This window comes from Carassius auratus, chromosome 44 (assembly GCF_003368295.1).
Source record: "Carassius auratus strain Wakin chromosome 44, ASM336829v1, whole genome shotgun sequence".
In the NCBI taxonomy this organism is placed as follows: Eukaryota; Metazoa; Chordata; class Actinopteri; order Cypriniformes; family Cyprinidae; genus Carassius; species Carassius auratus.
Window position 1 is genome coordinate 5751110 of NC_039286.1, and position 288358 is coordinate 6039467.

A 288358-nucleotide genomic window follows, 5' to 3' on the forward strand; every position below is an offset into this window, starting at 1 on the left:
GATGTGGACAGACAGCCACAGAAAAAGGCCCTGAAACACCCCTAGCACACTGTCACTTCTCCCAGCCTCATGTGTTCAACTAGAGCAATATGACGCCTTCTGTCCCTCTGTCTGCTCTCCTTCGCTGCTTGTTGTTTTCTCTTTTTTCTTTTCCCTTCACTCAGGCTTCTGGGGTCAACTAGCTCTGCTTTTGCTTCGGGTTTTATTGTATTGATCGAGCCGCCAGTGAACAATGACTGAAGTAAGTGGAGTGTAACTATGATGGTCTAAAAGATGATGATTTAATGTTTAAAGCGTTCTTGTCAATGAAAAACATTTGGGTCATTCTACAAACAAATGCCTTTTGAGTGCCCCATTTGCATTTGTGAATTTGTGAAGGAATTATATTTGTAAAATTGATTAAAAATGCATGTATATAATTATGTATGTTATATATGACATTTAAAAAACATACATGAAAAATATTTTTCTGTTTCTTTATTGTTGTTATATTGTTGGTGTATTAGCAAATATGCACATTTTAATAAGATATTAAAAATATAAATAGAATACATATATACATTATATATAAAATCTTTATATAATTAAAATTATAAATGACCTTGCTCTTGTCAGGATTCCACCACCATCATCATCACTCCCTCCACCCACTCGCTCGTCATCCCCTGAATATTAATTGTCATCACCTGCATCTCTTCATCCTCATCACCGTCACCTGCTATCCTTCATCACTGCTCACCCTTATATACCCACTCTCAACCTTCAGTCTCCGTCTGATCTCGTCATTACATGGCTTACAGACTCTATCTCAACACTCGCCTGAGAATCCGCGAATCTTCTGAGAACCCTCAAAGATCGGCCAATCTTCTTCTGCCTTCAGTCCTCCTTCGGTGATTCCACTTCCACTTACTGTGATCAGAGATCGTTCCGTTGTATTGATATCGGTCCATACTCGCTCTCACTCTGATATTCCCGTCTGGTTCGGAGCATTCTGCTAATAAAACTCACATACGGTCCATCCTGTCTGCCTCCTGTCTCGTTTGTGACAGAAGATCAGACCAAAGATGCAGAATCCTACGGAGCCTGGGGGAAATCCATCTCAAGACCCGTTTGCCGAACTAGTGCGAGCAGTGCGCCAGTCAATCTTCTCTTCTTTACCGGACAACCCTTCCGCCATCCCTGAAGCAATCCTTCACTCTGCACGCCAACATCAACTTCCGCAAACACCCGCTACTTCGCCGGCTGCCTCTGCGAGTCCCATGGCCCGACCAGCGCCGTTCAGTGGTGAGGAGGAGGATTGCAGCGGTTTTTTGCTTCAGGTTTCACTATATTTCCAAATGCAAGCGCATCAGTTTACCGATGATTCCGCCCGGGTGGCCTTTATTATTTCTCTACTCTCTGGCAGAGCTCTCCAGTGGGCACAATCTCTTTGGAATTCAGACTCCCCAGTGTTAAAGTCCCTGTCAGGTTTCATGTCTCATTTTAAGGAAGTCTTTGGCCAGGCTGTTTCAGATCTCTCAGTTCACGATCAGCTTTACAATCTCCGTCAAGGAAACTCCTCTGTCAGTACGTATGCCCTCCAGTTTCGCACCCTGGCGGCATCCTGTGGCTGGAATGAGTCGGCCCTGATTACCGCTTTCCGCCACGGCCTGAATCCGAACATCCGTCAGCTATTGGTTGTTTATGATGACTCCATGGGAATAGAGAACCTCATTCAGAAGACCATTCGAGTTTCACAACGCTTATCTGCCTGTGACAATCCGTCTACCGCTGTCAGTCCTCCGTCCTCGATTCCCATTGCTTCTCCTCCAGCACCTGAGCCCATGCAAGTGGACTCCACCCATCTCACTCCTTCTGAGCGCCAGCGTCGTATCCAGCTTCACCTCTGTCTGTACTGCGGGAGCGACAATCACCTCATCTGCTCCTGTCCTGTTCGACCTCAACGTTCTGCGGTAAGCTCCATTCAGATCCCTCCTAAAGTGGAATCTTTAAATCGTACCATGGTTCATCTACTAACCCCGCATATCTGTGTCTCAGCGCAAGCCCTTCTCGACTCCGGTTCAGCGGGGAACTTCATTTCAACCCAGCTCCTCCAAAAACTGAACGTCCGCAAGCACCGCAGCCTTCAAGAGCTCAGAGTTCAAACCATCCAAGGAAAGCCGCTGGGTCGAGGTCGAATCAGTCATGTCTCTCCCACATTAACGCTCCGCATTGGCTGTTTACACACAGAAGAGATCTCCTTCCTGGTGCTGGAGGAGTCTACTGCTGAGCTCATCCTGGGACGCCCCTGGTTGATCCAACATCAGCCCACCATTGACTGGAAATCCGGGGAGGTTCTTCGTTGGGGAGAAAACTGTACACATACCTGTCTAGCTCCAGTCAAGAAGAAAGCCCTATCTTCTCCCTCTTCTTCGTCCTCCGTGCTCAAACCCAAACTCCCAGTCTGTTCGACTTCAGTTGAGAGTCCAGAAGTCCAGCATCAAGTGGAGATTCCTGCTGAGTACAGGGGGTTCCAGGATGTGTTCAGCAAGCAGTTGGCGACCAAGTTACCACCCCATCGGCCATGGGACTGCGCCATCGACCTGCTACCTGGAGCCACTCTACCTAAAGGCCGTATCTACCCTCTCTCCATCCCGGAACAGAAGGCCATGGAGGAGTATGTGAAAGAAGCCCTTCAGCAGCAGTTCATCCGACCATCGGTTTCACCTGCCGCTTCCAGCTTCTTTTTCGTGGCTAAGAAGGATGGAGGCTTGCGACCGTGTATTGATTACCGCCATCTCAACTCCCAAACGGTCAAATTTCGCTACCCCCTTCCTCTGGTCCCAGCAGCCCTGGAACAACTACGTGGGGCCCGTATATTCTCCAAGTTGGATCTGCGCAGTGCATACAACTTAATCCGTATCCGTCGGGGTGACGAGTGGAAGACTGCTTTCGTCACCCCTTCCGGCCACTATGAGTACAGGGTAATGCCGTTCGGCCTATCCAACGCCCCTGCAGTCTTTCAGAATTATATGAATGAAGTGTTCCGAGAGTACCTCAATAGATTTGTTGTAGTCTACTTGGATGATATCCTCATCTATTCATCATCACTTCCTGAACACAGACGCCATGTCACTCTGGTCCTGCAGAAATTGAGAGCCCATCACTTATTCCTGAAATTGGAGAAATGTGAATTTCACACCACGTCGGTACAGTTTTTGGGCTATATCATAAATCAGCATGGTGTGCAAATGGACCAGAGGAAGGTGGATACCATCCGGAACTGGCCGCAGCCCACTACAGTGAAAGAGCTTCAAAGATTCCTCGGATTTGCCAACTTTTACAGGAGATTCATCCATAACTACAGCATTATCAGTGCTCCTCTGACCTCCTCTTTGAAGGGCCAGACCAAGTCTCTATCCTTCTCCCCCGAAGCCATCCAAGCCTTCCAACAATTAAAAGACGCCTTTTCAACCGCTCCCGTCCTCGCCCATCCTGATCCAGATCTGCCATTTGTCGTCGAGGTTGATGCGTCTTCTACTGGAGTAGGAGCAGTCCTCTCCCAGCGGCAGGGTGAACCTTCCAGACTCCATCCATGTGCCTTCTTCTCCAAGAAGCTGTCCCCGGCGGAGCGAAACTATGACATCGGAAATCGGGAACTGCTTGCAATCAAGCTTGCCTTGGAAGAGTGGAGGCATTGGCTGGAGGGAGCCAATCACCAATTTCAAGTAATCACCGATCATCGTAATCTGGAATACCTCAAAGAAGCCAAGCGGCTCAATCCTCGTCAGGCCCGCTGGGCTCTCTTCTTCACCCGTTTTGATTTCGTTGTTACCTACCGACCCGGCTGTAAGAATGGAAAAGCTGACGCTCTCTCTCGCCTCCATCATTCCTCGTCTGAGGAGTACCGCCCTGAACCCATTCTCCCTCCAGCCGTGTTCGCCTGTCCAATCCTCTGGGACATAGACGATCAGATATCCTAGGAAAACCGTCTCCATCCCGCTCCGCCGGGAGGTCCAGAGGGGCTCACCTTTGTACCTCAACAATTCCGCACCGCCCTTCTGGACTCTGCTCATACAGCTCCGGGCTCTGGTCATCCAGGTAGCAGGCGTACCCTCTCGCTCCTCAGTCAACGGTACTGGTGGCCATCTATCTCCCAAGATGTCTCCCGGTTTGTCCAAGGGTGCTCAGTCTGCGCCATCTCTAATACTCCCAGAAAACTCCCGGAGGGTAAACTCGTACCTCTTCCTATACCCCGTCGTCCATGGTCTCATCTAGGTGTAGACTTCATGACTGACCTTCCTAAATCTAACAACTTCACCTGTATTCTAGTAGCAGTGGATCGGTTCTCGAAGGCTTGCAAGCTGATCCCCTTACCTGGACTCCCTACCGCCTTTGAGACCGCGGAGGCTTTGTTCCACCATGTTTTCAGAAATTTTGGAATTCCCGAAGATATAGTATCGGATAGAGGTCCGCAGTTCATATCTCGGGTATGGCAAGCCTTCTTCCGACTACTTGGGGTAACTGTTAGTCTATCCTCAGGATACCACCCTCAGACGAACGGCCAGACTGAGCGGAAGATCCAGGAGATAGGACGGTACCTCAGGTCATATTGCCACCAGTACCAGGACAGCTGGAGCCGCTACCTCCCCTGGGCTGAATACGCCCAAAATTCTCTCAGGCAATCCACCACCGGGCTCACTCCTTTTCAATGTATCCTGGGTTTTCAACCTCCTCTATTCCCTTGGTCTGGGGAGCCCTCGGAGGTCCCAGCCGTTGACTATTGGTTCCATCAGAGCGAGAGGGTATGGGACTCAGCTCACGTTCACCTCCAACAGGCAGTGCGAAGGCACAAGACCCAAGCCGATCGTCGACGGACAGACCCTCCCCAGTACCAACCGGGTCAGAAGGTGTGGCTTTCAACCCGAGACATCCGCCTTCGCCTGCCCTGCCGTAAGCTGAGTCCCCGATACATCGGACCATTTACCGTGCAGAGGCAGCTGAATGAAGTCACTTACAGGCTCAACCTCCCACCTCATTACAAGTTTTCACCCTCATTTCACGTCTCCTTGTTAAAACCCTTCATTGATCCTGTCACTTCTCCTCCCTCAGATCCAGGACCTAGGGACTTACCTCCTCCTCCCGTTCCAGTAGAAGAGGAGCCTATCTACCGTGTCCGCAACATCATGGATTCGCGGCGACGAGGCCCCCGGCTGGAATATCTAGTCGACTGGGAGGATTATGGCCCCGAGGAACGCTCATGGGTACCCCGCGAAGACATTCTGGACCCAACCCTCCTCACCCAGTTTCATGCAGACCATCCTGATCGTCCTGCCCCCAGAGGTCGTGGTAGGCCTCGCCGTCGCCAATGCCCCTCTTCTCAAGCGTCAAGAGCCGCCTCGGGAGGAGGGGGTACTGTCAGGATTCCACCACCATCATCATCACTCCCTCCACCCACTCGCTCGTCATCCCCTGAATATTAATTGTCATCACCTGCATCTCTTCATCCTCATCACCGTCACCTGCTATCCTTCATCACTGCTCACCCTTATATACCCACTCTCAACCTTCAGTCTCCGTCTGATCTCGTCATTACATGGCTTACAGACTCTATCTCAACACTCGCCTGAGAATCCGCGAATCTTCTGAGAACCCTCAAAGATCGGCCAATCTTCTTCTGCCTTCAGTCCTCCTTCGGTGATTCCACTTCCACTTACTGTGATCAGAGATCGTTCCGTTGTATTGATATCGGTCCATACTCGCTCTCACTCTGATATTCCCGTCTGGTTCGGAGCATTCTGCTAATAAAACTCACATACGGTCCATCCTGTCTGCCTCCTGTCTCGTTTGTGACAGCTCTATACAATTACAATATTCATTCTGAAATTAATTAATTGCATTTGTAAAATAACATACTACATATAATATATAAATTGTATTTATTCTTATATTTATATTAATATTTAAATATCAAAATCTTATTACCACATTTTTAAAAATAAACAACTTGCAATTTCAATTTAAACCATAAAAATATATCCCAAAAGATTTAAAAATGACTTAATTTAGCTTTATGTAGCACATTTGCACTTCAGCAAAAACACAAATGCAAGTTTTAAACCCCTACAGAGCAAGGTACAGGTGAATAAAAAAAAGTTTGAAGCAAATTGTCACATTAAATAAAGTGAGTGTAAAAATGTTGTGCAGCCTGCAACCAAAACAGATTCATCTCTGACGGCATGAAAAAATACTCTCTTCAGCACATTTTAGGGCACATAAAGTGTGTTAAAACAGAAAACTATGCTTGGAAATGCTAGAAAGCGATATTGGATCACTGGCTTCCATTATTAACGTAACCTGCAGAAGTGGCACAAGCAGCTGAAATAAGCTTCTTCAATTCTTTTACAAACTCTCTCTCTTTTTCTTTAGCTTCAGAGGTAATAACATTGTTGGAAGACAGATAGAGAAAACTAGGCTACAAAACTCTAAACGAAAGTGTAACAGCATTATCAAAGCACAATCCCACAGAGCAAAGAGAGAGAGAGAAAAAACTGTCACGCGTCACGCGTAATCATTTTCAAATGGAACACAAAATTGTTCTCATCTTTTTCCCGAAGCTCTGAATGAATGTCACCTAAAATGGCGCAAAAAAATCACGAAGTGCAAAAACTAAAGGCCAATTATGAACAATTACGTCTTTTCATTTGCAGGGTGATGAAATAAGTTGATTGGTTTTCAGACAGGTCTGGTCTCGCTCAAAAGAGACGGCATGTCTGCAGTCAGTTAGCAGGGTTCATGACAGCGCCGGATCCCTCGCAGTGACGGAAACAGAGCTGTCGGCCATAAATCACCTTATGGTCATATTGGAAGGAAATGACAATGTGGTGGGAAAAACAACCCACATTAGAGATAAAATAAATAAAAGCATGACTACCTGCATGTTGTATATTATCTGACATAAGACTGTTAAAAATGGTTTGCTCTAAGTCAAGTAAAAAGCTCTGTAAAAAGGCCTAATATGATTATTATTATTTTATTTTTTTTGCCAATAAATTTCAGAAATATCTTCTGAATTTGCAATACAAAGGAATAATATGATAAATCAAACCAACCTGGAGAAACATGGGCTCTAGAAAGACCTTCAGCGATCAAACGATCAAAAGACACTCTTCAGGCTGACATTCTCTACGATCTCAAACACCTGACAAAAGAAAGCACACATTTTTGTGCTGTCAGGTCGCTCATTATGGGGTATGATGACAGGGGCAACTGGACCAGATCGGGCCTCTTGGACCTCAGAGAATGTGTGTGGGTGTCTGGTTAAAGTCAAAGCCATCTGGGAATAATCTCAGGTTCAGGTGTGCAATGCAATGTGTTTGTGCCAAACAGTGAACCATTTTAATCACATAATGATAATGGATTTGATTAACAGAAGCCATTAGAACGTGTATAACATGTACATTTATTTGCATAATCAAGTGATTATCCTGCATCTTGTGTTATTAAATATGGGCATGAATTTCATAATACTGGCAGCGATGGGGATGTAAAAATGTTAAAAAGTGCATTTGCATTTAAGTGCAAATGCATTTCATGAAGGTATTCATCTCACATTGCCAGACTATTGACTATGGCAAAAGAGTGGTCCATATTACAGTTTATTCTGACCAACAATTGCCCACTTAGACGGATAAACAAATGTGCTCATTTTACCAAATCAGTATCTTGTGAACACAAACTTATTTTCAGGACAGAAAAAATATATATCAGGGGCTGGGGGCCGTTACAGGCTGATGGGGGTCAATGTCTAAAAAAATAAACAAATCGATTACTAAATGAATAAATAAAATAATAATACTTTACATATAATATAAAATATTGTTCACAGGTTTTTATTAAATAACTATCAATTATATATCAAATATTATTTTTTATTCTTTGATGAATAAAAAGTTCAAAAGAACATAATTTATTTAAAATGGACATCTTTTTTTAACATTATAAATATCACTTTTGATCTATCTGTCCTTGCTTTAGTACAATGACTTTGTAAATGCCAGCTATTAAAGTCATTAACAACCACTCTTCATAATCTTACACTTATGAGTTTGCTTTCAAAATATAAAAAAAGTCTTAAAATATATAGACTTTCAAGAAGAAGGTCGTTCGTAAGGGTATCATCATATTTGTCTGTTGCAAGTATCAAAACTTTTGAAAAATCCCCACATAAATCACAGTATTTTTAAAGTGCTGAGTTTTTTTTTTTAAGCCACTTTTTCATTTACTTTGACTTTACTATAGCGGCACTGCAGCTCCTAAATGTGGCCACAGTACGGCTGCTATAAAGTAAACACACCAGACAACCCAGATTTGAATCTGTGAGTTCAGATCATCACTACAATTAATCAGCAGCACCGCAGCGTCGCTCAGCTCTCTGTGTTCAGTCTGTAAACACACTCCCTTACGGTCTCACATGCGGCATGAAGTGTGATGACAGACACACACACACGGTAGCCGGCCTAGCACCATCATACAGGGAAAAGAGCCACAGGACACAGAGCAAAAAAAGAAAACAAGAAAAAAAAATAGAAATAGGTCAGGCACCCCTCTCACGCTGGCAATCATAACAAGAGGCCTTCCACGGTCTCTCAGCATCTGTCTGTCTCCGGCCACCTCCCTGCAAATGTAGACGTTACAACTAAACTACAGTTCCAATTCACCTGCCTGTTTGATGCTCCGCTCTCACACATGACAACACATTGATTTTACTTCTGCCGCCGCGCCGACGTCCGCCTGAAGAAATCCATTAGGCCGACGCTTCTCGTTTCCCGTGACTGACAGGGTGACAGGCCAATGCTTTTCACCCGTGTGCGTTTGATGGACAGCTCGACACTTAAACAAGCCCTCAAGTTGCTATAATAGTTTAAAACACTTTCAATTACCTGAGTCAAACAAATTCAGCCGGCCGAGCGCTTAGCTGCATCTCTGCAGGCTCGCCAGTCCCGGAGCCACTGAGTGCACAGATATAAAGGGAGTGCGGGGCTGTACCCGCCAGCAGAAGCTATATTTACCACATAAAATGCGTAACATATACTGTGAAATGCTGTTTTACATTTGTATACACTTCACGGTAGCGTACAGTCGTTCTGCGTTGAATATCGTGAGGACTTTATTGATTTAGGATTGTTGTTGTACCCGTATTTGGCTCTGTATTATTCTTTAAAACAATCAAACCATCATACTTAAATGCAAAAGAGATTGCTTCTGCAGTCTAGGCCAGAGTGAGCGAGAGATAGAGAGAGAATTGCTTACATTACCAAAGCAATGCAAAAATTAAGGTCAGAGACATAAACAGCTCATAATAGTAACGCCACCAAATAATGATGTGCTGCATAATTTAGCCAACAACAAACGATTGCTCTCAAGGAAGCACTTCATATTTTCTGTTTTCTGTCATTTTATTCCTAAACAAAACTGCGAATGTCCTTAATGACCAAGGTCATCTCCCTGTAGGGATACTGGAGACAGGTTTTTGAGCTGGGTTGCTGGGCTTTCCTGTGTATTTTTATCTTGGCAGAATCAGTGAAAACGCAGCCTTGTCATAACCATTTAGCCAACAGCTAGCATACTAATAAAACCCCGCGAGGAAATGAATTAAAATAAGTACTTGATTAAGGGGGAGTGCATAGCTGAGGGCTTTTATATCTGGCTGTGATGCCCATCCTCTATTTCTTTGACAAAAAGGGTCACCTTTGACAGTCAAAAAGCTTCATTTTTCAAATATTTAACATTATTTCTGTTTTTGCTATATTTTTGATCAAATAAATGCAGTCATTTCTTTCAAAGACATCATACCAACCCCAAACTGAATAATGGAAGTGTACATTAATACACTGTAAACACTGTACCACAATTAAAGCGGCAGAAGGTGGTGATATTTCTTTGTTCCTGGATAGATTTTGAATAGTGAACCGATCAAGTTTGCTTCTGAAATTCAGGAAAGAAATTCAAATAAGTACTTATTAAGAGGACGCACGTAGCTGAAGGTTTTTATATTTGAATATGCAAATATTTACGGTTGTGATGGCCGTTTCGTGAAAGAAAACGTGTCACTGTCAACCGTCTTAATGTTGTGTGTTTGTTTTATTTTAGACGATCTCTCCGAAATAGATTTAAACAGAAAAAAGGCAAAGGAAACAAACGGTGTAATGGAACGTGGAAAATTTCTTCAGAAACTTTCGGAGGAACTGCACTTGCAGTCTAATACAAAAAGTGTTTTTCTTGAACGAAACCATTAGTTGATGGCATCTACACAATTATACTGAAAATATATTTGCGCTGGACCTAAACAAACTGAATTCCGAAGCATTTTCCCAAAAAGATCAAACTAAACTGTTCCCTGTGAGACTTGCAAACTCTCTCTCTCTCTCTGTACATCTACATCCTTTCATTTAGAAAAAAGGGGAAAAAAAGAGCGATAGCTTGTGGGAAATGAAGCAGTGAATGTTATAGTGTGCTATGGGCCCTGATGGCCTCAGTAAATGACATGGGCTGCTCAGTGGTGTGTGTTCTCCTCTCCCATCCCTGATGTAATGACCCGTCCACACTAATGCCTCCACAGGGCACTATGAGTACCTCCATCCCCCACCTGCACCTCTATAACTACCCCCACCTACTGTGTGCAGGAGCGGCTCCCACCGTCTCTACCGCTGGATGATTTCATTACCAGTAACTTTGAAATTCACTGCCGAGCGTTTCTCCATTAATTCAAATTATCCCCATTGAAATTATTTGGGCAAAGTTACACATTTGAATGCAAATATTCGGCTTTATGTTCCCCTTGTCCTCAGGTAAGTGGCATACTGATTTATATACTGTTTCCCCAAAAAAACTAGTAACAAGAACGGACATTTTAGATTGGTGACAAAAAGCGTATTTCAGTAAGTGCTGTATTTGATTCCGTTATGTTCTGTTAATTTAATATAAGCGAACGTTTATGTACGAGAAGAACAACAATAACTTTTTTAAAACACAAAGGTTTTCTGGCCTCATATAAATATTAATTTACTTTTATACATACTTTATAGCCTCACTGTTTACAACCCAAGTGCACAAAATAGGTTTGGGGATCAAACCCCAAATCAGAATCAGACGCCAGTGTAACATTGCCACATATTTTTCCCCACTTTCAAGAGTTTCTCTACCAAGCCTGGTCCCCCAGAAATATTAGACGGCAATTATCAAAACCGTGATGTCACACTCTCTTTCATCCTTGACGTTTTCAAGCTGAGGAAAAATGAATAAATGAGTGCATGGGATATGAAGGAGGGCCAAGGGTTGTAAAAACCAGGGGAAAACATCTTCCAGAGTCCATTTTTCTCACACTCTTTCCCGACAGCTTGCGTGGTACCTCGGCGTAACATTGCACAGATATACAATTATCATTACATTTTATTATATGATTGCCAACATTTTGGAAGGAAGAGCATTGACAGGTGTAGAGAAATATAACAGATACTCTCTCAGGCATGAGCTTCTTCTCTCATGCACACAAACACACACTTAAACTCAGATATAGAAACGAGGACATTGTAGACTACTGATTTTATGAAAAGCCACTTCTTTTTCTAAATTTTGTTAAAATCATAACATTATTAATAATTAATCCTTAACTATATATGATGTATATGAATATATAATATCACTGAAAATGACTCTTTTTCAGTATCGAGTCAGTCAATAACCACCTGATTGCTTCAGTTCAGAAAAGTATTATTGAAACGTATTCAAATCATGAACTTTTTGAATCATTAATTAAAAGAACCGCCTCATAAGAGTGAAATGTATCAGAATTCACTGGTTGTGCTGTATGCTTCTGATTCACTTAAGAGTCCCAGCTCATAAGAGTCATTTGTTGTGAATTGTATAGACTGGACATGTCATATGGCATGTCGTTTTTGTATGCCGCCTGCGAAGACACTACTAAACCTGAACCCAACCCATTTTTTATGTGTATATACAGTATATATACATATGCACATTTATACATACACTACCATTAAAAAGTTAGCAGTTAAGTGACAGTTAGGATGTTAATAATAATCCTGAAATGTTTCTTAAGCACCAAATGACACTGAAAACTGAAAAATGGCTGCTGAAAACTCAGCTTTGCCACCTTTATCAAAGTCACATTTGGAAATATTTTAAAATAGGAAATGGTTTTTTTGAATTGTATTTTGATTAAATATATGCAGCCAATAAACACACACACACATGTATATATATTAATCTATAGAATGTATTATATATATACACACACACATATATATATATATATATATATATATATGAATTCATAAAGTTTGCTTCTGATATTGTGAGAAAAGAAACAGCCGAAATATGAGTAAGGCACAAAGCATTGATAATCTTGATAATTACAGCTCCAGTGATAAACACAGAAGCACTTTAACAAGATTGGCTGGTTTCTGTGTAACACCAATTGTCATCAGTATGCAGAGTGATAGTGTCATTCTCTTCTCGGCCTGGTCAATACTGTGGGCGCCACACACACACACACACACACACACACACACACACTCAGGGCAAGGTAGAGTAATGTGACTCTCTCACTCTAAGACCGTGTGGGTCACATCCTACAACAACATTGATTTTCCTGATGAGGATCTCGTCTCTGTTTAACCCGGCCATGTCCGCTCGCCCCTGAACATCTCCACACCACCGCTGCCATTGATTCCTGCTCCCTGACTCCTCAGCGTTTAGGAGTTACATTTTGTTTGGGTGGGCCTTTTACATTTGGACGTCTCTCGCGTGCTGGCTTCAAGCACGTCACCGCTGGCCAAATCACTCGTCTGGGACTATCGGATGAATTTCCAAATTCATCTCTCGAGAGATTTTTATACATTTCCCCGCTTGTCAAATTACACATATCATTTATGCTTTGAGCCAAGTGTGCGTTTGGAAAATGAAAATGAAATTAACTAATGTAAATTCTCATTTCAAACATCAATCAATGAGCATTCGCTCGCGAGGGGATTTATTAGTCAACTAAATTAAATGTTTTATGTGGTGTGATGACACTGACAGATGTGAAATGTATAAAACTGAAAAACTGCATTAAGGAAACTAACCCTGCAGAATCACAGCCGGCCGTCCCCTCGAGTCCAGATTTGTGACAGAATCCAGATAAAAACTGCACCCTCTGCTGTTGTGTATTCTGCAACTTCACTTCATCCTCCTACAATAGATATGAAGATTAAAGATTTAATTACATTGTTTCTGATCATCTGTAAATCACTGATTTTTTATTGTTTATATTTTAAAAAAAAATAGTTTTTTTCCTGCATTTCTCAAATTCAGTAATGGATTGTTTTATGAAAAACTGTAAGGTCAGTCGCTTCAATCTGACCTTGCTTTATAATACTGTGCTAACACAGGACACCAGATGAAAAAAAAGGAACAATTATAAATTCCGTCCTCTAAATCTGTCTCTGGATTAAGAGATGAATGAGGAAGAATAATTATGCTTTAATTATTCACGTTTCTCCAAGGCATTTTCCAGACATCCTAAAGCACAAGCTCTTCTGTACAAAAGCATATCGATGCTGATAACATTCTGCAAAATCTTAAAAATCACATCAGGCTGATCAAGTTTAGATTTTTTATTTTTTTTAAAGCAAGAAAATTAATTTCTTGTGTACTCACAATCTTTCTCCCTTCCCCTCTCTCCAGTTCTTGTTCACTATACCTCGACCATTTTTTACAGCCCCAGACATTCCCCTTAAATACTACCATATGCAAATCACGTGCATGCAATTTGCATATTTAAGTATTTAACTCCGCATATTTATTGGATTTGGAAGCCTGGCTGATCATTGATTTATCCGCCCCTGGCAATCATATTTCCATATTTGTACGATTTTAATGACGGTGATAATTCAAGGATGCACAGACTATATGTTTTGAACGATATGTTTAATTATGTCCTTAAAGCATCATCACTTCGGCTGGCTGATGAAGAAGAAGAAGGGAGAGCTGAAGCAAAGAGGGAGAAGTTATCAGAAATATGAATCCGTGAAAAACAGCCGTTCCCGTCGCCCGCCTCGACTCCACTGAGAGGAAAGGCAGCAGATAGAAAAGGGGAGATTGCTGTAATTGCTTTGCAACCACAAGCTCCTAACCACGAAAAATTAAGGTCAAAAACTGAAATAGTTTATAGCAATAAAGCTTGAAGATGAAAGCGCGTATGGACAGACGGAGAGAGAAACGGAGAAAGAGAGCCTGGTAACCTTTGTACATAAACATGTGATTAAGTGTGACACTCCTTCACGACAAATTCAATCACGGTTTGAGAGAGAAGCAGAACCTGGCCTTCTTCTCTCCAAAGGGGAAACTTTCTATGCCACATCCCTTTATACAGGGTGACACTATTTATAGGTTCCCCAACGAGAGGAGACACTGAAACACACACACACACACACACACACACACACACATACACACAATGGCATTGACTAGCATTCGGCCAGTTGGCTACATCAAGCAGCAGAGAAATGTGCCATATTGAAGAGACTTTTTGTCAGTAACCAAGAGCATTCATTTTAGTATTTTACTTGCACACATTTTATTATGAAATATAGGAATAAAATGGATCGGATTTTCATATTACATACACTCTTCATAAACGTTTTCAAAATATGTTGCACATTTCGCATGTAAACATCCCTTTCTTTTCCCTGGCTGTAATATTAAACAATATTTGGCAATTTAATGTATCTGATACATGAAATAAAATGCAATTAAACGTATGCTAATTTCTGAAACGTATGCATAATTAATGATATCTACATAAAATGTCACTCATTGGCTAGGTGTTCGCTCATTACACTAATTCATTTGAATAGATCCGCACAGTGGGTGGAGCAAAAATCAGTCATAGTGCTTATAATGTCACTGCAGCCACCGGTTTTACATTTCATTATCACTCAAACCCCAATCAAAACAGAATATTTTTGAATATTTGGTCTAATAAAAAGGCAAGAATCATACCGACCTAAAATGACTGGTGTTTCATTAAAACATATATTACAAAATATAAGCAATAATATACAATACTAATATCAACAATTAATATAATGCTAAATAATAAAATGTAAAAACATAAAAAATATATATTTTAAGTATATATTTTTTAAGCATATATATATATATATATATATATATATATATATATATATTAATTTACACACACACACACACATACATGCACAGTAAAATATATATATTTTTCAAAACATTATTGGAGTAAGTTTTATAAGTAAAGGCTATTTAGGTTCTTCTACGTTTAATTTAATGTGTTAAAATGTGTTACATTTGTACACGCAGTTAAATAATTATTACAATAGCCACATATTTGTTTTTGTGTTTTAAATGATAAAACACAATAGTCCAGTAGAATTATTATGTATTTTTAAATAATAATCGCATTTCAAGTCTGTTTTCCAGGGCAGTTTTTCTCCTGCCCCTGCCATCTGTAGAGTTATTAGACCTAATGTTTACTTGCTTCTATTCTTCCCCAAAACATAATGATTTGAATAGGCCCTTGTGTGTTCCTTATCAGATCTGGCTGGTGTGTGAGTGTGTGTGTGTGTGTGTGCTGTGGGATGCTATCAAATGCCTTCTCAGGGTAAAACAGAAGCAGGTCTTTGCAAATGAAGAACAGATATAGAATTAAATAAAAATAGAAATTGTTATTTGGCTTTAATCCTGATGATAAAAAAGAACAAATATTTCCTAAGCTCAAAAAATTGTATGAAGTATGGAAATAAAAAAAAAGTTATATTACTTCAAAGATTAAAATGAGATTTAAAAAAGCTTTTTCAATTACTGCATTTGTTTTTTGTAAAATGTAATAATGCAGAAATCATTTTCAGTTTCAGTTCACAATCTCATTTAAAAAACATCTGTAATAAACAGCAATGTGTGACCCGCATTTCACAGAGCTTTCTACAAATACATAAATACGAACACAAATGGAAGCACACATGTTCCAAAGCCAGATAGCGACCTAATGTCAGTCTATTTCAAGATCGCCTGCACTGTATTTGCAAAGCAAAAGGGCATCTGGCTAAAAGCGCCAAAGATTCAAACTTCACACATCACACACAGACACACCTCACAGATCTTGCACCCTCATTATCATCAGTGCTTGATAATTGCAGCGGTGCTGCTCTCACAGTTTAAGTCTTCTTTTAATTAAGGTACTCTATAAGGGGAGTTCCTATTACATGTGCTTTGTCCTTGCCGTAATTGCCCTCCTGACACCCCATTCTCCTCCGTCTTTCTTTTTTTCCCTCCTCCTCTCACTTCAACTTACAAGGTCCCTGGACACAATGCCACGGGGCACTCCTGGGACATCACCATTGCTTAGCCTCCGCCCGGCCCAAAGGATCCAATGCAAAAACACCCCAAAGTGTGTGTAAATGATTTCTCCCGAGCTGTGCATCATCAACACTTGAGTTAATAAGCTTAATGAGGGAAAAAATAAAATAAAATAAATGAAGAAGATCAAACATCCTTTTTTTTTACCGTCCGGGTGAAATTCTGGCACTGACATTCAAATCAAATTAGTGTACTTTGACGATGACGCCATACATGGTTAAATCCATTCAAAGATCTAGCGCTTTCTTTTGCATGGAAAAGAAAGCTAACGCCATCTACTGTCCGAAAGCACCCAAACAAGCCCACAGCACCAACATCTCTATCCAAGCCGGCCTTAATTAGGAAATAATTGCAAATTTTAAAAGGGACAATTTCATCTCCTTGCCTTATCATTTATTTCAGTTTCTTGTTCTGCCCTGACACAGAAAGAAGGGGGGAAAACTTCAATTAGCTGCATTCTTGAAAGATGTTCTTTGCTTTAATGTTTCTAGCAAAGAACTTAAATTCATGTAAATAACGAGTCTCAATTTAAAAAAAAAGGGAAGACAAGCCTTGGCCAATTATCCCGGCCCACGGAGTCTCTTGGGTTGAGAGAGCAGTGGAACTCTGCTGGCTCAGTACTACACATTAGCTCATTGGCTTTTGAACACACAATAAGCAGAAAGCCCTCAAGTCATTAGTACGGAGCTCTCCATTTCCCTTCTTCACTGTTACTCTAAATGTGGCGGGCAGCATTTGAAACCGAACACACAGAGGACTGTGGCAATTAAATGTTTTTTTTGTTTTTTTTTAAATGATGATGAATAAGAGCCTTTAGTATATCTTTTTAGTACTGGGTGGTGTATTAAGAATAGTCAGTATGTAGAATAATCAAATCAAGTCATGGTGTTATCAAGTTGATTGATAATTGAAAATTTATATTTAATATTATATTAAATTAATACAAATTAAACAAATTTATTATGGCATTGAATACATTATTACTATTATTAATATTGTTGTTAATGATACAATAATAATAATGTATGTAACAATTGAATCCTCATCATCATAATGTACTTAACAATTTACATGATGATGATAACAATAATAGTAATAATAACAATAATGTGTTTAATAATTTATCTAAGTAGTATTTCATTTAATAATCATAAAATAATGAAGAATATGCCTGGGAACAAAAATAGCAGAAAGGCAGAAAGGACATATTTCTGGATTCATATTCAATATTCATTTAATATTGATATAGTCCATCAAAATACATGCACAAATCTGAATGTAGTATGCATCTGCATTAAACACATACTGTCTAGCGATAATATATGTATTTTTTAAAGCTGTTTATTCAGTTTATTGTATTGTGGTGGTGTCTTCTGTTTTTATAAATACAATGAGAGATCATGTATGAGAAATCAATTGCATAAATGATATAAAAAACAGGGATATGTCATCTTCAGCAGCTAACATGCATGTTTTTACTGTGTGCAATCAAATCAAAGCCATGCATGCTTGTTTACTTCTATTACCAGATGAAGAACAGAGTTAATGTTGTGGCAGCGTTATAAAACCTGCATCTTTCCAAGTTCAAAATAGCAGCAACACACACTCTTCCCATTTTTCTTTTTCCATTCTCCTCTGCCATACCCATTTCCTCTGAGTTTTATCTTTTACGTTGTTTATCTTGTGAATTCCCTCACATATTTCCTCCTCACCTGCTTGCATCTTTCTATCTCTATTCCCCGGTAGCCTCTGAAGTGAATGCACAAATTACCTCCCTCCACCTTTTTACTCTGCACTAAATCTTTCCTTTTTTCCACTTTGCTGAGCTTGAATATTTCATTCCCCCCATCAAATATGCATCCCATTAATTAAGTGAAATTACTCCCGACTGCCAAATATTCACTGCCGATGACTGTCAACACAAGATGCACGGTTTTGAACTTCTAATGACACGGCCTCACTTTCAGCTGAGTTACAGCCTTCAGAAAAGCATCCACGGGCATGCGATCAACGCCCTTCCTCGATGCCAAAGCCTGGAATTAAGTACCGGTTTCTTTTTCCTCAGGCTTTTCAACAAGCCGCACAATGGATGACACGCACGCACTTGACAAGCAAGAACTTCCATTTTAATTACATACCTTTTCCTCATCTTTTAATTGCTGTTGTTAATCAGTCATTAACTTCTCCCGCCCCCCTCCCAAGCATGAATCCTAAATCTCCCGCGCAACGTCTCGCAGCTCAATAAATTCCCGCGCGCCCCTCCCCGCGCCGGCTCTAACGTGTAATTTCATTTATTTTTAAAACTGTCATTTTTCCAAACAGAGGTATTTGTTATTTGTTCCAAAGGGCTTGACAGTAAGGGGATTTTAATCATAACTTGCATTAAATTATCAGTCTCCAGATCTGTCAAGAGGATAAATTCAAGACGACGTTAAAGACGCCGCTATTGAGTAATTGTGTTCTGGGCAACACTAATATTACCACTGACTGATTCCAAACAATGGTGATTGAGCTATAGGGCTATTTGCCTTTCACCCTCCCTCCATAATTCCAACCTGTCCGAAAAGCCAAAGGACTCGATATGAGTACAGATACAGGGGTGACAATGGGCCTATTTGTCTCTCCTCCCTCTGAAAAGAAACAGATGTTTCTGGAGGAACTGACTTCTGGAGTAACATGAGCCAAAGCGGTACTTTAAACGGGATGGGAGTGGCGAGCTGATATGATATGACAGACAGGGCTGAGACGGCTTGACAACAACAGGAAGGGCTCCGAAAAAGATCTCAGTATACCACGCTGGGGAGATCAACGACCCCTGCGACAAAGCAACAAACGAACTTTCAACGACTTAACATACGAAACAGTCATAACAGAAAGCTGTGGCATATTTACACAGACCTGTAAAACTGATATCCTTTTTAACATCACCGCGCTTCTTAATATTGTTATTCAACCCATATGCATCACAGTATAGTGCTAACCAATAATTACAATCTATGAGCTGGCAGAGCGGCCATGACAACAGTACTTAAGTCTTGTTAATACAGGGTGTCTTCTCTGGACCTTGTGGCAGATTGCGCAAAGTAACTTCTGCCTATGTTGTGAAAGAATATGAATAATACGCTACAAATAATTAGCGGCTCCAGGAAACCAAGACAAAAATTTATATTTGGATTATCTGCATTCAGGTTGGGCAAGATCAAGTATTTCTTTATTAAAATCCACTACAAAGTTCTACAAATTGAAAGACTTGTGTTATGCAATTTTGATATTTTGTCATCGGCTGCTTGGCATATTGAAGAATCTGGTTGCTGGGTCCAGGGTGCAAGCGGGGAGGGCTGAGAAACCCCCGAGAAACAGATACGTGGTGTCTAGACAAATTATAACCTCATCTGTTTAGCCTGATGAATTATGCAAAAAAGGGGACCTGGCTTGGGCCTGGCTAAAAGTAAATATTTAATATTCATCCTCGCAGTCTGAAATTACAAAACACTTTGCATGGCTAAATGTTTCTCCACCCCGGTGAAATTGCCCATTTTGACCAATTTGGTTCATGCGTTTGAAGATGCTGATTTGGATATATCGGGCTTTTAAAGCCGGCCCGCTTGGTGAGACACTTTTTGTTGTACAGTAACCACAAATAAATGGCTTTCACAATTAGAGGTTTAAATAATGCAATGGCTCATGTTCAGTCCTAAGCAGGATTCCAATGAGCTTTCTAATGCATGTAATGATTAAGTGTAATTCAAATACCAACTGTGTTGTTCAAAATCTGACAGGCAATAATTTGCTCTATTATATTGTGCCATTTAATTGCCTGCTACCGACAACCTCTGACGTGCCATGAAGCAATGATTTACAATTACTCCAGCAGTAAAGATCAGGGGATGACAATATAATCATCTACGCAGAGATCCCTTCTCATCTGCCACAACTAGTGAGGCAAGTAAAAATAGTTTGGAGCTTGTAGTTTTTAACTCCACTGTATTTGAGGATTAGAAGATATTACGGCTGCAGAGGACATTTAACAATAGCAGTTGTGTTAAGAGCTGGCTGCGGCGGGTTGAGGCGAGTCAAGATGTCGGTTTGCTGTCAGGAACAGGTCTCACGCACCAGAGGAGGGACATAATTGTTGGGGGTAAAGCGTTACTGATGTCGGAGTTTAATCTAAATGAGCCAAGTGGAAGATCAAGCAACAGACTCTGTTTCCCCATCCATTCTCTTATGAAATCCGTAAGACTTTATTACCATATAAATGATAAAGGATAACGGAAGAAAATAGAATGCAAAAAAAAAAAAAAGCAATAATTGCGCTTCTCTACGTTGCTGTATGATGTAAATGTTTCCAAAAGACAAATAAGCAAATCGACGGCTTCCAACAAAGTTACGAATCCTGGCCGAATTATGGAAAACAAGTTTACTTCATATTAAACCGATGTTTCACAGCATTTAAGGAGCTTGTACATAATTTAGCACTTACAAAAACAAGCACAGTATGTCGGGGAGGGGGGGCAGGTGGGGGGGTCCTTGGAGGGAAGGCAAGGCTGCTGAGTGCACTGCCTGTTTAAAAATGATGGAGGAGAACAGGGGATTCTCATTAAGTGGCTTCACTCCACCCCGAGCAGCAGACACTAGAGAGAATGCAGACAAAATCACAGGCTCGTGTTTCCCCATTAAATATGAAGGATTGTGCAATATGTGCAGGCAGGCAGTTTGCCGGGGTCAGCCGTCGCACTCTTTCTGCTGTTTCTGCAGGTCATGTCATGATGACCGACTTTACCCCACGCTCAATCAGTTCCTTGTGTTTTAGGAGATGGGGCAGGAAAATAATAACACGAGGCAGGGGGACTTTTAATGAGGACAAATTAGACTTGGGCAGCAGAGAGCTGCGAGGGACGAGAAGTTTCATTACATGACCTACATGGAGAGAGCGTTTTTCAAACCCGGCAAACTCATTGACAGGACGATCGGCCTTGATTTCAACTTTGTTTCCGGTTGGAACTGAGCAAAACTACAAAGGAAAAGTGTCTCCGCCACTTGCCAACATTGTTGAGTGGGCACAAAACATATCTAGACACTTTTGGACACTTAAAATGTATTTATTCACTGTGTTTAATAAGAAATTACAATATTGTTTTCACAACTCTCCTTTTTAAAGGCGAGGTCTAATGCTATTTAATACATTCTGACTTATTTAAACTGCTAAAGAGTTGGATTCTCATGCTAAACATGACCAAAGTTTCAAAAAACGAGATGGACGTATGACAGAATATTTCTGTGCCAAAAACACACTTTCCGGGTTCTTCGAAGTTTCTGAAAGTTTTTTTCGAGTGTGTCTCTGTTTGACCTCATAAAGGGCGGAACTCCTTTTATGGGCACTTTTCCAGGAAGAGCACGCACACACATCAACCATCAGCATGCTTCATTCAGGCCACGGAAATTATCAACCTTGTTCAACTTCCCAAAGAAGTCAGCGTTAAGGGAATTATGTCAACAATGTCACAGCTTGCAGATGATCACAATGCAAAAGCTTTGCATGCTTGCTAGTGACTATTTAGCTCCGCCCATGGCACACCTCCAACTGTTTTTGTCCATACACTTAAGGTGCATTGGCATTGGACCCCATGACTTATATATATTATTTTGTTTTTTACAGAAGAAGAAAGTAAGCCACGCTTCCGGTCACAGCTAAGGTTAAACATACACATTCGTGCTTTGACAAATCACAGATTCCCAAATCAGTCGCCCATCTCTTAACCGCAGTGAAAGGAAAGCTGAAACCGATCCCGGAGCGATCCTAATTATTGTCATTAATAAATCAGACCAGTCATGCTGTCGGGATGAAAGAGAGGCCGTCCCTGCTTGCCATCCATCAGAGAGGCAGAGTGCAGGAGAGTCCAGTCATTAAGAAGCCTCTGAGACACACGACCACATCAGGGACTCAGACAATAACACACCTAACTTTTTCATCAACCTGTGGCTTCTGCAACCAACCAGGAGACGGACGATGGATCTGGAAAACCATTCATCTTGTACAAAGGAGCGGGTTAAAATAAGAGAAGGAATGTTGCGGAAAGCAGGACACTGTGGGATTTCGTGAAAGCAGCTGTCTGTGTACAAACGTAGAGTCCACGGCATCCAAAAGTCTGGTAAAATGTGGAAAATATTGGATTTTTTTCCACTTTAAATTGGAAATAAGTAAAGTGTAGTATTTTGAAACTGTTTAAACAAAGTTATAACATAACTAATTCAAACACTAAACAAAGAAGTAAATGGAACCACAGATCATCCTGGATAACATGGGGAAAATGTACAAAATTTTGTTTACATATTCATACAAAAAAAAAAAAAAGGATATTCACATGCAGAAGAATGATTTTCACTGATAGATTTATACATTTTGAACCTATTTAATTCATACTAAATGTTTCAAATAAACCTTGTTTTAAATCAGCCTTTTGGAATCTATTAACACTTTAACAGATTTATTATCATGAAAAATAACAACATTTATATGAAATAGCATTAAAATAATGTTAGGTTTGCTCTAAGCTGAGAAATCATTTGTAAAGATCAGAATGGATCCTAATGCATTTTAAATAATTTACATGTTAAATCATTTGACCATACATACCCATACACTACAGTTGGTTTTGGGGGTCACAATGTTTATATATATATATTTTTTACAATTTAATATTTTATTCAGCAAAGATGCATTAACGTGATATATTTCAAAAGCGAGTATATTTTTTTATATTTAGAAATTTCTATTCATTTAAACAATCTGAAAAAAAATTACCTATTCCCACAAAACATGAAATGTTGTTTTTAACATTGATGATAACTGATGATAGAACATGTTTCTTGAGAACCAAAACAGCATATTTGAATGATTTCTGAAGGATAGTGCATTTATCTATATATCAAATAAATGTAAAATTAGATTCTAGAAAGTTCTTTGCGAATGATAATGGTGTAGATATGGATTTTATTTACAGATGCTATTTAAATCCATCACATTCAACTACCTTAACATCTTTTCACTCAAAAGCAAGCAACCATCAAAACAAAAACATGTGCTTGGTTCGAAACAGATGCAGACACAAATGCTCAGCCAGTTCCCATTCATGTTGAGGACACCAGCTTAAGCTTGGTGTGTATCTGTGTGTGTGTGTGTGTGTGTGTGTGTGTGTGTGTGTGTGTGTGTGTGTGTGTGCTTGCCATGCCGCAGGGAGAGAGCGATGGAGAGAGACGTGGCATCACGCTGCCATCACATCTCATCAAATTAAGGAAGTCCATTCCACTTAAACGTGTTCTGTGAATCTAAAATCGACCATTAATGCAGTGTCATGTTAAATTAATACTGTCATCTAAATTACTGGTATGAATCTTTCACATTTGAAATGAGACCAAGAATGACTTATTCATTCTCTGCTATCTTCTCTGATGTCATCCCCATTAAATATAACCAGGCGAGCTGTCTTGGCCTAATTGTATTAGAGTGTTAGAGGAGTGTTAGACTGTTCAGAAATCATAATTTAGTATGCTGATCAACGGCTTTAGAGAACTGAATAATATCTGAAATGAGTCGTGCTACGACGCATGCTGTAACTGACAACACAAGAGAGAGAGACATCAAGGAGATATGAATGCTGGATGGTAAAACCATGTAAATTGGATACAGCGAAAAGATGGAGTTCAACAGTGAGGCGACTACCAAGTGCCTACCATGTGTGGTGCCAATCTGACATCAGCATGAAAGGAGCGTGCGACCCGCTGTAAACACGGATACATGCCCTGGCTTCTCTCCAGCAGCAAGACGGGTCTTTACAGGATGGGAATGTTTGACTTCACTGAAAGGAAAAGAGCAAACTGCTGAAAACTTTTTAAAATGATTTTTTTTTTTATTAATGTGTAAGAGAGACAAGCTAATGAAATCTGGTAATGAGCCAGACCTCATAAAACGAGTGGAGCTCAACTCCCTCCTTCAGTTTTATGGAGGCTGGCTGCAGGTGAAACTGACCCTGATTTACTGTCTGTTCTGTAGTGCACATCTCCTGTTTGATAGACAAAAACACAGTGGAGTGTCTACATGTTTGAGGTTTGACAACGGTAAATACAATGAAACTAGTTATCTTTTTGGTAAATTTACACATGCTACACAATTGCTACTATACCAGGGTTGTGCAAATTTTACAACTGAAAAAAGACTCCCTTTCAACTCTTGATAGGATGTTACTAAAACAAAATTCAAATTGTAATGTCCAGAAGTTCAGAATACTGTACTAATGCATTCTGGGAAATGAAGTGTTTAGCCTCCCTAATTCACACAGGTAAATTTATTATAATTTACGTATTAATTACGTAAAATTATCATTCATTTCTATTGTATGGCATTTCAAATATATCTATCTATCTATACTAAAAACCTCAGGGATTTTGAAACGTTTTTCCCTTGCTAATTTCACATTTTGACTCCTATAACGTTACAGTTCTATTAATTTCTTTGAATTCACATCATTTTAAAACGCCTTCTAAATTCAAATTCGAACTCGGCTTCTATTCAAAACTAAGAAACGATTCGTTTCTGAAGAGACAAAACACGTACATTAACAAAACAAAACTTGTCATGTTTAAATGATATTAAAGAGGAACGGTTTACCTCAAAGTATTTTAGCGGACCTGGACCATTTATTAAGTCAGCAGAAATCATCGCTCAAAGTTATGAATAACCTCAAAAACCAAAGGTTTCTCCTGCTAACCATAATTTAATCCTAAATATTGTAGTCACTGTCGTTATTGAAGGAAGAAATATCATTTATCAACGGTTGGTGTCTTGATATTCGCCACAGCTGTCATACACGAATTTGAGAATCACAATATCCTGAAAGCGTCTTACCCGTTTTGATATAATTTCGATATTAACTCATTGCAGGAGTAAAACGTGGTATTTTGGCACGAGCTGTTACTACAGTAAGTATTTTTTTTTTAAGAATATAGTTTAAGATGTGCTTCAACAATTAAATGCACGCACATCACGTATGGAAACCGGTTGCAATGAAATATGAAAATAACATGAGCATTTGTCGCCATCTAGTGGCAACAATTAGTAAGGAAAAAAACAACTGCACATTCACAAAGGAAATCCACAATACAATCTACTCCTTTGGCCCAGGCCAGGGGAATACATTTAAACAATGACTCTGTATATGTTAGATTACAACTGAAAGGTGGCGAAAAATTATTGATACAGAAGAGCAATAGTTCTACAAGCAAACAAATAAGGTCAAGGATTGCACTTATACAAGCTTGCTCATTTTCAGCATTAATAAGCTCAAGAATGCATTCCAAGCCTGTCTTGTTAAACAATAAACCAGCAGATCCATTCATGACCAAATTTAGATCACAGGAAAGGACATCCTGTGTTTACTGTGAGGTCTGACATTCTTGACCCTGATGAAACACGGCTCTGCTTCTTATGTTTCATATTCAAATTCTCCTGCTCTACAGCTCTTCCTACTGACAGCCATTGCTACAGGCCAGGATATCTCACAAATCCGATGTGCATTTCAACATGGTGTGTTAAAAAAAAAGAAAAATTTGTCAGATGGACTGAATCTGTCCGAACACAAGCAGAAGAGAGAGAGAGAGACGTACAAAAAAAAAAAAATTCTTAAGGGCAGAGATGGGCTGTCTGGTTACATTTAGAGACTGGGTGTCATGGGAAAATAGCACCACCAGACAAGTTTGTCCATTTGGATTCATCTGCCTCGCCTGGCTGTAGTTGCACCACTCCTGGGGCTATAAAAGAGGAGGTACGGAAGAAATGTGACCTACCACTCATAGAGGGCAGAACTACCAGTGTGCTGTCAGTCCACCTGTGAGCATTAGACATCAGCGCACACATAAATACACACTTTAACTGCATCACATCTTTTGAATGCTATTAAAAATACACCGTTGTGAAAAGAATGATGAGTAAAGGATGCCTATTTAAAAGTGTTTCGATAGGTTTCTTAGATGTGCATTAGTTATGCTCAAACTCAAGGGATTAGGCCAGCTGCATTAAAAAAAAAAAACATTTTAAAATGATTTTTAACTATATATTGTTCCAAATATATATCTTATATTTTGCTCATTTAAATTCATGCTTAAGGTCTATAATGTCATGTAGGATTTTTTTTTTAATTCTTAATGTTTGATCAAATATACAGTAAAACAATAATATTGTGAAAATATTCGAAATATTATAAATGTATCTGCTGTCACTTTTGACACTTTTTGAGATTTTCTCAATATTTAGATTTTTTTGCACCCTCAGATTTTCAAATACTTGTATCTCGGCCAAATATTGTCTCATCATAACAAACCATACATCAGTGCTTATTTATAAATCTTTCAGAAGATGTATAAATCTAAATTTAAAAAAATTTAAAAAAATGACCCATATGACTGGTTTTGTGGTCCAGGGTCACATTTGGTCTAAATTGTATGCATCACCAGTCCTTTCAAAACATGTGCTTGATGGATCATTATAGACAGAACTGGACTAAAGAAAGAGTTGAGTGCAAATACACCTCATGTCCTGAAAATGACTATATACTGAGAGATCTAGCAGCATGATGCCAGCAAAGGCACGTAATACAGCATGGCACAGTCAGATTGTCATCAGGTCATTTTGCTCAATCTACACACAATCACTATTTAACAATATTTCCTTAACATTTAAATGTATGCCATCCTTGGCAAAAAAAAAAATAAAAAGAGACCATACCCTTATCAAAGTATTTTATTGACAATTAAAAATACACCAGCCTAGACACTTAGAATCAGACGTTCCAGTTAGCTAAGCTGAGATACTTCATAGAAGTAAGCTCCCAACATCTTGGTGCCCTGAATATAGTTGGATCTGTCAAGGCAAAAAAGTGAAAAAATATTGAAAATAAATAAATAAACATTAACATTTTTAAGCATCCCAAGACCATTCCATCTATAAGATTTGAAGTTCTGCTCAAATTAAGTTGGCCCAGATGATAACCTACTATCATACAGTTGCAGTTTTCACAGTCACACCTAAACAAGGTGTTTGTCGTAGCTATTCGTCAAAATTACCTGTTGAGTTTCTCATTCTGTGAGTGAGCTCCGTCGTCAGAGGAACCGACAGGCAGCAGCATGACATTCTGGCCGGTTGCTTCCTGGAAGGTCAGAGTCACAGGGATACTACATCCCTCACGGGTGAGGTCAGGCTCCACACCAAACACTGACATCAGTGAAATGATTTTAGACCACAAATACGTTGCATTTAGAAGAAAGAAAATAACTACACTGTTGCTCTGACACAAGCTAGACTCTATGTGTCTACAGTTATACAATATATTGTGTCTTACCAGTCTTCATGGCCTTTCTGCCAGCCATGTAGTGAGGATGGTTAAAGTCAGACACCCAGGCCCTGGCTCCATGTCCCATGTACACTTTCAGTTTGTTGGGACTTTGCAGTTCGGCGAATTTCTTCTCTACATGGGTAATTACCTATAAGACAAGCCGCATATGTCAGCACAAGCACAACAACCATGTCTGTAAGGTATACAGACGACTCAATATGACTGGAACTTCAAACCTGTTTCTCCACCACTTTCGGATCCATGTCAGGGACCAGGCGGATAGAGAACTTGCCATTGACCTTGCGGGGAATGACCGTTTTGGCTCCTGTCTCAGAGAACGCTCCCTCTATGCCATGCAGAGACAGGGATGGGTATCTCCAACGATGCATCAGAATTTGCTCCTGCACAGACAAACTGATATATTATTTGGTTTAATATACATATATCGATGAAAATAGAACATGAAGGCAGGCAGCTTGACTAAATGGGGCAATTTATGAAAAAACAAAAAAACATTGACAATCTATTGTAATAAATGAATACTAATAAATACACAGCCCTATTTGAATTAGTGTTATTTTACTATCATTGACATACTATTATAGGTTTTCTTTGAATTAGATTTTATTGTTATATTTACTTCTCGTTTTAATTTTAGTAAATAGTTTAGTAAAATTTTTAGTAAATCTGTTGTGTGTTTTTGTCTTATATATATATATATATATATATATAGTTAAGTAAGTTTTATAAGTTTAATTTTTTTAGTTTATTTAGTTATTTTAGTGCTTCAATTTAACTAAATTTTAACAAAAAATTAGAAATGTTGCCTTGGCAAAGAGCTGAAATAAAATAAGTTTTTTTTTTATATTTTATTTTATTTTATTTCAAGTAAGAATTTTATTTTATTTTATAACGCTGATTTTATTTTATGTGTTAACGCTGCTTCGAATCGTAACAGAAACATAAAATGACTCCAGCTGACTGAAAACGCTGAAAGACTGGGGTGATTTACCTTTGTGTCATGAAGCAGTTTGCCAGCTCCAATATCTCTGGCATATTCTTCCATGTCAAACTCGATCTTTTCGTAGAGCTTCTTCTCTTCATCAGTCAATTTAGCCACCTGGTCATATAACCCTGGTATTAAAATTTTCCCTTTGTTATCCACCAAAGACCCTAAAAAAAAACACACACACACTTTCAAAGCATAGCATATATAATAATGGTACATCAACAAACAATATTTTTTTAAGGTTCGTCAATGCATAATCAAATATTTGACGACTGCTCTAAACTCACAGGTAACTTTAGCCAGTCAACAATAGACAGATATCCCAGTGTAATCAAACACAACCAAAGAAATCCCTGTCATACATTTGTATGACCAACCTGATGCTCTTTCTACCAAAAGAATATGCAGACACCAGTCTCACCCATCAGAGCTATGAGGTCAGTCATGGCCTCATGAACAGATCCTCCAAACACTCCAGAGTGAAGATCTTTATCACAGCATTCCACCTGAAAACATAAAAGACTTGCTCTTGTTCATCACACATGAGAAAAATCGCAAAACTTTGCCTTTGCGCAGATCTAATGTCTTCATTAACATTATGATATATATATATTATTTAGTTTTTATAATTGCTTTATTTGTGTAATTTATGTGTTCATGAAGTCAGAGTTTAACTTTAAATACCACTGCTACAAATCTTACGTTTCTTTTGACGTTAAAGTTACAAAATAACTCCTACCTCAACGTAGAAGTAGCAGACTCCTCTCAGGCCGTAGGTAATGCAGGGCTTGGTCTTCCCAAGCCAGTAGTTATCAGAAATGCAGATATAGTTCACATCCTTAAAGAAAGTATCTTTGCGAGAGAAAACCAGCTCGTCCAATCCTTCTGATCCAGACTCCTCCATTCCCTCAAAGCAGAACTTTATATTGATGGGCAGTTCCTGTGATTAAGTACATTTCATTTTTAGTAAAAAAAAAAAAAATCCAATAAATCAAAGACTAATTTGTAAAAATGTGTGATTCCTTTACAAACCAAACATTTTATGATGCTAAAACTTGTCATGGTCATCAAGAAAAAGTACTCTTACTTTTAGTGTTTGTCATGTATCACAGAGACGCTGCATAATATTACAATTAGGCTTACAGTTAATTAAATTACATCTGGCCTGATAAAGTTAGCTTGACTCAAGACTTTTAAAAATGATCAAAGATCACAAAACAACCTTTAGACTGTTCTGCTGTCAGTTAAAGTCTGTAAATGAGGAACTTTAAAAGCAGCGACATTTCTCTCAGGTGATAATGATTGAGAAACTGTGGTAATCGCTGGATAAGGAGAGGACTGGATGAAATGTGAATTGATTTTCAACACATTGACATACAGTGTTGGGCTTTAGGTGCACATGCACCTGCAATTTTTAATTAACATTATAAATTTTTACAATTAAAGTTACATTAACCAGATTAAGTAATGCAGGCAATGCTGTACTTCTAGCATCTTGATCCACTGATACAGTCATACTGTTTGCAATATATGAGGACTTTGCACTGGTGTTACAGGCTTAATAAGTAAGCAGACAGTACCACTGGAAAGAAAATACAGTGTTTGCACCTGTCCTATCTTCTGATAGGCCTCAATGATGTTGAACCAGGCTAATACAGGGCCTTTATCATCAGTAGATCCACGTCCGTACATTTTACCTAAAGACAATAAAAAAAAAAGGATTAGCCACAGTCAAATAAAATGTCAAAAACTGTAATCATTACAGAAAGCAGTTTACAAAATGTATAAGTGCACATAATGTGTGGCTTTGGTATTAATTTAACAAAAACTATAACTTCATGCCAGTTGTAATAGATTACCAGAGAATTACTATGCAAAAAAAAAAGATAATTTTAGAGATTCTTGAAATTTGATTCTAGTTGTGAAATTTCAGAATTGGTGAAAGTCTCCTTAAACCCAAGACAATGCTACTGTACACCTTTTTCAAAAGGCAATGACTTGTACATGCACACTCATACCGTCTTTCTCCACCAGGGTGAAGGGCGGTGAGTCCCAGCCATCCTCAGTGTTGGCTGGCTGCACATCCAAGTGCCCATAAATACACACTGTCTTCTTGCCTGGGTCTGAGCCAAGTCTGCCCAGAACTATTGGAGGAAGAGGGATCTCTTCACCACCTGGCAACTGAATAAAAACAAGAAAAAGGCCATGCATGAGAAATGTAAGATTATGTATTAGTATGTATTGCTAACTATTTATTAAAGATTTTATAAAACAATTTCACCATTTCTGAGAAAAACTATTGCATATGGATTTGAAACAACATCAGATAATGACAAAATACTGGGTGGAACCACTAGCAAATACTTTTTCATGTGATTCTTAGTTGAGTACATTCAAGCATAACTACATGACATGTGACACATGCAAGTCAGATGGTCAACCACAAAAACAAATAAGCAGGAAGCAGCTTGAAATGTTTGAGTTCACGGCTGTTATTGCTGCAAATTCCAAAGCCAGACATTAAAATAAAAATTCCAACTCCATGGCAGGAGATTTAGATTAATATCGTATTAACGTTATTCATTTCTAAGAAAAATAAAACACCTTCTGCATGCCAATGTCAACCATCTCCACAGTTCCTCCCAGTCTCTCAATGTCTTTGGCTGCTATCTCCATCATCTTCTTTATTTCTCCTCGTTTCTCTGGCCAGGCAGACACACTCTGTACAGCAACCCATTGTGACAGGCGCTTCAAACACAGTGATCACATTTCCATTAAAAAAACATACAGAATACCATCATGTCAAATCATTCTAAATTCATCAAACATTTTAAATAACAGTATATGAATAATAAAAATAAATAAATAAATAAATAAATAAAAGGTCATTAATTTTTTGTAAACTATATTAGCTTAAAGTATACACATTTTCCAAGTTTTGGCTAATACAGTATAGTAAAGAAAATCTCACTACCTCCACATAGTCGTCCTGGTGCTCCTCGACGTATTTAAAGAGAGTTGGAAGGTAAGACATTGCTGCACAGTGATCCGATCACTCAGTGACAAAAGAATTGACCTTAAAGAAAGGGAGATTGACGTGTAATAAAGATTTTTGTCTTCAGGAGTGGAAAATAAAACTCCTCCTCCCTCCCAACTCAGTAACTGCTGACAAAATCATTGCACAAGGGCCGAGAGACATGCGCTATTAACCGTTGTTTACAAATCTGTAACGTTAGTACACAAAAGTATTTTAATAATGTCAATCTCAATCATCGCATTAACTTTTTTTAATAATAACAATAATAATTTGCTTACTATTAAAACTCCTAAGTAATAAGTCGTTCACTGAAATGCATCAATATAGCTTGCAACGGCAAACAATTTAAAATACAACTGCATACATACTGAGTAAAAACAGTTAAACATCTTGAAGTTAACTGAAATTGAACTGCTCTGTATCTCACGATCGCTTCCGACAGTGATGCGAATTGCGAAGAACGCCATCATCAGCAACTCATGCGTTCAGACAAGGGTAATGGCTTTCAAAATAAAGGTCTGAGAGAGGCAGAGGCTTTCGCTGGACCGTTTCCTCAAAAACTTAAAGGGTACATAACATGTACGGTTTCACCTAATCTCATGTTAATCTTGAGTAACTATAGAGTAGTACTGCATCCTTCATATATACAAAAAGTCTTTAGCTTTATCATATTTATAAAAGAAATATACAAGCTTTCCGATTCTTTTCATGTTTAACATGAGAATCCATCTCTTTAACACTGTGAACAACTCTGAATACACGAAACACCATTGTATGAATGCCACTGCATTAGCCAATAATAAATGATAACAAGTGGTTAATTTAATAATCTTTCATTTTTATTATTTCTTACGAAGACGAAAAATTGACCTCAGCAACCTTGAACTTGGTTGACATCACCCCAACAATTAAATGTTTCCATATTAATACTGTAGAAACTTAATTTTCCGTAAAGTTGCTTTGCAATAATTTGTTTCGTAAAAAGTGCTATACAAAAAGTAAACTTGAAAACTTGAATAAAAACTATATTTAAAGCAGTTTATTTTAAAATTACATTTATATTTTTTTAGAAGGAGATTTATAGTTCGTATCCCTTTAAACCACATAAACATTGTGCATATATTGACCTCACCTGAAACGAGAAACCTCTAACCTCTAGAAAAGAGTCATGAAAGAGTTTAAGAGTTGAAGAGTTTTAATAACTTTTTGATGCATTTAATAACAAAATAAACCAACAGAAACACACATTGTTCTTACATTTAACACAGGCAATCATTCTACATTATATAAGCAAATTGATATGACTTTATCACATATTTACAATATTAGGCAATATTAGAGTACAAGACAAATGTTGCAGCATAAAAACTAGCTAGAGTCAAGGATGGACAATTAATTACTGTTGTGCAGCAGCAGATGTGTGTATTACTCTTATTGGAATCAAAGTTTCTAAAACTTAAAGTGTGTCTTTTTCCATTACAACATGTGATTTATTGAGGAAGTGGCTCAAATCAGCTTCCCTTCATTAGAAATGGCAGCTAAGGAAGTGGTGCATCGGTTCTAGCTGGTTCTTCTGGTTGGTAATGAACTGACAGGATAACATCCTCATCCAAAGCCAGCTGCATTACCAGTGTGAGTATCTACTGAGCAAATGGTCTCAGATACCTGACATGGGTGTTAGGAAAGTAATTTATGGACCAGCTGTGATTCTAGACACAGCTTCCACATGGGCATACGTCAAAGCTGTGTTTATTTTGAGGAATTGTGGTGGTACCACCTTAATTGACTGTACACTGTTAGTTGTTTCAGTTGTGGTTACAACTAGGTATGAAACTGATGGTACATCTGAAAAACAAGGGCAGACAGACATCAGACACAAGTACTCCCTCCAAATTCCTCTGGTGCTCTTGATGAACCAACAAACAGATTTTATCTACATTTAATCAAACATGAGACAGGCAAATTGCCTGTGGTACCAGATTCTTACTGAAATATTGCCAGGTTCCTGTGTTAGACCCCCTGAGAATTTCCTCAAATTCATCTTGTTGTTTGGACTCACCGTGCCCCCATTTACTATCCCAACTCTGCTCTGCCCCACATACATGGAGTTCGAAAGTGGATTAGGCCACTTCTGCTGGGTCACTTGGAAGCTTAGGTTTTAAGATTTTGTTTAAAACCAACTTCAAGTGCACTCGCGACTCTTAAGTACAGCATCAACCACCTGTGTGTGACTGTCACGCTTTGAGCAACTCAATGACTTTATTCTGTCTCATTTTGCACTTTCTGCGTTAAGATAAGCTAATGTAAATATCACAAATTCCCAATTTTTCATTAATGTTAGAATGAACACTTTCACTCTCATATTCCATACCGTTCAGGGCCGTGCATGACAACACCGAATCCAACACGACATATTTGTCAGAGTAAAGAGTCATAAATCTGTGTGTGATGATAAACTACAAGTGCGAGTAATATGGCTCAGTCATTATGGGAAGACAACAGTTCTATAAACGCAGGGTGGGCCCTAGCATTCTTGGAGCAGATTTTCACATTTCAGATTATTACTATCACTGAGGTATTACTATAGCTTTTGTTAAAATTTGGAAATATTTGTCATTTTCATTTTAGTTAAAGTTTTAGTAATTTTATTTCTTGTTTTTGTTATTTGTATCAGTTTTTGCTGTTTTTAAATATCTGTATAGTTATTTATTTTGATTGCTTTGTTTACTTTTTTAGAATATAAACATAAACTAAATGAACATGAGAAATGCTGCCTTGTCAACTAGCTAAAATAAAATAAGTAGATTTTATTTCAGTTAACATTATTTTAAATGAATGATTTTTTAAATATATATTTTTATAGTTTTAGTTTACTATACTAACCGTTGTATAAATTTACCAAATTATCTACTCGGTATATTTTAATGCATAAATATGAATATATATTTACTTATTAAACACATTTAACAACATTTCAACTATTTTTAGCTTTAAAAAGTTGAACCATTGCTTTCAGAAAAATATGAACATTTATTGAGATTAATGTTTTAATATAAGAAAACCTATCGTCAAAACTAGAGAATAATTTACTATTAGTAGTAGTAGTATTGTTATTATCATCATTATTATTACCAACAATAATGCGAAACATGTCATTGGCTGACATGTTTTAGTCCATATTAAATAGCAAGAATGTATAAGCGTAAAAATAAAAATTGTTTGAATAAAAATATGCTGTATTTAAGGTTTAGGTCACATTGTTCAGATCAGAGAAAAATCTGATGGAACTTTTATGTGGCAAACGTAAAAAATAAGCTAATGTGTACTCTAAACCATTCGGATATTAAGATATCTAGGATTATTCACATATATTTAAGTGCCCAAGATAACAGTACTGTTCATGTTCATCCCGAATTAAACCGATAAGACACTACATTTTAATATTAAGTAACTTACAACGGGCCCCGGTGAAGGAAGCTTTTTGGTGGTCAAATTCAAAATACTCGACACACTGAAATCAATCAAATCATATTAATCAGGATACAGCTGTGATTAAACTGTAAAATACGAAAAACAATTCACCCACACCACATTTAATCTACATATTCTACTTATGTTGGCATTACATATAAGTGTAATTACCTATTTAAATAGATTAAGTAGTGTAAATATTTATAAAACATTGTCTTAACTACATTTTGTAATGGCCTATATTTATAGTTTTGACTCCATATTAGGGTATGTCCTCCTTGAGCTTAATAACATTTTGATTGAGCTGCTGAACATACAATTTATTCTGACATGTTTAATAATTAGTGCTGCCATGACAGACTTTAAAAATACAAAGAGCAGAAACAAAATATTTATTCAGTCAAAATACAGTAACATTTTCAGACAGACAACATTATAAAAGACTGGTGACCATAACTGCAACTATATAACACATTTAGTTCTAAAGCCGAAAAACCAAAACAAGGCCATTAAAGATTCCATATGACCATACCGCTGAATGCTCAGATATTGTCCAATGATGAAAAGAAGAAAAAAATTCCAAAGACTAAATAAGAGCACAGAGATCAGTATCTGTATTTTGTTGAGTAATCTTTAGGGGACACTACGAGACCCCGTCCTTTTCTCGCCCCCCTGTAGACGGTCTCAACAATGTCTATCATCTCTTGCTTGTCTTCCATGGTCCAGTTGATCTTGTTGTTGTTACCAGTGCCAAGATCAATCATGATATGCTTGTTCCTGAGAGAGATAAGCAAAATCAGAAATAAGTGTTAGCATAAATATGCACTGGAAAACTAGTACAACCAGTAAAGAAATAACTAATGGTAAAACAGAGCTTGTTAATCCACAATACTAAAGAATTAATAAATATCACCACTAGGGGGAGACAACACTACATTCTGTGCTTATGGGCAAAAAACTAAAAGAAAGCAAGTCTAGAATGTTCCAGAGAGCTGTGGCATAGTGTCTGATACAACAGAAAATAATGATATAAAAGTGTTTGGAGGCACCATTTCATAAGACTTTCCACAAGACTAATATGATACGATCACTATCGAATTTTAAAACACTGTTACAAACCAAAAAAAAAAAACTTTACATTTATGCATGATAGTCACTAAGATGACAACTTCCTACCTAGTGACAAATTAAGTGCTAAATAGATTTTCTATGGTAATTTGCAACAAAGGAGTATATTATTTTTCTTAAAAATATATGTGATCCACAGTCAGTCATTATATCTGGGACAGCATCAGGGAGAGTACATGATGAGAGCATTTTCATTTTTGGGGTTGACTATACCTTTAAATAAACGATCATATTCTGAACGGCTGAATACAGTGGAGAAATTGATTAGCTGTATTCGTTTTACTTCCCGAGGACTTACCTGAAAAAGAACATGACTGTGCAAGGATCATACAACTCGTACATCTTGTTGAAATCTGGCACTTCTGTGATGTCCACAAGATAAATGACTGCAAAATTCTTCACCTGAGGAAACACGTGATATTAGACACATGCAACATCGATAGACTAACGCTAATAATATACAGAATTATTCCCAAATTATTGGTGTAATTAAAGATCAGCTAAACACATTCATACACCGCATTATAGCTGATCTGACGTGTTCACGTTCAGTTCGGTGGTTGAATATTAGGACACTGGATTACCTTTTCGGCGATGCTGTACAGCACTTCATCCATTTTCATGCACGTAGGGTCCCAATCGTGGCCGAATCGTATAACTATCACACGGTCTTCCTCTGATAAAATAGCCTGGTCCACTTGCCAGCCATTGTGAAGGTGAGGGAGCATGTACGACATTTTGAGGGATATACAAACACACTTCTAAAAAGACACACGAGGTTGTTGCTGTCAAATTCATTTGCTTGCGAAACGCACGCATTGGGTTACTAAACTGTTCAAACGTTATAAAATAGGATACGATACTATTTTTAAGAGTTCTTACGTTGGTTTCTCATTAGCAATTAGCTCAGAATTCTAGAAAACAGAAGTGAAGTATTAGAGCAATGAAAAAGGGGGAAAATCTTTTAGAGGGGAAATGTTAACCTTACCTCGCAATTTAAAATAACCCTTTCGTTTAGATTTAGTGTGTGTTCTCAGTTTATTAGATGTATGTCGTTTTTAGTCCTGCAACGACGGCGGCTAGTGGACAATGCGTATAAACAGATGTTATTATCGCCACCTGCTGGATTGGAAAAAGCTGCTTCGCTCTGAAGTCTTCAGCTTAGATGGTGACATTACCGCCACCAACTGGACAGGAGTGTGAAGCGTTCTGCTCAACAATCCTAGGTAACACCAGTCTACAGGTAACACATTAAAACGATATAAACCCTCGACTCTTTCTGTGCTTTACGAAATATACTTATTACTGACTGTATAATGACAATATCTTAATATTTCTATAAACCGAAGTCCTTTCTCCGTTATATTTTGAACAACTTTCTGGCAGGCCACACTGCAGTTTTCTGATTTTCTTTAACCTATGATGAACGCTCTAAGTCTACAATAGAGAACGTTTTTATTATTATTATAATGTATTCAAAGAGTCATTAAAGAATTAGACTTGAGATGCTTCAACTTCACTTCTTTGCACTTAATCACAAATGCACACATTAATGGTTTCTAAATGTTATGCCAAAATAAAATATTAAATACTTTTAAATACTAAATACTATTAAAAAAAATTTAAAGCCATTGTGAACTCATTTTATGTTGTAATGTTTATTAAAAAAATGAAAAATGAAAAAAATAATTTACCATTTAAATCTTAAATGAATTTAAGACCATTTAACATTAACCTTAGAAAGCAAAAGGGTACGTAAAAATGTAAAAACTTTTTGTCCATGAACTTTCATCTTCAACATTTTAGGTTCAATGTAGGTGTATTAACATATGAAGTGTGTATATACATATATATATACATATATATATATATATATATATATATATATATATATATATATATAAAATGTTTGCAAGTAAATGTGTTAAATCATTGAGAACATTTTTAGTTCTTCATATTATACTCACAATAATGGAATATTTCTTCCCCATTTGTGTACTATAAATAAATACTAAATACTAGTTTAAATACAGAACACCATTAGTTTTCTTATAATGGCCATTTAGTTTGATGTTTGCATGGCCATTACTACACATTAACATACAATTGAATTGCTCTAATTTATTTACACAGCTTTTATTTTGTAAGCGTTGATGTTGTTTACTTTATTGAACAGATTATCTTATATATTTTATTTATTGAACAGAAATAAAATAGGAACTCAAGAGTTTACAAGATATCCTGATGCTTACAATCATAATACAACTGAAATGAACTGCATCCAAATCAAACTCCTCTGCAAAGCTCCACACTCATCAACTACTGTCAATTTAGAGGATGTCACTTAGGTAAGCAGCATTACTTCATATTATAAGAGAAAACATTTTTAGCAAAAAAAATATATATATTTATAAAAGTATAAGGCAAGCGAAACAAAAATTCAACAACAAGTGGAACTGATTAACAGAAAAATACATGGTCTAAAACAAACTGGAAACAGGTAACCTCATAAAGTCTACATTCCAACAAATATATAAAGAATGTCACAAAAAAAATGTTTATGACATTTGGCAAATATAAAAAGTATAATCACACAAACATTTTCAACCCTAAACTATAAATGGGCTACAAACATCTATTTTTACATGGACCTAGCTTGAAGTTATGTCTTGAAGTGAAAAGTAATGGATATATACTTTAAAATAGTTAATATGAAAAAAAAGTATTCACACACACGTTTATGAACAGCAGCCAGAAATTAAACACATTTTTCACTTGTTTCAATATCTCAAGTCCTACTTGGTTAACAGTTTAACACTAGTTTCGGTGAGAATGGAACATATTTTGCATTGTTTCAAGGAACACGTAATGGTTTAGGCTCTCAGTATAACTGCTTTCAAGTCCTCCTTGGTCTTTATCACTAATATGAAGTTACTCCTGGAGGTCCTCCATCTCTGTGTCTGGCACGGTGATCAACTTCTCTGGCTCAATCTCTGGGATGTGGAGATTATGCTTTAATTTCATCAGCTCTGCCATATTGAAGCCTAAAAGTACCACAGCCTTAGTTTTCTGCATGTTCTTCATACATCTGGTACGCTTTGAGCTAATCTGGCAAGCAATGTCAGTTTTGTTAATCATCAAGCGGCTACTCAGGGCAAGAATCTCCTTCTTGAGCGGGTAAGGCTGTGTATTAAAGTACTTATTGACAAACTCACGACGTTCTTCAAAAGAGCTCAACTCCATTCCAGTAGGATCCAATGCTAATTGTACGGAAGGATCGACTACTGCTTCAGGTGAGGGGATAGTCAGACCAGCCAACCTGTCTCGCTCAAGTTTTCTCTTCCTTGCCAAACGTTCCTCCCGCTCTCTCTTATTTGCCTCCATAGCTTCTCTGAAGGCTATTTCAAGGCGCAGCTTGCTCTGCACTTCTGCTTCTGTTTCTGGTGGAAGAATGGCAGGAACAGAAGCTTGAACTGCAGTCGGGGTTGGACCAGTGATTTGTTTTGGATGAGCTGGGTATGATACAACTGATCGGTTTCCTCTAGGAGTAACAGCTAATCCTAAATTCAATTTATCACTATCCTTGAGACTCTTCGGTGCACTGCGACATTTAGCCAAGTGGACAATGATGGCCTTGGTAGTGGTTTTCCCAGTGTACACACCACCACAGTAGAGGCATCTGTACGATGGAGTTTTAAGTATAGCATGCAGAGTGGGCACAATGAAATGCTTCTCTTTGAGGTGCATTTGATAACATTCCTTGTTCAGAAGCTTCTCTGAGCAGAAGGGGCACTCTGTGCTGTCAGGCTGGGGTGTGGGCACATTGCATGGTGTGGACAGCTTGCTAACAGCCAGAGGATTGTTGGGCAACATCTTCACAAAGATCAGATCGAGGGAGCCTGTGACCAATGCAAGATTGATCTCCTTTTCACCCATGACTAGTTTAGGAGCCGTGGTCCTGATGTCGAAATAAGGGAAAAGCAGATTCCCCGAATCATCAGTATAGAGTCGGTATTCACGCCTCATGAAGTCACAGTTGCTCTTTTGGTTCACATTATGTTCCCTCTGGATATGGTCGACAAGCTGCTTGATTGAGTAAAAGAGCCCCGAACAGAACAAGCAGTTCATGCCATGAAGCAGGTGTTCAAAGACTCCCTTTTCTGAAATCAAGATTTTACAAGTCAGGCATTTCACCGTCTTGTCTGGCATCTTTTTCAAAAATGGAGCACGAGCAGCTAGACCGATCTTGGGCATTTTAGCTGCCTCTTTGTGAACCTGTGGATGGGACTCATAGATATCAGATGGGAAAAGCTCATTACAAATAGGACACGTGATCCACTTCTTGGTTTGCTTAGGGGCTTGCAAAGAGTTGTTTTGTTTGTTTTGATGAACAGGTAGGTTGTTCTGGGATGCAGGCAAGGGTGGCTTGCTGACTCCTTGGGAGTTATTTCCTTGGACTGACAGGACCTGCAAAGGTGCAAGAGTGTAGGTGGGCAAGCCGTCGACTTTGTTGCCAGTGGGGATCAAATGGCTCAGAAGGGATTGAGAGGTTAACATGGTGCCTCCAGAAGCAGGTTGATTTAGGGGCATTCTTGGATTTGCAGTGAGGGACTGAGGTGCCTGTGGCCTAACAGCAGGTACATTGAGGCGCACACCTGGTGGTAAGACAATTTGGCGGGAAACTGGTTGCAGAGGTGACTGACTAGGTAGGCCTACTCTGACGGACACCTGATTGGGAGGAATGCCGCTAGGAGCAGGAGGCATGGCAGGTCTGGCAATTTGGGTGTTCTGAAAGGACAGTGGGACTCCAGGCTTTAGTAAACCCTTCGCCTCAGCGCTTGCAAGCTGAAGCAGAGCAGAAGCTTGAGTTGAGAATAACGACTGGCTGGTTCCAGGGGTAGCAATGACTGCAGAACCACCATTTTCTGGTCCTGTAACTCCACCAGTGGCCAGTGTGGTGGGCATCCCTGGCTGATCTTTCATCATCAAGACAGCAGGAGTGCTTTGCGTTTTCGGTGCTAGAGCAGGGTACGGTTTCTTACTTTCTGTTTCAAAAATTAGAGCTCTGATATGAACATCAAGTTCCTTGTGCTTTTCTGAGGTTAGGAGATGATACAGCAAGTGTTCGGATGTCTCCGCTGATACATAACACTTTTTGCAGTAGAATTTCTGAGACCTGTCTCCTAGGGCCACAAGTTCCCGCTCTGATCTCTGCCCAGCGTATTTATTCAAAGTGGAAGTGTAGTGATAAAGAAGAACATGCTTTTTCACACTATACAAGAGAGTATCTTGTATATGGCATCTTCGGCACTGAAACGTGGTGCCGTTTACAGCCTTTGGAGGCAGCTGTGGGACAGTCGGAGTTTCGAAGGGAAACTTTGTTTCCTCAACATGGAACAATTTGAGGTGCCTGGAGACCACTCTGGGGGGGGCTATGAATGGGCAAGAAGTACAAGCTGCAAGCTTGCACAAACGCTCTTCTTCATCATGGCAGCGCTGAATATGGGTTTTGTAGGCATGCCAGGATCTTGCAGAGAACTCACATAAGGTGCAGCATAATCCTCGTGTCCGATATTCCCACTGAGGATGCAAAACAGAATTTCAATGCCATTCAATTTTCAGAAAAAAATTTTGCTCAGTAAAGTTAATCTAATTTACTAAAGTGACATTTTAAGTTCACCTTCTTTTTCCACCGGCCATCAAACCCATCAGATAAACTGCACCAGTCTGTGGCATCAAAAACATTGTCTCCGGGGTAATATTCCTGGAGTTCCTGATTAAAAAAAAAAAAAAAAAAAAAATTAATATGAAGACATTAAGTAAAAGGTTATTTTAATCCACTAATACACGGGATTTCAGTTTTTTTTAATTGTACATTGTATAAGCAAACATACCTGGCCCAAACTAAGACATTCTTCAAGCCCAAACTCTCCAAGAATGTTTTTCACTTTTCGCCTTGTTCTGCGGATCTTCTCCAACCCTCTGACTGGAAACTGGTACATGGTCCTTCACCTGAAAGAGAATCACTTTGGTTTCCATTTTGATGATTTCATTATTTTGTGAATTTTATTTTCATTTATTAAAGAGTCTTGAAATTATACAGCATAATTAAGACTACAATACTCAGTGACATTTTAGGTGTATGTCACACAGCACTTTTTAAACAAATCTTTTTTTTTTTTATTGTTTGCCGTCGCTGACTTGCATAACTGTTGTTTTTACAGACCGAACAGAAAACAAACACACACAAAAAAAAAAAAAAAATCCATCACGTACAAAACCATTCAGAACGCCACAAAATCAATTTTTGAAAAAGCATTTTACCTGGACTTATTATTGCTAAAAAACAATTATGTGGTCTCTGGATATTGGCAGGGACATGTTCCTAGTGCCCATATTATACCAAACCTTTGCAGTTTGCCACTCTCAGTTTTTGTAGTTACTCTTTGGGCACCATGTTGACACCCACATCATTACCATGGAAACCAACATAGATATACTGGATACTGACTAGTGTTTGAGTAATGAATCCAAATACTTTCCTTGCAAAATAACAATTCAGATATTAATAAACAAAAGAGTGAGCAAAGCCTAAAATGCTGGCTCTTAAACCTAGAGATGAACACTTGCATCAACCCTAGTAGTAGAAAGTAACCCAAAACAAAAGAAGAGGAATATTTATTTATATAAACTCAAGACAAACATATTAAAACTCAAGACATACATATTATTGCTTATTGTTTGGGACGGCATTAATTTATATACATTTACACATTCCTTTAAAAGGATTCCAGAATTTTAACAATGTCTATTTCTATGCAACTAAAATTATTTGTATATTAGTATTACAAAATTTTATTAGTGTAAAAGTATTATTAATGCATAATAATATTAGTGCATTTTATAGTATATCAGTATATGTTGTGGCAACATGAAAAAACACAAGGTTCAGAATTTATAATTCATTAGTGGTTTATGTCGGTCAAATTTCAGCCCCAAAATAACGATTATCATTTTTAGTGAAATAATAGTTACACACGTTCTCCCTCTCACATGTTTGATATATAATTAAATATTTAATCTGTATAGGATTTCTATGTGCCCTAAATGCATATCCAATTCTTCCACTCGGAACAAATATGAATGTTATCGGTTTCCTTCAAATTAAAATTATCAAGGGAAGCTTGTCACCATCCATCACTGGATGGTCATCACTTCTTCTTTACTCTATTAAAATAACGACTTTGGTATTAATAATTTGGGGGAGAACTTATCATGAAAAGATGTGAAAAATAATTTTAACAATCCTTCACTTTCTTTAGGTAAAATGAAATTATTTCGTTCTGAAAGAGGTTACAAATGTTCATGATGGGTCATATGTGCCAATCTTTGCCCATGGAGCGTGCAGTGATTATAAAACCAAAATCTGTTGAATTCAGTACAGTAGCAAACTATACAACACATCTCACTCGCATGGAGGACTAACGTTACCTCATATTATATCTATAACTCCGTATTTAAAAATATTGGAAATAAACATACTATATATGCATGCTAAATGTCACATCTTAGTCCTGCATCAGTCAAATACAAAAAAAAAACACCCTGCACAAGTTAACATTATCATACCCTGTGAGCGACTAAGTGCATATCTTATTCAAGCTGTAATTATTTATCTATTGCAATCATCAACTGCGACCGCTGACCGAACATACACAGACCCGCCAAAGCACAAGAAATGTTCTAAACAATAGTCTAACGGAATTCTTAAATGGTAAAATATAATGAATCAAGCGCCCCACATCAACATGAATAAATTCAAATCGCAAAACTGATTCCATCCAGAACGCGCGATTCTAAATAACGCGGTGATGCTTTGAAGTAACCTCCTCGCAGCTCTCGGACAATGTGCTTCGTTCTACTTCCTGATCACACCGAACCCGCAACAACTGAACGCCGAAGCTAATGTTCCCTCTGCTGTCGAATTGCGAGGACATCAATGTTACCTTTTTTTCAGCGCCACACACCGACTCAGGGAGGAGATTTAACGTTAGCTACTTTCTCCAATCCGCGTGTTGGACAAAACCGATGATAGAAGACGTGGAAGCGGTGTAGGATGTTGAAACAATAATTCTGCGCTCTCAACTATGTAAACAGCGATAAAGTGTATTTATTAATATTTGCAAGTAGGACTCATTTATTGTGCTTGCCGTTTAGAGTCGAGAAAATGGCGCATTGAACAAATGGGAAGTGACGTCAGGGCATAATTATCATACTGCGTGGCTGACCAATCGAAATTCAGCATGCTTAAAATGGAAAAACTTTCTTAGATATCACTCCTGCTGGTTTTCAGGGGTAATGACGTGGAGTGGTACGTCTAAGTTTAAAGTTGGACATAGTCTGGTTGTGGTTAGTTTCAGTCTTTCAAATTCTCATCATAATGAGTCATTTTCTTAGATGTGGTCTGGCCACGAGGGGGCGCACTTACTTGTAATTCATAGGCATCGCCACTAGATGGCACCTTAGACAGTCAGCTGGTTTCTGAGCAACAGCACAAGATGGGAGGGGTCTTCTCGCTGAAGTCATATCACACCACTAGGCTTCATCCAATGGGTAACAAGTAATTTAAACTATCAAAGGCCTATGAAAAACCGGCTTATAGCTACTTACATTGATAGTGCATGAAATTTTTAACGATTCACATGTTTTTAATGCATTACAAATAGTTACATTGGACAATACATGCGAAGCCATTTTGTTTGAATTAATGTTTTGATCACAACAATTTTGTTCGCAATTACAAAAATGTAAATAGTCACAATCCAATGTAAATAAAATTATAAATATTGCAAATTTCAGCAATCATGGATTTATTTATTTTTTTATTCAATGACACGATAATGTATAATGATTGCGATAATTGTAACATGCGTTGTACATTTCATAACGACGTTGCAACAAAATTGACTAATTAGTTTAACAGGTTGTTCTTTATATATGAGACTTTGTGTGCAGTTTTAAGGGTTGTCAGGCCATGGGTGATGAAAAGTGGCTGACTTTCTTTCGAGTATTTTGATTTTCTAGTGGCTAAAATAGTACTAACCTAGTAAGTCGGCAATTTTATGTTATACGTAAAATAATTTCCATTCTTAATGTTTTAGAAGATTACCTTATGTTGTTAAAAAAATAAGTACTTACACTATACTTATTAAATTATGGACACAAATTTTCATTCAACTGTTAAGAAAATTCAAGTGTCCTTCTTACACTATAAGATAAAGTTCATAACTAAAATGGCATAGCCACATTAAACTTGTGCGTCACTTGTGTGTTTACTTCTATTAAAATGAATGAGAGTGAGAATACAAGCATGTGAAGATGTTTCATATTTTGCTGCGTATCAAAATACAGTTTGGAGCTATTTATATTGCGAAACAATATTTGACCAACAATTTAACTTAATGCCGCAAACTGACCATTTAACTCAAAACGCCCTCTATGGGTGCTGTGCAGTAATACACACAGCAAACAGATGCAAAGACACTGCTTAGTGTATTTATCTTGTACCAATTTGTATTTGAAATTGTTGGTCTTGAACCTGTTGTATGGAAGATATTTCTACAGACATTGTATTTTGTTTCCTCCTGGGCTAGACAACACAGAAATGACAATAAACCACTTCATTGGACTATACTTTATTGACCAATCAGCACCCAGTACCAGAACTATTTGCTATACAAAAGTTGATATGAGCTTAAATGACCCTCTGAGGCAAATACGTTACAAACGGATTTGGAGCATCCAAACATTTTTCTTTCCCTGATGCCATTTTCTAATAGCATTCTTGGTCTTGATTGTTTCGCTGATGTAAAATCTATTTTTTATTATTTAGATGATCATAAATCAGGAACAAAGACATTTTACTAAAACAGTGATGCACAGGCATTCAAAGATGGATTGTACTAACTGGAGCTGTATCATCGAACTCAAGTTGTTTTCAAACAGTGCATGCCACAACATACAAATTATGATTATTATAATCAGTTGTTTCTAACATGTCTTTTTCTTATCTGGAGATGATCATGAGCCTTCAAGATCCTTGGCAAAATATGACGAAATCTGTTCGGAATGTGAAAGATGAAACCGTACTCCAGATACAAAGTTGCATGGACTGTAAATACTACATACTATGCTCCAAAGTTATGAAGAGCTAATCGGAACATGTCATTGGTGCAGACCCATTTGTTATCTACATTCTTCAGCAAGAAGACTTGCTGAAAGCCCATAACTTGGTCTTGATCAGCCTGTAAAATTATGCAAAAACAGTATTAATGTTTGTGTTTTTTTTAGTCATATTAAAAGGAATAGCTCACATAATCATTACAGTTTGCTGAAAATGTATTCACCCTTGGCTATTCAAGATGTAAATGAGTTTTTGTTTATTCATCAAAACGGATCTGGAGAATTTAGCATTACATGACTTGGATCAGCTGATAAAAACAGTACAATAATCCACAAGTTATCTTTTTGTCAATTAATTTATGTATTTGAGGTGTTTTAACTTTGTTCTGAGGATTATTGTTATATTTTTATCAGCTGTTTGGACTCTTTTTCTGACGGCACCCATTCACTGCAGAACATCCATTGTGGGGCTGCACGATTATGAAAAAAATCATAAATTTCTATTATTCTCTTGAAATTGCAATTATTAATTACGATAATCACAATTTACATTGAATGATGTTTATACCATTGTTTGATGCAACTGCATGCCGTATTTTTATATGAAAATGAGCTGAAAACACTAACTGGAAAAAACTTTAGTGCTTTTCTATAGTATTAAGCCTCAAATGTCAAATATACATCAGATTGATTTCATCTTTAAATTATAAAAAAATATATATATATATGCATGGTATTATAATGTTATACTAAAACAAGGAAAACACCTTAAAATAAAATGTAGAAAGAAAAAAAACATATCTTAAGCATGCATAATAACATAAGTGGACTTTGAACGATTAATTGCCGTTTAGAACGAATACCTAATTGTGGCATGCATAATTGTAATCGCGATTACAAATTCAATTAATTGTGCAAACCTAATCCATTGGTGAGCAAGTGATGTAATACTAAATTTCTCCAAATCTGTTCAGATGAAGAAACAAACTCGTGTACATTTTGGATGTCCTGAGGATGAGTACGTTACACTTAGAGCAGATTTTCATTTTTGGGTGAACTATTCCTTTAAGACATGTAACAGCACAGATATAATTTGTATCATTTTGTATCACACTGAACAAAAAGTGCATTAATCTACTAATTAAATCTTAATTTGAACAGCTGTCTGATGTCTCAGAACTGCTTAAATAAATGCAGTCTTACTTTGAGCTGGCCCATCACCATACTCATGACACAGCTGTCTGGAGTGGGGTGATGGTCCTGAGCGGTGATGCTGTGCTGAATGGACTGAAAGGGAAGGCTCTGCAAACGGGCACATGCTGTTAGATAGAATCAGGAAGACGGTATGACAGTGATGACAGCTGTAAAAGAAGTTAACTTACAGTTAGTTTGGTCATGATTGCGGTCTTCCCTTGAAACCCCTCTCCTTCCCATGTCAAACAGGAAGCATCGGTCTAGAGGAGAAAAAAATGTAATATCATAATTAATATAAAGGCTTAGAATGGAGTACTTAAACACACTAATCTTCAGCTAAAACACAATAAAGACCGAGTAAAACCTATAATAATACGGGGTTCGGAACCTAAAATCATCCCGCGTTCACCGTCAGTCATTTTCCTCGCTCTATTTCACTCACATACAGATCAGAGAGCTTCACGCGGTCTGTATCAAACTGCTGATAATAGTGTTGCACGAATCCACTGCCGATTTGCTCCCATATTGGTTTTTCTGCCATGGTCTTTCGCTGTATTAAAGTCCCTGTGCAACTTCGAACAGACAAATTCCCACGTGGAGCCGAATCTGCAAACAAACGCTGGAAATAAACAGTTTGATCGCAAAGTTAAACGAAAGTATATCATATATCTTATCATATCTGATCAAATAGTCATTCCAAATAACCTCGTGTTTAAAATATTATTGATGTAGATATTATTTTCAAAATTAAAAATGACTGATGGCAACGCTACCTGGGCTGTGTAACTTCGCGCCTCATTGGCCGGAACCAGGAGCAGCGATGAAAGAGTTAACGGCAGATCTGAGATCAGCTGTTAAGAGAGTAGGGGAATCAGTTCAGTGCAAATGTTGGGGAAATTGGATTTATTTTGTGGTCATACGAAACAAGTGCACAACCGTTGTTTGCTAAGATTTTTTTTATAACAATTATATGCATGTGACTTTAAACACTAGACAAAAGAATTTGAAACAACTGTTTATTCAGAATATACAGAACAACACTTTACAGTTTAAGGTATAAATTATGCAAACAACAAAAATATTAATAATAATAACCATTAAAAAATTGTAAAACAAAAAAAAAAAATCACCTTCGCTTTATAGTAATATTAACAATATAATAGACTTTAAAAAAAAGGAAGTGGATTTATACATAAAATGTGTAATTTTTTAGAACCTCAAATAATTTTGGAGCATTTTGTAAGAATGTAAAAGCAAAAACTGGGCGTGTGACATTGTTATTAAATGTTCTATTCATTATTGTTCATATCCATTCATGTCTATTCAGTAGTTCACCTATGTACACAAATTGTCACTTCAGTGTCTATCCATTCATTCTTTGGGTCACGGACATATAGCTTCTCATTATAGAGTATTTACACAAGCAGAGTTGCACAGCTATTATTATTATCTCTATATTTGGATATAAATATATCTCTAGACTTGTATTTTTATTTATTAGCTTTAGAAATATTTTATACATTTTTAAAACAAGTTATAATATTTATAACAATATTTTATACAATTATTAGAATTGTTGTATTATCTATTATATGTATATCCTTGAAATGTACGCCTTATGTTGTGTTTTGATGTCAAGCACAATGTAACAACAGACCTTTAAAAGACTTTTATTATGCCATAATTTCTGAAGTCGCTTGTTTAGGGCTTTGGGATCGCCTGTCCGTGTACGATTACATGCATACGGTTCTTTTGTACCAAAACGTGCACTTAAATATGTTTAAAGGTATTACATTTATTTTATAGTTATATGACAATTAAACAACAAAAGAACACAATCGACAGTATTTCTTTCTAGATTATATCTACCCGGCACAAAACGGACAGCCAGAAATTCGCAACTTTCTGAAGAAGACTTATTACGTGTTGTTTTTCGCTGATGTGTTTACTGTATTCGTAGAAGTTCAATGTAAAATCATGTCTGGGTCTCAAGGAGTCACTGCTTTGTGTGAAAATCCCACTGAAGTGTTTCTAGATGTTTCTAAATTGCTCATTACATACGCGGACAATATTCTTAGGTAAGTGTTCCGGGTGGAATGTTGTCATGCCTGATTATTGGAACCGGCGGTCTCTTCTGTCTGTAGGTATGCTGTCTATCAGACAGTCTGTACAACCATCTTGTTTTCTTATTCTACATTCATCATATTGTACGCGATCTGTAGGCTACATATGATTTCTATCGCATTCTTCAGCATTTTTTTTGTGTGTAACGTTATGTGTGCTTTGTAGAAACCCAAATGAGGATAAATACAGATCAATCCGTATCGGAAACCCAACATTTTCCACGAAGCTTCTGCCTGTCAAAGGAGCAGTTGAATGTCTCTTTGAGATGGGATTTGAGGAGGTTGGTGCCCTGCACATGACTAATATATATATACAGAAATAATGGTTTTCTATTTTAATATATTTTCAAATATAATGTATTCCTGTGATGTAAAGCGGAATTTTCAGCATCATTACTCTAGTCTTCAGTATTACACAAACCATAAGAAATAATTCGACTATTTATTATCAGTGTTGGAAAAAGTTGTGCTGCTTAATATTTTTCGAAACCTTTTATATTTTTTTTTCAGGATTATTTGTTGAATAAAGTAAAAAAAAAAACATCATTTATTTAAAATAAAAATATTTTCTAACAATATAAGTCTTTATTATCACTTTTTATCAATTTAAAACTTCCTTGCTGAGTAAAAGCATTCATTCATTTAAAAAAAAAATGACTGACCCCAAACTTTTGAATGGTAGTTTATATTGTTACAAAATATAATTAATAATAATTTTTAATAATTTGTACATTTAGCAGATGCTTTTATCCAAAGCAACTTACAGTGCATTCAGGTTATAATTTTTTACCTAATGTGTTCCCTGGGAGTCGAACCAACAACCTTTCGCTGCTAACGCAATGCTCTACCACTTGAGCCACAAGAACGAAAAGATCTCTAGAACACAAAAAAAAGGATCAAGTTCCAAAAAAAACATTAAGCAGTACAACTATTTCCAACATCAGCCTATTAGAATGATTTCTAAAGGGTCATGTGACACTGAAGACTAGAGTGAGGATGCTGAAAGTTTTGCAGCTTTGCACCACAGGAATTATTTATATTTTAAAGTATGTTAAAACCATTATTTGAAATTGCAGTAATATTTCACAGTATGACTGTTGTTTCTGTATGTCTGTTCAAATAAATCCAACTATACATATAAAAGCATCATAACATGTCAGGTTTGTTTTTTGTATGTGTATGTGTATGTGTTTTTTATATGTTAGGCTGAAACCCACCTGGTGTTTCCTAAGTCTGCATCTGTGGAGAGGCTGAAGCAGGTGCGGGAGACAATTGCATCTGAAAGGGACCAGAGACTTGGTGCGAGTAAAGCTGCATCCAGCCAACAAAGTGCCAGGGTTCCTCCAAGTCCTGCCCCACCACCACCACCACCCTCCGCTTCTTCTGCAGGCTCTGCTTCTGCTGCCGCCGTGCCTACACCTGCACCAGCTGCTCTGCCATTCACAGTCAGTATCTTTTATCCTCCCTAACTCTCAGTTTTCTTTGTATAGGGTTAGGGTCCTATTTGCAGGTTCTTTTTAAGGATGATATCATACATTAGATTTTCCATTTACATCATACTTTCTGCACAACCATTTAAAAGTAAATTAATAATGTTCTTTTTCATACTCTTTTCATCTTGTTTTTTTGGCGTATTAGTCAAGCAGCGTGACATTTCTTAGGACTCTACAGTCAAACTTACAGCATGTGTTGATATACGAGAGCCCTGAATTGCAGCAGAAGGCTCTGAACTGCATACCTCATGAACTGCTCAGGACCAGGGCTAAAGAACGCTTGAAACAAGCCAAGGATGCAGATCCAGGTTAGCAAGATACGCTGTCATTTTACGTCAGTTTGACAGTTTTCTATAAAAACATGTTGATATTCTTTAGAATATGATTTTTAAAAATGACTCATTTAAATGTTTTAGACAAAGGCATTTTGAACAATCTGTTGAAACCTGGATGAAATGAAGACACCAGACTAATGTTAATGTTAATGTCTTCCACTCTCAGCATGTACTCTAGGTGAGGAGGACATGTTAGTTCTCGATCTGTTGCAGTGGTTCAAAGGGGACTTCTTTTCCTGGGTGGACAATCTGCCATGCAGCCGATGTGGAGGTGCAACCCAGCCTTCTGGACCCCTCCCCCCCTCAAGTGATGACCTACGCTGGGACGCTGGTCGTGTAGAGAACCACTTCTGTCACACCTGCCAGCTCTCCACTAGATTCCCAAGGTGCATCTGCTTTTTCATTACTTTCAGCAGGCTGCACTGGCGATAAATGTAGTACAAATCTTTAAGGTTCAGTATCCTCTATGGATTATTTTGCAATTTTATTCTGTATTCTTCCTGTTTAATTAATGAATAGGCATAAAGGAATAATTCACCCAAAAATGTTGTCATCATTTACTCACCCCTGCGAATCTGTATAACTTTCTATCCTGTATTCTGTATCAAAATTACAACAATAGCACTAAAGTAGTCCGTGTTCCTCTCAAATAGCAATGTTATCTATGTCAATACAATTGCAAATTGACTTTTATTTCCCCTTTCCAAGGTACAATCACCCAGAGAAGCTTCTGGAGACCAGGAAAGGGCGTTGTGGGGAATGGGCCAACTGTTTCACGCTGCTCTGCCGAGCTTTAGGCCTCGAGGCCAGATATATCTGGGACAGCACGGGTACAAATCTTGCAGCATTACTGTACCACACTTCTAGAATTTGGAGATAGAAGAACTCCGTTTTGTCCTGCTTTCAGATCACGTGTGGACTGAGGTGTACTCTCAGTCACAGCAACGCTGGCTACACTGTGACCCTTGTGAGAACACGTGCGATAAACCACTCCTGTATGAAGTCGGCTGGGGGAAGAAACTCTCCTACATCCTGGCATTCTCTAAGGACCAGGTTGTGGATGTGACATGGAGGTACTCCTGTAAACACCCAGAGGTCCTTTCCAGACGCACACAGGTACAGGAGATATGGCTGCTTCATAAGCTTAACGGTCTCAACGCTACGGTACGTTTCTCATTTTCATGCCCTCATCCAAAGCTTCTTTCATGATTGCCTCAAATAAATGAATCTGACTGTCATTACCACTTCATACCTGTAGAGGCAGCGGTCTCTAGGAGCAGAGAGGAAGCAGCAGCTGTTGCAAAGACTCCTGGTCGAGCTGGTGGAGTTTATTTCTCCCAAAACGTCTAAATCTGGAGAGCTGGGAGGTCGCATCTCAGGATCTCTGGCTTGGAGGGTGGCTCGAGGGGAGTCTGGAGCAAGAAACACTGAAGTGGTGAAGATGCTTGTCTATAAAAGTCATTTTTACTGATTATGCCTTTGGAGTGATTTTCTGTGTGTGTGTATGTATATTAACTTACCTTTTATGCATGTTTTCTCACAGGATGCACAGGAATGTGTCTTCATTCCTACAGAATCTGAAAAGGAAAAGAAGTTGTTCCACATTTCCTACAATGTAATCAAAAACTGTTACTTCAGACAGAGCAATGGCCAAGAGACTATCCCAGGATGGCAGAGAGGTGCTTGGAGGACAGAAAATATGTTCAGGAAAGAAGAGCAAGACTGGCAGATGGTTGGTTTCTTTTAGCTGTTTATTTTTTGAAAATCACACACACACAAAAAAACTTTCTTTATATAATCACTATTAGGGATAAATTGTGTTTTATGTCTTTTTAATTTTTTTAATTAATGGTACATTTGATGTTACATTGAATTTCTTGATTGTATCATCACAGTTTATTTGTTATTTTCTATTTAATTTTATTTATCATGTTGTTCAATATTAATCTGTTAGTATTGCTTGTTTAGTTGTATACTCTTATTTTCTATAAGTTCATGATGTGTTCCCATTTTCTTATTTTGGTTGAGTAATTGATTTATAATACACTACTGCTTAAAAGTTTGGGGTCGGTAAAATCTTTCAGGGTTTTTGAAAGAAATGTTTTATGCTCACCAAGACTTCATTTATGTTTAACAATACAATAAAAACAGTATTATTGTGAAATATTACAGTTAAAAATGTTTTCTATTTTAATATATTTTTAAATGTCATTTATTCCTTAGGTTTTCAGCAGTCATACTCGTTTTTGTAGAAACCATGATACAGTTTTTCAGAATTTTTTAAATGAATAGAAAGTTAAAAGGTACATAATTTATTTGAAATTGTAACCTTTTGTTACATTATAAATGTCTAATAAAAGTATTCTTAGTCTGATCTTAGTGCCAATAGGCCATCAAATCAAAGTCAGTATCGACCTATCGTACCAGAATTACAGTATCGGTGCATTTCTACGTGTAGGTCTTTCTATCATATTACAGATTGTCCTCCTAAAAATCATATTGTGCTGGTTCTGTGATTGTACTGTAGGTGTATTTGGCACGAACAGAGGGCTCTTCCTCCGGGAGGATAAGCTGGAAGTTTAACTGCGCTCCAGTAGGGATGAAGATAAAGTCTGCTTCGGTCCGAGCCTTCAGCCAGACCTTCCATTCAGGCAGCATTCGCTGGAGTTTACGATCCGCCGAGACCACCATAGAGTTCCCTGGAGGTATGAGTCTCACCGTTTGATGCATCGGCTCTGTGCTTTGTGTATTAGGGGGAATCACTGCGCTCTGCTTTCAAGAGCTCACTTCTGAAATAGGTTTTTAAATGTAACATGATTGCTGCTAATTAAGCTTGATTATAATATTAGTAATCGGTTTGTTTTCACAGATGGTGAACTGCACTCCTCTTCAAGCCTGTCCGGAGGCAAAGAGCTGATCGTGGAGGCGGAGCTCACAGGAGGAGAGGGTGAAGTGTCATGGCAACACGCTCAGCTCTTCAGGCAGAGTTTAAAAGACACCGAGAAAGTTTTATTTGAAATTTTGGTTGAAATGGAAGAGTCTTAGCATTTACACATCTCTTGACAGTACTCATTTGAAATTCTAAGAAAATGTTTCATCATTATTCAGATGCAACGTTGCAATCAAGGTTTTTTTTTTTTTTTTTTACATCCAGCATCAACACTTACCTGCATGTGTTCTTTGCTTTGTTGTCCACTAGCCAGAAATATTTCACTGTGAATTACTCTGGAAAACTGGGAAGTTCTGAAAAGTGAACCGTTGTATTGTAACATGTCAAATAAATGTAATTTTGGATGGGAGCAGATTTGGAAATGAAAAATCTGGTATTGTTCTTACTATTTTATTTGTGAGTTTTAGGGATCACTGTTGCACATTTGAAAACTGACTGTACATCATACTTTCCTGTACATAAGTGAAATGATATGACCTTTTAGCCATAAATTAAATGATTTTGTACTCAAATCTCTAGCTTTGATACAGAAATGGGAAAATACAATTTGTTTTGAGTTAAGAAATCTACAAGCACAGTGTGATGTTGAGTAAGCCCACTGTAATAAAATCTTAGTTTGTCAAACAATTCTAAATAATACAAAAATAACAGTCTTCGGTAAATAGCAGGATCAGAGCACAGACTGACAAGCTGGTGTGGAACACTGCAAAAACAGACAAACAGAGGGACGTTATACTTAAAGGGGTCAGGAACTCTTTTTATTATTATAAATATTATTTAAAAAAAGCAAATAAGCTTTCTTTACTTGGCTTTACAGTATTGGAAACACCGTTGAGATCGCTGTGCTACATGGTGAAATGCTAGACTAGACCATGAAGTTTTGCACAAATCCAGGAGCTCCAGTCTGTTGACTCATTTTCAGTAAAGACATAAAAAGATGCATGCATTTTCTGCAACATGCTTAAATTGGTCAGTCGACAAAAAATGGCATCCGAATAAATGATATAATATACATAAACGTGTAACAACTCAAGAAATGGATGATTTCTGTATCTAAAAACAAGAGAGAAAAAAAAAACATTTGTGCAACATTAACCTCTACTAAAACAAGTCTTAACACAAAAGTAGACATTTCTTTCACATTAGTTGCTTTGAAGATTTAATGATTCTATAAAATATGCTTTGTCTTTAAAAGCAACGGTACAAAGACCTTAAAATAGCTTTATTCCCCGTTCCCCTCAAATGTAGTACAAAGCCCATCTCCTAAGTATTTAAAAATACAAATATTCTAGAAAACAACAATAGTGCGTGTCATTGCATGCTTCATCTTTACATACAAAGACTGTATGATTTCATTAGAAGCACAGCCATAACGATGAAGCATATTAAGACTATTTTCTTTCACTGGACCGGGAATGTTCCTCATTACACCACGTCACATACACGCTCTGGTTAAGACCACAGATGTGCAAGTTTCTGATCAGGAATCTTCCATCTTCTCAACACTAGTAGTTATCACCATTTCTTTAGGTTTAATAATAAATAAGAGCTCTTTGAAGGTACAATATTAGATAATTAGAGTCATTTTTTCATGGTTGAGTTGTAGGCCACATCCTTCTCTACTATATAAAATATACAGTTTTTCATAAAATGTATCTGTAAAAACAGATTTTCACTATTATATACACACTAGCAAGAACACATGCACTCCAAACGCATCCAACCGTACATACAGTAAAATTGTTCCGTAGTTTTGGCAGAAGAAATTTTTAAGACTTTTCACATATGACGGTCACGCGGATATTCACAGGTTCTGAAGACTTCTCTTTAAAGAAATGGTTCACCCGACAATGAAAATGTATTCACCCTCCGGCCATCCAGGATGTAGATGTGTATCATGTTCTTCGGAACAGATTTGAGGAAGTTTAGCATTCTGTCACTTGATCACTAATGGAAGTGAATGGGTGCCGTCAGAATGAGATTTCAAACAAGGTGTTAAAAACATCACAATTATTCACAAGTAACCCACACGACTCCAGTCCAGCGATAAGTACCTTGTGATGCCTTGATGGATTTATTTAATTAATAAGCTGGAACGGGTGTGGATTACTTGTGATGCTTTTAACAGATATGTAGACTCTCATTCTGATGGCACCCATTTACTGCTGAAGATCCACTGGTGGGCGAGTGATGTATTGTTAAATTTCACCAAACTTTCACCAAAATCTTGGCTGGTCTGAGGTTGAGTACATTTTTAGCAAATTTAAATTTTGGGGTCAACTATTCCTTCAAACGTCTTAATTTCAGATAACCCTCCTTTTGATGCGATGAGTTATATAGATGATAAATGTAGAGAAAAAGAGGTAGAGGGGGAAACAGGCTACTTGGCCCCCTAGCTGGATTACTTGAGGTTGAGGCCCATCTCTTTGATCTTGGTGTAGAAGAATTTCTCAAGTAGGTTGGCACATTTGTAGTACTCGCTTTCGGGAGGGTTGTACTCTCGGCAGTTAGTGAAGATCCTCTGCATGTCGGCCATGAACAGCTTCCGTGTGGTATAGTAACGACTCTTCAGACGCTCGCTCATCGTCTTCAAGTCTACAATGCACAATAACAGTCAAGCATTTCATGCTCAAAAGTATGAAGCATAACAAGCACTGTGTATAAGTGATCTTTGTGTACCCATAGGGAAGCGGATGACTTGGTAATAACCAGGTGCCTCGTTCTTCTTTACAGGCTCCATGAAGGGCCATGCATTCTGGTGGGACTGCGTAGTACATAATATGTTCCTCATTATTTGTTGTATGGTCTTTCATAAATATAGTTTTTGAAACATGTGGGCACTGCAGATATGCATTACCTTGACCTGCTGTAAGATGTTCTTTAAGGTGCTGTGCAACTGGTCTGGATCCTTCAGCTCTTTGCTGTGAAAAATGATGCAAAAATTAAACAAACTAAATGTTTCCATAAGATTTGTTTAGCTGTGACTCACACTTACCTCTTCACTAAAGGCTTCCAGCCCGTCTCACCTGTCCAAAGACAAGTAAACAGTAAAATTTCAATTCAATTTATTATTTATTTAATATATTTATTATTATGAAATTGAATCTTAAGTCAAATATTTATTCACTTCGGTGGCCCTTGGACGTGGTAGTTACGTTGCTGTCTATGCAGAGTCAGAAAGCTCTTGGATTTCATCAAAAATGATTGATTTCTTACAGGTTTGGAACGACATGAGGGTGAGTAATTAATTTTCATTTTTGGGTGAACTATCGCTTTAATAAATTTATTTTGCAAAGACTGAAAAGTGACAGGAAATGTTTGATTTCCATTTTAAAGAAATGCTGTTCTTTTGAAGTTTCTATTCATCTTAGCATTCTGACAAAAAATAAATAAATAAATAACAAACAGCAAAACTGTTGAAATTTCTTAACATTGAGAATGCTGAAGAAATGTTTCTTGTGCTGCAACTTAAAAATTCAGTTTTGCCATCATTGAAATAAATTACATCTTAAAATATATTCAAATAAAACACATTTAAAAAAATATTATCATTTCTGATATTAGAATTATTATGATTTGTATAATAAAACTAATAAAATATTGTATTATTATTATTATTATTATGCATTTATTATTATTTATTTTGTAGTGAGACATACGGATTCCTGGAATGCTCTCAATGGCAATCTGACGAACTCCCTCTTTAAAACAGGACAGGCCAGGGTAGACTTTCCGAATCTGTGCTTGCTTGCGCTCTATAAGCTTCTTAATGATCTGAGAGACAGGGTGAGATAAGAGGTAGAAAACCCTTTAGGCAATAACAGAATGATGAACTGAGTCACCTCTCTGACACACCTCAGATCTCATGCACACACATACACACACACACACACACACAGACCTCTTTCTGTTTCTTGATGATGACAGAGAACTCAGTGTAAGGGATGCAGGAGTTCAGTTCACAGCCCATGAGTGTGGCCCCCTCGTAGTCTTTAATGTAGCCCACATACTTAGACTTAGGCACTTTAATGTCCTTAGAGAATCCCTGACATGAAGCAAGAAAAACTAAATAAGATATATACTTAAAGTGAAACAAAATCCTCCTTGGCAGCATAATTCACCATCCTCTTTAGCACTGACCTGCTTCTTGAAGTAGCCAATGGCATATTCATCAGCATAGGTGAGAAAGTTGAGAATTTCGTGCTTGATGTGATACTCCTTCAAATGGTTCATGAGGTGAGTTCCATAACCCTTAAGCAGCAATCAAATTAATAAAGATCAAGTTAGCAATGAGTGAAAAGAATAAGAATAATAATAATGGGAATGCATCACAATATTTATAAGACAACACACCTTGACTTGCTCATTTGAGGTGACGGCACAGAACACAATCTCAGTGAAGCCCTGAGTTGGAAACATCCGGAAACAGATTCCCCCAATAACACGGCCATCTTTAATCAGAGACAGAGTCTTGTGTTTCCTGTGTAAAGAGGAAGTACATTGACTCATTACAAGGTTATGCCACAGTTCACAGATGACAGTAGGTTAACATTAACCAGATCAAACAATTAGAATACAGTTGATATCTAAACCAAGTTGACGGTACAAAAGGATAGTCTAACCAGAAGTTTTAATCATTTGCTCACTCAAGTTAAGCTTGTTTCTTCTGTTGAACATAAAATAAGATATTTTGAAAAATGATGGTAACTAAACAGTTGCTGGTAGCCACTGTCTTTCACAGTATTTTTTCTCCCACTATGATAATCAATAGTTACCAAAAACCTTTTTTGTGCTCAACAGAAGAAAGAAACTCATACAGGTTTGGAATAACTTCTGGGTGAGTAAATGATGACAACATTTGAATTTTTGTGTAAACTATCCATTTAACAGTCAACTTGTTAAGTTACAAGTTAAATCTAAAGTTCTGTCATGAAACTCTAGATGGCACAGTCCGATAGGTTCTAACTCATTTTGATATAATGACATCATTATTCAAATGGCTCAGCTGATTGGCTCTTTTCGTATAAGAGGCTAATGACGCTTAACATTGAAATACCCGGTTAGGGCTTGCTGTAGCAGTTGCAGCATGCTTCAGAATCCCTCCAACTTCCCCAGCTCCACCTGTATAGATCTGCTACAGGTGGAGTTCATGTATGTTATATATGTTTTTTTTTCCGTGTATGTTGTATGTCCAGCAGCAGCAGTATTTCTTACATGCTCACAACAGCACGTCTGTGGATGTATAGGCAGTATCAAGTCCTTGGTACTTGCTCTGCCGCAGCAGCAGCATAGCAGATCTCAATAACAGATATAAGCAAATAACAGATATAAGCATTTATTCGTCCGGAGAGCCATCCTGTTTATGAATTCAGCCCGGAGGAGTAGACAGACTATAACTATTAAATAGTGATGGGGGTTATTATTATTATTATTATTATTATATGTATAGTATTGCTTGTTTTTGATGATGTTGTTGCTGAAATGGGGTTGGTTATGAAATTGTTGATATATTAATTGTTGATATATTATGAAATTGTCAGATTTTACTTTAACAAGGGCCAGTAACATTAAATATTTCTTACGTGTTTTTGTCTTGTATTTATGTATCTGTGACTGTTCTGTGTTTATCTTGCTGCAAAACCAATTGCCCTATGGGGACAAATAAAGTCTAAAGTCTAAAAGATCTATTCCGCCAAGACCAAACACATTAACTCGGTCATGTACATTACAACGCTAAACTCTCTGAGAGTTGTCATGAAAGAACTACACCTTTAAAATGTCAGAAAACACCAGATTTCAAGCTTTAATCCTCTATGGCAGGTTTGTCACTAAAGGCATCAGAATTTTGATGTCTTAAGTACATTAAAATGGTTAATGGAAAGAAACATACGGGTCAAAGACGAGGCGTGTGATGTATTCTTTAGGCATACGAGGCAGCTGGTGTGAGAACACATTCTGCAGACCAACAAGCCACATGAGGATCTTCTTATTGGGCTTTTGGTTGAGGGAGTTTCCAATGACATGGAACTCGATGACGCCACGTCTCTCCTCTATTCGAGCAGCTTCATCACGCGCAGAATGAGCTGAGAGAAGACTGGTCTAAGAGAAAAACCGAGTAAAAGATTGTGTTTGCTCTAGTATCTGTGATATGAGCTTTAGCACTGCCATCCATCAGATACAAAATACATAACACACTATGTTTACCTCTGGTCCCAGCATGGCAGTAGGGTCTGTAATGGTAGACATGACTTCATTAATTAATTCCATAGGAATGTCACCGACCACACGTGGTCGTTTGCTGTCCTCATGAGACAACGGCTCAGAAGGCTTTCGCTTTTCTCCACCTACATATGTGCACATATTTTATATGTTTACTTACATGTCACCTTCATAAAAGAACTGCAAATTTACAGATGTCTTGTTAAATTATTATAATGTTAACTTAAAATCCCAGGAAGCCCCTTAAGTTTAAAAACTGTAATGTTGTAAAATGTCATTACAATTTAAAATAATGGTTTCAAATACTTATTGAAATTTCATTTTTAATTACTCCACATGATCCTTTGTAAATCATTCTAAAATGGCTATTATATTTTAGGAAACTGTGATACATCTTTTTAGGATTCTTTGATCAATTCAAATGTCAAATGAACAGCATTTATTTGAAATCTTTTGTAATGTTAAAAAACCTTTGATGTCACTTCTGATCAATTTTAAGCATCCCTGCTGAATGCAAGTATGATTTCTTAAAAACAAAACGTGTAGTTCTCATCATTAAGACTACATAAATGACAAAGTGATTTTCTAGCAATTCTAATCATTTATTAAATAAAATGTTAGAAAATAAGTTAACACCTGGATTGGGCTCCAAAGCGGATGCTGTTTTCCGGGCCGGGCTTACGCTGCCTCCTCCAGCCAGCTCCACTGGGGCGGGACTACTGCTGTAGTACAAGGGGCGGGTTGGGGGTGGAGCACTGATCACTGCACCAATCAGAAAAGAGAAAAGTCTCTTTACATAGCCACGCCACACAGACAACTGATTAAAATGAACTCTAACGCTGCTAATCACCTGTGGGTATCTGTCCACCTGATAAACAGACCATGAAGTCTTCACTCCAGATGGGTGAATTATGACTATAAACCTCTTCCTCCAGCATAGACAGAAACCTGCGCAGAACACACACACATTCACATACACATAATATCGACCTGTTATTCGTAGAGGTTTCTGTTTGTGTGCTTACTTGGGGAAATGTGTGAGAATGAGAGTGCGTTTCTCAGGTGGTAGTTTGTCTTTCTCCTGCCGGGCCTGTTCCAGCAGCTGCTTCCTCATAACAGTGAACACGGAGCGCAGAAAAGTGCGGCCGAAAATCTGCGTGGCCTCATACCGAGGGAGACTGTCACAGAACTGCGGCACGTTACAATAACACAGCCATCTGCAACACGAACACAATTTTTAATTGGACCTTTCCTTTAGCGTTTAATATAGCTTTCTGTGCATGTAAATTATCTGCAAAGTTACAAAGGGAGATAATCTCTCCAAAAGATAACCCTTCATGCAAATGTACTTGTATTCTAGCAGTCCCAAAAGTAAAATTATGACCTGTAGGTTAGCTTTATATGGGTATTTTTAAATATAAATAAGGCCAATTGTTATCTTTAAATGACAATAAGGTACAAAAAAGAAGAGAAAAACTATATCTAGTTTCTCTCTCTAGGGAAACTCAAAACCTAACAGTCACCTGGTGTAATTGACTTTATAACCAGCCACATCATCATCAGGTGCTCTTTGCCTCCTTTGTGAGGGAGTCTCTAGCTGCCAGTAGTTGATCTGGTTGAGGAACATCTTTGCGAGCTCCACAATTGTTTGCCTCTCCTTGGAAGGTAGGTGGCTAAACTTGTACTGCACAAAGTTGTTCACACCCTGCAATAAAAACAACACATGAAAAAAAATAACCAAGACACCAAGAACACCAAGAACAAAAGACGTCCGGAATGTATTTAATGATATCAGAGGTTCTTCAGAAAGTCCCGTTTCATAAGCCGGTTTCAGAATTAAGCTGCTATTGACCTCACAGGAGATTTAACTGTTTTCGCACCTTTACAATTCCTGACACTGACACTATGTTTGAATGTGATGGGATGGAAAAAGCTGACCAAATATTGTTACCGATACTGTTACCATATTCCATTGACAAAATCCATATTGATCATAAATTATTTGTTACCTATGGTGATTACAGCCTTGCAATGTAAGCAGCTACCTGTTCAATGCTTGGTTTTTCAAAAGGTGGGCTTTCCACAGCTTCTACCACCGGCCTTCCCATCTGCAGGATGCATTTCCGTAGCAACTAAGACATTTTCAACAAATACAAGTAGGTAAAACTGACAAATAGTAGCAAATAGAATAAACACTGCAGAATGTAAATATATATTAATATACACTACTGTTCAAAACTTTCAGGTCACTTTTTTTTAAAAATAAATGAACACTTTAATTTAGCAACTTAAGAACATATTTAATTGATCAAAAGTTACAGGAAAAACATTTATAATGTTACAAAAGATTTCCATTTCAAATAAATGCTGTTCAAACTTTCTATTCATCAAAGAATCATGAGAAAATATATCAGCGCTTCCAAAAAAACATTAAGAAACACTACTGTTTACAATAGAAATCTAATAAGAAATGTTCAGATGAAATCTGAAGCATCATGTTACACTGAAGACTTAATTATTGGCTGCTGAAAATTCAGCTTTGCGTTACAGGAATAAATTATATTTTTAAATATATTAAAATAGAAATCACTTCTTTAAAGTTGTACTAATAATTCAAAATATTAATCTGGTAAGCATACAAGATCTATTTCAAAAACATTACAAATCATACTGACCCCAAATTTTTGGTAATTACATTAATTGTAAAACATAAACCTTAAGTGATCTATATTTTTTATATTTCCATAACAGGGAGTCACACACTGAGGTGCACATAAGCACCACTTCACAATGTGCAACAACACACAAGAACTCACTTTGAACAGAGAAAAGTAAACTTGTTTAGTGTCTGGATCCTCTTCTTTATGGACACATGTGTACAAGTACTCCACATCCAGTACAATTCCAAGCAGTCTGTTCACCTCCTCCTCCGAAACATTCTCTAGGTGAGTCACATGGTCACCTGGCCAGGAACACAAAAGAATACAATTGTGACTTTGTAAGAAGCCTTGCCACTGAATCATAAACAGTACAATATAAAACTGTTGACTGTAAGCAATTGATTAAAAATAAAAACATATTTTTGGAGCTTATTCCAAAATATTCAAATATGTAGTTTCTTGAAAGGGTTATAGATTATACTAAACATCCATTTCTTTACGGATGACAGGAATGGGATTTTATCTTCCAGAATTCTATAATTACACAAACAGTCATTACCGAGGGCGTGGCTGCAGCTTCTACAGGGCTCCTTTAAATTGACAGCAATTGGCTGCTCAGCCCTGGGCGGGGTTGGAGGGGGCGGAGTTGGTGGTGGGTTTTGACTCTTCCAGCCATTACACTTACAAGCTCCTTCAGCCTGTGTGAGGACAAAACAGATCAGCCACAAAATAAGACCTCACTACATTAGGAATATGTTCATACTAATAAAATAAACATGTTGAAGCACTGCACAGAAACCAATAGAATCTTACATTATTACATCAAAAAAGTGTGCATAGAAAATTCCTATCTATGTTTAATGTGTTTGCAATACTGATGGAGGGCCAAATTACTTTAAATTAATTCATGAAATATATGTTGAAAACATTCATAAACACGCTGGAGTGTGAAAGGTACGGAGGCCCGCACATGAACAAAAAAAAAAATATATATATATATTCTGCATGATTTACCTCGATGTACTAAAATGTGCACATTACCATTTCATTCCCTCGTTATGCTAAATCATGAGCACAATTTATAAATCAAGGGAATGACTTCATAAATTGTCCACACAATTTAGCCTACAATTTTTTTTCCTGCATGCCATGAGCAGGGCTCCATAGAAAGTGACGCCCACTATTGTATGACACACAACAACTGTAATCCTGCAAAGTAAAGTTAAAAGACACAATCTGCCTGTGCTTAAATGAAAAATCAATCCAAAGATAATGAAAAATGAAGGCAAATCTAATGCTAAAATAAAATATAATGGACATTATTCAATTATTTTTGGTCCTTTAATAAGCAATTTAATTGTTTTTACTGTTTTATTAATTTAATTATGTATTTATCGATTTATTTAAATATTTTAGCATTTGAGTAATTTGGCCCTCCACACGTTTCGTGTGTGCCTGATCTGCCAACAATGAGCAGACAACGCCCCCCAGCAACAGACCCCGCCCTCAGTAACAGTCCACGCCCCTTCAGCAGCTGTCATTCTGTCAAAACAAAGACGCCGCTCTCTCCTCTTGAGTAATAAACTTCAGATTGGGTCTCTAGTTCTGGCAGAACTCCTGCACGAAAGCCCCATGAAACTCTAGTTTGACTTGACAAAATACATTAGAAAAATCTTCGTTCATTGTTAAAAGAAAAAAAATAATTTACAACCCTCCAAGAGTACCCAATATTCACGTCATGATGCACACTAAGGGAAAACACAGCGGTATTATCGCTGCAGATCACGGAAATGACGAGCTCACTGATATTTGTTTTGTTGTGCATTAATTTAAGTGGCTAAAGCACGAAAAAAAACATGGAAGACAAAGCAATGGCTTTTTGTGCTGTGCTTGCAAATTAAAGAGTGTGTAAAGTAAGGAAATAGCTAGTTTCAGCTATCAGATAAACGAATAAAAGTGAGCCTTTCCTTCGCACTGTGCACGTAAACAATGTTTTTATATCTCTAATGTACCTTGCACGAGGAATATACACCGAGTTTCTCCAGTTTCTTCGGACGCGGGGAGGAGCGGAGCTGCGCCTTCTTGACGGCGATACGTGCAGAACCGTCAGAAGCGCCCGAACACTCGGTTCCACCGACACCTGGAGCAGCCGGAGCCGAGCCCGCCGCGCCCACCGCCGGGGAGCCCTGAGGGATCCCCGCGCTCTCCGACATCGAGCCTGCTTCCGCGCTCCGACTCGAATCCTCGAAGTCCGCCCGCTGTAATCGCTCTCTCTACCCTTCAACAGCGGGATCAGACATGGCGTTCATCCCTGCTTTTTTTATTTGACATTGTAAATCTACCTCGTCTCCGCTAGGGGAGGCATACAATGAATATCCCGTTGTGATTCGGAGAGGGATACAAAAATGTCATGTTTCTAAAATATCCTTTCAAGGTCAAAAACATGAAAAGCATCAGACATGGTTTGTAGAGACATTCTTAAATGACTAGCTCGAAACTTCTCCCCAAAACCTCTCTAAAACCAACCTGACCGGGCCAACGAGCCTGGCTGGTTTAAATGATTTTTATTAGCAGAGATCTGGATGTGCAGCCACTTGCATGAATAACATGCTTGCGATCCAATCAGGGCCTAGTCCTAGTGTCATCTCTTTAATAAACATACTTCAGACCTGCATACCTCTCCAAAACTATTACAAATTGTTTTAGTAATTGAAATAAACCAGAAAATAAAATATAAGGTGAAAATAAAAATAAATAATAATAATAATAAAATAAAATTCCATTGCAACTAACTGAAATAATTTTAAGTGAAAGGACTAAACAATTATGAAAATTAAAAGTAAAATAAAAATGAACAATGCATAACCATAAAAAATAATAAAATGTCAAATGCATAAATTACTAAAAAGTAAAATTTTAAATAAACTGAAAATACAAGTACATAAATAATACGATTTAAATACTTATCACCTGTCAACAAAAATAAACAAGGGCATTCATAAAGCAGACAAGTCTCACTAGAAGGAAGTAGGAAAATACTTTGTCATATGAATCTTATCTGCACTCAGCCATAGAATAAAAATCAGTCCTTTATGAGCAAACAAATGTGTTGTGACTCAAGGTACAATTTACTTATTATGGGTCATTATCACAAACAAATGCTATTACACAAGAATCTGCACTGTGATGGCAATTCCACTCAGTGATCAGACTAGAAGTTAATTTGGCCCACAGAACACACAATATTAACAATACCATATATGAGAAATGTATTTGATACATTAACAGTAATATTTAGGTAATTGCATTTTTAATCTCAAAGGGGGAATGCTTTAAAAAAAAGAGAGACAAAAATTTGATGTAGCAGCGAATTTATGTGGTACCAGTATCCTGAAAGGTAGAAGATCAAGAGAATGTTAAAAGAGTATGTGTTGTCCGATACTGGGAAGAAAAGCAGAAGAACTATCATAATCTGTTGATGTGGACACGGTTTAGTGACAAAAACATTTGTGAACGTTTTTGTGAACATTACAAGACAGACCACTAAAGAAAAGCTTTTTTTTTTTTTCTTGTTAATAACACTACATACATTTTTATAAGACCACCATTGATTATAATTTATCCATTTGTGAAAAAGAAACAAAACTTCAAACCCCTATCAAAGCAATTCTTGGTTACTGTACAATTGTTTTTTTTTTTTTTTTGTTACATTTTTTATTATTATCTAACTCCTTATCAAGCATTAGTCCTGCAACAGTAAATGGAAAAGACGAATACATTGCAACACCCTATTTACAGTAAATTATTTATATATATATTTATATCACTCTGGCTGTACTTGCAAGAGATAATAATCCAGACCAAAAATTAGTGCAAGGCATGGAGTAAGAAACACCTGGGTGAGTTAGAACCAGAAGAATGTGATCAAGAGAGAGTGACTGGTGCATGTCTGTGAAAGGAAAGTTACTTATCGTGTGTAGATGTTTGTTTTTTGTTTAGGCCTTTTATGCCGAATGATAGCACAGCCACATATTCACTCAGTTATAGGACAGTGCCGATAATCCTGCTGAAAACACTGAAGGCTTGCTAACTGGTGAGAGAATAATAAGGGGGCGGGATCTTGGCTATGTGTGTGTGTTTGTGTGGTTAAGAAGGAGGTGGGCTTTTTGCTGGCGTCCCAGCCTCAGGAAGTGGGCAGTCTGCCACTGAACAGAGCTGCTGGGACATCCAGAATCAGAGAGGGAAAGAGCAGGGAAACGAGACGGGGTGGAGCAAAGGGTCGGGTAATTTGTCACGTCCTCTCTCACCATGTGTGCTGTTGTATAAGGTTAAAACTTTGATTTACCTTTTTCAGGCTTTGTAGTGATACATGCATCCACTATTCTGAAAAGTACATTTACATAAAACTAAATCATAAAAAAAAGATGAAAACAGATTTGAGAAAAAGAAGCAAATAGAGTTCTGAATTATGACAGGGCAGGTGAACCCTTGCAGAGGCCCCACCCCTTTATCTTGGTCAGGCAAATGGCATTCAGAGATTTTCTTTTCTTTTTTTTTTTTTTGATTGATGTCTGTGACGGCATATATTACAGTTTGGAGACAAGGCATAACCTTAAGCATGAATACAGTAAGAGGCCTGGGTCTTTACAGAAAAACAACAAAACAAAAATACTGTAGATACATGGGTGGGGCAGAGCTTTTGTTACAGCGTAAGAGAGTCGTGGAAAATGGGGAAAGCGGAGGCATTTCATTAGTTAGTCGAAAACCAAGTTGGAGGGCGGGACCTTGCGTTAGTTGTTGCGGTAACAGAGTTTGGTGAGGGGGGGATTTGTTTTGCTAGTTGCTGCAGCAGGGGGCCTTAGTGGGTTGGGCTGTCTCTGTGAGGTCCACGCCCCTACTCCGCCCACTGCTGACTCCGGCAGCTTGGGGCTCATTCTTAGGCAACCTTTTCGCTGAAGAGAAACAAAACAAGAAATTAACACTATAATACTTCTTAATTTTGCTGACTCTATCAGATAAAAAAACAGTTATATGTAAAAATGTTATTACAGTTTAAAATAACTTTTTTCTATTTTAAAATATTTTCAAATGAAATTTACTCCTGCGATGGCAAAGCAGAATTTTCACACGATGCTTCAGAAATCATTCTAATATGATGATTTGGTGCTCCAGAAACATCTCTTATTATTATCAACGTTCATTTATGCTTTATGACATAAATTTGAAAATCAAATGTAATAATCTATTAATTAATAAAACACCTCAGCACCAAAGCATCACAAAGAATACAATGTTGCATTTACAAGAACTAATAAATACTTTAAATCATCACTAAGCCAGGCTTTACTATAAAATAAAAACTAACCGATGGCCATGAAGATCTCATTGACATTCATGGAGGTCTTTGCTGATGTCTCCATGAACAGCAAACTGTTGTCATCTGCATAAGACTGAGCATCCTGTAGAAATAAAATGGCTCAGGTGAGGGAGAGGGCAATGGTCAGAAATAATAATAAAAATTAAGAAAAACCTCTCTCTGGTCTTGTTGTGAAGTCATGTATACCTGGAAGTCCACAGCTCTCTTGTTGGCAAGGTCAGCCTTGTTTCCAGACAGTGCGATGACAATGTTTGGACTGGCCTGCCTCTGAAGCTCCTTGACCCAGTTCTTTGCTCTTGCAAACGACTCCTTCAAGGGGAAGAAAACAAATGGCACAATAACAGAAGCAGAGATATGACAAACGTGAAAATAATTGGTCATAAATCAATACTGTTCATTCATATAGTGCTTGAGTCAGATCTACTCACTTCATTGGTGATGTCATAAACTACAATGGCCGCCTGGGCACCTCTATAGTACATGGGGGCCAAACTGTGGTAGCGCTCCTGTCCGGCTGTGTCCCAAATCTCAAACTTTACCGTTGTGTCATCTAAGCACACCGTCTGTGTAAGGAAGGCAGCTAGAGGCAAAAGAGAAAAGTCGTTGAGAACACGTTTAAACAGGTACACATACATTTAAAAACAAAAATCCCCTACCTCCTATTGTGCTTTCCTGAAACTCATGAAACTGCCCCTTGACGAAGCGCAGTACAAGGCTGGACTTTCCCACAGCCGATTCTCCTAACAAGACCAGTTTAAACTGGCAGATCTTATTGCCCGCGTTGGACCCGTTGGGGCGTGTTGCTCCTCCCCTATTGGCCATGACAGTCCTCAATCACCCCGTCTCCTTTAAGCGGTCACACACACACTGAGAGCTGTCCCAGTACTGGCTGCACAGGACAACATGTAACCAAAAAAGAGAAATGAAAAAGAGCACTTTCATGTTGACTATAGACAAAGATCTTTTCTTTCTTCTCTTTTTCTCTATTCAGAGCACTCAAACAGGGAATCGCTCATCTTGGCTATAGCGATAATGGCTAGTAACTCAAATGCTATTTTTGGTTTTTGAGATATGCACGTTTAGACTAAAAACACAGGATTATACAAAAATGTTAATTACAAATCTTGGTCTTTGACAACTACACTGCCAATTACACTGTTTTGCTTCACAATATAATAAATTCACTATAGAATTTCTATGATTTTGCCATTGGGTAAGGATTATTGCTTTTATAAGCCATGTCAGCAGTTAGGCTATCTTCATTAGAAAAACAATAAATAATAAAAATCATACAATTAACAAATACATCAGCTGTCATCCATTTAAATTAAAAACAGTCCAAAAAAAAAGTTTGGTAAGGATTATTAAAAATCATTCTGTTTCAGAATGATCGAATTATTCAATACTGAAACAGTTTTATAAATTCAATGACAAAAATTGATTCAAATAACTCAAAAAAATTAATCAGTAATATAGTTTTATGACTGCAATTTAAGGAAATAATTTAAAATAAAATAAAAGTTGTTTATTAAGACTACAAACTATTTTAAAGTAAACACAATGCATCACAATTTCTACAAAAGTATTACGCAGCACAATATTTTCAATCTGTATTATAAGAAGAAATGAGAATTAATTTCTAGAGCTCCAACTCAACACACTAAAATACTTTTCTGAAAGATGATGTGACACTCAAGTCTGAAGCACTCAGTTCTACATTGCCATCACAGGAATGAAAAACATTTTAAAATAGATTCAAATAAATGATTAAATATATTCCAAATATCACTACAGACTGTAAGCATGCACCAAAAACACCGAAAACTGCTGTTTGATTGAACATAACTTAACATTTCTGAAAATCCTTGCAGAAGTAAATGTCTGTACCCATGGTAACCAATTCTAGCACAGAATGTCCTGAGTAAGCAGTCAAAACAAGCATGCTCATTTAGCCCGATGCAACAATTCAACAGCTAGTGAAATATCATGTCACTTCCCAATGAACCTCAGCCTTCGGCGCAACTACACATACCTGAGATCCAATACCAGAGAGACAGGCATCAACTCAAATGACAGTAATAAAACTCCAGGAATCTGATATTTACTGTGGCAGTGACCTCAAAGCTTAAAACAGCATGGAAAACACTTTCCCTGTCAAAACTGCACAGTTACTGCTATTGTGAAATAGGAGAATATAAAAACAGACCCCTGATGCTTGTGTGGCGTTGCACCATCATAAGCTGATCTTTCTATAAGAGAAAACAAGATCTGCTTTGACACTCGCATCAAAATCAACAACAGGATCTCTATCTGCATAACAGGACATAAACCACCTCCTTAAGAAGCAAGCCTGGTATGTCTGGTTTAAGACGCCAAGCATGCCAAATCTGCTGTTTTCATCCATTTGGTATGTGCAGCAGCTGATACAACAACCACATTTGTCTTTTCACATTTTCTCAGAGTGCATTGGCAAGGCTAACATACAAAATTCCAAAAGCGAAACAAAAAGCACGGTTTATGAAACAAGTCATTGCATTGCTTAAGTCACATCACCTGTGAGAGGTTTTACTCAACTGCTGCTGGTCAGATTGTGGTCTCATTATGACAGGCCGAACAAAAACCAACCTGTGATTTCTGTTGAAAGTTGACACAAAGTCATACGGTCCATGAATCATCCACCCAAAATAAACCTGTATTATGAACACCACAGCACTAGTCTATAAACCTAAAGAAGAGCAAGTCGACATTGGTTAGACTTAAATTCACCCAGCTTAAACAATTCCTCTATTTTTTATCACACCCCTGAGCCTCAAGCCAAGGGACAAGCAGTCTTGTTCCTCGCAAAGACAGCCCACATCAGGTCAGATGCCAAGTCTGTTAAAACTCAATTATCGGCCATATAAGTTACCTCTAAGCATCAGATAATAACGACGATATAATAAGCTGATAAGAAACTTCAGTTTAACTCCAGCCTTCCCACCCTGTTTGCACCCAAACTGCATTCCCACATAAGCATCAGCTAAGCAGACCACTAGAAATATAGATACGCGCTTCTAAGGGAACAAAGCCCAGTATAATGTATATATGACGTTGAAGAGTTCAGGTTAGATGACTTATGTACGTCAGGCTGAATAAGGACAAGGGGCCTGTAACATTTTGACGAAATCTAGCAAGCTAAAGTGGCTAACTAGCTTGAGGGATACGCCAATCCAGAAAACGGCACATTCAACGGATCTATTCTGTGTATTTTTACCTGAATGTCAGCCGACAGGTTGCGTGAACTGATTCCCGACGACGGAGCGCTCAAATTCTTGAGATGTTTTCCTTTTTATTGGGGTCAGTTAGTGGGAATTTTACCAACCCCGATCAAGTCTCCTCCTTTCTTTTCTCTCTCGCAACTTCCCCTTTAGAACCAAAACACAAACAAGCGTTTCCGCCCCTCGTGCCACGTCAGATGACACTTCCGCCCTGCAATGACGTGCTTCCTCCGCGTGAAACATCCTCGGTGGATGTTTGAAGCAGTCTGGTTCCCTCTCGAGCTTAACGGAGAAATGTCTCCGTGATGTCTCGTTCCCGCTCTCAGGGAACCGAGGTTACGATAGTAACCGGTGATGTTTCTCATACACCTAGCTGTCAGCTTGTTTTAATCTATTTGCTATTATTGAGCTATGATGTTTATTGTATCTATCTATCAGCCATCAGAAACATTCATTCTCACGTGCAGTTACAATGTCTATCAACAGATGGCGCAAGGATGCTGTTTTAGGCAAAGATTTTGCTTCAAAAATGTCTGGACAACAACAGCTAAATTTTAACTGTCAGTCATTTCAGATGTTTTGGCAAAAAAGAAAAAAGAAACCTTGTTCATCGTCATGATAAACCACCACTGGTTACTTTTTAAATTAATCTTCTTACTTCTTAACCAAACATTGAATATTTACACAAAATAACCAAAAAATCTAGCAATTATTTATGTCATGCAAACCCCTGTGAAATGAGAAAAGTGATATAAGAAGATCTGTCTTTTTATGATAAATTATCAGCTGGGTCTAAAGATCGCTGATATTTTGCTTTAACTGCTGGAATGGATATTTCGGGGGAGACCGACAGCTAGTGTTCATTAAAGCAGTCACGATATGGCTTGCAGAGTAAACTTTAATTGTCTTTTAAAATGAGATGATACACACACACATAACCCCCTGACATAGCACTGTATCTGCCATAAATAATAGCCTGGAATGCTTTGGGACAAAAATGAAGATGAATCGGACTACAATGAAATTGGTTCCATGTGTCAAGCAGGGGACAGTTCCCAATGGATCATGGGCAGAAGTCTCATATAAGGTAGGTCTTGAATGATCTAAAGGGGTTCGTTGCCATAATTGAGGCAATTCATCAGATAATTAATCAATAAGCATGGAAAATGCTGAATTTTCTCATATCAATTTATCGGGATTTCATGCTACTGCTCAACTTGATTTAGCCCTGCTTGTTTCTATGTTAATTCTGTCATGTAATAGTCAACTTAATTTATTTTGTTGTAGCATTTGTAATATTCTGGTTATATACTAAGTTTATTTTTTAAGCCGTTTAATGCAAATGTGTAAATGGTGATGACTGCATGTCAAACTGCTCTACAGATCTGACAGTGCATAAATGGTTATGCTGATTTTTCAGTAGTTTGTTGAACACTAGCAATCAATTTTTTTTCTGTTACATTTTCTTTCCTGGAAGAAAAAGGTCAATGTTCAGATCTCACCAGCTGCCTTTGTGACCCACTGTGTAACAATTACAAGAGTCTACTATTGCAATTGCGGGCCCTATGGGGTCTGAAGTAAGCTGCAATAATTGGTCTCAAAAGAATATAGAACTCTTTTGAATATAATGTTATGCAATATCAAATATGAGATTTTTGCAATGCCTGGAGGTATTCCGTCAATGAGACTGATTTTTTTTTTCTTTTTTTTTTTTTTTTTTTTGCTGTAGGGCACAGACAATTCAGATAAAACTGCATATGGATCAGACTATTTAGTTATTATAAAAAATACATTATATATCCAGGCCTTAGTCATTTTTCAGTAAGTGTCAACAATAAATGAAAAACAAAAAGTTAGTTATTCTTTGAGGTGTATTAATAAAATAATTTGTAGAGTAAATAAAATAAAATAAAATGTTTTACATTTAATCAATGTAAAAGTTATTGAACAAGATTTTTGCTCATCAGGATTTAAGCAATCATTTACAATATTGAATATTCATGTGTACACAGTAAGGATATCAGATACAACACAGCTGCTTTTGTATCTCAGAAAAAGTATGACATGCACATTTTAGTAACCTTTACCTTTTAGAACATGTATGCTATGTATTGTACTGTTCTAGCCAATTCCATTTGAATATAAAAATAGGTGTGAAGATAGGTGCTGATGATGTTTTTCATCATGCTTCATGGTGTTATATATTCATGTATTCCTCTGACAGGTAGTTCATCAGACCTGTAAGTATGGCACTGTGTGAGACATGAAGTACATTATCCTATTAAAATTCAGCATGAAGGAATTACATGCAGACCACCGAAAAAATGAGACACATGGTCATGCAGGTCCTTTTGTTCTCTCTCTCTCTCTTCCTCTTCCTCTCTTTTTTGTTTTCATTCACACAAAGTGCTTCAGTTGAAGAGTATTTTCTCTTATATGGCTCTGCATACAGAAAATTTACTCACTCAAGTTTGTGTCTTCATTGGAAGAGATTTGGAGAAATGTAGCATTACATTTCTCACCAATGAATGCATTGCAGTAAATGGGTATCAGAATGAGAGTCCAAACAGCTGATAAGTTCTGTGAAAGGTTATTTGAAGAACCCAGAATGGTTCTTCTATGGCATCACTGCAATAAAAAAACAAAAACAAAAAAAAACTACCTTATGGCACTTTTATTTTTCAGAGTGCACAGTACAACATTGTACAAACAAAAAGCTTAGCCAGCTTTAAATCACTTTACAAATTTGCCACATGACAGTTTTGAAAGTGACTTGTGTTTCTATAATAAATCAAATCAGAGCCACGGTGACAATGACTTCAGCTTGCCCAGAATAATGGGCAGAAGACCAGAACCAGGTTTTCCATAGCCTCTCTCTCCCTCATCAGAAAGCATCACATCAGTACTGCCCTCTAAACAGCTCTGATGGCTGCACCAGAAAGCTCTTATTGATTCTTGACCGCTGGTTTTGTGTACACACACCAAAAGCATCGCTCTTCAAACAAATCCCTAAGAGAATTCCAATAATGTTGAACCCCAAATGTAATAATATCTGAATTATAAAGGACGTTCCAGAAAAAGCCAGTTCAGTTGGATATTTCTTGGATATATGAAATCTATTTAAATGTATTAAAAATATTTATTTTGTACTTAATTATTCAAGGTTTGTCAGAAAAAAATGACTTTTTAAGTGTCAAAATGAACTGAAGTGGCAAGCTTCAAATGGTCATTTTGGCCTTGAATTGGTTTGATGGTTTAACCTTGAGGATTTAAAGACTGACAAATCGCTCTCACCGAGGCGCCTTAAGCTATTTGAGACCAACTACACTAGTCACAAATCATTTTTACATACATCCAGAAGTGAATTCGCGCTGTAGTACTTCAGGCCCCAGCAACTCAAGACGTAGGTCTGTCTATACAGGTGTTTTGTTGATGAACTTGTTATGCAACACTTCTGTCTACTGACACAGGCCATTTTCTGACTGTCCCTCCTCCGTTTTAACCTTTCTGTACAGCTCCCAGAAACGTTTGTGATTCTCGATATCTCCACCAACCAGGAGAGAACGCGTCTTTGTACACAACTTCCCATTTTAATGTGCTCTTAAAAGGCTTTTCATATCATTCACGCAGCGAGTGGCTCCTTCTGCCCCCATAAACTTGAAAAGGAAAAGGATGACACAAGACAGCCTGGCTTTCTGAACCACGAGCAACAAAAAAAAACATGTCTCGTCCAAAAAAACTCTTCAGCGAAGAATGCGACAGCAGCGGTGATGATGCTAGAGCCAAATTAGCTCTCCCGCCGAGGCCCTTGAGCTGAAAGGAGGGGTATTGAAGTGATTGACGAGCAAAGCCCTGAGCGCGCGCCGTTTTAACAACCCCACGAGACGCTCACGAAGCAATTTCTGCACTGCCAGAGTCCATACGAGCTGAGTTTCTCAAAACGTGCCAGTGTGTTGTAGAAAGTCTGCATGGAGATGAAGTAGCTAGCAAAGTGTGAGCATCACAACATACTTCGGCTGTTGTCAAATGAAACTTTTCATCCTTTTCATATTAATACAAGTGTGGTATCATTGATCAAATAGTTTTATTAGCTTGTGGACTTTGTTCAGTATATGTATGTGTACATGCTATGCTATTAACTATTTCTCTCTCTCTCTCTCTCTCTCTATATATATATATATATATATATATATAGATAGAGAGAGAGAGAGAGAGAGAGAGAGAGAGATACATTGTGTCTGTGGCTAACTTTATATACAGTAAATATATGAAGTTTATGTAAATAAATAATCTATCTATCTGTCTGTCTGCCTATCCAGATAAATATACACTGTGAATATATCTACAGTATCAGTGTATATAGATACACACACACACACACATATATTAAACATTGTGCATATACCGTACCGAAACGTATGCATATGCATTTTGATATACCGAAAATGTTCCCTTGACGCTGTTGACTATATGAACCACTGCAATTCATCTCCTCTTATAGGACTGGATCAGGTCGAACAACGATGGTTTCACTCTGTGTCATCTCTGAACAATGAGACCTTTCGCTCCATCTGACAGCTCTGAGGAAACACGGGTGGTTCAAGCAGCCGGCCAGCCACGGGAGAATCACTTCAACTGCTGAAAGCCATTGATCTTCTCCAGCTCCTCTCCCTCCTGATGAGGAGCGAGGAGCTCTCCAGAGAAACACATTCTCACAGTCATTCATCACCACCTGCAACGTGTTACACGTGAACACGCACAAGCCAACGTTTGTACATTTGCGGATGCATAAATCCAGTCATTCCAAAAAATAAATCCAGGACAGCACATATTTAAAAGCTGAAGTAAGCATTTTAGAAACACTGTGCATAAAATTGCTCTTCAACCTGACATATGTCATTTAAACAGGAGTCCTTAGAAAAATGAAAAATTGGCTCTGTGACAGCCTTAGGCTCTATAACAGAAAGTGGACAAGTATATCCCAAATGAATACTTTAAAGTCCACATAAAATCAAAACTGACCCCATTTACTTAGTGAAGTTATTAGTCTTGTGGTGAACAGTTCATCCATGCAAGTTAATCCACAGAAAGAAAACTTTTCTTCATAATCTTTCATTAAAATCTGAACATTTGCATTCAGTATGGCAAAACAAGCCCCGCCCTCTAATCATTCTGTTTAACTTGGAAATACATCACTTTAAAGGGATAGTTCACCCAAAAATGAAAATTATGTCATTAATGACTCACCCTCATGTCATTCCAAACCCGTAAGACCTTCATCTTCGGAACACAGTTTAAGATATTTTAGATTTAGTCCGGGAGTTTTCTGTCCCTCCACTGAAAGTGTGTGTATGGTATACTGTCCATGTAGATTACTTACTGACCCTCTGATGTCACATGGACTACTTTGAATATGTTTTTCTTACTTTCCTGGACATGGACAGTATACCGTACATACACATTCAATTGAGGGACAGAAAGCTCTTGAACTAAATCTAAAATATCTTAAACTGTGTTCCGAAGATGAACGGAGGTCTTACAGGTTTGGAACGACAAGAGGGTGAGTCATTAATGACATAATTTTCATTTTTGGGTGAACTATCCCTTTAAGGCCCTCTCCCAAATGGCACCTTAAGCCCTCATGGTGTTCCCTTCAAGTCCATGCTTTCATAACATAATGTAAAGAGGGTTCATAGTAGCCACATAGCATCGGCAAGGGGGGCATTTGTGAGCACCCTTCTAACCCAAAGTATTGTTGTACACAAGGTTATACATTTTAGAGAAAGTGCTAACACTGGATAAAGATACAGAGGACAAACTTTCTGTTTGCACACTCAGTCAAATGAGAAAAAGGGTATGATTTTAGCTGAATGCATACTCTAAGTGCTTGTGTCAAAACTGAAGTATACTTTTGGCTTTAATGGGAATAAGCATGCAGTTGTAAGTTCAGCAAGTGCATTTGTAGAGCCATCTAGGACAAGGCCCGTAGCACACAACATGGAAGCATTTCTTAGTATGTGTGTGTGTGTGTGTGTGTGTGTGTGTGTGAGTGTGTGTGTGTAAAACATCAAATGTTAGGATTAAGTAAAAAAAAAAACTAACTATAAAACTAACATTTACAATTTGAGTTTATAAATCCCCTCTTAAAGGTCCCGTTATTCGTGACCCCCTGTTTTAAACTTCAGTTAGTGTGTAATGATGTTGTTAGAGTACAAATAATATCTGTAAAATTCTAAAGCTCAAAGTTTAATGCCAAGCGATATATTTTATTAACCAGAATTCGCCTACATCGAACGACCCATTTGGACTACATACCCTCTAGTTCCTGGAGTAATGACGTCACTAAACCAGTTTTTTGACTAACCTCCGCCCACATGAATACTCAAAAAAGGGGGCGTGGTCTTGTTGCGCTCCGACAGAGAAGAGGAAGAGCTGCGTTTGTGTTTGTCGCCATGTCGTCGAAATGCTGTTATTTTCATTTCAGAGGTCCAATCACATTTGTCTGGCCTTTCCAGGGACGCTGTACTTAGAGATCAATGGTTACAATTTATTTTTAACTCGGTTCCCGAAAATTATAATCCACATGTAAAACTATGTGCAGCACATTTGCTGAGGACAGCTTCTTCAATCTCAATCAGTTTAATGCCAGATTTGCACAAAGATTATTCTTGAAAGATGGAGCAGTTCTCTCTTTGTCTGGAGAAGGTGTGTATTTTATTATTTAAGTTGGTGCGTTTAACAGTTTCTGTAACTTATTACACAAAGGGCAATGCTGTTTAGCTTTGTTAAGGAGATGGTAGGGCTGTGCAAAAAATAGAATGCGATTTTTATGCGCATCTCGTCAGTAAATGCATTCTGTGATCATAAGTACATCTCCAGCATGTGCATTCAGATCAGAATGTGAAAACAGTGGTATAGGTGAATTGTGTGAAATTCATGTCATATGACATGTTGCACAATGTCCTGAAGCCATACAATAGCTTTGAGTGAGAAACATATTGAAATTTTCCTTTCAGTAAAACGCGCCCTATACATTTACTGTTATATCTCAATCACTTGAGCGCATATCCTACACAGCCCTAAAGGTGAAGAACAATAGAAAAATGTACGATCTCTCACATAAGTATAATAATAAAAAAAATTCAATAAAACGTATTGCATTCTGCCGAGAAACTTTGTGGTCGCACACAAAAGCACTGAAATAGTTTTAGTTTTTCATAATTATTTCCATTCCAAAAGCTTCTGCAAGTGAACGCAAAGTTTCTTGGGGAAACGCAAAAGCTTTAACATATTTTTTCCTCTATTCTCATTTTGCTTAGTTTTTGTTGTTGTTGTTGTTGTTGTTTTTACCATCACCGTGGTCACGTGATTTTAAAACTAGATATCAAAACTTGGCTTGAGTCAGATTTGGAACCACAACATATGGGTCAAATGATGAGAAATGAATGGACTATTTTCTTATTCTTATATATTGTAGATCTCATTGGTGAAATTACTTTTGCTGGATTATGAAAAATATTGATATGACCCTGCTTTGACAGTTTTGTTATCCTTACTGTCATGTTTCATGATATTAAGAGTTTTGACCTTGTCCCAAATGTGTTAATGAGCACATATCTAATGCGCCCGACTGAGATGGCTGCGTTAAACTACCTTGGTCCTTTTCTGTAAGAGCCTGTGTTCATTTGAATGGAAGAGCTGTATTGTACACATTAATGGATGGGCAAAGTGATGAATAGCCAGTGTATTTGGGTCAGGGCTATCAGAAAATAGTGAATAGCATTATTGTTCACATCAGAACGCACATAGACACACACACACACACACACACACACACATAGAGAGAATATCAGTTGCTTGCAGAGAAACACTATAAAGGTGATCAAAAGATCCACCTACACTCTCTGCATAGCCAGGATCATTTTCTCTTATAAGACTATAAATATCTTTCTGGCTCAGCTTTTTCCAAGATTTTTTTGGACTGCCATCTCTATCCCAACCCATAGCCACACATCTCTAATACTCATCCTGTGAACCTTTTTTTTTTTTTTTGTCTGCTGTTCAGGTACAGCCTGTGAGTAGGATAATGACTGCTCAGCGTGTGAAGTGTTGTATCTGCAGGGGAAAAAAAGAAGCTGTGTTTTACAGTATGATGAAATAAGGATGGAGTGCAGAAGTGAATGTTTTGATACAGAGAATGAAACACCTCATGCACTCTTTCACATTAACCTCAGGACATTGTTAAAGGGAATTTCCCCTCCAAAATTAAAATGTTGTCATTAATCACTTACCCCCATGTCGTTCTAAACCTGTAAAAGCTTTGTTCGTCTTCAGAACATAATTTAGGATATTTTGGATGAAAACCGGGAGTCTTGTGACTGTCCCATGGACTGCCAAGTAAATTACACTGTCAAGGACTCAAGGTCCAGAAATGTATGAAAAGCATCGTCAGAATATTCTGCCATCAGTGGTTCAACTTGAACGTTATGAAACGATGAGGATATTTTTTGTACTCGAATAAAACAAAGATAATGACTTTATTCAATAATTCATCTCCTCTATGTCTGTCTGCATAACCGTAGCACAATTTTGGAGAATATGAGTTGGATGCAGGCAGCGTATGCTCTTCTGTGTCAGCTGCGCCACATTTAAAATATGTTGTTAATTTTGTTCTGAAGATGAGCGAAGCTTTTAGGTGTCTGGAACGACATGGGGTAAGTGATTAATGACAAAATTTTCTTTTTTGGGTGGAGTATCCTTTTAAGGAGCATGAAACACTGTTCAGATTTCACTTAAATTATTGTATTTTCGAAGTGAAACAAGACAAAATGTATGGCAGAACTTTAAGCTATCATACATTGATTTGATTTTGAAAAGTTTGCCAAGACAGTTTCGGAACCACAAGCAGGCCAGAGGCGGCCACTTCGGTCCCTGTGCCCCATTACCTTACCGATTTCTGCTGTGGGGGACATAACTCACAGCAATACAGTAAAACCGTGATTTTGTGTAATGTCAAAATAACAGTTATATATTACATAATATATTTTAATAAATAATTTATTTCAGGCTGAATATTTACTAGACATTACCGAAATACATGATCTAGAAATCATATTCTGATTTGGTGCTCAAGAAACAATTTATTATTAATGGTTAAAACAGTTGCTGCCTAATAATTTTGTGGAAACCATAATTACTTGATGAATAAAGTTAAAAAGAACAGATTTCTTTTAAAATGAAATGTTTTGTTACATTATAAGTTAGTTTACTGTCACTTTTGATTAATTCAATGTTTCCTTATTAAAATAAAATTTAAAAAAAAAGGGAAAAAGGCTGTAGGGCCTAACCTATACATGTTAAAAATTCACAACACAAGGCCACATTCACCTCAAACTCCTGTCGTTTCCTTTAATCAGTCTCCTCTTTCTTGTCTCTTGCATCATACATTTATCACCCAGCTTCCTATTTTACCATTGTTTCTTTCCTCTGCCTCACTCCCTCCTCCTCTCTTTCCACCTTCCTTACCTCATCTCTTCTCCATTTGTTTCAGTTTACAGTTGTTCCAGTAACCATGGAGACCTGTCAGCACGCGGTATTCTCCTCAGCTGAACCGCGGCTGTGGCGACAAAAACAGCACACACTGGTGGCGTCTGGCGTGCGTGCGAGGCTACGTTCCCTGCTTACATTCAAGACATCTGTCACACGCCGGCAGAGTGAGAAATCACAACAAGGACATGTGACAAATGCACACACGCAAACATACAGCTCTAAACATGACCGTTCAGTAACTCAGAAAAGTACATACTGTACAGTAGAGGAGACCGAGAGCAATTGTACCACGTTTGATTTCTTTAACTATCTATTTTATCTGTAGGCCTATGTTGTTAAAATGTAAAGGGGTAATATGATGCTTTTTTAAAGATTATTATTTTGTGTATTTGGTGTAACAGAAAATGTTGACATGCTTTAATGTTCAAAAAACATTATTTTTCAAATACTGTACATTACTGTAGGTCCTCTATGCCCCGCCTCTCTCAAACACTTCAAGGTCCCTCCTTCCAACAAGCGCAGTCTGCTCTGATTGGCCAACTGACCCGGTGCATTGTGATTGGCCGAACACCACAAGCACTTGTTGGAAATTTAACGCCCCTTTCTATAATCTCGAGCTTCATCTTTCAAAATAAATGTAGACATTTAATAATGTCCTTAGTTTTACCATCAGTTCAAGCCCGAAACGGGAATGGAGTGGTGTAACAGACACAGTGATGAAGCTCATATGTGTTTGCAGTACACAATCTAGGGACGGTTAAGACAGCTGACTCCACTGTATGACCATCTCTCTCTCTCTCTCTCTCTCTCACACACACACACACACACACACACACACACACACACACACACATACATGCGACACGAAAAACTCCGCATTTGAACATTCAATAGCAAATACTTAAACAAAACATACTTACAGTAGCTGATTCAGAAGTGCCAGATTGTCGTAGCAAAGTCAAAATTACCTCCTCTCCTAGGTTGACGAAAAACAGTCATCCATAAAATGCGTTGCTGTTCTGTTGTAAGTAATATCAAAGATTCATAAATGCATCTACTTTCTGAAGGCCAAATAAAGTGCTTTTGCTTTCTCCGAGATACACACAGCATCTCCCTGATATGGCTGATTCAACACTAACTGTGGTTACTGAAACCACGCCTTCTTTCCTTGCGTGAACATCTGTGTGGCATTACGAAAATATTTCCACATAGTGATGTAGACATGTGGGCGTGTTTAAATGAGCTGTCTCAGGGGTCCGTGGCAGAGTCTTAACTTTGATAAAGAATATCTCTTTGGATTTGAGACTTTAGTCTTTGCAACTTTACAGATCTTCTTCATGCACCAAGAGCTTATAACACTCCAAAGAGAAAGGAAAAATTTAAATCACATCATATCTAAAACTTTGTGACTTTTTATCTTTGTGTTAGTTTTAAAGAAATCTTTGCTAATCTGCATATAAACATTGACAAAATGCACTCATTGAAAAAAAAAACACAATGCAGTTAAACGTTTATAATTACACTACTTCTTTTTTTTGGAAAAACAACAAAAATATATTCATGGCTTATTCTGCACTGCACTGATTTTTGTCCAATCAGATGCTCTTTAGAATGACAATGCCCCTCCCCCTGCAATAGAATAAAGGCCGCCACATTTACAGTTGTTCTGCAAGTTTCATCTTGCAAATTCATATTTTTTCTTCATACATTAGTACAATATTGACAATAAATAATGGACCTTTTTGTCTGCAAAATGTTGCTAATTTAACCAAATCATGATTTATGGCTTTCATGTAGCTGTTGACTATAGAAATCTCTTGTCATAAATCTAATTACGTAACTACAAATAAGTAAACTCAATTTCATATAGCAATCATCAGGCACTAAAATGTAAAAGTATGTAAATAGTATTCCATACTAAGATCTAGATCTTTATATTAATGTTACTTAATTTTTCTTTATACCAAATGATGGCAGATTTTAAGTAGTTTGTGAGTTATGAAAGAAAATATTACCATATATAGTAGCTTATTAACATTTTAAACATTACATTTGGGGAAAAGGTAATTGGCAGTGATTTTAACTTGGCGTCAGTCTCTCCAATGATAAACATCTGCGGCAGAACAACAGTAGGAAACATGGACAATACATCTTCATTAATCCAATAGCTGTAGTCATTTATTTGCATTACAGGTTTTTCTCTAATAATATCAAAACAAAAAGAATTTAAATAACGTGATTACATTCCTAGTAGTATTGGAGATAGGAGAGTTTCACAAAGCCATCAAGACAGTGAGAGAGCTGCATCGAGATTCATTGTCGCATTGGAATATGATTCCCACAATCCCTCCAGTTGCATTGCATTCATTCCCAGCAGTCTATTCACAATTCCAGAAGATTTCCTCTGTTTTTAAGAGGTACAAAAATACACCTTTAGTTGAGATACATTCATAGAAATATAAAAATGTAAACCCCTATGCTCTAGGTTGGCATATCGCTGGCAGAGGGAAGGAAAGGAGGAGTTCTGCAGGAAGGGGCAAGACGACAGTCTTTGCTGAACTGTGGGAGGAAATATCAAGCTGACTCAAGGCAGTGATGAAGACTTTTGGGGGCCGTTTAAATTATATATAATAAACATACTTTTTAAAAAAGTCCAAAAATGTCATGTTATTATACCTGAAACATCAAGTAGAATAAATATGGTATTGGCTATATTAGTCACCCTTAATAGTGACAAGAAAATACAAAGTCTGACATGCAGTTTTCCAATAAGGATAAAACCGACAGGATGATGAGATAGACATGCACCCAATAATGTATAAATGAGTGTCCTGTCATTATAAAACTCTCCTTTCACTCAGCGTTTGTGAAGTGGAGCAGAACAACGTCCTACCAGTCCTTGTTTTGGATTCTCATCCACAGTCGACTGGCTTTGGGCGTTTTTACTCCGTGATAAATATAAGGAGCACGGCACAGCGGTTTATATGCTCATTGTCTACAACTGTGACCAGCAATTGATACATATTCATTCTGCTGTTTAAAATAAAGAAAGAAACAGTGTAGTAGAATGGTTATTAAACTGGAACTACAAAAACAAAAAGTAATCCAAAACTAACAATGACAAGAGTTGAACTTCTGAGAAATTTAAATAATACAACTAGACTGGCAACAGACATAATACTAAAACTGATCCAAATTGGACAATGACAGAGTAACTAATGAAAACTAAGCTAAATTGATAAGTCAAGTAAAAAAAAAAAATGGAAATAACCCTGCATAAAATTTGGCTCAGTGTGTCTTGACAAAATAAGCAAAAACAAACGAGATTAGGCAGCTTCATTGGAAGAGAGGATTTTTACTACATTCAATATCTGTCTATTCCCTTCCTCACATGAAAGGACAACTTAAAACAAGTGTTTGGGTGTTTAAAAGTAAGTTTTTCGTTGAATGCAAAATAACAGCTTTAATGTTCTCCAAAAAAAAAAAAAAGGACACAAGATTGAGTGAATAATGACACAATACTCATATCTGGGTGAAGCATCCCTCTAAAATGAATGACTAAGGTCGATGGCAAAACAGGAGTAGGAGGTTTGCAATATGTTCCCAGATCCAGACAAAGTGACATGGGAGGAAAGTGAGCAGAGAAAAGAGAAAGACAGAAAGAGAGGCAGACAGGAAAATCAGACAGACCACATTTGCGCCAAGGAGTGACGATTGACAGCAGGAGCCACTTTGCCACCGGCAACCAATCCCCCAAGACCAGTCCTAAAGAGCAAGCAAACAGAAAGCCCCCTTCCCCATGTCAGTTCAAGTTATACTAATAATAAACTCTGCTGTTTGAGAACCCCACCCCCATCCCTCCTACCCCAGATCCCATTCCTTCAGAAACCTCTGCCACAAATACCCCTTTAGAATATGGCTACAGTATTATAAGCCTGTTTCCCCCCAAATGCACATGCACTGGCATACAGCACCCGCACATTGTGTAAGACTCGTCCCTGCTGTTCCTCCTTCCTGCCCTGAGGGCTAAGCAGAGGAGAAAAGAGAGACAGTGTGTGTCAAGATGACCTTCATGCTTCTATGGTGTCTACTGCACAACCCTACTGTCTCTACAACCTACTGCAAGGGGATACTCTCCACCCTCTTCAGAAGTCATGCAATTAAGAATAACAAATAGAAAGAAACTAAAGGGATATCATAAAAATTTTTAGAATGATGCTTTAAAGCAAGCATTTGTGCTTTATATTTAAATGTAAAGCAAACAATCAGTCTCGTCTTGATGAAACTGATAATGAAGTAGATTACGAGACTTTCACACTGCAAGTGATCTGAAGCCACCTGAACTCATTTCAATTACTAGTCACATGGACAGCAAATGACTAACCAGTACTTATTTATTAATAAACTGAATTGGCTTTTATTATATTTTCATGTTAGTTTATGTTTTTGTCTTTTTGTTATGGGTTTTTTGTCCATTGTATAATGTTATTTTTTACATTTAGAATATTGCTTTAATTAACTTTAGTAATGTTACATATTAAAACATAACATTTTAGTAATGTTGTTATGTGCTTGTCATTTTTGTTTAGCTTTAATTTACTTTTGTTTTCATTTTAATTTGAGTTAAAATTGGAATTTTAAAAGTATTTTTATTTTTTGTAATCTTCATTTTAAAGTTTTATTAATGTTGTTATATGGCTTTGTCAATGAAACATTTCTAATTTTGTTTACATTTCATATTTTACATTTCAATATTTATCTCATATTCATTCAATTTCAGCCTATCAAAATACATTTTTAATAGTTTCAAGTTTAAAGGGTTAGTTCACCCAAAAATTTAAATTATGTCATTAATGACTCACCCTCATGTCGTTCCAAACCAGTAAGACCTCCGTTTATCTTCAGAACACAGTTTAAGATATTTTAGATTTAGTCCGAGAGCTCTCTTCCCCTCCATTGAAACTGCGTGTACAGTCTACTGTGCATGTCCAGAAAGGTAAGAAAAACAATACACGAAAATACATTTTGGTCCAAAAAAAGCAAAAACTACGACTTTATTCAGAATTGTCTTATAAGCATTAACCAACAAATGACTTAAGCTGTTAACTATTTAATGTGGCTGACACTCCCTCTGAGTTCAAACAAACCAATATCCCAGAGTAATTCATTTACTCAAACAATACACTGACTGAACTGCTGTGAAGAGAGATCTGAAGATGAACACAGAGCCGAGCCAGATAACGAACAAAAGATTGACTCGTTCACAAGTCAAGAACCGTTTCTGTCAGACGCGTCTGATTCGAGAACCGAGGAGCTGATGATACTGCGCATGTGTGATTCAGCGTGAAGCAAACCGACATACAGAGCGTTTGAACTGAACTGATTCTTTTGGTGATTGATTCTGACCTGATTATGTGCTAATGTTATGAGCGCAGTTAAACTGAAGGCTGGAATCAAGGGCAATCATTGCCAATGACGCCATTACGTCGAGCGCAAAAGAACCGGTGAACCGTTTTCTTCAACCGGTTTATATGATCAAACTGTCCAAAGAACTACTGGTGATCCGAAAACCGATGCAACCGGATCTTGACTCGAGAACGAGTCAATCTTTTGTTCGTTATCTGGCTTGGCTCGGTGTTCATTTCTCTTCACAGCAGTTCAGTCAGTGTACTGTTTGAGTGCATGCATTACTCCAGGATATTGGTTTGTTGCGTATTGGAGACGCAAACCGTTTCAAACGATTCAGTTCGATTTGGTGAAATGGTTCAAGAAGATCCGGTTACATCGAGTGATTTGTTCGCAAACCGGATATCAATAAACTGCTTTGTTTTGAACTCTCTCACAACAGACCAGGAAGAGAAGCCAATGCTGAATAAAGTCATAGATTTTGCTATTTTTGGACCAAAATGTATTTTCGATGCTTAAAAAAATTCTAACTGACCCTCTGATGTCACATGGACTACTTTGATGATGTTTTTCTTACCGTTCTGAAACGGGTTTGAAACGACATGAGGGTGAGTCATTAATGACATAATTTAGATTTTTGGGTGAACTAACCCTTTAAGTTAGCATCCACAGCACTTTTACAAAATTTAAAAAAAAAGTCAATGTATTGTAAATAAACATGAATTAAAATATATTCACCAATTAACATTGATAAATACGTATATGATGAATAATAAATGTAAAGTATTAGCAGTTTCTGTTATTAGCATGGCGTTTGAAAGAGGATGCAGCTTCTCAAAGGCTTTTAGCATGCTGTCATCATGCTGTGAATTAGCATGCAAAAGTCTAATAGTTACCTGTCCCCATACAGCCTAAATTCATCCCCTTTAAAACCTGAATGCTACAGTCATCAAAGCACCACTTTTGTAATGAATTCACAACCTTCAACAATAAATTCCAAGCCAATTACTGTCAAACTTCAGATTGCACGCTGTGAGCATGTTCCCATTATCAGTGCATAATCCATCTTCTTTTTATGTGAGGACTATGGTAGTTTTGTGCAATTAAAGGTTAGTTATGTAGCTTATTTACAGAATATCTGTCAGTTTATTGTTAGTTTTTACTAGTCTGATTAGTATTTGGTGGAAATGACATGACTATTATAAATTGTGCAATGCTTATTTAAGACTGACTAGTTGTTTAGACAACCCATCAACTATTTAAGTTTGTTAAACAGCATTTTAAAACATGCATATACAGTGTATTTTTACACCATATAGGGCTTATCTGACTAAATTGAAGGATAAAGTCAGTTATCAAGCACTGCTAATACTTAATAATAAGCATCTGATTAAAGAGCTGATGCTCTAATATAAATCAGTTTCTCCATTCTTCTCCTTTTACTTCTTAACCTGTGAAATGTATTCCCATCTTTACATTCATGATGTTTCCAAAAAAAATTTTGGATCTACAGTATGTGAAGGAATGTTCCAAGTTGACAACGAGTTCATTTTCCAAGATGAAAATGAGCTTGTTTTTCAATGGGATAGTTAACATCTGTCAAGATTACTGCTTGTAACTGCAAGTGACAGAAATGTCTCGTAAACAATACAAGTGTTTTACAGTTGAATGTAATAATAATGTAAACATAAAAGTACATTTTCTCCCAACATGAGAGCCACAAGACGGGTGGAGAGACCAGTAGCTCATTATCATTTAAAGAGGAATTTTAACCAAAGTATTTTGCAGACATTTCATGAAGACGCTAAAGAATCATAACAACTTGTGGAAAATGGGCATCCGACATCCCCTTTAACATAGTGGCTGTTTATGCAACTGGCAGATTTAATATGAATCTGAATCAAAAACAGTTTGTTATATTTTTGGTAGGTTAAACTTTCTACTGTTGGATCTCCAGCAAGCTTTCCTGATTAGAGATATCCCTTTAGTTTCTAGCATTGAAAGACATGCCGTTAGAGAGATTATCTTAAAAACTGAGATGGTTAACACGTATATCTTCGAAGGAACCATTGCTCCATGGCTTTTGCAGTGCGTTTACCACTTATCTTATCAGTCCAGTCCTGAGTCCAGGTTAACACGCAGTTTCCAGAGGAACTAAAGTTGACTGCTACAAACCCATGGACCTGAGATCCTCGCCTTCTCCCAGCGATGGCTGTCCAGCTCTGGGTAAAGTTCCAGGGGTGTGTGAGATGTGTTGGTGCTGTTGCAGAAGAGGCGTCTCCAGGCTTTGTGAGCGGGTCCGAGCGACTGCGCTTTGTGGAGAAAGCGTAAATAACGGCTCTCTGAATCTGTCTGTATGGGAGGAGGAGGAAAGTGTGATGGGAAAGGAACTGGGAGACGTTGTGGGGCAGACCAGCCGCAGTTCTTGTGGTCTGAACAGTTGGGATACAAGTCCTCCCGGACGTATTCCAGGGTGCATCTGTGAGGGAAAAGGAGGGCTGGTCCAGGAAGAACCATTGGTCTGGAAGGGGATAACAGGTGATGGATGTCCCGAGGTAAATGTGGATGTACAGACACCTGGTGTTTGAGGTGAGGCCATCATGGATTCGATGAGAAAAGCAAGACTCCGCATAACTCGTCCCAGCTCAGCCACCTCCTGTCCAAGAGCGCTCACCTGTAATACATAAACAGGTGTCAGAATCTGACCTTACATGCACTAGAAGGCAGAGATGTTTGTGTTTTGTCATTAGGGATCCATCACAAGTACATTTAACAGATTCATTAGTCAGTTAATGACTATAATACATTAGCAACAGTCTTTATTTATCTTTTAAGGTAGCACTGATGGTGTTGTCATATTTAGTGTAGAGCAAATGAAATGATTAATGTTTTTCAGCAAATTGTTTTTAATTAACAATGTTTCATTAATGGAAGAATTTGAGCAGTAGTGGTGGATTATAAATACAGTATATTACTGTGATATTGATTCTTCACAATAGAGAATCACTGACTGAGGCTACTGGAATTTTCAGTATCAATGTTATTATTTTGGATTTCAAATGATTTAACATTTTTGTCAGTTACAAAAAAATGTTTAAGTGATTTCTTCCTTTTTTATATCATAATTTTTTGGGGTTTTTAAATGTAATTTTAATTAACTTAATTTCTCTTTACAATATAACATTACATAATTCAATGTTTGCAAGTAATGTTTATAAAAAAAAATGTTTAAAGTACGCAGCACTCATTTATTTGTTAATTTAAAAAATGTGTTGTAGGAGAAAATTAAATTGGAAAAGCTGCTGCTTATTAAGACACTGTGTTCTGCATGCACAACATGAATCCTTAATTGGTTTGGATGGTTGGCATGGCTTTCTTTCTGGAGAGCAACAATTTAAAATAGTATAAAAAAGCTATTTAAAAGTTTGTTTTTTTAGGGTTTTTTTTAGATCAAATTTTGTGTGTTTGTAAAGTAATAATTTACTAAGAAAACGTATCACAATTTGATAAAAGATGTTTAAGAGATCCTGGACTTGTCATATATGAAGAGTTTCAATCCAAAACGCGATAACATTTTAAAAATGTAAAAAAAAAAAAAAGGTTTCAGCCAAAATCAGTTTTGTATCTGGTCGGTATTGAAAAGTAAATTAGAAATTTTATGCAAAATGTAATATTCACAGAGTTATTGAGTCATGTTTTCTCCCTTTTTTTTCCAAACCGCGACAAACGCCAGTCTCCCTTTTTTGCAGACTGCGATATATCCACTAAACCAATCACCATTCCACGCACTGTAAACAGTAACAACCAATTACAGGGCATCAATCCACACATCCCAATACACCCAGCATCCTAGTTTTTCCCATCTACTTTTGTACATTGTTTTCAACAAACAAGGACTGCACGATAATGAGCATGTGATTTTCATGCGCATCTCACCAGTAAAGGCAATTTTGTGATTGACAGTACTGGTAAATCTCCATCACGTGCTATCAGATGGAAATATTAAGATGCATTTTATTTTTAATGTTATTATAACCTAAAGATGCTATGTGGAAGTTTGAAACAGAAAATAGTGGTTTTCATCTTGCCACTTTTTGGGTAAAGAAAACACATTTTTACTCAAATTAATCCAAATGGATTTATTGTCTTTTGGAACAAACTCTAATCCAGTATGGGAAGACCTCTTATGTATTTTCAAAAAGGGGTGCAACAAGCAAGAAATATAACAAATAAAAACATTTTCCCACAGCAACAGAAAAGTATGATCTTCTGAGGCCATGGGCCATCGCTCTACATCTGTCATCGTCTGCTAGAGCCAACAGCTTTCAGGTGAAACTGAGGCGTTATTTATTTAGGTCCCATGGGACATCATTGTTCATTGTTGACTTATTGATATTTAGTTATTTCTGGGTTCTCTCTTAAGTAAGATCGTTATAGTCCCTCGTGTAGATCCTGATTATTTCACACAAGTCGGTGTGAATATTTCCTTTATCAGGCTTTTTTTTCTTCATTTGAATGTGGGTGAAAAGCAAAAAACCTGAGCAAATTAATTTAGATTAAATAGAACAACAAATAAATAAATAAATGCATCCTAATTTGAATTAAAAAAGTTGAGAAACATGAAAAACGGCAGAATAAAATTAAATATTTCAATAGCATGGACTTGAACCTTTTAAAAATGTGTTTATGTACAACAGTGCTCACACTATGCTAAATGCACTTTTCTGGCTATTCCGAATAAAACTCTTTCAAAACGTTTATTAGGTTTTATACCTGAAAAGTAATTTATATTCATAAAGCCAGTTATGATTTCTCCAACTGAGTTTTGTAGAAGTGCACTAATGCTTAGAGTTATCATGAAGTAACCACAGCTCACTAAATTCAATTAGGATTCCTATAATTACTCTTCATGTGTATCTTTTCGCATTGTCTGTCCTCTATACACATCCCCTAAAAGCTCATAATGTTCGTGACGGTCCAGAACATAGCACAGATGACACAGATTCAGATGGACACCAATTTGGCAGTCACCCTCAGAATCGTGCCAACAAGTGATAATACCAAATAATGAAGGTAATTGGGTAATGATCCATAAATGCCATCAGAGGCAGGAAGGTACAAGACAAACAGGAAGGGACAACAGGAAGAGAGCACTCATCCTCTTGGTGGACTGAATCAAGCATGGATTACAACAAAAGCTTGCTGAGAGGCCAGCTGTCAAAATATATAGTGAGATACAAGGGCCAGAGATAGAGAGGAAAAAATGAGGAAAAGGCTCAGCAGCAGGGCGTCCATATAACCTGTCAAAAACCTCAAATCAAAGCCGTGGGCTGCCAATCAAGACTGTGGGTTGTCACATGGATTTATACCCACACCAATACTCAGATGAACTACAGTTCTCTATAGCATTTGGTGCTTTATATATATATATATATATATATATATATAAATTAACACTCGCCAAGCACCAAATGCGAGTAATAATCAGCGTTGCCGTATACAGGTGCATCTTAGAATGTCTTGTAAAAGTTAATTTATGTCTGTAATTCAACTCATGTATTAATTAAATTCAATGCACACGGACTGAAGTAGATTAGGTCTTTGGTCCTTTTAATTATGATGATTTTGGCTCACATTTAATAAAAAAAACCCACACCAATTCTCAACAAATTAGAATATGTTGACATGCCTTTCAGATAATTAGCTCAAAAAACCTGCAAAGGATTCCTGAGCCTTCAAAATGGTCTCTCAGTTTGGTTTACTAGACTACACAATCATGGGGAAGACTGCTGATCTGACAGTTGTCCAGAAGATAATCATTGACACCCTTCACAAGGAGGGTAAGCCACAAACATTCATTCCCAGAGATGCTGGCTGTTCACAGAGTGCTGTATCCAAGCATGTTAACATAACTTTTTTCTTTTTTTTTAATTGAACCTTAAGACTGGTTTTGTGGTCCAGGGTCATATGCAGTAATATATATATATATATATATATATATATATATATATATATATATATATATATATATACAGTATTGTTCAAAATAATAGCAGTACAATGTGACTAACCAGAATAATCAAGGTTTTTCATATATTTTTTTATTGCTACGTGGCAAACAAGTTACCAGTAGGTTCAGTAGATTCTCAGAAAACAAATGAGACCCAGCATTCATGATATGCACGCTCTTAAGGCTGTGCAATTGGGCAATTAGTTGAATTAGTTGAAAGGGATGTGTTAAAAAAAATAGCAGTGTGGCATTCAATCACTGAGGTCATCAATTTTGTGAAGAAACAGGTGTGAATCAGGTGGCCCCTATTTAAGGATGAAGCCAACACTTGTTGAACATGCATTTGAAAGCTGAGGAAAATGGGTCGTTCAAGACATTGTTCAGAAGAACAGCGTACTTTGATTAAAAAGTTGATTAGAGAGGGGAAAACCTATAAAGAGGTGCAAAAATGATAGGCTGTTCAGCTAAAATGATCTCCAATGCCTTAAAATGGAGAGCAAAACCAGAGAGACGTGGAAGAAAACGGAAGACAACCATCAAAATGGATAGAAGAATAACCAGAATGGCAAAGGCTCAGCCAATGATCACCTCCAGGATGATCAAAGACAGTCTGGAGTTACCTGTAAGTACTGTGACAGTTAGAAGACGTCTGTGTGAAGCTAATCTATTTTCAAGAATCCCCCGCAAAGTCCCTCTGTTAAAAAAAAGGCATGTGCAGAAGAGGTTACAATTTTCCAAAGAACACATCAACTGGCCTAAAGAGAAATGGAGGAACATTTTGTGGACTGATGAGAGTAAAATTGTTCTTTTTGGGTCCAAGGGCCACAGGCAGTTTGTGAGACGACCCCCAAACTCTGAATTCAAGCCACAGTACACAGTGAAGACAGTGAAGCATGGAGGTGCAAGCATCATGATATGGGCATGTTTCTCCTACTATGGTGTTGGGCCTATTTATCGCATACCAGGGATCATGGATCAGTTTGCATATGTTAAAATACTTGAAGAGGTCATGTTGCCCTATGCTGAAGAGGACATGCCCTTGAAATGGTTGTTTCAACAAGATAATGACCCAAAACACACTAGTAAATGGGCAAAGTCTTGGTTCCAAACCAACAAAATTAATGTTATGGAGTGGCCAGCCCAATCTCCAGACCTTAATCCAATTGAGAACTTGTGGGGTGATATCAAAAATGCTGTTTCTGAAGCAAAACCAAGAAATGTGAATGAATGTTGTTAAAGAATCATGGAGTGGAATAACAGCTGAGAGGTGCCACAAGTTGGTTGACTCCATGCCACACAGATGTCAAGCAGTTTTAAAAAACTGTGGTCATACAACTAAATATTAGTTTAGTGATTCACAGGATTGCTAAATCCCAGAAAAAAAAAATGTTTGTACAAAATAGTTTTGAGTTTGTACAGTCAAAGGTAGACACTGCTATTTTTTTTAACACACCCCTTTCAACTAATTGCCCAATTGCACGGCCTTAAGAGCGTGCATATCATGAATGCTGGGTCTTGTTTGTTTTCTGACAATCTACTGAACCTACTGGTAACTTGTTTGCAATAAAAAATATACTAAAAACCTTGATTATTCTGGTTAGTCACATTGTACTGCTATTATTTTGAACAATACTGTATATATATATATATATATATATATATATATATATATATATATATATATATATATATATATATATATATATATATATATATACATACATATATATATACACACACACACACAGCCTTTGGCCTTTGGGTATAAAAATCTGCCCAGCGTTTTCCTCAAATAAATTTTTTAGATACCGCCTTTGAATTTATAATGAATTACACAGAATCATGTACATGTGCATTATGGGGTTCAAGGGGATTGTGGAAATCTGTAATGCTGGAATGTTCTCTTCCCTCATCATGGGGCCAGTCCCACTTTCCTGTTCTAACAAGTTTTATGTCCTCTAGTGTTTGAATAACATCCCCTTCTCCTCTCTCGCAGCAGTCCGCCATATGGCTTGTGCGTACCTGGCACCAGGAGCTCACCTGAACAGGGCCGGTTTCGATCTGCCAGTACTCACATTTAGTGCAGAGTTATCACCCATAAAGCCCACAGTCCATCACAAGACTTTTCAAATAAACTGTAAGTGCAGACCTACCATTAAATTGCAAAGAAAAAAAAATGACATAAGACTGACAGAGATTAAACAGAAAATAATTTACCTCTTGGTTAAGGTGGCGTAGCTGTCCTCTGGTGTCCTCTGATTTAGCTGCTAATTCTGCACAGAGAAAAAACAATTATGTCTAACTGCCTCACACTGAGAGAACATCCAGTGAAAACCCATTACAAAGACTTCAAGGAAGAGTTCACCACAAAAATGAAAATTCTGTCACCTTTAACTTACTCTGGTCTACTGGTCTTTCAAAACTAGTATGATTTTCTTTTTTCCAAGAAACAAAAAAGGAGGTATTTTGCTCAATGTCAAAGTTGCCTTTTTCGTATGAAAATAAACAGTGATTCAAAATGACAAGGTTCAAAACAGCTAAAGAACAGTCTTCTATACTGCATTATTTAACTACTCCATCTTGATCGGAACAGATCTGGAGAAATATAGCATTACGTCACTTGTTCAGTGATGCATCCTCTTTAGCCAATGGGTGCCATCAGAGTGAGAGCTAAACAGTTGATTAAAAACATCATAATAATCCACATGACTCCAGTACCTCAATTCACATCTTGTGAAATTAAAATATATGTTTGTAATTAATAAAATTCATCATTAAAACATTTTTCTAACTTTAAAACCTTTTGCTTCCAGCTGAAATAGAAAGATAGTCCTCTATCCATAATATTGCTTTCTCAAGTGAAAGAAGTTGTCTCATATGAATCAGAAGAGAAATATGCACAGATCAAGTTCCATTTATGAGCAAAAACAAAACTTATCTTCATGTGTTTTTTCATATGAGAAGTCAACAGAGATGGACTTTTTCACTGCAGGAAGCGTTATTATGGATTATGTACTGGTATTTTGGCCAGAAACAATGGTTTAAACTTAAATGGCCTCAATGATGTACAGTATTTGTTTCTTACAAACATTCAACTTTTCACTTTACCAGATGTTAATTGAGGGATTGGAGTTGTGTGGATTACTGTGTGAAACCCATTCATCCACTGCTGAGCAAGTGACGCAATGATACATCTCTCCAAATCTGCTCTGATCAAGAGAGAAACTGATCTACATCTTTAATAGCCTGAGGGTTAGTATCTTTTCAGCAAATTTACATTTTTTTGGGTGACCTATTCCTTTAAGGTGATAGTAAATACTTTGAATGGTGTTATCCTTCATTGTGCGTCAGCCCAGGAATTTTGACATAAAGATGCCTACATTCATCAACTCATCCATCCTCTGCCAACACACATATGCACACACTCATTCACACACCTGCTGTGGTTGCAGTGGTATCAGTTGCACCACTGACACTGTGCTCATTGCCAGAGGAAAATATGAATGTGTGTGATTTTTCGGTCCCATCACTGTCCTCTGTGCCATCCACGACCCTGAACACACACAAACAGAAATCCACTTTACTGCTCTCACAAGGACCTTCATGCACCAGTAAGCAAATGTCTATTAAAATACTGCATCTTTGAATGAATTTTAAATGCATGCATGTGTGGGCATGCGCACACCTTGGGCTGAGATTTGCGAGGTCAGGATTTGGGACAGTGGTATGTTGAATGTGAAGCTTTTTGTTGGCTTGGTGATCATTTTTCTGCATGTGCATCTTCTGTTTGTTTCTACCGACGGGATACTGTATCTGATCATCTTCATCATCATCATCTCCCTCGTCTTGATGCTCCGCTATTGGTGGATAGCACTGGATCACATCTCCATTTCCCCTCCCCTCCATCTGCAATTGGACAGAGACAGCACTGAGGTCATGCGAGGCCAGATGAAAGTTGGATGACTAACATTGGATGACTCAACTAGAAAAAAATTGACTTTTCATTATTAACAATGAAACAAAAATAGATTTAGTTAATGTTACAGAAGAAGAACACCTAGTTAATAAGACAATGCTTGCTTGCTCCTAAAAAAAGTATTTCTTAGCAATTATTTAGGGGTTTTTATGTGGCATTTAGATAATTTTATGTCTGTCCCACATTTTCCTTGCCATCTACTCCTTATCCGTTGAACCAGTAAATAATTACCTAAATGCTGGATCTCAAAAGGCAAGGCAAGTTTATTTAGATGGAACACATTTAATAAACAATGGTAAATAATGCAAATGTTTTTCACAGATTTTATTTTTAAAGAGAGAAAAAATAAAATACTAAGGATTTCATATTTGGGTTGACAGCAAACTGATTTGATTCAAAATCCACTGATTTGAGTCATAAAAAAGGGAATTAATAGGAATATAACAAATTTATATCACCATAAAGACATATATATACATACATAGAAATATTGTATGGAACATAGAGTGTACATCATTTCATTTATTTGTGCGTTAAAATATTATTAGAAATACTGTACATTTTTTTTAGAAAATAACAGAATCATTACAAGTATTTACATTTATTAATATGACATTATTATCAATATTAAATATTGAACACAACTACATTTTTAATTGATTACTGGCTAACACAAACAATTTAACAGTTTTTATTTTAAGACAGATGCGTATGAATCGCAAAGATTTCTATTTGATGCCATCAAAATATCTACTGAGAAAAAAATACTAAATAATGAATGCATTAATGAATGAATAAATGAGTTAAATGTAGAGATAGATAGATTTCATCTTAGTCAGATAAGGCACAAGCACACTAGTATGTTTGATGTGGGTACCACTGGAGTACACACACACACACACACACATGAAAACACTCTTTAAAACAACCTACACACTTTCCCTCAAGGACCAATTAGACAAAAGCTATGAAACAGCAGAAACACAACAAAGTGAATGTCGTTAGGTAAAACTCGGGAACTGGTAGTGGTCTTACCACTTGAACTTTGACCTCACTAGCAATGACCTCAGGAAGACTAGACCTGTAAGACATTTAAAACAACTGGCCTGCTTTGATAATATAATGATCCTTGACATCTAGTCATACGAGTGAAAGTGATTATGTCAGAACAAACCCTAAAGGCTCGACTGTATCCGCTCAATAATAGTCGTTGTAAAAGGTTTCGCTGTACTTCAAACCTCACGGCTCTCACACGCATTGCCAATTACACAGTGAAACTCTGCAACGACGCTGGCTGGAAATAACCATCTCCATTTATAAAACACTTTAAATGTCAGTCCACTTAAAGGTGGAGGAAAAGTCAAGAGGTAAAACAGCAGACGTGAGGGGTATTCCCCATCACTCTCTCTTTCTCTTGTAATCTCGCTCTCCCTCTCTTCTATATATAGCTGATTAATTACACTTTTCTAGACTAATTTGGTCATTTTCCCTGTTGAATAATTGAGGCTCTCTCACACTGTAATTGAAAGAGCGGCAGTTTCCCAAAGCAGTCAGTCATCCTGCACTTCAATAACCGCCCGCTCCTCCTTTTACCCCTCCTCCGCCCCTAAACGAGCTCTTCCCCTTCCTCTAGCACCGCTCCCTCCCTGATTACTGCTTCAGGCATGGAAGGACAGGGAATGGGGAAGATGATCATCACCATCATCATCAATTTTTAGTTCTCTCTCCCTGCTGTTTCAGAGCTGTAGTGTTCTTAGCTTCCCTCATTAGGCAAATGAGGCGGGAGGTAGATCATTGTTAGGGAAATGAGCCCCAAGCTATTATAGTCAACACAGCACTCTTAGTGGATAAGTGTGGAATGATTGACAGCTGAGGAGCAGACGCACCTGTGTGTGCATGGACTTACTGGACATCCTGGATATGACCTGGAAAGTGAGACATAAGGCAATAAGTAAGCATGAACCACTTTTCAAAAGTTTGGGGTCGGTTAGATTTTTTTAAAGAAGTTAATTTTATTCAGCAAGAATACATTGAATTGATCAAAAGTGAGAGTAGAGGCATTTAATTAGAATGTTTCAAAAGATTGACATTTTAAATAAAAGCTGATCCTTTGAACTTTTTATTCATCATAGAATCCTGACGAAGCATGTTTCCACAAAACATTACAAAAACACAATTGTTTTTTTTACATTGATAATAAGAAGAAATATTTCTTGAGCACCAACTCAGCATGATTTCTTAAGGATCATTTTAGAATAATTTCTAAAGGATCACGTGGCACTGAAGGCTGGAGCAATCACAGGAATCAATGACATTTTACAATATATTAAAATACTAAATCATTTTGCGTGTGGGGTTAAAAGATATCTTATATATTTGGTGGATCCCAAAAACAATATTAACACCGTGTCCATGAAATCAAATAACTGAATCAGGTTGTGGTCAGGTCAGGCTTTTACGGCTACAGAAATGCATTAGGGTTTAGGAAACCACAAACACATAAACGAACGAGAAATTCTAAAATCACAGTGATAATGTGATGTCTTACATAGCTCTCTTGTCCCTCTCTCAGGTTGTAGGTGAGGTCGTGTGTAATGTCCTGCACAAAACGGTGGGAGTATTCAGGATACAGGTCGAGCACCTCATACAGACCCCTCAGATTAATGCACTGCAGGTCGCAGTACGTCAGCGCCTTCACGTCAGCGTTCGTCTTTATCACACGGTCATCGACGGACATGTTCGCACCAATCAGGTCGCCTTTACCTGTACATGTCCCACAGGAGCACACAATCAAACAGGAAAATGCAAAAACAGAAACATTTTGTCAGATATCACTAGGAAATTGCAAGAGTATTCATTCAGTGTGTCAATATGTAAGCAAAACTAGATAATCTGCCAGGGGTTCCCCTAGGAGTATGAGGAATGTATAAGATAAAACAGAAACATGAAAATGTTTCCAATTAATGTTAACCACAGACCCATTAGAATCTCCCAATGCAACTGTGGCTCGAAAATGCTAATTTGTTCAGCGTTTTAACACTGTGGGACTACAAACATCTCTATTAGAGGTACAAAAGATACTGTTTAAGAAAGTGCACACCCATGTAAACACACAGTAGCTTGCACAAGTGAACCTTCTGGAGAACTCAATGTCAGAGAGACCTTCCTTTGTCAGCAGGGAGAGAGTGTGTGAGGGAGAGATGAGAAAGATAGTGTGTTTTTTCCTGTCAGAACTCATAAGGTGATATTAACACGAACACACACGTGCACACTCTCACACACACACAGGCAGGACCTAACAGGATGATGAGGATTATATTTTTTCGCACATTTGGTCCACTGTCCTATGAGCCTGCTGTGTTTGTGAAGCCTCACAGAGAGACTGACCAATCACAGAGAACAGTTTTTGTCAGCAACTGTAGGAACACACGGGCCTTGAAGTCTTCACTTGATGAGAGACAGTAATTTTTCCCTTTATGCTAGTTCCTAAGTGGACTAACACTACACTGAGCTTTTCTGAGATGAATCTTTTTTGCTTGTGTGTACCTTGTGTGGGTTTGTGTAAACTGACCGAGGATGGCTAGCACCATGCTGTCCTTCAGCACTTCCATGGAACCGGAGCAGACAAAGAAAAGGGCCTGTAAAGCATCTCCCTGACGAAGAAGGTACTCGCCCGGCGCACAAAACGATGTCTTAATGTGCAGGGAGAGAGAGCGGAGACATCCACGGCTCAGAGAGGAGAAGACAGACAGCTCTAGGATCTCTTTATTCAGATGCATCGCGATATCTGAACGCAGCTCATCTGGAAAGTCTTTCAAGAGCTGGAGAGAGTGGACAGGAAGGGCGGAAAGAGAAAAGAAGGATACAGAAAAAGGAAATAGAAAAAGAATGGGAATGAAAATTGGCACAGATAAAAATAATAAGGGAAAGTGAAGATAAAAAAATAAAGGGAGAATTAAAGAGGGGGGAAAACGGGGAAAATGAAAATAAATAAATCAAAAAGAAAAAAGAGAATGAGAACAATGTGAGGACACATGAAAAATGAGAGAAAAAGTGAAAGAAAAAAATGACAGATATAAGACAAAAGAAATGGATGAGAAAAAGAACAAGCAAAAAGGAAAAGAAAAAGTAAAGAAAAAAGAAGATTGGGGTTAACATTTATTTACATTATGAGAAAGAGAAATCTTGTGATTTCTATGTGAACTTACGTAACAGCACATTACATTCATTAAACTGGCATTAAAATCATTAAGCATGCCACTTTATGAGTTTGCACCCTTAAAACAAAGACTGGAAGTATCCTGGCCATGCCTCATTCCTGCCCTCCGCCACCCTTCATCTGCTCTGCTCATCCATCCATATATGCAACCATCCTTCAGCCTGACTGAATGGCATCTGTCACTCTCCCCTTCACTCATGGCACACACATCCCTCTCTTTCTCTCGCTCTCTGTCTTCTGCGCTCCGGCCATCAGTCTCTCCATCTATTATTCATAAATCTGTGATTTAACAAAGTGTTTAGATTCCATCACAATTTTTTCCGCTCTCTCCTGACTCTGGAATAAAGTCCCAAGCTTGTTCCCTGCTCAAGTGTCTTTTGCTTTGCTCTTGGCTTCAGTATTTTACTTCATTATTCGTACATCACTTAAAGTACCATGGTATACAAATGTATGTTTGGACATGATACCATGTTGTTTTTTGATGTAAACACAATGTTATGTAAATATGGTAGTCAGAGATCGACCGATATTGTTTTTGAAATGTCAAACTAGAATATAAACAAATTGTAATTGTTTTTTTCTGCTTTTGATGTAACTATTAACGCTAACTATTAAATCAATTAAAAATAAATAATGCAATTTATATAATTTCATTAAATACAATAAATAAATTAAAATAAAATAAAGTAAAATTACAATAATATTTTATAATGGCTAATAAAAATAGTCATAATTCCAATAAAAAAAAATATTATTGTAATGTTATTATTATTATTATTATTATTATTATTATTATTATTTATTTATACTTTACTACAAACCAACTTTTAAGCTACACATTTCTCACTGCATGAGTGAAGATCTGATTTTTTTAATAGGAAATTTATACAAAGTTCTGTCATGAAACTCTAGATGGCACAGCCCGATAGGTTCTAACTCAATCTGATATAATCACATCATTAAGGTGCAGTTGATTGGTTTCTTGCCAATAAGCTTGCCGCTCAACATTCAAATACTCAGCCATTGCTTGATGTAGCAGTTGCAGCACGCTTCAGAAACCCTCCACCTTCCCTAGCTCCACCTTGCTAATTGTTCTGCAGCAGCAGCAGTGTAGCAGATTTATTCCACTAAGACCAAACACATTAACATTGTCATGTACATTACCATGCTAAACTCTCAGAAAGTTATCATGACAGAAGTGATTTTAGAGATGACTTTAACATTTTTATTTATGAAACGCTACGTATATGAAACAGTGCAGTAGGAAAGCACACTGTATGCTTGTAATGCTGGCACATCATCTTGCACATTCCAGCTGTGGGGGATTCCGCAACGTCAAATGATTCGGCCGTGCTTTGTAATAATCTCTGAAGCGTGGGGTTTACCTCATTGGAGTCGATGCCGTTGTTGACAGACCAGGTGGTCTGGAAGTACTCCAGCATGCGCTGTTTGAGGCTCTGGGGCAGGTGGTGCACACGGATGAAGTCCTTCAGGTCTTTAGTGCGTGTGTGGTAAGAGGACCAGCGTGAGTACATGCGTTGGATGATGGCCGTCACATTGCCAAAGACCAGAGCGTGCATCAACGCTGCCAAAGACACAATGACACACATGCATGAATGTACATGAGACCTGAATGACCTAACAAGTCATGGTGTTTTCTCTTGAAAGTTGAACATTAATGTCATTTCAAAATCATCAACATGACTTTTTTATATGCAGCTTGCCAAAAAATAATAAATGTCTAGTCTCTGAAAAATAGCGTTAAAAAATTAAGCTTGATTTAAAAGAATAATTTGTTATTGAGTGCTGTAAACAATATAGTGATCAATTAAGAAAAGAGTCATCAATCATAACTGACAAATCTCATTATGGAACCTGTCTATTTCTGTAACAATTCAACCTATTTATTTTTTAGAAGCATTTTCTCTCTGTAAGATCTCTGGTAATACACAGGTGGTGAATAAAAGTGTGCATACGTGTTGGGGTGATTAACTGGGAATTATTGTATGTTGGGGAAGGGAGCTGAACTGCCCCATGCCAAAGGGTGACATTTCACAAAATAAAGGCCATGAATTTTGACAAATCTGACCCACCCACACACTTTCCCACAAGTGTTTACCAATTTTTACAAAATCAACAGGGACTGAAATTTGATTTTAGTTTTGTGTCATAATGATAATAAAAAAAAAAATTCTACCCTCCAATACTGGTACTGTTAAGTAGTTTTAAAATGTTTTTTTTTAAATGGTCCTAAAATAATAGTTCTGTTGGCAGCAAAAATGACCACCGTATAAAAAAAAAAAAAAAAAAAAGTATAGTGTAAATCAATAAAACAACAAAACAGGGGGAAAAACACACAGGAGTAAAGGGGTTAAACTAAAAAAGATCATATATATATATATATATATATATATATATATATATATATATATATATATATATATATATATATATATATATATATGATGTGATGTTTTTGAGTATATACTTATATATAAACAGTAATACAAATATCTACAACATATCTTTTTTTCTCTTGTACAAACTAAAAGTGATTCAACCTTGTTTTTGGTTTTTCTAAATAAGCAGCAGACACATACAGCCTCCAGCTTTTGGATCCTAATGACAATCCAAATTTGTTCTACCTCCAAATATATCTAAAAATATTTCCTAAACTTCAACCTTTCAGCAAACACACACACACCTCCAATGAGCATGGTGCAGATGGAGAAGATCTTCTCCGCGTCAGTGTTGGCAGAGACATTTCCGAAGCCCACGCTGGTCAGGCTGCTGAGGGTGAAGTACAGCGCTGCGATGTAGATGCTCCGAAGAGATGGTCCACTGCTCAGCGTTCTGTTGACCGCTTCCATGCTCATCTCCTCGTATGGAGACTCCAACCGCTTTCCGAGTTCATGCAGCCAACCTGAGAGAGCGAGACAAAGAATAAAGAGTGGGATTTAATTAAAAATCTCACACTGAACTGTGTTTGTGTATCATATTCAAATGTGTTCATATGGTGGAAAATGAGCATGGACTACAATGGCACATCAGTTAAAGGAACTGTTCATCTAAAAATTAAATTTCTGTGATTATTTACTGAATGACTCTGGGACAAAAAAATGGCTTTTTTTGCAGTGTTCACACTACTCCTTTGCATACAGTGACCTATTTTAGTTAACATCAAATAGCATCAAATAACCACGACAAAAGTACCATTAAGTAATCCATACAACTTGCATTTTATTTTCTAAGACATATGACACCTTTGTATAAGAAACAGACTGAAATTTAAGGCATTACTGACGGTTTTCACTTGAATTTTTTTTTTTTTTTACACCTTTCAGCAGGTTTATTGGTTAAGGTTTTGGGGCATGTGTTCAAATGAATACAATTTTACTAATTAAATATTTTAAACAAAAATTTCATATAAAATGTTTTATATGTTATAAGGTTTAAAGGTGCCATATGCAAAAATTTAGGTAAAAATATCCATAACATGACCTACATGCATCAAAAGCATGAGAAGAAATAAGGGCGATGATGTCATTAAAAAAATGTCAAGTTATAGTGCTGCAGAGATATCAACCTTAATTAGCATTAGCATTACTAGCCCCGGCCCGACAGGTGTCGTAATAGCAGTTTCGGCCATGGGAGGTGGTATGCGGGCAACATAACCACCAGCCAACCTGCAATACACGAATAACTCGCACGGCTTCTGGGCGTGCCTGAACCTGATGTCAATCATGTGGAAAGTACAGCCCAGTACTTTCATTGAAAGTTCATGGAGCATTTCAGTTCAGGGAAGAGAGCGCCACCCGCTACAGGGAAACAACGGCGCTCGGAATCACAAATCAAATTAACATCAACACTGCTTTTGATCGCTGGAGACAACTGATTCACCTGAAAGAAATGAGGTTCGACTCCGAACTTACAACATTTCTTTTGGATTGGTAAGTAAGATGCTGTTAGTATTTCGCTAGTTTGTTTTATATGTTTGTGTATTTGTTTTCGGGAAGTTATAACATAACGAACTTAACTTAACGTTACCCATTTTATTATATCATAACTAACCTGCTCTGTCTAGTCTGTTGGTCTCCGTGTCCTCTTTGCTTCGTGATTTTTCTGTGCGTGAAAAAATTGATGTGTGGCGTGAAAGCATGTGAAAAGAGTCAATTGCGTGTGTCTCATGGTGAATGCTTGAGAGTTGGCACATTAGTTCCCAAGCAGAATAAAGGACAGGTTGATTATTGCTGTTTAGCGTTTGCATTAATCTATGATGTGTCCCTGTTTGCCTACAGGGACATAAAAAAAATTAATTAAAAGTGATACGTGGACCAAGGTGTCTGAGATTGTTCATTTTAAGTAAAGGATCCTAATATTTCGTCCACAACAATATTTAATGAGGTTAACTTATAACTCCTTGTGGTTAGTCTGCATGAGATCAACAAGTTTGTTTGCTTTGCGGCCACTTTAAATACAAAGCATTTGATCTACGTTAGAGCGTCTGAGCGCTCACAAATCTTTCTGCAGCATCGTGAGCAGAGCGGCAAGAGCGATTTTTGATGCTCAAGACGCCGGCGGTGTGAACCATAGACAGTAAAAGAAGATGGTTGTGAACACACAGTTAGGCTTCGGCTATGGCTGTAGTGTTGTTGTGAAAGTAGGGGCGGAGCATAGAGACTATGCCGTTTCTCGTTTGTTACTCTAGAGTAGACCAATTCCCTTTATTGAGGCATACTGCCCCCATCTGGTATGGAATGTGGAGTATGATTTGATTTTTTTTGCCAAATATTACAGATGGCACCTTTAAAGGTTTGGGGTTAGTAAGATTTTTAAATAAAAAATGCATTAAAGGATTCATTAAATTGACAAAAAGTGACTGTGAAAATATTGTTACCAAAGATTTCTATTTCATATAAATACTGTTCTTTTGAAATTCCTATTCAGCAGTGAATCTTCAAAAAAGTATCACAGTTTACAGAAAAATATTAAGCAGCACAACTGTTTTTAACACTAAAATGAATAGGAAATGTTTCTTGAGCACCAAATCTGCATATTAGAATAATTTCTGAAGGATCATGTGACACTGAAGACTGGAGTAATGACTGCTGAAAATGCATTGAATCGCAGGAATAAATTACATTTTAAAATATATTATAATAGTTATCTATATATATTTTTTGAATGTCAAACGCAGCCTTTGAGACTTTTGGACAGTACTTTGTCATTTTTGTGAATTTGCAAACTAAGTTATATAAAAGTACCTTCATTTAATTAACATAAATTTAAATCGTTTTAGAGATACCAATTTACATAAATTTAAATAGTTTTAGAGATACCAATTTATTTATCAGTCAGAAAAGCAATTGATTGTTTTACCTTTTTAAATTAAATTACTATACTATTCACGTTTCAATACCAAACCATAAAAGTTGTTCACAGAACTGAAATAACAAAAAAAGTACTATGCAAACACCATGAATAACATTCATTCTACACCACAGTATTTCAGTCAGGTACACTGATGTAACATGGCACTATCAAATTTGTACATTTTTGCATGGACAGATTTTGTACAAGAACTGGTTTGTTGAAAAGGGAAAGGAACATTTTGTGATCCCCAAACAATTCTTCACTAACAGCAGTTGTTTGGAAAGCAGTTCACACATCGCTTTCTTCATGAAACAATCCTTGAGTTTGCTGACAAGGAGGGACCCATTAGTTGCCACACTGTAAAACAGGGTACCAGAGAGGAGATTCCAGCCCAGTGTTGCTATAGTAACTGCTCATCAGAGCAGGCCAGGGTCAGTGGTCGGATGCCGAGGGGAAGCAGCAGCTTTCCATCAATACTGATCGGGGACCAGGCAGTGGGAACACTGGTACTTTCACAGCGATCCGTCATTATGGACCACAGAGCAGCACAGTGGGCCTAATTACAGCCCCTCCTGCAGTCAAGACAGTTAGAGCGGCCTGTGGCATGATGTCTGGGTGACTGGTTTGTAGCGAAACCATTCTTTTACTCACTTGGCTGCTTTCTGTCCCCGGTGCATTCTTCCCATCTTCCTCCTCCTCCACTATCACTGTCCATAACACCATCTATCAGTGTCAGCCTTATCTCTCTTCTTCAGTAACTATACATTCTGGTTTCCATTATCGTTTGATGTCTTCATTGCAATCTTTCTGTCTTGCTCCGAAAACATCAGATTAAATCAATTGATATTTTGTCCATAATGCAATCCAAACCGAAATGAAGCATTTCAATCAGATTCAATTAAACTTTATAAGAGTTAAGAGACCCAGACTTGCACCAAATCAATTAAAACACTGTTCAACACGGCTTCGTTTTAATAATAAAAAATGAAATGGATAGTTCATCTCAAAATGTGTGTCATTCCTTTTCATGTCATTTCCAAATACAGTAGGTTTGACTTTCTTTCTTCTGTGTAAACAAAAAAACAACAACAAAAAACAAACAAAGATGATTTAAAAGTCAATAGGTTATAAAATAACTTTTATTTTATGGACAAATCAGATGAAACATTCTTCTAAATATTTTTTGTGTTCCACAGAAGAAATAAAGCATAACAGGTTTAAGAGTGGGTAAATGATGGCATTTCTTAGCTAGTTAGCTAGACATTTCTGCAAAAAGGTATGATGGTGCTTATCGTTTTCTTAGTAAAATGTGCAATGGTGCAAAAAGCATGTTCAGTTGTATATGAAGCACATGAACGTGAATGTGGAAATGATTTTGAATAAATATGGAAATGTTAGATGTTGTTCATATCAGAAAGGTTTGGTGAGTGGTGCTAAAATTGTAGTGCTCTATTGTGATTAAAATAATATACCACTGACAATAAAACCTACCTTAAGCCTAGCCGATAGTATTAACAAAAGAAAAGTTAAAAGCACATTGGCTGAAGCATCAATGCAATTTTAACTTGCTTCTGGAACTGTTTGTGCTCTTTTATTTAATCTTGTAAGTAGTGTTTCAGAGGAGACAAACCTGAGCCCAAGTTCAGTGCTGTACCAGGTGAGCTACCAAGCAAGTTTACTATATCAGAAAATACATACTGTACATATTGAACTGGTTATGGCATGCAAAAGTCGAAATGTGTTAGTTTACAAACCATGCACCATGGTAAAAGTGTTTTGAAGTCTTAATACAGTACTATGCAAGGGGCCTCACAGTACTATATTGGTGTTTTACTGCTACTAGTGTTAATTTTCAGCTGGAAACAGCAGTGAATCATATATATTGGTACATTTTTGCAGTTCTGCTAAATGCAGGTAGAAGCATATTTTTCTAATGAGCCTAAAATTGATCTCACACACATTCACTATACTTCTGTCTGTGAATCAAAGAGTATAATTTGTGTGCCAGTCTCACCAATATCCCAGGTGTCTGCGTTGCTCTCCACCTCCTTCTTGCCAATGATGTACCAGATGCAGGCCATCCAGTGAGCCAGCAGTGCAAACATGGACATGAGCAGGGTCAGCACCACCGTACTGTGCTGGGAGTAGCGGTCCATCTTCTGCAGCAGACGCAGGAGTCTCAGCAGGCGTACAGTCTTTAGCAGATGGACCACTGACACCTGGCAGAGGGGAAAGGAGCACACACATTAACAGTCGAGGATCTGCGGTGTGTGAAGGGCACATGCCTGTCATGTTAACTGAGTGCAGTAAATCCAAATCAGTTAAAACCTAATTAAACAACTCAACAGGATGGAAGTCTTTAGATTCCATCAATAAATCTTTGCTACAGTATAACCACAATAAAATAATGAAGATGTACTATTCACTTTTAACAAGTGAATAGAGAGAAACTCTTCAATAAAACAGTAAACAAAAACATCTCTTGGCAAATGTTTAGAGGTCACGGATGTCTTAAAAAATGGTGAAGAATGCAGGTACGAGAGCTCTGAGACACCTGGGATTAAAATATTTAAGAGATCATCATTAGACTGAGAGACATTTGAGCCAATTATAGTGGTATAAAACAATTCTCCCTTCTTCTCTCCATCTCAGTCATGCAGAACCGCATTTTCTCAGGTGAAAGTAAATAAACCACCCACTAATAAACAAGACAATATACCACAAGTACTTGACTGCAGTTGAGGGATATGAACATACAAATAACTGAGAACAAATCAGGCTGCATAAGTATGTTTTTTTCAGTGTAACAATCATTATCTTCTTCTTCTCTGGAGGCCTAGAGGCCTGTGCTCTCCGCCACTGTCATACAGGCAGAGAACAGTCAAATGTATCATTCAGGGTATAAAACTGACATAAATAAAACAGAGATACCAGCCAAAACATTCAATCATTTCTTTTAATTCTAAAAACAGCAGTCTGACTGCTCATGATGTAAATGATGCAAGCAATTCAAATACATACAAACTGTTTACATATAACAAGACAATGTTTACCCCAGTACAACATTTACCAGGTTTTTTTTTTTTCTAGAATTCAATGCAGTGACACCAAAATGAAAATATTTGGAATAAAATCACATCTTTACATTTCTGTGAGTGCTGCACAAAGCTAATGGCTCTAAAATATGACAGAATTTGTCACAAAGCAGGAAAAAAATATCCCATTTTTATATGGACATAATTAAAGATAATGTAAAATTGAGTTAAAATATATTGTTTACTTTACATTGCTAATATTAATGACTAAAACAGCAACAATAATGACATGTAAGTACTAGGAACTACATTTATTCAGTACTGTAAGTACATGTATCTCATTAGTATTTCTCAGCAAATTCAAAGTAACATGAAAATTGCAAAACCAAAATAATGTGCAAAAAGTCAGTGTTAGACCCTGCAGACATGTAATTCTCTATATTCATCAGGTTGGCCACAAAAAATTATATATATATCTATATATATTATGTGTAATGTTTAATGTATTAAAGCAGGTTTAGAGGCGAAAGAGCGAGTTTTAAATAGCTCATATATATTCCATAACTACATATTCATTATGACTACATACAAAAAAGAACTCTTTGTATTAACCTGAACACAAACTTTCACACATGCACACTACCAGGTCAGTAACAGATGTGCACACACTGCTATCAGATCAGTTTGTCTAGAGCTTCAGGCGGTAACTAGCGGCAATATTCATCACAGCCTCTCTTATTATAATCAGACAGACAATCCCTATGAGAACCAAGCCTTTCATGTCCCTGCAGCATTAAATAATAATCCACACTGTAATGGCCACAATCTTTCACTTGACAATCAAATATTAATAAACATCAGGAGATCATGGTCTCAGAAGCGAAACCAATGAACATTAATGTCCTTAAAAAACAAAGAGGCTGAACTTAACAGCTGGTTGAAAATGAAATAAGGAGGGTGAAAATGGAGGTGAACAGGGTAAAGCCACGACAGGGGTTCATATACTGAGCTTTATGTGGTAATGTGTCAATGTGTATTACCAACTAACATACTCATACTGCTCACAGTGTGTAGGTGACTGAAGAGGTAAAGGGTAATGACAGAGAGTTAATGGGAAAAGGAAAAGTAGAGGAAAGCAAAGGAAAGGAAAGGAAGCAGGAGAAGGAGACAGGGAGTTAAATGGAAAGGAAAGGAAAGGAATGGAATGGAATGGAATGGAAAGGAAAGGAAAGGAAAGGAAAGGAAAGGAAAGGAAAGGAATGGAAAGGAAAGGAAAGTAAAGGAAAGGGAAAAGGAGACAGAGTTAAAGGGGAGAGGAAAGGGAAGGAAAGGAAAGGAAAGTAAGAAAAGAAATAAAAAGAAGAAAGGAGTGTAAATAAAAAGGAAAAGGAAAATAATGTAAATCGGGCAAGAGTAGAAAAAAGGAGATAAAACTGGGGGGGGGGGCAATTGGTTGTGATAGGAAAAGGAAAAGGAAAAGAATAAAAGAGGATATAAGAGGAAACAGAATGGAAATTAGCCAGGGCAGGTAAGGATACATAAATAAGAGGAAAGGAGAGGAATAAATAAATACATGAATAAAAAAAATGTAATACATAAATAAAAATACAACTATATAAAATAAATAATCAAAGAAAGGGGAAAGGAACAGGAAACAAACAAGAAAAGTAGGAGTAGAAAAGAGAGTAGAGCAGAAGAGAGTAAAATAAAAGAAATATAATTATTCAGTTGTTTTGTTTTTGTGGGCTTGTGTGTGTATGTGTGTTTGTGTAGTGCAGCTGAAGGGCAGATGTGAAGGGATACCAGAGGAGCACAGATTTGAGGGAACATCTTAGAGACAACAAGGTCTGTATTACAGCAGCACTCAAGTACAGTCCACTGCATTTCCCTCTCCCTCTCTTAATAAGCCTCAGTGGATTTCAAGTGCTCTTTCATTTTTTCGCCGTACAGAAGGATGCAGGGTTTCATTACTGCATGTGTCAACACTTTAAGTGTGTGTGTCCAAGTGGCACTGATCGATTCCACCAGTCTGGATTGGCCAGAAAAGCTGACTGTCTTTTTCTGTGAATTAAAACCAGGAGCCTGTGACCCTTGCTTTAGAAGAGGAAACGTCAGAGGCAGTGTCAGACAATTTCAGAGCCTGTTATACATCTTTATTTGTACCTGAACCCAGGATCACTCATTAAAAGTTCTACATCCATGTTATCATCAAAAGGACTTCATGGTCCACCCACTCAGGGTCACTCAGCAGCTGCTCAAAATTTGGTTTTACACTTAAGGAAGTACAAAACAAATCACTGAACTAAATACAGTGCTGGAGGGGCTAAAAATTAATATTGAAAAAGTCTAAAACTGTGCATGGCTGTTCAAGCAGGCCCAGGTGGAAATGTTTCACATTTTCTGCTGTTACCTGGAGGAAGCCCTTGTACAGTAAATGGATTTCAAAATAGAGAAATGCACTGAAAGGACCTTACACTTATACATTTGTATTTGGGTGATTGTGAATGCGTGGGAGGAGCTGAAGGATCTGGCATTGCTGTTGACTCCGTGACAACTTATATTTAAAACAAATGATTGAATTAAGTTGAATTTAGATTTCTTTCCTGATACATTCATTACATATTTTTTAATATACAGTATGCATTACTCACCACGCTGACTTTGAAGGCGTAAAGGAGATCGAAGGGCAGAGCGGCAACCAGGTCGATGATGAACCAGGTGGTCAGGTAATGGATGCAGATCTGCCGCGCATCGAAGATCACCTGCCCTGACTTACTCACATACGTAGTACGAAAACTGAACACGATGTCTGGCCAAGCAACAGAAAGAGTAGAGTCAGCGTCATCACAAAATACTCCATCAGCATAATCTCAGTGAACGACAGTGTGTATATTGAACCATTCATAACAGCAAAAAATGCTTTTCTGCAAGCCATATGTCAAGTGGGTTGTTACTGCAGACTAACAATAGGAACTAACAATACATTTAAAATGAATGCGCTGTCACCAAATCTAAACACCAGGCATTCTAAATAGAGGCATTATCAGGGTCACAAAGCCAAAGGAAATTTCAGGAGCAATGATAAATATATGTACTGTAGGTTGTCCTGCTATTTTATTATACCCAACTGAAATCAAACACACCTTTCATTCATATTTTCTTTCGTATTTAAGTCATATGGGATCCTTTATTCTTAAATTGTGAGCAATCTGTCTACAAAAACATCCATTTAAGCAATTCGTAAAGATCCAGGAAAAATAAATAATAGCACAATTTGAGGAGCACAGCTTGTGTGCTTCTTGAAAGAGTTCGGTTAAAACTGAGAGATCAGTCATAGAGAGAAACTCAAATGCAAATGTCTTACAAAAAGAATATTGTTTGTTTCTGTAAAAGGTGACCTTTTAATTCCTAGAATTCAATTAAATTTTTTCCGAATAGCGGGACACCGAAGACGCATGATATTTTGCCCTGTGGCAGCGCTGTACCACAGAGGGTTAATGGAAAATGTCAGAGCCTGAAAGACCTGATTATAATCATGTGTAAAGACACTCATGTGTTAGAACAAAGATAATGTCATAGATCATAATCATGCTCAGAGTGAAAAACAAAGTATGTAATTGTCCCATGAAATATAATGTTGAGGATCAAAACTGGGTTCTCTTACCAATGATGAAAAGAATCTCGACGGCAATGTCAGTGACAGTGGTGCTACGTGTCAAGTCTTGATCACCTATAAAACAAACGTTATATGGCACTGTCACAGCAACATAGAATGTAGCCAGAAGGATCAGCCAATCCCAGCCCGCTTTGAAGGTGCTGAAGTGAAGAAGAATGAACTTGGACTTCTCTGCGTCAGCGACTTTATATTCAGGAAGAGCAGGCGGATCACCAAAAACATTCTAAAAAAGAGGGAGGACAATTATGGTGAAGTCACTGCATCTCTTTTGTCTTTCAGTTTCTGTATTATGTCCACAGTATTTGAATGGTCTCACCTTGTTAAGTTTGATTTTACTTTGTTTTTGACGGTTATGCAGGTGTCCTGAAATATGGTAGAGAACTGTGCTAGATCGCAGCCGCGTGGAGCTGAACGGAGACCCGCCCTTCACCTTCTCACGGCGGCACTCTGAGGAAAGGTTGGACTGTTGTTATCAAAGTCAAGGGCAGCGTGGGATACAATCCATCAAGAAACAAAAACACACTGCACAAAATAAATTCCATTAATTCATAAAGACACCAACACCAGAGGACACAAGTTCCTGTGGTACTGAGGCTTTTATTTATGATGTTTTTGCATTTCTTTTTATATATTTTTATAATAAAAATAAGCAAAATGAATAAAATAAAATAAAATAAAATACCACCCAAACAACTCAACCTCTGTAGCATTACAGTGACAATAGCTGGTTTTCGTAAGATACTTGAAATAAAAAACTAAATACATAGTCAAGTATCTAAAAAAACATTTAAACCATCATATTCTGACATCTTGAGTTCCTGCTCCAAAATGTTATTGGTGGATGAAAGTGCATAATTCAGAGAGTGTTTTTTGTTGCTTTGTGAAGAAAAATATTTTTCATCAATACTTTTACGGTTTTATTCAAAGTGGCCTGTTTTCCTTCTGCCCTCCATACTGCTGTTACACAAAAGCTGATGTGAAACAAGAATAACTTCCTTTCTTTCTGCTGGTGACCTGCTTTACCTGTGGTTCTCGCTAGCTGATCGAGTGAATGCTAAATACTGCAGTAGGTTCATTTGATTTAGTCTTTGAATGTCTTGAACTACACCATTTAGTCAAAGGGACACCATACACTGGAAATGAAAGTACACATGAAATGGTGTGACAAATTCAGGTTTCTTTCCTGTGTTTGATGCATTTCCTACACAATAGCTCAAAAGTATTATAGTGTAGCAGATTGTTTTATAAAGCCAAGCCACATCTGAAAATCTAAAACTTTGCTGCTGAAAATAACACACAGACACACACAAAAAAAAACTACAACACTATTACCATAACATGAACAACCAAACCTTCAATCTGAAACCCTGAAGATTTGCTGCTAAATTGCTGAAAGTAAAATAAAATTAGCTGAAATCAGCTTAGTTGTGTGTTAGCTCTTGTTGGTAGCAAAAATAAAAATGAAACAGTAAAAAGTGTCAACAAAAGTATTGTAGTGCAATGGTTACACAGTTAGAGACAGAGCCAAAAACATATGAAATGTCTTGAGTCTCTGTGGATATTGACCAGTAGTATGCGTGTGTGTGTGTGTGTGTGTGTGTGTGTGTGTGTGTGTGTGTGTGTGTGTGTGTGTGTGTGTGTGTGTGTGTGTTTGTGTGTACAAATGTGTAGCATTTTTAAATCAGCCAGCTGTGGAAACAAGCAGACAGCCAGGCTGCCAGTCTCAATTGCCGAGGGCAACAGGGGAAAAATGTCACTCATTGCAACCCTGCCAAACAAGGTACCAAGGGAAACCAAAGCAGGAGTAGGAAAAGGACTGAAGGGATGGAGCGATAGACAGAGAGAGAAACATGGATTGAGAAAGAGAGAGAGAGAGATGAAGGGCTACGAAGTGAGAGAGAAATCTGGGAGGCTAGTTATTAGAGAGGGATAGAGATCACTTCAGCCTGCAGGGCTGGAGGAGGAGAGGGGCGACAGAAACTCATCCATAAAAGGCTGCAGTCAGCAGGGAGACCAGCGGCATAACACTTATTATAGATCCTAATAAATGTACTCCCAATTTACTAGCTGCACAGGTCACGTGAAACACTGAGGAGGAGGGAGAGAGAGAAAGGAACAAAAGGTAAAAGTGTGAAAAGAAAAAAAAGACGAGGACAGACAGTTGCACTGGGATTTCCTGCTCCATATGGTTTCCTTTGGTGCTTGAGGCCAATATCTGATCTGGCTTCTCAGTCACACAATAAACATTTTCTTACACTATTGACACATTTAAGGAGCCCCTCACATGCCATGCAAGAAATAATAAATAAATTGTGCGCACGATTCAATATTCGTTCCCTTAATTTACTAAAACGTGCACACGATTACTATTGCGTTCCCTCGATTTACTATTACGTTTGCTCGATTTGCTAAATTGTGCGCACGATTTAGCAAATCGAGGGAACGAATTTGTAAATTGTGCACACAATTTATAAATCAAGTGTACGCAATAGTAGATCGAGGGAATGCTATAGTAAACATGTGCACGTTTTAGTACATTGAGGGAACAAATTAGTAAATCGTGCACATGATGTTCGCTCGATTTGCTAAATCGTGCGCACGATTTAGCAAATCGAGGGATAGAATTTGTAAATTGTGCACACAATTTATAAATCAAGTGTACGCAATAGTAGATCGAGGGAATGCTATAGTAACCGTGTGCACGTTTAAGTACATTGAGGGAACGAATTAGTAAATCGTGCACATGATTTAGCCTTATATTTTTTTCTGCGTGTCATGTGCTGGGCACCTTTGACCCTGAGGACTTAATAAAATCATAATAAAATTTCACGAGTTCACACTTACATATAATTAGCTGAAGTATTATAGTGCATATTTGGCGTGCTGTCCGGGGCAGGGGCTCCGAGCTCGGGAATGGCCTGAACCTATAGTACCCCCCCGTATATGTAAAAGTGTAAAATTAACTCTAGTGGAGGAGGGATGGAGGGGGGGATGCTGACAAACCATCAATGGAGACAGGTAGGCTAATTCAGCTGTATTTATACCCTAAGGTTGATTATATTAAGTGGCTCCACCTGTGTTAATTAGGCTAAGTATCTGACGTGCTCCTCCCGAACCTTGTTATGAAACTGCATATAAAATAAAATCTCTTAAAATATTTTTTTTCTTTTATTTGTCTAGTAAAAACGTTCAACCATGTACACGAGCTGCTGGAGATTTCTGTCTTTTCCACCACAACTAAAAGTGTGGGTTGTATTTAACAGCATTCTGTAATAGTGACAGAATTCTCCAGCTGCACATGTACATGGTTGATAAAAATAAAAATCAACCCCCTTGGACATTAAATTAGACTTAGTGGAAGAGACATCTGTGGATATTATTTCAGAGGGAAAAAAATCATGAATATCTTGCCATCTAGAAAATTCATGTACACACACATCCACCACATAGTCAAGCCTTATATAGTGTTTTATACAATACAGATTGTGTCAAAGCAGCTTTGCAGTTTTAAACATACTAACCTTCTTTCTTCTCCTCAAGTACAGATTTGGCTTTGGTGTCAGTGACATCTTTAAAAGAAGCGAGGAAGAGGACCACATCTCCTTTCTCATTCTTTATAGGAACAATATCCAGCAGACACCAGAACACACTACCTGCAGTAGAATTGAGAGAGGCAAGATATATGTTTGCAAGAAGACATTCACGCTGTAAAATGTGACAATGAAGGGCAAGTTTTTATATGCTAGGCTACATTATAGAAGTAAAATGAGTTGCAATTCACCCTGACTTAAAATAGAATTTCTGCACTGAATAAAACTAGTTCATTTAGTTGTAACTGCAGGAAGCACTTTTTTTCGCTTACTTGGCAAAACATTACTTCCAGTCTATTTTAAAGTGCTATAAAACCTGAAACAAAACAAGACCAGCACATCCAAAAAGAGCAGCACCATTATGCTATCCAATTCCGGCGTAGGTGTGTGCGTGAATGCTTGTTTGTCTGTGTGTTTTGAATGGTGTGGGTGTATGTGTGCGACAGGGCATTTATGTGTGTGTGTGTCTGTGTGTTTCTCTCTCCACCAGTAGCCGTTACTGGAAGCCCCTGGGGGAATACCGTCTGATTGCTCACAGCTGGAGAAGTCTTTGTCGAATCTCTTATTTCCTCATGAAAAAGCCTCACCATTATGGAGAAGAAAAAGGGGATGAAATAATAACGCTCCCTAGAACAAGTGTGCTGGAGATGTTCCATTCAACATAGAACAAGGGGGGAGAGGAAAATCAGCACATGGAAAAGGTACAAGGAGGTGTTAAAATGCCACAGCACCATTTGAAGACCTTGGCAAACCAAATACACACATAGACATATTACACATATATATTAAAATATAATGTAATATAATATAATATATAATAATAAGTAATCATAATAAATTATACAAATATTATCATTGTTACTATCTAATGCCCTTTTTATACAGTACACTTACAGACATATAGTGTTGTGCTATTTATAAACCATTATGTGTACATAGTACTTCTATATTCTTCAATGAACACCATGTACCACTATGCTGCCCGCTCCAAAAAACAGTACTATGGTACTTTTTAGTAATTAATCCAGTGAAAGGAGAAGGATTTCTATTTTGATAAATCTCCGATGTTAAAATGTACCATTTCAGAGCCCCTTGAATAGAAGAATAAAGTGCAAAAGGGAGTGAGATATACTTTATCAATGGAAATTACAGGATGGTTTAGTTTGAATCTTTCTCAGTGTCGTCGTAAATTCCACAAATAAACTTGCACACCTGCTGGACTTTAGTTTGTAATCCGACTTTAGAGTCTCTCTGGTGCTTTTGGCCAACCAGCTCTAATAAAACCATCTGCTTCTAACAATGGCTAGAGATTTCACTTTGTTAAGGTGTGTTGTAATACCTCCATGTGCTATTACTAGTGATGGATCACACAACTTTCCATGTATTATTACTTGTCTCTTTTTAACTGCTGCTAATAGCTTTACTGCAAATGAAACTCAACCTAAGTCAGACACTAAACATCTAGTATTTGCCAAAATGCATTGCATTGAGTGTATTTACATGTACAACAAGCTTTGCAGCAACACCACCAAGCAAAATGCATTATCCAAAAAATTGTTCTTCTCACCATTCTTTTTGTAGAAAATTATCTCCTCCTTGAACTCACTACGTTCTTCGAATGCAGAGTCCACGTGTAGAATGATGTGCTCGCTAGTCTCTGGCCCATACAGAAACTTGCATGCGCAGCTCTGCTGCATGACCTCGGTTCGAGCAAATCCAGTAAGCTCACAGAATCCATCCGAGCAGTACACAATCGGGAAGCCTTTGGACACTTGTGCATTGGCCAGGATGAAGTTGCTGTCTAGTAGAAACACAAACATCAAGCAAACGTTTTAGCCTAATGATCTTTATTATTACTGGTTATTCCTTTATTACATTTTAACCAGATGCTCCCATAGGATTTTAGTTTGCTGTTTTGACACATAAATGTCTTGTTATCAGCAAAGGGACAAATCAGGGGCAAAGATGCCTTGCTATGTTCATGATACCACAGTTTAACTTTTTAACAACTTTTTAAGTGAGCAAGAGAGCAATCTGATCATAAACAACTGAATGTTTGAAATTGATGCTTCCATCCATTAATTTCAATACCCCCCCCCCCCTTAATGGCACAGCTGAATTTTCAGCAGCCATTATTTAACCATTACAGACTTCATTACGGACTGCAAAAATCATTAGAATACTGATTTGGTAAATAAACTTTAGTTTATCTGTTAAGTTGTAATGCTTAAATATCCTTTTCATTTTCTTCATTTAATTGGTTAAATAAGTTTTATGTTTTAGGAACTATTAAAGGCTTCACTGGACCATATGTTTTTTGTCTTAAGCATTGTTAGTCACATGACCTTGCATGACATGTCTTTGAAAGCTTCAGCTGCTATTCGTGTGAAAGGCTTTGTTTCGCTTTCTTTACATAACCAATTTCCTGCCTGGATAAGTTTTTTTTTGTATTCCATCTTGTTTTATTGTTTCACCCTGTCATTGTGTCAAAGCAGATTAATAGCATCCACGCATCTTAAATGAATACAACAACAATGCCTTGTAAATGCTTCTCGAAGGACAGCTCGCGAGCCTCCACCCTGAATCCCCAGACTAACACGCACAAGCATTATTAAGCACTGGCATTTATGAGAAGGGTTCACGTGGCGAGAAGACAGACGTTTGGTGCTGAACCACTTTACCTTGACTTGTTCTGCTCACATAAGCAAAAGTAAAAGTTAGACTCTCATTTATAACATTGTGCGTGTTTGGAGGTCGGACCCAGAGAGATATGAGAAGAGGGACAATGAGAGAGAAATAACTGCAATTTTTTTTAAATGGCATGGAAAAGAATGATGCTGAGAGAGACAGAAAGAGAGTGAGAAAGCAAAGGAAAATGTGAAAGAGTAACGAAAAGAATAACAATTCATATCTGCTGTTTGGCTGAAGAGGCATAAGTTAGACAGCAGAATGGACTGTGGAACGTTCTTTATGGATGCAAATCAGCACCATATCAATCATTGACCAATACTGCTAAAAATCAAGAAATAACTGGGATTTTCTTAAAGGGCGCATTCCCTTTAAAGACAATTCCTCCACACAAGAATGAAAATTCTGTCATCATTAACTCATCCTTGACTCAACATGACTTTCTTTCTTCTATGAAGCACAAAAGAAAATATTTTGAATAATATTTTGGCACCCTTTATATGAAAAATAAATACAATTGAAGTCAATAGGAGCCAAAAATCTTTGGATAACAGCATTCTTAAAAACATGTTTATTTGTGTTCAGCAGAAGAAAGTCATACAGGTTTGGAACGACACACAATTTCAACGATACGCCTGAAAAGTAGATCGTATAGACGTCTTTAAGATCGATCATGGTGTATAATCATCAGATCGCTCGGGTTGCCATGATTTTCCCTAGTAAGACATGTTCCTGGATCAACATTATTGTCCAAAAATATAGACTTAATCCAATCCCTACAACTAAACCTAACCCTATCCATAATTTATTCCTAAAATCAGTGGGAAATGATAACTGATTAACCATGGTGAAGAAACACCTAACCTTGATTTGTAAGCCTAAAACAGATATTTCCTGAAAAGTTATATCTCAATTCTGATTGGTTGATTGGAATGTTGTTTCAGGATCAACAATGATGCAACCCTTCTGATATCCTACATAGCCTATTATGTGTACGCCCATCTGATGTGGCTTATATTAAGCACTGTGACAGAATCCACAGAGCAAAACCATACAAAATTAATGACTGAAAACAGTTGCTATGATTATTTTTTCAATGGCCCTACTAGCCCTACTGGTTCTGCAGTCTACAGACGACAGCACATCCCAGAAGAGAAATTTCTCAATCTTACTGTCCATCCTCTCACTCCCAGGTCATAACCTCTGGGCTAGCAATACGACAACAGTCGAAAAAACCTACTTGTTCATTCCAAGCTGGAGCTGAGTGTTTGAGGATATCTAAGCATATTTGTGTTATGCATGCAGTGTACATGTTCATTGGGCAAAATGTGTCCTTTCCCTATCCTCAGACACGTTTTCATGTGTCACAAGCAAAAAAAATTATATATATGTATGTATATATATATATATATATATATATATATACATATATATATATGTATATATATCATCCTCTCTCATTTCCATACTAGACCTCATGTGGTTTACTCTGTCAGTTTATGTTTAATTGGACAGACTGGATACAGGCTGTAAAAAGAGTGTGTGTGTGTGTTGTGTGTATGTGTGTTTTTATCCAAGAAACTGCATTTTAACTGAAAAAGCATTCAGAAAGATGGAGGGGAGGAAACAGGTGAGGAAGGAGATAGAGGGGGGAACGTCCACATTTCTCATCTGCCCCAGATTGTTGCATAAAACACACACAAACTTCCCCCCTCTGTCCCCCTGTTGTGAGTCGATGTCCCAAAGAACACCTGAGAGCTATTTAAAGAGGCAGTATGATTAGTGAGGGGAGGAAGAACGCAAGGAAAAGAGGAATGGAGAGAACAACTGGTTGACATGGAGAGAGAGAGAGAGAGAGAGATGTTTGGGGGAGGGAATGATAGGACAGACGCTGGAACCTTCTATTGCAATGCAGTCTTGCATTTGAAAGCTCTCTGTACATTAAATAGATACCCAAGGTGTGTCATGGATGACTAGAAAGGATGCTAGATGTGAGCTTTACAGGAATCACGGATATTCTAGTCTCTGAGAAACATGATCAGAACACTGTGTTACTAGAATACTTTTATTTTTCCTGCTACTGTAGTATGCTTTTTCAGCACGAAATTCTATTTGTCTCAATGTGCAGTACACAATTAGATCACACTGCATAAAATGTATAGTGTGCAACAAAGCACTGTGCTAAACTTGACCTTTCATGTACATGATATGAACTGCATGAAAAATGAACTTTTTTTCTGAAACAATCAAAACAATAATTTAAAATCAATAGTTAAAGTTCATTTAAGCAAATTCTGTGTCACTACTGGCACAAAATAGAATAGCAAAAATAATTATTTAAAGGGACAATCTATCCCCAAAATTACTTTTCTGTACAATTTTCTGTCAAAGAACAAAGACATTTCAAAGTACTAATTATATAACAGGGCTCCAGACAAACAAAAATAATCACTTAAGGAGCCATTGGCTCCTACAGTACAAGAAATAAAAATAGGTGCCAAATTATTTTTAAGTGCCACACAATGAATGTGTTTTATGTATTTACCTTTACAGTGCCTTTAATAAAATAAATACATAAATAAAAAAAACAAATAAAATAAAAAATGTTATTCTCCTAAGTCATAACTGAACATATCTTTCCGAATTAAATGTTTTTCATTGCATACTGCATACTGCTTCACATACTATTTGTAAAAGAAAAAAAAAAACAGATAGTGTGCACTGTACAGAGCACAGTATAGACTAAGCCAGCGGTTCTCAATTCCAGTCCTCAAGCTCCCCTGCTCTGCACATTTTGTACATCTCTTATCGCTTCAGACATTTGTTCTGTTCATCTGTGCCCTGCCAAGTGGACATCACAGGATATTCCACCATGATTCCACTTTGAAGCAAATGTATATATTCCATTCATAGTGCATTGAAGTGTGCGAGACGTGAATTTAAATTGTATTTATTTACCAGGGTATATGATGTCACAATTGTCCATGTGTAACGACGTTGCGCAGCACAAATTTGTGAATGAATGTTCCTTAGTGAAGTAAACTTCAACAGATTTCCCCTGCTCAGGGGAAATCAACACTGTGTAGGGACCATTATTAATGGGAACACAGTTCATACACAGTGCTAACTTCTAATGAGCTGATTATCTGAATCAGGTGTGTTAACAAAGAGAGACATACAAAATGTGCAGAGCAGGGGTCGCGAGGACTGGAATTGAGAACCGCTGCAGTTAGCCATCCACTAGTATTCTAAGTTTAGGGGACATCCTTCAAACTCCATGTATGGAGAGCTTATGGTTAAGTATTTTTCAGCTTGGCCCTGATTTTGCAGGTTTGAGATCTCGACTCTCTTCTTGTTCTGAATCCTTGAAAGAGTGCATTGAATAATGTATCATGTATAATGTCTTATGCTAACATTTGAGAACAGGCTTCTTCAACTTCTTAACTGATATGAGCTAAGTATTTTACTTTATAACAGACTCTTAAATCTAAGTAAAAATGTTTTTAAATACTCAACACTAATGAGCTCTACTGGCAGGATGGAGCTATCAAGAAACTAGGCACACTCATTTAAAACCGTCTGAATATGGTGCTAAAAACCTTTCAGCAATAAACAAAGCAGCAATAGGAACAGTATGAAATGGCTCCATCACATCTAATCATTTCAACCTTTTTATTTCACTAATCTGTTTTGGTTACATAATCTTTTGTCACAGTCTCAGCAGGGTCCTGTCAAATTTAGTTTCAATTCGTGGTTCGTGCCAGAGCACACAAATGTATTCTCAGAATGTTAATAAGACAAAGGAAGATGGTTCCGAAAGTCTAGACCGGCACGTTTCCGGAATTCCATTCTCAGAAACTCTGGAACAGTACGTGAGAGTATTCTGTATTCCGGGCTGATACGTGTGGACTGCATCCTCACAGTGTCCTGTTTCCACCTTCCAATAATGCCAGCCTGTGTTATGAAAAGGCAAAAAACCATGTTATGTTGCTTGATTTCCCTGCATGTTTTCTTTAGCATCTGTTTTGTTTTCCCTCTTAGGCTTCCAGTCCCTCTCTTACTTCCCTAATGATGACTGATGAGCTCAGTTTCAGCTCTGTATGACGTTCAGTGAACAACAGAAGAACAGCACACTGACATCTCTATCCCAAGTTCAAACAACAGACACACATTGTTCTCATAGTCTACAGCCTCAATTTCACCATCTTTTAGACCTGCAGATCTGTACCCAGCTGCCAGTCACTGGCAGTGTGATTATGCATTACATGCAAGAGTGAACCGCCTGAAATATCTCCATTACCTGACTTGGATGTCTAACCCTGCGCTTTGTAATTTTACCAACGGAAGCATCTACTTGAAGTGTTCTTTTAAAAGGACTCATCCAAAATTACTCTAAATTACTCTTTCACAGTTAACCACACTCTCTCTTTTTCTTTGGGTAACACACAACTGCACACACACACATGCACACACACACACTGCTTTACAGTAATTACCCAGCATATGCTATCCTGACAGGTACCTGTGTGAAAAGAGTATTTTGAAATCTTTCATCTTGATGGAATATTAAGGCATAACAGCTAGCACACACATTAGGATGCTGCAGAGGGGAGTTTAAAACATGTATAGCTTCTCTTGACAATAACAAGTCAGCATGTTTTCTTATGTAACTTGGATGTTGCACAAGATTATGAAGTCAAGGGTGTAATTAGCAGTTCTCGTTAAGGAAAGCATTACTTTTCTATTTATCATACTCATGGTTAACAATTTTTAAAACTCTGAAACCAATTAAAGGGATAGGATCCTCCACAGTGAATGGGTGCCATCAGAATAAGAATCCAAAAAGCATTAGTCCACAGGACTCCTGTCCATTGTGTAAAATGAAAAGCTGAAATCCATCCAGGCATTTTAACTTTAAACCATTGTTCTGGCCAAAAGTCCAAATCCATACTAACACTTCATCCAGTGATAAGGTCTAAAGTCATCCCCCTGCTGTTCTTCCACAACAAAATCCACCAACATATTTGTTTAGAACTGTTTTTGCTGTGTAAATGGTGCTTGATCTTTGCATATATTTATCTGAATCAGACAACATGATTTTTTCACTAGAGGAAGCAATATTATTATTTTATTTGGAAGCAATATTTTGAAGTTACATATGAAAGATGAATTTGTTTATTACAAACATACAGCTTTTCACTTCACAAGACCTTAACTGATAGACTGGAATGTTGTGGTTTACTTGCTAGAACGAAAGTCCATATTGTGATGTTTTATCAGCTGTTTCGATACTCATTCTGACGGCACCCATTCACTGAATAGAGGATCCATTGGTGAGCAAGTGATGTAATGCTAAATTTCTCCAACAAACAAATTCATTGGCATCCTGAATTATAGCTAATTTTGGGTGAACTATTCCTTTAATGGTGTTGCATGTTGCTTTGGACCACAGTGACTTTGACTGGACTGGCAAAAACTATTGAAACATTCTTTAAGATTTCTGCAAAATACTTAAGGTTGTTTAAGAAAGGTCCAACTTGCAATTTTCAACAGGCATTTGATAAAATTGACAAAGAAATCCATAGACTTACTTTAAAAAAGGCAAGCAGACCATTTCTAGAGACGAAAATTACATAGAGACCACCTAGCAACCACCTTGAATATCATGACGAACCCCTAGAAACTACACAAAACTTTTGCATTGTGGTGGCAATTTTGTATGGATGAGCATCACATTTTCCTCACAAATTATTTGGCTTTATAGAGCACATACAAAATCAAAACTGGCAACAGCATTTCTGCTTTGGCTTGGCCGCATGCTCTTTCATTTTTGTCTGTGATGTAATGAATACAACATCCATCCACCATTTAAAAAAAACAACAACACTTTGTTAATGCTCTCCACATGTACCATTTTTGGAGAGCTACCATGGATAACGCCTAATGGGATGTTCTCTATTATTGCCCCCTGTGTCATTGTTGTCACTTTTCTTCCAATATGACAGGTGCTATTTCCAGCCATTCCTGCGCTAATTTCAGACATGTTACCTGTGGCAACCCAAGGTGTGACAGCCATACAGGTAGTCTCCCCTGCAGTACAAACCACAGTCACATGGGTATATGCCATCACGGTCTGGTAATATATGGACCCAGCAGCCCAGAGGACATCATGTCCCTTGAGAAGGATTCCTGTGGTGGGAAATATCTCTCCTGTGCTAAAATAAAACACAGTCTCGGCTTTCATTTCTCAAACCTGAGACCTGGGTGGGGGGAAACAAGTTACCTAAATGTGGGATGTGATAAGACAGGATGGTACAAGATCTTTCTGTTAGGACACAAAAACACTTAGGAAACAAAGTGATAAAAGCTGACAGGCTTTGCTTGGTGAAATCAGTAAACTTTTATCGCACAAAAGAAATCCAGACAGACTCATTTTTTCAACTGCACAACATGCCTTGAGATGAAATACTGCCTGACTGGTCTGTGGTCAACCAATTATATTTGATCGATGCTGGTCGTTACCTTGAGCTATGCAGGGATTTCATCAGGATGTTAAGCACAACTTTTTTCATGCATGATCTGGGCTATTGGTCTGAACTTTAATTAAACAGCCCTTTGATTGTTACTGTTATCCCTACCAACCCTGCTTAAGCTCTATATGAAAAAAAAAAACATCAGGACAGCCAAATTATGCACAGCTATCTAAGTGGATCTGCACATTCTGGAGGTCTCCTTAACCTAACAAACCTGATTCCACACATCAGATTGTCAGTAGGGCACCTCCAAGACCTGGAAAGGGTGTGTCAAATGAGGGAGACTCCAAAATGTGCAGTTCTGTGAGACTGAGAACAACTGATCTAAGCATCAAAGCAGCCCAAGTGCTCTGACTGATCTAACCAAGGGGTTGCCCTTTTGCGCTGTCCATGGTGCTGAGTGAGCAGATGCTCAGTTAGAAAGCAATATTGTGCTTTCAATCCAAAACTCAACAACAACAACAACAACAAAATGCATGGATATACAATGTGTGAAACAAATAAAAAAAAATTAAAAAATCCAAATTCAGAAAAAAATCTTAAGTGTGTACAGATTGAGTTTGCTCCTCAACTTAAAATTATATAAGTGTCTCTGCAGTATTTATGTGATATTGACAATAGGACAACAAGTACTTTGAACGAGTATTGTACATTTCTCACATAGAGCTGAAACAATGAAGCACACAACGCTGAATATTTTTTTTTTAAATTACAAAGAAGAACAAACACAAAACAGAACTTTTAAAATTGAGAAGCAAATCACAAATTGTTATTTAGGCATAAGCATAATGATTTTATTCATATATTTTTCCTCAATTAGTTTTTTCGATTTTACTCACTTTGTATGATTCACATATAAGAAGCTAATTCCACTCTGACTTAGTCATTTCTAAACTTAATATTATTTAATAAATCGTTATGCTTTTAATCTGTTGCCATAGTAAATATACAGTCCACTTGCTTCTACAAACGTGTCTACTTAGACGACCAAGCAAATGACTTTCTGTCTAGCTTCAGAAAAAAAAATGTCTCATTAGAAACCCCAAAATAGTCTTTGCATACCAATAGTGTAACAATGCCATCTCATAAACTCACGTGTGCCGTCAAAACGCGTCGCTATAGTATCCAAAAATGTGTTCTGTGGCGCGAGCAATCCCTTCATAACAGGCATTTTCCCGCCCTGATATCGAATTCCCCATCAAAGTGACGCGGCGTTGTCTGAGACAAAGGCAGGGACAGTTTGAAGCACTTCGGTGAAACTGAGCTTTCAGGGAACTGAGAAACGGAGAATCCCGTTCTCTCACAAGCGCGAGAGCAGGCTGGATGGGGATGCGCGCGCCCGTGGCACTGGGAGTGACACACGCAGGTGCGCGTCAGGTAAATAGCGTATTGTCAATGTATAGTCTATTTTTTTAAAGCGAAAAAAGAAATGACAAAAAAGTTACAAATTCAGAAAAAAGTAGGCCATATAACCTGTGAAGCCTGCGAGCAAGTAAAATCAGTAAGAAAAAAAATTAAACAGTTTAGCAGACAAATTAGCCTATTATTAGACAAAAAATATTTTCAAAAACCCAATTTTCTTCAGAGGCCCAGATTGCAATTGCTGATATTTCTGTGCCCAAAAGGTAAGGTGCAATTCTGATGGCTTGTAATATAATGTTAATATAAATGTTTATTCACACATAGGTATTTTAAAATACAATTGTTGTTGTTAAAAATCAAGTAATTCTAAGTAATTTATATTACTATATAGGCCTTAGAAATATGATACTGTATAAAATAGGATACAGTAGGCATTGTAGGATTCCAGTTTAGTGAGAGAATTTAGTACGTAAATTACCCACTTTGCTGCATTATTATCATAAAGGTAATTAATCATTCGCACAGTATGGCCTAGTTCAGTCAGTGTTGAGCACCATGTAGTGTGTCCGTTTCACCTCACGTTTAATACAGTTACACAATTGGTCTCAGCTGGTCGCAAACAGAGAAAGCGTTTAGGGTCTAAATGCACTGTTCTTAGTTGTAAGTCACACTGTAGATATAAAATGGCGAGAGATAATGCTATTGCTGATGTAATATGTCTGAGAATGTTATAGCATACTACAAACCTGCATGAGTTTAATCAGGTGTGTTTGATTAGAGAAACATCAAAAATGTGTAGATTGGGAGGCCTCCAGGAATAGATTTGAGAAACATTGTAGCTCTACTAATGTATTTTGAGAACAACATTTTTAGCCAGTTTGTTAAAAAGAAAAGACATTATCAATGTGTGCCTATTCAAACTAATGATTGGGAAATTATATATATATATATATATATATGTATATATATATATATATATATATATATATATATATATATATATATATATATATTTTTTTTTTTTTTTTTTTTTTTTTTTTTTTTTTTTTGCAATGTCCATCAAAACAGAAGAACAAAAAGAAGACCATAGAAATAAGATGAAGTGTGCATACTTTGCACACTGGCTAAAGAGTGTCCATTATCTCAGGTACATCTTCACAATTAGACACTGTAAATAAACTATTTTTGCAAGGCACCATCTATTTAACCTGTATACTAACTTAAAAACACTTTTTATCAACCATAGCTTAATTGCATGTAGCTATAGAATAAAATTAGGTTAACTGTCTCATATTTCATGGTTAAAGAACATAACTGTGATCTAAGAAGTGCTCTCCGCATTGAAGAATACACCCTACTATTAAAATCCATGCCTAGTTTGAGAACCAGCTATTAAATCTATTTAGCAAGGAGACAAAAACCTGAAGCACATCCTTTCTGGACACATTTAGTCAGTTCCACTTCAAGTCTTAATTTAGTATGCACTGTCTGTTATTTACTGAATTCCTGTTACAGTCACATGAAAAGAAAAGGAGAGGCAAAATCCTATTTCCCCCAGCACATAAACACACATTGACTTATTGACACACATATTTTTGTTTGAAAGAGCATGATTTCGTCAGTAGTGAACGGCACTTACTATGCCAGCATCTCTGCTGCGAGATGTCAGGAGTTCGGCGAGTGGTACAAACACTACAAGAGGGCCAAATCTATGATGGGTGAGTAGCAACCTACTGTATGTTGTCCAAGAATAGATAATATATACACACATTTATAGCCTTCTTTATGTAGTTTTTTTTTGTATTTTGTTAACATTTTACATTAAAGTTTAATTTGTTACTATTTGGTAATACAGTAGGTATCTTAAACAAAGAACAATACATTTACAGCATTTATCAATTAAGGTACATTTTTAAATATACTAACACATTTATAATATTTCAAGCTCTATTAGTTAACATTAAATGTATTCTGAACAAACATGAATTAACAATATAATAGCATATTTATAAATTGTAAGCAATGCTGTAAAAATGGTTGTTCATTGTTAATTTATGATAATGTAGTAACCTATTTTAATAAAAAAAAAATTAAATACTGTACATTACTGTTCAAAAGTTTGCCAATCTTTTACACTCACCAAGACTACTTAATACTAACAAGGCTACGCCAAACTGTAAGCTCAAATGTTATTACAATTTAAATAACTGTTTTCTATTTTAAAACATTTAAAAATTTATTTTATTCCTGTGGTGGCAAAACCAATACTCCAATCTTCAATTAGACATCATTCTTTAGAAATCATTATAATTATTGTGTATGTTTTGTGGAAACTGTGCTAAAAAAATTTTTCAGTTTTTTTTCAGTTTTCAGATTCTTAAATGAATAGAAATATTTTGTTTTGCAATGAAAATCTTTTGTAACAATATAGAAGTCACTTTTGAACATTTTGATGCATCCTTGCTCAATAATAATAATAATAAAAAAAAAAAAAACGAATGATATCTTACAGAAACCTTTGAATGGCAGTGTATGTACAAAATTGTAATTTTAATTTAAAAGTGAACGCAGCATATACTTAAAAAAAATAAAAAGATTTTGAATGTGAATTTTAAACGGACTCAAGTTATTTAATATGAATTTTGAACTGCTAAAGATTTGATCTCCCCTCAGGTGAAATGAGCAGGCAATGCAACCAACCCTCATCCTCCAGCCAGCCCACCATGTACCAGCAGCCAATGGAAGGCAGTGGGGCGGAGTCATGTGGTGTTGTCCAGATGCAGGCTGGAATGCCAGGTCTGGTGATGGCTCAGCTCCTCTCACAGCAGCACGCCATGTCTCAACTTCTCACACACGCTCACACGCACTCGCACGGACCTCATCCTGCGCCACTAAGGACTCCACCCAAATGCAGTGTTTCCCCAACCACAGTACCTCAATGTCCCTCACCTGTCGACGACGTGTCACCTGAAATTTACCTCTGGGTGCGTGAGGAGCTGAAGAGGGCGGGGGTTTCCCAAGCAGTGTTTGCACGAGTGGCCATTAACAGGACTCAGGTAACATGCTCATCTTAAGCAACAGAATTTCTTGTCGTACGTTCATATCTCTTAAGTGTTTTGTATCTGTACACATAATATAGTGTCTATCCATGATATCACTTGCAACAGGGCTTGCTGTCAGAGATCTTGCGCAAGGAAGAGGACCCACGGTGCGCATCTCAGTCTCTTTTAGTGAACCTTAGGGCCATGCAGAGCTTCCTGCAACTCCCGCAGAGCCAGAGAGACTCCATTTATCTGGAGGAAAGAGAGCGTAACCTCAACTCTACCTACAACACCAATACCAGCTCACCTCTGCCCATTCAGGTTCATTGTCACTCAAATTTTATTATGGACCTGAGATGCAAAATAACTTGTGCTGTAATCTCTATGGACCGTGCAACTTATTTAGACAAACTCGTAATAACCATAGTAATAATAATAAAAATATTCAAGTACCATTAGCCAATGTCTACAAAAGTGTCTCTCTCACTACAGGCAAAACTTTCACCTCTTTCCAAGGACATTGTAGTCAAAGTGGAATGCGTTGATTCTGGAATAAATTATGGCATCTATGATGAAATACAGCAGGAAATGAGACGAGCAAAAGTGTCACAGGCCTTGTTTGCAAAAGTCTCTGCGGCAAAGAGTCAGGTACGTCACGTGCACTGAAGGAGAACATTGGTCTAGACTGCACAAAAAAATCTCTAAAAGGAAAAACAAAAGTTAGGCATTACAAGTACATTTATGCATTTTATCCAAAGCAATTTACATTGCGTTTGAGTTTTATACATTTCATACTTGATTAAATATATAATAAATGTTTATATGAATCCTGGGAATTATAGGACTAATAGACATTTGCAGTATATAACTTGAATGCATATAATATAGTCATTATGAAAATAATTGGGTTTTATCCCAGTTTTATGAGAAAATATGTATAGTACAGTCCAAAAGTCTAAACCACTAGTGGAAATGTTTTAATTGGAATTTCATCCGTTACAAATCAGATCATTAACATAATTTTTTTTTAGTTTTTTTTTTTTTTAATCCAAAATACAGTAAAATCCGCTATTTTGAAATATTTTTAAATATTATTACGATTTAAAATAACTCTTTTCTATTTCAATATATTTTGCAGAGGCTTCAGATTTTGGAAACCCAAAATGAATTGACTAGGCTGAATAAAAAAGACATCGGCTGAACTTCGCTGCGGACAAATCAGCATGAAAAACTTTTTTTTCAAATAACAAACCTTGTAGGGTGCAGCGATCACACAACTCATGGTTTGGATTATACTAAATAATTTTTTTTACTTTTTTTTTTTTCATTGAGTGAAAAAAAATATATATTTAAAGAAAATTTTAAGTACTTCGAAACCACAGCAAAAAGTCATATATTATTATTATATATGAACCGTCAATAAAAAAAATAAAAACTAAAACTAATTACAAGTATACATAAATAAAATATAACAAAGCTACAAATAAAGTAAGGTCTAACATTATTGTTCTGGCACAGAAATGTCATAATGTATAATAACACTGCAGAGTGTTCACTGTATAAATTAAATAAAAAATCCATTAAAAAGCTTGTGTTTTGTTGTTTGATTAACATTAATAACATAAGTATTGATGCACAGATCTAATATAATGATACACATCCAATTTCTTTCTGTTCATGTTCACTTCACTTAACCAACCGTTTAAGAGAATACTTTCCTAGACTGGTACTGTATCTTCAAATTATTGTGTGTGTATGTGTCCATTTAAGCACAAGGAGACGCAGAAGATTAATCAATTCTATGTTTGTGTGGTGTATGCTAGCCCCGGGGAGTCGAGCTAGCATTTTTACGAGCCCTGCACATAGTTTATAGCACAAATTTGCTTATTTGAATAATGACCTAGAAATACTGCAGAGTTTGAAATATTGCTTGACATTTAAATATTTATCTCATACATATAAATATTGAATATAATTATTACAGTATTTATGTCATGGAAGGCGTAAATTAATCATTTCTTATTCATTTTACATCACAACATTTTTCTACTTTTAAATGGTCGAAATTCCTATAACAGGATTCCTAGGTTTAAATCAGATTTTGAAGCAAATTTTCAACATGGTCTCTGATGTTTGAACCCCGCTGTATATGTGTCTGTGTTTTAGGGCTGGCTGTGTGAGCTCCTGCGCTGGAAGGAGGAGCCATCGCCTCAGAATCGTACACTGTGGGAAAATCTGTCTCTGATACGCCAGTTCCTAAATCTCAGCCAATCCGAGCGAGATGTTATATATGACCAGGAGAGCAATACCGGGCAGACGTTCTACTCTGAAAAACACACAAGACCACTGACTGAACAACTACAAGTGAGTGCTCACACTAACTTCTACAATTAAAATGTTTCTGTAAACAATTTCAGTACATTATGATTATTCGATTACTGACTGTAAATTATTGTTTAGATATATTTTACTAATATGGGCCTTAAATCAACCATGTTTTGATGTGTTAGATCCAATAGTTATTTACTTTATTGATTTGTTTTTCTAAAGGTGATGCCACAGCATATGGTGCCTCTAAAACAGCACCAACAACTACACCAAATTCCACCTCAGCATCATCAACACTTCCTCCAGCAGCATCTCATCACTGGATGTCCCAAAGACTCTCACATGGGCTCAGATATTGGAGGCAGGTCTTTACCACCAGAAGCCCATGCAGTTCTGCAGAGTTTCATTCAGGAAGTAGGACTACATCCAGATCAAGAGGACATTCATACGCTGTCTGCTCAACTGGGAGTAGCCAAAGAGGCCGTTCTTAGCTTTTTCAGTGGTCACAACTGGCTTCGACAGGAAGAACAGGACAACAGAGGAGAAGGAGAGATTGAGGAAAGGGAAGACGATTACATGGAGGCAGAGGAGGAATGCAGGAGTACAGTGGAAAATGATGAGGAGACAAATGCAAACATGATGACAGGGAAACAAGATGGTGCGGTGGAGCAGAATGCATCTACACAAACTCGCTTTATCATTACTATTAAAAAAGAGGAGCAGCTTCCTTGTAAGGAGGAGCGTGATGATAGCCCCGCTTACTGCCAATTCATAAACTCCTAAAAAAATACATAAACTACTGTTCAAAAGCTTGGGGTCATTTTGTTTGAATGAAATTAATACTTTAGCAATGATGCATAAAAGTGATAGAATATAATGGTAAAGACAATTATAACGGGACAACTTATTTCTATTTCAAATAAATACTGTTCTTCTGAATGTTCTATTCATCGTCATCGATCCAGAAAAATAATGCCCCTGAAATATTAAGAAGCACAACGGTTTTCAACATTGAAAATAATAAATGTTCCTTGAGCAAATCAGCAAAGTAAAAATTGAGCTTTGCCATCAAAAGAATAAATAAAAATGTTAATATATTAAAATATAAAAAATTTCACTATATAACTGGTTTTATTGTGTTTTTTTCAAATAAAGGCAGCTTAAGTGAGCATAAGCGACGTCAAAAAGATTTTAAGAATATCCTACCAACCTCACATTTTTGAACAGTAGTCTATTAAATCCCATTTAAACAAAGAAACCGCAATTAAACCGGGTGACTTTACAATTTCATGTAGCGTATTTACGGTTGTGCCTTTATGCACAAGGTGTTTTATTAAAACGTCATACTTTGAATGGGCTATGGAAGTGGAATATTGAGGATTCCAATTCCAATCCACAAAGGAATTGCAATGGAAAGTATTCATTAAACATCACTGTTCTTATGTCTAAAAAAGTTTTTATTAATATTAGGGGTGTAAAAATGCTCAGGTCTGACAATGGAAATTAAATGGAGTTGTTACAGTATTCAATCCAAATTAAGTCGCCATTTTCAGGAAGAATTGCAAATTTGAATTGTTGTTATAGCAAATATTTACACCCCTAAATGAATAGATTTGCAATTCTATAGTAGTATTATATATTGTTTGTTTCTAGTTTTCTACTCAAACCCTCAAATGAATCTTTGCAGGTGGTGGGCAATGTCAGTCAGTGTTAAGGGTGGCATATTCATCCAGACAGTGTTGTCTTTTACAAGAACTGTTGCCAGAGATCCTGAAACCGCGATGTATTAAATGTTAGAAAGAAACAGTACATTACTGTATTATTTGTCAATAGAACAAAACACAATAGAAACAGCACTTTGAATTACTGTGAACAGTACTATCAGTCTCTCTAATGAATTACAATAAATCTGTACCGTTTGTTATTGTTCATTATATTAAAAGCCATTTTATTGAAAAACTAGAAAGTGAGCTTTACATGTTTAACTCTGATGGTTAAACATATAAACATATAACAATTTCTCTGCTAAATAGAGTCAGAATTGACAGTCTACTTAAAATAAGGGAAAATATCTAGAAAATCCAACTGACATTTTATTTTCATAAAGGTCTGACAGTGTTGACAAATAGTTGAGTGAAATCATGTAATGTTGAAAATTAGAAGAATATTTTAAAGAATATATATATACTTATATATAACTCTTTATTCGTCCACATATGAGCAGCTTTCTTTAGTGAATATATATTTTATTATATAAGAGTTATGGTCTGAGGACAGGTGCTTTTAGGGGTACGGACTGTCAATATGTGATTACCAGAAAATTAAATGAAATGTTTGTTACAAAAACATCTGTTTGATCAGATTAATTTCTGCTCAATCTGCTATTTCAAAACCTAATGGCAGGTAAAGTGGGACATGTGGTGTGCCACTCTTTATTTGTGGTGAATGATGGCTTTTGGGTCATATCAAGAAATATTTCTCTCTAATCCACCCACAACTCTTATATTTGATTACTTATTTCTGATTTTCGATGTAAATTAGGATAAAATATCGCGCGCTGTGAAATCAGAACTCGCGCCAAGCTTCCCGTCCGGAGTGGGTCACGTGTCTGATCAGCTGTTATGCGGCACATCCGCCTGACTCGCGCTAGTGTTTACATGCAGGCTGCACGGGGCAGAATGGGCAGACCCGCCTGAAGTATTGCAGGTAAAATATCAGCTGAATTTTCTTTACTCCATTGAAACTGTCGTTTGCGATAGTCGGAGTGCTTGTCAAAACTGAAGGCAGAGACATAAAGAGTGAAATGCTGATCAATGATTCAGGTCGGAAGTGTAGAGCTGCCAGCCCCGTAAGGCCTTTCGACTCGACATATCCCTTACTCAAATGTATTAACCGCTTTTAATCAGTTTTCTGATGTAAATCCCAAACAGTAGGTCCTGGATATGAGAAATGATAACTATCACTTTGAAATCTATCTTTGATATTTAGGCTGTAGGGATGCCTGTAAGTTTCATACTATATTTCATTGGTTATTCAATTGATGTCTGTCCACATTATGGATCAATGTCCATTTTTATTTTCATTTCTGGTTAGGGAGCCATAAATCTTGGTCCTCGTATCTGAAATCTGTATGATTATAGACACAGACTAGGTCACATTCCCTCTAAAATTCTGAATAATGTGACTAATAATTGGTTTTAAATTGTTAATACTTAATTTTTTATGTTTGGTCTCCTCTAGTCTTAAATATGAGGTACCTGTTTTGCAGATAACTTATAACCAACTTAACTGACTTAAAATAACCAATATGATGGCTAATATTATAAATCTATACTGTAATGTCTCTTCAGACAAATCTAATTCAATAAAACGTAACTTAAAATAGACAACATGGATAAGTATTTTCAGAGTCCTGATATTAAGCCTTGATATGATCTGTTTTTTTAATATGGGAAAAATCAGAATCAAATAAAATTTTATATGATTTTATAACATTTTATAAATAAGCAATTGAAATAAACCATTTGAAATAAAAGTTATGTAATAACTAAAATGGAAAAATTACCACCTGAATTTTAGTGACGCCCTTTCTGAGAATCTTTTGAGAATTTGATATTTCATGATTCCTCTTTCCCCTTGAATATATTTGCTAAATGTTTTTTTCTTTTTTGTCTTTTTTATGTTACATTATATGATTTTCTTTGGATCTAAGGGCACATAGTCTGAACAACAGTAAAAGATTCACCGTGGCATCACAAGATCAGATCGCTGCCCCTTTTCACACTTGCTCACACACACACACACACACACTTGGTGACATCTGAGTTAAACGCCTGTCATGCTGCAACATTTAATGAATTCAGACCATGTCAGATTATAATTAGCTAATGGCATTTGGTTAATCCATGTTTAAAGAAACCTATATGCCTACTCTTAGCCCTGTAATATTGAAAAACTCTGTTGAGTTTCATGTTATCATCGTATGTGAATACATGTATATTACAGAAGCAGAACATGTGCACATTCTTCTCTTAATTCAGTACTGCTCTAATTTTATAGGCAAGCATATTTCTGCACTAATGATAATGTAGGGTTTGAGTTCGCCCAGTAGCTTGTAGAATTCCTACAAGCTTCTGTCATGTGGTTGGTGCAGGAGCTCTGTTCTGTAATTGGCTGTTGAAGTGAAGGCATGTGAGTGTGTTTAAGCAGGTTTAGGCCTGGTCTGCTTCTGTAACCCTCATTATTGGTGTGTTCTACACCCTCGGCATTTTGATGTAATGAGCTAGGTTTTGTCTCATAAAGCTCCTTAAATGTTTGATGGATTATTTTGTGATCCTAATTCTAGAAAATGAGGATCATGTTAAATATTTGTTATTTTTACTAGTAGTCTAAAATAACCTCCTTTTTAGCATTTCTATTTGTGCAAATGACTTTTTTTTCCCCTAGTTAGTTACTTTAGTGAGTTATGATTGTTTTGTTCCTTCATTTTGGTTCAGCACTGGTTTTCTCAGGTGCTCATTTCATTATTTCTGATACACACACAGTAAATAAGGATTGCATATAGCCCTTTCCAATCCTAATGTATCAAAATAGAGACATTACCATGTTAATCTTAGCTAAATCAAAATTATGTACAACAAATATATTCAACCCTAATTCTAATCAAGCTTTTCTCCTTATGCACATGTATAAGCACATACAGACACACACATATACAAGCAAAGGAACTTATGCCCTGCATCTGAATCAAGTAATATCTACCACCACAGTTATTTGATGTAGTGATAAATATTTATGCATGTTATGTGTGTGTGTGTGTGCTAGTGAAATATGCAAGGATTAATTTGTGGAGTGACTGCATCAGTGCTGGCTTTAGCCTGCAGCTGTGCCAGTAAATGCAGTAGTTGCAGTGAAACAAACTGAACATTAAGACATTAAGTTTCATGCTATAAAAAACCAAGAGAGTTCTACACAGAGTTCTTTTTATTTCTATTTTTAAATGTTTTACTTAATAATCTTTTTTGGTGAAAGTCTTGTTGAATTCGTTTGTGTGAGGCATCTAGCAGGTCCAGTTTAATATTATTGTTGTTTAGCATATTTGAATAATTATTCATGTGTCTGCCTTGAGTTAATAATTCCTCTAGTTGTCCCTGAGGCTTTATGCTAATTTCCTGCACTGTACTTCACTGCTGAGGATCCTGGGATTTCCCACTGTACCAGAGCTAATGCATAAATCTAATTGAGCTGGGCCAGGGAGGTCGATTATACATGAGGAAAGCTATCTGTTAGCTTATAAAATTTGAAATCTGCCACTTATGATTTATTTTTATTTTGACAGAAAACAAACTTTTGAATGACTGTCAGTAGGGAGGTATGCTTTTATTGTTATTATTGTTGTTGTTGTTAATACATTTCTTTTTATATTATTTATTTATAATTATGTTCTTGCTATTATTTTATTATATTTGATTTGATTGATAAATTGTAATAATGCATTTGTTCTTTAGATTATTTTATTATTTATATAATTAAATATCTTTTTTATTAGATTATTATCCATGCCACCCCCACAGCATTTCTTCATATATCAGCTGATATACCAGTTCTATATAATGCATGAGTTGCACAGGCTGTCTGCTGGTGTAGTGAGATGTCAGATCAGTCTTTATTAGTTGATAAAGCACGTTTGCTGGAGTTTGTGTGTGTTCAGAACTACATGTAACCTCATTAAAAACAACAGAATGGATTTAGGCTTAAAAAATAGAAAATGACAATCCAGATAAGCCTGTTTTTCCACTTTTTAGAGGCTAATGCTGTCACATCAGCGCTGTCTGGCTCTGGATTGTCGGAGCTGAGATATTTTTGGTTTCTAAATGTCTGGGAATCACTTTGAAACGGTGCATGGCACTGCCAGTGTGATTGTCCACATGCCCTCACTGCTGCAGAACAATTGTACCACATATACAAGATCAAATGAGCTCTGTTTGTTTGCCGCTTTGTTTCTGAGTTTGAGTCAAGACTTGTTTTAATTCACTGCACATCTGTCAATCGTTAGCATGGCTGGTTATTCTGGTAAATGAATACGGGTTTTGCTGGTATAATGATTCTGAGGCGAAGGTACAGTCATATACACAATCCAATTGAACATCATTTAAAGAAACGAGTTGCTGGCACTCTTCATTAATGTTGCTGTCATGAATTGAGAAACATTCGGCTCGTGAAACGCATTTACATTCGGTGCCAGAATTAGCAGCTACACTTGGCTTTAATTACAAACAGCTTTCGACTAAAATGAAACCATGTAATTAATCCAAACAAACACAGTCTGTTTACTGTATACTAACCAGACATGCTAACAGCTGCTGGGTCTCTGGCGGGTTGATTTGAGTGACTGTCCTAACCAGTCCTGAAAAGTAGATGATGGAGACAGTTTTTCATGTCATGTCATTCCAAACCTGAATGCATTTCTTTCTTCTATGGAACATAAAAGAAGATATTTGAGGGATTTTTTTTTGGTAAACAAACATGTTCAGATCCCATTGATGTTTCTCCATGCTATAGAAGTCAATGGAACCTTAAACTGTTTGGTTGTAAATATTCTTCAGAATGCATTCATGTTCCACAGAAGAATGAAAGTCATACAGTTTAGAACTATATAAGGGGGTAAATGATGTCAGAATTTTAGTTTTTGTGTGGACTATCCCTTTAAAATACTTCATGCTGTCCAATAGTTTAAAGTGGAAAGTCAATGAGAAGTACGCCATTAATATTGTCTGTATATTCATTTGTTTTGCTCTGCTGTTTGACAGATTAATGGTTAGTGGACTGTGGTCTCCGCTGTGAACCAGGCGAGTCTAACAGTGAGTATCCACACAATATCTGTTGTAGTTCCTGTTTTGTACTGTAGTGTTGATTGTGGCTTCAGTGGTGGATGTTAATATCACAGTGTTTAGCTCTTCCTCTGTGCTTCTGCAGGACATGCAGCACCCAAACTTCGAAACACGACATCCGCTGCAGCAAGAGGAGCAGGAGACGGGTTACGACCCTCTACAGAACTACAACAGCAACAGAGAGCGTAAGTTACCTAATATATCGACATTCAAACTGGAAACCTGACAGTGTGAATAATAGGGCTGCATATTTTGTAAAGCATTTCTGTTAATAAGAATTGTGATTGGATTTTAACTATTGGTATTAACTGATATATAAGAGCAAAAAAACTGCTTTCATGTTTAAAATTATGTGCTAAAACTACAGACTTGCAACTATGATGTCTCACCAACTATGATGTCTTCACTGTTTTCTCTGTGTTATTTTCTGTTGTTTTATTTCAGGATCATTGGATAGTACTGTTGAGTACACGCTTCAGTCATACAGGTCATTCATTTTTCCCTAATGTCACAAAGCATCAGAGATCCACTCTGGTTCACATGTGAAACTCACTGCTGTGTGAAGAAGGTCTACCTCTATCCTCTAACTTTCCGTTTGACGTGCTCTTTACAGAAAGGAGTGGGATGATTTGTTCCAGAACAGTAACTATCTGGCGCGGATCAGGCAGGCTGGCATTAACGGCCGATTACGGAGCAGCCGATTCCGCAGCATATGCTGGAAGGTAAAGCTTCCTGACAGTGACAGTGGCAGGTGACAGGTTTACTTCTTGTTATTGGGGTTGAAAGGTTAAGTGTGCAATTTCTGTGCCAAACGGGGAAGAAATTATTATGAGCTTTGGTTTTGTTGGTTCCAGCTTTATCTGGACGTCCTCCCAGAAGATAAGACTCAATGGATCAGGCGAACCAAGGAACACCGAGCACAGTATGAGAAGATCAAAGAGACGGTGTGTGTGTGTGTGCACACGTGTGTGTGGCAGTGATTTATGAGTCTTCAGTAGGTTTTGACACTAAATCATGAGTGTTTGTTTTGACCTGCAGCATATTACAAACCCTCGCAAAGCTGCCGGCCAACAGGACCTGGTGGTGAACAACCCACTGTCACAGGATGAGGGGGTGAGAGAACTGCCAGTTTAGAAAAACCAGAAGAATGGCTGGATCTGTTTGATTTACATCTTCTTTTTCTTCTCTCTGTCTCTCTTCAGAGTCTATGGAATAAGTTCTTTCAGGATAAGGAGCTCAGGAGCATGATCAAACAAGATGTTTTACGAACGTAAGTGTGTGAACGTTCTGTAATTCAGTCTTCAGTGTCACATAATCCTTCAGAAGGCAGTTTAATATGCTGATTTGGTGCTCAACTGTGATACATTTTTTTTCAGGATTCTTTTATGAACAGAAAGTTCCAAAGAACAAAAATAGATTTTTTTTTAAATAGACTTTTTACAACAATGTAAATGTCTTTACTGTCACTTTAATCAATTTAATGTGCAATTGCTGAATAAAAGTGTTAATTTATTTAAATAGTAGTGTATCTTTTTTCACTCATTAAATGAGCACACCAAAATTATAATTGAAATTGTTTATTTTTTCCATACAAATTATTATTATTATTATTATTATTATTATTATATTTCTGCAACTCCTTGATTGTCTGCAGGTTTCCAGAGATGCTGTTCTTCCAGGAAGAGGATGTCAGGATGAAGCTGACCGATATTCTCTTCTGCTATGCACGAGAAAACGAACAGCTACTCTATAAGCAGGTTTATTAACACTTAATGATTGTGACAGATGTATCTAATAAAGATTTTGCACAAAATAATCATTTACTTCTCTACTTGATCCTCTCTTTCTCTCTACAGGGCATGCATGAGTTACTGGCACCTATAGTGTTTGTTCTTCACTGTGATCACCAGGCATTTCAACATGCCAGTGAGACGACCAATCCCAGGTCTGACCTATTTACCACACTCGAGAGACTGAAGTCTGAAGACTTGCTCAAATCAAACATTTGTTCTGCACCGAGTTTTGAATAATTATTAATGACGTACTCAGTAATTCTTGGTATATTTTAAACTGTCTTTCCTCATTTGCAGTGAAGAGATGAAAGTCCTTCTGGATCCTAAATTCCATGAGCACGATGCTTAGTGAGTATCACATTATCACACTGGAAGATCTTAAACCCTATTGCCATGTCTCTGTTTAAATGAACCTAGTTGTTAAATACCCTTTGCTCAATCCGTTTCATCCATCTTTGTGTTCTTCAATAATTATCCCATAGTGCCATGTTCTCTCTGCTCATGGAGACAGCAGAACCCTGGTTCAGCAGCTTTGAGCGACAGGTCAGAAAGGTACAAAGATCAAATTTAATGTTAAACATATTGCATTGATATTTTGTTAGTGTCAACTTCAAATGTCAGTCTTGATGCTTAAAAATTTCAGGGCAAAGAAGAAATGTTAACCAGCATCCCCTTTGCAAGGCCACAGGACTCGGGCCCCTCTGTTGCCATAGTGACCAAAGTCAACCGAATTCAGGACCAGCTAGTAAAGAAACACGACATTGAACTGTACATGCACCTCAACAGACTAGAAATAGCTCCCCAGATTTATGGCATGTGAGTATGCATAAATTCTATATATTTTTACTTATATATATATATATATATATATGTGTGTGTGTGTAAAAAGGTTTTTATTATTAATTGAAAATTTAATTAATTATATGTATTATTATTATTATTATTAAACATTTATAATTGTATATATTATTTAATTTTCTTGCCATTTCTATGTGTTGTTGAATATAAACAGGGAATAATTAAACATAGATTAAGCAATAAGTGTTTTTTTTTTACACTAAATGTAGTTTTTCCCCCCGTCATTTATGAATGCTCTATCTGTTTGTGGGCAGTCGCTGGGTTCGACTGCTGTTTGGTCGGGAGTTTCCCCTGCAAGATCTGTTAGTGGTCTGGGATGCTCTTTTTGCTGACAGCATCACTTTGGACCTGGTGGATTATGTGTTTGTCGCTATGCTTCTGTACATCAGAGATGCATGTGAGTACAATTCTCTCTTGTCTGTGCTTCATTCATAACAAAAACCAATGGAACACAAGATAAAGACTGACGCCTACATAATAAACCCAAAGACAGGAAGAAATGGTATGCAGATGAGTTGGCTTATGCCTGCTGGCACTGAACATGTATCCAACAAAGAGCAATAAAATAATTTCATCAACTTATTTGAATATGCAGTAACTATCGTTCCTGTGTTTTTCATGTCATAGTGATCGCTAGTAACTTCCAGACATGTCTCGGGCTCCTGATGCACTATCCTCCTATTGGAGACATCCACTCACTGCTGCTGAAAGCACTATTCCTCAGAGACCCTAAGGTACTGTCGTGCACATTTTCACCTTTAATAATATTAAAGGCATAGTTCACCCAAAAATGAAATTTCTTTCATCATTTACTCACCCTCATATCGTTGACTTCCATAGTAGGAAAAAGAAAATACTATGGAAGTCAGTGGCAACCACCAACTGTTTGATTACCAGCAGTCTCCAGATATCTTCTTTTATGTTCATAAGAAAGCAACTCCTACTGATTTGGAATGACATGAGGGTGAGTAAATGATGACAGAATTTTCATTTTTGGGTGAATTATCCTTTTAAATAAATAAATATTATAAAAGAAATTCTAAATATTATATTACAAACACAATTTATAATATTAGATATGTAAATATATATAATTAAAATACAATAGTATTTATTAAATAAAAGTAATATTTAGTAATATGATAAGAGTGATTATTATTATTATTATTATTATTATTACTACTATTACTATTATTATTAGTTATTCTGAAATATATTTCATACAAGTTTAGAGTATATAGCCAGTGTCCTAAACACAGATTTAACTAGCTTTAAACACAAAAGCACAGACCCTGCTAAAAGTACATTATGCTTAACTCTTTATTTTTGTCATGTCTTTTTATATAACTTCAGAATAATCCACGACCTGTAAACTACCAGTTCCAACAAAACCTTGATTACTACAAAACCCGTGGGGCTGACTTGGTCAACAGAACTCGGTAGCTTGTGTTTTTGTGCATTATCTTTTTTTAAGCATGTCTATGAATTAATAATATAATTATTCATGTATATAGTATAATGTATTTTAATATACACTGTATATTTACAATAATATTTACAATTTTGATTTATTTTTATCGCAAGGGCCAGCACCAAAGTAGCACCTCTCAACATTAATAAAGTATCCAGTTCTCTTCTAAGTTTTGGCCGGAAGCTCATCGCACCGATGGGAGGTGGTTCCAGCGGTATCTCGCCAATTAATAGTGAGGTGATATCAGCTCTTCCCCCTCAAGCTCAAGTGTCCCGCCCATTGGCTGAGCCTCCATCATGCACCACCCCCACAGACACACAGATGAAATCTCAGCCATACCCACAAACACAGAATCAGCACCGGCTACTGAAGTCTGAAAGTATGCCGGTACACCTCAGCAAAGGTGAGCATACATGTAGTGTTGATTGTGGTTTCAGTGGTGGATGTTAAGTTACTAATATTTCAGTGTGCATGGATTATAATGTGATTGTGTACATTCATGTGCTTAAACACAGGAACATGTGACAGAATAGGTATGTGCTCAACAGATTTTCTCTTCTGTCTGTTAGATTTAGGTTCTTGTGGAGCCTCTCAGATATCTCTCCCTGCCCAGATTCACTCTGATACCGCAGGTAACTGCTTCTATGACAATAACATCAGCACCGGAGTATGCATTTTATTTGATCCTGCTTTTTTTTGTTTGTTGTTGTTGTTTGTTTGAGTTTTTTTTTTTTTTTTGCATGCTTTCACTGTGATGTTTCTGCTGTGTAATCCATGCATGCATGTTTGTGTTCAAATAAACTTGGTGTGATCGTGTATTTTGAGTCATGCTGCATTTTGTCACCAGGCTACTATGTGCAAATACTATGTAATTAATTTAAGTAATTAATTTACACTAACAATTGAAGGTCTGGGGTCAATGGAATCAATTGTTTCCGTTTTTGAAAGAAGTATCTTATGCTCACCAACATTGCATTTATTTGCATTTATAAGACTGCATTTGTTTGAAAAACATAGTAAAAACATACTATTGTGATAAAGTATTACAATGACCATTTCTTTTGTAAACTTTGAAACTGCAGTTTATTTCTGTGATGGCAAAACTGAATTTTCAGCATCATTACTCCAGTCTCAAGATGATCTTTCAGAAATATTCTAATATGCTGATTTTCTGCTCAAGAGACATTAGCTACTGCTATTAATAATAATAAGTTGTGCTGCCTAATATTTTAGTGGGAATCGTGATACATCTGTATTCAGCATTTTTTGATTAATAGAAAGTTTAACACTGTTTTTACTATAATTTTGATTCAATTAATTCATACTCACTAAATAAAAGTATTAATTTATTTTGGGTGAAGGTATAATTTATTCTCTGGACTTTCTATGAACATGTCTTATTATGCATCTTCCTTGTACAAATGAGATCCTGCTATACTCAAGGTCATGTTTTGTTTAACTTCTGGTTTATCTGTATCTGTGATTTACTGCATGCTGTGTAATTGTCTCAAACTCTTTGTGCTATTTATGTAGTTTATTGTATGTTATGTTAAAACTTTTCTGCTACCTTTGGTCTTGCTGTCTGAAATACATTTTTATGACTGTTCTTGTAATGTCTACCTTACAGGCCACACCTCCTGGATGGTTAGCTCCTCCCCCAGCACTGAAAGTCTGTCTGTCATGTCTTCCCCTCCTCTCCCAGTGTCAAGGGGCCGAGACTCCAGCACATCGTCTCCTCCCCCCTCTGCCACAAAGAAAGACTCTTTCTTTAACATCAGTCGCTCACGGTCCCACAGTAAGACTATAAACAAGAAGGATGCGGTAAGCGCCATCTTTAATCTTTGCAACTGCTGTAATCATGTTCAATCTTCCACTTTACCATTTGCATTCCCAGACTCCATTTTTCTGTCCCTTTTTTTATTTTCAGATAGCATGTGAATTACTAGGATATTATGTTGTAGCTCCTGTTTTTGTGTTTAATAGGTCCTATATGTATGCTTTTTATACATATGCATTTTTACACACAGGAGGAGCTGGAGGCCCAGGTGTCATTCTTACAGGGTCAGATTAATGACCTAGAGGCCATGAGTAAATATTGTGCCAAGATGATGAACACGCACATAGGTGAGTCAGTGAGCCAGTCAGTCGTCTCTGCTCTAAACCAACGCTGGTGATGGAATGGAAATGATTGTGCTTTGATTGATGGACAGGCAAAATTCAAGATGTGATACTGCAGGAGCATCTGGAGAAGGAAGATGAGGTTCTGGTGTCACTTGCTGGACTAAAACAGGTATGAATCAGGTCTCTGCTTTGCCAAAATAAAAAAAATAAAAAATAAAAATTTTATAATATGAAGATAAATGTTAAAAATATACAACATTTGTATTCTGATCATTTATTTGTTTATTGGCAAGTAGCTATGTAATTAGTACACAAAACATTCCATGGCTCCGGGCTGCCAAATGCATCCATTTTTTTGCACTGGCACAACCACTGCGTTGCCCAACTCATAAGCGCTGCCATTTCTGTTGCATTTAAGAAACATCAAACTGCAAACGAAAGCGAAACTGAACCGCGCTCAAAAGCTAAATCTATTAGAGATCTGTTAGATCTAATATTGAATTACAGATCTAATTTTTGTACATATTGTCCCAGATTAAGGACATCCTGAAGGGAGCTCTCCGATTCAACCAGAGCCAGCTGGAGTCAGAGGAGAATGAAGAGATCACCATAGCAGACGATCACTACTGCTCCACTCTGGACCAGAGTGATCCAGACCACCTGCCTGAAGACACAGCTGTTTCTACTGGCATACAGCAAAAGGCCCCACAGTGCAAAGACCACCAGGAAGGAGACGTGGAAGCTGAGAAAGAAAAGGAGGAGCAGGAGGAGGAGGAGAAGATGGAGAAGGTCTTGACCACTGAGGATATCGCCACAATACCAGAGCCACAGGTTAGAGAGGATTACACACAACTTTTTTTCATGAGAGCAAGTACATGCACATTCTATAAATTAATTTAAAGGTTTTTCTTCGGTACACCAGGAATTAAGTTTTCTGTTTATATGTGTCTCTCTCTCTCTCTCTCTCTCTCTCTCTCTCTCTCTCTCTCTCTCTCATATATATATATGTAATGTGATGGGTTTCAAATGAATTTTATTATTAATTTGAATGTCTCTATTTAGCTTTATTTTTAATTCCTTTTTAGTAATTTTAGTACTTCAAATTCGGTATGTTGCCAAGGCAGCATTTTTTATATTCTAATATTTATATTTCAGTTTTATTTCAATAGTGTCTTGCTTATTTTTTGTTTTTATTTTAGCACTGGTTTGAATTACACAAGATGCTGATAAATTGATTGCATATATCTACATTTGCCCCAAATGATCATGTGATTCACCCAAACACACAACTGTAAATCAATTTCATACACGTTTTATTTACTTTTTATCTTAGGCCACTGAAGGGAGAAACTGGGATGACTACATCTTGGTCTCACAGGATGGCGAGCCATCTGAGAATGAGGAGCAAAGCATAACCACCAAGGCTCCACTCTGTAAGCATATACGTGGCCTAAACAAGGTGGATTTTCAAGACCCTCTGATGGGGACCACATCAGGGTCCTCCAGTCCAGATGATGGCAGCACTCACAGCAAGGACTCTGATTTCACTATTGTTAATCCTACTGACCTTTGAACCTGGATTCCCTCTAAATATGACTAGACCCATCTCCAACACTAAAGAAACTCTGCCGGACATTTGCAGATACAATCTCAGGCTGATTGCCTCATGTGCCCCAAGCCCTGTAACTGAATCCTGGACCACTGACTGTGTGTTTAAGTACAATCTCATTCAAATGTCTCTTTTCTTTATGCCCCAAATATAAGGCCCTATACTGTACCATGTATACCATGTATCCTTTGCTCCGTTACTTAGATGTGGTATCCAAAGCCATAAAAAGCAGCCTCAACTCAAATGAGATTTTCCATTCTGTAATTTTTTTTGTTTTAAATGCCCTTATGACTGAAAGTTTTTGACATCACTTAATGTCTATTTTGAAGCCCCATATTTGGTTTCTCCTAAATCGATATCCTGTGAAATACATTAAGCACACTCTCTGCCTCAGATAAAAGCTATATTTGCTACGGTTCTCCCTCTATCTCCGTCTTTGTCTTCTTTTGGATTACTAAGTGTTGTGACACTGACAGATGCTCAGTCTAGTAGTAGAGAGCTATATCATCCATATGGACTGATTGTTGCTATCCTTCACTCACTTGTCTTTACTTATTTTCCATTAACCAGTGCCTGAACAGTTGTCCAGTTTTGTCTGTTTTCTTTTTTTAAGATTTGCGATTTTACACCACGACATTATTTAAATTATTAATGATTCTTTCATATTTGTCATTTTAAGCCAATGTTATGTGATCCTTTTGTGTTGTAGTATTTCTCTGGCGTCAGCAGTCTCATTTTGTCTTGGTTCCTGTGGTAACTGTGTATTGTTCTGCACATGACACAAGGGATGTTTCTAATACTGATATCTTATTAACTCTGGATGAATAAAAAGCATTACTCTTGTCTAATCCAAAGCTTTGTGCACGTTGCACTTTTCTTGTGTTCTTTTCTGTGGAGATGATAATTGTTCAAATATGCAGCTCATGATTTTCAAACTCGACATCTAGCGGTCAGTTATTGCTATAGCAAGATTGGCTCCTCGTTAATAATGAACTAGCATTTTATTAAATTGGTTGTCAATTCGGACTGTATTACATTTCCTTATTTGTGTAAATCTGATTTATTTTGCATTTAAATGCTAAACAAAATTTTGAAACCTCATAAAGATCTTAGTATGTTTTCAAAGGTCCTCAAGTTCCTCGTGTACATTACCAAACTTTCGTGTAGATACTTTTAGACTCTACCGAATGTCATTATTTTAGAAATAAGTGTGTAATGTTCGAGCTCTGAATAATAATAATAATAATAATCGAATAATGTTATATAACAGTGTAAATAACTTTAACATTCGCCTTATTTGGTATTTATTTTCCAATTAGGACTGAGAGGGTGTGGCGTTTTAACGCAACTCCAGCCAGAAGCACAGACCCAACGAGCCACTCGCTTCATTAACTTATTTTGTCATTTTAATTGTTTTAGATATGGTAAGTAGCAAAAATAGTAACAGCATTTTATAATTTAATATCTCGGATGCATTCTATAAATTTTGGTGCTATTAATATCAAGTTTATTGCTGTGAAAATTTCGCGCGACGACGAACTCGCCATCAGTTGAAATCAGTCCGTGGCCCATTAGATTATGAACATCTGTTAGGAGAGCACAAATGTTCGTCCAATTAACTAATTTTAGCCTAAATGCCCAGATTGCTTAATGAAGAAACATGAAAAGGTCTTGTTGGAGCTCGACCCGGTTTCGGCCGCTTGTGTCGAGCACTTCGAAACTTTTTCACTAACGTTAGCATTTCGGCTGACTCGGGTGTATGTTTAGGAAACAGGCAACAAAACGTGTGGCCTTACTTCAAATCTACGATGTATCAGGGCGTTCAATTACCCTTGTGCCTCATATGTGGTTTATATTCACAGGTAATCGTATTTTAAACCAATGACGTGCCGCTACCGGTTGTTTTTGAGACCTCATGTTGTAATTTCTGTGTGTTCATTGTCTGATAATATGTGTTGATATAATGCCGAAAATGTTGTCTAAAACGTACAGGATATCCAGAAGCACCGTCAGGGCTTTCTGTCCTCTCTGAAGTTGTCTAACGGTTATATTTTACCTGAGGGCAAGATGACGCCCAACACACTGTTCGTCGGAGGGATTGACATGAAGGTAATGACGCTGATGGGAAACCGAAGCTTATACTCCGTTTCTGTGGACTTTATGGTCAAACTGGTACAATGTTTGGTACAACCACTATGCCATGTTTTTTATCAAACGTAGTCCCCAAACCGGTACTTTTTCGACAGGTGGACGAGAACGAGATCAGAGAGTTCTTTGCCAAGTACGGGTCTGTGAAAGAAGTGAAAATCATCACTTATCGAGGAGGAATATGCAAAGGGTGAGTGAGAGTTGTGATTTTCCCTGCTGAGAAGAAAGTGATCAGCCTATGCTGGTTTTAGTGGGTTTAAACTGGACACATCTAGCCTAACCAGCTCAAAAAGTGTTCAAAAATCCTTTTAAAACCAGCAAGGCCTGGATACCAGCTAAGACCAGCTAACCAGCTTAAACTGGTTTAGCTCACTTTTTTCCTTGTCAGAATAGTTTTCTAATAGGTCATTCAGAATATTGTACATACTAATATATAGCATTTTTTCCTGAACTAATTTAATTTGAATCCAGATTTTACCAGGCTATAATTATTGTGCATTGCATCAAGTCGCCCAAATGTTTCTTTTGTCATTTTCACTTTCATGCCATTCAAAGAATGTCATCTTAGAACAGCATAGGCGTAAATAATAGAATTGTCGTTTGTGACATGAACTGTCCCTTTATAGAATGTGTCTTGGAAACCGCTTTCAAAAAAAAAAGTGTCTTCTGTCACATCTGATTAGTTTCCCATCTTCCACACAGGTATGGTTTCGTTTATTTTGGCGACGACGTTGATATCCAGACTATCGTTGATGTAAGGTCACTTTTACTTGTCTACGTGACTTCATCTTTTCTCTTTTTTTGTCTGGGTGTTGATGTTGTGACGATGATCTTGACATCTCGTACATTTTAAATTCTTCTACAGCAGCAAATCAGTTTTAAAGGGAAAAAACTCAAACTGGGACCTGCCATCATGAAAGAGCGAAGTTCTCGTGAGTCCCTGCATGTTGCTGCCTGTTTGGTCTGTCTTGTGCAAAAGTGATGGAATTTAAAAAATATCAATTTTTTTTATTTGGTGCATTGTATTTGTCAATTGTTTCAATTTCAAGAATTGGTTGTGGACGTATTTGGAAATACTCAGATCTTCTAAAATGATTTCTGCAATGTAATCTTAACAACCTAAAAATTAATGTAATTTCATCATTTAAAATGTGTTGAATCTTATTCTTAGGTTCAGTGTCGTCTCCAATGATTGGTCCATCACAGTGGATAAGCCCCACCCCATATGTGTACTGCAGCTGCTGTCCCCCAAACCTGGCCCCGCCCTCACCGGTCTTCAATGGAGGGAATCAATACATGCAGGTAACTACAGTGTTCATACAAACCATGATACTCTGCAAATTAACATCATGCGGAGGAGTTGGATATTCTGTTTCCTAAATTTTTGCATATTCCAAAGATTGTAGAATATCATTGTTTTTCTACGTGTCTGCCTATCTTTTATAGCCTTATTCGTACTCCAGTCCTCCAGGATTTATTGTCCCACAGGTGCCCATGAATTATGCGCAGACCACATATGCCTACCAGGTACATAATCTATTGCTTTCATCTCAGATACACACACTTGGATATCTTGTGCTGACGGTTCATGCACTTTATTTATTTATTTATTATATTTATTTATTTTTCCTCTCTGGTTTTACAATAAAAAAATTTGTAAAAACTTGATTGTTTACAGTATCCAGTGCCACAGTGGTGTGGAGAGCAGAGGACAAGGCTTGTCAATCAGGTCAGCTCCACTCCCCTTAGATAGTAATGTTTCTTGGCGTATTTGATTTCTGGAGGATCTTGTGATGCTGAAGACATCACGGCCATCATGGGAATAAATGAAATGTTATATTAAAATAACAAATATTTGGAACTATATATATATATATATATATATATATATATAATTTTTTTTTTTAAATGCAGCCTTGGTAATGTATAGGATTTCTTTTAAAGCACGGTGTAGTCTTACTGTCCTTATTATCTATTAAAATGCACCAGTATTTTTTGTAGTTCGTATTGTAGTGTTACACGGATGTTAATCAATTTAGCTAACTTTAGTTAGCCTAGTGTTCTTGCCTTGCCCATTAAATTAAGAGTGTGTAAGCTAGTCAAAGACAGCTGCCTCTAGCATTTTAATAATGTCAGTGTAGCAGTAAGCACCGTTTGTACTTAGTCTGTGCTAGAAGATCATTGTCTGAGATTTGCTAAAATGCTCTGCAATCAAGCCCATATATATATAGGGCCATACAGTTAATGAATAACGGATCAACTACGACAGCCTACATCGCATATATATATAATCAGTGGTGTTTGATTTTGATGCCTATGGTTTGTGGCAGAAATGATTTAATTGTATTAGTATTTATTTGATAAGTAGATAGTAATAATAGTTTTCAAATATTTTGGCGAGTTGTAGTGAAAACCTCCTTTGTGTGTAATATGACTGTATCTTATCCCAAATGAAATCGCGAGATATTAGTGATGTGAACTCTCAGGGCTCTAGGAAATGAACCAGATGCACTATCAAACTTTCATTTCTTCCACACGTGTGAAGAGTAGCTCTGAGCAACTACCTCCAAATATATGATACATGTCAATCACAATGTGCCACCAGACTGCAAGCATACAGTCTTTATTATCCATGTTAATGAAGTGCTTGGAGTCTGTACCCATATTACATTTGACTGTTGTTCTGGGCTAAGCCTTTAGATGGCAATGCTGGCTTAATATGAAAAGTTGCAAACACCTGAAGGGGAAAAAGAATGCTAAAATTGAAAGGCTCATCAATAAGAGTTTGATTTCTCTTTCAGAATTATGTGGATTGTGGAGTCCAAACTTTGCTAACCCTTCTGTAGCCTTCAATCACAAGCACAGACTCCTTTTCTTGGTAAGTTTTTGTGCACCTAAAATGAAGATCAAGTCTTTAGTTTCACAAGTCACTCGCTTCTTTATCTTAGGGTAGACTCCAGTAGAAGCAGAGGACAACTTGGAGATAAAGCAGTGAACTTTATTGTGCTTTGAAACACCATTGCAGATATGTTCACCCTGGGTGTGATGTGAAGGTGCATTTTAAGGAAATGACTGATTTATGATCATATGATCATACTGTAACCTAATACCTGACACATCCACACTGAAACAAGACCAGCTTTGTTTGCTTTTGCTTATTCAACCCATTCTTTTTGTATTGTCTTTTTTTTTCTTTGTCATGGCCAACTAACTTTAAAGGCACCTTTTAAGCTCACAAATGCATATTTATATTTTATGTTTGCTTATTTTAACGTTAGACTCACTGTTGGTGATGCATTTAATGTATTTAGGTAACTGTTCTGATGTGTTTAGTGTCTTTTTCTCATTTAGACTGGGGAGTGTTCACTGTTAGTTTTATTTTGGGGTTTTCACATTCAGGGCACAAGTTTGGTTATTGCGCACCAGGGTACAGTGGCTTTCCCCTCCTTTTTTACTCTGAATCTGCTTTCATCAGTTGTCGTCACTGTACTTCAATTAATTTTTCGTTAACACTTTTTCTTTGTTGGTGCAGTTAAGAGGTTTAAAAAAGATCACTGCATTAATTCAAAAAATACAAATCTTCTTTTTTTTTTTTTTTTTTACTGAGCCCTGTAAGTAACAGCAGGTCACGGGACGGTTGACTTGTTTTAAATTAAAGCAATGATGGAATATTGATATCACTGTGAACACAGTCATACTGCATCTTTCTATTTTTCCAACACTTTTTGCACCAGTTCATTTTAATTGAGTTTTGTTTTATTTCTTCATTTTTTGGAAGGTTTGTAAAGTTACGGGTATTGTTGTTCTGAACACAAACCACTGTCATTTTATTCATGGAGTTGTAACACTGTTCTTATAGGTTTTTCTTAAGGGGAGCTTTGATTTAATAGCTGTAGCATATTCATCAAATACTTTTTAAAATCCAAACCTAACTTGTATTGAAATCTTGCAGTTTTATGTCCTCATTTTCCATGGCTTCATGGGAGTTGTGGTCTCTTATTGTACCATAGTCTGATAGCTTCTAATCACTGTACTCCGGGTTTGCCGTGTGTGTATGTTTTGGGTTTTGATGTTGGCATTGTACGGTTTTGCTGTTTTTGTTGTTAATAAAAAATAAAGTTGCATTTATTTTTGCTTTATAAAGGTTGCTTTTTTTATCGTAATAAGCACAAGGTTTGATTTAAATGTTTTGTTGTACATTGTTACATAACTGTAACTTAAAGTTTCTGTAGCATCCTATTGTTTGTTGCTGTGAAATACCGCTTCTCAAACCCATGAATATGCTTTAACATGGATCACTCTATACAGTAAGTGTTAACATTTAACAAACCTCATTCACTTAGGAGTTGAGACTCTATGCTTAGACCTGACAACTTCTGGGCTGTTTGACGAGAGTCATTTTAGTAGCTTACTCTTCAAAACTGAACTGGAATTAAAATAAAAAAGTTATATTGGTACCAGAGATGCTCACAAGTCTCTGAGCTAGAGTCCAAGTCAAGTCTCAAGTCTCTGAGCTAGAGTCCAAGTCAAGTCTCAAGTCTCTGAGCTAGAGTCCAAGTCAAGTCTCAAGTCTCTGAGCTAGAGTCCAAGTCAAGTCTCAAGTCTCTGAGCTAGAGTCCAAGTCAAGTCTCAAGTCTCTGAGCTAGAGTCCAAGTCAAGTCTCAAGTCTCTGAGCTAGAGTCCAAGTCAAGTCTCTGAGCTAGAGTCCAAGTCAAGTCTCAAGTCTCTGAGCTAGAGTCCAAGTCAAGTCTCAAGTCTCTTTATTATATTAAGTCTCTGGTTATAATAAATGTTGCATCACGTACAGCGACCCATCCAAGCTGCTTAGAACACTGCATAGCTATATATAAGGAATTCAAAGCATGTAATTACATGAATAACAATGCACAAATACGATATTAATGTTATTATGACAACTCTATTTATTAGCATACAATATCAACTTTGATTTTGGTATATAATCAGTGTAAACAGGCTATTGCAACATGACAAAAACACCAAGAATGCTTTACTTTTAAGTTATTTTGCATTTATGGATTCAGTAATGGCCTTCTGTCTGTCCTGGCTGTATAGCTGCACACCTCTTGTCTGGCTTAAGAATGAACAAAGCTACACTGACTTATGTTATTCATACAATACCTACTCACAAATAAATATCAAAAACAAAGCCGGCTGCAATGAATTTCTGTGCAAAACAGCTTTTACTACAAACACTTCCACACAAGAACATTGTTATCACACAATAACATTTTGATAGAGAACCAAAAATATTTAAAGTAGATAAAATTAGAATAAATAAAATGGAAATGTCTACATACTATTACTACTGTAAACTTTGCAAATAGGACATCAGCCCCTTCAAGTCAATGAACAATAACAAAGTGGGCTGCAATGAATATCTTTGCAAAACGTCATGGCTTCGCTCCTACCCAATGACAGAGGCACGCAGGTTTTTTTCCACTGGAGTACTCACGTGAAGGATGCGTGCACAACTAATAACTAATATCTTAGTTATTAGCCTGCGCTGGGTGCGCCCCTCCCCTTATAACTGTTCTGTCTCGCGGAGGAGCTCATTTGTGTGCATCTGTGTGAAACACGCGCTCTGAAACACGCATAGGAAAAAAGAGCGACAGAAAGAACGGCTCCCCTCCAGCCGTGACTCGGCTCCCATCGTTCATGTTTATGAGCCGTTCAAAAGAATCGGTTCGTTCGCGAACGTCACAACTCTAACAGCGAGCTCATCTGACGTTTACTAAAAATTAACATTGTTCACGAGTCCCGGAGCTCGAGTCCGAGTCGAGTCTGAAGTCTTTCGAGGACGAGTCTGAAGTCGAGTCTGAAGTCACTGTTTGTGCGACTTAAGTCGCACTCGAGTCCGAGTCTCAAACTCGAGTCCCCATCTCTGATTGGTACATCTAGAATACCTGTCATCCTGTCTCTTTGAATTTCATAAGTGTTATGCTAACTGTTCTGAACCATAATCGGTGTTTACGGTGGAAATATACAAAGTATGAAATGATAAATAAATAAAAAATAACTATTGTCTTTATTAGGGTTATTGTGCCATATAAAGGAATCCATAGGATAAAAATAATAGAAACTTGAAATTAATTTAAAAAAGCGCTTATAAAGTGGACCCGCTGTGGCGCTATATATATATATATATATATATATATATATATATATATATATATATATATATATATATATATATATATAATTTTTGTTAAGGTTGCGTTTAATGAATAAGAAGAAACTGCATCTCAAAAAATAATGGAAAAGTTCCCTTTTTTTTGTAATTATTTTTTTTAAGATAATGTCTAATTTTCCTAAGCTGTATGTCGTAACCATCGGAATTAAAAAAAATATATATATATTGAAATCGTGTGCAATTAATCTAGAATATAAGAAAGTTTGCTTTTTTTTTTTACAAAAAAATAAAATAACTTTTCAATGATGTTCAGATTTTTTGAGGTGCAGCTGTATTTTCTAATCAACATGGCATTTATGTTTCGGTTTATTATGTTACCATTCAGGCACGTGCACAGGTAGGGCTCAACCTGTGCAGAGCACATGCCCTTTTTGCCCTTACACTCCGAAGTGCCCTTTTTTTTTGGTGGTGTTTTTTTTTTTTTTATCACTGCTATTGGTCACCCTTTACGTCTGTCTTTCTGTTTTACCAAATGAAAGTTCTTAAAACGAGCTTGTGTAAATCTTATTCGATCCTCAAGCTGTCAGTAAGCTGATAACTCCGCCCCCTCTCATTGAATCAACTGAAGTTCCACAGCAGCAGCACAGTAGACAACAGCTGAGCTGAACAAAGTTTTGCGAAGGGTAAATAAATATCTTGTTGTTTGAATAAGTACTACTAAACACTGTCTATAAAGGCTCATATTTTATTTATTTGATGTCTGACTGACTCACTGACTGAGACATGTGGGACGTCGCCTGAGAGAGAGGGCTAGCATTTGCCATCTAGTCATAGCCAATACATAGCCAACACTTAAATAGCCTGTGCAGATAGTAGCATTTCATCTTTTATAAAATGCTAATTTGGCCAAATGCATTTTACCACAGGAAAAACTGAGCGCTCCGTCTATATAGCTAAAAAAAACTAGTTTGCAACCTAGATGAAAATGTAATGTAATGTGATGCCGGCAGCGGCAGGCGCCATCGCCGTTTTAATGACGGACAGAAAAAAAAATCACATTTGCACACATTCGCTGGTCAAAAACGATATATTGATAAGTAATACAACAACATATAATTTGTTTTTACCATCGGAAAATCATAACAGGTGCGCCCCCCGGTGTTTCGTACTGAAACTTACACAAAGCGACGAGTGATCCTCGTCACCTAGATAACATATTTGTAAGAAATTTCTTCTTTGATTTATGATTGCTAATACACTTAATTTATTAACATTTAGGCTAATCATGTTATGGTATACTCTCTGTATACTCTCTTTATAAAATGTTGTAAAACATGGTTTTACTACAGTAATGTAGTAGTAACTAAAAAAAAAAATTACAGAAGATCACTGAAATCTTTATATTTTATCATGCAGAATGTAATTCGTGATTCATTCCAAGGCTTCATATATTTGATCCAAAATACAGCAAAATCAGTAATATTGTGTAATACTGCAACTGTACTTTTCACACTATTTTTATTTATTTTTTCATTGCTGGCTTATTTTAGGGAAAGTGTAGTGAATAAGAGACCTTCAAGAGACCAACATCCCTGGTCCACCACAGTATCAAATTTTTGCCAGATACATGGCTCACAGAAGGTTGCTGTTGTATTAGGTTTAAAGAAGCCCTTAAAACCCTGTTTATCTATATTATCTAATATTATTATTATGGTTGTTATTAATCGTGAATAAATCTAAAGCTTTTGAGACTATTATTTTGTGTTATTGAATTTGTCATGAAGATGTGACCATTTCTTCCTTTTATGCAGGCTTACTAAATAATCTTGATATAAAGGGGGGGGGGGTGCCCTTTTTCAGTTTCAGCACATGCCCCTCAAAAGGTCTGTGCACGGCCCTGTTACCATTAGTCAAACTTTTCTGGACCCGGTTGCATAAAGCACCTTAAATATAATTTCCCGTTAAGTTTCCCCTACACTGGGTTTTAGTGTGTACTAATATATTTTTTTTAACTCAGCGTATAGTTTAAGTGTACGATGTTGATGAAGCGAGAGACGAACTGAGAGCGATTTGGAAACCTCGGAGAGCACTGCTCTCTCTCAGTCTCAGAGGAGAGAGAAGAGAGGGAGCAGGAGGAGTCTCGTTCACACAGCATCCACTCACCTGCCTCCAGTTCTCACACACAAGCGAGGGCACGAGAGTTAACAGAACGATTGAAAATCGACAGAAACCGGTGTAGAGCGAACGATAATTAGGGGAGAATAAACGACAGTGGAGACTCGAATCGAGAGACAATCAAAGAACAACAGCAGGTATGTTCACTCCATGTAGTTTCTTTCTTAACACTGTGTCAGTTTACTGATTCTACCCATAAATCACTGCTTTCTTTTCTTCTGATTCATCTTGTTTCTTTTCTTTCCATGTTCTCATTATACTTGTTATAAACGCTTTTATTTGCCATTGAATGTGATATGAGTCACTTTTTAAGTTCAAGCTTTCATCTAATTCAAAGACTGAGTTTGTGCATATATGCCTGTGCTAATAGAGAACAGTGTAAATATCAAATAATGCCATGTAAGTCGAGCTATATATATAAACTTTTTTATCTGCATGCATGAAATAGGGTTCATAGTTTTATATAATTCATATGTAGCATAGTTTTTTTTTTAAAACAAACCCTAAAGATATAAAAAAAAACTAAAGGATCATAGTGTGTGCTAGTGTATAATATATATATATATATATATATATATATATATATATATATATATATATATATATTATGTGGTCTGCTTATAATATTAGTCAGATTTTTTTGTACATAAAATATTATAAATTTATTATGACAATTTCCTCTGACATGACAATTAATGGGATTTTAATTTATTCTCTTTTTTGGACTTTTGTGGACTTTTTCACTCCTTTTCCTTTTGAATTTAAATACCGTCTTTGCATGTGAAATGAGGTCAAATGTGCTAATATATAGAGTTGTTTGCTGCTGCACCTGCTTTTAATAGCCTTTGTGAAAGTGTGCATTTCATTCACAATACAATCTGCACTGAAATATGCAAACTGTTAAATCACTGAAATGATCCCAAATCAAACTTTAGTTGCTCTAATGTTGGGATCCTTTACTGACGTAGGTGCTACACTCAGGCAGGAGTTTATTAATTTGTGCTTTAGCAATGTTAATATTTATTTTATGAAACGCGCACTTCACTGACAAATAAATATGTTTGTATTGTATGAATTAAAAATATAAATATATAAAAAATACAGCTTCAACCTTGACTTTAGGCAAAAAGCTCTTCAGGACAGGCACATATAGTTAATTCGCACATGATGGTATCAAGTGAGAAGACTGCCAGAAGAAGATGACCTTCGGTTAGTATTTCACACACACATATACACACTCACTCACTCACAGTGGGCTCCGAGGCTGATATGAGTGACAGGCTAAGCAGTCAAACTCTGAGAGAGACAGAAATATAGCAGAGGTGAGAGACTGAAAGTGACAGGAATGAAGTAAGAGATGATTATGAACCTGTGAAATGTGAGGGGAGTGTGCTATCATCAACCTTCATGTTCAGCCATGCCAACCTGCTCTTGCGATAGTGACCTACAAACATCTCACACACAAACTTTCTCAAATGCACATACATACCCAGACTGGATAGTTGCATGTCTACACAGACTCCAATTTACTGTCAAACACATTCACAATTCAGCAGTTAAAAAATTGAAATAAAAAAATTGTGTATACAATACATACATATATATGTGTGTGTGTGTGTGTGTCTGTGTGTGAACATAATTTGATTGCGGATAGTGTATCCTAAATGTTTATTAATCATTATTTTGTTGTTTTACAACATTTATTATTCATTAAAATTTAAAGAATTCTAAAATGTTTATTTAAAAATGGTTTGTTATATTTGCAATACCAGTTTCTCAATGTAGACTTATTTTGAACCCACTGCATAAATCAAGATACTGAATTATTACCATATTTGTATACTGTAGTGTTGTAGTGTAACAAAAAACAAGGTACCATATCAAACTATGGTACTTTTGGTATGGTACCTTTTGGTAAAATGCAGAACTACACAGTTTTATTATAATTTTATTCAAATATACAAGGTTGTATTAAGATCCTTTGTCAGAGCAAGACATTAGGATTGTAAATCAGGCTTTTCTTTAATGCATCATTGACAATCTCTCGTCTCCGTTGGTTACCATAGCCCCCCCACCACCACCTTGCATTCGATGTGTGCCTCAACTTATTATCCTTCCCTATCATCTTGCCTAAATTTAGCTCTCCATCTTTCTTTTTGCCTTTTTTCTTCCGCTCCCGTCCTCACGGTTATCACAGTGAGAGATTATTGTGTGTGAATATCTTGGTGTGTGTTCTGCTGCGCACTATGCAGGAAGTGTGTAGTGTGGAAAGTGTATAGTGCCGTTGTGATGTAAAGTATGAAGCTGTATATGTGTCTTTGTGCTAAAGATAAACTCGAAGGCTCTGCATCTATGCTTTTTAGTCATCTAAATAGTCTATTTGAATCTGATTCATAAGTCTTAATGTACCTATAAAATCTTAAGTGTATCCAGAATAATTTTTTACTGCACTTTCATAGCCATGAATGTTTCCTCTGTAATTCCCGAGAAATAAAAATAAAAACAAATGTTGATACACAGTAAGAGTACTAAAACAAATGCAGACAGCATAGCTCACGTCATTTGGTCTTAGAAGAATTTGATGAGAAATTTATATAGAAATCACTTTTGAATACCAGGTTTTGATATCTTAGAAATTCTGAGCATGTTTGAGTTATTGCTGAGATCTCTAAAAGAGGTCTCCAAGAAGCAGGAACTCTAGACTTTATTTAATCTCATCTCTGCCGATGAGAAACAATTGAAATATTGAAGTGTGTGTCTCAAATGTGATTTATAATTCATATGGAAATAGAGATTCACTGACATAAAAGTTATTGGCGATAGTGATAAACTAATCATAACGTTTTTGTTTGATAATGATAAACATGTTATCAAAATCCTATACTATTTTGCCTAAATAATTTTAAAATAAAATTTTTTATGCATTTATTTTATCTACTTTCTCTTGTCTGTATTTATGTGTGTGTGTGTATATATATATATATATATATATATATATATATACACACACACACTTTTTTTGTTTATCCTGTCGCAGTGCAATGATTTTTGTATTTTGTTTTCCAATTTATTGATTTGTATATTTTATTTTTTTATTATTATTATTAGTACTAGTAATGTCGCACTAGTAAAATCGCTTTCCCGATTTTTTAAACATTATTTGATTTATTATTTTGGGTTTAATTTGCTAAAAACCAATTAACATTCATTTAAAAAGAAAAAAAAATACAAAAACTTGAAATCATTTTGAGACCTGCTAAAGATTATTAAATTATTTATACTGGTCGATGAATTATAATAAGGCCAATCACGGTTATGGTACTGAGTATGATTCACACATTGGTGTGCTGCCATTTTTGTGCTCAGTGAGGGAGCAACTATCCCCTCACTGAGGCTTATGTGCTCATAAAAAGCATTTGTATTTGTCGAAGCTTGCGTTTGCTGGTCCCTTGATGATATTGCAAATTCAGCTGTGATTAAGAATCAGTGGTTTCTTTTTCTGCTCTAATAGCTCTCCAGTAACTCTGAGCAAACTGATGATCTGTCGGTCTGCTGCCGGGTGATTAGAGTCAGTAATGAAGTGATTGTCAGGCTAGTGAAGAGAACTGAGTGGAACCGGACGCTTGACTGCCAGCATTAACTTCATTCAGCACAGGTGTGAAGGTCTGTGCATCTCCAGTGAATTAGACATTTATAATCCAGCTGTCAGATTCATAATGAAAGCAAATTGTCTTAGTAAATCTTTGTGATTTATTCCTACTTGGAAGTTAAACCTATAGTGCTTGAGGTAACAGATCATTATGTTATCACCTCCCTGTGAATATTTTCATTTTAAAATAAATGACTTTATAATTTCCTCAAAAATAACTAAACTTAAAAGTAGTGTAGGATATTGTTTCCAACTTCAGTTGTTCACTTGAAATCTGTAGTCCACCATTTTGTGGAATTAAATAAATAACAGAGATAACCAGCACCTATCACATCTGAGGCGATAGTTTGATCGTTTGATTGTGATGGTGTTTCCAGTGTGTGAAAGCACCTAAAATTATGAAGAACCCTCTCTGTGTCCACATAGAGATGTCTCTGTAGATATAAAACTCTACATCAGAGACATCCCAGGTTATGTTTTCCACCTGCTAATGTTTTCCATTGATTTCTGGGAGTTAGTGCTGTTTTTGCAGACTGGGACCTCCCATATATTATTTTGGTAATGTAGACTCTCTAATAAATATTATTTGATATTCATGCACTACACAATACCGTTAAAAAGTTTGGGGTCAGTAAGATTTTCATTATTTATTTAAAGAATGTAATACTTTTATTTTACAAAGACTCATTCTGTTGATCAGAAATAAGAATAAAGAGTTTTATATTGTAACAAAAGATTTCTATTTAAAATAAATGCTGTTCTTTTGAGATTTCTATTCATCAAATAAACCTGAAAGAAAATATCATCCCACTTTCTATACACATTTTAAGCACCACAGTTGTTTTCAAAAGTGATGGTAATTAATGTTTCTTGAGCAGCAAATCCACATATTAGATTATTTCTGAAAGATAATGTGACACTGAAGACTGGAGTAATGATACTGAAAATTCAACTTTGCATCACATTAATAAATTACAGTTATTTTAAGTAGTAATGCTATTTCACAATATTACTGTTTTACTGTATGTTTGATCAAATAAATGCACCCTTGCATCTCTCTATAAATACACACACACACACACACACGTTTGTTTTTGTGAAAAGTGGGGACATCCCATAGGTGTAATGGTTTTTATACTGTACAAACTGTATATTCTGTCGCCCTACACCAACCCTACACCTAACCCTAACCCTCAAAGGAAACTTTGTGCATTTTTACTTTCTCAAAAAAACTCATTCTGTATGATTTCTGTCTGTCATTATACAAAGTTGAGTCCTGAAATGTCACAAAAACAAGAGCACACACACACACACACAATGTGATCCCATTCCATTCAATAGTTTTTTTTTTATTACCCCCCACCCCCAAATTTTTTATTCTCGCTTCCTTTTCATTCATAGTAAAAGTAAAGACATTCGGTTCGGTCAGATGTTGATTCAGTAGCTGTTCTGACTGATTCAGTGAAGCCATGCTGTGATTCCTCAGACTGATTCAAACTGATAAGTGAGTCTTTTTACGACTCATTTCAATAATCTTTTATACAAGTCATTAATTCATGCTGTGTTTTTGCTTGCAGCCAGCAAAGACAGCTCAATAGAAACTAAAGCATTGCTGTGGCTTTATTTAACCTCACTCAGTTACCATAATGTAGACATGACACCACTGTAAGTAAAACCATGGTCTTCTGGAAACTGCTACGATGGTAATTCCACCATATTCATTGAAGTATCTAGTACATATCATTGAAAACAATAGCCTTACACTTCTATTGTAGGCTATACATCAGAATAGAATCCTGTACCATGGTAAAACACAGTACTGGTTTTTAGTGTGTATCCCAATCTACTCATAGCGATCCCTAAAATGATCTCCCCATCGCCGAACCACAAAACCAGCCATCCATCGCTCCCCTGTCCCATCTTAATTCATCATCTGTCCCATCATGTCATCAGTGCACCCTTAATGCTTGTTGTCACAGTGACTGAGCTTGTCCGTTTCCTCTCAGTTTCAACTGTTCTGGCTCATCAGACGCTGACACGGAAATACTGGCACCTAATCACCCATACCTGATGACCTGGGGCCCACGTGGTGTGCCTCTGCTGTCACATCAAGTTAGCCAGCTGCAGATGTGACACTCATTAGCATTAGCCACACGCTAATTCATTAGCCACACATTATACTGTTTGATTGCCTGTAGTTACAGATCAAATATGACGTGTTATCTGATTACTGCTTCTGGAAACCAAGGAGACAGTTTGTGCGTTTTGAAGGGGGCATTGTGTTTGACATGTTGAACGTGTGTTTGTGTTAAAGGTTGATGCTTGAAGGTTGATTAGCTTTCCAATTAGCCTTCATGTTAGGTTACTGTGTGATGTATCTTTGTGTGTGCATGTGTGTGTGTATCTGAATGTTTACAGTTGTGTTTAAAGACATGCCGAAATGCCCTCTCCCCAGTTTCGCACATGCTCAATTCCAATTTAAACCTCAATCTGACTTAATTAGCATGACAATTACGGACTGCTGCCAAGGCAATCAGCTGAATCAATAATGCAGTCATGAATACATTAATATTATAGACAAATTATCTATATTCATCGGTCTCATTTTCTCTTATGCTTTGTTTTTCTCCACATGTGCAGACATGGGCTGTAAGTTGCAGAAGCCTCGAGGGTCAGATGAAGCTCCGGGGAAGATTTTCTCCACCCTCAGAAGAGCACAAGTGGAGACACACTCAGGAGTGGCTTATACATATCACTTCCTGGACTTCCTGTTAGGAAAAGAAGGTACACATGCCCATTTCCTGTGCACTTTGTTTATTGAAAAGTCCCTTTGTACGTGTTATTGTTGTTGTTTATTCTCAAATATTGTAAATGACATTTAAATGGCCAGATTTTCATATGGATAATGAACTTTGGTCAGTTCACACAAAATTTCTGCATAACTGACATCTTTGTCATCATAAAGTAGCACCTCTGCCCTTACCATACCAAAACAGCCCATAAACCAAATATATATATGTGTGTGGGAAAAACTCCTGTAAAACTAAAACTACTGAAAATCCTTGTCATTAATATTAAAATCAAGCTAAAAAATATGAATATTTTTTTAATAAAATGACAAAAGCACGTAAAAATGCTTAAAAATTAAAAGTTAAGTAAAATAAAAAATATTGATAATTCTAAAATATTACTACTGTAATACTATACTTTGTTTGTTTAGTTTTTTTCTTCTTTGAGAATTCATAATTCATGCATCAAAGGATTTACATAAAGAGTGACATACACCATAGAAATGATTGCTGCATTTCAAAATTCGAAGAAACATCCATATTGATGATATGCATATGCAAATGCACAAAAACCCACCTTCAGATAATAAAGTGTAAAGCTTCCAACTGGGAAGAAAAAAAATGTAATATAAGATGAGAGAGAAAGAGTGAGAGAGAGAGAGAGAGTAATAGAGCAAGAGAGTAACCAAACAGTGTTTATTCTTTGAAGGCTTATGTTTCTAAATATACTAATGCCGCTTTTGTTAGTGTGCTTCGAGAGAAGCAATAATGGATCCCGCTGAATTCAGAGAAAAAGAATATGAGACAGGATGAGAGAATATAAGACACAGATTGAAGTGGAAGAACAGACCTGCTTATTTTAATGACTTGAAAGCATATGAGTATATGGGCCATTACTGAACCTAATTACAAAGATGCAACCATATCACTAGCTTTATATAAATATATATATTTGTGTGTGGGGATAGAAATGGTAAAACCTGAATTTACCTACATTGTGGGCACCATCAAGTGGTCTCCAGGAAGAAAACATGCTTATAAACATACTAATTTCTTAATGAAAAATATGTAATGTTCTGTATGTGAAGTTTAGGGCATAGAAAATATCATGAGCTGAGTATAAAACAATAGAAGTCAATGGAAAGTGTCTCTATTAGCTCCATCATGATAAAAGTGTACTATAAAGTTGGATTATTTTAATGCCTTTTGTATCATGAACAATGAACATAATTATTTAAATCCATTTAAGATATTATAAATCTTTGTTAATATTTATGAATATACTATTGTTAATGCATTTTAAGGATGAATTGCTTCTATGTAGACATTTAGCATCGGTCTTGACCACTCTGTCTAATAATTTATTTATTTTTTTAAAAAGGGATATGTGGGAACTGGGACAGTGGCAATCATTCAAGTTCTGGACACACACAGACACACACACACACAAACTCCAAGCTTTCTGTTTTAGCTGCTTATCGGTAGACAGGCAGGCAGGTCATTTATATGTAAAACTCACTGATGCCTACAAAGACACCCCCCAAAAAAACTACTGTGACTGCAGAAGTGAGAACCAGAGATGTTCGAATGTTTGTTTGTTTTAGGGCATCAATATTGAAAGCAATGACAAGTGACTTAATGAATGTGAATGACTGACAGGGATGAAATAAAGATAGAGAGTGAAAAAACAAGGAAAGAACGAAAAATGCTATAGGCATCATTTAAAGATGATCTGATCTTGAAGAATGGGGGGGGGGCTTAGTACTTGGATTTATCTTTTCATGTGTGCGCAAAAGAAAAAAAAAATCTGTCGTCCTACCCCGAGAACTCAACATCACACTCATAAGCAGCAAGAATTCTATATACTTATGATTCATATAAACACTTACTTTAATATTTATGTCATATCAATATTTAGAAAGCCGTTCTGATAGGTCAGCACAGCAGGAGAAGGGATGGCCATCTGATAGATTTGCTACGAACACATTTAGTTCAAAGAATCATTCAGAGTAATGAATTACTATGGCATTTAAATTCACACAATGAACATCTTTGTTTAAATAATAAATGAGTAAGTGTTATTAACAGAATGGATATTTCTAGTCCTGGATTCTGATTGGTCAATAAAATCTATGCATGGATATTAATTCTGGTCAATAAGCTGATACTTATTTTCATGTTATGTTCAAACATTGATAAAAAAAAAAACGGTACAAATCCTGTTAGGCAGAAGAGATGCACACAGTGTGTTTGGATTTTTCGCTAATCATGCTTGGTTACGCTACCAAACACACATAGTACAGTATCCAGACAGCCCAAAAAGGATTTAGACAGTGTGACTGCTTGATATTTTGGAATAAAAACATATTTCTGCAGCTGGGGTTTAACTGACTTCATAAAGTCTCTCATATGAATATCTTGTAGATTAGATTGAGGCATATTCGTTTAGATGACTGCATTCTTCAGATGGAGTTTGTTGCTGAGATTGACTGTTTACCTGAATGTTTAACCCCTGACTGGGAAAATTCTGCTTTATGGAGGTGGAATTCCCCTGTAGTAGATATAGGGACAGGTTATCATGTATTTGGTCTTTCAGGAGCAGTGAAATCCTCTCTTTGTGTGTCTGTCTCACATAAACAAATATATTTTTTAATTCTCTCACACACAGCTGCAGCAGAGAGTCCTTTCTAACTATACGTTCATCTTGCTATGTACTGTGCAGTTGTTTATTCAGTGGAAACACTAATAAACCCCCCTCAGAGTCAAAGCACAGTTTGTTTAAATAAGCTCCTCGCACCTCTGAAAGATGATTGCAGTCAAGCAGTGCTCAGATTACAGCTCACTCTCACTACTACCCTTAATAGTGCTCTGAATAATGAGCGCTGGAAATTAAGTTTAATTACTGATTCCAGAAACAAATTGCTTGTAAAAACGTTCGATCAAAATACTTTCAAACAATTTCTACAGCGACTCAGTTTGTGTGTGTCAGGAACCGTGTAAGAAAGTGAGCGTGTTAACACTTTATTTGGCAGAGATGACTATGAGTGAAATTGTTCACGCTCATCTTCTGATTTCTGTCTTACATCATTCATCCCCCCAATTTCTACTTCATTTTTTTGAGTATATGTGCCGATATCGTGTCGATATAGTATTATGAAAGTGCCTATATTAGTCATCAGTTAATTCAGTTTTGGTATAGTGACATATGTCTCACATGATGCTTCAGAAATCAGTCCAATATGCTGATTTGGTGCTTAAGAAACACTTCTCACTGTCGAAAACATTTGTACTGTTCAATATTGTGGAAACCATGATATATTTTTCCCTTTCTCTGCTCATTTCTCTCTCTGTCTCTTCAGAGGTGGCAGTGTCCTCACTGCTGTGTCTGTCATCTGTCAGAGAGCTTCCTCTCCAGGTGTGTGAGTTGTATCAGAAGGGATTCGTACTGGCTGCTGTCCATCCCTTTGTTCACTCCTGCGGCCCTGCTAGTGCTAACCTTCAGAAGCAGTTACACCGAGCCGTGCTCATCCGAGAAACCAACAGGTACACAAGGAATAGAATCCTACGTATTGCTTATTGCACAGAAACAGTGTTCTGTACACATCACAAACATTTTAAAGAGCAATATTTTTGCACTATACTACTATGTTGCATTATTTAATCAATGAATGGATTCCATTGGTCGTGTCGGAAATAAAAAGAATTGCGTTACATTTTAGATTGTGTAAAATTGTCAGGTAAATAAAAAAAGTCATTAAAAATTTTGGCACACTACCGTTCAAACAGAAAACAGCTATTTAAATTGTACTGATATAAAAATATTAGTAGCAGATACTACCCAAGTCACATAACAGGAATATAATTTATTATATTTTGATTAAAATCTATATTAAATAGTTTTTTGAATGATTTGCATATGAATCATTAACAATAAGGCAAAGCTTGTGCATTAAGAATGTAAACAGGGTCTACTTTGATTCCTTTTTTTAGTATGGATGTTCAAAAGTGGCTTTGTTTTGCGTTTTTGTTACAGTGGTTCTGAAAGTGGCCTGCTAAACTGGGTTGATCCTCATCTCACGACAGACGTGTGTCACCTTGGCCACCAGGACCCTGACCCAGAAGTTATACAGGGCTATGTGAAAAAGGTTAGACCTTCTTTTAAAGACCTTTGTTTTCATTCAAACAGAGAGCAGTAGGTCATTTTCTTTGTCATTCAGTTACTAAACTTTAGTGTCACACCTAATGTCATCCTTCCATTAAAGATGGAACCAAAAACCCACTTACTTCAAACCAGTGGCCTAGCCAGGGGAGGGGCCATGGGGGCACTGGCCCCTCCTGAAAACTGATTGGCCCCCCAGTGTGCCCCCACATTTCTACTTGTCTGTCACTCACAAATTCAAATTATAATCTTTCAGTTTAGTAAATATCTCATGATTGAGTCGCGATGCTTGTCAACGAGGACCAAGAATAGCGAGCTGCTGTTTTCCAACGAAAAAAGCACCTATTTTAAATAGCTTATGTTTTTCGATTAGCGAGTTGTTGCAGTGCAAGAAGTGTTTGGTACTAACGTTAACGTCTTTCGGTGTTAGACAGACCAGGTTCGATGACGATGTTATCTCCTAGAGCAGTGATTCTCAACCGGTGGGCCGCGGCCCACTAGTGGGCCTCGGAGCGCCATCTGGTGGGCCGCGTAGGCAGTGGTAGACTACCCACATATATATATATATATATATATATTTTTTTTTTTACAAATCGTGTTATTTTCTAATTATCTAATTGTTCTTATGAATTTATTTAATCAAAAAAACTCAAGTCAAGTCAAGATGCATTATCTAAAAGCTAATTTATGTTTAAATGTTGCAACACCAATCACGTCACAACGCCAGATTGAACGTTCCTTCAATCAGATGGAGTAACGTTACGCTACTGTAATATGGATCGTTTTCTGAAAAGAAAAGCAGATGTGGGAGACAGACCTGTGCAAGCAAAGGCTTTGAAGTGTGTGGTGAGAAAGTACGACGCTGAATACATTAAATTTGGTTTTATAAGGGCAGGTACTGAGAGTAATCCGAAGGCGCAGTGTGTTGAATGTGGAGAAATTTTGTCAAATGAGGCGCTAAAACCATCAAAGCTGCAGAGACATTTGAACTCAAAACACCCAGGCTGTGTTGAGAAGCCAAAATAATATTTTTTAAGGAAAAAAGATGGGCTTCAGGCTCAACAAAAAGTCATAACATCGTTATCAACTCAATCAAAAGTCACATTGAAAGCTAGCTATATGGTTGCCGCTCGTGTTGCTCGTAGTAAGAAAGCCTTTACTATCGCTGAGGAACTTATTTTGCCAAGTGCTGTGGATATGTGTCGAGAGTTACTGGGTGATGCAGCTGCAACCAAAATTCAGTCAATACCACTTTCCAATGACACCGTGGCTAGGCGAATTGTTGATATGAGTGATGACATTGAGTGCCAACTCGTGGAACGAATAAAGGCAAGCCCTTATTTTGCCATACAGCTGGACGAGTCGACGGACATAAGCAACTCAGCGTTACTGTTAGTTTTTGTCCGATACTGCATGGACCATAATCTTTGTGAAGATCTGCTATTTTGCAAAGAACTTCCAACAAGAATAGCGGCAGATAATGTTATACACTGTCTTAATGAGTACTTCACTGAAAAAGGTCTTGATTGGAAATACTGCTCAGGTATTTGCACAGACGGCGCGGCAGCTATGACCGGAAAACATTGTGGTGTTGTTAAACAAATCCAAGAGCGAGCACCAGAAGCAAAGTGGACGCACTGTTTCTTGCACTGGGAAAGTCTTGCAACAAAGCACATGTCACCAGAACTGCATGAGGTCATGAACATTGCTGTGAAAACTGTAAACTATATTAAGAAAAATGCACTCAACTCGAGGTGTTTTGCAGGGTGTGTGCTTAATCGTCTTTTTGAACTGAGAAAAGAAGTGCACACATTTCTGGAAGAGCAACGCTCCCCTCTTGCTGAGCATTACACCGATGATCAATTCTGTGCAAAACTGGCTTACTTATCTGATATATTTGATCAGTTAAATCAACTGAATGTATCAATGCAAGGCAGAAACAGCACAGTGTTTTTGGTTTCAGACAAAATTGAGGGATTCAAGAAAAAAACTAATTCTTTGGAATAGAAGAGTCAAGGAGGGACGAGTCAGCCCAGACATGTTTCCACATCTGAGTGAAACTTTGGAAGCCTCTTCTCATGTTCACATTTCAAGTGTTATAACCCAGCACTTGTCTCAATTGTCTCAAAAGTTTGCTGACTACTTCCCAGAGGACCCTCGACAGGGAAACCTTTGGATTTTGGACCCATTCTCTGTGGATCCTGCTTCAGAAGACATGGCTCTCTCCACTGTGTTGGAAAATGAACTAATGGAGCTATCAGCTGACAGTAGCCTAAAACTCAAACTCACTCAGGTTGACCTTGCTTCATTTTGGTTACTGGCTGCAAGTGAATATCCTTCTCTGTCAAAGCGGGCAATCAAATTTCTATTGCCTTTCACCACCAAATACTTATGTGAGTCAGGGTTCTCAACTGTGACTATCACAAAATCAAAAGCAAGGAGCAAACTGAAAGCTACTTTGAATGCTACTCTCCGTGTCAGACTCTCACCCATTTCACAAAGACTTGATCTTATTATCTCCAAGAAGCAAGCCCAAGTGTCTCACTGACAGTATGCAGAATATGCATTTTGTAGCAAGGTATCTAAGTATATATGGTTTTTCTCATGTGAACTACTCCAAAAACCCACTCATGTAAATACTGAATGTTAATGTGTTGTGATTTATAAATTGTCCTAGACCTAGAGTGATTGTTGATGAAAACTGTTATTGACATGTGACACACCTGTTAGACTTCCTCATTTTTGGGTTAGGAGTATAAGTAAATTGTCATTTTTTTCTCCAGATTAACTGTAAAAAAAACAAAAAAGTATATATATACATATACACACATACACACACACACACACACATATAATACATGTAACATTTACGTAATGCTTCAAGTTTGTTTAGTATGCAAGATTGTTTTAAACATTCATGTTGCCAATTGTATTTGATAAATTACACTTACAGTATGTAAATTGCAGTGAATGAACTTTGTTGAACATTTATGCTAATGCTTTGAGAGAATGTTCCCTCTTGTGTGTATGACCTGATGTTACAGGCATGTTAGCCTGGATGTGGGGAAGTATTGTTCATTAATTTGTTAAAAGAGTGTTCCCCCTTGTGTGTCTGACCCAGTCACTGGTCTGACTTTCCCTGTCATTGTTACAGGAATAAATGATAACTGAGTAAACATGTCAAGTCTTTTTTACACAAGGACAGTTTTAATAGTCTATATAGCTGACTTGACCTAGGATGCTACAGTGTCATAAATAACAGCATAGTACATCATGGTACTTTTTGAATTTTCTGTTATTCTGTGTTCATCATCATTTTTGCAAAGGTGGTCCTCGGCATGTTTTTAAACAGTCATTGGTGGGCCATGAGTTTCAAAAGGTTGAGAACCCCTGTCCTAGAGCAGACCAAGATGCTAATCATTATATTTACTATGCTCCTCTGATGCTGAATGTAAAAGGGGTTTACTGCGTTACGATTTACTTATACTTATTGCCGATATAGGCAACAACGCAATTTAAAGCAATGGTTTAAAAAAAACTATAATAGCAATTCTAATAAAGTCATTATTGAATCATGCAGTCGATTAGCGACTTTTTTCACTCAAGTGAGGTGACGAAACAAATCGTGTAATGTTTATCTAACGCTCCACACTTGAGACTTTTTTATAGTCTATGGGTGAGACACATGCAAAAACATCGTTTTTTTTTTACTGGTCAATTTTGAGATTTGGGGCTGTTTGTCTTCAGTAACATGTCTTCTTTCAGACTTGTGGTGAAAAAAAAGTCCAAAATACACATATAGGTCTTTATTTTTCTACACCTTAAATCTATTTGCGTCTGTAGATTCCTAATAAATTCAGTTGGCGTTATAAATCACCATGGTGCTCCGCGATTGCTGTCTGCACCCTGGAAAGCTCTCTCTCCCTCCCTTCACAGACGTTATTGACAAAACGTCATTTGATGACACCCAGAAACATTCTCAAAAAAATCATACATAATTATTTAATGCATGATTAAATAGCAAAATAAATAACTAATACTAATATAACACTGGACTAATTAAGCTATTCTAAACTGTTTTTTATAGGATCCACATATTTTACATGTTAAACTAAAGCTACCTTTTTGAACAAGTAGCTTTGTAACAAAGTATGGTTATATGATATTTTTAAATCAATATGCTCAAGATTAATTAGCCTTGACATAAGTAGATTTTGTTTATTCATCAATGCAAATTTACTGAAACTGCTGCTATGCAAATTGAATGGGATGTGGATAATAAACAAAAACATATTATGAAATTATATAAAATTTATATTAGTTATATTAATTAATTGTGTATTTATTTCTATCAATTATTAATGTTATTCTGCATTTATATAAATAAGGCTATTATATATATATATATATATATATATATATATATATATATATATATATATATATATATATATATATATATATATATATATATATATTATAAGGCTATTATAAATAAATTATATTATTATTATTTGTGAGTTGTACACTATTCATACATTGGATTATTTTATTTATTACAGTTTTTCTTTCACTTTTGTAAAGTGAAAAGTTAATACAAATTGTATTTGATTTTTTTTTATTTAGAGCAGTGAATAACTGCTATTAAAATATAATAGGGTATCACTGTTTATTACTGATTTTAAAGGTTCTTTTGAAATGATTTGGATATACAGTTCAAACAACACAATATTGGCCCCTCTGTATTAATCGTGGCCCCTCTTGTGCCCCCCAGTTGAAAAAATCCTAGAATCGCCCCTGCTTCAAACTCTCTCTATCGTGGTCTTATAATACGGCTGTAAAACAGAAAACATAATCTGACAGGCTGCTCCATAGACACTGAAACGCCACATTCATCTGCCGTTCCATTAGTCGTCACCCCCTCGCCTTTGCAGTAATTGCATTTATTTGGAGATAAGCAGTGTTTGAGTGTGTGTGTGTGTGTGTGTGGGGTAGTGTTTGAGCCATATGACATTTACTGATGATTTAGATGTATGTGTGTGTTTAGCGTGACAGTATGATGATTGGAAAATATGGTTTTCATTAGCATTTCCTGTCACAGCTCCACAGAGCGTATTCTAAAAGCATCTACTGGAAAACGCATAACCTTTTTCCTCCAAAGACACTGTAAAATTATTTATATTACATTGGAATCCACTTACTTTCATTGTCAGCTTTGATTGTAGACTTTGAATGGAACGTTTGATATGAAGAGTGATGTTACTGATGATACTGATTTCACTTCTTCTGTTGGTCCTGGTCATTCTGGGGGATGAAGATGCAGGATTTGGCTGATCAGGGTGATCTGTTCGTCGGTTTTTTGCCCCAACCCGGTGGAGGTCCATATTTCCTTGGTCACTGGGAACCAGAAGATCTTTCCTCCTTGCACTCCAGTCCCTGTTCTGTGCATCAGGGGCCCCCGACCCTCAGCCCTGCAAGCGAGCAGAGCCAACAGGATAGAGACAATGGTGATCATCGAAACCAGAATCATACAAACTTTAATTCAGACAATGAAGACATTGTGAGCCACAGCTTTCAAATACAAAGCCCTGAGAGCAGCCAGTGTTGGAATAATCACAATCCGTTCACTGAGAACCATCAGTGTCCAGATTATCAGCACTTAAACTTTGAAGGTGACTGTACGCAGGCTGAGCATTTAAAGAAGCAAGTGCCATCACATGAGTTTATATTACGATCTTGTGCACCAGAGCCACATCAGACTCAGAGTATGATAATGCAGCCAAACTTGCCCTGCTGTGATTTGGCAGAAAACAACAAAAGAGAACAGGTCAAAAGCCAAGACAAACACAGCAAGCGCACAGGAACCACACCGATGCTGAATCGTGAGTGTGCAGTTATAAGATTATATCAAAATAACTTCAGATAAATGTACAATCAGATAAAATGAAAACAATTTGTAATTTCTAGGTGCATAAATATTTGCTCTGAAAATAATTTTTTACTAGTGATGCATCATGAAATCTCAGTATTGGTCATTGTTTGGTTCAGTTCACTTTCATTGTGTTGATACAATTCATAATACCTGAAAAAGACTAAATGATGTAACATTAACCGGAAAACCGAAAAGATAGCTAATTCACACCATAGTAGAATATCATTATTGGGGAAATACATTACGTGAAATCATTCTCGTTACCAAACACACATGCTGAACAGGAAGGAAGAGTCTTTATAAGTGAGTCATTCACTCAACCGATTTGTTCAAACCATATACAGTCTATGGTTCAAACACACTGATTGGGGAACAAAAAAATTAAAATTAAAATCACAAATAGACAAAGCAACTGGCAATATTGTGTCTAAAATGAAAGTTACTCAAAATTAAGTTCTTGTTCAGCTGTTGTATATTATCAGAAGCAATCTCACTGCATCAACCTAATATTGCTTCATAATTATATCACTCTTTAACTTTTGAAATTAATGTGTAGCAACATTGACATATAAGTCATAAAAACACCTACTAAATATTTGACTGTTTGTGTAGGTGTGCAGGTGTTCGCGCTGTACAATCATTCAATAGTTCTGGCGGGATCGCCAAAGTTCTTTTCTTTGAGGGTTCCACTGCAGGTGCGCAGGGAGGCGGGGCTTGTTAGCTCGGTTGACTCCCATTGGCTGGACCACATGACGCAGCACTTCAGAAGTGGCGCGCAACTCATCGACGGCTACTTTCACCTGGGAGACAATGGAGGTACTGTAGATGACGTGACATTATACAAAAGAACTCAGAGGTAGCAGTTCATTTTCCTGAATGTAAAAACATACATTATACTAATTCTTTATTCTTAATTATACTTTATTCTTTAAATTGTTTTAATAAATTAGTGAAACAATTATAGAAAAGATCAAATGCATAAACTTATGAATTAAATAGTGGTGGGCAGAGCGAGGCTTCATGAAACACTGAAACAGTTGAAGCAAAGTGCCGTATTTGTTTCGAGGCTTCGAAACTTTACCGACACCCGTCTCCACGGTGACACCTAGTGGCCAATTGCCCATGTTATCTGAAACAACTTTGACAACAAGCCATTTAAAAATAAATAAAAATATTTTGTTTTCGTTAATGTGGTGATATTTTAAAATCCTATAATAATATCCTATATAATCCTATATCATAATAATAACTAGGTTATTTTGGTCATGAAAAATGAATAAAACAAATAAATCCACAATGGTCTAATTTGTTTTTTGTTTTTTTTTAAGATTTTTATTCAAAAATATTAATTGCTCTGCTGTGGAAGGGCTTAGCCTACTTCTTTTTTTACTGATAATTTCTCCAGCCTTAGAAAAAAATCCTCTAACAAGGGACACTTGTTGCTGGCATGCATAGATATTTTTTAGCAAGGACATACAAATGAGGAAAAATCACAGCTCTCTCTTTCCAGTAACTTAGTGGATCATGGGTTCTTGGCAAAAATGCATCTTTTAGGTACTTTTTAACTTCTACTGTGGCATCTGCTGTGGCACTGTGTATCGCCTGTGTGGTTTGTTCCCGCCCCTGTCAATCAAACGCAGACTCGGCAAGCGTGCCACCTGTCGGTCGAGACACTTATGAAACGCGCAGAAGCTTCGTTTAGCCATAGTCACGTGACATGGGTGTTTTGAATCACAGTTCGGAGCAGTGTTTCGAAACATCTACGCTTCGGGATCTCGACACTGTGTCGAAACGTTAGTTTCGCGTCAGCCATCCCTAGAATTAAACTTATGATTAAAATAATGAATAATAAAAACTAGAATACATTTTCAATTATTTTAATAACTTATTCAGCAGTTTTACCCAGATAACTCTGAAACAAATGATTAACCATCCCTATTAACATTTTCCAATCCTTTTCTTGCTCTATCTTCAGCATCTCCTTCCACTGTGGACAGTGTTTTTATCTTCCAAAGTGCTTCAGGTGATGCCAGGCCAACCACAGAGTATGACGCCATTGTAGTTGAGCAATGGACTGTTATTGATGTAAGTCTGCAGTGATGCATCCCAAATTGAATTCAATGAATTATTATTTGTGGAACATTTAAACCTTTCATCTTGCAAACCACCCTTTAAAGGAATGCAGATATATGTGCATAATTATACGATATGTCTCAATAAGAGATTAGTGAAATCCTTTAACACATTGTTTAAATGACACTTCTGTTTTGCAGGGTGTTGCGGTGAAAACAGACTACATCCCTCTGCTTCAGTCTCTGGCTCCATATGGCTGGAGACTAATGTGTGTCCTGCCCACTCCCATCGTCAAAATGAAAAGGTTCCAAATCCATACTAAACACTTGAAGGAAGGGTTCACCAAAAGTACAAATGTGCCAAAAAAAAAAAAAATGTTCTCGATCCAAGATGTTGATAAACAAAAAAGACCTGCAAAAAAACTCTTCTCAGGTTTGTCAAAATTGATACAGATTTTATTACCTCTGTTTTATTTTTGTTTTAGTGATGGAAGCTTGGCCACAAAACAGATCCTCTTCCTCCAGAGACCCACACTGCCTCGCAAGAGGAGAGACTTGACGGTGTGTGTGTGTGTGTGTGTGTGTGTGTATACATGACACAAAGTTCATTTCTGCTAAAATTAGAGCTGAGAGCTGTCTTAGAGGACTGTGTGAAATTGTAATAGAATTGTCAGTTCACTTTCAAATCTTCAAAAGTAGCAGAGTCTGACAGTTTGTGTGTATGTTTTCCAGAAACTGCACCTCAGAGGTCAAAACAAAAGGAACTTAAATAATAAAAGGACACCAGAGAGGGAGATATCACCGCTGGCAACAATTGAGAGAGAAATTGAACGAATGGAGAGAGAAAATACAAGTCTGATGAGACAACGCGAGATTATCCAGAAGGAAAATGGGCAAAATTTGCCAGAAAGCCCAGAGAGGAGAGATCGAGCGGAAAGGACGGTTGAATTCCACAGCCAGAGGATAGACATCTCAAACATCAGCCCTGCAAAACAGGAAGGAATTACAAACTGCAATCAGGAATTAAAGCACACAATTACATGTGGTAAACATGAGGACGTGCGTGTGGTCATAACAGAGAGAGCTTTATTCTCTGGAGTGTGCTGACAGTATTCATTTATGGATACTTAACCATAACAGTACGTTCCTGTTTATTCAGGCAGAACACACTCTCGTCAGGCCCGTGTCTGTGTGTATACATCTGCTGACAGTGTAACAGTACTGTAAGATTGCAAAGAGTTGGTAGAATATTGCCGCTCCTCATTATTTTTCCTTTTTTAAGGTGAATTCCTTTAACAAATTGCAAGAGACTCTTACAAATATGTGAAAACATATGTTTGATGGGCTCTCAATATGCTTAACGCTGACCAATGTGTTGAGACTTCACCTCTGTGAATCTGTGATGTTAACTCGCATTACATACAGTATTAGTGTATGCAATATATCGTGCACTAGCTTAAATGCATAAAATCCACAATGTGTTCATTTATTTCATCAGTAAGTATTACATCAGTTATTTCATTTATTTATATTAGTGAGGATGGTAGTAACTAATGTCTAAATGTATAAAGTAACAGTAAATGAACATCTGTGAAACAGTTAATGGTGTAAATAAAAGCTCTCAATAATTGACTTCTCACGCAAATTAAAAGCACATTATTTACAGAAACAGCTCACCGTTTTCATCTGTTTTCAGTGTGGGTTTTTTTGTGACTTTACAAATATATCGAAACATTTCAGCAGTATTAGTGGTAAAGATCTTATTCATCAATCCAACTTTTTAAAAACATCCTTCCTGTGAAACTGGAGATAGTTATAGTTTATGAGTTTAGATTATAAAATGTAGTCTGTAGTCCTGCCTTTCAGTTAAAAAAAGGGGTCAATCACTTGGCTGGACAAGGCTAAAATAAGTTTCTGCATGATTTGAAATTAGAATACACAATATATGACACTATGATACTCCACCTTAAAATAACAATTCATTTTTCTTTTACCCTAATGCCATCCTACATGTATGACTTTCCTTATTTTGTGGAACACAACAGATTTTTTTAAACAATCTCTGTGGGTCCATAAAATGAAAGTGGATGAAACCATCAGCCAGAAACTATTGTTTAGTTAAAAAAGTTAGAATACATTTCTCACACACACCATCGTTTTGCTTCAGAAGACATCGATTCATCCGCTGGGGTCACATGAGCGCTGTCATGGTCACTTGGTGTGGTTTTTGAAGCATCAACTTTCCTGAGGGTTCCATCCACTTGTATTATATGGATCAATAAATTATTTTACAAAAAATCTCAATTTGAATTTATCAGAAGATTTATACAATTGGGATGGAATAATTTAAAATTTAAAGGGACCATATTTAGCATCTTTAAACAAATTAAGACTATATTCATGAGCAGAAATGTTCTATATTTTTTTTGCATAACTCTGATCATTTCCATGCCCCCAAAAGTTTTACTAAATAAATATGTGTTCTAAAATGCAAACAACATATTACAACATTATACACAGATATCTGAAACACCCAATGCAATCTGAGTGTGCAATCTTTCATGATGTCCTTGAAGCAGGACGCTATGCCATTAACCAGCAAATGAACTATAATGTAGAGCGTTACAGAGCTGGTTATGGTCAATTTGTTGAGTTTATCTTTAAAATGAGGTATAACAAAAAAAAAAAAAAAAAAAATAGGACAGTGTCTAGAGAATTGTTTGTTTAAAGGCACAGTTCACCCAAAAATGACAATAACCCCATGATTTATTCGCCCCCAAGCCATCCTAGGTGTATATGACTTTCTTCTTTCAGACAAATATAATTGGAGTTATATTGAAAAAATGGTTTGGCTCCTCCAAACTTTATAATGGCAGCAAATGGGTGGTGATACTCAGTGGTCCAATAAACTGTGTCCATCCATCATAAAAAGTGCTCCACACTTTAAGTGACAAGTGACGTGACATTCAGCCAAGTATGGTGACCCATACTCGGAATTTGTGCTCTGAATTTAACCCATAAAGGCCTCCTAAAGCGAATCGATGTATCCGTATTTAAAACTTTATAAACAGCTTCAACTAACAAGATGCTAGTCTCACAAGAACCGAGGTTTGTTTACAGAAGCAAAGGAAGCAAAGATTCCATTGTTTAGCAAAGGAAAACCAGACTCATCTTGGCTTATATCGAAATCTTCACATTTTTCTATACAAATTTTCTTTTTGTACTTCTAATTCGTAATCCTTTTGTTTGTTTTGCTCTCTCCTCTTTGCTTCCGAGATTAGAGATTCCGAGCTAGTGATTAAGGTTTGTAAAGTTTAAATATGGGTATTTTTCTTACAAAAACACACCGATTGGCTTTGGCAGGCCTGTATTATCCCCCCGGAGCCATGTGGAGCACTTTTTTATGATGAAAGGATGCGCTTTATTGGACTTCTACTGGACTATTGCCATTATAAAGCTTATAAATAGAGCCAGGACATTTTGAAATATAACTCTGATTGTATTCATCGGAAGGAAAAAAGTCATATACACCTAAGATAGCTTGAGGGTTAGAAAATCATGGGGGAATTTTCATTTTTGGGAGAACCATTCCTTTAAATGTGGAGAATGCAGACATAGCGTCTGTTGTGCGCTTCAATTGATCTCAAAGGCTTTACTGGTCCATTACCATTACAGTCTGTTTCTATGATGACGCAGATGCATCCATCACTGTGAAGATCTGAGTTGTAGTGCTACCACCATTTCTCAAAAGGATTCTGTCCTCGGATAGGCCGACTTTCTGCAGGTCTGAATTAACTTTCTCTATCATAGGAGGAGGGCCACAAAGATAACACAATGTGTGCTCTGGATCTACATGGCGCTTAAGTTCCTCTTCTGATATCCTTCCATCTGAGCAGACAAAAGAAAATCTACTGTGACATCACATCTAAAAATAGTTCAGTTAATTAAAAGACTGTAGATTATGGGTAATCAAAATCTAAAATGTAGATGTGTGCAACTCACTTATGGTGTAAGGCTGAAGTTCCTGCTCTGTGTCAGAGCTCTGTTGGGTAACATGGAAATCGCAGGAGAATTTATCTGGTCGCTGTCCATATATTAAATACATTTGAAATTATACATATATATGAATGAAACAAGATATTCCAAATATTGAAAATATATTGATTTAGTTGCTTACAAATTCCAATAAAACATGGAATGAAACATCAAAAATAGAAACAGAATGAAAACCTGAAAAAATTGTACTAATTCAATGACACATCACCACTCAATAATTTGGAGGCAGTAAGGTAACAGTAAAAACATTTATAATGTTAAAAAAAAATTCTAAGTCAAATAAATGCTGTTCTTTTTCATTTACTGTTCATCAAAATATCCTGAAAAAATGTGTCATTTCACAATATTACAGTTTTTACTGTGTTTTGATCCAATAAATGCAACCTTGGTAAGCATAGGGAACTTCTTTCAAAAACATAAACAATTCTTACCAGCCCCAAACTTTTGAACAGTAGTGTATTAATACTTTTTAATTCATTCACTCACTCACTTTAGTGTGAATCCAGTGAGCTGGAGGATGGCGTGTGTTTTTAACAGCCAATTCAATCACTCCCTCTCTCCGCAGCAGGCCAGGACTCGAGCAAATGGAGAAGCCACCCACTGTATCCACACCTGGGATGAAGAAATCCACCCTGTGAAAAAGGGCGCAATTAAATACAATAATATAATAAGAAACACTGCTGTAGAATATTAACGTAACTGTTTATCTCATGTATCGACTCTATATGTTAATGACTAAAAACTAAAACATTCAAAAGTAACAACACAACTACATAAAGTACGTTTAGAAAGTTTAGAAAGTAGACCTTCCCACACAGTAACATGTCAGCACCACAAAACCTATGAGTATTACTTATCACAGCAATATTTAATAAAAAGAGCAAAGCAACATATACACTTTGAGAATCACCATATGTGTATGCAGAGGATGAATAAGTGATTAGCACATATGTCAGGACACACACAGACACACACACATATCCACACACACTCTGCTCTCCCTGACTCATGTTCTTTAGCAAGAACACAACATCATATGGTCTGGAGGAGTTTCTGTGCATACATCTACATAAACCATCACCTGACTTTTTCACCTCACGCACACTCTCTCAAAACTCACACACAAGAAAGCAAAAGTGAGAGAGAATAGATTTTAATTTTTGCATGCTTTTGTCTGAGAAGGAAAGCGCCATCTCCTGTCCATTAAGCAAACTGCATGTCTTCTCATCGGTCACTTTCAAGTGAAAATATAGTAGCATCTAGGAGCACTATTATCTAGGATTTTTTTACTGTCATCAATATAAGATGCTTACAATACATATTTCACAAAGTTACAGTTCTCACCACTGTCCAGCACGAAAGCTGAAGTCAGGATGTGACACCTCCAGTCTCAGTCTCTTCACTGAATCAGATTCATTCATAATGTCACAAACACGTGCAGAGAAAAGTTCCTGGATACACACAAAACATAAAATTGTGTATTTACAGAGGATTTTACCACAAAATTCCCACATTTCAGCCTCTTCATATTTAAATGTAGCACAGTATGCCATGTAAATGTATAAATGGGAGACATACATTTTTTACGACTTTAAACTGTCTACACACATTCATAACAAGACATAGCATAACAGGAAAAAAGGGCATAGCATTTTAATAAAATAACACTATACTATACAGCAGTGATGGGAATAACGGCGTTATAAATAACGGCGTTACTAACGGCATTACTTTTTCCAGTAACGAGTAATCTAATTGATTACTCTTCTCATCTTAATAACGCCGTTACCGTTACTGCCAAAAAATGCGGCGCGTTACTATAACAGATGATGAAGCTGTTCTTTTTTTTCATCAGACCAACTAGATCTCTGAGCGAGAGGCAAATATTTTTTTTTTACTGTTCTTCCTTGGTTAGTGGGCAGAGCACGAGACAAGCCCATAAATGCTGACGATTGGCTGAGGTAGAGTAAAATTTCATTGTAAGCCAATCAGAGGTAGAGTTGGGCGGGTGTTCGAAAGCACGCATAGTAGTGATGGGAATTCGGCTCTTTTGACTCAGCTCACTGAAAAGAGCCGGCTCTTTGGCTCACAAACGGCTCTTTAAATGACTTTGACTATAATATTTCAATTTTTATTACATAATTATTTAATTTCTATAGGCTAAATTTGAAAAAATAGAGTCGGCTCTTCAGATATGCGAGCCAGCTCCCGAAGTTCAACTAAAAGAGCCGGCTCTTAGAGTCGGCTCATTCGCGAATCGCGAACGACTCATCAAAAGCTCATTCGCGAACGAGTCGATCCATCATCACTAACGCTCATTCGCGAACGACCCATCATCACTAACGCTCATGAATTGCGAACAACCCATCATAACGCATAGTCGGACAGGACAGGACAGGACACACAAGGAACAACACAAGCCAGTCAGTCAACGAGAGACAGGTATGGCGACGAGCCCAAATAATCCAACAGTAGCCTTCTCTAAATAGAAGTATACATTACTTTTTCCTTCAAGAAATTAAAGAAACAATAAAAGGAAATATCAAAAGTTCCCAAAAATCTATCGTGTTATTTGCATTGATCCACTATATAAACATAATATCTACATACATGGAATTGGAGGCTAGTCTCACTTCAGATGTGTGTACAATGTTTCATGTTTCTGTTAATAATGTATTGTATTAAGTGTCCATTTCATTATACTATTCAGATTTATCATAAATAATTGAACATGCACATGTATTTTAAGTTCCTTTAAAGAGGGGTAGAGGTGGGGTCACATTTGAGCATTTAAAATTTAATTTTACTTGAAAGTAACGCAATAGTTACTTTCTTAAGTAACTAGTTACTTTTAAAATTTGTAACTGAGTAACTAATTTAGTTACTTTTTGGAAGAAGTAACTAGTAACTGTAACTAATTACTTTTTAAAAGTAACTTGCCCAACACTGCTATACAGTATGCATGCTATATATCTAGTGTGAATAAATAAACAAACAAACAAATGCCTGATTGCATCCTCTTGAATTCAGTCTCATGACAAAACTCAAATGACACACTGGCTGACCTACGACACAGAACAAGTCTCTGAACTTTCACCTGCTTGGCTACAACATATGTTAACCACTTATAAGGAGTCACAGAGGAATCTATGCTCAACAGGTCAAGGGTTTCATAATGAAATCTAAAAAGACTCACCATTTCTCTATGAACGCTAGCAGTTCTTTCTAGATGGTCAGTTTGTCTCCTGGATGACATTTTTCTGAAACAAATTTAGGGGAGTTTAAGTTAAGCAAAAAGGACTGGCTGTGTCTCAAAACACAGTGAGCTCCCTTACTTAACAGAAAGCATTTTTGTTATCAGCTAACGTTAGGTAGCCAGCTCTCTTGGTTTTCAAACACAACCACTATGTACAAAGCCTGTAGAAAGAGCTCCAGAGTCTGGATACTCACCGTGTGACCGTCTCTTTACTTGAACAGCAAACAGTCTGTCTGAAGAGTCCTGATCCACCGGCGAAACTTCTGGCTGCCGTTCTCACAAAACACGGGCCACTCATGATCGATATGACGGTCTGATCTCTGTCCAGCACCTGATATCAGACAGAACGAAGGTTAGTTACTGTTTTAAATAATAACTAAGAACACTGAAATCGGAAGTTAGCAGTAAGCGATTTAAATGTTTTAACTAAATAATCTGTTTCGTGTTCAGTAGACCTTTAAAATTAATTATTAGTAATGATAAAAAAATAAGCTTATTATCATTCACCTCTGTCACTCCGGTGCATAGACAGTAAAAGACGGTGACGGTGACGGTTTCTTCTTCGTCTGTGTTTAAGGTTGGTGAACAGAGTCTGTAGCGCCACCCAGCGATCTTTCAAAGTGCAATATATATATAATATATATAAGAAAGACAATAATTGAAAAGTAATGGCATTACATAAAAAAACGCACAAAAATGTTTTTTACTGAAATAATGCAATTGATTGTTAACAGTGCTTTAGTTTAAAAAGAAAATTCCTTAGGATTTAGTGCATAGCTGTATATTACAAACTTATTGTGACCTAACCTTGGATATTTTGCTCAGAATTAAACACGGTAGCGTTTCTGAAGTGTAGCATACCTGAAAGCAGTGAAATGATCGCATCACATAGAATAGAAGAAAACCAGAAACATCGTAATGTGACTGTTCTTGAACAGCGGGCAAGAATTAGAAATAGCATGTTGAGCAGTCAGTCAACGCATAGCTACTTTTCAGCAGTCATGTTGTTTATTAAAATGTTTTGTGTGCCTCTCAGCGTCGGTCCTGGAGGACAGGAGCGCTGCCCTAAATGTCATGGAATGTCACGCCATTATGATTACATTAAAAACTGGAAGCAACTTTCAAACGGAGCTCGTGAGAGACGCATCAAAGCATGTGATGGCATGCCAGTTTCCTTTATGGATAAACAAGAGCTGATAACAGATATTTCATGCATTTATGATAAGAATAATCAATATTACAGTTATTAGACTAACCCTCATAATTGTTCACCTTTTTCTGATGTTATAGTTTCTGTATGTTAGCTATTTTAGCCTTGATATCAAATAAATAAAGGAGGGGTGGTGCTTTTAAAATGTTCTCCAAATCATTAGTCCCTTTGACCTCTAGCTGTTTCCCAACTTGTCACCTGAAAGCGCGCGGATCTGTGCAAATCACGGCTTATGTCTCCAATATCTCATGACATCCGGACTTGAAATTGTTTTTAACGGTTTGCAAATTTATGACAATTTTAGGTAAACTTCAAAAGACCGTAGCATTCCTTAAGATTCTTATTAATTAATATTTATAAAATGTTATGTTCATTCACTTAGATGAGCTACTTTTAGTTTATTCTACAATTATAAAAATGTGTTGTCATGCTTATTGTTTTTGTCTTTAATGAGTTATTCAAAACACATTCAAATGCAAAAGAGACAATATTATTGAGTGCCTAATAATTAACAAAGATTACATTTCTTATAACATGGAGTAGCTATTTAAATTTGGCTATTAACCTCTCTGATATCTCTGACCCTGATATCTAACAAAAAAATGACTCTGAGGCAATTATATATCATAATAAATGGCTACAGTGCACCATTTGTTTTAGACAAGACCAGAAAAGCATTAAGCCAACTATCGGAAATAAATCAGATGATTTAGAAATTTTCTGTTTCGAAATACAAGGGAAAAAGTAACAACATGAGACTCCGAGCTCTCCTCTCTGCTCGCACCCATGGATCCTAATGAAGTATCAGATGACACTTGTTACAGAAACGTCACATGATTGCTGTATTAAATTAGAGCTCGTGCGGGTGACTGTGAGAGGGGAGCAAGAGCAACAGAGAGTTCAGGGGTCTGAGATCGAGCAGCTGGAGCGGGGGACATTCAAGAAAAAGCCCTTGGATAAATTGTATTTGTATTCTCATCCAACAAATCGACTTGATGCATTCGGAAATGTTACTTGTGCTGGTCTTGGCGTTTTTCGTTCCTGTAACGAACAGCAAAAAAAGTAAGTAGCCTGACTTGTTTAACGAAATAATTCATTTTTTTTCCAGCAGTGAATAGCTATTTATAATTCTTACATTTTAAAGCAGTTAGTTAAGGTTTTATTTTATTTGTTTAATAATGTTTTGACAAGCGATTGTTAAATCGAACATATTTTTATATTTAAACCACTAAAACTATAAGCTATTTTATAGAGCAGACTAGGCTATAAAATTGATGTGAATTCATAAAAAAGTCGACTAGATTGAGTTATAAAACAAATATACATAACTTGTTGGAATAAAGCTGTTTTCTTCCGCGAGCAGCAGTCTCATGAAACTAATTATGGTCCCGCCTGATAGCCAGAGTCTTTAGAAAAACTTTCGTTCACGCACCTGACTGTAAGAATATGTTACTGTCCTCACATTTTCAATAACTTAACTCGGAGGAGAAAGTCCATAAGCATATAATTTCTAATTTACATTTAGCAGACGCTTATAGTGCATTTAGACCACAGATTATTTTACCACTGTGTCCCTCTGAGAATCGAACCCACAACCTTTTGCGCTGCTAAGGCAATGCTCAACCACTGAGCAGCAGAAATTTTAGGTTTATGTCTGTTTCTGTATCAATAGCCGAGCAGAGAGTAACAAGCCCAGCTTTTCCCTGCTATATTTTATGAAATTTAAAACGCCTAATCCAAGTAAATTATTGTCCATTTATTTACTTCGTGGTCACGAGATCTTTGAGTAATCAAGGTCAGTTCAGAAGACTTTCACGATGTTTTTCTTTCCCCTGTCATTCGTACAGCTTATGGTGACATGTTCCCTCACAAACACAAACTCCCTTTTCCATTCCCAATCCCTGGATGGGAACCGGACACGAACCCTTGGAACGAATCTCTGTATCCCCCCTTCAAACAACAGCTGAATCGCAGACATGGTAAGGGTTTGATTAAAAAAAAATTCAAAATGTATTAATTATAACATGATTATTAAAAATGTTTTACACAATGGTGAGATAACAGCCTACTTTGTCAAAATAATTATTTGTCGTTTTCTCAAAATTCATACTAAGAGTAAATCTGGGGGGGGGGGGGCTACCATTTTAACATTCTAAACATGTTTTGTTTAATACATTTTTATTAGAGGAATTAAGGGGGAAAGACTTGCATATTCCCTTTAGAATTGTGTAAGCTCTCTTTTAATTACTTTCTGTGTGAATTTGTGTAAATATTTCAGTTTCAAATATTTTTTTGGGGGAAAAAATTTTAAACAGTTTGAAACCTTATGTTCCTTCTTAAGTGGTTGAATATTCCCCCCGTTTTGTCTTAGCAAGAGAGACTGATTTTCTCAAGTTACTATATTAACATATGAGATGGGGACAGAAGAATGTGCTGCATGACAGGAAAGACCACACACTAATCTTTCAATGCTCTCTCACAGACAAACCACCGAGGGTGCGCCTTACCAGCGACAGTCCTGCAATGAACGGCTCGTGCATCTCGTTCACTGCAGCTCTGGAGTTTCCACCGTGTCAGAAGGAGGACAGCAGCGGCAACCTGGTGTATGATGAGCACTGTGGGGACGGTATGATGGAGGCCTCAGGTGCTTCATACACCTGTTATCTCTAAACAATGTACAATTGCAAGGGAAAAAAAGACCTGTATTTTAAAACGTTGCATTTATATGCCCCCAAAAAAGGAAGAAATGCTTTTTCATCTGAGTGTCTAAAACATTAACTTATTTTTCAGCCAATGGACATGTGCGCTCAGGATACGTGTTTAACTGGACATCCTGGTTGGATGACTATGGCTTTGGGAAGTGTACAGATCTGAAGGGGTGCAATGTTTTCCCTGATGGAAAGCCTTTTCCTCAGACCAATGACTGGAGACGTAGAGGTTATGTGTATGTGTGGCACACCATGGGTGAGTATCTGCCATCTTACCCGACTGATATCAGTGTTTTAATAATTCCCTTTACATAATGTAAGCACAAAAATGGACCATCATCGTGTGGTTTCTCTCACAGGCCAGTATTTTGAGACATGTGATGGCTCCTCCTCCCATCTGACCCTGAACACCACAAACATGACATTTGGAGCAGGTGTGATGGAGGTCATGGTGTACCGTAAACAGGAGCGGAGGAAATACAGCCCACTCTCTACAGACAGTACCGTATTCTTCATAACAGGTCTGCCAGTTACTTTCATCTTGTTTTAATCATATTTACATACAGGATCAAAACTACACTATGATCTTTTAAAAAATTAAAAAATGAATTCATAATTAATGTATATAATATACATGTAATATGATATCAATATTAGTGTATTAATATATAATTGTATTATATAATTCAAATTTCAACATCATAACTCCAGTCTTCATTGTCACATGATCCCTCAGAAATCATTCTGATATGTTGAATTAGTACTTGAAAAAACATTTCTTCTTATTAATGTGGAAAACAGTTGTGGTGTTTAATATTTTTTGTGGAAACCATGATACACTATAACATTATAAAAAAAGAAATAAGTAAAAAATTAAAATTAACACTTTTATTCGGGATGTATTAAATTGATTAAAAGTGACAGTAAAGACCTTTATAATGTTACAAATCATTTATGTTTCAAATAAATTGTTAATTGAACTTTCTATTCATCAAAGAATCTTGCAAAAAGTATCAGTTTACACAAAAATATAAGGAACCAAAAATGGTTACAAGGTAATGAGAACCATTAAAAGAAAAAAAAAATGCAGAACATTCTATTTTGCCATGACAAAAATATATTACATTTTAAAATATATTCCAGTAGAGCATTTATTCTAAATTGTAATAATTTCACAATATTACAGTCATTACTGTATTTTTGATCAAATAATTGTCAGAGACATTTTTATTTTTTTTATTTTAATAATTCCAAACTTTTGTCTTGTGGTAGTGTGTATGATTGTGTGTGTATAATATATGTATATGGATGTATGTACCATATATATATATATAAGGCCACTTCATTAGGTACGCCTGTTTAATTGCTAATCAGCCAATCACATGGCAGCAACTGTATTTTCATCTAATGATGTGGTGAATATGACTTGCTGAAGTTCAAACCGAGCATCAGCATGGGGAAGAAAGGGGATTTAAGTGACTTTGAACTACTGTACTGGGATTTCCATGCGCAACCATCTCTAGGGTTTACAGAGAATGGTCCAAAAAAGAGAAAATATCCAGTGAGTGGCAGTTGTGTGGACGAAAATACCTTGTTGATGTCAGAGGTCAGAGGAGAATGGGCAGACTGGTTAGAGATGATAGAAAGACGACAGTAACTCAAATAACCACTCATTACAACCAAGGTATACAGAATACCGCCTCCAAATGCACAACACATTGAACTCTGAAACAGATGGGCTACAGCAGCAGAAGACCACACCGAGGCTACAACTCACACAAGCCAACCAAAATTGGCCAAGAGAAGATTGGGAAAACGTTGCCTGGTCTGATGAGTCTCGATTTACATTCAGATGGTAGGGTCAGAATTTGGTGTAAAGAACATGAAAGCATGGATCCATCCTGCCTTGTCTCAACTGTTCAGGCTGGTGATGGTGGTATAATGGTGTGGGGGATGTTTTCTTGGCACACTTTGGGCCCCTTAGTACTAATTGCAAATTGTTTAAATGCCACAGCCTAACTGAGTATTGTTGCTGACCATGTCCATCCCTTTATGACTACAGTGTACCCATCATCTGATGGCTACTTCCAGCAGGATAATGCACCATGTCACAAAGCTCAAATCATCTCAGACTGGTTTCTTGAACATGACACTGATTTCACTTTACTCAGATAGCCTCCAGAGTCACCAGATCTCAATCCAAACAGAGCAGCTTTGGGATGTGGTGGAACGGGAGATTCACATCATGGATGTGCAGCCGACAAATCTGCAGCAACTGTGTGATGCTATTATGTCAATATGGACAAAAATTTCTGAGGAATGTTTCCAACACCTTGTTGAATCTATGCCATGAAGAATTAAGGCAGTTCTGAAGGCAAAATGGGGTCCAACCAAGTGGCAAACTCTCGCTCTCACTGTCCTGAAGCCTTTACAGAAGTGACTTAAACTGTAATTCATCGACTGGCCTCTAGAGGCTGGCGCAAAAGGGAGTCAATCTCATAGACTCCATAGACCAACTTTACAGCAGAAAAAACACGTTTACAGTGTGGTTCAAAAAAAGATTTTGGTCTATATAGCTAATTTTGCCCTTAATGACAACTGAGGGGGGTGAAACTTTTTTTATAACTCATCCGTTTAAATAATATTAAGCCTTAAAGTTCTGCATAATTAAGGGCGCAGCCACTTGAGTGACAGGTGAATTGCTGCTTCTGTCACCGCCGTCGAGCTAGGTGGGCGTGGTTTCAGCAACCAGCTCCCGCCTTTTTGTCCATTTTCGATTATCCGGGAGTGACAAGAGGTAATGCACTGTCAAGATGGCGACAGCCGGCTCCGCCTACTTATGGATTCAAAAACGCTCTTTGGAAACCTATGTGTGAAACCTAGGTGTTTTTATTCAGTCTATGGGTCCAACTCAGTACTAGCAAGGTGTACTTAATAAAGTGGACAGACAATATATATATATCCTGATGGATATATTATGCATATATACATATACATTATATATTATATATATCTTTTATTTAAAAATAAATACTTTTTCTTCATCCAGATAAGATACCGCTCTCTGTGAATATTTCCCAGAAGCATGCAGCCAGCATAACTGACAAAAAAGTCTTTGTCAGAGGGTCAAATGTGATTTTCAACGTCCAGATCCATGACCCAAGTAACTATCTGAAGACAGCTGATGCAGTGGACTTCATTTGGGACTTTCGGGATGGCAACCAGTTGGTCACCCACAGAAATATTGCAACCCATGTGTACAACATGCTTGGAAATGTTACAGTCAAGCTCCTCGTGGAGGCATCATTCCATGTGCCCTGCCCACCACCGACTCCAACACCAATGCACTTTACTCAGGCTCATACGACAGGTAATCTCATAAACACAGGCACTTTACACACCCAGACAACAGATATCCTATTATCCAAGCCAGACGTATCATATTCATTATTATCCATCAGGACAAAATGTGTCCATTTATCTTGCAGAGTAAAGCAAATTTATGCTTACAGCTGCTGTCATTTTAAAAGCCGGCCAGTATACAGTCGTTCTATTAAATAATTCAATCACTTTTGCGTGTTGCAGAAATGCCTACGCTACCACCTGGCACTCATGCATTCACTAGCAAACTAGAGACCACTAAGGGTGAGATGAGTTGTGTTTGAAGCAAGAAAAAAAAAGTCTAATATATCACACAGAGCACTTAAAGGACATTTCTTTTCTTTTTAATTCCTGCTCCAGCTCCTGTCATCACCAATCCTTCACCAACAACCACTCATCAAGTCTCTACAACCGCTGCCCCAACAACTGAACCACTCCAAACTGATTCAGAGGTGACGTCTATTACAGCAACCGCTGTACCCGAAGCCAGTTCAACCTATAACCAGCCCACCTCACCGCCGATGATCAGAAAAACACACTTCAAGGAGTCAGACTGTTTCCGCCATATGTATGGCTCCTTTGAAGGCGAGATCAACATCATTGGTAAGAAGATTGTTGGACTACTTATTTTCAAAAAGCAATAATTTATGGCAAACACATTAGAGAACATCTCAAAGTATCATGTTTTTGGTATGTATCAGGGTTGTTGTAAACTAACTAAAGCTTTCATTTGAGCTTTATATCTCAATAGAATATTTTAACTGACAATTTTAAGAAGAAAAATTGGAAGCATGAGAAAGTTCTAATTACATCTTTTTTTGATGGTGGAAACATAAAATATCTGTTTCTATAGATCCTCCGCCAGCTCTGCAGAACCAGCCAGACAATCAGATTTTAAAGGTGTCGGCTGACAAAGTGTCCAACACATCTGTAAACTTCATGGTGTCGTGCTCGGGCAGGTAAGATTCACATAACAAGCCAAAAAGTGAAGAGCATTTATTAGATGTAGATGATTCTGATCCACAGTGACTATTTGAAGCCCTGCAGCCGAGACATTTCACAGCATGTCATCGTCAGAAACGTCACAGAGATTCAGTCACTCACATTTACAACACAGATGACCTCTGATCACATGTTACACACATTTAATCTCTCTTTTTCTCAGTGCTCCCTCAGTGGCCTGCACCATAGTGACCAACTCCTCCTGTCGGGAGGTCAAGAATATCGTCTGTGAGGATGTGGCTCCTTACGGCGAAGGATGCAAGATCAGTTTGACGCGCATTTTCCAAACGCCGGGCAACTACTGTGTTAACATCACATTGGGTCTGCCTGGAGGCTTGGCTCTTGCAACCGCTACCTCAGTTAAAATTGGCAACAGCCCTGACACAAGTCAGTCTTAACAATCAGTTAATTTTGTCTATATTTATTTATTTTTATAACATTTAACCAATATTTAATTTCGAAGCAGCATCACAGTGTTATTTTTTTTATTATTTCGATACTATTATTTAGGGGAAATCGTGGCTTGATGGTTAGCGACTCGGACTCGCAATCGAAAGGTTGTGAGTTCGAGTCTTGGGGCCGGCAGGAATTGTAGGTGGGGGGAGTGCATGTACAGTGCTCTGCTCCAGGGACGTGCACAGACAATGAGCGCTTCAGAACTCCTGACCTGATATTTAGATATACTATTCTTCAATAAATATATTTGTTTGACACGGAAGCTGTGCACAAACAGGAATATATATTATTTTTCAAAAAAAAAAAAAAAAGAAAAAAAAAAGCACTTTCCCTCCAGGAATAAAAAGGGCAGGTGCTCAAGCCCCCTTTGATGTCTATGTGTGCACGTGCCTGCTCTGCTCTCTCCACCTTCAATACCACGACTTAGGTGCCCTTGAGCAAGGCATCGAACCCCCAACTGCTCCCCGGGCACCGCAGCATAAATGGCTGCCCACTGCTCCGGGTGTGTGTTCACAGTGTGTGTGTGTGTGTTCACTGCTATGTGTGTGTGCACTTTGGATGGGTTAAATGCAGAGCACAAATTCTGAGTATGGGTCAACATACTTGGCTGTATGTCACTTTCACTTTCACTATCATAGTATTTATTCATGTATTAAATCAGCTTTGATTTTTTTTTTTTATAATTTGCTTGAAGTTTTATTAATCTTTTATGCATTTCTAAACTTTATCAGTTTTTTTAAAAAAACATTTCTATTTAGCTTTTTTATTTTGGTTTTAGTCATTTCAAATTCGTTTTTAAGCTTTTTTCAGTATTTTTGTACTATTGTAGTATCTATTCATATTTTGAATTGTCTTATATTTTTAGAATTTGCTATATTTTAAGTTTTAGCAATTTTAGTACTTTGTGCTATTGTCATTTTTTGTCTGTTTTTAAAACATTTCTGTTTAGCATTATTTTAGTTAATACATTTTTTAATAAGGTTTTTTCATCTAATACTATATACTTAATATACTATAACACTATACTTAATTTTATTTTAGTTTTACTTCCGTATTGTTTGTATACTATTTTCGTATTTTTTAGATTTTGAATCTGCTTTTTCAAAATTTGCTTTTTTGTCATTTGTATTAATTGCATTTTTGATCATTTTCAGTTAGTTGTCAACGCAACATTTATCATTTTTGTTTAGTTTATCATCTAATATACTTTATTTCAATTTAAAATAAATAAATAAATAAATAATAGTATTAGTTAGTAACACTGCTACAGTGTTAGTAGTGCCTAATTTTTACCCCCCAATTTTGGTCCCCACCAATATTACATATTACTTAGATTCTATGATTACAAACATTATAATTTACTACTGAATATTTTCATTTTTGTCACTTGCTTTCTCTTAGACTCTCCTAAATCCTCCCATGTCACTGAGGTGGTTCTGTCTTCCAGTGCTGTGCTTATTTCCATTATTGCATTCATTGTCGTCATGGTTTACAAGTGAGTACCACTAACAAAACTAAAATTTTAAAAACATAAGTGTTCAAATTTATCTTAATTACATGTTTTTTATTCCTTTCAGGCGATATAAGGCATATCGTCCAGTGAGAGGCTCGGTGTTGGATGACGCTGAGAGAAATGCTGGTAACTGGAGTTTAAGAAAACTAAGAGCAACTCCGTTCTCTGCTGATGAGGAGAGAAGCCATTTATTGACAGAGAGGCCTCTATAGACTGATCTGGGATTCTGCAGCAATCAGTTGCTATTTATTTGATATTAATTTGGCTGTAGTTTATCTGAGACAATAACAGAAGTGATCTAATAGATTAGATAACATTGGTATCTTCTCATCAGTTTAGCTAGAATAAGTAATCATAACATTTTAGTTATAGCACATGCAAGCTTTAAAGATTTTTAGTGGAAGATTTGGCATGAATGAGCCCAGATATGACAGATTTACATAGGTTTCCATCATCTAAATGACTAAAACATCTACTAACTGACCAAATGTGTCTCATGCATAAGTGATCACGTTTTTTTTTTTAACCGAAATATAAATTGGGATTTAAGGCTGAAAATTATTGCTTTTGCACATTTTTCTGATTTGGCATTTAATCCGACAGGTTTATATGGAATGTTGCTTATAATTTGCAGACAGGATTAGAAAATCTAAAGTAAATTGATGTATGTTTTGTAATGTTCTGAAAAGTTATACATTGTTTTGAACATGGTTAAACATTTTAAAATGTCTGGGAACTGAATTCTATGCTTTTTTTTTTTTTTTTTAAAGAGAGACTATGTCACGAGACTTATGAAATGTTGTTTCATAAGAAAACACTTTACTAACAAGTTCCTTTTATAAAGCATTAATTGAAAATTGGTAAATCTTTTACTGAACACATATACAAATGCAGGCATATGCTTATTTAAAATTAACATTCAGCAGGAATTTTCACAAATATGAATCTCCTATTAATGATAATAAATGTATCCACTTCTGTAAGTAATATACAAAAATATTCTAATAAAATGTCTAAATCACTTGCTAATGATCTACGCAACCTGTCATTTTCTAAATCTTCATACTCTTAAAAATAAAGGCTCTATTTTTTTACATTTTTTTTTTTTTTTTGCACAGTGATGCCATAGTGGGTAAAATAAGGGTTCCTTTTGTATTTTTTTTTCTACCAACAATATTTTGAGAAATGGAGAGTCCCAATGGTCCTTCACGTCATAGGTGCCAATAAAGACTTTTTAAGAGTGCACTGGTATTTGAACTGACATTGAAATTAAATATTTAGGGATGGGAGGGATGAAGAGAACAACCTTCCCGTTGACAAAGCAACACTTAAACGCACACACACAGCAACTGTAAAAACATTCAACAAATACTGACACAAAGAACAGCCAAGGAATCACAAACAATGGTAGCTAGGAGCCAACTTGACTTTTAATTATTTTCTTTGTATCAGAAGAATTTGACAAGTGGAGGTGTGTGAGGGCGCACAAGCACGGTCGGAGGGGATGTTGCTTATCATGCTGAAATCAGACCACTTTTTACCCCTGGAACTATTCCAGCTCCTGGATTTCCACATCACATTCCCACTGAAACATGACTCACCACACAACACAGCCATGAAATGAAACTCAGGAAAAAAAAAAAAAACTGTAGCATCCATAAGACATGAAAAAAGTAACATAATACAGACTTCATTGTTCATATTTCATAAGCAAGAAATGAAGCAGGCTCTTGAAAACAACCTTTTCTATAGCCATCATTAATCAGATCCAAAATAAACACTTTGACTTTTAATACAATAATACTTATGCAAGAAATAAAGCCCAATACAAGGAAGCCACATCACCAAACCAAGAAGCAGAAAGAAAAAAGCAGGTGAGGTTTCAAATCAGTTATCGGAGAATAAATTGTTTGCAAAAAACGAAATCATTTTGTCACTCATTTTTAGTCTAGCCATACATGATTTTTATTTTATTTTTTTAATTTTTTTTCTGTGAGGAAAGGGGCAGATGGAACATGACCTTATAGATTCTAACAAAGCAATATGCCTCTAATTTAAATACTTTTCTAATAAGAGGTAGATCAAAAACGGTGTAAGAGAAGGGTGGAAATAAAACAAAACGATCACTTGTGCCCCTCTGGTCAGCGCTCTGCGCCACGCGCGTACCCAGTGCGGAAGTGTTCGCGAGGGACTTGAGGTATCGCTGCGCGCGCTGGAGGTCTCAGGTAAGATGGAAGTATTCCCACCACCCAAACTTTCCTCAGCTGAGGTAGACAATGGTCTTACTAGTGTGGAAGCATCGATGCACTCTTACCACAATCAAATCATATTTACATTCTGCATGAAAACAAAAAGGAATATTGGGTTCTCAGTTTCTTTACTAAACGTTGTTTCTTTGCTAAAGTTCATATACATTTTTTTGCTTTTTTCCACTTTGAAATGATAAACGAAAGATATAAATGAATCAATTCGAGACTCCCCATCTCTACGTTATTGCTCGTTAGCCTAGAGACACGCCCTCGACTATTGCAACCTAACGTTAGCTATTAACGCAAAAGCATCAGAACAGTGTAACTCCCCGAACCCTGGCACGCATTGACTGACGTTAAACACTGAAAATCTTCGGCATGTAAAGCCCAGTTTGATGCAAAAACAAAAAGCCAAAAAACGCCCGTCCCAAGAACAAACGGAGCGCATTATTTAAAGAAGGAAAAAAGATAAGCACGGGAAAAGAAAAAAAACAACCTCAATCAGGCTGGTCGTTAATTTAATTTGATAGACAACTAGTCGCACTGAGGATGAGTGGGTGTCAAAGAGGTTACAGCAGGACATCGTTTATCCCTGACCTCTATTGCTTGCATCCAACCCTGACTGAAGTGTAATGAAATGCGGGTGAAACGTCTGCTACCGCCGATAGTTATCATCATTTGAGCACGGCATTGATGCGGTATGTACGGTTGGCGTTATTTCTCATTACCTTGACGGTGTTCAGAGGGTGGTGGCTCCTCAGCGACACTGAGGCGCTGTTTTCTTTTCTTTCTCCTATCTGTAGCTAACACAGAAGCTCAAACTCCACTTTATTAACCGCGCCACGCACGCTAGTTACATACCGTTATTCATCGCGCACGCGGCAAACAGAGCAAGGCGGAGTTCGAGATTCATTCGTTAACTACAGACTGAATTTTACATTTTCTTAAAAAAATAAAAATGTCCAAGAACTATTAGCTTTATAAAGTATACAAAACACCACAAAGCAAAAAAAAAAAAAATGAACAACATTTTTTCATATATCATTTTCTTTCTTTTTTTTCTCTCTGAGGTACTCTAGCCTGAGGTAGATCAGTAAAATGCATATTAACTTGGTTTCCTGGCCAACACCGATCAACACTTCCCTCAGTCATAAGTGGCAGTGTTGCTCCACCTTCTTTCATAATTTTATATATGTATATATATCTATTAATCTATAAAATGCATCAGAATTTATAAAAAGCCACTATAGATCCCGGGACAGCGTACTTCAATCAACAATCCTTTTTCCATCTCAAGCCAAAGACCTTAAACCCCACCCTGTGTCACCCACACACCATGCTGCATTTCCCAGTAAACTCATAATAAAAACAAAGTTTAACGTCTGTCAATTAAGGTCTGTGCAGTTACCATATTAAGGCAAGGACTGGGTGGCAGATTTTCATATGATCTGATTTAAGGGATGGGGGTGGGTGCAGGTGTACACAATATCCTGAAACTATCAAAAGAAATGGGTGTAAAAGCGGGTGGGGTTGTAAGGACATTCCCTGACCCCTGAGATGGACGCATCCCGTGTCCTTTCAGTCCCCGAGAAGACGCAGTGGCTCTATTTCCTCCGGGCGACTGGTGGACCTGTGGCCGGGGCCTTGGGCTGCTGCTGCCGCCTCACCTGAGAGATAATCTCCTGGATCTTCCTCTGGGCCAGCTGGGACACATGAAAAAAAAAAGGGGTGAAATACTAAAATCTAACAGCAAAATAACATAATACCAAAGCACTTCAGCAATAAATGGAGACAAGATTAAACCTCTTTAAATGATTGTACACTGGACAAAGCTTTATGTAAGGCTCAGTGAAGCGGCGGCTAAATTACATTACACTTTCAGAGAAAGTGTTTTAACATCAGAAAGATTACACCTTTTAACCCCATTCTGCAGTTCTGGTATGTCTAGTAGCTCAATCACCTGGCTTGCATAGAAGTGGCCTGTGATTTTTACTACTACTTCGTCATTTTCATCAGGCGTCTGGTCCCGCGGGACAACCACCTCTGCACTGGTCAAGTTCTGTAGTTCATTCACCTAAAAATAAACACAGATCAGCTACAAACAGGCAATGTTGGGATTAAATGCATCTGTAAAGCAAACACGAGCACTGAAAATGTGTGTTAGATATGTAAAGTGGCCACTTACCGTTTTGCCTCCTTTGCCAATGACTCTGCCAGCGGCGAATGATGGCACTTTTATGTGAGCCTCTAATTTAACCTCCTCCTTCGGACCAAAGAAGTTTTCCTCTTTTAACTTCCCGAAGATACGTCCCTGAGCCTGAAAAAAAACAGCACAGAAAATCAATGCATAAATACGCAAATCAATTGAGTGTATATTCATAAAATGGCTAAATTCATACAATGTGTAAAACATTTTTACCTTGAACTGTGCCTCTGGTGGTCCAGTAATAATGACCATTCTTTGCTTGGTGTCAATTTCATCAGCAGGTGCAATCTATCCATACAGCATAGCAAAATTATAACGTTTAACAAACAGTATCAGAATGAGGGTAAAAGGTCATTCTTGCCATCACTCACTTTGATTGATGCTCCAGCAAATCGGCTGAGCTGTTTAATGTGCTGGCCCTGCTTGCCGATAATAGCACCAACTGCCAGAGCAGGAATGAAGAGGTGCACGGTTTCCGACTCCATCTGTGGGTGCAGACACAAATACACTCATGTGTTATGAACACACATTTAACACTAAATAAATCAGCTTTTATCTAGACACATTCAGAGAACAGGCCACAAGACATCCTGGGAAAACATTCACTCAGTCAACGAACTACTCAAATGAACAAGTCAACTATTCACTCAACAGGTCATAACATGAGGAATCAAGACTTAATCTTTTGATTTCACTTTGCTTGGAAAATGTATTGCCAGGCTCGGAATTCATCATCCCACTCCAAAAACACCATTTATTCAAAGAAAGCTGCAAAAACGGCTCATTCTGACATGACCCTGATGTAATGAACAGGTTAAATTAATACTATACCTAACAATACTTTCAATTAATGGTTTAAATTAATATGAAAATTTAACAAATAACTATATAAAACTTTAATATCTTCTCAGGAGAAATTTTTAAATGTCCGTTAATGCATTTAAAGCAGGACAAACTAATTCATTTTTTTTTTTATAGTCAATGAAGACTATAGAAGAAAATATTTCTTCTATATGGAGTCTGGTCATTTTTATTTCTAAAAATGTAGATTAAGAAATTAAGATTACAAATGTAGATTAAGTAAATATTCAACTTGAGAACTATTCAGATAGGTCTCTAGAACAATTAGAAAATGGGTTAGTCTAACAGTTTCACAGATTATTTCATGTCCATCCCAACTAACTTGACAACATTCATTCCTATCCATCAACACACACACAGACACACAAAACACTTTAGATCTACATCCATACACGTTACGTGTTAAACATCAGATCCAGAGCATTTCAGCATCTCTGTTAGTGGAGGCTGAGCGACACCCCCTGGGCAGCGACTTATCTGGGAACAGACGTTTGTCCCTTCAGCCAGTCCAGTAGCGAGCAGCCAAGCCATGCAGTGCATGGTGGGTCAAAAACAAAAACTTACAGAAAAGGCTGTGCTGCTGCTGGAGGAGAGTGTAGAGGCCCAAAATGGCACCTCACCCCCAAACACGCTGCACTACGGGAGAAACACACACATTAACACTCACACTCCCACACACACAGTCTGTAGGTGCCCGGCTCACATTTTGCCATTACATATATTAATACTCTCCCCACTCTCATAAGGTGTACACCAAACCTAAACAACTCAAACAAAATTTTATCCAATTGTGTTACCCCAAATGATTGTGCCCCAGCTGGAGGACCTGATACCACAGAGGGTGACATCCCTCCACTCGCTGCACCGGGAAAAATCCCCAACGCGTTTAGATTGAGCCCTGGAATCAGGTTAGACTGTAGCTAGGGGAAGAAGAGGGCAGAGATGGTTTTCTTGAGATGAAGTTAGTGCTCTATACAATTTTAGACTAAAATAGAAAGTCATTGCAGGCTTACATGCATAGCAGCTACATCGTTCTCGTAGGACTCACGGATTTTCTTCATGATTTCTTCTTCTGCTTTTGCACAAGCCTCTAATGTGCCCTTTACGGTGATGGTGCGCTCTGGGTTATACAATGTCAGATCCTGCAGACTGGGATTGATGAAATGATCAAACAGTAGCTGTGTTACAAGTACAAATACATTCTAAAGAAAACCAGTGTAGTTATTAAACTATTAAAGTCATTGATGTTAGTAGAAAAAGATGAAATAAAATACATAGTTAGACATTAGATACTGAAATATTACTCAAATTAAAGGGGGGGTATACTGAGTATACCATGCATACTGAGTTTTTTTACACTGTTAAAGAGTTGGATTCCCATGCTAAACATGGACAAAGTTTCAAAAATTAAGTTGTACGTTTGAAGGAGTATTTCGGTTCCAAAAATACTCCTTCCGGTTTGTCACAATTTTCGGAAAGTTTTTTTCGAGTATGGCTCTGTGTGACGTTAGATGGAGCGGAATTTCCTTATATGGGTCCTAAGGGCACTTCTGCCGGAAGAGCGCGCGCTCCCGTATAGCACAGCACTGAGAGCACAACAGACATTCACTGATCAGAGCAAGAGCATCGCGAAATGTCACAAAAGGAGTGTGTTTTTGGTTGCCAGGGCAAGACAACCCTGCACAGATTACCAAAAGAGAAACAGCATTAAGGGACCAGTGGATGGAGTTTATTTTACAGAGCATCAACGGAGTTGTGCAAGTGTTTGTTCCCTGCATTTCGAAGATGCTTGTTTTACAAACAAGGCCCAGTTTTACGACGGATTTGCGTATCGTTTATTTCTTAAGGATGATGCAGTCCCAACGAAAAAGGGTCACGATCGTGTGTTGGAACCACAGGCAGTGAGTAAAACTGCTTCAAATATCTCTGTGTTATTAACTTAGCTATCGGCGCGTAAGCACATCAAGTAAACATGCGATGTTTTCATCAAACTGCACTTTCCACATGTAACGTTACAGCTTAAAAAAAAAAAAAAGACGACAAAGTGGAACTTAGTCATTTTCCAAAACCGCTAAGCAAATATATACAGTTTCAGAAATGTAAAAAAAAAAATAAAAAAAATACGACAAAATAAAACTATATACTGAATTAAAATAAGACTGAAAATTGAAAATATAAAACTAAGCCAATTTAAAAAACATTTGATAAACACTTTGTATAAGACTAAAGTTAAAATGAAAACACAAAAATAAAAAGCCATTTCAAAATAGTATGATAGTTTCTAAATACTAAATCAAAACTCATTCAAATTTATTTACGTACATACATGCATACAAAAATACAAGCTAATTCAAAGTATTTATATATACACACCATAATAGTATATAAAATAAAACGTGGGAGCAAAACAAACACCAAATGAAATGCTTTGGCATTTCGACATGGGTGGGTTGTCAACCTTAGATGAATGTAGCAAAAGGGGCAACCAGTCACACACAGGTGATAAGTGAGGAAGATGCACCTTATTCAGTAGTATATTTAAAAAAAAAAAAAAAAATTGAAATTTCTTCACATTAGAATGTCAAACTACCACTTAAGTACTCATCATACAGCCTATTTTTATATACGAAAGGCTGGATGGAAGTCAGACACTCCAACTGAACTCTGAAAACTGCATATTCAGTGGTTCACAAAGCATCACTCATGTATACACCCGTACAAATCCGCACAAAAAGTATACAATTCAACTGAATGTACCTGGTGCATGCCAAGAATCCAGCACACAATGAACAACAACAACAACAATGATCTCATGAAGTATAGAGAACACAATGATTCAACAACTTACGGTGAGATTGTGATCTTTGTGTCAGTATCTTGTTCGATTTTCTTCAAGTTGCGTCCCTCTTTTCCAATCAGGCGGCCAACAAAGTTATTATGAGCCAGAATCTTCAGAGGGATTTCTTCAGTGCTGTTTATGTGAGAAAAGAGAAGGGTATATATTGTGACTGAACGTGCAGCATGGACTGTAAATTGACAGTGTAGTATGACTAACAAAGACAGATCAACAGTAACAGTATGACACAGTGTTTGTGCATCAACGCACATCTTGGTGTCGATTGCCTCTTTCTGCATGATGTCCATGATGTTTCGACAGGCAGAACTGCAGCCCTCTGGTGTGGAGTGAACAGTGATGGGCTTCTCAGCTGCCCCTGCATTCTCCTTACGATGGATATCAATCCTGTGCACATGTAATCAACTTGTTAGGGCAGTCAGATCAACCCTGACTGGTAGAGTCCAATAGACACAAAAAGGCATTTAGATTCCTTGACATTCATACTTTTTCTTAGCTGCAATATAAAGGTTGGAACATTTCTGTGTAATTTTTTAGAAGTTCGGAAGTGATTAATTAATACGTCACTGGTGTTATTTTTATAATCTCACAAATTCAACCGTGACTTATGGACTGATACTTTACTTGCAGTGCCTTATGTGCTCCGTGTGAAATGTTGTAACATCTAAACATGGATGCCAAAATAAATATGCCGTGCTTATGTGCACAGAGTGAAACAGGACTATTTACAAATATGTCCACTGAGTATTCTTACTTTGAATGAGTCTGCTTGGTTATGTTGCGGATGGTAGCACCTTCTTTGCCAATAATAGCTCCTACAAACTGGGTGGGCACCAACATGCGCAGAGGCACGTCTGACTGTAGTTTAGGTCTTGCGCCCAGACTGGGAGAGCCTTGGCGAGGTGGACCGCGTGAGTTAAAACCTCTCCTGCCACCCACGGCAGGGGCATCTGCTGCAGCCGCTTCATCTGGGATATAGGAAACCTTTAGTGCGTAGTTCTCCATAAGGAAGCCATTTAATTTATCCAATGCTCTGGAAAAAAAGAGCAACAGAAGGATGGGAAACATTAACAAATACGAATATGAACAGATCTTTTCATTGAACTAATTTTTAATCATGGTTCTTGAAAGTTACGTTTCAGTGAAATGACAAAAGCCACACAAAGCTACTTTTAGCCTCCAACATCCTACTTATTCTTGTGTGGGATATTATGCTCAGTTGAAAAATAAGATTAATGAAATACAATTTAGGAGTAATTAAGACAAAAATCTTTTAAATCTGGCTTATTCCTTTATAGAGTTTGCCTCTTGCTGCTTTGGACCAAAATAAATAGCTGAAAATAATTAAAATGGGCCTAATTTCTGAATACATTTTTGCATTTCAGAAAATACTCCGTTCCATCATTGCATAATCTGTTAATTCATTGCAACAGTTTATTCAATTGTTTTATGAACATGTTATGAATGAAACCCAAAATATTGCAAACATTTAAAAGCATAGGTCCCAAGAAACCAAGCATGATTTATTATTTAAAAAAATATAAATAAATAAATAAAAATTCAATATAGTCCAGTTTTTACTTTGACAAAGGCCATGAAAATCATCTCTGCTATCAGCTTCCTTCTCAAACAGGACACATGTAAAACTTAAGTGAATCTGATGGATGATGGGGGGGGGGGGTTAAGAGTATGGGGGTTAGACGTGATGGAATGCCCGAGCCACTTGCGAATGGTAACAGGAACTCCCTATTGTGCACAAACAACGAAGTTAGATTCCTTTATCCAAGTCTTTCCGTTCATTTTACAGAGGCTTCTTTACCAACCCCTGTGACCGCTCTGCAGTTCTACCAATCAAACAGTAGGTGGCACTGAATGAGTTATTATAATTGCTGAATAAATCCAAATAGCAGTGCATATGGAACTGACAGTCTCACATTTCACTGCAAGAGGTGGGACAGAGACGCTCTGGAGGGGGTGGGGTGGTGACTGAGCCGGCCGAATCCGAGGCGGATGATACTTACTCTCTGGCTTGGTCCTTAGCGGCATATCGCACATTAACAACAGCGGTCTCCGTGTCAGTGTTGACTGAAGATGGAAGAGAAAAGAGGAAGACAGGGGGAGAGATTAACTAATCTTTTAATATATGGATTACTAAAGTGACAATCTGCTGAAGAGCACACCCTACCTTGTTCACAGCTCTCCACTGTCCCGTACTGCACTAACAACGCGTCCAAAACCTGTAGGTGAAAAGACACTTTCAGACTGTGATTACCACAATCTGTAGTCTCTTAAAATATTGGTCAAGGTGGTTAAAAAAAAAAAAAAAAAAAGAAAAGGAAACCAGACACACCCATAATGCTGTGAAAAAGGTTGAATAGTAAAGTATTAAAGGGACAGTTCACGCAAAAATCATTTATTCAATGTAATGTTTCAAATGGACTTTTTGTGGATGAATCAGTGGATTTTTTAAAATATTAGCTTTTGGGTTGCACAGAAAAAAAGCCATATAGGTTTGGAACAGATGAGAGTAAAAACACATTTTATGGTCACTTCAAAGTTGTGATGAAATGCAAGTAGTGATATTTCATGGAGCTCATTTATGAATGATCAATTCTATTCTTGCATAATGTTTCACAATTACATGCAACAGTTTATACAAGACTTATGAACATTTCCAGATTGAGGCGCAATGATTTAAAAGCATAGTTCACTAACAGCATAGAAACAAAAACTATTTCTCCTTCAGTATTGTATAATTTTTGGGCAATAGCCAGGGGTTTGAGATAAAGGACAAATTTACTTTGATGCAAATCAGAGTGTAGTGGCTTAACAAAAAACTAATTGTCGATTGGATTGAGGTATTGGTGTTGCACTCAATATAGAGGTGTGTGATAGGACTATTTTTGATCGTGGACGATAATGCCCCCATGATCTGCTTTTGAGGAAATATCGTAGTATCGGTCTATCAGCTGCAGTTCTGGCTCCTGTCATATACTGTACAACACCACATGCATTCACAGCAGTGTTAACTCAGCGGTAGAGTTACTCTCATTATTTACATGTGCTTTTAAATGTTTCATTCGTGCGCTGGTCTGACCTGAACAAAGTTATCTTTTGTGCTAATACTTTCAAAACACACAAGGTTTACATGTAGACTTAGTTGGTTATGTCAAAAATGAAAGTGAACCGTTGAGAATAATGTATATGTGTCTCTATATTAGATGCGTGCAGGTCTTAAAGAGACAGTAGGCCTAATCAACATGCAGCCTTTTGACATTACTGTTAAGGGATAGATCACCCTAAAATTTAATTTCTGTCATTAGTCACGGTCACGTTGTCCCAAGCCTGTATTAATTTCTTTCTTGTGCTGAACAAAAAAGATATTTTGAAGAATGTGGGTAACCAAACAGTTGCTGGTCCACATTGAATTTGATAGTAGCTTAAAAAACTATGGAAGTCACTGTGGACTAGCAACTGTTTGGTTTTCCACGTTCCTCAAAATAGCATTTATGTTCAGAAGGTGGTTTAAAATAGTAAATTGTGGCATAAATATTAAACACTGACAAAATTGACAGACAGCTAACAATTTTTATTTTGGGGTGAACCATTTAATGTTAATAAAACAACAAAACAGAAAAATCACTCAACTGCTCTTGACTGAAGAAATGTAATAGTTGTTTTAGGAATCAATTTATATAGGGTTTTATTTTTTAGATTTGTTCATTACACTTATTGAATGCTATACACCTATTGTACCTGAAAATAAAGCACTATTTGTTTTATTTGTATATTATGTGTAGTTGTAATGTATCTGTCATTCTTTTATCTTTGTTATTAAAAAATAAAGATTTTTATCTTTGGCCTAAATATCTGCCTTTTTTTTTTTTTTTTTACCTTGAAAGGCTTTGTCTTTATAATAGGGAAATTAGTTTGGCTGTAAAGCTCAGACAACTTGCAAAATAGTAAAACCAACATGACAAAGAATTGTGATAAAATCGAGAATCGTGATGACATTTTTTCAATATCACCCACCCCTAACTCAATACGAATGTAGGTGAATGCGATCTTGCAGGAGGTTGTTTAAAGCAGACTTAGTGACTAGAGAAGACCATATGCAGACCGTTTATTCACAATAACGCATTTAGAAATATGGTGAATTTCATTCATGCCAACTTTAAACTGTTTGCTCTTGCTGATTTGGATCTTGACAAAAAAAAAATTTACTCAAAAGCAAACCAAGCATTTTGAATCTCATACGCAAACAAATAAAGAATTCTAGAAAGCCAGTTTTACACCTCATTCTCTGCAGTTCTTCGCTTCTGCCACTCCTGCTCTAGAGGAGGCGTGCAGACGAACATTGAACATGGGCAAAAGGAAGCCTACAGGCTTAAACACACACCAGCCCCCTATACGTCACACATACTAATGCCCACAACCCCCCTAACCGCCACCACTTCCCTTCTCCATTCCAAGCCATCCTATTGGTTAGTGTGCATTACTATGGAATTCCCAGCAGCCATTGGGCATTTTCAGCCATTGGCTACATAACCAGTCAATCATTGAGTCCAGGCCAGTAAGACAAGGCTTCCTTCAATCGGTGAAAGAGGAAGGGGGTGTTGGCTTTCAGACACCATGCAGTGAAGAGAAGGGGAAGTAGGGTTGATCTACACATTCTGGGCATCTACACATGAAACAGATAGGGCAGCAGGTTAAAATCCAGCCCGACTAAACTCACCGGAGCCTGGTCACAAAGCAAAATGCTCATCCCCATATCTACATCATAATAGATAACACACACATACACACACACGTTAAGATCTCAACATATGCCCAAAGAAACAAGATACCTTGATAAAAAACAAATACCTTCTATCTGAACACAACTGGAAGGTCAAACTCAAAGAAAAACAAAGGGAGAGATTAAATAACTAACTCTTGCTCAAGTAGGTACTTGACATTTTCGCAGCCTGACATCATGTGACTGCGGATTCATTTTGAGCTTAAAAAGGAACATTGTGCTATAAATTTAGCCATGTTTATTTGTAAATCCATGGGAAATGAAACCATTACACGCACATCTTCCATCTAAGAACAAATTCAACACATCTACCTAAAGCCCTCGTGGCATTTAACATATTTTAACAGTTTAAGTAGTGTTTCACATTTTAACTGAATGTGCACCTAAAAATGGCAAAAAGGTATTGAATTGTAATAATTTGGCAAAATATTACAAGTTAATGTATTTTGTTCAAATAAATTGCAGCCTTGAGATACATAAAGAAAACCTGTCCACAAAACTTAAGAAACTGTAATATGCTAAAATAATGCTTTCCTCATGTCTATCGTTTGCTTTTACAAAAAGGCTACAGATTAAAATAAATAAAAAGTGAGCCCTTATGACCTTATAAAATATTTTTCACATACCAAAAAAAAAAAAAAAATTTAAACCCTAACCCAGTTTTAATTACAAATCTTGAAGTGCTACATGGGGAATTAATGGCTGATTGCTTGGTCAAGAATGGGATGGACTACAACAGTTCTCTTCCCAGTCTGCACCTGATGCAACCACGTTTTGCTGAATTTAACTGAAAACCCTGTTATAACTATCTACTACGTGCCTTCTGTCATCTGATTGATAGAATTATAAAAAAAAAGGCCTTTTACTTAAGATTTCCTGCCATGTTACACATGGTACATGTCTTTGCTGTGAAATCTTCTACAGACTTTTATAAAGTAAACATAAAAATAAATTATATTGTTAAAAATATTTCAAGATGAACATTTACAGGACTGAAGAAGTTTAGGTTTACTTGATAATCAATGTTAGAAAAAACTACAATTGTTCAAATTGAATTACACATCAGGCTTTTGAGGATCCTTTATTTGTACATCACTCAATCCTCACTGTATTGCACTGCATCATGGGTTTTGACCTCCCGCAAAAACTACAGAGCTTTGATCATAAAACTAAGCATTTAAATATTATCTTAAGACATTATTGGGAGATATAACATGAAAACTGATATTTACATAAAATTAATACAAGATGTTGACAGAGATAAACATAAGACATCATATTGACTAGAAACACTTCATTCATCATGATCAATACATTGATAAAAGACTTTAAATCATCTCTACGCTTCATATATAGTAGCTTTGATTTACTGTGATGGCAAACATTCCCATTATACTGCTACTCATTTTACCTGTAACAAAAACGAACGAATGTGAGGAGAGGGGAAAGACATTTAAGTGAGTAAATAGAGTTTGTAGCTCAACTTTACTAGATAAGTCCCCAATTTTATAAATATGATAGTCTAACCCTAATACAAGTAATGCAAATGATAAAGAAAGACAAAACACGCAGTTCACGGTTTATTTGGTAGTCAGTTAAACAACTTTTGCCTGAGTGGAAATTTGACCAGCATTAGTTTATCTAGGACGACAATTTCCCTCCCTGGAAAGTGACATGTGGAATATTCTTCACATGAAGCCACAAAACAATGCTGGGTCTTGACGTTTTTGTGACTGGTGCAGTTTCACATGGATGTAGACTGACTCGTATCATACATGATGCCGTGAGTCAATGACTGGCTCTGTATGAAGCAACTTGCAAGAGAACAGCAAATAACCATAAGTGCAATGGGATCAAAAATATAGTTTTAATCTTATGGTTAGCAAGAAATAATTATCTGTAATATTTCCAAATGTACCAACCTTTGGCAGATGTAAAAAAAAAAAAAAAAAAAAAAAGTTAAAAACAACTAAAGCTCCCTATGTGACATGCTGCTGACTAAATCCAATGATGCAAAGCACTGCGAGTGGCCATTTTAATTGTGGTTATTGTTGACGCGAATGTTTCTTTAAATCATTACAATTAAACCAACATCAAGAAGGTAATGACCTACTACTATAATACATTTAAATTGTAACTGGTAGTTGGGAAGCCCCCCCTATAAGCCTGATTTTACACTATATAACTAGAGGGACTAGACCTAGGGGGTCTCTGCCCCCAGCTCCCCCAGTAATTCAAACACTGGAAGAATCGGTCATGGATGTAAAAGCTGAGGAAACAATGCCAGAGCACAATGCGGTTTTGAATCTGAACTGATTCCTATGATCAGAGTACTTTTGTGGACATCAGTAAAGCTCTATTCACACGCAGCACAACAGGAATGAAACGAGAAAGGGGGATGAGAAAAGAGCATGTCATTTCAAAGGGTCAGTGAGATCTTGTCTCGAGCTCACATGAAAAGCGGCATGGCAAGTAGCGACGTACCGAGCATTACACGCAAAAGCTTCTAAAGATAGTTTGATCTGATAAGTGAAGGACAATAACAATGGGTTAGTAAGTGTAAAGGGGAGTTCCTTAACTGAACAGCATATGCTTTTTAGTTTGAACCTTTCTTGACATCCACACTTAACAAAAAATGCCAGATATCGACCATCCATCTTCGATCTCAAATATCAAAAATTTAAGAAGGATTTTTAAAGATCAGCACATTAAGTGATTTTTGTAACTATAAATCACATGAGGCTTCTCAATGCTCAGACCTTACAAAATTAAAAGTCACCCACCTCTAAAACGAACACAGACAAAATGCTACCACCAAAAAGACAGCTTAGAACATAGGATAATTGCATTTTTATTGGGAAGTACGCGCTCATTTGGTCCAAGATGTCAAATTATAGGATATTAATCAGGTGGGTTGGTGGGTCAAATACCAACACTTCTGAGCTGTGGTGGTGAGCCAGCAAGTCACAGTACTGGTTCGAAATCACACCTCATACAAGCCCCTTCACCTCAAGAGAACTGGGAGAGAGAGAGAGACTTACTTCCCACTGCATATGAGGAGGGATATTCCTGATCTGCAGCTTGCAGCTCCTGCAAAACAAAAGAAAGTGTTCAATGTGCAGATTCTTAAAAGAGGCATTCACTTTTGAGGGGGACAAAATTAAGCATTTAAGTCTGTCTGGAAGCACCCAGTAGAGGACGATTTGAGTAACATCATCTCTATAATACACTCTACTAGTTCAAATAAAATGAAAAACGATTAAAATTAGCATTCTGACAATTACCCTATGTTTTATAGAAAAAAAGTCAAATTTCAATCCATTTCTTAGATAGTGTGTGGCTTGTCACCAGAAGACCTTCCACTTCCCTCTTTGGTCTCTTTGAAAGTAAATGACTGAAAATTAAAGCTAGATGGTGTCTAATCACACAGCCTCTCTAATATTGCAAATGCCAAACAGAAAATGTCTTTGATCTTCAAAACATTTGTCAATGACTAAAGCTACTTAATATCCTATATATGCCATTTCAACATATCGACCAGCAAAAACCACTGTTCTGCAATTACATGCATTAGTTATTCATTATACATCCAAAAGAAATTACCTGATCATATAGTACATGTATTTTCAGATTAGGGAACCGGTTATGGGCAATATTAGCAAACAAGCAGTAATTCATTGAACAAGAGGGAAGAAAACTGGTGATTTTGTGTGCCATTAAGCCACCAAAAAAAATGTACTGGACTTCATCAACTGGAGAAAAAACAACCTGGGATTTGTTGCATTTGAAGACAAGGTACCCAACCAAGACCGGTCCACTAATACCCCACAAACACACACACACGTCTTATTGAAATTAGGGTTTATAAACTAAAATAACTGATACATAGAGATGCTTATGGAACTTAGGGAGCAGGGATAGTAAATAGTAAACAGGGTTCATTTCCAAGAAAACTACAGTCACAGAAAGAGAAAAACCCAGATCAAATAGGTAGAAAATGCTGAGGCAATTTCAAATACTTTAACAGCGGTTTCCTTTAAAACTCATTCAATACAGTCCACTTAACATTGGAATCTCAGAAAGTCTTATCAAGCTTCATTAAAATCAGTTTATTCACAAAAAAAAAAAAAAAAAAAGCTCAAAAATATCACAAAGAAAGTCAAATCCACAAACTCTTACCGATGGGTTATGATAGTAACTGTCAAACACCTTGTTGACTCAAACATCCAAAAGAAAGTGATTTTAAGCAGGTATATAATAGAGGTGACCAACTCCAAATGAGTGTTAATTAACCTTCAGTTGTAGATGTTAAGATTGATTTTGCATATCTAGCAGACAGATAAAACCTGAATATACAAGATGTAATTATGTCTGAAATGTCTGGCATATTGCCATTTTCCTTGATTTCCCAAATGCTGACATGTAGATAATTTGATAAACGTAGGGTCAACTTAAAGGGGATTTTATAAAATGGAAATGCTCAGTTCAGAAATAATCATACTACAGGTGAAGGTTTTTTTATTTATTTATTAGAAATTCTACACTGATGTCTACAAAACCAACAGGTAAGAGAATTAGGGAGGGGCATTTTTCAAAAATATGGTTTTCGAATATTTGGGCTTATTCGTTTATTTAAAAATGGCATTTAACAAGACAACATTATTTTTTAATAATACATCGTCACCATTTCTTAACAAAAAAAAAACAACACACACACATACATACATACATAGTCTGTCGGTGCTCTTTTATTATTAGAGGAGCCAACTTTCATGTGGATGATATTGTTTCCCTCAATGATGTGAGACAAAATAAACTTGATAAACAGAGCGATTTGAGTGTATGTACTGCTTTTTTTTTCATTTGCTTGAGCTTGAATACATATATATAAAAATATATGCGTGTATGTATATATATATATATATATATTCAAGCTCAAGCAAATGAAAAAAAGCAGTACATACACTCAAATCGCTCTGTTTATCAAGTTTATTTTGTCTCACATCATTGAGGGAAACAATATCATCCACATGAAAGTTGGCTCCTCTAATAATAAAAGAGCACAGACAGACGTTCCAAAGACACAAAGACATTGGTGTGCCAAGCAAAGTTTCTTACAGTGCTTTGTGTTTTCCATTCTTAAACTACTCGCCCTCAGGAAAATTTAAAGGAAGCTTGTCTCAAAATCATTTGGCTATCAGATAAGCCCTCTTCTCTGCTCAATCGGGTACACCTGGCTCACCTGCAGTCGTGAATGCTGTGCTGGATAGCGCTCTTTCGACTGCTGTTTAGATTTCTTGTGATTTCTCATTGTGGAGGTGATATTATGATAACTCTGTTACACCGATTCATTTGATCAAAAGTAACTGCAAACTTCGCAAGGCAGACAACGACATTCCGTGATCAAATAAATCAACATGTTAACATGCTCCACCACACCACCCAATGCATTTAGTTATAACTAAAGTTTTAGTAGGCTTTTTCATGATTTATGATGGATTGCCTTCCATTTACTGCAAGCAAAGTAACACTTGGTAAAATCTGAAGTGTTTTTATTTTTTAAATAACTACAGGTCGAATATTCAACTATTTGTGCACACCCCTAGAGACAACAACGAAATTAACTTATGAATCAACTTTAATTTGCCAATGAATGCAAAGAGTAAGTTCACTTTGAGGAAGACAATATAATCACCTGCAGCGGTCAGGAACGCATACACAGCATTTAATGTTTACATCACTAGGAGTACAAGCAACAAGCCAACTGGGCTACAAATCCAATGTAAACTACACAAATGAATCATTCAATGAGGGGAAAAACAACAACAAAAAATACATGAATCAGCCATAGAAACAATGTTATTTTTACAGAGAATTTTCTAAAGGCCAAGAACTAAATGCATCAAGGGTTAGAAAAAGGACAATCTATATTTCTGCTTTTGATTCAATTAGAAATGACAACACAGCATTATTAGCTTAATTCAGATTTACACAGAGCCTGTAAATATGCCATTTTGTGATGTAAATTTTAATTTAATGGAGATGTCACTTTTATAGACCAGTACTTTAATTTTAACATGGGTTTCGTTAGTATGCATGTTTTGGTGCAGCGATAGTGAAATATCTATAACTGCCTACTTGACTCCAAAGTTCATGCTCTGTATATTTGCACATTTACACACTAACATTAAAAAGAACAGAATGTACAAAGGACATGGGAACAAACATGCCTCTACCTGAACAGGTAAACTCACACTCACGTTTATCACACATGCACATAGATTGAGGCCTAAACAGTGAGCAATAATAGGGGACTTGTAGTACACAGGCATGAAAGAAACTCATCTACCATAACGGAAACAACGGACGTGGACTCGCATGCGTGCTTCAAGCAATTCACATGCATTAACAGTTCTAAGTGCTTTATAACGTCAATGGTTGATCTGTATTATTTATTTAGTGTATTGTACTCGGCTTACAAACTATTAAAAAAGTCAGCTTTTATCTCTCTAAAAGACAGTTAACCGCCAATATATATATATATATCTTGTAGCGCGCAAGCTGTTTTAATTATGACAGTGAGAAAACAGATGGATGATCTTGCTTTAACATAACTGTCAGCAGCAAATATATTGCTTGGATTTAAGCAATATTTAAGCTGAATTAACATTTTAACTTGGGCATAAAAAAAAATTTATATTTCACCAATTTCATGTAGATTGTACAGCAACCAAATTAAATAGCTTAGCAACAGCACGCAGCCATCTAAATAAACAACTTGCTCACTAATTGAGGACTAATTGTAGCAACTTATTTCTGAAGTAACTAACTGTCAAACAAAACAGTCATACTATGCTGCTTCTGGAAGATGGAGCATGCATGTGCATGCAAATAATATCTGAAGATTAAAAAAAAAAGGTTCCATGTACACTGCCACATTAACTACTGCAACAAATTGGCCCAATTAAAATAGAATGCAGTTTTGCCTAGAAATGAAAAACAAGTTATATACTCACTGACATTAATTCACAAAAAGATCATGTAAAAAAAAAAAAAACCTACAGTCTATCCTAGCTATGTATCACTATATAGAGTAAGGCCTGGAGATGAAACTGAAGTTGTACATGCTGTAAGGGACATTTGCGTTCATGAAGCGCGTAGATGTCAAGAGGAGAACAATCACTTGGAGACATCTTAGGAATTATCAAAATGCATCACAACTTGCATTCAACATCTCAGTGTGATTCCTAGATGTTTCCCCCAGCGTTTTTGCGATGTCAAAAATCCAAGGCACCGCAATCTAAATTTGGTTCTGTAAACTATAACCAGTGAGGCAAAAATACCAGAGGTAGTGCTTACAATATTTTTTTAACAGGGAACAACTCCTGTAGAAAAAACAGCTTATTTAATAAACATAATTTTGATCTTCAAATTATAGGTTGTGAGCGATTCTATAGAATATGAGAAGCTGTCTAAGCTTCACTAAAAATCCACTGTGGCGAAAAGCTCTGACAGAATTAGATAACCTAAAACCGGCAATACACACATTCACCATTTAAACTTTAGTTTACTAAAAAAATCTTAGTTTAAACACACACGTGTATCAAAAATTAGCACTCAGCTGAATGATCAGAGAGATGTGTGTGACCAGTGAGAAGAGAGAAAAAAAAAAAAAAAAAAAAAAAAAGGACATACAGCTGCACGCACCGGGGAAAGTGACTTGGGGGGAAAAAAATAAAAACACCTACTTGCAAAACGCTAATGCCATTTGGAAAATCATATATATATTTTAATCAACCAAGTAAATTCTTCATATAACATTCCAGTTTTCACAAATGGATTAAACTTCCCTTTTCTTTTGTGGAATTTGGTGGGATTGGTGCTTTTCCAGCCCTGGTCTGCATTCCGGTGGGTATGCAATATGGAATGTTCTCCTACAGCAGATTAAGCTATAGGAGCAAGAAGGGAGTGTGCTTTGTGTGTGGGGTCAGGACGGGGGTGGGGTGTTAGTGCCCCATTTCAGGGTAACAGAAACTCTCTCTACCCCGGGTGGTGGGGTCTGGTTACCGTGGTAACAGGTTAGCCTAAAGACAAGAAAGGGGAAAAGGGTGGGGGGTTGGGTTGTGACACAACGGAAGTATAAGGCATCTTCATTTACTTCCAAAAACAACAGACATGCAACATAACTGTCTCTGTGTGCACATGTGAACATTCATAGTACAATGGGGCGGTTGGGGAAGACTTCCCACCACAAACGCTCATGGAGGAACCAGGAAACACAGCAGAACGTTATAATTCACAAGCCAGTGACTCCATCACGAGAACTCACAACTCGGTCTGAATCGAGACACTTTATTTGGTTTTAGATTAAAAAGACAATGCAGATAATTCCCGCCATAGTTACTACGCACAAGTTTAAAAAAACAAAAAACAATCAAGTTACATATTACATCTATAAGTAGGAATAAAAGAAAAATAGAAAAGTACCTCCAAATGCATAAGTAATAATAAATATAAAAAAAGCTATACAATCTTTTACTTGAAAAACCTCTAAAAATTAGGGCAGGACTAATAATAACAGCATATACCAATAACAACAAATTAAGGAATAAAATTCACACCGATTAAGGTTGAATGGGATTTCACACACTAAAAATATTAGGCCTAAATTTTTCTTTTAGCAATTTAAACCAAATTGAGAAGAATGCAAAATATCTAGCTATTTTGTTCTATTGTAGATTGCAATCAGAAATTGTTATGAGTGCCAAAATAAATGTAAAAAATACATAAAAAATAATAAATATTATATTTATATCAGAAGTTACCATTGCTACATTATTAAATAAAGTGTTAAACAAAGACTGACTGTCCACACAAAGGTTCAAACTTTTTCCTCACACAGAGTTTCTGTTCTAGCTGAAGACCCTTTTCCCACACTCTCTTCTAGCAGTTGGGGCCCCCTTTAAGCCACACATGAGCATGCACACACACACATACAGTGCAAACTCGGGAGTAAAAATGGCTATGCTAGTCATCGAGGAGGAAAAATGTTGTATAAAACTAAACTTCTAAAAGGCCAATGGGCTGTCCATGCAGACTCTGCTCAGTGTTTTTAATATTTTAATCTCAAATACACTACCAAGTTACAATTCTTAATTAAAAGTAAACATTAACATTTATGTTAACCTGCCTTAATGTATAAGTGAATATTTATATATAATATTATTGGACCCTGTGTCCATGCAGCTAAGCAGCACACACACGGACCAAACTAAAGCGTCCAGAAAAAGAAAGACTCCATAACACGCACACTTTACCCAATTTTTATGTTTTGTGTGTGTGTGTGAGAATGTGGGCAGGGCTTAAGCTGAGACTCATAGGATAGAATGCATGATCACTCCCATCATGCATTTCACTATACTTGGCTCCCATTGGCTCACAGTTCAAACCAACTTCACATATACTACACAATCTCTGACCTGCTCCTATCAACATTTATGGCACATGTGCAGCACACACACAAAATAAGCATTATACACTTAACACTTAGTTAAATTATATGGTTTCTATAATTTAAACACTCAACTCAGTGCAATTAGTTTTACATTACACGTTTAACATTGTTTTGATACACTGTTAGTGAAATTTAAACGCCAAATAAACGGATCAAGCCAGGTTAAAACATAAGCAGGGCCATCAAGAATTGCCTTAAAATTTAACTAAGCTCAATATACGTAAAACCATTTAAAAAAAAACAACAACAACAAAAACGGCCTACTGTAATCCAAATGATCACAACCTCTACGTAGCCTAACATTTAAACTGAATATGCTAAATGCTTAAACTTGTCGTCTTTAAACAGAACGTCCATTAACTTATACCTCATACAATCTACGTGAAAACTACGTTATTCTTGACTGAGAAATCACTATTAAAATATACAGCCTATTTAACCCGCTAGTTATTCATAAATTAAAAACACAAAACGCCAAGGAATCAACAAACAGCTTGTATGAACATAGAGCGGACATAAATTGAAAATAAGGCGAATATTCGTTATATCTGAAGTCGTTAGGTAAACTTAATTACAATAAAACTGCAACCCACTCGTACACAGTTACTAAACAGTGCTTTGTGGCTTAAACCACGACTAGTCGTTATAGGTCCTGTGAACCCACGAACCAGTTTTTGTGACAAGACCTCGACCCTAGCAGTCCACGCGTGCTGAGGAGTCCATCTCGTGCCTGACCAGCGCGAGGAGGCGAAGGAGGGGGCGGAAGCACTGAAAGGCATGTCTAAATAGTAGTTTCTTATTAAATGGACGCCGCAGCAAGCATCGCTCCATAAATGCACATCCATGTGCAACGTGAGGTCGCGTTTACAACGTTTGCGTTCTCACTTTGCACGCCTCTGCTGCGTTTCTTGCTTCGTTTTTGAAGGCCTAAAGGCCCAGTAATGTGAACTCAACATATCAAGGGCCTCAGATGTATTACAAAAATCCACATTACGCAGACATGGTGGTTAAATCAGTAGCTTACACACCTTATTATTGTCTAAACCGGCCTGTAGATTTACATTTAAAGCAGGTACGTAAAACACACCGTCAAACCTCATAATCTAGAATTTTGCTTGTAAATAACAGTTTGATGGATAGTATATGAACGTAAAAAAAAAAAATCAAAGGAGTCATTTGAAAGGTTATAAACAACAAGAGGCACGATTAAAAAATAAAGGCTTGTCAGGAAGAAATATTTGTAGATATTAATTCAAAACAAAAACGCGGACTCAGACTTTTTTTTTTTAAGAAAATTGTGAAATTCACCAGTGAATCTTACCTTTGTCGTTTAGGTACGGAGTGCTCCACTTCTAAGACTTTTCCGTGGAGTTCTACTTTGCCTGAAAAATATTAATAGTATTTTAATTACATGTTATTGCGAGCAAAATGTATATTGTGTGTCAAAAGTTCACAATGTACGAAAGTGCAAAAAAAAAAAAAAAGAAGAAGAGAGAGTTACGTTACATATACAGAAGCTACAATGACATTCGATTTCAAGAAAATGTAAGACATCCTAAAGCAAAATAATACAAAATATATAAATACATACAAAATTCCCAGAGGTTAAACGTGGAAGGCAAATTTGCCCACACGCTTGAGAGAAGGCCTCACACCTACGAGCAGCGAGACGTTGACTTGTTAAAAAAAAAAAACATTTTTTTTTTTAATCACTAAATGTCCACTGACGGTCTATTAAGGGCAAATATTGCAGTCTTTACACAATTTAGACTCATTCCAAACATAATGAACCCATAATGTAGAGACAAGGGAGTAGTCGAAAGGCCTACAAGCCTCCAATGCAACCCAACCACCTGGTGTTCTAGATACAGCTCGTGATTACAGCGAGAAGTGATACATTTTTACAATTACAAAGTTCGCAAAACCACCCGTTCTGTGTAACACCTTAGTTCACTTCCAGAAAGTGCTCCACGAGCTGAGTTTAAAACCCCACACGAAACACCAAGACTATTTTAATTCAAATACACAGCATGTGCCACCTCTCGCCGCTTGGATACTGGAGTTGTTAAACACATTATTTCACATTTCACCCTACATATACAAAAGAAACGCTGCAACTTTGGTAGACAGTTGCCGTTCAGTTATTTTTATACTAAAGCGAGACTTGGCGTTCTCGGCGAGTAGAACCCGTGGCTTAAAAAACTGAAAATGAATAGTCTACACTTGCTCAGTGTATGAACACATCCCTGCTTTACATAGGCGTTTAACTGTTAAACGTGACCGTTGCGTGTGCACTGTAATTCATCTGGAGGGTGTACGAAATCACATACGCACAAAAGTCTCACCTGAAAGAGTGTCAATGGCCCTCATCGCTACCTTTTCGTCGGGGCAATCCACAAACGCGTAGCCACTTTTTACAAGAAAGGGTGCACTGAAAGGTATCTTCCACTGCTCAAAGACACTTTCCAAGTCCAGCGCGCTCGCCTGCTCGCTCACGTTCCCGATGTAGAGCTTATTCATTTTGTTGTATACGGAAAAGGGCGACCGTGTAGCAGAGGGGCAGCCCTTTATCGCGTCGCTCGGATGGGCAGTGTTTGGAGAGAGAGAGCCGCACTGTCGCTCAGCAGAGGGTCTGGGAGTGTTCTCCCAATCACTCCAAGCTACAGAGATATTTGACGGACGAGATCGGCGCCGTGGTTGCGCGCACTCACGTTGGCTGTTGATTTAAACGTGCTGAATTATTTATTCCGTCACCTCCTCGAAGGGCCGGGAAGAAAACAGAAAAAGTTTCTTTATTATTTGGCGATGCTACTAAATTGTCACACTCGTTTGTGTAAGCACCGCCTCTTAATAACATTGAGAGAACGGAGAAGATTAAAAAATAAATAAAAAAAAACCTAAGTTCTGCTTTTTTTCAACGAGCCACGTGTTCACACTACAAATCAGTCCTGCACGTGAGGTGTCCTGGTTGCTCAATTAAGTGTCGGATTGGGGGAAATGGCACAGGGATGACTGGGGTGGGGACAGATGGAGAGAGAGCGATGGTGTGTTTGTGTGTGTGTGAGAGAGAGAGAGAGAGAGAGAGAGAGAGAAGAGAGGAGAGAGAGAGAGATGGGGTACGAGCATTTGCAGGGATCCCGTCCAAAAAGCGCACTCTTTGTACCATTCAATGATATTCCGTTCCGTGGACTTTTCTCTACTAATGCCGTTCTGCCCTCTTATTGGTTGTTGGTGGAGTTGTAAAGAGGCGTTGCACGCAGCGCTGAGGCTTTATGTGCGCTTGTGGTGGGCTGCCATATAGGGGATGAGGGGGAGGGTCTGCCATTCATACAGCATCTGCATCATTTTTACTCTATATTCTAGGCTATACATTACATGACATAGCCTACGTGCCATAGAGGTATGGTAAACCTCTAAACAATTGAGGCCATATGCAATCAAGCAACGTGCCTCTTCTTTTCTTTAATTCAAAGAAGAAAAATCCTATACGCGCAACTATGTACTATTAATTATACAACTACATGTGTAATGTATTTTTTGTTACTCTAACGCAAAATAACTATATATGCCTACAGTATATGACATCTGTGGCCTAGTGTTACGTGACCTAACCAGACTGAACAAAGCGAATTATATATACACTTCCGGTGCCTAAAGAAAGGGGAGGGCCATGTGGAACATAGAAAAGTCGTAATGGCGAGTGGTTAAGGCGGGCCTCCTTCTGGCACAGCGAGAGGAGATCATAGGCCTGTGTGTTGGTTCATGCAATAAACTTTAGACTTATTCCCCCATGATTCGACACAATTCTTTAACTGTTCCACAGAAAAAGGCTTGAATTGCATAATATCTGGGAGTGCGGCCTGCAAATCGCTCGACCTTCCACGTATAGCGGAGACATTTACACTGGGCCCACGCCCTTATGCGCCTTGTTCTCTCTCTCCCTCCTTTTCTGTCACACACACACACATACATAGGTCGTGCTGGATTTCTTTTTTTTTTTCAAATATTTTTCTGTACACGTAAACAGATAAAGTCGTTTTTTATGTAGTCAAGTTGTAGGCTATAATATTTGCATCGCAAGTTCAGAGTACGGCACGTCCGACATATTTCTGATAATTGTAGGACGAATTAAGATTTAACGCCCTTGGAGGAATCTATAATACGCGATACTATACTTGAGGGTTGTTTTAAACAAAAATGACAAATAATGTCCTTCCAGAAATCCGATAGTAAAGAGTGGATATCAGATGGTCACTTCAGGATTTTTTTTTTTCTGTTTACGTGTGGGCGAGTCAAATTTAGTTTGAGACAATCTATGTAATTTATTTGATATGTCATACCTGGCGTTTAAATTAAATAAGAAAAATTGCTAAAATATATTCGTCTTTGGTTTACCAAGCGCCATAATAATCCTGCACACGTTTAAATTTAATAATAACAGTAATTAAAATAACAGTTTCGCTATGTTTGATAATAATAATAATAAATTCTATAAATATAGGCTATTAAGAACCAGAAGCATGCATAGATAAAATTATGATTAAAATAATCTGATTTTCCTCCACCTTTAGAGCACCCATGTTATAAAGGCTAGTGATGGGATTTAATTAATTTCGCCCATGACACTACTATTTAATTTTATTTAGCTTTTTAACACATACATGCACACATTGAATTAGAGTAAGCTATACATCATGTTTTGTTCAATCACCATTACCTCATTTAAAATCGTACAAAGAGCCATGAAATCCTAATTCAGTTCAATTCAGTTAAGTTGTTTTATAACTGAATATAACTAGCTTCTTTTAATGCCATAAATATGAACTTTAAATTGTATATACAATAATAAAAAGTAAGAATATCTGATTTCTCAAAGTGTTATTGTGGGTAAAGTCAGACAGCATGGGCCTGGATGCCAGTAGTATAGCTCGCACAACTACTACAGTAGAAAGGCACGCACATGACGCGCTCCTATTGGTCGAACAGGAGACCAATGAGAGCGCAGCTCCTTTCTGCTTTACTACTCTTGCTGACTGCTGCATCGGTGTTCATTCATTGGTTTTCAGCCACTGCTCTTCGGTACGAATCCAGGCGCGAAAAGTCTACTATGGGCCAGAATTAATTCATTTAGTTTCAGAATTAGAAACCGGAACACATATGCACCATGCATTTTCTTTTCCTTTTAATTTAAAGGTTAAAATACCTGCCAAGAAAGAAAAATGTGAAGGAGGACTTCGTTCGCAAAAGGTATTTCGAGGCAGTTCGCATGAATGTGTTGTATATTAAACATTTTCTGATTCTGAAAACGTAACATAAGTTGTTAATTACAGGTCTTATTTTATGGTTTTAGATACCCAGTCCTTTTGTCTAGGACTCATGTGGGGATTCTCCTCCCCTCATTCGTTGGTCAGATCGGAAGCTAATTTTCCTACCATAATTTCCCCCCCTTTTGCACCGTCCATTTTCTATAACGTTAGTCAACTTTTATATAAACTGTGCAAATTAATAAGTACTTTATAGAATCACTAAGCCTAAACGTACAACATGTTTGTGAGGTTGCTTTAAAATGTATGTTATTGGAAAGGAATGCGACACGTTGCTCCACCCGTCAGGGGGACGTTTTCTATAGGGACACGTCGTGTATGTAATGTTATGCTAGTATGCGGATTGAGGGTGGCATATGTCTGTTTGACGAAAAATATCTGCGGGCTTTCCTTAAAAGCACCAGGATAATTTGCCGTTTAATAGAATTAGGGACCCAAACGATAGCATAAATACGTTTTAAGCATAGCCTATACATTATATACAAACAAAAGGCTAACAAAAGCATAAACTGCTGCCTTATATCGTCGAAGAACACTGCAATTAAACATTATGTAAGTTAGAAATTAGTTTTTTGTACCGTTTCAGATTTAATTTACTTTTTTTGCTTGTTTTCAGGCTATACTCCCTGTTGAGCGAATGTATGGAACATTCTTTGCGGTTTTCGCCATGTTTACGCGAATACATTTCTTTGAGAAACTTTCATGCAAGTTTCGTACATAGCAAGCACATTTGTTTCGGGCAAACGTTGTTTTTTAACAAGTAATTTATTGGAAACCTACTTCTTCTTTCATACTGATTTTGTTTTAAGGATACATTTTTTTGAAAGTGTAGTCATGTGTATGTTCTTGGCTGTATTAACCAAGGTGCATTTATACAGAAAATTGCGGTACCGATTCACACCTTCCAATTTAATGTAATTTTATTCCCCTCTAAACTGCTTCCTGTGTTCACGTCAAAGAACTCAGAGTTCATATATTAATTGCTTTAACAAGCGTTACAATTACATACTCCAAACTTCTTTAGGTTACTATCATCCTAAGGAATGTTTGGAGTGTTTAGTCATTTACGTTAGTTGTTTAAACTGAAGGTTACGTTCATCTAGTTATTCATTCACTTTATATTAAGATATTTTGAATAATGTTTATTTTTATACTTTGAAAGGACAAATTTAAAATGGAAAGTTATGTAATTGAACATTTGTGTTATTATTATTGTGCTTTTACCCCATGTAAAGTTGGAAGTTTTACATGTTTCCTTTGATATTTTATTTTGAGATATTGTTTTTTTGATAAAGAATATGAAATAATGGTGATCCATAAAAAAAAGCAAATAAACAAAACAAAAAGCTAAATAAACCTCGGCCTACACAAGTTATTTGTAGGCTATGGCCCATGTAAGTCTAGTCTCAGAGAATTTTATTGTTAAACAACATACGTTTATTTTTCTTTATCTTTTATGAGCTTAAGATTTCAAAATTAAGATTTACTTATATTTGTCTCAAATAATTTTAAGAGAACAGTTAGCATGACCTATGCAATGAGTTGGGCCTGACCTTTGACTGTGGGGCCTCAAAAATCAGAGGCCTGCAACCATGTAAGCTAATGAACAGCTGATTGGAAATAATAAGTGGTATTTTGTAAATGTTTAATAACATGCTTGGTTACAGGCTTGTTTTAGTGTGTAATGTCTGAAGATCTTAACAGACCTGTAAAACGTGTCTAATGCTTTACTCATTGTCTCAAGCAGAGCAAAACTAGATAGGCCTTAGGTGTCAAACGCTTAAATAAATATAAAGTGTTTCATATAGCCTGCAAAGGCATTAAGGGTTAAGAATGCCCTCCATCCCTGGAAATTATTTTTATATAGCACAATATTTAAAATAAATTTTACCTTATACAATCAGTGATATTTTGAGTGGTTAATTTAAATCCATAATTCATAGCTTTCTAGATCATTCAGAAATGGATACCGTTTTTTTTTCTGTCTTAATGGGTGTAGTTGCCATTGAAGACATGGGAGGTCATATAGCGTGCTCTAATTCCCTGACGTTCATTTGAATTGAGTGGTATGGTATGGTATTGTATTCACTCTTTTTTTTCCCCATGTGTGCCTTGATAGGATATGTTTATAGGTGGCCAGGTTGATGATGTGCATTGAAGAAAATCCAAATTCAAGGAGATTCTACAGAGACTTTTTGGGTCATTTGAATAATTCAATTATTTGTAATTTTGAACTATTTTTATTGCTGAAATGGTCTGGAAATGTACGAACAAATATGAGTAAAACAAGAAAAATATTGTATGATATTGTACACAAGTAGTGGGACTTAAATATTTAGCTTATTCTGTGTGCAAGTTGACTTATGTGAGAGGATGGCATAACGTTTTGTGATATCCATTTTCACTACATATGATCAAGATTTTTATTCGTCACATACAAAATTATATATATATAGCATATATAACCAGCAGTGACATTTCCTTGATCAAGCTTTATTTGTCATTATGAAAATATACTGACAGCTGATGCATTCTGTTGATTGTGCATAAAAGATGACCTCAGTACAAGACGCAACACAATTATTAGAGTTCATTGACTTGTAAAAGAGGCAGTTAGCAATTTAGAACTTTTAAGTCCACCAAAGTCTGTTTTATAGTCTTTGTAGCCTGGTTTGCACATTTTTATGTTTATTCAAAATTATTTTTAATAACATTTTAGGACTGTTGGCCTCATATCACTTCCTTGCCAATTCAGGGAGTGAAATCTTAACGATAGCCTTGTCTCAGAACTTCCTCACTCTTCCACTCTACTGATCTGAAATGCCTGGATAGGTGAAAACAATATGGCCGACAGTCTAATGTAGCCAAGCTCTCCAAACTGCACTAATGGAGTACCTTGTGTGCTTGTCTGGTAGTTTAAGATGGATGATTTCCAACACACTTACATATTCACAAATGGAAGCAGTTTAAAAAACCTTTATATGACTACTTTAGTTTTTGTCTGCAGTGAAATATTGTGGTTATTTATTATGATGATGTTCCAAGCTATTTTACAGAAAGGCAAAAACATTTACTTTCATTTTTATGATGAAATTGTAACTATCAACCATTGTATTGTACAAATTATTTCTGTATGATTTGTATTTGATCTTCATAGAAGGTTCAAATAAAGATTTTTGTTTGTTCACATTTTATTGTAACAATCTGATAATGCAAAGTATCAAATGTTCTTCTTTTCACCTGTTACTATTATAAATAATTATGACCAAATTATTGCATTTCAGATATTGGAATGTGTTTAGGTTTAAAACCCATCTCAAAAACAGTTGTGACCATTTTTTTCACAGAGATTTATTATTACTTGCTAAAAACTAATTTCTTAGCAATGAATTAGATTTGTTTTTATGTACATTTTGTCTATGGTTTTTAAATTCAAAATGTTAAAGCAAGTTGACAATTACTGTATTGTACATAACTACTGAAAAAAAATTATGCTTTCATTCCAAGCTTTAAATAAAAACATAAGACTAAGTAGCACATCAAAGCATGTCTTTTCAGAATAAAAAGCACAGTTATTTTGAGGTCTTTATTTCTTGAAAAAGACACAAAGCAACACAAATTACTCCTGAAAATAAAGGTATTTGTCACAGATAAATGGAGGCAATCTCAGCATGCTTTCTCAAGTACATGATGCTCTGCCTCATGGATGTACAGTAACTCACACACACACACTCACTCACTCACTCTCAGTACTGCATTCATACCTGCTAAAAGATGCCCAGTATATAGAAAAACTCATATCACACCATAGGAACGCACAACCAAAAAAAAAAAAAAAAACACATAAAATTTGCATTTATGATCTCCGCAAACCTTAAACTTACATAAAGGGGAAGTCTACAAATTAATACATTAAACAAATCTTTCTCTAATACAGTGAGTTTTTCCATGTACTTCATGTGTTTATAAATGTATATGCAAACAGGCAAAAGAAGTCTTGAGGATCTTCTTAGTATCGTCCTGCAAAACACAAGTTTTATTAGAATGAGTCAACAGTTAAAGTTTCCATCACACGGTATACCATGATTTAGTGGGCTAACGGGTGAATAATGGGATTTCATAAGTAATGCACTCTAGAAGCTGTGACTTATCAAGCAGGCAGGCATGCATGCATTTGGGCATATGTGGAAAATTTAGATTGCTCAATGCTCAAGGCTTTTAAATCCACTCACGTGGGCTGTATGAACGAGATCTTGAGCGAGACCTGTACCGGCTGTAATAAGGTGACGGAGAGCGCCTCCTGCTGGAAAAGAGAATAAGGGATCAGAATTCACAAGCACATCACACAAACAGTAGAAATGTTTGACACACTGCAGTATATATTCAGTGTTACCTGTATCTATAATCATACTCATCATAACGGTCGTATCTGTCATAGCCACGATCGTAATTCCAGTCCCGTCTACGGCCACCGCTGCTGCTGCTGCTGCTCCCACCTCCGTTACTAAAAGTGTCACATCTGAAGTGTTATTACAAACCACCCATACTAGCTTATTCAGCATATTTGTCAGTGAGAGATTTTTGGCCGGCAAAATACTCACTGTGTGGGCCGACCCATGTAGATGCCTGGTGTGGGTGTGTGTGGACGTTTGGTGATGGAATAATCCACCCTGATGCGCCTTCCATCCAGCTCCATGCCATTAGCCCGCTCCATCGCCTATAGTGAGAGATAAATGGTATTTTTAGACAGAATATACAATCAGAGCATGTTATAACATTAGAGTGCTCAAAGAAGGTCTGAAAAACAGGAATAAAAATGTCTTAATGTTTAAGGATTAAAGCGACAGTTAAAATGGAAATTCTGTCATTATTTAATTGTCCGTGTGTCATTCCAAACCTATGAATTCTTGTTCTATGGAGCGTAAAAGATGTTTTGAGAAACCTGGTTTTTACTAACATTAGCAAAAATTAATAAATGCTTTAAAAATATACTGCCAATTGATAGTTTTAATTAGCTGATGTACTGTCTGATGTTAACATATGAGAATGATTGTATCATTCAGACCAATGTGCGAACATATAGGAAAGAATCATTTAAAAAGAAACAGTCACAAAGTGGACCTTACTACTGCATTCAAGCTAGTTTTACTTAACATGAGTGCAATATGTAGCCAATTAAATATAAACTGTCATTTTCATGACCATTCAGGCCTGTAAATCACAAATGGCGTGATATTTCCAGATTTATCTAAACAAGACTGTGTTCACTAGATTACAAGGGGTAATCTGCATTTGTACTTAAGATGGCATTAAGTGAATCACTAAACTGCTTAGACCGTGAACTTGCACTGGCAGGTCATTTCTATTTGGGGATGTACCTCTTTAGCATCATCAATATGCTCATAGTAAATGAAGGCAAAACCGCGAGAGCGTCCTGTTCGCTGGTCGTAGACAACATTGACACCAGCTAAAGGGCCGTAACGTGAGAAGACCTCTTTCAGGTCTCGCTCTGTTGTGTACAGACTGAGACCAAACACACCCAGACACGTGTTTGGGTCTGGATTGGCCTGAAAGAGGAACAGAGGTGTCAGCACTAGAACACAGGACAAAAGATATAAAAACACCAAGAACTGCACAACGACCAAATAATACACAAACTGTGTGATTAAAATTCAACGGCTGTAACAGCATTCAACAGCAATGAACTACACAGAAAAATTGTACACAAATATTACTGATCATACTGAAATATAAACTTCAAATTTACATAATGGACCCTTTTTACAAGACTGTGATGACGCGTTGAACAGTCATCAGCATCGTGAATTCTCAAAAGTTTTTCTTTGTATGTTTTTTTTATGTACATTTAACACACTATTCTTTGTATTATATCACCTTTGCATCACCTTTGGATAAAAGCGTCTGCTAAATGAATAAATGTAAAATGTAATGCATCAAATTACAAAAAAAAAAAACAGTTACTGCTAACGTGAGGGTGTTTTGTCTATGGGAGGAACGATAAATTTAACACTGTTCTCTCTTCTGACTGCCATTATCGCTCAATTTTTTCCCTTTTATTGAAAGTCACGAAAACACTATTGTAGAGCTTTTCTTTTGCTATCTGAGCAAATTGGAATGCTAAAAATATATTTGTGGTACTCTCCCATTCACCCATTCTTCAAGTTAACCCAACTATGATGATTTTCCACTGGCGTGAAACCCAGAAATGTTAAAAGGGTCCATCGGATCTTTGATGAAACTTTCACTTATATTTGGGGGGGGAAGCAGACACATTGTAATTTATTTCTTTATCTCCTGTTGTGAACCTTCAAATCTTATACCATAGAAAATATTCACATGCAATGACATTAAATAACAACTGGACGTGATGGAAAGCAGCTCAACATTTCGTTCGTATGTAATAACCAGTCTAGGTTCCTCAGTGTTCATTGTCACACCATTCCAAAAGATGCATGTACCGTTTTCTAGGAAATACTTCATTGCTTTCTCTGTTAGAGCAGCAAATCAACATTGCTAGCTAATTCTCAGAAATTTCTCTGGGTAACTGTGTGACAGTATTTAATAACCCCATAAAAGAGATTTTGATGCAAAAACAAACATTACAGCTTTCCGTCCAACCAAAACATTTCTAAGGGCATCACAGTAAGAATATGGTCATTGCATGAGCCGTCTGAAGGGCTTCAGTCACTGCAGGAAGACAAAGCCATTCTTTAAAAAGCAAGAGTCACCACATGGACCTCTTAACCCCTTTAAAAGGCAACATTGAGACTTGTTTGGTCTAGTGGTTAATGTTAAAAGGTTAAGAAAGGTCCACATACCCTGGCATCACCATGACTGTGCGAGTCTTTTTTGGAGTCATGGCTGTATGAGCTCTGTTGATGTAATAAGAAGGAATAAAAGGGGTTATTAAAGACAGTCATGCTCGTCCCCGGGAGGCTGTGATGGGGGTTTGCATGCATTTTATACAAAACAGAAACAAACCTTTAAGACTAGCAATTAAAACATCACTTAAAAAAAAAAAAAAGTTCTTGATCTATAGCAAAGTGTGTTGCGTTTTTTTTTTTTTTTTTTTTATCAGAAAAACTGGCCTACGCTTTCAGAAAAAAAATATATACAAAGCTGTCACTGGTCAGCGGTCTAGGGCTGTACCCTAGAAAAACACATCTTTTTATTTACCCTGAATGGTATATTTTGAAAAGGTACCACCCCAGTGACAGTTTGGAACACTTTTTCTGAATGTAGAAAAATGTAGATATGTAAATGTAAACATGGTACCACATAAGTATGACAAAGCTTGTTTCCAACTTTTTTTTTTTTGTAGAAAAAAGTAACGAAGAATCTACAAATATTAAATTAATAAAACACATTTTTTTAAGACTGCAGAAACAAAGAAAATTTAATTGTACCCCCAAAATTATTGTTTTTTCCCCACAGCATTTTAACTAAAAGTTTTATTTTAATACATTAATAATAATTTATTAATTTCAATACTGAAGTCATTCTGGAAGTTCGCTAGGGCCCCCAGCCACTTGGCTATGAACAACTGCTGTATGCTGCCATTTATTAAAATAAAATGCATTTATAAAAATAAAATAAAAATAAATATATATATATATATATATTAAATGGATTTGCAATGATATGAGGTAAATAAACAATGACAATAAAATGTTTGAGTGAACTGTACTTTCAACAGCAACGACAAAGCAGTAGTTTTGGTCTCTCTGAACGTTGACCCCTATCCCATGATACTCACCCTGCTGCCGGCGTGTCTACGGCGGTTAGACATGGGTGATGTGCTCTGGCTCCGTCTGCGTCGGGAGTCAGGGCTGTAGGAGCGAGAACGGGACTTCTTCCGGTGGGAGTGAGACCGAGAGCGGCTGTACCGCCGATTTGAATGGCGACGAGAGTGAGACCTGGAAAGGACCGAAAACAGACAGTAAGAAATGTGAAAGCAAGTTCATTTCCATTCATCTATCAAGAAATGACCTTCAGCTAATGTTTGAACTGACCTGGACTTGGAGCGGGATCGCGATCTGGATTCAGAACGTTTGGGTGCTCGGGAAGGGCTGGGAGAGCCAGACCTGCTTTCAGTTTTGGGCTGGGCAGGACTGCCCCGCTCCGATTTGGAAGGAGAGCGGGATTCCTAACGTCACAGCAATGTGTTACAACATTAACAAGACGAACATTTACAATGCAAGCAAACTTACACACTCATACCACATTCCAAACATTCACTTTATTACAGCTGTGGAGGAAAGTGTTAGAATGACTTAAATTACACCATGAATAAAAAAAAAATACAAATGTATTAACATTATAGATACATTTTAAAATGCTACAAAGTCATCAAAGGACCTTGTGATGCTTGTTCTTTAGCCGAATCACCATAGTAAAGCTACAAACATGCAAATGATCATCAAGATGAGATTAGAAAGACACTTGGAACACAAATTCTGCATTTACTTAACCTACGGACTCATTCATTCTTCGGTTTTCAGTATACGCTATTCCTCTCTCTCAGGCATTTTATTCTTCGGTCTTCGTTTGTTCAGTTTTCATTTTTCTCTCCTTTTCATTTCTTCACCCCAATCTGAAACCTCTTTTCTTTTTTTCTGCTTTAGACACATTACGCGAACGTGCTGCTATCTGACAGATCTTCCGTTCTTTTCTCCCCTTCCCACTTAACCGTCTGCTCTGTAAACTTTTTTTCTCTGTAAAAGCCTTCTTTTATCTTGAACATTCTTCCACATTCTTGGCCTTAACTCTTCAAATCCTTCACGACCAATAACCTTAATGAAAAAAGAACATTCAGAGCGATTAAGGTCAAGGGAAATTTAGGGTAAAAATGTAGTGAACTATTCAAATTCCACCAACGTTACTCCTTTTGAAATACAGATGTTTTTTGGCTACATAATCATATGGTGTAAGAGAGAGAGGGGTAAGGAAAGATCAGAAATGTTGGAAAGAGAAACCAAAAGTACTCAGGCTGCTATTGTGTGAATGCAGGCTCGTGTTTTAACATTAAAACACGTGTTAAGTCATTTTCTAATCAATATCTGCTTCAACAACTGCAAGAAAAAAAAAACGTTAACGTTATATAAAAATTCATGCATCTGAAAATCCTTACTATATCCAACCCAGAAACGTTATTACATTTATTTGACATTCAACATCGTAATGGACTCATATAAACATTTAAAGTGACTTAATGCTGAATGTCTAACGAATTAGTAACCCTTTGCATCAGCTTGTCTATCTGCTCAGTTAAATTGTAAATAAACAAAAGAAAGGAAAAGGCGGTTAACGTTAGTTGTTCACTAATCGAGCACTACCGCAAAGAGAAAGAGAGAATATCTGAGGTAAACGGACGAACGGTTTACACCGAAATAATGCTTACCCTCCCCTCGATTTGTGGCTCCTCGGCATCACTCATTTTTAAAGTATTAATGATTGAAAAAAACGTTTAAATAAAAATGTCCTTCCTCGACGACTTCCGCTCTTAATGTAACAGCAGAAAATGGCTGACCAGCTTCAGCGCGCGGTGAACTATGGGAGGCGGGAGGCTCAACAAATACGTCACATCCTCTTCAACGTGTGGAGATAGATAGATAGATAGATAGATAGATAGATAGATAGATAGATAGATAGATAGATAGATAGATAGATAGATTAGTTAAATTATGTCTGAATTTATTATGTCTGTATAGGTGTATTATTAAGTTTTAGTTTTATTTAATTTGAGTTATTTTAATACTTCAACAAACTAAATGGAAATATATATATATATATATATATATATATATATATATATATATATATATATATATATATATATATATATATATATATAACTGATAAATGTGTATGTGTATGTGGTTGTATACACATATTAAATTAAATTTAAATTTAATTTAAATTTATGCATTTAGCAGATGCTTGAACAGTTTTGACATTTTGTTGCTTGCTTTTGTCATTTTTCTTTATTTTTAAAATGTATATATAGATAGTAGTTATAAAGTTTTAGCACTAGTTTTGGATCTGTTTTCAGCTGTTTTAATACTACAACTGTCAAATTGCTTCGGTTGTCCTGATTTGTAAGTCGCTTTAGATAAAAGCATTTGATAAATTACTAAATAAATAAAAAGAATATAGATTATATGATTATTAATTATATATTATAAATCAAAATATCCAAAATAAAAGTGTATTGATAGAAGGATATACACAGATCATAGAATGATAGATAAAGGTTTTGTGTTTAAATATACACTAGCAAATTATGTTTATAAATGATAGATTATAAAGGAATAAAGTTCACTGTGCTCAACTTCAGTCTACGGTGCACAGATCAATCAGTCTCATCATATTCTATTCAGGGATCTGGTCGAGAAACTTTAAGAAGTTCTTTAAGAACTTGTAGGAAACATCCATGTATGATTCACTGAAGAAGGCTAACTGCCGAAACGTTTGATTGTTCTCTGCTGCAAAATTATAATAAATCATAAAGTGATTAAGAAGATTAAGCGAGTGTGGATCCCTGACTGAAATATAAATTATAGATTATAAATCAACATGATAGATAAATAGATAGATAGATGGACAGATAGATTGAAACAGAGTGTGTATTAATGTACACTAGCAAATTATAAGATTATAATTTATAGATTAAAAGCAACATATTCGGAAAAAAAAAAAAAAAAAAAAAAATACACTTTATTGACATGTTACTGGCAGCATTGCATTATTTGAAGCACTTGGAAGAAAGCGTTCTTATTTAAAAGAGCTTTTTAATTAAGCAATAAAAAAACAACGTTTCAGCACATTCACTGACACATCTGAAGTCTGGCACATGTTTTATTGTATGGACTGAGTTGTGTTGTTTGGTACAGTTCCTCCTGAAAGCTTAATGCTGCGTTTAGTTTTGCTGTGATTCAGCTCCATGTACTAACAGCAACTGAGGTATATCCCCACCCTTAAACAAATCAACCTGCTAAAGAGACATCAATCAACTATTGACTGAGATAATTCTTTGGATCAGCTCCTTTCCTCCACAGTTCAATAGCTAATGTATAGCAACCCATAAAGTCTTAACAATTAAAAGGTGCTACGTGTAAACCTTCGCTCTGGAGTCCATCTACGTGCAATACACAACGTTAGCTAGCTGTGGAGACAGTGCGTACATGGTGTCTTTTAAAGATACTTGATGAAACACATCCGTATATCAAAAAAAAAAAAAGTGTTCTGTTAGAAAACACATCCTATCACTCTCTCGTATCTTATATTCCATATTGCACAGAAGTTATAAAATATACTTGTGATCCATGAATATAAGACAAAACAATCAAGCAGAAGCTCATGTGCGCAACATAAATGTCTAAAAGCTGTTTTAGTCTAAAAAGAAAAATTGTGTGTGTGTGTGTATATATATATATATATATATATATATATATATATATATATATATATATATATATATACAGTGGGGCTCGAAAGTTTGGGCACCCCTTGCAGAATCTGTGAAAATGCCATCAGTCATTTTAAAAAAATAAGAGAGATCATACTAAATGCATGTTATTTTTTATTTAGTACTGTCCTGAGTAAGATATTGTATATAAAAGATATTAACATTTAGTCCACAAGACAGAAAAATTGCTGAAATTATTAAAATAACCCCACTCAAAAGTTTGGGAACCCTTGGTTCTTAGTACTGTGTTCTGTAACCTGATGATCCTCGACTGTCTTTCTGTTTTGTGATGGTTGTGCATGAGTCCCTTGTTTGTTCTGAACAGTTAAATTGAGCAGCGTTCTTCAGAAAAATCTTTAAGGTCCTGCAGATTCTTCAGTTTTCCAGCATCTTTGCATATCTGAACCCTTTCCAGCAGTGACTTTATGGTTTTGAGATGCACCTTATCACACTGAGGACATTTGAGGGACTCAAACACAACTATTTAAAAAGATTCAAACATTCACTGATACTCCAGAAGGAAACAATATGCATTAAGAGCTGGGGGGTGAAAACTTTTGGAATTTGAAGTTCAATGTAAATTGTACTTAATTTGTGTACCGGGAAACATACAAGTATCTTCTGTTGCTTACGAAGGGCAGAACTAAATGGAAAAAAAAAATATTTCAACAAAATAAGACAAATTTGGCCATCTTCATCATGTTCAAAAGTTTTCACCCCCAGCTCTTAATGCATCTTGTTTCCTTTTGAGTGGGGTTATTTTAATAATTTCAGCAATTTTTTTGTCTTGTGGACTAAATGTTAATATATTTTATGTACAATATCTTACTCAAGTCAGAACTAAATAAAATATAACATGCATTTAGTATGATCTCTCCTATTTTTTGAAAATTACTCATATTTTCACAGATTCTGCAAAGGGTGCCCAAACTTTCGAGCCCCACTGTATTATATATATATATATATATATATATATATATATATATATATATATATATATATATATATATACATACACACACACACACACGTTTATTTATTTATCTCTGTATCTCAGTCTTTGCTGCAGTGATGCAGAAGATGTCCATAGCCACAGTTTCCTATTTCAAAGAGTGCGGCTTATGTGACCTGTCAGGTGATTGTGACAGGAAGTACAGAGGGTAACTACGTCTCTCTGGCCGGTGGGCAGACCTATTTTGTTTGGTGGACCTGGAAACAGTGACTCTGGCAGCAAGGAGAGTGCTGGCACCAACAGCAGGATGGGAGATGTTCTGTATAGAGGCATTCACAGCAGCCTCCACTTTCCCCTCCAACTTCACCAAACGGTTGAGAATATCATCTAACAGCACAGCAATTGTCCTCTTCAAGTCAGCTTCAGCAGAACAAGAGATAAGGCAAGGATTAGTATTATGTTATTTCTAAACCTCTTTCTACCACACCCTCCCTGAATGCGAAGCAGGCCATTTATTCACATAAGCTTCAAAAAAAAAAAAAAAAAAAAAAAAAAAAAAAAAAAAGAATAAATGTGTTTATTTTATAAAATAATTTAAAATAATTTAGATAAAACTTTAAGGTTTCATTTATTACCATTTGTCAAATGCATAATTAACAAAAATAAAATGGTATTGCTACAGCCCTCATATTATTTATGTTAATTTTTAAAATCAAAAGTTGTATTTATTTACACTGGAATTCTAATACTTGTTCACAGGAAAAATATACAAATGTAATGTGAACTAACATTGAGCAATATATTTTTACAACATTTGTTAGTCTTTTTAATTTTAAATGTAATAATCTTTGTTAATACTGTTTAATAAAAATACAGTTGTTTACATTATCATTAAAATTTTATTTTTAATTACTAACGTTAATAAATGGAAACAAGATGTTGTAAATGTTTTAATTGCTAGTTCATGTTAGTAAACACATTAACTACTGTTAACAAATAGGACCTTTTGTAAAGCATTACCAGCGAGGGAAAACATAAAATAAAATTTCAACTTGTTATTTTTGGTTAACGTAATTTACTAACTAACAACCAACGAAGTTCATTTTTAATTTCACTCATGTTAATGTTAAGTTTTACATTTACTAATAATTATTTAACATTTTTAGTAGTCTAAATTAACATTTGTTAATGTTTTATGAACAAAAAACATTAGCTACAATAAAATTATTTTTCATTGTTCATGACAACTGTTGTACTAACTGATGTAAATTAACTGAATCTTGTTGTGCAGCGTAAACAAATTTCTAAGCTCAGGCAACAAGTTAAAACTGCACAATTTTGTTTGGTTAAAATACGCAATAACGTTTGCTTTAGATGTCAATTTTGGTTATTTCATCACACAACATTTTTGTTTTGACTTTTGTGAAAGTCATATGGACTATAAAACCGCATTATAAAACCGCAGACAGGTTAGGAACAATGGGAGGGGGATTAAATAATGAATAGGATAATAAATTCTTACCATATCCTGCCATGGAGATGCCATGGGGCCCTGAAGGGTTCTGGTTCTCCTCACTAAGGACTTTGACATAGCGATGGCTGAGCTCGAGGATCTGTTGGCGGAGCTCTGCGCTGCTCTGGCGCCGTGGTTGTGTGATGGTGTAGTGAAGCAGCAGCAGACACCAGGCCAGGCCGAAGACTACCAGAAACACACTCAGTCTGTGAGACATGCTCCTACGCAGCAGACAGCCCAGCATGGCAATGCTGCAGGTCTGATGGGCGACGGGGTGGGGACAGGTTTATAAGAGGGTGTCAGGTTCAGGGCTGGGAATAATTAAGTCATGAAAAAGCAGAGTGGAGGTTAAAATTAGGAATGGGGAGAAGATCCTGTAATAAGGTCACTGGTCTCATGCATTTGTTTAGCTGTTTTGACTAGGAAATTATCACCATGGAAGATGGATGGTTTGGAAGTAATTGTCAATTGCTGAATTGGCATCAGGTGCAAGATGTATCTGTAAAATACAACACACACACACAAAACACGCAAACATTTTTTTAGATTAATCATATTAAATAGCTGTAGTTGCAGTAAATATGCAAAGCCTAAGATTTCAGTTTGTATTCATAAATTACGTTTCCATTCATAAGTGAACAGAAGCAGTGTCATCACTATTTTTCCCTCAGTGGTTACAGTGCTACTCTCCACCCAGTCACAAATCACTCAATGAGATGGTGCTTTAGATGTTAATTAATAATGCAGGAGGGAGAAATACGTCCACGTTTAATCATCACATCCCCACAGATCAGCAAAACAAGTGAAAGTGAAAGTGACATTCAGCCAAGTATGGTGACCCATACTCAGAATTTGTGCTCTGCATTTAACCCATCCGAAATGCACACACACAGAGCAGTGAACACACACACACACACACTGTGAGCACACACCCGGAGCAGTGGGCAGCCATTTATGCTGCGGCGCCCGGGGAGCAGTTGGGGGTTCGATGCCTTGCTCAAGGGCACCTAAGTCGTGGTATTGAAGGTGGAGAGAGAACTGTACATGCACTCGCCCCACCCACAATTCGAGACTAGAACTCACAACCCTTCGATTGGGAGTCCGACTCTCTAACCATTAGGCCACGACTTCCCCAATATCAGCAATGTTAAAATGTAGCATTGATAATATTAGTCAAGATGAAATCAATCTTGTTACTGTTATTATCAAAGACTGAACAAAGTACAAGGGATTTACACTGTGTGCTCCACCCTGTCAAACTATTGTTTTCGGCTGTAAAGCTGTAAAAAAGTATAGTCACATGAAATTTAAGATGGGAATTATAGCATAAAACTGGGTTAAAGCTTTGAGGTCAGACATATCATGCCTTTGCTGAAAAGATCGTTATTATTAGTTAAACACATCCTTCAGTTTAACTGTTAATGTCATCGTAAAGCAGCTGTAACACTGTATTGGAGAAAAGGATAGCATTAAAACATGACCACTGATATTTAACATGCAGTATAAGCAAATATACAAAAACCCAATAGCTTTCAGCATTCTGGGTAGAATCATATCATGCTTCTACACATGATTGTTTTGATCTTTTTTCTCGGTTCTCAAGGTCTGCATACTGATATTAATTTAAGCAGCTCAACGAAATCGACTGTACGACTGAACACCTAACGTTATCTCGACCAGGCCGGGTCTGAAAGGTGTTGAACAGCCTGGTGAAACTGCTACGATAACATAGCTAACACTGAAATTACCTTAAATACTTTGGTCAAGATGACAGATTCGTAGACTCCACATTGTTGACATCTTCTAAGCACGTTTGCTATCTTAAAAAATCTGTAATATTAAAACAATATTCAAACTGCAGCATAACTTCAAAGCATGCGTCTCTAAGAAGCTAATTCTTTTGGGGGTAAGTTAACGCCTTAAAATAAATACGAGATCCACCTGGTGTATCGAAACTAAGAACTAATACAGAAAAATGTCAGTAGTATTTCCCTCTGGTAACCACACGAGCTATTGCGTACGACGTCACGACGACACGCACCGGCCACATCCGGTTGTGAACTGGTCGAATCTTTTCAACGAATCAGTTCATAAATCTCTCTAGTCTAAACGATTCTCTCACACTGGACTGAGCAATTTTTTTGTACAATTAATTTCGAACGGTTCGTTTATTATGACCGGATGGACGGAAAAATAAGTAACAGCAAATGTAAAATACAAATAATATGTTCTGGAAGTATGTTTATGTAACGTTACGACTTGATTGTATGACTTGATTTGAGTGAGTCTGGCCCACGTCACTCACGCAAAAGTCCATAGGCAGCATGGGAAATGTAGTTCAGAGGTACAAACGTAGTCGAAATCTATGGTCGAAATTGATTCATTGGATTTTTACATTTAGATATTTTCAACAATTGTTTTTTTTTTGTTACCTAATTTAGACAATGTAGAGAAAGCTCTGATCGATGTTGTTTGTTCGTTGCCTAGAAATACATACGTCAAGAACAACCTTCATTACAAACAAGTTTTGCCACTCGATTACTTGTTTATATAAAGAGCCAAAACCACAAAAAAAAAAAAAAAGAAAAGTTTCACAGTCACTGTGGAAAAGAATTTTTTTTTTTTTTGTACATCCCTTTGAACCAGAGCCACCTTGTTTCTGTACACACAGGTATGGATCACAAGTAATATATATTATTGATACACACACGTAAACAAACAGATTCAATAATTCTATTTAATTCATGTAAGTCGCTTTTGGATGCTTAAATTTAATTAAATTAAATTTTATTTTATTTCATTCTCAGGTATAAACACCATTGCACAGACTTTGAGATGTTGCCAAAGGAAAAGCATATACAATTGCCCTGTTGGGTCAAAGGTTGACAGTGTGTATCTTATGAATACATTCATATCAATGGCAGTACGCTGCCAATGCAAACACACAAACACTGAGCACAAGGAAACTATGGGGCACTAGTGCAAGAAATGTGAGTTTTGCACCATTGCATCCCCTATTATTAATTGAAAGCTAACATAATTCATCATGTTACACATAAGCATTTAATAAAACATAAAAATGGATCTTAAAATTACCCATTTACCTCCAGGCACTCACTGCACTGGCTATCAATGTCCATCTATCTGTGGATGTTGTCAGCCTGGATATGCACAAGTGATGCTAGTTGAAACCAGGGAAGAGCGCATGGCATGGGGTCATCCAATGTGCAGAGCTGTTCATTATGGGAGGCTTTACTGTGTTCAGCTCACTGGTGGACATCTACCTGAGACTGGATCCAAGTGGCATAGGCAATACATGTGAACAGCACACACAATAGGCTAAGAGTTGTGCCACAACAAAAAAATCAAAATTAGCATTAGGTTAGCATATACCTTTAATATATATTTATATTATATAATACATTTTATGCTTTCTGATTAGCCTGAGAGCTAATTCTTAATATTTGTGTTTTGCTGTTTTGTCATAAATTGTGAAAATCAATCACAGCAAACATTTTCTACAGTGTTTATTAACCATATCATGAATGTAAATGTATTTATAGTATATGTGTGTAATATATTATATAATAATATTAACATTAACTCATACTGATATTATGATTAATAGATTAAAATAACCATACATAATTAAGACTTAATTTATGTAGAAAAATACATAAAATAAAGAAATCATTTTTTCAATATTCCAGTTTTTTTAAATTTAGTTTTTAATTTAGTGTTGAAATTTAGTTAATTATGAATGGTCCATAATTTTTATTTTTAATGAATATATTTAATAATATTTTTTAGTTAGTTTATGATTTAATATTAAGAATTTAGTTAAGACTTAGTTAAGAGTAAGACTTTAGTTAAGAGTTAATTGTGAATGCTTCATGCCACATAATATATATATATATATATTTGTATGTATGTATGTATATATATATATATATATATATATATATATATATACATATATATATATATATATATATATATATATATATATATATATATATATATACATATATATATATATATATATATATATATATATATATATATATATATATATATATATATATATATATATATATATATATAATTATAAAAATACTCATGTGATTCAGTATCTGATACTTTTGGGTCAAAATGTATATGAATATAAAAGAAAGTTTTATATTAGGTCTGTGAATTTTACTGGACTATTTTTAATTATCTTTTTTGAATTTCGCTTGCAGTTTTTTCAAATTTTTTCAAATTGATTTAAATTAGTAAAATTAATTATGTAGTTTCCTCTTTTGGCCAGCAGAGGTCAACAGTGTAACAGTAGTGTTACACAAGCTTCACTTCACCAACATTGACTTGACTGTGTGAGAGAGAAATATGTCTGTTTTCAATGAATTGGCTTTAAATTGTTCCTCTTTACTTGCTAATGTTCAGAAGAATAATACCAATTAATGGACTTAATTAAAAGAGTGTTTGTGCTCTATCTGTGAGATAAAGAGGACTGCGTGCTCTGTGAACTCGGCAGGCTATATGGCTCGCATTCAGTCACTTTCTGTTCAAGTAGCAGAAAGAAATAAGAAACAATTTCACCACTAATCATTGGTAAAGTTCCACTAGAATGGTTTTCTGTATGTGCTGGGCTGGGCATAACTAGCTCTGTCTTCCTCTGTGTGTGTGTGTGTGTGTGTGTGTGTGTGTGTGTGTGTGTGTGTGTGTGTGTGTGTGTGTGTGTGTGTGTGTGTGAATCTCAGAAAATGTTTGAATGTGCTGCTCTGTTTTTGTATTTGTGAATGTTTCATGACTCATCCTAAGCTCCTCAAGATTCGATTAGATTGGATTCGTTACGACTTCCTCTTTATATGTTCATACACTCTTCCTCTGTTCTGATATGCATCTCCATTCAATTGCTCTTGAGAACATCTGTCTGTCTCACGAAATGCGCAATTGCGAGTGTGTGTGACCTGCGAGACTTGCCTTTGGTGACGTCGGTACTGAAAAAGAGACCAAACACAGACTCTTCTCATTGCCATACTTGAAATAAAACTCACGGCTCATTGGTGGATTTTTCATCGCCACCAACCCTCTGAAAATACCTCACTGATTTATTTAGAAGTCTTTTTTGTACTGCCGCTCTTTGCCTGGTCCTCTTTTTATTTTAAGCCTCATTTAGATGGTGTTATATTATGCACCCTGCGCCTTTCTACCTTTTCAATAATATCTTTAATTCGTTCCCTCTCTTTTGTCCCCCTTCTCCAAATCCCTCAGCTTTAAATCTTTAGTTACGCAGAAATCAGTTAAAGTCACTGAGAGCGGGAGAAAACAAAGTGTAAAGTGGGCCTGTGTCTTACATTTACTTTAAAAACGAAAGGTTCCTCAGAAGGATAGTTAATGTAATTAAAACTATCATCATCATTTACTCACCTTCATGTCATTCCAAACCATATGACTTAATTTCTCCTATCCGACTGCATAAGACGCAGAATGTCTAGTCAAATCTTTTGCTTACATTTTAAGTAAATGGTGACTTGGGATGCAACAATAATGTTAGCCCAGCACTGTTCAAACTTCTATATACTTGCGTACACTGGAGAAAAACATGGATTATTTTATATGTACGTAAAATTAGTTTTGAGAATTTTTTTTTTTTTTCACCCAAAATGGGATAGACTGGCCATTCATTCATACCCATAGCAAGATGGCGCCCTCACTCAGAAACTCCATCACAGCATCACAGAAGTAACAGAACTGATGGCTCCAGGAAATCTTCCAGCTTTTTTGAACAAAGAGAAGATAGAAACGTTTTGAATTACAAAACATGAAGAAAACAAACAGTTGACTGCAACCGTGTATAGTTTATATGTGCTCTGAAAGCCATCTTTAGATAAATTAAACCCACAGCAATTAAAGGCATACTCCACCCCAAAATGAAAATGTTGACATTAAAGGGATAGTTCAAAAAATAAAAAAAATTAAAATAATGTCATTAATAACGCACCCTCAAACAGTGCACACAATGCCTCTGTACTTCTGATTTCTCCCAATATAGGGACAGGAGACTTGTCAGTCAATAAATGGAAAAACAAAGTAACTGGTGTTACTTTTTTTTAAAAAGGTAACTCAGATACTTTCTTGTAAATTAAAAAGTAAGCGTTACTTTACTAGTTACTTGAAAAAGTAATCTGATTACGTAACTTCACGTTACTTGTAATGCGTTACCCCCAACACTGGTGATGAGATGTTTGGTTCTTTTCCGCGAACCGGTTCTTTCGGACAGTTCTATTCAATAAACCGGTTGAAAAAAATGGTTCACCGGTTCTTTTGCACTCGAAGTAATGACATCATTGGCGATGATTGACCTTCATTCAAGCCTTTGGTTTACCCGTGCTCATAACATTAGCACAGAATCAGTTCAGAATCAATCACAAAAAGCTCCTCGGTTCTCGAATCGGTTCTCGAATCGGATGTGTCTGACAGAAATGGTTCTTGACTCGAGAACAGGGAGCGGCGGTACTGCCAATAAATTAGACCTATGTCATTTTTCATTGCACCATTTTAGTGTCCTCCTTACAAAAAAACACAAACATACACATTGTTAAAAACACAAATGCACAAATGCAAATGCAGTTATTGCATTTAATATATTTTGCAATGTTTTTCTTGCCAATGTGAGCCGTTGACAACAGATGGCGGCATTTACAAGCAGCAAAACTCAAAACGTGTGTCGACACTATCCATCCCTAGTGACCAGGTGTTTCAGTTCCTCTTACAAATGGCTTCAGAAATGTACTGGCTACATTTCTCATGGTTTAATGATGAATTGTGTTCTTTTAGGGCCTTGACAGTCTCTGGCCACTATCCATTTTCACTGTGGAAGAGAACATTGTGAACATTTTTCAAAATATCCCCATTTGAGTTTTTTGGAAGAAAGGATGGCATACTCGACAGGAATGACATGAGGGTGCATTTGGAGTAGAATATCCCCAAACATTAGGTCAAACATTAATAATAGTCCTAATTATGTTTTTTTTTATTATATTGGAAACACTTTCTTTTTAGGATCAGTTCTCACTTTTAACTAATTGCTTAGCATATTATTACTATGATTACTAGCATATTGGCTATTTATTAGTACTTATAAAACACATATTAATGTCTTATTCTGCATGTCCATATTTGAGAACCCCTAAAACCATACATAAACTTAACAACTATCTTAATAACTATTAATAAGCAGCAAATTATGAGTTTATTGTGGTCATAGAAATCATAGTTGATAGTTAATGGTGAGAGCTGGTCTCCAAACTAAGGTGACTAAGTCTAATTTTATATTTAAAATGATGAAAGAAAATATATTATTTAGAATTCCAGCTAAAATGCCTTCATGGTTTCTTGATATTTGCTTAAGTAATTTTCTCATTTAGATTGCCACTTTGGGCTATTTCTGGAGCCCTGTGGCCACTTTACTGCATATGCATTAAAATAATGAATTGCATTGAAAGTTCAAATATCTATTTTTCAATCATCAACTCAAAACAAGGGATTTGTTGGTGGTAAATTGCTTAATTAAATACACCTATGCACACAAACACACTTGTAAACACACACGCATGCAGTGTTCCACGATAATGAAACTCTTGCTTTGTCCTGCTTCCTTCAATATGCTTCTTTAATTTTAAAAATTGGAATTGAAAAGGCTCTTTGAACTCATAAAAAATGCATCGCCAGAAAAATGAGAAGCAACCGTTTATTAACAAATTATAAAATTACCATCCGACGGAAGCTTTGAATTACGATGTAGAGGAAAATCAGGACAGGATTACATATCAAGGAGCTGGTGTTAATATTTAATTAATCTGATTAGATTCAGCAGATCTGCAGCACTAAAGTGATTCACACTGAAATCAGATTAATTCCTTTCCTTGCTTTGATACAGTGCATGAATTTTAATTCTGAGCTGAAATGAGCAAATAAGCGTAGTAGTGATTAAACCAACTATACGCTATTGTGCCATTTCTTTTTAAATAACCCAAGTTTGTCAGAGATCAAGAACTGTTGTGATTCAGATTATTGAAGTGGCTTTATTTGTCTATGAAGCAGGTGTCCACGGGAAGTCTTAAACATGCAAACAATCTCCAAACACACACCTGTGTCCAAAGAGAACACCGGAGTAAGCTAGCAGAAGGGATGATGGTTGACCTGAAAGGTGACACATCGCTTTAGTGTTAGTGTTTGATGATGGTGCATTTGTCTGTGTGTGTGTGTTGATATCAACCCTGATGCCTAACTTCACAGATGCTTTGTTGTCATAATGCCTGTATTGCCTATGACCTTACTAACCTTAATCTAAAGACGAGACACAATGAAATCACTTCACAAATTCTCAGACAGTGGAAACTATTATAAAAATGCAAAACTTCAAAATACACCTTCTTACAAGTGTCCTTGCCATGGAAACCTTCCTGAGGTCTTTAGAGCAACTGATGTACTGCTCTCGCAGTCACTATGGTGCCGTTATTGACACACGTTTAGGGAGGAACAGAAGAGAGTGGAAAATAATCCTGAAAAATATTTGTCCCTATAGGTTATAGCTCGGATTCATCAGGCGAAGCAGCTGTCAGTCTATGATATATTTTAAAAAGTATGCTATTGCATTAGTTTTACTCATTCTGCAAACTTGCTATAGGAAGTTAGAAAACTGTCCAGCAAACTATGAATCATAGGCACTTCCTGATTCTGTTCAGACTTTATTAATAGTCTGTTTATATTACTGAATCACATTGAAGCCTCGTAAAATGTCCCCTCTTCTCCGTCTCCCGTAAAGCTGAAAGATTTCCCCAAAATTGTCAGACTCTTATGTTGTGTGATGTTAAAAAGAACAAAATCAATTACCTTGAATCAAAGCAGTGGGACCTAAAAGTGCGTCAAGACAATTGCTTTTTCAATTTCTTTGTGAAAAAGGTTGAAAATTGACTCTGGAACTGTGAATCAAGGTGCTTCGGTTGCTCTCTAATCCTTTATTCAGTGGTGCTTTGAAGGATTGAAAGAGGAGTGAGGGAGCAGAGATGAAGACTGTGGGATTCGTGGTGTTATTTATTCAAGCCGAGCCCATGAGTGTGAAGGTGGAGACAAAAGCGAGTGTGGAATCACGCAGCTGTGCAAAATCAATATGGTTTTGCTTGACAGTAATAAAAGATGATTTCTGTCGTTTGTGCATCAAAACACTCTGATTTGCCCCCAAACTGCATGCACAAACTCTTAAATACCCTCAGACACATGACTGCATTTTGAAGATCAACCGCCAAGGACAGATAATGGTCCTGCGAGCCCCTCGGGGCCCAAATGCATCCTTTGGTCACAGCTGTGAGATGTATTTGTATCAATAAATTAAGCTGTAGAAATAAGCATAATTCTTGAAGAATCTGGTATATTTTCAGTATGTTATGATAAAACGAAAAACAAATTGTACAAATAAAAAAACAATTTAATCAATCAAAATAATTAGAATTGTTTATTTTATTTGTAGCAAATCAGATGAAAACTTATTTTACACATATGATCCTGTTTAAAAATAATAAGGCAGATTCTAAAATGTTATCAACAGACTACGCAGTTTTTAAAGCTTGCAGCAATATTTTGTGATTTTATTATTATTATTTTTTTTTTTCTTGCAACAGATATTAACATATATTCTACAGGACAAAGCCTAACCCATTTTACACAAAAGTAAGTATCTGCAAACATTTGAAAAGTATAATGTTAAAATTCAGTAATTTGTTTTGTAAAATATTTGGGAATATATGCTATGTCAAATAGCTTCATAAGGGCATCAACACAAGTTTAATGTTCCCTCGTGTTTTTAAAAAGATATCTTTCAATTTCTGAAAGAGGTGTGTAATATTAGAATAGTAAATAACAAGAAATTGCACCATAGATATAAAGAGTCAAAACTGGGAGATATATAGTGCTATTATCAGAATAAACACTTTGTATCTAAATCACAAATTACTGTTGGAGCTATATGGATAACACTTCTCATTTCTACATTTATTTCACATTTCGGCAAAAGTCACTGGCACTGTCTGTCCGAGCTAAAGAACAGTTTTACATTGGCAGTAGCTTGTTTTCAGGTGTCTGGACCACGATCCTGGAAGCCTTATTGCCTCAGTGAGTTATATTTACCAACCCCATGACTCAAATGCAGGAATGGACAGAGTCAAATGACAGTAAGGATGAAAGAAGAAAAAAACTGTTTCATAAAAACAAAAGAATGTTACAAAACAATGAAGTTCCATGTTTTAATAGATGTTGTAAAACAGCTCTGAGAAAGAGATAAGGAGAAAGAGAGGAAGAGGTGGAAAAACTGAGAAAAGACAATTAGTGTTTGAGGGCAGCGAAATGAGTTTGACGTTCTTATCTCAGGACTTGTTCAGCTTTTAGCTCTTTTCTTTAACTTAAAGGCTTTTATGTAACATGTTTAAGTAGCCTGATACAATGAGCAGAAGAAGAAACAATAATTACACAATGAGTCAGACATTTTTGAGAGCAAATACAACCTTTTTTTTCAGACAACCTTTAGACAGGCCCATTGTGTGTGTGTGTGTGTGTGTGTGTGTCTTATACAACAGTTCAAAAAACATTAAAACTGAGTTAGAGTCCGTTAAAGCTGAGTAACTGACATTTGAAATACAATATTTCAAGTTCCTTTGAAAACACTTCAAAACAAAGGCACAGCAGAACCATAACAACAGTAATGAGCAGTGGTGACCAATTTATGCATTTATGAGCAATTCAGAGATTTTGAACGAATTGGTTGAATGAATAATTCAATGACACTATTAAAACATGTCTTTCATTGCTGTATAATTCAGTGCCTTCAAACTTATCATTGAATAAAAGAGTCAATAACCCAGTTAACGTGAAAACAGTAACTTGTCGCCACCTACTGGCGTATATTTGTTCTCTGAAAAAGCCATTGATAAATCCCAGTCAACTTTAGTCAGGGAAGTGCTGTATTTATTTATTTTTGACAAGAATGAAAATGTGGCTGCAAGGGATTGAAGTACTTACTTGAAGTTAAATTCTTTTACCAATTGTTCGTCTGATGAAACGTCTTTTTGAAAGAAAAAAGTTCGCAATATGTTATTAGAGAAAATTATGTGATAACTTTTTAAATGCAAGCCATTGTAAATACTGCAAATCTATCCGTCATCCACGTTTTCATACAGTAGCCTACATGTTAAATTCAGTATGGCGTCTAACCAGAAAAGGGTCTATTACACCACTGAAATTCTATGGGAAATGCATGGGAAATATTTGGCTATGATGCTGATGAAGTTCCTAGTTGAAATTAACATGATTATGGCTTGAATATACAGAAATGTTTATGTAAAGAAATTAACAGATGATGGAAAAACATCATGTTCCCAGTTTAGCTGCTTTCTTGACAGACATTATTGGATTGGCAGCTCAAAGACATGATTTTATGGGTCAGACAGAGACGCAGGAGGTTTATTAAAGTTATAGCACCTTTGTGTCTAACCTGTGACTCTGACCCTCTGGTTCTGCACAAGCCTGGAGGCAAAGATCTGGAGGTGACAGATGGCACCACAGCACCAGTATTTCTGTGTATTTTTATTTTCTTGAAAAGATTGCTTCTTAAAATGTACACAATTACACACGCTTATCATTTTAGTAAAAAAAAAATTTCTCCTACGGTTGTATAAGCTTATTAAACACAATAATCACAGGCACATAATTTTCTAGGAAATTTGTTCAGATAAAAAGGTTGCCATTTAAAAGCTATTTCATTTAACAGCAGATTTCAAACTGCAAACTCAAAATGCATGTTTCAGGCTATTATTGAGCAGTTACCTCAAAATAATAAGGCAGACAGAACATTTTATAGTGTTATCAATAGACTACGCTGTCATGTTTTCAAAGCATACTGTAGTATTTTGTGAAAAAAAAAGTGCAGGTACCATGGGTGGACTATGTTTTAATGCAAGGAAGGTACTAATATGATGTATTTTTTGGGAGACCATTTACTTTTTTCTCGACTTGTTTTATTGTGTGTATATATACTAGTTAAAAAAAGAGATAAAGTATAAACTGCACTCTGTAAGTGTTAGTAAAAGTAATGGAAGTCTGTGTGAGTGGAAGCAGATGTGCAGCAATAAATGGAGATAAATTGGAGAATTCTGGAGAGGAATTCTTAAGGTGCTTCCTTTCAGAGCTGTTCATCAGCTCAGTGTGAAAGACAGATTGGTAAAGACAGATCGACAAAGACCATGAAAGTGAAAGGGATAAAATAGGAAAAACTTTCACATGTAACAACAACAAAAAAAATTGATTGTGCATGTAATTGTCTGCAGTTGTTGATGACAAAGGAAGAACTTCGGCTCACAGCCTCATTCTACAACACTGAGAACATATTATCATACTGTAATTTCCGTGAAGACAGCTTTCCTTTGAAGAAATGAAGGATTGTGTTTCTTACTGTGATGAGTACAGTATACTCAGATGTACTCAGATAAATAGAAGCAAAGAGGATGAGACAGGTTGCATTGAAAATATTTACAGTAAAACAAGACAGCAAATTGGAACTTGATAAGCAGCTGTCTGGAATGACAAAAAAAACAAACAAAAAAAAAACCAGAAAGACATCTGGGGGAATCATATGGGGGGAAACATAACTTATTTGAATGTTTCTCCCGCTTTTCAGATTTTTACATCTGAGTAAAAGACTCCATTAATGGCACATTGCATCTCCTCCAAAAATGTCTCAAACTATAATGACAAAATAGGAAGTCTGCACTAAAATATATTTTTCATTGCAAGGAATTTTAGGACAAACATGAGACAAATGCGTCTGTGTGTTCAAATAAATGTGAACTGAGTTACGACAAAGCAATAAAGCTTTCCTTTGGCATTATTATGCTTAATATGCAATAGCATGACGATCATAAAATGGTTCATTGCTCTTTATACTTTCTGGGGTAAATGACAGAGGAAAAATTCATAAGCGATCCGGTTAATGAAACTGCTTATCATGATCAGCATATTTGTAAATAGATATTATGATGGTATTTTAAATAAAGGATATCACAACAACCTATAAAAAGTTTAAAATGTGGAACCGGTGGACAAAATTTACAGTCTCGGATCATTGACTTTTGGTTTTTCTTGTGTTTAGTGGAAAATATCCTTCTTAGAACCTCCCACACATTCAAATGAGGACCAAACCAGAGCATTTTTAAAGCACTGATGACAGAGGATTTAATCGGTGACGCAGGTTCGCGCGCATCAAAAGAGTCGCGCGCAATTGCGCGTGGGCTCTGCTCTTTATGGCACGAGCTGAACAGGTATAAAACCAGGAGTCTCACGACTCAGAATGCAGAAAATCGGAGGAGTTGACGCCCACCGAGCAAGAAGTTCAATCAAGACCTCATTCAAGGGAGTGTAAGTGTAGGCTACCATTTTTATTAGACTTTCACATTTTGAAACTTTTTAAGCCTAACTTATTTGTAGATTCATTTCTTTTTCAAAGTATGAGGTTTTAAGATTGTTAACGTGTTAAGATTGGTTTTTATAGGGCTGTGCAAACAGTTTTCATTGTTTTATCTCAGATGCATCCAAATATGAAAATGTGGACCGGCTGGGCAGCATGCGCCTTCCTCTTGTTCGTCTGCTTGGGAACTCTAACGGAAGGGTATCCTACAAAACCCGACAACCCTGGGGAGGGCGCACCTGCGGAGGAGCTCGCCAAGTATTATTCTGCACTGAGACACTACATCAACCTCATAACAAGGCAGAGGTGAGTTCATTGTATATAATAATATACTCAACAAAAGAACTGGACAGAAATGTTCACAAGTTCTTTTTCAAATTGTTTCTGTCTCTCGTGTCAAAACATTTTTCAAAACACCTTTTCCTCTCATTTTGTTATCGACTAAAGTTAATCTATATTTCTGCAGATTTAGTGGTTTAAAAATACTTAAACAGACCCTCCATATTAAAGCCACTGGGGGCTGGAAAGCCTTTCTTTTTTTTCTTTTAAAAAGCACCATTAATCCACAGATAAAACCCTGCTGACTGTCTAATTAACTGCATTGAATTAAATGTGTTTCTTTGTGGAGTTAAAACAGCAGGATGTGTTTTTTACTTACAAAATTCATCGTTGAATGTCCTGCCTTGTTTCTTTAAAGGTCTTTTGGTTACAAGCTAAAATTCCTCAGAATAAATCAACTAAAACTTTTTTTAGACTTCAGATTAGAAAAAAGGGAGAACATAGATCACAAGTGAGATGGAAATTATAAGTGGACTTGAAACCTGAAATTGGGATTCACATGAAAGGGAGGCAGAGGGGTACATGTTGTCTGGTTTAACATTAATAGCCTATAAATAAGGCCATGTTTCAACAAAATTTCCGTTAGTCATACTGTTTCCAATACGGCAAATTTAAAACGGGAACGGAAGTCACTAAATATTTAAGTAGGTTTATGTCAAACGTTTGATGGACGACTCAAGGTGCGCGACATGAACCTCAATATTCAGAATTATTTTGCAAATGTTGACTCTACTTACAAGTACTGTATAATTCTTACACAAGTACTGTACAATTCTGAGTTTTGCTTCTTCGTTCTGTTTGACAGGTATGGCAAAAGGTCCAGCGCTGACACCTTAATTTCAGACCTTCTGATTGGTGAAACAGAGTCCCATCCCCAGACAAGGTAAGATTTACAAACTGACTTTTAATGGTAGATCATAATTGACTATTTTATTGCAAATTAAAATTGATCATAGTGTTCCACTCAAAATTATTTGCAGTGAACAATGAAATCATGAAATTGTGATGGATGAACACTGCTTAGGTTTTTGCTTAATAAGAATTCATGGCTGTTTCTTTACAGATATGAGGACCAGTTGGTGTGGTGATCCCAGCAACTGTGTTAATCCAGTTATGTCCATGTGTCATCCTGTTAACTATTACGGCAACCGTATCTCATAAATTTGAAATCTTCTGCATCATCAATATCAGCAGCTTGCTGCAAAGTACCACAGCCATCTTCAGGATAGTGAAAATACCGCAGAACATTCAAATAACACATCAAATCATTATATCTGACAAGTACACGTCTATGTGAAATGCTTTAACATGGTGTTGTTGACTGTGCTCTCTCTAGACTCATCTAAGTTCAGTCAGCTGTTCAATAAGACAATTGTCCAGAGACTTCATGTCCATTATAATCCTAAATATCAAAGGAAAACATTACTGACTGTACAGTATAACCATGCTAATAAAGTCCACTATATTTGAAAGCATCGTCTTTGCTTTGTCAGTTGAGTTTAAGAATATAACCAGAGCCTGCAATGTTTCATGAAATGAAAAGGTAATAGTATACTTAATATATATAGTAAGACAGCCTTATCTTAAATTAGTCTCTATTGTTCTGATGTCAAATATGTAATTGAGATAGATTTGTTTAAAGGTCTTTAATTTTGTATGGTAACAGATGACCTGTTGGTCATATCAGTTTGTTGTGACTGTCAGCTAATTGTTGCTAAAACCGCTCTGAGAAAGAAATAAGAGAATCATTGCAGATGTTGAATGAGGGTCAAATTACTTTGAACATAAATTCCAGTTAAAAATATAAAATTAAGCATACATGTAGACCATTGCTCACAAATTGAATAATGAAGATTATAATAATAAAAGTAACCAGAACAAAATCTTTATAAATCAGAAAAGGCCAAAACTGACATATTTTGAAAATGAGAAAGATGAATTAAATGATGTAAAAATCAGTTGCGTTCATAGTCAAGGTGATGAAAATGTGACGTTCGAAGCATTAAAAATGTAAGAGCTGATCCACATATGCAAATTTTTGCTTTTTATTTTTTATGGGTTCAGTGTTTTACCTTCTTCAATGTTTTATTATCTTCAGTTTTGTCAGACTATGCTTGTCACGTAGGTCTCCTGGGTCATTCACCTTATGTAATTTATGTTTTGCATAGTTCATGCATTCCAGTTTTGTTTCCTGTCATATTAATGTGCACAAAGTTTATATATTTAAATTTGTTCTGGAATTACATTCTGTCAGTGTATCTCTGCATGTATGTAGCAGGATATTGACATACTACATCAGAGGTGTTGCTGGAGATCCACCTGCTTGCAGAGCTCAGTTTTGCTCCTGATGATGTTAGTGAGCTGGTTTAGGTGTGTTTGATCAGGGTTGGAGCACCCCTGCGCTACTTCTACTGTTTTGCCATCTCGATGTGACCATATAACATTAGCCATGTTGCTGTTTTAATAATATTGAATATTCTGACTACTAATTTGGTGTACTGATCTTTGCATATAATAGGGAATATTTGGACAATATTTTGGTGTTCCTTTAGCTCAATACTCATTTTTAAATGTATTGCCAAGGGGGAGTTTCAGGACTGTCAAAATCATGTACTGAAATGTTTAAATTCCCAAAATGCCCAGCAAAAAACAGTGAACAGGTACTCACTATTTCAGTTATCAGAAATGCTTTTCCCCCCCCCTCAGTCTCGTAAACTGACAAAACTAGAGAGTGAGCACAGGTTTTACAGTGGCACTTTAATCTTTACTGTGATGGTGTACAAACAAATGCGGCTTGCTGCATACTATGCAAAATACATTGCATAAATGTTTAAAAGCTATGTGTAACAGTGTAGGCCTACATAACAATATACATTTTAAAAAGCAGAATGCTACATTGTTCAATGACCTCTTTACATTGCATGCTTCATTGTGATTGACATCCAGTTATATTTAGCTTCATATTGAATAACAGGTCAAATTTGGCATATATGGCACAGTACGCACCACACAAATAGTAGAATTAGTATTGTTAGTGTTCTATTTTGGACATAGCTATCATAGGCCTATTTGTCATAGTCGCTTGTCCAGTATTGACATTGTTATTTTATGAATGTCTTTTGGCAGTATAGGCGATTTTATATGGAATGTGGTTTACTCCAGACTACACTTTGGAGACTGCAAGGGACACAATGCCATATAAAAACATTGATCTAACTGTTTTTTAGCTGGGCTGTATGATTAGCTCATACTGAACAAATAAGGAGGAAGAGTAAATTAGAGGTTTCATCTACACCAGAGTCATCCTCACCAACACTTGAGACATTCAACAACACTAGACTAGAAGGAAAACGCAGAAAAGGCACATTGTATAAAGTGCGCCCTCTTGTGTGTGTTCATGCAGCCAATATGGCGCTTTTGTTTATTTTCTTAAAGCTGTCCCTTTTACAAACCTGCTACTTTTATGCAGCCTACATGATTCTGTCAATTGACATATTATAATAGTTATAAACAGTAGAGAAATAAAGAGAGCTATATAGTTAGGCCTCCTAACAATTTGCCTGTTAAATACAATGCAAATTGTATGGGTAAACAATTGCCCTGATTCTTATCGTTTGCCCTGTATAGTCTATTTTAGTCATTGGATAATATAAATTATAATATAAAAGTAATTCTAATATGTTTATACACATAGGTAAAAAACGCTGAACTTAATCATTCTCATTCACTAAACAAAACACCCACACATGCTCGGTCTTCTCTTGCTCTTGCAACCTTAAAACAATGCAACCACTGCCACGAGAGGGCGAGGCGTAAATCCAGAGCGAGCTCTGATTGGTCCATTCACACAGACGTCACTCGAAAGGCGAGCCTTAGCGTTTGATTGACATTGTGTGTGTCCGAATAGTTAGCCACGGGACCCACGACTACCGAAAGCTTTGAATATCTGACCGGGACGACTGAAGAGGACTCGGAGCAACCTAGGTGAGTGCATAGATCGTATTATTTGCAAAGTGCGAATCGGAGCAAGTTGTGTTTCATTTAAATGTAACATTATATATGTGCTGGGAAGAGCCACTTTTGGGTAGAAATGCCGTCGGAAGTCCAGCCCCCAGCTGTCCTTTATCAGTGTGGGTGAGTGAGTGTTTAGAAAGCACCAGGTTTGGTCACTGATGAGGGAACAGTGACTTGAGCGTCTGTCCTCATCTGTCCCGTGTCCTGTCATGGTTTAGGTGAAACAGGTTATCTAACGTTACTTTGCGCGCTTTGAATAAATAACAAAAATGGCCGCGCGTGTGAAAACATCTGCAAGAAATATAGTTTGTAAATACATATTACTGATATTCGTTTGTCAGGTTTCTGGCGATATTGATCTGTTTTGATTCTGTTTGTTCTATCTTTTGATCTGCTGGTATCATTCATTCATTGAACGTCCCCGCGTTGCAGTTTTGTCGGAGCGGCGCTTGAAAAACTATCCCGTGGGATTTAAAACATGTTTAAAAAGAACTATGCCATGCAACTTCTTCATAAATAAATGTTATTCGAGTACATCTGCGATCTTTTCCTTTTCTGACTGTATGTAAAACGAGACTTTGTATTTCGTATGTAGAGGAAATGGTGGGAGTCCATGTGCAGTTCAGCTTCTGTCGGCCTCAGTTGTGTTGCGGCTGTCAATTGAAAATCCTTTTAATGTGCGAAACCCCACGAATATTACATAAATGTACAGTCTGATAACTGCTCGGAGTTTAAAATTCTCGTTTAATTCATCATTACTCAGTGTCCTACTCCGACTCGAACCCGGGACATCTGCCTGTGTGAACATTTCCTGTGAAGTAACCGGGAAATCCCTCTACGTCATTACGCAGGAGACTTGGGGTTCCAAATGGGCGTGGCTTCAATTACCTGTCAATGTCAGGAAACTTTGAAGCATTTTTTTATTTTCACCCCTTCACAAATATTTATTATTTGTACCCCTTAAGAAACAATTTCTTAATTCATACATTTTACCTTATAATCTTCGCAGTAAATTTAACTTATTTTGTCTTTCCTATTAATGTCTTTTTTGGCATTTTATTTTTGCTACATAATTCATCTTAAATATTCAGTGTTGTTCACTGTTGCATAATTAATGTCATTTGTATGTTAGAATTAAAACTGCTACTTCTACAGATGAAAATATACTGTAAGTCCCCTTAAACAGGTTTTTATCTTAAAATTACATATTATCAAATATCCCAACAAGTGCAATCAAAACAATCATTTTTTTGTTTCACTCACAATTCTTAACTTTGTATAATACTACAAAAATATGAAGCATCAATAACACAAATGAAAATGGTAGAAATTGTTAGTTTTTAATAGAATAAACATACATAACCTGATGAGAATTATTGTTGTTGTTGCTTTTCATTATTTGTTTTGATGTAACTCTTGGCACAATCAGCGTAATCCTCTTATTTGCAGGGCACTTCCTCATGCAAACTGACCTACATTTTCATGCAAGGGTGGGTTTGCAGGGGGGATGTGCCCGTACCCTTTGTTAAGAGATGAGTGTGAGTGCAGTGCACTCCATCAAGTTCACTAATTATCAGGCTTTTCTTGAGATGTCAGCTGCAGCAGCAGGCTGTGGGAAGGACATTAGGCTGTTGGCAAATCCAGGTTACCAGCCACTCTTTATGAGACTAGAATGCATTTGTAATAGCTGGTACACCCAACCATTAATTGATGCATCTTTGTAAAAAAAAAAAAAAAAAAAAATTATAAAGTATTTTTTAATGTGTTTTATTATTGTCTTTTTTCACCTGTTTTAATGCTTTAAAAGCTTGCATAACTTTTGGCTTTTTTATAGTAACATGTTCATGTAAAGATAGTTTCCAGTAATGGCACAGAGATCCACTGAAGCTTGCAGAATTACACAGTCCCTCGAGAATCCATCTTATTTCAACATGTATGTTGGGCACCTATTTTTATCTGTCATGTAATATGCATAGTACACTCTCCAACTTCTTCACTTAAAATGAAAAGGCCTATGAATGCTCTGTGTCCTGATTTTTCTGGACATCCCAGTTGTCCACCTGACATCGGGTCCTGTTAATAGACTGTAAAAGGAACAGTTCACCCCAAAATGAAAATTTGCTGAAAATGTACTCACCCTGAGGCCATCTCAGATGTAGATGAGTTTGTTTCTTCAGATTATAGGACCTTGGTTTCCAAATGACATACAAAACATGTTCTCATCTGAAAAGAGGACTTTGGACCTCTGGGCAACAGTCCAGTTCTTCTTCTCCTTAGCCCAGGAAGACGCCTCTGACGTTGTCTGTGGTTCAGCAAATTCCTTGACACGTCTGTGTGTGGTGACAGTGTGCAGCATGCAGTTTAGTCTCTTCTTGCTCTTGAAACAACAAATACATACAAAATTGTCACCTCAAAAGTATGCTCAAAAAATGGTTGGTTATGTCTTAAGTGAAAGTAAAGAGTTGCGAAAGAAATGGAATGTGTATCATATTGGATGTATTATCTCTTAAAGTGACCACACCTAATTTACTAGCTGCTGTCAGTGTCCTTAATGTTAATTAAGAAAACCACTCACTGCTCTTTACTGAATTCTTTTGTAGTTTTAACAAGAGATCATCTATATTTCATTTATACAGTAAAGACTATGCAATACCAGTTACATTTGAATATTCAGTTTCTGTACCTGGACACCTACAAACTTGAAAAAAAGTAAACATTGTTTAATTTGTACATTTGTTTATTTGTGCCATTTACACGATCTCAAACAGGGCCCAGCGGTAAAACTTGCACTGGAGCCCCACAAGCCCCAGCTACAGCCCTGTACACCCATGCCCTTCATTTTGTTTGCACTAATAAATGCTGCTGCCTGCCAGCTGCAATCAACAATTAAACATTGTTCTATATCATCATAAATATCGCAAATATCTTTGAAATATTGTGATATAATTTTTTAGGCTATATTGCCCACCCCTAAATCCACATAATAATCCACATGAATAAGTCCATCTCCTGTTGTCCTCTTGCATCAACATCTAACAACATATTTGTTTAGAACTTTTGGACTGTTTTTGCTTGTGAATGGTGCTCAGTCTCTGCATATTCCTCTCCTTATTCAGACAACTAACTCATAGGCCTAAATCTTGGATGGGCTGACCATGAGTACATTTCTACAAGTTTGTGACCAGAAGAGATGAATGGAGCAGAAATGGTGTGGATTTTTCTTAACACATAATGACAGTTCACACAGTGACCCACTGTGTCTGGATCAGTGCTGTGACAGTCTCTGTCCTGACCCAGGAGGAGAACTGTGTGTAAGTGCATGAATTTGTGTTTAATGGTTCTTCTCTCTCTATAGATTCTGCACTTGTCTGGAACAGTGGATGAGAAGTTTGTAGCAGTTCGGGGTTGAGAGCGGGAACACCACCGGCTACAAGTGAGTGTGTTATTGTGATCAAAGAAACGTGTGTCCATCGATCCAGTGTTACTTGAAAGTATATGAACTGTATTAGTGAATGTGACATTGTCTTCACAGCTGGAATCTCATTGATCGGCAGCAATGATCATAGGTAGAGATGGTGAAGTGAGCAGGAGACAGATTGAGTGCACTTATCTGGCCCGTGATTTCCTATGAGAGTGCAAGCACTTTTTGTTAGCGAGTCATTAAACGGCTGTAAAATAGCATGTTGTTAGTAAATCAGGTTACATATAAATAGATCTGAGAGATGTAAACATAAAATTGTAGAGATAAGATTTTATGTAAATCGGTTTGACAGTTCTCTGCATATTCAAGATTCTGTGGATATTCTTTTTTTTTTTTAAGTGTTGAATATGGTGCATACTAATTGATAGTATATTCATTAGAAGTTGCACATTTGCCACCTTCCTGATTGATGGTCATGCAAATGACTGACATTTTGAAGGTAATTTTGAGATACTACTATAATTTTTTAATGTTATGTTATTAATTATATTTAGTTGGATTCGTTTTTTTAGTTGATATCTTTCTGTTTTCATTTTAATTTGAGTACAAATATATATATATATATTAATAATTTATCTTTTTTTCTTAGTCTTAATTTAGTTTCAGTTATTTTAATATCAAGTTAAACTAATATCAAGTTAAACATCAGCAACTACTTTCATCAGCAACTTTTTTATATATATTTTATTTTAACAAGGTTTTTTTTCAGGTAAGACAAATTGATTTTTAAAAAAAAAGTTTTGGGGTTTAATCTTATGTAAATATAATCATGATTATTTGGGAAGGTTTACAATGTTCACTTCATTATTTGTTGGTCAGATAAGGCCTCGCAGTCTCTCTCCACACATATAAGCCTAACAAAATATATATTTTTTGTGCCTAGTGCTGCCATAATGCTAACAAAGAGCAAATGTTAAGTACGTATACTTACTGTTGTTGGGAAATCAAAGCCTCCATTTGGTTTATTTGAATTACATCTATGGGATATGGTAGACATAAAATGCTGCTTAAGGTACATTCTGCAGTTGCTATAGGCTTATATCAGTACTTCAGAGTTGCCAAAGCTCTCTGTGTAACTTGGAGGTAACCTGCAAGCTAATACCTTACAAAGATAATGAGATTTTTCTGCGACTGCAGATGGTACCTGAAAGCTGATTTGCACGTTCCTGGGCTATCAGAGGTAATTTGTTAACTCACTGTCTCCTGATCTACTTCTTTGAACCATGTCTCATATTTATGTTTGTAAATGAATGTGAAATGAACCAAAATCGCCTTTGTTTAACAGGCTAATGCTTAAGGTTAGGATGGCGGCAGAACTTGGCTTCTGAACACACTGCACTTTCCTCCTAAATGCATCATTTAAAGCACATGTGCAGTAAACATATGGACATTTACTGGAAGTATCTCACCCCTCAGGCATTATTCATCACCTCTTTTTTTCCCACCTCTTTGATGAGTCATTTACACCTGATGCTCAGACGTGCCTTTTCAGCCTTGCTCCAACAAGCACATAATGGATTCTCTAATCCACCATGGTTGTATTCAGATTAAAATCCAACTCAGATTTACAGAAACAATGCTATGAGAGGGGGGAGGAAGAAAGGGAGATGTGGGGGAGGGGCACTGGATTAGGGACAGATCGTATCCTCTTACGGCACAGCTGTGCAAGTGAGGCATCTCTCTAGATGCCTCTATAAACTGACCTCAGATCAGATCAGGCTACTGTATCACTATTAAACTGTTTATTTTAGACAAGCCTTTCGGATGAGCTAAAAATGTGAAAATCAGGACTGCTTGGCCATGCTATACTATATATTTTGAATATGGTTGTATAAACAAAATATATGTTTTATATGTAAACAAACAAACAAAAAAAAGCTTAACTGTCAGTTTAGTTCAGATGGCTCCAACCCGGGGGTTCACAGTCGAATCAAGATTAATTCCACCCAGATCAAACATAATTTTTCATACATTCTTGTAATATTACTGTAAGCATTGCAGGAGTCTTCTCTCCACATAAAAATGTGACTTTAATATTATTGTTTTTATTATTTTATAGATTTTTGTTGTTATTATTCTTTCCTACTTTACAAATATATCTTTTTTGGAAAATAATTTGTCCAGTAGTAACTCAAATAAGCATTCAAAAAACATATATACATGTATGTATATATATATACACAGTACAGACCAAAAGTTTGGACACACCTTCTCATTCAAAAAGTTTTCTTTATTTTCATGACTATGAAAATTGTAGATTCACACTAAAGGCATCAAAACTATGAATTAACACATGTGGAATTATATATGGAATTATATACATAACAAAAAAGTGAAAATATGTCATATTCTAGGTTCTTCAAAGTAGCCACCTTATGCTTTGATTACTGCTTTGCACACTCTTGACATTCTCTTGATGAGCTTCAAGAGGTAGTCCCCTGAAATGGTCTTCCAACAGTCTGAAGGAGTTCCCCGAGAGATGCTTAGCACTTGTTGGCCCTTTTGCCTTCTGTCTGCGGTCCAGCTCACCCCTAAACCATCTCGATTGGGTTCAGGTCCGGTGACTGTGGAGGCCAGGTCATCTGGTGCAGCACCCCATCACTCTCCTTCTTGCTCAAATAGCCCTTGATGCCTTCAGTGTGACTCTACAATTTTCATAGTCATGAAAATAAAGAAAACTCTTTGAATGAGAGGGTGTGTCCAAACTTTTGGTCTGTACTGTATATATATATATATATATATATCAGGGTCGGTAAGTTTATTTTTTATTTTTTTTATAAATATTTATATATTTCTCTGCAGCCTGACATTAAGAGTAACACATTTAACTAAACTTGAGCAGTTTTGCAAAGAAGAGTGGACAAATATTGCAAAGCGTAGATGTGCAAAGTCAGTAGAGACTGATCCCAACATACTAAAGGCTGTAATTAAAGCAAAAGGTGGTTCAACAAAGTACTGACGGGGGTGAGCCTTTTTTCAACTAAGTGATTCCTCTTTCACTTGGATGTTATAAGTTACACTGAGTAAATATTGCTGGATAAAACAAAAACTGTGTCCATCTTCATTTCAAGCTGCAAACTACAAAATGTGTTTATTTTCTATACCCACTGTATGCTTGAAATTGTATGAATACAAAATCAGGTGGTCATTGCTCAAATAACCAGGTTGGTTGGAATTTTTGGGTCAGTATGATAGTCATGAAATGAGACTAAATATACTAAAGATTATAACGTGCCATTGCTTTCAGAGTAAAACTGCGTGAGCTGCTGTTAATACATCCAGCAAGCTAATGCGTTTGACCCCAGCTAACATTATCAGCACTAAAACACTGCAGCTGATCAATCCAATCATTAAACATTAAACAATCAATACATGCTTTCAAAGCTTTATGCTTTTAACTCTTTGCCGAATAACTGTGGCCTGCTGAAAACGTGAGCGTAAATATGAACATTCTTCATATACAGACCATTTAGTCTTCTGTGTGTTGAGTGTTGAGTGCAGTGTATTATTCATACATGAATAAAAGCAGAATAGTTCACTGTGACAGCCCAGACACGACAGCATGGACTTGAAGTATGTTTGTGACCAGGATTGAGTTGAAGAGAGTGAGATTTGCCGAAAAATCAGTGAGAGACATGTTGAGTGAGGCTGGGTGAATCTCAAGTTGGCCCTGCAGTCCCCTGGTTTGAGAGCTTATATAAGGAAACTTATGTAAGTTGCACTGGGGGGCTTAACTTGGTGATGGGCTGTCTCTGACATGAGGGGGTGGAGTCTGAAACAGCAGGAGGGGATTGTGGGATTAGATGTTCAGAGGGAGGGCTGTATGTGTGTTTTTAAGTGAAGCGCTAGTAAGAGGATCTGTGTATGTTTTTGTGCATGTGTGTCTCCACATCTGTGTTTGGTAGGCGTCTGGAATACTTTCTCTCCTTTCTTAGCTTGGATGTCTCTCTGCCTCTTTTTCTCTCTTTCTTTTTCCACTCTTCTGCCTCCTGTCAGCTTTTTAATAGAGTCAGAGGAGAGAGCAGTTTCTGTCTAGGTTTTTATTTGATCAGTCTCTTTGTTTTCATTGGCAAGTCAGCATTGTTCTTGTGATTCAGTAGATCAGAGGTCAGATTTGACAGCAGGAATGATTCTTACTGTGGGCGACACGTTCTCAAACGGAGCAGGTTCTAACTCGGATGCTGGGGACATTGGAGAAACCGGGGAGGGGCCGTCTGAACTTGTTGAGAGCGCAGACACTTCTGGAGGTTAGAGATCTTCTTATTTTTTCATTTCCTCTAGTTATATATTCAAATATGAATGGCATTTTATGGCTCTTAGATGAGGAGTGTGAAATATTCTGACCAAACCAAAAGTGGGTTGCCAGGTTGTGTCAGTCAAAGTGTGCCAGTCAGAGTTCAGAGCATAGCTTGTAGCACTGGTTTGACAAATGAGACATTTTAATAGTGCTCTTAGACAAGATATTTTTTAAGGTGGTGGACCACTATAATAATAATAATAAAAAAATAGAAGACCATCTGAGGGTAACTACCTGCTACCTCAAATTAGTTCATTTTAAGAATTATACAAATAAATTGTGAAATCGCTTCACATTTACAGATCCAGAATTTGACAAACTGTTTTTATTTTAACTAAAAATATTAAAATGCTAGTTAATTAACCTAAATGAGTCAATGTTTTCTAGCTAAAAAGAGGCATAAGCATGTATGTATATGTGTGTGTGTGTGTGTGTGTGTGTATATATATATAACAGAATATATATTCTTTTTTTTATTCATTATGAAATTTGTGTTATATTGGAAATAATATAATTTATTCAGCTTACGTTATATGGAAAAACCTTCATGTAAATATTTCTTTATCTTTTATCACCGTGTGATTTTCTTTTTTTATGGAGAAAAGTTATATTTTGAGGCAAGTCACATGGCTTTCACATGTTTTTATGTGTGTTACTTGGAAAGACCCTCTTGTGACATTTAGCACTTACTGTTTGCTTGGAATTTACAGCAAATCAGTTGTGTAATTAAATCTTCGGGAGTGTAATAACAGTACATGCCAAAACTGTAATTTAACTGTCAAGAAGAGCGCTAGTGTCTTTAATTAGGTCTTTCAAATAAACCAAATTAAAACAGTTTACAGAATGTGACTGATATAAGAGGACATTTTTATTAAAGGGTGTGTGCACACATATATTTTGAGTGTGTGTGTAACTTCATTTGTGCTTTATTTCCTCCTCAATTGTTTATTACTCTGTCAGTTCATCTATTATGTACTCTGTTCAGCCAAATAAGAGAGGCCCCCAGGGTGCATTTCTCTGTGACATATTTGCAATAGAAAATAAACAGTGGCATAATGTCAGAGCTTGCTGATGGTTGTTTCTGGACTAAAACAGTGTCTGACCTGAATTAAGTGAGTGTAATCGAACCACTGAACTGATGTTAAATATTGATCTGTTGGTCTCGCCTGTGTTTCCTGATTGAGAGTAAGTGTGTAAGCACACATACGCACTCTGTTCTGATCTACTGTCACAGATGGACTACACTACTGCAGGCTATGACCTGTGTAGTCACGTGACTCACTGAGCACTTGGCCTCGCAAAATGGTTATGTGTGTAGATTTGGACCAAGATTTGTCAATGGCCGTGTAAGAGAGTGGTCTTATCATCAGTATGACTGACACAAAGTAAAAAAAACAACAATATTTTTCAAAAACATTTTTACATTTATTTATTTATAAATATATTTTTGATGTATCTTGTTATAAGCCATGGAACTAAAAATATACACTACTATTATTTTTTAATACACCTGTGTTTTTATTAATTTATTTATTTTTTTAAAGTGCATGCTCTAAGAGGCAATAGACACAATATTAAGGAGAAAAACTTCTTCAACGCTGATAATAATAAGAAATGTTTTTTGTGCAACAAATCAGCATATTAGTGTGATTTTTGACAGATCATGTGAAAATTCAGATTTACATTACAGGAATAAATGACATTTTAAAATATATAAATATAGACCTTAGTTTTTTTACATTGTAATAATATTTCACAATTATTACTGTTTTGCTCTATTTTTTACTGTATCAAATCTTTTGATCATATTCGGAGGTGTATATATATTTTTTATTTATTATGACTTTTATAGCCTTGTTGATTATAAGAATAAATAATGTTTGTCGATATGCTTGGCATCTCCTTCAATTTACACACATACAACTGAATACTACATGTGTTTCACACACTATACTGGTTTACATTAAGGGAATGGATCAAATGAACTGAAGACAAAAGAATAGCTAAGCAGGTACAATAAGCAGATGATAGTACGATGGAAGGGGGTGTTATATTTCAGCCATCTGTTATTGTGATGTGAAGTTAGTTTAATCCTGCAGGTGAGTCTTTTGCCCTGTCCTCTGACCCTGGTGTGTAATAAACAGTGTGTTGCAGGTGTGTTGTTATGTCGTAACCTCTCTCTATGTTTGCTTGCAGCTATGCAGCAGGTGTTGGATGACCTGGGTGAGTTGCCCACCACCACCGGGGCTAAAGACATTAACCTCATCTTCCTCAAAGGCATCATGGAGAGTCCTGTCGTCCACTCGCTAGCCAAGGTATAGTGCACCCAGCTGCCAAGATTTACTCTAGCTGATTTGCTCATGTGGTTCTTCTATAAGCAAATTTAAATTGTGACTGATTAAGACTGAATGAAATTAACAATTTTTGGATATTAAACATGCCGATGTGTATTAAATTCATAGAGGAGCAGCTAGACACAGTCAGAAATATCAGTTAATGGATTGATGAAATGATGATGTCTGTGATCAGGCTCATGAGCGTTTGGACGATGTGAAGTTGGAGGCAGTGCAGGAGAATAACGTTGAGCTGGTGACTGAGATTCTGGGTGACATCAGCGGACTGACTGTAAAAGATGACAGCGCTGCAGAGCTCTCCAAAATCCTGCAGGAGCCCCATTTTCAGGTACAGTATTTTCTTGTACCTTCACGTCTTATCTCTTTTTGTGTCTTTTCCTCTTGTACTTGCTCATTTCATTTGATCTCATACTTTATAATTTCATCTTATCTCGTACTCTTATCTCATTAAATCTCCTCCTTGTCTTTTCTCATCTCATACCAACTTCTCTTTATCGTCTTACCTTGTACCTTTTCCTTTTATCTAATCTTGTACCTTCACTTCACATCTTAACTTCTCTTCTCGTCTCACCTTGTAACTTCTTTTATTTCATCTTTATCTCATACCTTCTCGTCTTTTCTAATTTCTCACCTTTTCTTCTTTACTCCTCTCATCTTGTACTTTCTCTTGTTTCAGCTCATACATTCTTTTCTCATCTCATCTCATCATCTCATTTCATACATTATCTTCATCTGTCTTACTGTTGTTTTCTCATCTCATAACTTCTCTTCTTGTCTTGGCTCTTTTTTGTCTGATGTCATCTCATCTCTCTTTTTTGTCTCACCTCATACCTTCTTTTCTTTTACCCTCTTGTTTTTTCGTATATTTTCCTCTGTATATTTTCTAAATGTTCTGCAGTATTTTGTTCTCATTTTTCTCTCTTTCCTTCAGTCTCTTCTGGAAACCCATGATATGGTGGCATCAAAGTGCTATGAAGCCCCACCCCCTCCTGAAGTGACCAATGAAGCAGCAGTAAACAACGCTCTTATGCAGGCTGATGCAGTCAGGATGATTGGCATCCGCAAGAAAGCAGGAGAACCTCTGGTGTGTGTTTGTGAATATATACATTTTTGTGACCACATGTTCAATCTCCACTTTTAAAATCTCATCCAGTCATAATTTCAGTCAATATCCAGTCCAAACACACAGGTGCAACAGAGCGAAAGCACCTGTATGGGTTTCATTACTCATGCTATCGTTTCGACAGGGTGTGACGTTTCGAATGGACAAGGGTGATCTGGTAATCGCTCGCATCCTCCACAGAGGGCTGATCGACAGGCAGGGCCTGCTGCATGTGGGTGACATCATTAAAGAGGTGAATGGGAAGGACGTCGGTAATGATCCCACTGAACTCCAGGAGATGCTCAAAGAATGCAGTGGAGGAATAACACTGAAAATACTGCCGAGCTACAGAGATGCTCCAGCGCCACCACAGGTACACACACACACACACGTTTGTTTTTGTGAAAAGTGGGGACATCCCATAGGCGTAATGGTTTTTATACTGTTCAAACTGTATATTCTATGGCCCTACACCAACCCTACACCTAATCCTAAACCTCACAGGAAACTTTGTGCATTTTTACTTTCTCAAAAAAACTCATTCTGTATGATTTATAAACGTTTTGAAAAATGGGGACATGGGTTATGTCCTCATAAGTCACCCTCTCCTTGTAATACCTGTGTCATACCCATGTCATTATACAGAGTTGTGTCCTGATATGTCACAAAAACAAGAGCGCACACACACACACACACACACACAAACAGAAAAAATCCACATGCAATACTGTTTTTGAAAAAAGTTTCTTATGTTCAAGGAGGCTGGATATCTTTGGTGTCACATGATCCTTCAGAATCATGATTTGAGATAAAAGATTAAAGTTATTTGAAAAATACTGACCCCCCCCCCCCCAAAAAAAAAGAAAAAAAACTGCTTATGTAGACATTCGTATTCATTCATGTAGTTCATATCCATCTGTATTTGTTTAGTAAAAGAGTAAAATGCACATGTGAGCTTGTGTGCATACCCAAGTTACCATCCATCCTTGGGGTCACATTTGGCCATTTGTGAAATCCCTTGATTCTTTGTAGTAAAAAAGATCACTGAGAGCCCTATTAATAACACTCCACATGCTATCTGGGGCACGACATACACACATGCTCAATTCAATCTCATTACATGGCTCCTGGTATTTTCTCTGTACCTCACATCTCCCTCTGTATATATTACGTGTTTATGGCTTCTCAAGAAGCTTTTAGAAAGAGATTCTGCTAACATAAGTCATCAGTGTCATCAGTGACACTATCTCAAAATAAGGCTGATTTAAATACATTTATGTAAATATTATATCATCCCCTCCTCCTCGATCTGTGGTGAACCTAGAGATCTGCCATGGAAATTTAGGGCCTACACTTGTTAAATCATGATGCTTGATCTAAGACGAGGTTATGAGTGTAAAAATAAGATTAGGTTTTTGTTTTCTTTCAAGTCATTGTTAAAAAAAGATTGTATTTATGAGACGAGCACATATGAATGGGGGATACTGGAAAGAAATTAATCCATTTCATGCTTTAAACAATTGTGCACATGTAAAACATCTACAATAAATCGCCAAAAATGAAAATTTTTCAGAATACAATGTTGCTTTTTACTCCCATGTGGTATAACAATGCAACACCTTGACTCCTTAGTTGAAATTAATATGTATTAGTCATAAGTTTTCATGTAATTATGCTGTACTTATTGAGCTGAGATGACTCATTCTCATTTCCATAATTTTCTGTCAATCCAAGAATGGAAAAATACATAAAATATCAAAAACTCATCTAATACACATTAGTTTTTCATCACTTTGTTGTTCTAAAGCTAACAAGTGTGAAAAAGGGAATATAAAGTTTTATTACAATTAATATTTAGCATTTTATTTAGTCTAAAATCACTTGAATGTGAATGAAATTATAACTCTATAATCCTGCTGGAATGTGAAAAACTCGAGTTCTAACTTTCCTGAGACAGAGAGTGTGACGTTTTCTCAGTCATTTGCTGATTGATAAATAATATTAGTGTATATTATAATTATACTGAGTGCTTTTTGGCGTTTGGGTAAATCCCACCTGTTTTATTTCTCTCAGGTTTATGTGCAGCCACATTTTGACTACAATCCAGCCCATGACAATCTAATTCCATGCAGAGAGGCAGGGCTTGCTTTCAAAAGGGGTGATATCCTGCAGATTGTCAACCGAGAAGACCAAAACTGGTGGCAGGTATGATTACTGTGCTTTTGACTTGTTCTCGCTCATGTGAATTGGTCTGTTACTGCATATCACTGACCACATTGCTCTGACTGACAGGCATGCCATTTAACAGAAGGAGGTACTGGGCTGATTCCCAGCCACTTTCTGGAAGAAAAGAGGAAAGCATTTGTTCCTAGAGACCTGGATGGAGCAGGTGTTGCACTTAAACACATTATTGTCGCCAAAACATGAATTGAAACAAAATGACAGAAGTATTCTGAAACTTCTGACACTGTTTTAAGGACATAGTATATTAATGTATTATGCTTTTCAGTATTAACTGTGTGAAATATATTGCACACATTTGTATGGAATACAAGCAAATTTGTCCAAGAAAAAACAAACAATGCCATCTAATGGACAAATATAGTATTGCATGACATATATTAGTGCTTTCACACATCTTCTCTTTTTTTCTCTTTTTTAGGAATCCTATGTGGAACAATAACTGGTAAAAAGAAGAAAAAAATGATGTACCTCACTGCCAAAAATGCAGGTAAGTAGATAAAAATACTTAGTTATACATATAATTTCTTATAGAAATTGTAATCAGAAATGGCATTAACTAAAATAGAAAATACTTACATTTTTCTTTTTCTTTTTTATAATTATTCGTATTATTATCTATGTTGAAATTTCCTGCTTACTATTTTTTTGGAAACTGTGATAAAAAAAACTCTCAAAATTATTTTATGAATTAAATTTCAAAGAACAGCATTTCTTTGAAATACAAACATTTCTGTACTAAATGTCTTAACTATCACTTTTTATCAATTATTAAAAATGAAATAAAAATGTGAAAATTTATAAATAAATTTTTAAAAATATTTATTTTACAATATTACTTTTTTTAACGTATTTTACTAAAATACATGCAGCATAGGAGACTTCATTCAAAAACGTAAAAAACTATATTAATTTTCAATCTTATTTTGAACTTTTGACCAATAATGTATATATATATATATATAAAAAAATACAATTCTTAATTAAAAACTTATAGAATAAGTAGAAAACAGGTCTCTTCTTGCTCAAGTATATGTATTCATCATTATCCTAATGCTGATAAATTCCATTGTGCTGCAGAGTTTGATCGGCATGAGCTTCAGATCTACGAGGAAGTAGCACGCATGCCGCCATTTCAGAGGAAAACCCTCATTCTGATTGGAGCGCAAGGAGTGGGGCGTCGTAGCCTGAAAAACAGACTAGTAGTACTACATCCCACTCGCTTTGGTACCACTGTACCACGTGAGTAGCTAAGGAATACTCTTACCTCAAATGATAAATGAATTGCCCATAGGTTTACCCAATTATTTTTTTCTGTCTCAATATCTCAGACACATCTCGGCGGCCTCGCAGTGACGAGCAAGATGGTCAGTCATATAGATTTGTAACACGTCTAGAAATGGAGACGGACATCAAGGCGGGCCGGTACCTGGAACACGGAGAGTACGACGGCAACCTGTATGGTACTAAAATCGACTCCATCCACGAGGTGGTGAACACCGGCCGCACATGTATCCTGGATGTCAATCCACAGGTGAGTGTATCTCAAAGTCAGAGAGCTTCACAGATATTATGTTATGTCATTTAGATTCATTCAAATGACAGAATAAATGGCGATATACACTACCATTACAAAGTTTGGCATCTGAATGATGCAGTTTTATTAACAATAAGAGACTTCTTTCAAAAACCGTTTCATTATAAGTGAAGGTATTTTTCAGTATCTTTAAACATAGACATTTGTTCTCACCACATTTCACCAGTATAAAGTGGGTATAGAAAAGAATCACCCCCCTTTAAATTAATCAAATTTTAATGCTTTGCAGCCTGAAATGAATACGGACAAAGTTTTTGTTTTATCCAGCTGTATTTACTCAGTGCAACTTATAACATCCAAGGTGCATCTATTAGGAGCATTACTTTCTACTTTCTCCTCAAATGCTTCTCTCTCACAAGACATAGACTGCATATTGTAACCTACATAACGGTGGTCCCTCGTCTGCCATATGGTGGACACATGAAAATACACATAATCTTTATACAAACATACCACAAACTTTTTTCAGTGAGCTTCACCTTGTGATGTTGCACATCAGTCAACCAACACACAGGAAGTAGAGAGGCTCATGCTGACATTTCTGCTGTTTAGCAAGGCTTTTTACAAACAGCAATACAATCAGGTTTATACTATGATAAGGCATCAGAGGCTTTAGATCCATAAACCGTATAGTCTGTAATCAAAACTCTTGATATGCATGTATATGGCTGTTTTATCTTTGTATTTTTCTTTTTTACATCATCTGTCCTCAGGCGCTGAAGGTGTTAAAAACTGCAGAGTTCATGCCATATGTTGTTTTCATCGCAGCGCCAGAGTTCGACACACTGAAGGATATGCATAAAGCTGTGGTTGATGCTGGACTCACCACCAAACAGCTCACAGTGAGTTCTGTTCTGTGTATATTTGCATTATTTTATGTTTACTTGTTAGCGCAGCATTGGAAAATATGCTACTCGTGATGGTAGCACGTCTTGATGGCATTTTCTGCTAAGTGAGACATTCTTCAACACTTATGTCAGTGGTGGTACACCGCAGTTTCTCTAAAATATTCTACCGTGATGTAATCTTAAGCATTACAGTTTTAACTGCCGGTAGGTCATTCTGAGTACAGGGCATGTTTTTGAATTGTTCTTCTAAGTAAACATGGGCTTAACAGTCTTGCTTTTGTTTTCACAGAGAAACAGTTTTAAATTGCTTTTTAATAAGATTCATTCACATGAGATATATACTGACCTTCAAAAGTTTGGGTTTCGAAAGAAATTAATGCTTTTATAAAGCAAAAATGCATTAAAATGATTCAAAGTGATGGTAAAAACATTGTTGCACACAATGTTACAAAAGATTTTCCTTTGTTTTAAAAAGTGTTTCTTTTGAACTTTCTATTCATCAGAGAATCCTGGAAAATGTTAATTTATATTAAGAAATCTTTCTTGGTCACTTCGGCATACAGCTTTGCCATCACAGGAGTAAATTACAATTGAAAATATATATACAGTAGAGATCAAAATTAGAGAACAATGTATAAATACTTCTGAATTATCTTTAATCTTAATCCGTCAAAATATGAAGGAATATTAGCTCTAGCACTGATCCACTAACATGTTTGGCAAAATAAACAAGGCATTTAAACAAAAACCTTTATTTTGTGGAGAGCACTATGAGCAGAATTAGAGAACAGTAACCACTGTAGCACAAAAGAAGCTCTTAAAGAACTACACTTTTTGACCGTTACAGCTGACAGAAATGAGTAGGAAGTGTAGAGGCCCTCACTTTAAATGACATCAGCACATCTGCAGCCACAGGACATCATTAGTTTCTCTCACTGCGCTGGTGTGATAACATTGTCACCAAGGATTTTCAATGTTCTTAGCTTCAAGGAACTGCTTTACCCATTTTGCAGTGTGACAGGGACATTGTCTTGCATGAAAATTGCAGGCTGATTGGCAAATGATTGCAGGGAAGGAACTGCATGTTGCTGAAGGAGGTTCTGATAAACATTTGCATTCCCACCTAACCCACGTTTTATACACTTGGGCTTCAGTCTTTCACCAGTTTGATGCCAGACAAAATGTTTCCCATCAGACCCAAATAAATAATCTTGCTCTCATCACTAAAGCGAACTATGGACTTTGAGGATCTCTGCATTATCTTATCATGCACATACTTCTCTAGTGGAAGAACAGCCTTTTGGGGGACTTGAATGAATTTGTGTCAGTGTAAAGCTGCTATATTCAAGAAATTACAGATTTGGAGTGACAAACTTAAACCAGTAAAATAATTTAAATATATAAGTAAAGAAATTAGCACCAGGTGCCAGATTAACACCAATAACTAACTGTTCTCTAATTGTGATCAAAATTGTTTTTCAAATATCTTATTTAAGTTTTTTTATACTGTGCTTCAGAATACAGTTAATATGCTTAAAACCTGCCCTTCTTAACTTAAAATAGGACAAACTAGTGATCTTAAAATTTTGGAAATTGTATATATGTATAATTAACAACCTAATGGACAGCTGCTCAGTGTCTGTTGTGTGCTATAACATTGTTGTTCACCCACTTGATTTGCTAATATCCACAATCTGGCCGACGCTCTTCGTGGTATTGAACACTTCTCTCTTAATTCAAGTAATAATTCTGTTTTCTCTTTCTCACAGGATGTGGACCTGAAGAAGACTGTGGATGAAAGCGCTCGTATCCTCCGGACTTACAGACACTACTTTGACCTCATTATTGTCAATGACAACCTTGACCGTGCGTTTGAGAAATTGCAGTCGGCTGTAGACCAGCTCTGTACTGAACCGCAGTGGGTTCCAGTGAGCTGGGTTTACTAAGGGGAACGTTTAGAACTGGAGTGTCAAACTTAATTGATTTAGATTTAACCCTTATTAAACACAACTGATCCAATGAATCAAGGCCTTCGGGCTTATTTGAATACTACAGTACATTGTATGTGTGTTGGAGGAGGGTTGGAAGTAAACTCTGCAGCGCTCTGACCCTCCAGGAATTGAGTTTGACATCCCTGCTTTAGAAGATCACTATGCAAGAGTGTTAGTGTGTGTGTGTGTGTGTGTGTGTGCGTATGCTTGTGTGTGTATGATTGGTGTGCAAGGAGATAGATATGGGGCAGTGAAGTTACTCGTTTGAATTGACCAACCAAATGAGCGTTGTCTGTTAGCCCCAGCCTCACTATTGTGCACACAATGCATGGTTTTTTCTACTCAAACTGAAAGGGAAGAATACTTATTTATTTTAGTGTTTGTATGTTTTTAAAGAATATCTTTCTGTTGTAACATCTTTGGAATTGGAAGAAAAAGAAAAACGAGGAACACTGAAACTGGCCTTGGTGTTTCAGAGGCCCTATTTTTTAATTTATTAGGCTATTGTAGTTATTTTTACATGTGTTTCTCCTTTTTCATTTTGTAGTTTCTGAACCTAATGTGACGTTTTGATTTATACTCAAATGAAGGACTAACCTGAGAACAGTGTAGCAGGCCAAGGGCTCCTGTAGAACGTTCTAGATCCTAAAATCATGAACCATAAAACTGTTTACATAGACCCAGATCTCTTAACTGTTTATTTGCTTTTCTTCATATCCAACAGAGATGCATTCAATTCCTTTTATGCAAAAGTCCATATCAATGTGTGCAGTTTGTTTTATTTATAGTGGGGGTTTTTTGTACTATTTCATACACTAATTTTGTCTGTTGTACAACGTTGGGCTGCATGTTGTGTCTGTCTTATTATCCTCAGTCCGTTAAAGAACCAAACAAATAGTCTTTTTCTTGTGGTAACTTGTTGTAACTTCTTTCCTGAATGTCTTTTCAAATTTTGTAGCACAATTTCATGACCTCTCTGCCAGATTAATTTATGTGACTATGGCAACAAGTCCATTACAAAAAGACAATAAACACAAAACAAAATTATTTTTGTTCCTCTTTTTCATTAAATATTAATACAAGTGCATGATGAAATCAAACAAGTTTTTGGCATCCACTCCTTATGTGCAGAGAGATGCACAACAATGAATGTATTTGCATAATATCATATGTTTTACATAAGTAAAAAATTCAAGCTCAAGTGCAGTGATAAACATTAATATTTAAAAATCTGTCAAATTATGCATTTACAGTAACTCAAAATAAACATAATTATACAAAATATTGCAATAAATTTTTTTAATTTTAAACTTTCATCTTTAAATCATCAGAGATAAAGGTTATAAAGGTTTTTAAATTAGGTTTTACTACAATTTCACTGTAATGAAATAAAAGTGTATTTTAGTTTTGGAAAATAAGTAAAATTATCTGGAAAATGAAGGTTTGTATTAATAACTTTTTTGCAGAGCTATTTAAAAACTGTATAAATCTGAGTAACGGCACCTTGATGGAGATCTATTACAATTATATGGATTACTCTTATGGAATTAACAAAGATAGAATTTGTGCAAAATATTAATAAGCAAGCAAATGTCTGCACACAGGAACATTAAAACTAAAGCAAGCAATTGCTGCATGAACTAACATGTCTTTATAATTGGAAAAACATTTTAAAATTAAGTGCTAACACGGTCGCGCAGCAACAAAGGATGCAAGGCCATGTATGGCAACGCACAGAACCATTGGGAGGAAGCCCTCTTTACAGGTAATTTCTGTGGTTAATGTGTCATTCTCTTTCTTTAGTAAAACATTGCATGACTTAAAAAGTTCCTCTACTCTGTTGAATTGGTCATCACTTTGGAGGAAAACAGGCATGGAGTCTTTGTAGATAGGCATATCTCTTGTAGTCAGATGAATAACCTAGGTGTACAGAGTGAGAAAAATAAAAAGGCTTTACAAAATTATTACATATATTTTTTATTGTAATGTTTTTTTTTTCAGCTACTTCAAATTTTTCTTAAAGCATTCATGCAGAATCTTCAATGGCATCCAACAATATTAAACTCACTAATTCTTGTAGACTTTGGAGAGCTTCAGACGTGCAGAACTGCTCTAGCAGGTCCAGTCCAGCATCGGTGAGTTCTGAATCAAACAATAAAGTGTATAAGTGAAGACAGACACTCTATGTACAAATGAAACCTTTGAGTTTCAGTGCAATGCTAACCCTCAAGAGCATTGATCAGCATTTCCATAACACTGATACGCTCCATGCTCTCCCTGCTTGCTTCTGTTGAGCATTCGTTCTGATGTGATACAGCCATGTCACAGCCACTCTGTTCTTCTGGTATGGGGCTTGATCCATTTAACTCAGGTGCCACAAGAGGATCACTGTGATTGGCTGTTGATATCTTACATCCATTGTAACTGGACAATGACGTTGATGTGGTAAGTCCACTCTTGCAAAGTTTTTCGCCTTTCAGTAAGTCTACAAATTCATCAATGATCGGGCTCTGTTTTTCAGACTCGTTGTTTAAGAAGCACGGATCTTCACCGCTGCGTAACTCCTCAAGCTTAAAAAAAAAAAGACAATGGGATCAGAGAAAACTAAATATAAGTGATATAATAAGGAAAAAACGGTTTCATTTCATGTGAAATTTTTCAGTTACATGACCATCGACTACTTGAAATCTTGAAAAGGTAATCATTTTTTTTTTATGATATTCAAACTAACACTAATTATATAAAAATATTAGAGAATTTATGGTACATGTAACTTTTAAACTCTCTAAAAAATGAGGAAAAGTTCAAATCTATCGTGAAATAATCTTTAAAATCATCCTAGAGGACCGAAAATTCAACCATTTATGCAATTTCACACTGTCCTTCTGCAACTTTTGTACATGATTTAGCGAGCATTGTATCTTTTATGTATCTCACTCACTCTATCCACCAAAGCTGACAAAACAGATCGGTCCATCAGAATTTTCCTCAACAGGAGAAGGATGGAGGAACGGCTTTCAGCAGACAAGTCCGCCAGTGCCAAAAACCTAGTCTGAACATCAGCAAGTGCTGCAAAGAGACCACAAATATACATCTCAAAATGCCACATTATCGCAATGTCCTAAGAACCAGGAACTTAAAAAAGGGAAAGTGAAATGCAGGGCTAATCCTACTTCTGCACAGATACATGAACAGAACACGAAGGAACTGAAACACACACCGTTTTTTAGAGTAGTAAGTGGGAAACCTTCCTGCATCTGTGGCCATTGACCATCCACCTCTGAGAAAGTGGGATTGGGATTCTCGGAAATGTCATCTGATGCCAAATTCAGAATGTCCAGATCTAAACTCACACAAAAATCAAAGCCCATCATGGAAACCTCAAATACATAGAAATAAAAAAATCTAATCATAGTAATAAATGTAATATTTGTTGATGAAATCAAAATGAACTGTAATGTTGTTTGTTCAGCCATATTAAGTAAATGTCAGTGACCAAAATAGCCGTCACTTTCGATGCTCATTTCAATGACACTGTAAGCCATCACAGTCTCCGGTGGGATGTGTAATGAAGTCTTCGAGCCAGACTGAATTTCAAAGCGGTCTTTCGCGTACACCTGCAACACCAAAGACACAGTTAATTCTGGGTTGTTGTTGTTTAGCATTTATTTTTATATTTTTAGTTTTGGTTTGAATTCTAATTAGTCTTTAATTAGTTTAAATAGTGCACTTATTGTTTTTATATTTCTATACAGATTTAATAGATTTTTATTTCAGTCAGTTTAGTTCTTCTCAATTAAGTTTTAAGTTTCAGTTTTTCATCCAATATTTATATAATATTTTATTTCGGCTTTACATTAATTACTCAAAATGATTTGAATAGTTCAGTTACCAATAACATATAAGGAGATTTATTATTGACATGATCTCCTAATGACTCTGGATCATTACCTTGAACACACTAATTCTAACAAACCTGAACAAAATCAGCCGATGCTTGGCAGCTGGCCTTCTCCAGTCCAGCATGAGAGATGGAGCAGTCGTGGGTGGTGAAAATTCGCTCTTTAAGGAGGGTAAAAGCCATGTTTTTTGGGAGGGAATGCTTGAAAAAAGAGCTTTTGAGGTCCAACCTCCTAAGTGGGTCATCAAAAGCAGAGGAATGAGTATCAAACCACATCAGATTTTTATCTTATATGCATCAAAATCCGCATGTCATTCCAAACCTGTGATTTTACAAAAAAAGTTTTTTTTTTTCATACAATGAAAATGAAAAGTTTTTAAAAAAAATCTCCTTCACAGATTTTGAGTAACATGTGGGCTCAAAATAAAAATAATTTTTGAACGAACATTCCTGTCAAGAGGGTTCAACCACAGGGTTCAACATTAGGTTCTGTACTGATTTTTAATTGTTTTTATTAAAATGTAATTAACATTCATTTTAGTAGGTCAACATCATATTAAATAGTTTTTCTCTGACCTTCCTCTAGTGAGCTTCAGAAGAGCGGGAATATCCACATATTCCTTCTTAAGTTTCATGAGGGATAAACTAAGTTTCGATGAGCCCTCTCCATTCGCTTTTAGGCAGGCAGCAGAACCTCCCACCTCTCCGGATCCAGTTATAGAGTTGTTGTACTCTCCCTCAATCGATGCAATCTCTTTCTCCTCACACACTTATCAAAACAAAGAGAGACACTAATTTCATCAATGACAGATGCAAGACAGTTCCATTTAGGCATATTTTGAAAAAAGATCTGTTTCTACTGAGAACATACTGAGATACTTATTCACTATGCACTTTACCTGGTTTAATTGGATCCCCTTCCAGCAGGTCATTGAGTTTGAATCCTGTGGGTTTGTATTTAGTTTGCTGCCAGAACCAGGCTTTGTGGGTTTTCTGGACCACCGCAAGCGGCTGGAGTTTTCCGGAATCATTTAGGCTGGAAGCCGCAATCAGGGAACCGTTAGGATCAATCTGTCGGACCAGTTTCTTTGTTGCTTTGTCAAACATCCTCTGCAAAAACACATAAAAAGACAGCATTAAACCACAGTGGAAAATGTGAACACTTTCACTGACTTTTCTCAAGCATTGTTCCTAATGATGAATGCAAACTGTATAAAAGCAGCAACTCAATTACTGATTGAATTTCCCCCGCAGTTATTCCCAAATATAAATTATCTTAGATTACATAATACTTTATTTACATTACATGATCCGCAGAATTATCATAATACTGTATATGCAAACAGCCATTCCACTGCAGAGGTCAAACATAATAAACCAAAACTACACAAAATGTGCACGCCGAAATCGTTAAATAATACCAAAAACAGGAATAAATAACAGAAGAGAGAACAGTTGAATAGAAAAAGCACAAATCTTGTAATGAATTAAGATAGCATTTCAACCACATCTATGTACTGCAGATGGTGGCTTGTAGGTGTAACAGATATGGTTGATCATGTAAATAGAATAAGACAGTGTAAAAACTTACTGAAATTTTTTGTTTAAAAGCTCATTCAATGTTTCAAACTGGAAAACGTGTAAAGATTGTAAACATTGCAACGTAATATAGGCTACATTTAACTCAGAATAACCATTTGGTGTCCATAAACTCATCAATCAGCTAGAAAAATAACCAAAAAGAGGAGCATTTTGCTATATTTATGCGCTGTTGCATTTTAATATTTTTTTACTTAACCTTTTGTCTACATTATTTAACTCCTATAAAATTGCATTTTACTAATTAAAAAAATAACTGACTGAAAGGCATACTCTCTTAAAAATAAAGGTGCTCAACTTTTTATAATTTGAAGGATTTTCTTCCGCCACAAATAACCTTTTGTGAAATGTAAAGATTCTTCAGGTGTTTTCTATGGCATCGTGAAGCACCTTTATTTTTAAGAGTGTACCACAACATTTACAGAGGAGCAGCCCAAACTACACTCAGTGGCCAAGTGATGCTTATAGTCCATAGGTCTGGACCAGAATATTCTATTATTCGAGATTCGAATAATGTTTTTTTTTTTGACCTGGCATTCCCTGCGAAATGGTTTTCATTCGCGCTTGAAAAAAGCAACTTTTTTTACTATTGGGCCCAACGGTTATAAGGACTCTCAGGTACGATAATGGTCGTATTTCCACGTGAGCCTGGTAGGCTACAGTGCTGCACCATTAAAAACCATTCTCGGCCCTGTTAGACAACCGCGCTCAACCGTGCTGTTAAGACTGTGTGTGCATGACTTTCCCACTATGCCTGGCTACCAGTTTTTCCAAACAGCCAAGTAAACAGCTACGCCATGTTCAATATAAATAAGAATCAAACTTGAGACAGTTTGGTCTGTGGAGGTAACATTTGCACTTATTGATATCTTACCCGTCGTCACCTTCTCTTTTTTCTGTTACTGAACAAAGTAAATATCAGATAAAAGGAGTCCAAAAAGAAAGAATATCTTATCATCGTCCATATCGCTGTTTATATTACACTTGTGTTACCAAGGCAAGGACTGACGCATGTGTATTGCATTCCAAAAAGCTTCGTTATCAGCACTACAGTAGAAAATTAAACCGTATCCATGCTGACTCGGCCGTAGTTCTCTGACAAGCTGCAAAATCGGGTTCATAATCGCAGACAACATAATCGTAGTATTATGAAATTGACAAAACCATTCACAATGACGACAGCTGTTCGCGTATCTTCTCAGTGAACTACGGCTCAGTGTAGTAAATGCTGCTCCATCTGAGAGGACGTGAACATACCAAATTTAAAAACATATTTTTACTCCAAACCCAGTTCGAAACGTCAGTCGAGTGTTTGAAATAAATCCTTCTGTGAGATGATGTGGCTTCTTAATAATAAAGGCACACTGTATTTCATTGTATTCTAAGCAGGGATACATGTCGAGTGACTATGTCGAAATGGCTATGTTGATTAGTATTTCATTATAAATATACTTTATTATGATGAAAATTATAATAATAAAAACTTAGATAAACCATATATTTCTGTAGTCATGTGTTTATTAGTCACAATGAAACAATGATAGCAGTAAAATCTTGGCTGCATCTGAAAACTGAAAAATGCTGCATTTGGGGGATGCATTCCAAGGTAGGAAGGCATCAAGGCACATCCAAATTCAATGTTAGCTTCAGTTCCTGTCTCCTGAGATGCCTTCATCTGGCCGATTTTTGAAGGCAGCATAGATGTATCCTTCGCTGCCTTTGATATCCCACACTCCTGTCGTAGGTAAAAAAGTTGCGGTCGTAGGTGAGTTTGTGTGTAAATGTACGTTTTTGATCAACATTTTCCTACTTTTGATGTCATTTCTAGCGAGAATTTAATGTTGCAGTAATAAAATATTCACTTACTTATCGCCAAAGCTCTCTACATTTTGCTGTAGTTCATTAAACCATTACAATGCCTCAGAAGTCAGTCCGGCATTCATTTCATGAGGTGCCTTAGTGCAAAAATGCTGCATGCAAATTCATTGCTTCATACGGCAGTGAGGCAGCAAGTCAGATGCCTAAGTTTTCGGATGCAGCACTTCTGTTTATTCAGCTGCAGCCATAGGCATTTCATGGGTTTCTACTTCGGGGCATATTTGGATTTTCAGCGTGAGAGCCCCCTCTGGCCTTCGGATGGAGATTTACTGCGGATCACAGAACTGTGCTTCACTGAAACATACGCATGACAATCGTAGCTTCTGCCTAATCGCAATTTACTGCCTTTGCAATTTAATTTCAATTAATTGTGCAACCCTTGTTCCCAGTTCATCTACAAGATGGATTAATGCTGATAAAGTCAAGAAAAGATTAGACATAAACATATGACAGTATGATTGAAATGTTCAAATTTAAACACCTTTATTCTGTGGTAGGCTACCAAAAAATCTTATTTGGCATTGACATTTTTTTTTTCTCATAGGACCCAATTGCATACAATGTAGCATACTCAATTTTTTTGTTTGGATTCCTGCCGCTTCATGTCAGCTTTGTGTAGGCCTACTGCGATTTTCTGCAGGTCCGAAAGTGAAACCTGGTGGCAGAGAAAAAATGTGCCTTTTCAATAAGCGTGCTATTTTTACTAAATATTTTTAAATGTGAATCAGTGGATCGACAAAAAGCGAATGCATTATACAAATCTAAACAATTACACTGATCAAAATGCAACACTTGTTTTTGCATTTTGCACTGAACTCAAAGATCTAAGACTTTTTCTATGTACACAAAAGGCCCATTTCTCTCCAATATTGTTCACAAATCTATGAGCACTTTGCCGAGATAATCCATCCACCTCACAATGTGTGGCATATCAAGATGCTGATTAGACAGCATGATTATTTCACAATGATGCATTAGGTTAGCCACAATAAAAGGCCAATCTAAAATGTGCAGTTTTACCACAAAGCACAATGCCACAGATGTTGGTTTCCATAACCAAAGAATTTCTGCAAAACTGTCAGAAACCGTCTCAGGGAAGCTCATCTGCATGTTCATCGTCCTCATCAGCGTCTCGACCTAACTGCAGTTTGTCATCATTATCACAACAATACAATCCTGCTTAGGGTACCCTTTTGGCTGCAGCAGCCCTGAATTTACTTGGCAGAAGGGACAGTCACAAGCCTCTCGGATTTCATCCAAAATATCTTAAATTGTGTTCCGAAGATGAATAAAGCTTTTACAGGTTTGGAATGACATGCGGGTAATTGATTAATGACAAAATTTTGTTTTTGGGGTGGTGTATCCCTTTAAGAGTTATAAATAACGTCACTCTTACCCCCAAATGTTTAAGCATATGATACTAGTTAGAAGTAGTTTGAATATGTATGGTAATGTAGACTAGGTTTAACATATAACACTCAATCTAATATATTATCCATACCAAAGGGTCCCTGTTCCATTACTTTATCTACCTCTTGCTCAAAACCGTTATTTTCTTTTTCCACATCATATGTTACCCAGTGGCACAAGCAATGGCCAAAATGGATGGTTTTCTTCAGTCAGACTAGATTATGTTCATGTAACTTTAGTCACAATGGGCACAACGCATCAGCATTAATTTCCAGATCTCTGCTACTCCCTTTATGTCACATAAACATGGCCATTGTTTAATTTGTTTACATTATTAACTTCATACTAAAGTACTTTAGCATGCATAAAGTAATTCAGTCAAGCATTAAATCTTGTGATCAAACGTATTAATAGATAAAATATTTGTAATTTCTTTAGAAATACGCACCTTTCACTGTTAGTCAGAGAATAGTTTGCAGTCTGTATAGACCCACGGCCAAAAGAGAGCGGAAACAGCGATAGAGTATGAAAAAAAATAATAAAAAAATAAATTGGTTTCAGAGACAAATCCACACTGTACTTGTGTCAGAAAGTCAAACAAAATCAACACGCGCAAGCACATTTAACCGTCTCCTCGAAAGTCCCTTCACATGTAATGTGATAGGCTAATATCCTGTTTACTGGGCTGTCTATGAGGAGGAGGCGGTGCTGAACCTCATATCATTGGTTTTTGGCTCGAGTTTGGGTTCCAAGTGTGTGTGTTTTTTTTAAAGCAAAGTTTAGTTGAGTAACGTTAGCCAGTCTGGAGACTAGTCTATAGAAGGCTTGTGAATTGTTTTGAATTAATGCAGCATTCAGAATGACGTGATAAAACAACTTTGGACATGGTGAGGTTATGGGTTATTTGTATAAGCTAATACATAGCTTTGGTTATGAAGCCGAACATGTTTTGTGCATGTGACGAGTGAAGATGTCATGATTTGACTCACTGTACACGCATAAGCAGAGCGGAAGCAGCACACAAACAGAGCAAAAAGTGCAGGAAAGCAGAGCGGAAGTGCCACACGCAGAAACCAGCACATAGGCTTATGCCTGCTTTAAAACCCCCACACTCGAAGTGTTTTCCACTTCAGAATGTGTGGGCTTGACTGGAAGGAAGTGCACAAGATGTTCCAGGTCTTAAAGGGATAGTTCACCCAAAAATGAAAATTTGATGTTATGCTTACCCCCAAAGCATCCAAGCAAGTGCGCAGAGGTGGGTAGAGTACCCCAAAACTTTACTCAAGTAAAATTAAAAGTACTCAGTGGAAGTTTTACTCAAGTAAAAGTACAAGTATCTGGACAAAATTGTACTCCAGTATTAAAGTAGAAGACAATACAGAAGAATGGTTAAAGGGAGGGGACAGAAAACATGCAATGGCACAGGTCAAACATGTTCAACAACAACAATTAAAAGGAAACCCAGCTGAACACCCAAAAAAAAAAAAAAAACTGGCAAAGGGATTCAATTTAGAGTTTATTAAGAGGCAAATATTGCACACATTGATAATTATTTATGCCTAATTAGATTAATTAATGAGAAAAGCATGTAATTATTAAGATTAAAAATATATGACCGTCAAAATTCCTACTTAATTCCTACTTAATGATTCATATAATGACATATTGTAAATACAACTTATCCACCACCTGGTAAGAACATCACTAAACAGCTTAATTTTTTGGCATGATTTCTGAATGCTTGAGACTACAAAATAAAATAGTCATAATAAAGTTATAGCTAGGTAACTATCTAATTTGTAAATGATATAGTTATAATAGTTGTTTTTTTTTTTAACTTTTTTATGTTATCAAAGTTCTATTTTGACCCCTTTAGGAAGGAAGTGCACAAGATGTTCCAGGTCTTAAAGGGATAGTTCACCCAAAAATGAAAATTGTATGTTATGCTTACCCCCAAAGCATTCAAGCAAGGGCGCAGAGGTGGGAAGAGTACCCAAAAACTTTACTCAAGTAAAATTAAAAGTACTAGTCTGAATAGTTACTTGAGTAAGAGTAAAAAAGTATTGGATAAAAAACTACTCGAGTTGTTAGTTACTAGTTACACTGGATCATATACTGAATTATCAGAGGTGTGAAAAGTACTCGAAAATTTTACTCAAGTAAAAGTACAAGTACTTGGAAGTGGAAGTTTTACTCAATTAAAATACAGGTATCTGGTCAAAATCATACTTATAGTAAAAAAAGTACAACTTTAAATTGTACTCAAGTATTAAATAAGTAGAAGTACTTTTTTCTGACAGACAATACAGAAGAATGGTTAAAGGGAGGGAACAGAAAAAATGCAATGGCACAGGTCAAACATGTTTATTTAGTTCAACAACAATTAAAATGAAACCCAGCTGAACACCAATAAAAAAATAAAAAAAAACAGGCAAAGGGATTACATTTAGAGTTTATTAAGAGGCATTTAGAGTTTTTTTTTCTTAGCAAATATTGATAAATAATAATTTATGCCTAATTAGATTAATTAATGAGAAAACATGTAATTATTAAGATTAAAAAGTAAAAATATTTGACTATCCTTATTCCTATAATGATTCATAAAATGATAAATTGTAAATACAACTTATCCACCACCTGGTAAGAACATCGCTAAACATGAATTACAATTAATTTAGCATATAATGTTTATTTAAACACTTTTTTGGAGATTTGTAACATTTATTAATAAAAATTTTAAAAATCCCACAAAAAAATTAATTGTATTTAAATTCTCATCACTGATTTTATTTGCACTCAATTTTGTGCATTCAGCTAATATATATAACATAGCTAATGGCTCTATTAAAACAGAACAAATAATGAATAACGTTTTTGGGTGGGAAAATGCACCTTTGCTACCTCAATATGCTTCCTCAGATTTGATGGTGAACTTTTGAAGCCAGACATTTACCTGATGAAAGTCATAACTGAAGTTGAAATGTGTGTGTTTGATGCATGAAAACAATGATCATTAGTTCTCATGTCAGACACACACGTTTGAGCTTCTGTTTACCATGTTTAATGTGCATAAGATAAAATAAAAATATAATGTACTTTTCAAGATGAAATAAAGCTGTAAGGAGTAAAAAGTACAGCTTTTTTCTTCAGAAATGTAATCAAGTAAAAGTACAAGTAGTCAGTTTAAATTGTAATTGAGTAAAGTACAAATCCCCCAAAATAATACTTAAGTAAAGTAATCAAGTACAATTTCTCAAGTATTTTACACCTCTGCTGAATATCTATAGTCTATTTTTATTTAGATCTATAGATAAAATGTATGTAATGTATGTGTGTGTATAATCATTCCAATATGTTGATCTAATATCAATGATGTTCTTTTAAGCTTTCCAGTCATCAAATGATCCTAAATAAAATGGCACAGGTTCCAAAAAATATTAAGCAGCAAAATAGTTTCCAGCACTGGTAATAAATCAATCTATTAGAATTATTTTTTTGAAGGATCATATGAGTAACAGCTGCTGAAAATTATGATTTGCATCACTGAAATAAATTATATTTTAAAGTATGCATTTACACAGAGAAGAGTGAAAACTCCTCACATGACCACTAAGTTACCGAACATCTGAACATGATGAACCAAATGCACATTGATCGATCTTCTTCTGTCTGTTCTGCAAAATGTAAGAAAATGTATATTTCTGCAAGCGTAAATATTTTGAAATATCAATATTAATTGTGTCTAGGCAAAGACCTAGAACAAAGGTAACGCAGGATTAGAGGGTATTTATTTCATACTCTATGACAGCTTATTTAATGTAAAAATAATATTTTATTTAATGTATATGCAAGGGATTCATGCACTCATTATTTCTGAGGTGGGGCGGGGGTTTGTCATGTGACACACAGCAGCCACAACAGCATTGAATTTATTATTATTATTATTATTATTATTATTATTATTATTTCTTTTAATTTTTATTAGAAACATTCCCAGACGTATGAACTATATCAAGAAATATCTCAATTCTCACCTTATAGATTATGTTTGATAATATGCGATGGTCAAAGCCCACACAAAATGTAACTTTTTGTTATTCAATACATTTGAAGTCATTCAATACATTTCTAAGTAATTCATTATATTCTATTTTTGTTTTGTTAGTGCATGTTAATCAAGTTCCAACGAAAGCATCTGACTGTTTGTGCAAAGAAGTTCACAGGGTTAAAATATGCGCTGGTCAAAGTAGCCTAATAATGTAATCTATTAACCATGCATAAAAACCTTAAGTAACAGATATGGGCACCAGATATAACACCCATCTGCACTTGAGGTATTCAGTGAGCGAGCGAGTGAAGGAAGCCCTGGCATTTCAGCGATGACTCATCTGAACACCTTTGATTGGCCATTGCATTCAAAACCTCTACAGAATCGTATGTGATTGGTTATAATGCGCTATGCTACATAATGATGTAGCATAAGTTATAGGCCTACCAGTTACAGGGCTACCTGTCGAACCATGGACAGCACACACAGTGTTCATCTAATAAAGATCTTCCTCGCTAGCAAACAATAGCCTTTGCAGATCTGCTTTCAATTCAGTGCAGATCAAACGCCACGTCTTCACCGAATCGTCGCTCTTGCTGTTCTTAAACGTTCTGTTGACTCTGAGTGAGAACCGCTTCAGACAGATCAGTGCATGCCGCAGGGACCTGAACGAATCATTCAAAGTGTTTCACGAACCAATCCCTGGTTTTCCCACTGGTTTGATCAAGCCTTTGAACAGAATTGACTCAAGCTGGCAGTGGCAGGCCCTGACATGTGCAGCTGACTAGGGGCACTTTCTTCTCCTCCTCAAAGATCACTGAAGACCAGAAGAGCTTTTCTTCTAATTTAGGTGAGCAGTAGGCTTATCTCACTAAATGGAAGCAAGCTGATTATAGTCAGCCTTCTCTAGTTATTTAATTTATTAAAAGCCTACTTATTTAAGTTAAGTGCTTAAATTATAAATAGGCAATTATTAAATTATTTAGTCAATTTGTATTGTTGTTTTTGTATATATTTTTGCAATGAAAGCATATCATCCAGGTTCCAGAAATAATCACTGAGGGTACTTCAGAAATTAGCATTAGTCTTAATGCACATTTTCACATATTTGTCCCATCTGTTGCTATGAATATCACTTTGTCAATCACTGCCAATTTCAAAGTACTAAAAAGCTTTCACTCTTTGTTTAGTGAATGTATAATGTATTACAACATACATTGCCCCCCCCCCCCCCAGCCAAATCATCTTTTGAGCCAGTGCCCCAGACTGCCCCCCCCCCATTTTAAATGCTCTAGACACACTCCTGCATGTAAGATGTAGGTGACTTGGTTTCTTCAGTAGAACAAAAACAAAGATTTTTAATTCAAACCGTTGCAGTCTGTCAGTCATATAATTGAAGCGAATGAGCATCACGGCTTTGAATGACAAAAAACATACACAAAAACAAATGAAACCCTGAGGCTCGTCATGGTACAGTGACATGTAAAGAGAATAAATACTGTTCAGTTTCTTGCACAGACCGATCGTTTCGTGTCTATACACATCAATGCATCGTCAAGTGCCACAGGGTTTTATTTGGTTTTGTTTGTGTATGTTTTTATATGACACTCTCTGCCAGAATATTTTTGTGAGTTTGCCTCTCTGTGCTCTCTCTCTCTTACCCTCCCTTTCTCTCTCCATTATGCTTTTCCATCCTTCCCTCTGTGTTCTCTCTCTCTCTACTCTCTGCATTATTACCTCTCTCTATCTCAAAGCTACACGCTTGCACACATAGGTATATTACTTCTTAAGTTTCAAATAGTAAAATATGGTTGGGGCTTGTCCAACCCCGTTTATTGAGTTCGATCTGTCCTTTTGTCTAGAGTTGAGTTATCCTTTGCCTGATGTGCTCCTAATATGGCCAGAACCTCCTGCCCACATTCCCATTTTATATAACACACAGATGTAATCTACATCCCATGGGCTCTAGAGGTAGCAGGAAGGAAAGCCCTTTGTTTGCTAGATATTCCAATAAGATGAAGTGTACAACTCTCATTGGATAAAACACTAGATCACCCCTTGGAATGCAACTATATAATGTATAAATGTAATAATAAACTTTGTAGAAGTTTGTGAACAGACAGTCGCTTCATGTTCATAATTCTTTCGATGGGCCCATGCAAGGACTGAGAATAGTTGAAAGACATCGAAATAAAGAGCTAATATTATTTTAACACTATACCTTTAAGGGCACTGCGCTTTGGCTTTGTCAAGGGTTAGGTCACCCAGAAATGAAAATTAGTCCTTAAATTACTGACTATCAAGGCATCCTAGGTGTGTATGACTTTCTTCTTTCAGAAGAAAGAAAAATGGATGCCCCGGGGGTAAGCATATAAACATAAAATTCTAGAATTTTAACGCACACTAAATCTGAAATACCGCTGCAGATCAGTACAGTGTGTAGTTGTTCTCATATCACCGTTAGCCTTTTACGTGCTTTTGTTTACATGAACTTTAAATAAATAAACTTTATAAATGTCAGGTACAGATAACTTTTAGTTAAATAATCTAGGAGTAACAAAACCAGGACTTGGGGCCTTTCAAATATTGTTGTAGAAAAAAGGGGTCCTCCATGGAGTCAAAAAAAAAAGAAACCAGCTCCCAAACCTGTTAACATGGTTGGTGAAAAATCTGCTTATGCTGTGCTTACTGTAACTACTGTGCAACAGTTTTCACAAAAACTTTTTTTTTTGCCAAAGTGACAACGAATAGCCTACATGCACAAAGGTTATCCCACACTAAATGTAACTTTTTGTTATTCAATACATTTGAAGTCATTCAATACATTTCTAAGTAATTCATTATATTGTGATTTGTTTTGATAACAGCAGCACTCAAACTGCGTGAACTGCCCAAGTTAGTGCATGTTAATCAAGTTCCAACGAAAACATCTCACTGTTTGTGCAAAGAAGTTCACAGGGTTAAAACTTTAGAGAGAAATTTAGCTTTAGTGGGAACTGACACATTCTTAGAGAAAGGGAAGCTGTGGTCAGGCTACATAAATGTACTCACTATGCAAACCCTATCCTAAAACCCAGTAAAAAAGGTTTTGTGAATGTAGTAATTTTTTGCCAATACATTGTTTACAGTAAACGAAATAAATCCATTTTGAAAAATGATATTTTATCAATATGTTATGCTATATGCTATGTGCTCAGAGTACACCAGGACTAAAAAAAACAACAACAAAAAAACAAAAACAAAGAAAAGACATGAATGAACATGAATAGGCAATAACAATAAATCATCAATACATTTTTAGGTTTCAGGATTTTTTATACCAAACTTTCTATGAAGATGATTCTCAAGTGTTATGAAAGATATGACAGAATGATTTGATATACCAGCATTTTGCTATATGCAACATATGTGTAAAATGTCTATAAATTGGTATTCCCATTAAATACAATGCATCTATACACTGTATCTAATTTGCATATTAATGTGTTCATTGGTCAACATGTTGTAAAAAGAAGTCTAATAATGGGAGTAATAATTGGCAA

At 36.7% G+C, this 288358-nt stretch overlaps 20 protein-coding genes and 1 long non-coding RNA gene across 44 annotated transcripts; 9 read left to right on the plus strand and 12 right to left on the minus strand.

The window, feature by feature from the left end:
* Positions 1-27213: 27213 nt before the first annotated feature.
* On the minus strand, positions 27214-32374 carry LOC113062240 (cytosolic non-specific dipeptidase-like). Of its 2 annotated transcripts, none has more exons than XM_026231952.1 (12): positions 32236-32374; positions 31805-31906; positions 31435-31578; positions 30849-31011; positions 30439-30527; positions 29570-29770; positions 29252-29336; positions 28834-28994; positions 28058-28222; positions 27828-27969; positions 27553-27700; positions 27214-27349 (listed from the first exon to the last, which is right to left on the minus strand). In XM_026231952.1, exons 2-12 carry the CDS (start codon positions 31862-31864, stop codon positions 27283-27285), a joined length of 1425 nt encoding a protein of 474 aa, XP_026087737.1. In that variant the 5' UTR covers positions 31865-31906; positions 32236-32374; the 3' UTR covers positions 27214-27282. The 2 variants fall into 2 exon arrangements, with proteins under 2 accessions (XP_026087737.1, XP_026087738.1); XM_026231953.1 differs by having other exon boundaries at positions 32146-32348.
* A 3333-nt stretch (positions 32375-35707) lies between these two features.
* LOC113062241 (thioredoxin-like protein 4A) lies at positions 35708-37599 on the minus strand. Of its 3 annotated transcripts, XM_026231956.1 has the most exons (5): positions 37455-37589; positions 37349-37380; positions 37051-37227; positions 36765-36868; positions 35708-36115 (listed from the first exon to the last, which is right to left on the minus strand). In XM_026231956.1, exons 3-5 carry the CDS (start codon positions 37201-37203, stop codon positions 35944-35946), a joined length of 429 nt encoding a protein of 142 aa, XP_026087741.1. In that variant the 5' UTR covers positions 37204-37227; positions 37349-37380; positions 37455-37589; the 3' UTR covers positions 35708-35943. The 3 variants fall into 3 exon arrangements, with proteins under 3 accessions (XP_026087741.1, XP_026087740.1, XP_026087739.1); XM_026231955.1 differs by lacking the exon at positions 37349-37380 and having other exon boundaries at positions 37455-37599; XM_026231954.1 differs by having other exon boundaries at positions 37349-37585.
* A 1044-nt stretch (positions 37600-38643) lies between these two features.
* On the minus strand, positions 38644-44714 carry LOC113062242 (activity-dependent neuroprotector homeobox protein 2-like). Of its 2 annotated transcripts, none has more exons than XM_026231958.1 (4): positions 44476-44714; positions 42361-42480; positions 42147-42239; positions 38644-42046 (listed from the first exon to the last, which is right to left on the minus strand). In XM_026231958.1, the coding sequence occupies exons 2-4, from the start codon at positions 42466-42468 to the stop codon at positions 39398-39400; spliced, it is 2850 nt and encodes a 949-aa protein (XP_026087743.1). In that variant the 5' UTR covers positions 42469-42480; positions 44476-44714; the 3' UTR covers positions 38644-39397. The 2 variants fall into 2 exon arrangements, with proteins under 2 accessions (XP_026087743.1, XP_026087742.1); XM_026231957.1 differs by having other exon boundaries at positions 42361-42478; positions 44473-44714.
* Positions 44715-46145: 1431 nt separating this feature from the next.
* On the minus strand, positions 46146-48722 carry LOC113062244 (nuclear transport factor 2-like). Of its 2 annotated transcripts, none has more exons than XM_026231959.1 (5): positions 48616-48722; positions 48285-48448; positions 48031-48102; positions 47852-47950; positions 46146-46770 (listed from the first exon to the last, which is right to left on the minus strand). In XM_026231959.1, the coding sequence occupies exons 2-5, from the start codon at positions 48381-48383 to the stop codon at positions 46654-46656; spliced, it is 387 nt and encodes a 128-aa protein (XP_026087744.1). In that variant the 5' UTR covers positions 48384-48448; positions 48616-48722; the 3' UTR covers positions 46146-46653. The 2 variants fall into 2 exon arrangements, with proteins under 2 accessions (XP_026087744.1, XP_026087745.1); XM_026231960.1 differs by having other exon boundaries at positions 48285-48461; positions 48616-48697.
* Positions 48723-49536: 814 nt separating this feature from the next.
* Positions 49537-55112, plus strand: LOC113062246 (peptide-N(4)-(N-acetyl-beta-glucosaminyl)asparagine amidase). 3 transcript variants are annotated; one of them, XM_026231963.1, is made up of 11 exons: positions 49537-49920; positions 50132-50246; positions 51171-51410; positions 51604-51766; positions 51960-52179; positions 52502-52623; positions 52701-52957; positions 53052-53228; positions 53337-53525; positions 54321-54498; positions 54663-55112. In XM_026231963.1, exons 1-11 carry the CDS (start codon positions 49820-49822, stop codon positions 54836-54838), a joined length of 1938 nt encoding a protein of 645 aa, XP_026087748.1. In that variant the 5' UTR covers positions 49537-49819; the 3' UTR covers positions 54839-55112. The 3 variants fall into 3 exon arrangements, with proteins under 3 accessions (XP_026087748.1, XP_026087750.1, XP_026087749.1); XM_026231965.1 differs by having other exon boundaries at positions 49777-49986; XM_026231964.1 differs by lacking the exon at positions 49537-49920 and adding an exon at positions 49924-49982.
* Positions 55113-55469: 357 nt separating this feature from the next.
* On the minus strand, positions 55470-66320 carry LOC113062245 (histone acetyltransferase KAT2B-like). The gene is made up of 18 exons (XM_026231961.1): positions 65635-66320; positions 64182-64320; positions 63779-63924; positions 63008-63094; positions 62486-62667; positions 61988-62179; positions 61813-61910; positions 61599-61724; positions 60948-61087; positions 60634-60842; positions 59097-59223; positions 58884-58994; positions 58645-58788; positions 58403-58517; positions 57739-57769; positions 57601-57664; positions 57423-57507; positions 55470-57338 (listed from the first exon to the last, which is right to left on the minus strand). The coding sequence occupies exons 1-18, from the start codon at positions 65833-65835 to the stop codon at positions 57145-57147; spliced, it is 2391 nt and encodes a 796-aa protein (XP_026087746.1). The 5' UTR covers positions 65836-66320; the 3' UTR covers positions 55470-57144.
* A 409-nt stretch (positions 66321-66729) lies between these two features.
* Positions 66730-72420, minus strand: LOC113062247 (ras-related protein Rab-5A-like). Its single transcript, XM_026231966.1, has 6 exons — positions 72253-72420; positions 69656-69888; positions 69428-69579; positions 69186-69308; positions 68988-69081; positions 66730-68574 (listed from the first exon to the last, which is right to left on the minus strand). Exons 2-6 carry the CDS (start codon positions 69819-69821, stop codon positions 68459-68461), a joined length of 651 nt encoding a protein of 216 aa, XP_026087751.1. The 5' UTR covers positions 69822-69888; positions 72253-72420; the 3' UTR covers positions 66730-68458.
* A 15520-nt stretch (positions 72421-87940) lies between these two features.
* On the minus strand, positions 87941-127615 carry LOC113062248 (potassium voltage-gated channel subfamily H member 8-like). The gene is made up of 16 exons (XM_026231967.1): positions 127407-127615; positions 118658-118891; positions 117022-117153; positions 113817-113947; positions 113489-113723; positions 112476-112633; positions 108804-109008; positions 104121-104339; positions 102802-103001; positions 100769-101018; positions 99746-99960; positions 99084-99122; positions 96907-97127; positions 96659-96774; positions 95439-95494; positions 87941-89885 (listed from the first exon to the last, which is right to left on the minus strand). Exons 1-16 carry the CDS (start codon positions 127480-127482, stop codon positions 89379-89381), a joined length of 2994 nt encoding a protein of 997 aa, XP_026087752.1. The 5' UTR covers positions 127483-127615; the 3' UTR covers positions 87941-89378.
* A 19-nt stretch (positions 127616-127634) lies between these two features.
* On the plus strand, positions 127635-134971 carry LOC113061934 (DNA-binding protein SATB1-like). Its single transcript, XM_026231447.1, has 8 exons — positions 127635-127677; positions 128777-128820; positions 129280-129391; positions 130347-130729; positions 130841-131035; positions 131207-131362; positions 132881-133078; positions 133265-134971. Exons 1-8 carry the CDS (start codon positions 127635-127637, stop codon positions 133823-133825), a joined length of 1692 nt encoding a protein of 563 aa, XP_026087232.1. The 3' UTR covers positions 133826-134971.
* Positions 134972-135621: 650 nt separating this feature from the next.
* LOC113062250 (TBC1 domain family member 5-like) lies at positions 135622-148638 on the plus strand. Of its 2 annotated transcripts, none has more exons than XM_026231968.1 (23): positions 135622-135748; positions 139852-139902; positions 140018-140117; positions 140377-140419; positions 140546-140654; positions 140787-140876; positions 140971-141045; positions 141135-141202; positions 141587-141689; positions 141789-141877; positions 142023-142073; positions 142208-142277; positions 142369-142541; positions 142838-142980; positions 143211-143317; positions 143937-144022; positions 144168-144457; positions 144624-144686; positions 145682-145875; positions 146082-146178; positions 146265-146344; positions 146710-147006; positions 147509-148638. In XM_026231968.1, exons 3-23 carry the CDS (start codon positions 140021-140023, stop codon positions 147746-147748), a joined length of 2565 nt encoding a protein of 854 aa, XP_026087753.1. In that variant the 5' UTR covers positions 135622-135748; positions 139852-139902; positions 140018-140020; the 3' UTR covers positions 147749-148638. The 2 variants fall into 2 exon arrangements, with proteins under 2 accessions (XP_026087753.1, XP_026087754.1); XM_026231969.1 differs by having other exon boundaries at positions 142208-142268; positions 147509-147748.
* A 473-nt stretch (positions 148639-149111) lies between these two features.
* Positions 149112-154060, plus strand: LOC113062251 (deleted in azoospermia-like). 3 transcript variants are annotated; one of them, XM_026231972.1, is made up of 10 exons: positions 149112-149208; positions 149777-149893; positions 150031-150122; positions 150635-150686; positions 150798-150864; positions 151104-151234; positions 151379-151459; positions 151611-151661; positions 152734-152810; positions 152881-154060. In XM_026231972.1, the coding sequence occupies exons 1-9, from the start codon at positions 149206-149208 to the stop codon at positions 152776-152778; spliced, it is 639 nt and encodes a 212-aa protein (XP_026087757.1). In that variant the 5' UTR covers positions 149112-149205; the 3' UTR covers positions 152779-152810; positions 152881-154060. The 3 variants fall into 3 exon arrangements, with proteins under 3 accessions (XP_026087757.1, XP_026087756.1, XP_026087755.1); XM_026231971.1 differs by lacking the exon at positions 149112-149208 and adding an exon at positions 149414-149646 and having other exon boundaries at positions 152886-154060; XM_026231970.1 differs by lacking the exon at positions 149112-149208 and adding an exon at positions 149416-149646.
* Positions 154061-158283: 4223 nt separating this feature from the next.
* Positions 158284-179525, plus strand: LOC113062254 (raftlin-like). The gene is made up of 10 exons (XM_026231978.1): positions 158284-158395; positions 164548-164691; positions 168056-168239; positions 168730-168841; positions 174173-174737; positions 175400-175603; positions 176763-176872; positions 177061-177164; positions 177345-177420; positions 177592-179525. Exons 2-10 carry the CDS (start codon positions 164550-164552, stop codon positions 177964-177966), a joined length of 1872 nt encoding a protein of 623 aa, XP_026087763.1. The 5' UTR covers positions 158284-158395; positions 164548-164549; the 3' UTR covers positions 177967-179525.
* Positions 177298-184747, minus strand: LOC113062256 (oxidoreductase NAD-binding domain-containing protein 1-like). 3 transcript variants are annotated; one of them, XM_026231982.1, is made up of 8 exons: positions 184679-184747; positions 184366-184502; positions 184112-184175; positions 182260-182366; positions 181406-181547; positions 180862-180943; positions 180527-180747; positions 177298-177844 (listed from the first exon to the last, which is right to left on the minus strand). In XM_026231982.1, the coding sequence occupies exons 2-7, from the start codon at positions 184467-184469 to the stop codon at positions 180542-180544; spliced, it is 705 nt and encodes a 234-aa protein (XP_026087767.1). In that variant the 5' UTR covers positions 184470-184502; positions 184679-184747; the 3' UTR covers positions 177298-177844; positions 180527-180541. The 3 variants fall into 3 exon arrangements, with proteins under 3 accessions (XP_026087767.1, XP_026087768.1, XP_026087766.1); XM_026231983.1 differs by lacking the exon at positions 177298-177844 and having other exon boundaries at positions 177996-180747; positions 180862-180901; XM_026231981.1 differs by lacking the exon at positions 177298-177844 and having other exon boundaries at positions 177996-180747.
* On the plus strand, positions 184394-195473 carry LOC113062253 (protein QNR-71-like). 4 transcript variants are annotated; one of them, XM_026231977.1, is made up of 12 exons: positions 184394-184523; positions 187229-187360; positions 187864-188025; positions 188172-188345; positions 188449-188610; positions 191139-191459; positions 191675-191734; positions 191831-192073; positions 192324-192429; positions 192636-192859; positions 194330-194423; positions 194506-195473. In XM_026231977.1, exons 2-12 carry the CDS (start codon positions 187240-187242, stop codon positions 194651-194653), a joined length of 1815 nt encoding a protein of 604 aa, XP_026087762.1. In that variant the 5' UTR covers positions 184394-184523; positions 187229-187239; the 3' UTR covers positions 194654-195473. The 4 variants fall into 4 exon arrangements, with proteins under 4 accessions (XP_026087762.1, XP_026087760.1, XP_026087758.1 ...); XM_026231973.1 differs by lacking the exon at positions 184394-184523 and adding an exon at positions 186141-186443; XM_026231974.1 differs by lacking the exon at positions 184394-184523 and adding an exon at positions 186142-186443 and having other exon boundaries at positions 187864-188007.
* A 373-nt stretch (positions 195474-195846) lies between these two features.
* On the minus strand, positions 195847-219953 carry LOC113062255 (insulin-like growth factor 2 mRNA-binding protein 3). 2 transcript variants are annotated; one of them, XM_026231979.1, is made up of 16 exons: positions 219269-219953; positions 218245-218305; positions 210451-210499; positions 204797-204848; positions 204633-204696; positions 203366-203644; positions 202864-202998; positions 202606-202728; positions 200771-200906; positions 200555-200677; positions 200322-200393; positions 199268-199381; positions 199110-199184; positions 198876-199007; positions 198651-198764; positions 195847-198393 (listed from the first exon to the last, which is right to left on the minus strand). In XM_026231979.1, exons 1-16 carry the CDS (start codon positions 219441-219443, stop codon positions 198295-198297), a joined length of 1803 nt encoding a protein of 600 aa, XP_026087764.1. In that variant the 5' UTR covers positions 219444-219953; the 3' UTR covers positions 195847-198294. The 2 variants fall into 2 exon arrangements, with proteins under 2 accessions (XP_026087764.1, XP_026087765.1); XM_026231980.1 differs by lacking the exon at positions 200322-200393 and having other exon boundaries at positions 219269-219948.
* A 1991-nt stretch (positions 219954-221944) lies between these two features.
* On the plus strand, positions 221945-226087 carry LOC113062258 (uncharacterized). The gene is made up of 2 exons (XR_003278516.1): positions 221945-222170; positions 224367-226087. It is a non-coding gene; the product is annotated as an uncharacterized LOC113062258 (long non-coding RNA).
* LOC113062257 (transformer-2 protein homolog alpha-like) lies at positions 225820-231821 on the minus strand. Of its 3 annotated transcripts, XM_026231987.1 has the most exons (10): positions 231669-231809; positions 230744-231060; positions 230281-230414; positions 230025-230184; positions 229087-229140; positions 227626-227814; positions 226849-226964; positions 226641-226751; positions 226480-226550; positions 225820-226267 (listed from the first exon to the last, which is right to left on the minus strand). In XM_026231987.1, the coding sequence occupies exons 2-10, from the start codon at positions 230753-230755 to the stop codon at positions 226257-226259; spliced, it is 858 nt and encodes a 285-aa protein (XP_026087772.1). In that variant the 5' UTR covers positions 230756-231060; positions 231669-231809; the 3' UTR covers positions 225820-226256. The 3 variants fall into 3 exon arrangements, with proteins under 3 accessions (XP_026087772.1, XP_026087771.1, XP_026087769.1); XM_026231986.1 differs by lacking the exon at positions 230744-231060 and having other exon boundaries at positions 226480-226547; positions 231669-231821; XM_026231984.1 differs by lacking the exon at positions 230744-231060 and having other exon boundaries at positions 231669-231820.
* Positions 231822-234734: 2913 nt separating this feature from the next.
* On the minus strand, positions 234735-238234 carry LOC113062259 (coiled-coil domain-containing protein 126-like). 2 transcript variants are annotated; one of them, XM_026231988.1, is made up of 4 exons: positions 237949-238234; positions 236635-236699; positions 236210-236511; positions 234736-235107 (listed from the first exon to the last, which is right to left on the minus strand). In XM_026231988.1, exons 3-4 carry the CDS (start codon positions 236442-236444, stop codon positions 234836-234838), a joined length of 507 nt encoding a protein of 168 aa, XP_026087773.1. In that variant the 5' UTR covers positions 236445-236511; positions 236635-236699; positions 237949-238234; the 3' UTR covers positions 234736-234835. The 2 variants fall into 2 exon arrangements, with proteins under 2 accessions (XP_026087774.1, XP_026087773.1); XM_026231989.1 differs by having other exon boundaries at positions 234735-235107; positions 236210-236699.
* Positions 238235-249566: 11332 nt separating this feature from the next.
* On the plus strand, positions 249567-251524 carry LOC113061981 (pro-neuropeptide Y-like). The gene is made up of 4 exons (XM_026231480.1): positions 249567-249667; positions 249835-250022; positions 250861-250938; positions 251119-251524. Exons 2-4 carry the CDS (start codon positions 249835-249837, stop codon positions 251141-251143), a joined length of 291 nt encoding a protein of 96 aa, XP_026087265.1. The 5' UTR covers positions 249567-249667; the 3' UTR covers positions 251144-251524.
* A 2402-nt stretch (positions 251525-253926) lies between these two features.
* On the plus strand, positions 253927-273024 carry LOC113062260 (MAGUK p55 subfamily member 6-like). 5 transcript variants are annotated; one of them, XM_026231993.1, is made up of 15 exons: positions 253964-254039; positions 257186-257277; positions 257425-257502; positions 261651-261797; positions 264044-264162; positions 264377-264529; positions 265133-265285; positions 265449-265676; positions 267377-267508; positions 267596-267692; positions 267966-268034; positions 268625-268786; positions 268876-269078; positions 269855-269983; positions 271759-273024. In XM_026231993.1, the coding sequence occupies exons 4-15, from the start codon at positions 261677-261679 to the stop codon at positions 271933-271935; spliced, it is 1743 nt and encodes a 580-aa protein (XP_026087778.1). In that variant the 5' UTR covers positions 253964-254039; positions 257186-257277; positions 257425-257502; positions 261651-261676; the 3' UTR covers positions 271936-273024. The 5 variants fall into 5 exon arrangements, with proteins under 5 accessions (XP_026087775.1, XP_026087776.1, XP_026087779.1 ...); XM_026231990.1 differs by lacking the exon at positions 257186-257277 and having other exon boundaries at positions 253927-254039; positions 261648-261797; XM_026231991.1 differs by lacking the exon at positions 257186-257277 and having other exon boundaries at positions 253927-254039.
* LOC113062262 (gasdermin-E-like) lies at positions 272896-279858 on the minus strand. Its single transcript, XM_026231995.1, has 10 exons — positions 279840-279858; positions 276781-276991; positions 276458-276650; positions 275957-276113; positions 275477-275597; positions 275201-275323; positions 274922-275049; positions 274205-274550; positions 274049-274122; positions 272896-273900 (listed from the first exon to the last, which is right to left on the minus strand). The coding sequence occupies exons 2-10, from the start codon at positions 276986-276988 to the stop codon at positions 273664-273666; spliced, it is 1587 nt and encodes a 528-aa protein (XP_026087780.1). The 5' UTR covers positions 276989-276991; positions 279840-279858; the 3' UTR covers positions 272896-273663.
* Between the last annotated feature and the right edge of the window lie 8500 nt (positions 279859-288358).

Bases quoted from the DNA above. Each gene is read 5' to 3' on its own strand.
- LOC113062240 (XM_026231952.1), bottom strand. From the start codon at position 31,864: ATGTCTTACCTTCCAACTCTCTTTAAATACGTCGAGGAGCACCAGGAC. The intron at 31,012-31,434 runs GTGTTTTATTTT...GTTTTTATTCAG, and splicing joins TTGACATTGGCATGCAGAAG to TTGCCAGGTGGTGAAGAGAT. The intron at 29,771-30,438 runs GTGCAAACACTG...ACTTAATCACAG, and splicing joins CCTATCAGAAGATAGGACAG to GAACTGCCCATCAATATAAA.
- LOC113062241 (XM_026231955.1), bottom strand. From the start codon at position 37,203: ATGTCGTACATGCTCCCTCACCTTCACAATGGCTGGCAAGTGGACCAG. The intron at 36,869-37,050 runs GTAATCCAGTGT...GTGTTTCCTCAG, and splicing joins TGTACAGCATCGCCGAAAAG to GTGAAGAATTTTGCAGTCAT. The intron at 36,116-36,764 runs GTAAGTCCTCGG...TATCTCTCTCAG, and splicing joins ACAGTCATGTTCTTTTTCAG to GAACAAGCATATCATGATTG.
- LOC113062242 (XM_026231958.1), bottom strand. From the start codon at position 42,468: ATGTACCAGTTTCCAGTCAGAGGGTTGGAGAAGATCCGCAGAACAAGG. The intron at 42,240-42,360 runs GTATGTTTGCTT...TTTTTTAATCAG, and splicing joins AATGTCTTAGTTTGGGCCAG to GAACTCCAGGAATATTACCC. The intron at 42,047-42,146 runs GTGAACTTAAAA...TTGCATCCTCAG, and splicing joins ATGGCCGGTGGAAAAAGAAG to TGGGAATATCGGACACGAGG.
- LOC113062244 (XM_026231959.1), bottom strand. From the start codon at position 48,383: ATGGCAGAAAAACCAATATGGGAGCAAATCGGCAGTGGATTCGTGCAA. The intron at 48,103-48,284 runs GTGAGTGAAATA...TTTCTCCTCTAG, and splicing joins TGAAGCTCTCTGATCTGTAT to ACCGATGCTTCCTGTTTGAC. The intron at 47,951-48,030 runs GTAAGTTAACTT...GCCCGTTTGCAG, and splicing joins CAATCATGACCAAACTAACT to AGCCTTCCCTTTCAGTCCAT.
- LOC113062246 (XM_026231963.1), top strand. From the start codon at position 49,820: ATGTCTGGGTCTCAAGGAGTCACTGCTTTGTGTGAAAATCCCACTGAA. The intron at 53,229-53,336 runs GTGAAGATGCTT...GTTTTCTCACAG, and splicing joins GAGCAAGAAACACTGAAGTG to GATGCACAGGAATGTGTCTT. The intron at 54,499-54,662 runs GTATGAGTCTCA...TTGTTTTCACAG, and splicing joins CACCATAGAGTTCCCTGGAG to ATGGTGAACTGCACTCCTCT.
- LOC113062245 (XM_026231961.1), bottom strand. From the start codon at position 65,835: ATGTCGGAGAGCGCGGGGATCCCTCAGGGCTCCCCGGCGGTGGGCGCG. The intron at 63,095-63,778 runs GTGAGTTCTTGT...AAAATGTCTTAG, and splicing joins TTTACTTTTCTCTGTTCAAA to TTGCTACGGAAATGCATCCT. The intron at 60,843-60,947 runs GTAAACATAGTG...TTTTTCTCTTAG, and splicing joins CTGCCATGCTGGGACCAGAG to ACCAGTCTTCTCTCAGCTCA.
- LOC113062247 (XM_026231966.1), bottom strand. From the start codon at position 69,821: ATGGCCAATAGGGGAGGAGCAACACGCCCCAACGGGTCCAACGCGGGC. The intron at 69,309-69,427 runs GTGAGTAGATCT...TTCCCCTTGAAG, and splicing joins TTTATGACATCACCAATGAA to GAGTCGTTTGCAAGAGCAAA. The intron at 69,082-69,185 runs GTATACATGACT...TTATTTCTACAG, and splicing joins AGAGAGCTGTGGACTTCCAG to GATGCTCAGTCTTATGCAGA.
- LOC113062248 (XM_026231967.1), bottom strand. From the start codon at position 127,482: ATGCCTGTTATGAAGGGATTGCTCGCGCCACAGAACACATTTTTGGAT. The intron at 97,128-99,083 runs GTGCGTCTGCTC...GTCCAATTGCAG, and splicing joins GTAAGTCCATGCACACACAG to ATGGAGGGGAGGGGAAATGG. The intron at 95,495-96,658 runs GTGTGTGAATGA...TTCTCTGTGCAG, and splicing joins TACCACTGCAACCACAGCAG to AATTAGCAGCTAAATCAGAG.
- LOC113061934 (XM_026231447.1), top strand. From the start codon at position 127,635: ATGGGGATGCGCGCGCCCGTGGCACTGGGAGTGACACACGCAG. The intron at 129,392-130,346 runs GTGAGTAGCAAC...ATCTCCCCTCAG, and splicing joins GAGGGCCAAATCTATGATGG to GTGAAATGAGCAGGCAATGC. The intron at 131,363-132,880 runs GTACGTCACGTG...TCTGTGTTTTAG, and splicing joins TCTCTGCGGCAAAGAGTCAG to GGCTGGCTGTGTGAGCTCCT.
- LOC113062250 (XM_026231968.1), top strand. From the start codon at position 140,021: ATGCAGCACCCAAACTTCGAAACACGACATCCGCTGCAGCAAGAGGAG. The intron at 146,345-146,709 runs GTATGAATCAGG...ATATTGTCCCAG, and splicing joins CACTTGCTGGACTAAAACAG to ATTAAGGACATCCTGAAGGG. The intron at 147,007-147,508 runs GTTAGAGAGGAT...TTTTTATCTTAG, and splicing joins CCACAATACCAGAGCCACAG to GCCACTGAAGGGAGAAACTG.
- LOC113062251 (XM_026231971.1), top strand. From the start codon at position 149,593: ATGTATCAGGGCGTTCAATTACCCTTGTGCCTCATATGTGGTTTATAT. The intron at 149,894-150,030 runs GTAATGACGCTG...CTTTTTCGACAG, and splicing joins TCGGAGGGATTGACATGAAG to GTGGACGAGAACGAGATCAG. The intron at 151,460-151,610 runs GTACATAATCTA...GATTGTTTACAG, and splicing joins AGACCACATATGCCTACCAG to TATCCAGTGCCACAGTGGTG.
- LOC113062254 (XM_026231978.1), top strand. From the start codon at position 164,550: ATGGGCTGTAAGTTGCAGAAGCCTCGAGGGTCAGATGAAGCTCCGGGG. The intron at 164,692-168,055 runs GTACACATGCCC...CTGTCTCTTCAG, and splicing joins CTTCCTGTTAGGAAAAGAAG to AGGTGGCAGTGTCCTCACTG. The intron at 168,240-168,729 runs GTACACAAGGAA...TTTTTGTTACAG, and splicing joins CTCATCCGAGAAACCAACAG to TGGTTCTGAAAGTGGCCTGC.
- LOC113062256 (XM_026231982.1), bottom strand. From the start codon at position 184,469: ATGAGTGGCCCGTGTTTTGTGAGAACGGCAGCCAGAAGTTTCGCCGGT. The intron at 182,367-184,111 runs GTGAGTCTTTTT...GTGTGTATCCAG, and splicing joins CTAGCGTTCATAGAGAAATG to GAACTTTTCTCTGCACGTGT. The intron at 180,944-181,405 runs GTGAGTGAGTGA...ATATATGGACAG, and splicing joins CTCACTGGATTCACACTAAA to CGACCAGATAAATTCTCCTG.
- LOC113062253 (XM_026231973.1), top strand. From the start codon at position 186,377: ATGCATTCGGAAATGTTACTTGTGCTGGTCTTGGCGTTTTTCGTTCCT. The intron at 191,735-191,830 runs GTGAGATGAGTT...TTCCTGCTCCAG, and splicing joins CAAACTAGAGACCACTAAGG to CTCCTGTCATCACCAATCCT. The intron at 192,860-194,329 runs GTCAGTCTTAAC...GCTTTCTCTTAG, and splicing joins TGGCAACAGCCCTGACACAA to ACTCTCCTAAATCCTCCCAT.
- LOC113062255 (XM_026231979.1), bottom strand. From the start codon at position 219,443: ATGAATAAGCTCTACATCGGGAACGTGAGCGAGCAGGCGAGCGCGCTG. The intron at 199,382-200,321 runs GTAAGTTTTTGT...CTGCACCCACAG, and splicing joins GCAGCAGCACAGCCTTTTCT to ATGGAGTCGGAAACCGTGCA. The intron at 199,008-199,109 runs GTAAAAATGTTT...GTTTTTTTTCAG, and splicing joins CACCAGAGGCACAGTTCAAG to GCTCAGGGACGTATCTTCGG.
- LOC113062257 (XM_026231984.1), bottom strand. From the start codon at position 231,704: ATGAGTGATGCCGAGGAGCCACAAATCGAGGGGAGG. The intron at 227,815-229,086 runs GTATGTGGACCT...TTCCTCTTTCAG, and splicing joins ACAGTCATGGTGATGCCAGG to GCCAATCCAGACCCAAACAC. The intron at 226,752-226,848 runs GTGAGTATTTTG...TGACACTTTTAG, and splicing joins TACATGGGTCGGCCCACACA to TAACGGAGGTGGGAGCAGCA.
- LOC113062259 (XM_026231989.1), bottom strand. From the start codon at position 236,444: ATGCTGGGCTGTCTGCTGCGTAGGAGCATGTCTCACAGACTGAGTGTG. The intron at 235,108-236,209 runs GTAAGAATTTAT...GTTCTGCTGAAG, and splicing joins CATCTCCATGGCAGGATATG to CTGACTTGAAGAGGACAATT.
- LOC113061981 (XM_026231480.1), top strand. From the start codon at position 249,835: ATGCATCCAAATATGAAAATGTGGACCGGCTGGGCAGCATGCGCCTTC. The intron at 250,023-250,860 runs GTGAGTTCATTG...TCTGTTTGACAG, and splicing joins AACCTCATAACAAGGCAGAG to GTATGGCAAAAGGTCCAGCG. The intron at 250,939-251,118 runs GTAAGATTTACA...GTTTCTTTACAG, and splicing joins GAGTCCCATCCCCAGACAAG to ATATGAGGACCAGTTGGTGT.
- LOC113062260 (XM_026231990.1), top strand. From the start codon at position 261,677: ATGATTCTTACTGTGGGCGACACGTTCTCAAACGGAGCAGGTTCTAAC. The intron at 268,787-268,875 runs GTGAGTAGCTAA...TCAATATCTCAG, and splicing joins CTTTGGTACCACTGTACCAC to ACACATCTCGGCGGCCTCGC. The intron at 269,984-271,758 runs GTGAGTTCTGTT...TCTTTCTCACAG, and splicing joins TCACCACCAAACAGCTCACA to GATGTGGACCTGAAGAAGAC.
- LOC113062262 (XM_026231995.1), bottom strand. From the start codon at position 276,988: ATGTTTGACAAAGCAACAAAGAAACTGGTCCGACAGATTGATCCTAAC. The intron at 276,651-276,780 runs GTAAAGTGCATA...TGTTTTGATAAG, and splicing joins AGGGGATCCAATTAAACCAG to TGTGTGAGGAGAAAGAGATT. The intron at 276,114-276,457 runs GTCAGAGAAAAA...TGACCCACTTAG, and splicing joins CTGAAGCTCACTAGAGGAAG to GAGGTTGGACCTCAAAAGCT.